The sequence below is a fragment of the Miniopterus schreibersii genome (assembly GCF_964146895.1).
Source record: "Miniopterus schreibersii genome assembly, chromosome: 10".
Classification (NCBI taxonomy): Eukaryota; Metazoa; Chordata; class Mammalia; order Chiroptera; family Miniopteridae; genus Miniopterus; species Miniopterus schreibersii.
In genome coordinates, this window is record NC_138110.1 from 7,951,759 (window position 1) to 8,195,551 (window position 243,793).

Below are 243,793 nucleotides of genomic sequence, written 5' to 3' on the forward strand. Positions count from 1 at the left end.
ACCCCCCAGAGATAGAGGTATACCATTGTTTTTCCTTACTTCCCAAAGTTTTTTGGTTTTTTTTAGAAAGATACAGGATAACTATTTGCTGGTGGTTTAGGAGTTTAGGGTGATTAGTATGTTGAATGAAAGGCAGTCCTCTTTCAAATGTTTCAATCTGCCGCATGCTTTGGGGAAAAATCACCTCTTCTCAGGCTTAAGTAATTTCCATAAATATATTGTCTGGTGGAGCTGTGGTGGTAGGAAACCAAACCCTAGCAGATTCTGTTTTTTCTCTAGGGCCTGAGAGATGGCCCTCTTGAGTTCTCTTTGAGTGTGAGCTTTTGTGATCTTGTAGCCCAACAGGTCAAAGTCCAAGGAGTTGTTCTTATAGTCTTAAAGCATATCTTTATTTATTCATTCAACAAACACCCAGAAGAGCCAGGAGCTGGGGATCTCAGGATAAGGGAGATCCAGCTGTTTAATGAGTACAGGAGATTTATTTTGGAGCGATGAGAATGTTTGAGAGCTAGAGGTGGTAGTTGAGCAACATGGTCAGTGCACTACATACCACTGAATTGTTCCCTTTAAAATGGGTAATTTTGCTCAGCCGGGCGTGGCTCAGTGGTTGAGCATTGACCTAGGATCTAGGAGATCGAGGTTCGATTCCCGGTCAGGGCACATGCCCGGGTTGTGGGCTCGATCCCCAGTCGGGGGACATGTGGGAGGCAGCCGATCGGTGACTCTCATCATTGATGTTTCTCTCTCTCTCCCTTTCCCTTCCTCTCTCTGAAGTCAATAAAGATGTATTTTTTTTTAAATTTTTTAAATAAAATAAAATGGGTAATTTTATGCTGTGTACCTTTGTCAATAAATCCAAAGGGGAAGGGTTCCGTGGTAAGATCGTTTGGAGAAACGTGCTGTTGGGGAGCCCTCCTAGAGCTGAGCTGTACGTTGTGTCTGTCACATCAACGTATCTGAGAAGTCCTCAGCCAAGTTTTGTAACTTCCTCTAACCCGGAGTGTTCACCTGGAGCTTCACCCTTCAGAAACCACCTTGGGAAACACTTTTAAGGAATCTTTTTTAAATTGAGTTGGAGAGAGAGGAAGGTTTTGTTGTTCCTCTTATTTATGCATCATTGGTTGATTCCTGTATGTGCCCTGACCAGGGATTGAGCCCACAACTTTGGCATATTGGGGTGAGTCTCTAACCAACTGAGCCACAGGGCCAGGGAAGGAAATTTATTTATTGACATCAAAAGATGTCCACGACGATTTAGTGCACAAAGTAGTCACAAAGTGGTTTGTGCAGAACGATCACGTTTTGTGAAAACGTGGACATATATTTAGGCGGAGAGAATACTCTCTGTAACTTACACCAACAGCAGTTGTCCGTTTCATGCTCTAACAAGTGGATTTCTTTCTCTGTTGTTTGTTTACCTGTATTTTAAAACCTGTCTACAAATATATATACTATTTGTGTAAATTACTTTTTTTAAAGGAAAGAAAGAATCCTCCCTTTGTCTTTCTTTCACTTTCGCCCTGTCCTACCTACAAAAATTCCTAAGTTTTGACCTTGCATTGTTACGGACTTGAGAGATTGGCCTGCTTTCATTAACATAACAGAGAGGGTGAAATTTCCCTGGTGTGAACACAGCTTCAGACTCTAGGTCTTTACAAAAACATGAATCTGGCCGGCACCCTGGTTTTCCATTCTGTGAGGTGGAGTCAGCCCTTAGGTTGTTACAGGTAACAATTAATTAATAATTGTCTGATTCAAATAAAAACAGGCACCCAGTCAGTGAAAGGAGGCACAGTTAAAGAAGCTCATTAAGCCCAGCCGGGCGTGGCTCAGCGGTTGAGTGTTGACCTGGGATCCAGGTGATCAGGGTTCGATTCCTGGTCAGGGCACATGCCCGGGTTGTGGGCTCGATCAATGACTCTCTCATTATTGATGTTTCTATCTCTCTCTCTCTCTCTCCTTTCCTCTCTCTGAAATCAATAAAGATATATTTTAAAAAATAAAAAATAAATAAAAAAAATAAAGAAGCACATTAAGACAACAAAAATTAACTTACAAAGAATTCTGGCCTAGTTGGGTAGCTCACTTGGTTAGTTGGTTAGAGCATCATCCCAGTACGCCAAGGTTGTGGGTTCAGTCTCCAGTCAGGACACACACGAGAATCAACCAGTGACTGCTGGTATAGATCAACAAGCTGATGTTTCTCTCTCTCTCTCAAAATTAATTTTAAAAAAGAATTCTTTTTTTTTTTTTCCTACCTAAAAAATAGTAAAGAGGGCTCAATTGAGAATACAGTAACACTATTTATTAAAAAGTCTCCTTTTTCTTTTTCCCCAAGTTCATTCATAGTCCCTGTAGCTGCTATAACAAAGTATCATAAAAACACAAGTTTATCCTCTTACAGTTTTGGAGACCAGAAATCCAAAACTAGTCTCGCCAGACTCAAGCCCAGGCGTCCATGGGACTGGCTCCTTCTGGAGTCTCTAGCAGAAAACCCTTTTCCCTTTCTGGCTTTTGCAGGGTGCCCACATCCCTTAGCTTCTGGAAGCTTCCTCACATCACCCAACCTCTTGCTTTGGTTGTTACATCTTCTGCCTCCTCCTCGGACCTGCTGCCTCCCTTACGATTATATTGGGCCCACATGGATCATCCAGATTAATCGTTGATTATCTAGAGATCATTTAAACACATCTGCACAGCCCTTTATGCCACATAAGGGAGAATGCTCACAGGTTTCACTGATTAGGATGGCGACACCTTTGGGGGGTAGCATTATTCAGCTCACCATGGTCCCTGTAATTTATTTGGCGTCTTCTGCCCTGCCAGGCCCTGTTAGTTTCTTCCCCAAGCGGCCCCTCTCTTCTCCCAGATGATGCAGTGAGGCCTGCCCCTGCCCACCTGTCTGTCCGGGGCTCCGAGCCTGCCCCTGCCCACCCGTCTGTCCGGGGCTCCGAGCCTGCCCCTGCCCACCCGTCTGTCCGGGGCTCCGAGCCTGCCCCTGCCCACCCGTCTGTGCGGGGCTCCGAGCCTGCCCCTGCCCACCCGTCTGTGCGGGGCTCCGAGCCTGCCCCTGCCCACCCGTCTGTCCGGGGCTCCGAGCCTGCCCCTGCCCACCCGTCTGTGCGGGGCTCTGCTTCCAGCGGAAGACCTGGAAGCATCCTGATACCCCTGAGCCGCACGCATGCACTCGCTGCAGGGCACAGGCGTTCTCTTGACCTGGCTCTTCTCGTGTCGAAAATCCCAGTTCTGATAGCGATTCAGGCTGGCTGGTGCTGAGCTGTTCGATGCATTCATTCTCCATGTGTGACGCCAAGCCCTTTGTTATTGATTTGTGATGTTATTGATTAATAATTTAAAAGCCGAAGTCTATTTGTTATTTATGTCATTTTAATGATGATGATGGCGATGTCTGGAGTTTCCATCCTAAAGCGGTATAAAGCAGAGGTTGAGAGCCGGATACTGAAACTATGCTCTCTGGGTTTGAAGCCCAGCTCCCCACCTTTCCAGCTGTGGGACCTCCGTTAACCTCCAGTGCCTCAGTTTCCTCACCTGCCAAAATGCAATCAAAAATATCTACTCCATCGAGTTGTTTTGAGGAATAAATAAGATAAAGGGTGAATGTGTCTGGCACATAGTAGGTTCAGAGCATATTTCATTTCCCTTCTCCTTAGAAGTCAGACATGGCATATCGCTCCAAACTTTCCACTACAGGGCTTGCAGTCAGTTCCAAATGGTGAGATAACAGTCTTTATTTCCATCTTCACACATAAAAGGACTCATGATGATTTACCCAGAAGAGCAAGCAGGGAGTGAAGAACTTACCTAGGGCAAAAATTAAATATGTATACACACATGTATGTATGCATGTATGTGTATGTAAGTTTGGGGGGGAAAAAAAACCTCAGAAAAGTAGAATGAATGAAATGACAAACACTGGTAAAAGTGATGTATAGCGTAATTTTTTTAAAAAAAGTTAAATGTACCCAAAAATACCCCCAAAGTGCCAAGCTTCCATCTAGTGATAATCAGTAGTAGCATTTTGGCCGCCCCTGGCACACAATTCTCGGAGCACGTGTGCACTGTTTTGCTGGATACCTTCCGTGTGTACATTAGGCTCTGCCGTCTGCAGTGATGACTTTCAACTGTATGTCATGGACATCTATTTCACCAGTCATTTGACTTTGTTTGTCTTTTTAAAAAAAATTTCCAACTAATCGATGCCCTTTTAAACTATTTTTTGAAATTATTCTAGATCACAAGAGGTATGAAAATAGTGCAGAAAGGTCCATGTACCCACCCCTGAGCTTCCCCCAATGGTGGCACCCCACATAACTATGGAATGTTATCAAAACTGGGCAACTGATAGTATAAGAAAACTCCAGACCTTCCTGAGATTTCACCAGTTTTTACATGCATAAGTTTGGGGGTTCTTTGGTTTTGTTTGCTTTTTGTTACTCCTTACCCAAGGGTATTATTTCCATTGATTTTTAGAGAGAGTAAAAGTGAGAGAGGGAGGGGAAGAGGGGAAGGGAGGAGAAAGAGAGAAGCATGGATGTGAGAGACACATGCCTCCTGCATGCACCCTGATGGGGGCCAGGGATCGGACCTGCAACTCATGTACGTGCCCTTGACTAGGAATCGAACCCACGACCCTTCGGTGCATGGGCCAACACTAACCACTGAGCCACACCAACCAGGGCTACCTGCATTCATTTTAATATGGTTTTTTAAAAATTTTTATTGATTTTTAGAGAGAGGGGAAGGGAGTGAGAGAGAGAAACATCAATGTGAGAGCAAAACATCGATCAGCTGCCTCCTGCACGCTCCCTATCAGGGATCAAGCCCCAAACCTGGGCATGTGCCCTGACTGGGAATCCAACTGGCAACCCTTTGGTACATGGGACAACGCCTAACCAACTGAGCCACTCAGGCCAGGGCGTTAGTATGTTTTAATGTACACATGTTTTAATGTACACATCTATGACATTTTATTTTTCCATGCCCTTTTTAATAAACACCATCAATCCAGAAATTCAGAGTGCAGCGTATTCAAACCCATGGTGATCTGTGGGACACTTCCTCAGGCTATTTTCTCTGTGTATGTGCTGGGAGTTTGTTTGTTTATATTTTAATTGATTTCAGAGAGAGGAAGGGAGAGGGAGAGAGAGATAGAAACATCAATGGTGAGAGAGTCATTGATCAGCTGCCTCCCGCATGCCCCACACTGGGGATCAAGCCTGGAACCCCGGGCACACCCCACAACCAGGAATCGAACCGCCACAATCATAGGTCAATGCTCAACTGCTGAGCCACGCTGGCCGAGCTATATGCTGTTTTTTTTTAAAACAATGACCACAGCCCTAGCCGATTGTTCGGTGGTTAGAGCATTGGACTGCAGATTGAAGGGTCCCGGTTCAATTCCAGCCAAGGGCACGTAACTGGGTTGCAGGCTTGATCCCTGGCCCCGGTCAGGGTGTGCACAGGAGGCAACCAATCAATGTGTCTCTCTCACATCGATGTTTCTCTCTCTCTCTCTCTCTCTCTCTCTCTCCCACTGTCTCTGAAAAGCAATGGAAAAAATATCCATTGTGAGGATTTAAAAATAATAAGAATAAAATAAAACAACGACCACAGTCAAAAAGGATCTTCTGAGCTGTATATGATTTTAAGTTTGCCTTATTTTACGGAAACCGTGGACAGCTCTCCATGTCAGAACAAATTTAGGTCTGCCAGTTTGAGTGTGTTTAGGATAAGACGTCTGGCCTGTAGCTGTTCACTTTCCATGGAAGCAGTAACCCAATGTGCGCCCAGGCTCTAAGTTTCTCTGGAAGACTCGATGTGCCCCAAACTGTTGGAATTTCCGAACCTGAGCCTTGGTGTTGCCTGAGCCGGGCCCACGCCCTGCCGGGCACAGTGGAGGGGACACTTCCTCTTAGAGCCGACAGGATCATCGTGTTCCTCTTCCAGTCGCCCTGGCAGTTCATGCTGTTCCCACACCTGCTCGGGCCTGAAGACTGTTAACATTTACTAAACATTTTTATGAGACCTCCACCTTAACAACTTCCAGCAAAATCACCCGGGTCCAGCCCCGGCTCCCCTTCCCCCGCGCCGGGGAACTGTGAACCGTTCCATTTCTGCTTTTACGCATTTGGCACAAACATTTCTTGCAGCTCATAAACACCTTGGCCATTTTACCAGTGTCATGAAAGATGTTTATGACCCAAATATGAAAACTTTGTGAGAATTAGCACATAGGCAAACAGGCCGTGTTGTTCTTGGAAAGCAGCGTCGTCTGCAGAGGGCCCGGAGCCGGCGGGCCTGTGCGCGAAGCGCGTTGCATCCCTGCGTCTAAAATTGGCAGGACCCCGGCCTTGCAGCTCCGGCTGCCTTTCAGTAATGGGCCCGCCGTGAGGTTTCTAATGGTGATCAGCTTCCTGTTTGGGTGTTTTTATAGCATTATTATGTTGCAAAGTGAATGAGGCAGAATAAAATAGGAAAAGAGATGTTGGACCAGGAGGTTAATAAAAATCCATTTTGTCACTCGACAGCCTCCCCCGCCGCAGCTTCCTCTTCAGCGCCCTCTGAGTCTCTTTGTATTGACAGATGCCATTGCTCATTTACGATGTGATAATAAAAACCTTCAGCCTTGCTCAGTGTTACTCTTTTCCTCCCCTGACAGGAGGGAACCAAATGGCCTGTAGTCGCCTCAGCAGGCACTTTTTCATTAAAGATGATAACTTTACCATGAACAACAAAATTCGAAAGATTTCAGGAAAGGAGCAGCATTTGGTCAGGGAGGGAAAGATCTATGGAAGACTGGGGCTAATGGGCCCCAGGAAGACTTGTGTTTGTAAAATGTCCCAGGTTTTACGCAAATAAAGAAGATCTACCCAGCAGAGATGAATGATGAGCTACCCAGGTGAGCTGAACTACAGAATACACGCATGGATGGCGAATACGAGATGGAGGCACCAAGTCCTCCTGCGGTGGTGTGATTTGTATAATATAAGACATAATTGCCTAACTCCTATCAACTCGTAACCCATCTTACAGTATCTTACACAGGAACTTTTTCTTTGTTTTTCTGTCATTCATTTATCCTTGGTCTTGACTCTGAAGATAATTTAAAATGCAGTTTGTAGATATCATAGTTTTTTATTCCAAAAATTTACATTTTATAAATTTTTATTGATATTAATCATTTTCAGATTTTTTTTTTTGTTAACCTCACCCGAGGATATTTTTTCCATTGATTATTTTAGAGAGAATGGGAGAGGGGAGGAAGGAGGGAGAGAGAGGGGGAAAAAGCCCATCGATGTGAGAGAGACACATGGATTGGTGGCCTCCCTCATTCTCGCTCGCCTCAACTACAAATCGAACCCAGGACCCTTCAGTGGGTGGGCCGACGCTCTAACCACTGAGCCAAACTGGCTAGGGCTGGCTTTTTTCTTAAAACATGTTCTTATTAGTGCTTCTTAATCACTGGTTCGAACCCTACATTAAGTAAACCCACTAATTTCAAACTAGGCCGTACTAGACGGTTATGACTGAAATGGTTTCATAAGTGAGACTCCTTGGCAGACGATCAGTGTGTTTAAAAGAATGCAGTCAGATTTCTCTGCTGTGTTTAACATTAACGCTCTCGAGTCCAGGTGGAAATATTTTTATAGGCCCCCGATTCTTGTGTATCCTTCTTGAGAAATGTTCTGTCTTCAAATAAACCTGCCCATCAAGTATGGAGCACATCCTTGGTTAAAAAGCACAAATGTCATTGACCCTAGTCTACCTATTCTGTCATTTGTGGGCTTGTTTGGTTTCTTACTGAACTATAAATGCAGGGTGTGGCAAAAGTATGTTTCCAGTTCGTATGAAAATAATACAACAACTAATAAGTAATTATACAGGGATAAACGGTGTTTAGCTTACTCACACTGCAAACCTCCTTTTGCCCTACCCTGGATGCACATTCAGTACCTCGTCATCTTCAGTCTTTTTAAAAAATATGTTGATTTCTATTATTTGGTAATAATATTGATGGCAAAAATTATTGAGCACGTACTGTGTGCCCAGCCCAGTTCTGAACCTGTCTGAGTGTTAATTCATTAGCCCCCCCATTGCCCAGTAAGTATTCTGAATATTCTTGTTCTACAGCTGGGGAAACTGAGGGGCTCGGCAGCTAAGTGGCTGAGAAATAAATGACAGCTCCATTAATGGAAAGGTGGCCTCCAGTTTCTTCTGTCACTGTGCAGGCGTGAGTGTCCCTGTGCATCTATTTTTACGCACCTGTCACTTTTTGTCCGCTTAAATGCTAGGCAGTGCACTGCTGCACCTGAGGCCAGGCGCCTTTTTCATGTGGAAAGTGTTTTTGAGGCTGCGTGTTTATTCTTACCATTTGGGGCAGGCTGCTTTCGCTACATCGTTTCTTTGATAGTGTGGATGGATGGATGGATGGATGGATGATGGTCAGATAGAGAGAACCCATTTTCTAAGTCTTTGCATTAACAGCACTTAATGCTGACCCTCCCCACCCCCACCCCACCCCCACCGAATGTAGGGCTGGCCTAAAGGATTGGGATAGTTTCCCCAAATTATGGGGAAGCTATTTGTAGGGTACAAATATCAGCTCTTTTTTATCTTCATTTTGTTTGCAAGGTCCAGAAACTTCTAAAATTGTTTGGGGTTTGTCTTGTTTTGTTTTTGTCATAAATTCATTCTGAAAGGCAACATACATGCCAAATGGTGAGTCCCAGCAGTGGCCCACAGTGGGGACAGGAGTTATTCCCCAGAAAGGCACTTGATCACCCACAGTCCTGGCTCCCTCCCCCCTTTTGCGAAGAGCATGGAGCAGATGCAACCCCTTTTACTGCAAAAAAGCAGATGGATCTGAAATGAGCCGGGGCCTTCACCATTCACAGTTCAACGCCCATAAAATCGGAGACTAGGGGAGGAGGCTCTGAGAGTCTGCACCTCTCCTTGCTCAGGAGACAGAAACTCACTTTGCAATTCCTGTGACTTGTGGGCAGCCCTGTCATCTGTGAGCAGGAAGATCAAAGGCTCAACCCCGGACGGGAAATGGGAGAATTAGTGTCCCACTAGGAGCCTCTCACCCCTCCTAAGCCTGGTGATTCCTCTTATGATCATGAGCTATTCGGCTCTCAATCTGGGACTTCGTTAAGGACATACCCACACTTGAATAAGGGAAATGGAAGTTTGCACTTTCTTTTGAAGTCCAGCTGTTAGAATGAATTGTGATTGCGAACCGTCCATATTTGCTAAGCTCACAGCTCAGGGCCTGGCACACAGTAAGCCTGTGGTAACACTGACCGTTCTTATCTTTAACATAACTTGATGGCATAATTATTTGCATGCTTCAAATAAAGTGATCTTATCCCGATCTTTATGGAGTGCTTTGAAAATTGCTGGACTGGAGCTGTCACGTGGAAGAGCTTGACGAGTTTTTACTGTATGGACGATGCAAACACCCCCAGGTGGTGAGATGCAGAGCGGGTTCATCACCCCCGAGAAGCTGGCTGAGGCCCAGAGAGCTGACGGCATTTGCGTGAGGTGGGATTTGAACCCAGGTCTTTAGAAGCTTCTTCCGCCTTTATTCTTTTTTGGTTTTTAGTTTATCTTTATTATTGAGAGTATTATAGGTGTCCCCCTTTTTCCCCCCACATTGCCCCCCTCCACCTGGCTCCCGCCCCGCCCCAGGCCTTCCCCACACTCTTGTCTGTGTCCACGGGCTATGTATGTGTGCATATAAGTTCTTTGGTTAATCTCTGCCTACCCCCACCCCACTTCCCTATGTCTGTTCCATGCATCTGTGTCTCTGGATCTATTTTGTTCGTCAGTTTATTTTGTTCATTAGATTCCACATATGAGTGAGATCATGTGGTACTTGTCTTTCTCTGCCTGGCTTATTTCACTCAGCATAATACTCTCCAGGTCCCTCCAGGCTGTCCCAAAGGGTAAGAGCTCCTTCTTCTTTACAGCTGCGTAGTATTCCATGGTGTGAATGTCCCACAGCTTTCTCTCCATCATCTATTGACAGGCACTTGGGCTGTTCCCAGATCTTAGCTCCTGTGAATTGCGCTGCTATGAACATAGGGGTGCACAGATTCTTTCTGATTAGTTGCCTCTATTCTTTTCACTCCAAAATTGACACGGCTGAGCAGTTGAATTAGCTGTGGTTTCTGTACTCTTTCTGGTACAGCCACTGAGTTGAAGAGATGGTTCTTCATGTGTCACTGACACCGCACCTAGCCTGGTTGGAAACCCAGACTTCGGAGCCCCACAGACTTGGGGTCAGTCCCAACCCTGACACCGTAGCTGTGTGATCCTGGGTAAGTCACTTTATGTGTCTGAGCCTGAGAGTCCTCCTATGCAAAATGGAGATAATGGTAGGAACATTTTAGGATCCTTTCAGGATTAAATAAAAATAATATTTGCTCTCTCTCTAGGCCACCAGGCCCCCAAAGGTGTGTGCATCCTAAGCCCCAGAACCTGTGCCTTTGTTATGTTACACAGCAAAGGGGAATTAAGACAGCAGGTTGCTAGAATTAAGGTTGCTGCCCACTGACCTTGAGATGAGATTATCCTGGATCTTTCCCGTGGGTCCGATGAAACCATAGAGTGTTTGTTTGTTTAGTATATACCTGGAGTCAGCAGATTTTTTTTCTGTAAAGAGCAAGGTAGTAAATATTTTAGCTTTGTAGGCCAAGAGGCAATGTCCTCAACCCCTCAAGCAACATTCTTGCCAGAAGACTGACTAGTCTTTTTTTACACTTTACATTTTAAAATGTAAAAACTATTCTTAGCTAATAGGCTGCCAAAACCAACAGAGGGCTGATTCGACCAGAGGGCTCCAGTTTGCTGACTCCTGCTATAGGCATGTATGCATGTATGTACTTTATTTCCAAAAACAGGCTGATGCTACACATACAGATTTTAAATCATTTTTTAAAGCCTACCATTTATGATGAACATCACCTGAGAGTAAGTTACTCAACAATTCCATTTTTATGTTGCATAATATTTTCCCATAAAAAATGTACAACATTCATTTTCTCCTCTGTTTTGTATAAACTACTACAAATAATGTCCCTCTAAAACCTTTGAACGTAAATATTTGTTCATATCTCTGATTATTTCTGAGGATCAATTCCCAGAGGTAGAATTACTGCTACTTTTTCCTTTTAGGTTAAAGCCTTTGAAAAGGTTAGTAGAATGAGATGGGATTTTGGAAAAGAGAACAGAGCCTTCATATGGAGAGAAATGTGGAGGAAACAGCTAGCTGACAAGGGTTCTGGCTCACCAAACAGCGCCACATTGAAATCCTGCCACCTACTAGCTGTGTGACCTGGTGCCTGCTACTTAACCTCTCTGGGTCTCAGTTTCCTCACCTATAAAATGGAGATAAAAATAGAACCACCTTCCTGGCTAAATGAGATCACACACACCTGGCCAACAGTAACTGCTCAATAAATAATGGCTTTGATCTTGATCACCACCTTGACTGCTACTCATCCTTAACAAGACCCTGAGAAGAATTTGAATCTACAGTGTGTTTCACTAACTGTTAGCACCCTGATTTATAAAAAGCCAACAACACCCCTGCTACTAATTCCTAGGGATCCTCTAGTGTCAGTACTGGGCCCGATCGTCCTGGGTTTGTCCATACACCAAGTTCTAGTCCAGTACCTTTGGGAGTCTGGACAAGTTGCCTAATAACTTAGGAATCTGTGCCTTAGTTCCCCCATTTTTAAAACTTTGTTTTCTATGTTTTTTGTTGATTTCAGAGAGAGGAAGGGAGAGGGGGAGAGAGAGAAACATCAATGATGAGAGTCCTTGATCGGCTGCCTCCTGCACGCCCCCTGCTGGGGATCGAGCTCGCAACCCGGGCATGTGCCCTGACGGGGAATCGAACTGTGATCTCCTGGTTCATATGTCGAAGATAAACCACTGAGCAGCACCAGCTGGGCTCCCCATTTATTAAATGGGAGCTGATCGTCCCTCCCCTACCTGACTCATGAGAATAAAATGAAATTATTAGTTTGAAGTGCAACTAAAGGAAAAAAGTTGTATTTCCAGCATGGGAAGTACAGGTCCGGGAGTGCCAGGCAGGTTTTGGAATTCAAACTGTTTCTACGTAGGAAGGCCTGTGCCATGTATCTGTAGGGCCCAGAACAGCACCCTGGCCTCGGCACACTGATAGTTCTGCAGCAAGCAAGTGTAAGCGTTCACACAAGCAGTCTTGTGTCAATCTAGGTCAAGTTTTGCCACCAGATGAGTTCATATCAGGTGAGCTTTGGCTATCAAATGAGTTCAAGTAGCATTCAGTTTTCTGAGCTTTTTGTCCATAAATAACACTCTTCTAGGTGTATTACATTGGGCTTCTCCTTCAATGCTATTATTATGAGACAGATGCTATTATTATGCCCATTTTAAAGTATGGAAACAAGCCCAGAGAAGGCGAGTAACTTGCCCATAGCCACACAGCTGGTAAATGGCAAAGCCAGTATGCAAAGGCAGGGAGTCTAGACCAGAGCAGTTCTTAACCTGTGCCTCGTGGGTAGATTTTATGGTGAACCTGGATAGAAAAAACAAACCACATTATATTTCTTTTCACTGCTTTTTAACTAAAATGTAGCATTCCTTCTATTACAAATGTAGGCAACACACCACAGCATACCTATGACCGTCACCAATGGGAGATAGTCCCCGTCACCATGGTGGCAGACGTCGCCAGCTACCACTTCTGCTCGTCACTACTTTGAAGTTACAGGAGTTCTTCGACCCACCACTAGATGTTGTCATTAAAGGAATTCACAAAGAAGCATATGCATTACTGTGTCACAAAATTTTTAAAATATTTTGGTAATTATATTTCAATATAATTAATTTTCTTTATGCTTAAACTTATGCACATATTCTGAGAAGAGGTCCATGAGTGTCATCGGAATTTCCAAGGGGACAGGGCTGAGAATGCCTGGCCTAGAGCTGCGCTTAACCACGGGCACCCTGCAGACTGAACACGCACGTGCATTGACAAAAAGTGGAAGTGAGACCTGAAGGTGTTCCTGGTCATCTCTGGCTAACTTCCTTTCTATTTATGCACATTTGTGTTTCCAAAATCACGTGCAGTGAGCATGACTGACTTTACCATTCGGGAGGGAACTCAGCTGTTTAAAGACACAGAAAGCATTTTCTTTAGGCTCACAAGACCCCCCCCCCCCCAGATGCCAGATACTGGCAGGCACCGAGAAAGTCAACTCCAAATTGAAGCTGTCACTGAGATCTGACTTTGAGAGAATGACAGCCAGTTGATCGCGTTTCTCAAACTTTAACTTTGAAAGAACGAAAGATCCCTTCCTGCCTACCAGATGGCCAGTGATTGAGCAGGAAAACCCAAAGCCCAGATGCCACGGGATGTGACCACACCGCGAAAGACAGTCCTATTTTTGCCCTGACTCGACTCTGCCATTTCACAGAAACAACTACTGCTGAAGAAAGGTGGCTAGAGATAACGTCTTCCTCTCGACGCTGTCCTGTGAATTGGAGCGGTGGCCCAGGGGCCTTTCATTCCTCGTCTCACCCTGGGTCTCGCGGTTGTTCAGGCCCCTGTTGGCAGTTATTGTGGTCTTGGCTGAATCAAACAGGATGCTGAGTGCCAGTGAGCATGGGAAGGAGTCACCTCCCCAGGTGACGGGTACTAAGAGCACAGTGGGGACAGAAGAGAACTTGAATGAAGAGCAGGAAACTGGGGTTGAGTTACTGTGCCCCTGAGCAGATCGGTCATCTATCCTACTCAGCTCCAAGGAGGACTTGAACTTGGGACTGTGAATCCCGCCAGCTGGGACTCCCTGAATAAAGTCACAGTGCCATGATATGGTCTACAGGCTCAACTTTACCTTCAAGAAGACCATGACTGGTACTAACATCTCCCGACCCGCTGCCCACAGGGCCTCTGCTAGGTAACCCCGACCTGCCCACCAGTTTCCAAACCTGTCTTCTCTCCTGTAACACCTGAGAACACTTATAGCGCCCATGCTGCACCGTGACCACCTGCCTTAGTGCCTCTCTGTCTGGTTTTGCCAATAAGTTGTCCACTCCTTGAGGGCACAGGCTGTGACTGGGGGAGAGGGCTCAGTACCGCGACTCTGAGCATGGCTTGGGATTCTGGCTCAGCCACTCTGTGGTTGTGTGGTCTTGGGGAAGCTCCCTCTCTCTGAGCCTTTGGAAAATGGGTAGTCAGTGATTGAACGAAAGCATCCAGAGTTAACTCCGTGCCAGGAACACTTCTAGATGCTGGGGATTTAGAACCTGACCAAAACCACTGTCCAATGGAAGCCTAAATCCTAGTTGGAGTAGAGGAGACAGGTAATAAACAAGCAAAGAAATACAAAAGTGATACTGTGCATTTCATTATTGAGAGGATTACTTGAGATGATGCTGTTAAAGGTGCTTAGCTTAGGCCTGGCTCATAACTGCCACCAAGTGACACTGTTGATTAGTTTCTCCAGGAAATCATTCCTGACCCCCCTTAACCAGCACCCTCACCTTACCCACCCCAGGCCTGGTTACAGGTCCTCTCTCTTGACTCCAACAACACATCCAGTGCACAACTTAATCATGGCACTTATCAGATTGTGTGAAAGTATTGTCTTACGTACACATGGACTCCATGGCGACCTCACCTACTTGAACATGTACAACAGATTGTTTACTCGTATTTTTACTCATATTTATATCTTCCGCATCTCACCCAGTGCCTGGTCCATGTTTGGTACTAAATAAATGTTTGTTCGATCAACCAGAGCTCAAACCTAAAGAAAAGCCCAAGGCCTCCAATAACATTTAAAAAACTTGTGTCCGTCTTGTTTTGAAAGAGTTCTGTAGTAGCCGGCCTCCAGATGGCCTCTGGTGAGCCTCACCTTCTCATATCATGCCTTTGTGTAACCAGTAGGAGATTGAGGAAATGACAGTGTGTGACTCCCAGACAAGGTCATGGGACACTATAGCTTCAGTGTGATTCTCTTGGGTTTTCTGCTTCGAGGGAAGCCAGCTGCCGTGCCCTGAGGATACATAGCAGCTCTATGGAGATGCCCACATGGCGAGGAACTGAGGCCTCCCACCAACACCCAGGACCCTGTCAATCACATGAATGCCCCATCTTGGAAATAGATTCACCAGCCCCAGTCAAGCGTCCAGAGGACTGGAACCCTGGCCAACATCTTGTCTGCAACTTCACCTAGCTAAGCCACTCCTGGATTCATAGGAGACCCACAAAATGTTTTAGAGAAATGTATTGGCAGAAACACAGTTGGCTTGGGCTGAAATGAGCGGAGGCAGTACAAAATGAAAAGAGGCCTTTGAACCCTCAGACTTCTACAGGCAGGAGGCAGGCTGCAAAACTACTCAGCTACCAACAGGAGCTACCTTTCCTGGGAGAAGAATGACTCAGAGAACAGACCCTCAAGTCCGAAGGGTGCATCCAAGAGATTTAGTCACTCACTCGAGGCCACAGAGCCAATAAGAGGTAGAGCCGGGTTTCAAATGGAAGCAGCCTGGTTCTAGAGTCCATGCACTTCCCTTCTATATTATGTGCCATCTCTAATGGATGGGGGGGTGGATGGATGGATGATGGGTGGATGATGGATGGATAGAAAGATAAATAGCATAGTTTGGGTTCTCTGCATTAACATTTTTAAATAGCAAGTGGTGCCCAGCCAGTGTGGCTCAGTGGTTGAGCATTGACCTATGATCCAGGAGATCGCAGTTCGATTCCCAGTCAGGGCACATGCCCAGGTTTTGGGCTTGATCCCCAATAGGGGGCATGTAGGAGGCAGATGATTGATGATTCTCTCTCATCATTGATGTTTCTGTCTCTCTCTTCCTCTCCCTTCCTCTCTCTAAAATCAATAAAGATGTATTTTATAAATAAATAAATAAATAAATAAATAGCAAGGGGTGATCCTTTAAGTAAGTACACAGAGGGTCAGAAATCCAGATACCCCAGCCTAGCATGTATTGGTCTGATATTTGAGGGCCTCCATGACAGGTCACTGGAGGAACGGTGCAGCCTCTGATCCTGAGCCTTTTCTTTGAACACAAGGCAGAATGCTAAGGAAGGTGTGAAGGGCAAGGAAGCACAATCGCCTCACTACCCCATCTTACCTGTAACGCCCTGGAGTGGATCTGCCCCAGGGCCCAGCCTTTGTTCTGTGCATCATTCCTACTTTCTGTGTTTTTTTCTTATGCAGATAGTTATCATCTACATGCTCATTGTAGGAAAAGCAGAACTGAGCAAGCAGCAGAAAGAAAACAAAGACTGTTCATAATCCCACTACCAAGAAATAGCCCCCCCCCAGCATTGTCTTTCAGTTTTGTTTTGTTTTTAAAATGTGCATTTTATTTGCACGATTTGTGACTAAGGATCCAGTTTGGTTGTACCTGAACATTTTGTTGAAAAGGCTTCAGCTTCATTTTTCCCAAAGAGATTCCTACACCTGTAGGAATGAATGACTTCTTTCTTCCAGTAATCATGGACTGAGATAAATACCCAACAATGTGACTCCACCCCTAGGTGGGTTCCAAAGGGAATTGAATGGAAATATCTCCTTTAAACCTTGTTGTTCTGGCACGCTATCTGTGCAATATAAGCATAACTAATTAAAAAGTGGATTCACATGGTCGGCCATCTGTTTGGACTACATGACAAATGGCTGGCTGGTCATTTTCCTCTGAATTGACTAGAAGGTTGGTATTGGGGTCCTTTTTCCCCACCGAATCGACGGTTTGTTTTGAAGTGGTGTGGACACTGTCTGACTAACCGCTTCATCTCCTGGGGAAAGCTTAGTTAATGAAGGATCTTTCCAGATAGCCAAGGAGTGTATATATGTTTATGTTGGCTGCTCTGCCGTCTATAGAGAGATATTTGCAACTGATATGAGTGGTTTAAATGTTTGCTCTGAATTCACTGTTAACTATTACATTTTTAAACTTAAAAAAAAAATCTTTATTGGGGTTTTCTTCACCTTAAAAAAGAGTTTTGGGCTTGGTGGAAAAGAGGAAAGTACAGAAATAAACAATGGAGAGAGAGGAGATGTTCTCTCAGTCCACCCCCCAGGTAACCACTGTTCCCATCATATTTACATGTTTTACATTGTGACCTATTGAAACCATTTCTTTAACAGCCGGAAAACAAAACCAAAACAAAACAAAAATACCACACCCTATGTTAAAACTAAACTAGAATACCAGCATGTTAAAGGGGGTTATTTCGAGATGGGATTATGGGTGATTTGGTTTTTCTATTTCCTCTTGTTTATCTGCATTTTCTACAACAAATGTGTGACTTGTATCATCTTTTAAGTTATAAAGAAAGTAAATGGGCTCCAAAAGCCGATTTAATGCCTTGTATGGATGTGCTCCTTGAGGCTTGTGCGTGAACCGCAACTGAGCAGCCAGCTTCGGTTGGGAAATGGACACACTGAGCCTCCGTTCTACCTTCGTGACGTTTCTCCTTCCTTCCTCCTTTTAAACAGCATCACTAGTTGCCATACTTTCTGGAAGATCTTCAGGCATCAAAATCCTGTTTGAAAAAATGACAATCCAGAAACTGAGGAAAGCAAACCCTGCATAACCTGTCACCAGAACACCAAACACATTTTGACGTGGGAGCAGCCCCTCCTGAAGATATCAATGGAACAAACACTCCACAGAGTCAGGATTGGAAAGGTCACCTCAGATACCAACTATTTTGTTCCTTTCTGATGGCTTATGATCAAAATTAATAATAACAACACTTATTGAGGGCTGGCTATAATCCAGGCACCGGGGGAGGAACCCTACCTACCTGCCTGAACTCATCCACACTTGGCTGCACTATGTCCTGGCTGTGAGACCGGGGGAGGTTACTTCACCTCCCTGTGGCTCTGGCTCCTCACCTATAAAGTGGGGACAATCATAGTCTGTACCTCACAGGGTTGTTGTGGGCTTAAATGAATTAATACATTCCAAGCATCTAGAACTTGCTGGACACGTTGTAAATACTCAGTAAACTTAGTTACTGTTGTTATTATCCCATTGAAGAGGTAGAAAGACTGAGACATAAAGTTCTTAAGTAACATGCTCAAGGTCATACAGCTGGGCAGGACTGGATCCTCAGTCTGGGCCTGCCTTACTCCAGCGTTCATGCCATGACCCAAGGAGTCAGCTCATTTTTTATGTCCAGGGCCAAATAGTAAATATTTCAGGGTTTACAAAACAGACTGTCTTTAACATAACTACTCAACTCTACCTTTGCAACCTGAAAGCAGCCATAGATAATACATTTAAAAATGAGCTTGGCTGTTTGCCAATAAAACTTTATTTACAAATGCAGATGGAGGGCCAGATTTGGCCCATGGGCCTTCGTTCACTGACCTCTGGTATCAACTACTACATAACAGGAGCCTATAATGTTAATTGACTTCCAGGCTTTGCTGCTCTGGAAAGAATCACTCCGATGACATGAATTTCCCTCTGCTTCTGCCACGTTTGAATTTTACCTGAGCAGAATGAAGATGTCATGAATACTTAGGGAATGCAATACCAGCCTGGTAACTAGTAACTTCACTCGCTTCCCTTTAAAAACATGTTTATGGCTGTTTGGTTTTGATCCTACCGGGAAATATGTAGACATGCATTCTATGCATTATCATTAAAACATGGGATAAACAGTACTTGAAACAGTGCCGCTGTAAGTTAAGCAAAGAAAGCTCTCTCGACTGACAGGGCTCACCCGCCAGCCTGCTGGAACGAGATAAACAGAGAAAGGTCAGACGTTCGATTTTTAATCAGTGAGGCCTCTTCTTGGTGATGTTTAAGTCCACCCATCTTTGTTAGCTCTTACGGTTCCTTGCGAATTAAAATGGTCAGCACTGAGTTTCTTTGTCAATACCCATCACCATGGGTTCATTTTTTCATGGGTGAGTTTTGGCGAGTGCAAACACAGAGCCTGTCTTTGAAGCTTTTTGGAATTTCTTGGTGTTTCAGAGGATTCAGTTTCCATCTTGAAATTTGAGTCTGTTCCAGGCAGTGGTGACTCCCAGACCGGAGTGATAAGTGGGAGTGTTTGATTCTGTACTAAGCTATTTCATTGTGTAGACACCTGTTGAGTGTTAATCCACGATCTTTGCTTTTTCAGAAACTCCTCCAGCCCTAGCCAATCGATTTTGCTCAGTGGTTAGAGCTCAGCCTGTGGATTGAGGGTCCTGGGTTGGTTTCCAGCGAAGGGCACGGACCTTGGTTGCAGGCCCAATCCTCTGCCCTGGTCAGGGCAAGTGCGGGAGGCAATCAACCAATGTGTCTCCCTCACACTGATGTCTCTCTCTCTCTCTCTCTCTCCTTTCCCCTCTCTCTGAAAAGCAAGGGAAAAAATATCCTCCATCAGAAAGGAAATCAGTTCGATGTCTGTGTGCCACATGCTTTCACAACCAATAGTCTTCCCAGCTCCAATAGGCAGTTGTAGCTTCAGGTGTTACGTTTCGGAGGACAATTAGAAAACTTGGAAGAAAGGGAAGAGAGAAAAAAAATCTTCAGTTACACTTGTACTCTTAATTCATCTTCCTTATGGACGGCCCCGCCTGGAAAGTTAACTATTGACATTACAGATAATACAGGGAGATCTGGTCACCTGAACCAACAAAAATCGTCTAATTGGTTTATCAGTCTCATCTCTTATCTCCAAACTCACCTTCCCTCTCCTATTTTGAAAAATAAACAGGATTTATGAGAAGCTGGGTGGGTCCCTGGGGACATTCTCATATCTGTGTTCTGGAAGAATCATTGTCAGGGTGAAATGAAGGGTGAGAAAGACAGTAGCCGCCGGGTGCTATCGCTGGGAGATCAAGGCAGCCGGTCAGCTCGTCTCCGCCTTCACAAAGGGGCTACCGCGGGACTTTTCACATTGTTTTCAAATGAAGTCACACTCAGGGAAACTGGCAAGACTGAGGCAGCAGTGTTCCTTATACACTTTTTTCCTTTTAATTTTTATTTTATTGATTCTTCAGAGAGAGAAAGGGAGAATCAGAGACAGACAAAGAGAAAGAGAGATGGATTTGTTGTTCCACATACTTATGCATTTATTGGTGGCATCCTGTGTGTGCCCTGACTGGGGATCGAACCTGCAACCTTGGCGCATCAGGACAACTCTCCAGCCCAGCCAGGGCCTATTCCTATGCCCTTTTCATCATTCTTTAATCTGGTTGTAATGCAAATGAGTCTATTAGTTACCAGTATATTACTCAATGTTCCTCACGAGCCCCTGAGCCTTCTTCGTTGTATTTTTTACATTTTTATGAAAATTTTCAAACATGCAGAAAGGTACAGGGAATAATATACATATATCTACACACATGCGCCCGCTGTCTAGGTGTCATCATTGCTGACATTTTGTCATGTTCGCTTCATCATTCATTTCTTTTTCCTCAAGTATGTCAAATTACAGACATCGTGGATTTTTGTCCCTGAATCGCTCAGGCTGTGTCTCTAAAACAGTAGAAAGGGGTATGTAGAAAATTATGTACGTATAGTCACTGTTTCCCCCCAAAATATCCTTTGCAGCTGGTTTACTGAAACTGGATCCAGTCAAGGACCATGCATTACATGTCCTGTGTCCCTTTTAAAATCCAGAGCGACCTCCCCTCCTGCCCCACCTTGTTTTCCCCCTGTGACATTAATTTTTCGAAGAGCCCAGGCCAGTGATTCTGTTCAATACAGGGCGGGGCAAAAGTAGGGTTACCGTTGTGAGTATGCAAAACACAGAGTTTATTCTTGTATTATTATTTATTAATTGTATTATTTTTCCACAGTCACAACTGTTAACCTACTCCCCCCCCCCCCAATTCCTTCTTTAGGAAGATTTCATGCACCTTGGAGCTTGTGCCCCCTCACTGGCACAGTGTACAGGACACTTGGATTAATGTGTTTTTAAATTATTTCCGACTAGCACAGTCATATTGCGTTGCTTTTTAGATTTCTTTGTTTTCTTTCTTTTTGGTCTGTTAAAAACTATTATTTATTGCTGTATACAATTAACATATCACACAGGCTTAGTAATATATCACACAGTTGAGTTAAAAACACCACCTTTTTCTCTGAATATATACAAAATATATATAATTACATATAGTCACAATTATATATATAGAATATCATAGATTATGTATACAATTCATACAAAAGATTATTATTTATATATTATTTATATATTATTTATATATTATATATATATATTATTCTGTATATAAATAGAATGTTTATATTCAGAAAATTCCAGCAAAATGAAGTGACGTGATCCTGATTAATAGGCTCAAAAGTAACTGTGGGCTCATCCTAATTTGGAGTTGTTTGTCCACTCTACTCACCATTAGCTGTCCCCCGCCCCCAAATCAGTATTCACTCCCACTCATGTAATCTAGCGGTTGTGGCGTCCAGAGCTGGCTGCCCTGGGCCGTGTCACCTGCAACGGGAACTTGCTTCCTGCCCGGCAGGCGGTGTCGGCCAGGCCTCCCGCGTCTGCGCGAGCACCTTCCTGAGGCCTGGACAGTCCTTTCCTGGAGGTTAAGCTGAATTACTTGGCCAGCAGCTCGTGACTCTTTTTTCCCTTGTCGCCTTAATTTCATGCCAACCTTCTCTGGGATGGTGGAGTTCTCAATACAAAGGCCCTGTGCCCGCCAGCGGAGCAGCTCTAATCTGTGTTGCCTGGGAGGATTACGGGGAGATTTGGAAGTCACTTGAGCCACCCTAGGTGGGAAGACATGAGCTGCGTAAGCAGTGCTGGAACTAAGCCACCAAGGGCCGGGGCGGTTTGTTTGGAAGGAAACAGAGCTGATCTTTGAAAACGTTAAGTGAATTGCTAACATTTAAAACTTGGGTGCACTCACAATAAGAATTCAGATCACTTATTCTTTTGAGAAATGGGGAGGTCTGGCCATCCTGGGCCTGCTTTCTCATGTGGCTACAGGAAAGTGGCCTGAGCCAAGGACAGGCTGCCCTGTTGGCAGGACTGAACTTTCTCGTTGGCCACTCACACTTCTCATGGTGCAGAAAGGGCAGCAGAAGCCCTTGGAGGGCCACACAGGGTCACCCAACAAAACGTACCGGACAGTCGCTGTGTTCCAGGCACGGGAGTAGCAAACACAGACACGGCCCCTGCCTTTGGGCACTGTAGAAGATAAAGTAGATAGTAGTCAAGTGGACACGTATTAATCATTCAACAAATATTGATTGAGCCCTACCATGTGCTAGACACTATCCTAGCAAGAGACAGAGCAGTGAATGAGGTCAAGTCCCCAATCTCCTGGCGCTCACATGAGGAAGGGGAGACAGACAACAAACAACATAATCTAAGTAAAACACATTTGTTAGAGAGCGGTAAGGGCTGTGGATGGGAACGGCCTGACAGCGGTCAGAGGGGGGGGGCGGGGCACTGGGTGAAAGAAGGTGAAGGGATTAGCCACAGAGTATGTATGCAGGGCCCGTGGACATGGACACCAGTGTGGTGAGGGCCGGGGCAAGGGGGTGGGGGGCAAGGGGGAGAAATGGGGACATCTGCAATAGCGTCCACAATAAAAATAAAGAAAAAAAAAGACTATGGATAAACATAGTTGAGAGCGGAACCAGGATTGGTGGTAGGGGCTGCCATTTTATGTCCAGAGGTCAGCAAAGGTCACAGAGAGGGTGACGTGCGGGAAGAAGAGAGTCAGGGAGGGAGGGAAGGAGGCATGGAGATATCTGGAGGAAAGTGTTTCAGGCCGAGGGAGCAGCCAGTGCAAAGGCCCAGAGGTGGGGTCGTGCCTGGGCACTGGTGGAGCGAGGAGGCCAGTATGGCTGGAGGAGCCTCGCAGGGGTCGGGGGGGAGCTGTGCTCAGGGGATTGTGCGGACGCAGACTTCTCCCGACATGAGCTGACCAGCCTTGTCACCCGACCCGCACTTTCACAGGACCTGGCACCTGCTCTGTGCAGAACAACACGGTGGGGCAGAAGAGCACTGGGAAGCCACCACTATCCCAATGCTTGGAGCAGGATCAGAGCAATGGAGAGGGAGAGAATGGTCAGACCCAGGACACATTTTGATGGTGGAGATGGATACGGGTGGATTGCGTGGGAACAGCAGGAGGAAGGAAGTCCCCTGTCCGTTCTTTGTTTTGTTTTTATTTTGCCAAGTGGTGGGAGGGAGCTGCCGGGAGGCAAGCTGAGAATCCCATCGAACAGCGGGTCGAGGGAGCCCAGGAGTTTGGACTGAACATGGTACATCTGAGAGCCTCTGTGGCCTAAGTGACATCCAGAGGTAGTGGCCAGTTGAACCTGGAGTTGACGGCCAGGAGGGAGCTGGTGCGTAGTTGCCGACGCTGGGTGTTTAAAGCCCGAGGGGCCGAAGGAGACGTGAACGGAGTGAGTGCCAAGGGGAGCGGGGGCGCAGGCCTGCGGCGGGAGCAGCGGGAAGGGGCCCGCCCAGCAGGACAGACCAAGCGGGCCCGCGGCGGCCAGGACAGCGGGCGGGCGTGGGGGCCGCACGCCCATGTGTCTCGGGAAGGAGGAGCTGTGTCGAGCGCTGCTGGCAGGCTAAGAGCACTGACCGCTGGGTTTAACAAGGTGGAGGGGTCAGCCTCTTCTCATCTCTGGTTCACACCGAAATATATCAGAAATACATCAAGCGCTGTGGCACTGTCTCCAAGGTGGTCCCCAGCGATTCTTCCTGCCACACCGAACAGGGCTGACCTGTTACCCAATCAGATGTGGCAGGAATGGAGGCGTGTGACGCCCGAGGCTAGGTCGTAAAAGTCAGGTGTCTGGAATTAGATAGTGGTGGCGATTGCACAACTTGGTGAATATACTAAAAAAACCCCAAAACACATACACTGAATTGTATACTTTTAAAGGGTGAATTTTATGGTATGTGAGTTTATCTTAATAAAAGAAAAAACCATAGCCTGGCCAGCATGGCTCAGCAGTTGAGCATCAACCTAGGATCCAGGAGATCGTGGTTCGATTCCCGGTCAGGGCACATGCCCGGGTTGTGGGCTCGATCCTCAGTGGGGGGCATGCAGGAGGCAGCCGATCAATGACTCTCTCATCATTGATGTTTCTGTCTCTCTCTCTCTCCCTTCCTCTCTCTGAAATCAATAAAGATTTTTAAAAAGAAAGGAAAAATGTATAAATATATATATATACATATATGTGGAAAAAAGTTGTTGAGATGATATGGGTCAGATCAGTCATGTAAGTTACCACAAGACATGTAATAAAGTGAATTATTCTTCTTAAAAAAAAGACACTGTGGCTGCCATCCTGCCTCCCTCTCAGTTGCTCAGGGGAAAGCCCATGTCACATCAGGAGGGCACTCAGATGGCGCCCCGGAGAGGCCAAGGTCTCCTTGCAGGACTCCTGGGGAAGGCCATTTTCTCCATGCAATAGCACATAGTGCACCACATGCCTGAGCAAAGCAACAATACTGGTCTCTGGGTTCTGAGGGGGTTCTGAACATGCCACCCCAATATATGCCAGGTTGGCATATTAGCTATTTGGAGTTAAAAGCACTTGAAAAACAGCAGGTGCAAGAAGGGCTCCCTGCCCGCCGCCTTGTCCTCCCGAAAGCAGGAGATGAAGCTCCCACCTGAACGATGCCCTCCCTGCTCCTGGCGGGAAAGAACATTCCTATCGGCGGAGACGGGGGTCAGGGCCAAGGAGACTGCACAGACTGGGTCAGAAAGAATCCTTACCCATAAATAAGTCAATAACTAAATAACCTTTCCTTCCTTTTGTCTCCCTTAAATTCTAGTTACTTTTCACAATTCCTGCTCTTTGTTCAGCCTAGTATATAAGCACTCGGGCCTGCCTGCTTCTTGGGTCTTCATCTTCCTCCCGTGAAGGCTCCGAGGTGCATGTCAAAACATTATTAAATACAAATCGTGTGCTTCTTCCCCCGTTAACCTGTCCTGCATCGACTTAATGCTCCAGCTCGGCTGGAGACCCGAAGAGCACAGAGGAAACGTTTTGCCTTCCCTACAATATTATCCAGCTTACTTAGCAGCCATATTTTCTCTTCTTTACAGTGAAATATTGCTCACATTGCCTTCCATGCTTTGTCCTTAGATATGGTTCCACCCAAGAGAGGACCATAGTCAGGGATCGAGGTCCATGTGAGCTGCTGGCCTGAGTCTGCCCGGGTAGGATCACGCCGAAGGCCTGGCTGTGGTCAGTTGATCTTAGGAAAGGGGGTCAGGTGTTCAGAGGACCGAGCAGCCCTGGGGTGGGGGAGAAACTGAGGTTCTGGCCCTGGGGCTTGGGGTAGGCAGGCTCCAGGAGGAGGGCCGGGAGCTGAGACTTCCTTTCCTTTTCTCTCCGGCCACACCCCTGTTCTTCTTGGTCTCCCCACCATCGTCCCCACAGCTCCCATTCATTGAGAATTTTCCTCGACTTGCTACATGTACAATATACATACATAAGCTGTCACATGTGTATATGTGCATATATGTATACACACATGTAAAGCTTTAAAACAGCCCAGTGGGGTAGGCACTGCTATTAGCCTCATGTTATAAATGAAGCACTAAGGTCTAAGGTACAGAGAGGTTAAGGAACTTGGCCAAGGCCAAGGTGGAGGACACCTGGGTATGGACCGAGACGGCGGTGTTTCGGGTTTCACCTGCTTAACCACGATGCAGCCCATTGAATGGATTATCAAGTGAGGGGCGTCATTTGAAAGCTTTTTAAAGACGTGCACCTTTGACTGAAACCGCATCTGGGAATATCTCAGGCCACCAATCCTTGCGACTTTTTTAATACTAAAACTGTTGCAGCAACAAAAGTAGCACTGTTGCAATTCTTAAAAACAGCATTGTAGGCCAGGACATTAACATCTCCCGAAGTGGCTTTGCGATGAGTAATTGCTAATTACAAGTAAAATTTAAAAGGGGAGGAGGGTGGCTTTTTGAGTTAACAGCGCTAAACACGGGGTGTGTTGAGTGAAGGATCGGGATTCCACGGAAGTCTTTCCAGCCTGGCTGTACAAGAAAAGGGAGCCCTTAGCCTGCTATTTTATGTTTGATCGTGTCCTCCTGTTAATAAACGTGCAGGGCTCCTATTGGGCAAGCTCCTGGCCGTGCTGTAAAAAGGCATTGTCCCCAGAACATATTTAAATTTCAAACACATACTTAATATGCCAAAGCCCAGGCCTGTAGGATTCTCTGCATAACTCGGGTGATTTCATTTCACTCCATCTCTTCGGAGTTCTGCAATTGGGTTTTGACCACCACCCCCTGTCCCCAAGTCCGTCCGCCTTTCTCTCTGCAATCTGCTAGGGGCAATTAGCCTGAAAGATGTACCTCTGTGCTCTGGTTTGGTTTAAAAAGGCATTCATCTTGGTTATGGGGAATAGTCTATGCTAATGTGTGTTTTATTTCCAGCAAGTCTCATTGATCTGCACTTTCCATTCGTCCTTATTAATGTCCAGCAGCCCAACTTTTAAAGGGTCAGATTTCAAAGAGACTGCATCATCTCCTTGGGATGTTGGCCCCCCTCATATTTCTGGAAACATAAGTAGGGGAGCTGGTCCCTGATCCATATGCATGGTATGGTTCCTGAGAGCATCCCGCAGCCCTGGAAGCCAAGGAGAATTTCTCCAGGTGGCTGTAAAGGTTTTACAGACTGCTTGGCTGAGGGGGGGGGGGTCAAAACCACTTTTCTGAATTTGAGCATCTGTCTTCTGTTTGGAGACTACTTAAACTTAACATCTCAATAGTTGCCTAACCTCAGTGCTGTTCTGCTACTTAGGGAAATTCTCAATTTCCTCACCTCGGTGCTAATGACAGCAACAGAAACTTAAAAGCCAAAAAGATCATTCCAACCTGCGAAGTTATCTTTTAAAAATAAATTTCATATTCTGGAATAATTTTAATGTGACAGGAAAACTACAAAGACAGTATTGAGAGTTCCCGCACGCTCTTCACCCAGTTTCCCCTAGTTGTGGCATCTTACGGACCATGGTACCTGTGTCAAAATTGAGAGCAAAGTTCCCACTGGTGTCCTGCTTCTGTTCCAGGATCCAGTCCAGGAACCCACACTGCATTTTTACTAATTCTTTTAAAAAATCTTATTTTGGCCCGAGCTGGTTTTGCTCAATGGTTAGAGTGTTGGCCCGTGGACTGAAGGGTCTGGGGTTCGATTCCGACCAAGGGCACTTACCTCGGTTGCAGGCTCCCTCCCCGGCCCCGGTCGGGATGCGTGGTTGGGGTGTGTGCGGGAGGCACCAATCAGTGTTTCTCTCTCTCTCTCCCTTCCACTCTCTCTGAAAAGCAACGGGAAAAATATCCTTGGGTGAAGATTAAAAAAAAAATCTTATTTTGTTTTCATCACGTTCGCCTCACTACAGCATCAGGTTTCCTCTTTCTTTCCTTCCTGTTTTTGTTTCATTTTGTCTTGTTTTTGCCATGCCATTAAAAACCACGGAAGAGTAAACCTTCTGAAAGGAACCCTAGAGCCTATTTCTTTCCGTATTTTCTAAATGCTGGTACCCATCCCCCTGCTGGCACAAACAAGATAATTTTAGGCGGTGCGCCCACCAATGAACTTTCTTATTTACGTAGTTATGAGTATATTTTAGTGGCTTTTAGAAAAATATATAACAAGCCAATAAGACCATTTTACAGACATTATTTCCAAGAATGAGACTAAATGTAAAAAAGTAAATTGATATAAAGACCGTTAAAGGAAAGTATTAAGCGAGTGATTGTACAAGTGACTCACAGGTAAGTTAAATTCTGGGAGAGGAGCGCTTAAAGGACTGAAATTGGGAAACGCTGGTCTTTCAGATCCTTCCTTAAGCACCTGAGGGAAACTGAGGCCCAAGAGGGAAGTGGCTTGTGCCCCACAGCTGCCCAGCCCACTCGCTCATCGCTAAGTCCTGGCTGGGTCGCCCCCTCCCTGCCCCCGCCCCCTGGCCTCTGCAGGGCCAGGGCTGGTTCCTAGGTGGTCCCCTGCATCCTGCCAGGTGATGGCCGCAGGTACAGGCTGGTCCATGGAGATCATTCTGGTCCATGAGACTTGAGAGCAAGTCTGCCAGGGGCTTCGGGAAAGTTTTCTTCTTAATAAAGAACACAGTCATCCCTAGTGGACAGGGTCGATCAACCCTGGCCCTGTGCACAGAGGAGTGCCACCCAGCCACGAAAAAGAGCTGCTTCTGTAGCCCACTCCGCAGGGATGGCCAGGGCGTGTGGCTGGGTGACAAACCTAGGAAAAGCGTATATAGCAGATGCTGCTGTCCACCTAAGAGTGGGGGCGGGGTTACAAATCCATATACATATTCGCCTATGTGAAAAAATAAGTAACAGAAAGATGAACCGAAAACTTAAAAACTAGTTACAGATAAGGGAAGGGAGGAAAGAGAGCAGAGGCAGGCCAGAACTTCTCTAAAAGCTACTTGGTTTGGTAAATTTTATTTTCATTCCATCTAAGTATTTCACATAATTAAAACTTACATTCGCCCTGGCCAGCGTTGCCCAGTGGTTAGAGCGTCGGCCTGCACACTAAAGGGAATGGCAGGTTCGAGTCCCGGTCAAGGGCACGTACCTGGGTTGCAGGGTCCATCCCCGGCGAGGCAGCCAATCCATGTGTCTCTCACATCAGTCTTTCTCTCTCTCTTTCTCTTTTCCTCCCTCCTTTCCATTCTCTCTAAAAATCAATGGGGAAAAAATATATCCTCAGCTGAGAATTAAAAAAACAAAACAAAACAAAAAACACATTCAACTTTTTAAAAAGCAATCCGCAAAATTTGGAAAGAAAATGAAGAAAACAAACCTACTATAGTATATTTTCTTGGTAGCATAACTACACAGAGGGGAAAGATTTCAAGGGACTTAAAACGCATACTTTGTATACCCTCGGTGGGTTGTATGTGCCCCAGGGACAAAAAGAAGTGCAAAAAAGTGCATCTTAAAATCAGTTTTTCCCTAATTACATTGTCGGCGCTCAGGTTAGTACTGCTGTTCATAGACGGTTATGTGCGAATTGTGGGATAAGCAAATATTTGTGTCTTAGGCAAAATTATCACCTTCAAAAAAGCCTTAAAAAGAAAACCTCATTGCAAATGAATACGTATAATTCTATAAAATGTTGGAGAAGGCAAGTCACCTTGATAAAAATCACCTGTAATCTTATTATGCAGAGATAATCAGTATGAATGTCTCGTCTCTATCTACAGCTATGTCCATCTTTTACAAAAATGACCTCATTCTGAATATATGTTCAGCAACCTTTTTTCCCCCCCAACTTTTTATTACTACATGAAGTTTTTTTTAGATTCCTAAGTGTTTTTCTGCATCTGCTACTTTATAAACTCCATGAGAGTGGGGCCTTTGAACAGTATTTCTCGAACCTTATTAAGGTACCGCAATCTCAGATATTGCCGTATGTGCACAACAGGTTATTGATTTCGTATTTTCCTTTAAACAGCTCCCACCTTTCTCTCTTAGCCTCACCTTATGCTATTGCCTTCTTGAAATTATAGCTTGCTAAACTAGGTGTATATGCTTCCGACATGAGCTCCTGTAAATACATAACTAATACAGTGTAAATGTTCACCTGTGTGTGGGTGCCTGTCATCGTGTGGACAGCCAGAGGGGTGCCTATCAAAGTTGTACAGCATCATATTTCAAGGCTACACAGATTTTAGGTTTTTTCATTATTGTGTGTCCATTCTATGAGTTTTTACGCACTTTCAAAGTTGTGCAACCACCCCCCCAATCAGAATACAGAACAGTTCCGTCAGCCCCAAATTCCCCCCGCTGCCCCTTTGTGGGCCTCGCCTCTGGACAGCCCACGGTCTCCTACTGTTGGGTCATCAAGTTGTTTCCTAGTTTTCTCTTTGATGATTAACTCGCTTCCTTTCAGTATTGTTGTGTTTGAAGCCCTCTGGGATAGCTTCAGATTGTAATCAATCTGGGGTTTCCAAGCACTTATATAAATAACCAGAGGGACATATCTTATCTGGCTTTTCTTCTACTTTAATTCTGTCTCCCCCAAAACTTTATGCATTTATAAGGAGGTCCTGGTTTCTGAGCACAATTAAATAAAGACAAACAGTATATATACTTCAAAGATGGAATATCTCTGGACTGGGAATTCTCTCTAACATTCTCTCAGCCCCTCTCCATCCTGTCGAGGTTGGCAATCCAGCCCTTCTGCTCACAATACCTCCCAATACAAGGGTCATCTCTCAGTAGCCCGTGCCCATGAGACATCACGCGTCAACCCCTGCACTCTCCAACGGACCCCTGAATGCCTCAAAGCCCTTCGCCACCTACCTTTCCAGGCAGTGGGTCCGAGTTAGCATCCAGCTGAAATGTATTTGCTATTCTAACTCAGCCTTAGGTTGAGGTTGAAATACTGTCTCTATCTTGACCTGCTGGGTCTCTAGACCCACAAGCCTTCAATCCTCACTCCTGAGTTCACTTATCCCTGCGGTAGACTGACTACCTAACTGAGAGACATGCGGTGTTGTGGAATAATATTAACAGCTATTGTTTATTGAGTGTGTGCTGGGTGCCAGGTACCGTGTGAAACATCCGATGTGCGCTGCCTCTTAATCCTCAAAAGGAGTTGCATCCATTTTATGATGAAGACATTGAGACCTAGCTAGAAAAAGAGGAAGGGTCTGGCCCAGGGAGGGGACTCGGTCCATATCAGTAGAGTGATTGGATTCCTGTTATCTGGTTGTGCCTGCATATCGTGTACAGCCAACCACTATATACTATGTAGAGCTATATAATTGGAGTCTATATTTGAAGGTAAATAAATTTATTATTTGATCTTTGGCTGACAGTTCCTGATAATCCACATCCAGACTAAAGCAGAGAAAGCCACTTCACCCAGAGATACTGAAATGGGGACAGATGGAGTCCCTCGTAGGTTGAGGTGTCTCCTATTGGGGTTCGGTAAGTCTGTTTTACTATATATTAACACGGGGTAGCTGAGATGACATTTTTGGAATTTTCTGCAAGGAAGAAAAATATGTGAGTCTAGGTGATTCTATGAGATTGGCAGCCAGTGAAGTTGTGCAATAGACTGTGCTTGTCTTCCCAGCAAGGTTCTCTTCCATGGCCACCCAGCTTCCTGTGTGTGTATATTGTTGTTTTTTTAAATTAAATTTATTGCAGGGACAATGGTTAATATGAACATAGAGGTTTCAATTGTAGGTTTCTATGTTACAAGATCTGTATATTGCTCTGTGTGCCCACCACCCAAAGTCATATCTTTTCCCATTACCATATATTAAGACCATCTTCACCCCCCCACCCCCTTCCCTCTGGTAACACCACATGCTGTTTGTATCCACAAGTTTCAGTTTTATATTGGCTTTGGGTAATTTTAATATTCACAAACTATAGCAGTACAATTTGTGAAATTGCATCTTAAGTGGAAATTTAGTTTTGGAGCCAATGTAGAAAGTAAAAAAATACATACAGTCAAAAAATTACCCTTAAAAAATCCCTTTACAAATAAAATACAGTCTTTGTGCACATGATACCTGTCAGCCTAAAAGTAGAAGCCCAAAGTGAGAGGCAACAGCATTTACTTGAGATCAAAATAATAGCTATTTGGGAAACACTGATTCAGGCAGAAACCCAAATAGTGGTTAGATTAGGAGAAAAGGCAAGGAGTATTTATGAGAAAGGGAAGGGAATCAATTACATCAATAGAAGGTAGGCATTTCTATTAGTGCAGATAAGCTAATTCTAAACAACATTTAAAATTTTCAGTCCAGTAGCCATCAGTTGGTAGTCATAATATCTGCTTTCTTTAAAAATATATATATATATATGTTTTTATTGATTTCAGAGAAAGGAAGGGAGATGGAGAGAGAGATAGAAACATAGATCAGAGAGAAACATTGATCAGCTGCCTCCTGCACATCCCCCACTTGGGATGGAGCCCGAAACCCAAGCATGTGCCCAAAACCCAAGCATGTGCCCTGACCAGGAATCGAACTAGCAGCCTCCTAGTGCATGGGACAACACTCAACCAACTGAGCCACACAGGCCGGGCAGTATCTACTTTCTTGTTATCTTTGCAAACAGTTCTTTGGCACACAAGGTTGCTTTAGGCTCAGTCCAAAGATTATTTTGCCCTGTTTTAACATTCCAAAGGTCTGAGTCATAAGATGTGCAAGATAGTTCCTCTGGGATGGCAGCTTCAACTCCATTTTAAAGTGGCTTTATTTATATATTATTTTTTTTACAAACCTTCTCTTAATAAATCTGATATAACCCATTAGTCCTGTACAGCAGGAAGCACTGAGTGTTTGATAGGCCAAGAGCCAAATGAAGAAGTGGACACACTTTGGGTATTAGTTTTTCCATCCACAATATTCATAGGTTGAAACTCTCAATACCTTTTTAACCAAAATGACCTATGACTCCAAGAAACATACTGGCTAGACAATAAGCATTTGGTAACTGCCTATAAGAAGCAACACCATAAAAGCCAGGCATATAGAGAAAGTAAACAGTTGTTCATTCATAAAATGTTGTCAATGAATCCAGTATTTTAACACAATGCTTCTCAAGCCCTTCACTACTTTAAAATATTCAAACAGATGGTACATGCACAGATTTCCACTTCTGGTCATGATGGAGTAACAGGGACCGGATCTGTCCTCGTTTCTAAATTAAGAAACTGCGCTAAATTTACGAACCCTACATTGGGCGGTAGAAGGATCAAGGCTGGGTTACCTGAGAAAAAGGAAACCAATTCGATGGCCCCTGTGATTGCTGGGTTTCTGCCTGGAGCACAGTCAAGAATGCAGAGTACAGAGGAGGACCTTCTACACAGGGTGGCTGTCTTTTTAAGTTAAGAAGACAGATATAGGAGTTTAGAAAGTCTGAGGTAACTGTAAGTTGTAGGGCAGAATTCCAGAGTGAAGGAACCACACAGAGAAAGAGCTCCAGTAAACTATGCAAGAGTCCCTTTCAGTCTTTGCTGAATACTAAGATGCGTGTGCAGACAGTGAAGTTCCACAATCCTGGGGAAAGTGTGACTGAGAAGCTATAAGTTGAACAATTTTCATATCTCAGGGCTAGAAATTGTTCAAGTACCTACCAGCCCAATAGGAAAGTTCTCATTGATCTCTCAAGATAGTTAGTAGAGACCACAAAAGGCCACATTTTAACAGTGAGGCTAAGTTATCCCTAGACTTTTCTAATTCTGTCCTAATAAAGCTTAAAAGGAAGCCCCAAAAGGATCACACTGAATTGCAGGTACCTTAATTTCCCGCTAGAACAAAGCCCAACATTCTTTAAAGGAAGGCTACAAAACGCAGATATTCAGCAATTTAAAATTGCAATGTCCAACACCTACTAAAAAATTACTAGGCACACCAATACACAGGAAAATATGACCCATAACCAGGAAAAATATTCAGTCAATAGAAGCAGACCCAGATGGAAGAGAAGATGAAATTTGTAGGCAAGGGCATAAAAACAGCTGTTATAACTCTGTTCAGATATTTAAAGGAAAACATGAACAGTGATGAGAGAAATGGAAGATTAAAAAAGAACTAAATGGAACAGCTAGTGATGAAAATATATAATATCTGAAGTGGAATATTCACTGGATGATATTAACAGTAGATTAGACACTGCAGAAGAAAAGTTCAGTGAACATGAAGACATAGCAATTAAAAAAATATCCAGCTGGCCCAGCTGGGCATGGCTCGGCAGTTGAGCATCGACCTAGGATCCAGGAGATCGAGGTTCGATTCCCGGTCAGGGCACATGCCGAGGTTGCGGGCTCGATCCCCAGTCAGGGGCGTGCAGAAGGCAGCCTATCAATGCCGACTCATCATTGGTGTTTCTATTTCTCTCTCTCCCTCTCCCTTCTTCTCTCTGAAGTCAATAAAGATATATTTAATATATATATATATCCAATTGAAGGACAGAAAAGAAAAAAGACTGAAAAACATGAACAGAGTTACGGTGACCTCTGGGACAATATCAAATGGTCTAACATATGTGTAATTGCAGTCTCAGAATAAGAGGAGAAAAGGGGGGGGGGCAAAAAGAATACTTGAAGAAATACTGGCCAAACTTTTCAAAATTTGATGAGAGCTATCAAGTGACAGAAGCAAGAAACTAAATGAACCCAAAGCAGGATAAAAATAAACCATACCCAGATATATTATCATTAAATTTCTGACAACTAATAACTAAAAGAAAATCTTAAGAGCAGCCAGAAAGCCCGGCCAGTATTGCTCAGTGGTTGAGCATCAACCTGTGATCCAGGAGATCATGGTTCGATTCCTAGTCAGGGCACATGCCTGGCTTACAGGCTTGGTCCCCAGCAGGGGGCGTGCAGGAGGCAGCTGATCAATGACTCTCTCATCATTGATGTTTCTCTCTCTGTCCCTCTCCCTTCCTCTCTCTGAAATCATTAAAGACATATTTTTTTTAAAAATGCAGCCAGAAAAAAACACGTTTAACATACAACAGAAAGAGAAGAATTGTATTTCCTGCCAAATCTTATGCAAACCAGACACAGTGGAACAATATATTTAAAATTATGAAACTATTGTCCTAGCAGTTTGGTTAGAGCGTCGGCCCTCGGACTGAAGGGTTCTGGGTTTGATTATGGCCAAGGGCACGTACCTTGGTTGCAGGCTCAATCCCCAGCCCTGGTCAGCTCAAGAGTGGGAGTCAACCAATCGATGTATCTCTCTAGCATCAGTGTTCCTCTCTCTCTCTCTTTCTGTCTTTCTTTCTTTCTCTCTCTCCCTTTCACTCTCTCTGAGAAGCAATGAAAAAATATCCTCAGGTGAGGTTTTAAAATAATTAAGTTAAATTAAATGCTGAAACTGTCAGACCTAGACTTCAATACCCATTGAAAATATCTTTTGAAAATGAATGCAAAATAAAGATTTTTTCAAACTAACAAAAGTGAAAGAATTTGTCACTAGCAGAATGTACTGCAAGAAATTATAAGGAAAATTTATCAAATGGAAGGAAAATGATACCAGATAGAAAATTAGATCTACATAAAGGAATAAAGAATGCTGAAAGTGGTAAATGGGTGGGTAAATATAAAATACTCCCCTCCCCCCATTTTTAACGTCTTTTAAAGATCTTTGTAATTCAGCATGGGAAGAGGGGGAGAAAGAAATTTTACAGTGGAAAATCTCACAAATACAACCTTGGCCAGGTACTCTAATATCAACAGTAGTAAGTCATGTTGATAGTATGTACCCTTGAGATGATGTGATAAGAATGACTTTACCTCTGTGGTCTTCCTTCCACAAACATATTACATCAGACAAATCCCAATTGAGGGCAGTCTACAAAATACTTGATCAGTACTCCTCAAAACTGTAAATTTCAAAAAGCAAGGACAGTTTGAGAAACCGTGACAGCCAAGAGGAGCCTAAGGAGACATGACAGCTAAATGTCATATGGAATTCAGGATAGGGGCTCTAGCACAGAAGAAGATTAGATAAAAACTAAACAAATCTAATGAAGTATGCACTTTAATTACTAATAGTGTATCAATACTGGATCATTAATCATAATAAATGTACCATCCTAATGTAAGATGTCAGTAATAAAGGAAACACGATATGGGATATATGGGAATGCTCAGTACCATCTTCACAACTTTTTCTATAAACCTAAAACTGTTCTAAATTAGGGTGTTTTTTAAAAAAAAAAAAATCAACTGTTTAAAGCAAAAATAAAGTATTTTAGAATTTATAACATAAGTAGCAATAAATAGTCATGACAAATATAGCACAAAAGACATGAAGGATAAATGGAAGTACTTTGCTACAGGGTTTTTAGATTATATGTGAAGTGCTATAATATCATTTGATGATAGACTATGATGTTAAAGATGTGTATTATAGGCCCTAGAACAACCACTAAAAAATAAAAGAGTAATAATTCAAGAGTAGATATAAAATGAAATCCTAAAAATAATTCAATTAATCTAAAAGAAGGCAGGAAAAAGAAATAAAGAACAGGTGAGACAATAGAAAGCAAAGAACAGGATGGTAGATTTAACTTCTACCATATGAAAAATTACTATAAGTGTAAATGACCTAAACATTCCAATTAAAAAGTCAGAGATTATCAGTTTGAATAAAAAGACAAGATTCAAATATTTGCTCTCTCCAAGAAACCCACTTTAAGTGTAAAGACATAGATTAGAAGCAAATAATTTAAAAAGATACACCATGCAAATACTAAGCATAATAAAGTGGAGTGGCTAAAGCACCAGGAATAAAATGGGACATTTGAAAATGAAAATGGGGTCAGTTTACCACATGATACAATCCTAAATGTATATGTCCTTAATTACATGGGGATGAAAGAATTATACATGGACATCATATGGAACTCAAAACAAACAAAAATATGAATTGTTTGACACATGGACTGGGAGTTAACCCATGGGATAAATTCCTATAAATTGAATACTGGATCAATGTAAGTATTGATTTAAAATTTGATAAATTCTGTCAAATTTTTCTCAATGAGAGATGGTCAAGTAAAGGAACAATTCCCATTAATGATAACCTAATAAGAATAAAAAATAGCCTGGCCAGTGTGGCTTAGTGGTTGAGCATTGACCCATGAACCAAGAAGTCACTGGTTCCATTCCCTGTCAGGGCACACACCCGGGTTGTGGGCTTGATCCGCAGTAGGGGGTGTGCAGGAGGCAGCCAATTGATATTTCTCTCTCACATCAATGTTTCTCATTGACCCTTTCTCTCTCTCTAAAATCAATAAAAACATTAAAAATTTTAAATTTAAATTTAAAAGAAAAAGAATAAAATGTAGCCCTGGCCGGTGTGGCTCAGTTGGTTGGAGTGTCGTCCTATGCACTGGAAGGTCGTGGGTTCCATTCCTGGTCAGGGCACATCCCCAGGGGGTTCAATTCCGGGTTGGGATGGATACGAGAGGAAACTGATTGATTTATCTCTCTCACATTAGTGTTTCTCTCTCTCTCTCTCTCTCTCTCTCTCCCTCCCTCTCTAAAATCAAATTTTTAAAAAAAAATTTTTTTGAGCACCTACTGTGTGCCGAGCTATTCCCATTTATTAACTTTTTACTCTCATCAGAGAGGCTTCTGTTCCATTTTATAGAACATTGTTGGAGTAGAGGCTTATAAAAGGAACTGTGAGTGCGGGGAGGGCAGACTGCAAGTTTGTTTCTCACAAATCCTAGAAATCTTCACTTACTCACATTTTAATTTTTCCTGCATGATTGGATAGTTAAAAATGGAGACTAAAGGCCCTGACCGGGTAGCTCAGTTGGTTAGGGCATCATCCCAATATGCCAAGGTTTCGGGGTCCATTTCTGGTCAGGGCACAAGAATCAGCCAATGAATGTATAAACAAATGGAACAACAAGTCGATGCTTTTCTCTCTCTCTCTCTCTTTCTCTCAAATCAATAAATTTTAAAAATTTAAAATAAATTAAAATGGGGACTAGAGTCGCCAATGTTTCCTTCTCCTGCAGGATTTCTTTGCTTTGCTATTTTAGCTCCAGAGGCTGGAAGCTGCATTCCAATGAAGTTTTCTTAATGAACATTGAAATGTGAATTTCATATCGTTTTTCAGGCATCATGAAATAACCTTCTTTTGATTGTTTCTCAGCCATTTGGTTAAAAAAACCTGCTTCACCTTTTTTGTGTGTTTACACAAATTGAACAGTGTGCCCCTCCCTTTTAAAGATTTTCAACCACCTCCGTACCCCCGCCCACCCAGCTTAACTTGTTTCCTTCCATTGTGAAAAGAAAATTCCATGAATGCAGAAGCTGAGACACATGAATTTTGTTTCTCCTCAAGGTGCTTACCTAAGATGAGCTTTGTGATTGGAATGCAAAGAGCCATCAAAAGGAATCTCAATCGCATTAGAGAAGATAAGCATTTATCAGATGGTTGGACAGATTGGGTGGTTAAGTATTTTCCTAAGGAAGCCACTTTCCAGGCGTCTTCTGAGGGGCTTAACCAGCAACTGGGTGTGGCCTGCTAAATGTTGCTTTCATTTGTTTTATATTAATTTTTTTCCTATCAGTCACAGGCAGTGCAGGCCTTAGTTTTACAAAATTAAAGGGCTGGGAAATCCCCTCATTTTTTTGCCCACCAAGGCAATCCCTAAGTCGCTGTGTGATCCCTGCTGTAAACACAGGGTCACCTGTGTTCTGGAATGAGGGTTTGGGACAAAGTAAAGTTATTTGGGGAGGTTTCTTCCAAGATGTGATCTGCCATTTCTGAACATAAAATTCCAAGGCAGATGGAGAGGCATTTTTAAACAATATTTGTTTTTTCTTTCCAGTGAAAGGCATTCTTAGAATTTGAAAAAGCCTACTCACTGGACAGGTTGTAATATTCATCATAATTATAAAAATGACAGGGTTTTAAAAGCCAGATGCCAACCCAGTGAGAAAGAGTTAATAGGACTTTGGGGCCGAGGAGTTGAGGAGATTTCACATCTGCAGAGGGTAACTTGAAGGCAAATCCTGACTCCAATTATAAAGCAAAGACAAAATCCCTTGAATCCTTTCAATTCATCCGTCTTCTCCGGCCAAATTGTGTTCTTTCTCCCCACCCCCTCCCACATTTCCATAAACAATATGACTATCGGCTGAGCCCCTTGGTCAGCAAATAAAAGCAGAGGGCTAAGTAAATTTACTTCCCGGCAATTATTTTTGTGAGGTCACAGAGTTAAGCATTAAAAGAATACTCCTGCAGCCAGGGGTATTCAGTAACTGTATGATTTGTGCTGCAAAACTGACAAAAGAACCCAGCCCCCCCCTTACTTTCATACCCACAGAAATCATTGACCACTGCGCCTTTGTTCCCTAAATTCATCTAAGAGGAATCTTTCACACGAACGCCCCTGCACCCAGCTAATCCCCGCCTGCTCTCAGCTTCCCAAGGAAAGCCACTTGGTCGTTTGGTCTGAGTCTACACCCGCAAATTACTGGCATAATTATGATCTTGAGAAAAAGAAAGGAAAAAAGCAAAGAAAGAACAAAGGGGAGAGAAAATAAAGACAAATCCACCAAGATCTTTATATCGAGAGCAGGAATTAGCAAACTTTTTCTGTAAAGGGGCAAAGAGTGAATATTTTCAGCTTTGCGGCCACACGGTGCCTGTGTGAGACTGCTCAGCTCCGCACTGTGCAATGAAAGGTGAAACTCTCTTTATGGACAACGAAATTTGAATGTGTATAACTTGCACATGTCATAAAAATAATATTCTTTTGATAGTTTCTCAACCATCTAAAAATGTGAAAACCATTCTTAGCTAGTGGGCCCATTTGGCCTGGGGACTGTAGTGTGCAGACCCTTGATCTAGAACAAGCTGCCCTTGGAAACCCCTTTTGGTCTGAAGTCTGTGGATCATATCTGATGGTTTTCGCCACACTCACAGGGGAGTGTGAATACTTGAAAACACAGCTGGACAATGGTTTCTGCATTGTAATATCCTATTCCAAATATAATGAGGGATCCCAGGAATTCAAGCCAGAAACTGGATGGACTTCATGCCACATGCCCTGAAAAATCCTCATCAGGTTTGTAATTGCAAATTAACCATCAGAATCCCAGGAAAGGTAGCATTCTGGCCAAACAGAGAAGACTGTCACCCAGGTGCCTTCCTATAGACCAAATAAAGTAGACCAAATGGCACTACTGACATTTGGGGCCAGATAATTAATTCTCTGTTGTTGGCTGTCCTGGGCACTGCAGGATTCGTTTAGCAGAATCCCTGGCCTCTACCTGGTAGATGCCAGTTGTATCTCCCAAGCTGTGACGACCCAAAATGTGCCCAGACATTGGATGCTTGGGGGACAAAATCACCTCCGGTTGAGAATCAGTGATCTAAATGAGCTCTGTCCTCAGATACAATAGAAGATGTAAGATCCAGGATCCAGGCTCAGGCTGATCTTGGGGGGCAAGCAGCTGGAAGACAGACGTCCTTTGACTACAACACTCAGAAGCCCCCTCTTCACCCTGTGTTGAGACTTCGCAGTAGTGCTAAGGAAAGGAAGAGGCCTTACCACTCCCAGGAAGATGCGTGAGAGGAAGGAGGTCGAGCTGGCTGGCCCGGGACACTGCATGGGAGTGCCCTTCGCTTCAGTGCGGTGCTGGAGTTTTATGGCCAGCCGCTTGGCAGACGTTATTGAGGCGAATGTTGCCTGACCTACTGCTTCAACAAACCAGAAGACAAGTAATTGGATATGGGTTAATAAAAGACACGAACGAACAAAACAAAACAAAAGATGAGCTCTGTCAATAGAACTTTCTGTGATAATGGACATGTTTTCTATCTGGACTGTCTACAAACGGTTAGCCACTCGTGGGCACTAAGTACTTGAAATGTGCCAGTGTGCCCGAGGAGCTGAATTTAAATTTTTATTTTTAATTGTTTAAAGTTAAATTTAAGTAGCCACACGTGGCTGGTGGCTACCATATTGGATGGCGCTGCTTTAAATTTTTATTGATTGATTTTAGAGAGAGAGGGGAAGGGAGAGAAAGAGAGGAAGAAACATCTATTTGCTGTTCCACTTCTTTACGCATCCATTGGTTGGTCCTTGTATGCGCCCTGACCAGGGATCAAACTCGCAACCTTGGTGTATCCGGACAACGCTCTAACCAACTGAGCTACCCAGCCAGGGCCTTGGGTCTTTTAGCTTTAGATGCCTCATATAAATGGAATTATGTAATATGTGTCTTTCTGTGATTGGCTGATTTCACTTAGCGTAATGCCCTCTAGCTTCATCCATGTTGTGGCGTATGACAAGATTTCTTTCTTTTTAAAAGCTGAATAATATTCCATTGTACGTATTTACACTTTCTTTATCCATTCATCCCTTGATGCACATTTAGGTTGTTCTGCATCTTGGCTACTGTGAATAATGTGGCAGTGACTGTGGGTGTGTGAGCATCTCTTTGAAATGCTGCTTTTAATTCTTTAGGATATCTACCCTGTATATCCTAAGTGAGCTTGCTGGGTCATATGGTAGTTGTATGTTTAATTCTTTGAGGCGCTGCTGTTCTGTGTTCTGTAGTGGCTTTGCAGTCTCACCCGTGGTGTATAAGGGTTTCCATTTCTCAGCATTCTCACCAGCGCTTGTTCTGTTCTGTTGCGGGTGGATGGAGGTGATAGTGGCCAATATAATGAATATGAAATAGGTCTCTGTGGTTTTGCCCTGCATTTCTCTCATTAGTGATGTTGAGCATCTTTTCATATGCTTGTTGACCTTTATATGTCTTCTTTGGAGAAATGTCTACTCAAATCCTTTGCCCATTTTTTTAACCAGTTTATGTCATTTTTGTTATTGAGTTATAGCAGTTCTTTATATATCCTGGTTATTAAGCTGTTATCCAGTATATGATTTGCAGATATTTCCTCTCATTCCATTTCATTGCCTTTCTATTCTGTTGATGGTTTCCTTTGCTGTGTAGGAAATTTTAAGTTTGATGTAGTCCTGTTTGTCTGTTTTTGCCTTTGGTGCTTTTGGTGTCATATCTAAGAAATCATTGCCCATTCCTTTTTTTTTTTTTAATCTTTTTAAAAAAACTGATTTTAGAGAGAGGAAAGGAGAGAGAAACATTGATTTGTTGTTTCACCTATTGATGCATTTGTTGGTTGTTTCCTGAACGTGCCCTGCCCCAGGATCGAACCCGCAGCCCTGGCGTATTGGGACAACACTCGACCCGACTGAGTTACCCGGCCAGGGCCATTGCCCATTCTAATGGCACTAAGCTTTCCCCCTGTTTTCTAGGACTTTTATAGTTTCAGGTCCCATGTTTAGATTTCAAATCCGTGCTGAGTTTATTCCTGCATGTGGTGTAAGGTCAGGGTTTAGCGTTGCTCTTTTGCAGTTGCTGTCCCGGTTTTCCCAGCACATCGCAGACGCTGAGGTATCACTAGGAGCAGCGTATCTTTCTGGGGGCAGGAGGAAGAACCCCTCAGCCTTAACTGAGGCCTGTTTCAGAAAGAATGGTGACTGATGAGGAAAATGCGATTGCAGCTATTTGTCAGGGAGCTCTTCTCCCTGCTGAGCGCAGTTGTTACTTTTCCCCGCCAGCAGCATCGCTGTTAAATTCCTCACCAGCGGGGAGAAATGCATGCGGGTCCCCCCAGAAGCCTGCTGTCCCTGCACCAGGGCGGGTCACAGGGGGACGCCAGCGCCTCGGAGGCAGCGAGCGGCCTGAAGGAGGCCGGGTTCAGTTTGCGACAGACACGGCTCGGGCATATAAATTGCAGGAAGCGGCCCCAGAACTAAAGATGCTCCCTCCGAAGCTCTGTCAGGAAGGGGTGGTATCCAGGACCATAAACGGCCCTGCGGCTTTTCAGGAGTTTATGAGCTCCCAGGCCTCCCCCACAATAGGCTGCAGGATGACTCTTAACACCTCATTAAGGCTGGTTCTTACCAAATGCTCATGATAAAAAGGAGCCCTAAGAGCCTGGCTCATTTTTATTCTGAATCCTCTCCTGTGGAATATAAAAAATGTCATAAAATGGAAATACAATGGAAAGCCCACATCTTAGGGAGACTCGTTAAAATTTTCAGGTGGACAAGGAGCCCGGGGAAGTCAAGGCTGGGCCCTGGGGGTGGGAAACTGTCTTCCCCTCCTGGCAAGGGAGCCTTCGAGGCCTCAATCCTGATATCACCAGCTACGAAATATTATTTTCAACTTTTTCTTTCTGGTCACGACACAGTTTTGGCACTGGGGCCTTTCCCAGGCTGTCTCTGAAGCCCTTGGAATAGTTTATGGCAGTGATTTTCACCTGATATGCACAAGAATTTACAAAAGATGGAATACCTGACTATTTAGTCAGGGGCACTGACCTTTTTTCCCTTAGACTGTCAAATAAAAAAATGACAGCAGCCAACACAATAGCCTTCTGGTGTGAATTAATCCAAATTATACCTTTTTTTTTTGTCGAATCAACAAAAAAATATATATTTTGGTGTGCCGCAGAATTTTAGTAATTAGTTTATGTGCCATGAGATGGAACAGGTTGAAGATCGCTGGTCTATGGCATCTATTAGGTCCCAAACTTTTTTTTTCTCTCCAAAAGAGGAGCCAGTGCTAGAAAGAGGACTCTATTCATAAATCCCAGGACAGTGAGAAAGTCGGTGTACACGGGCCCTGGAAGATTCCAGAGATTCTGGTGTGAGACAATGCAGTTAATCTTGGGCCACCCCCTGTTGGAGACCCACTCAGTCACTGTTGGGCTGTGTGACCCTGGCATGGGACCTCTCCTCTCTGTGCCTCTCCTCCTAGCCTGTAAACTAAAACTGGGAGTGGCTGTGACTACCTCTGGGATAGTTCTGAAGACTGACTGAGAGGATGCCAGTATTATTTTGCATCGGGCAAAACTGGCAGAAAGCCCTCAGTGAATGGCACTTAGTATCCATTCAATTCTTTCTTTTATGCATTCATTCATTCATTCATTCATCCGTTCATTCAACACATATTTCCTGGGCGCCTATTCTGTGCCCAGCACTGTTCCAGCATCAGCGTGCACCCTCCTGGCTGCACCTTTCAGTGACGGTTCTCCAGTGGGCAGAGGCAGAAGCGCCACTCTGCTTCTTGCAGGGTGTGGGACTGTCGGTGAATCCCTCAAGCTCCGGGGTGAGGGTTCCCTCGGGAACCCTAGGCCTTTCCTCGGTTTAGAATGGAACCTCTCAGCCTCAGCACTGTTGACATTTGCGTCCTAATAATTCTGTGTTGGTGGAGGGGGCTGCTCCGTGCACTGGAGGATGTTTAGCTGACACCCCTGGCCTCTACCCACTAGATGCCAGAAGCAGCACCCCCCCCCCCCAAGGTGTGACAACGAAAAATGTCCCAGACACTGCCCCCGGTTGACAACCACTGCTCTGGATGAATCTAAGTTCTCCACACCCCAGTTTCCTCTCTGAGCTGGAATAACAACCTTATCTGTTTCACAGATAGTTAGACGTGAGAAGTGAATGAAATAAGGCCTTGCCGGGCACACGGTAAGCCTCAATAAAAGTGATCTATGAGCTGGACCGATGCTTTCCCATGTCCTCCCTCCGGGAGGCCTTCGGTGGAGCCAGGTTTCCCTTTGCCACAGGTGCTCTGGCCTCCGATACACCCTGCGCCTGGCGGGGAGATCTCCCCTTGCCCTGTCTCGAGTGCTCCTGGCAGCGGGGCCAGCAGGATGGGCTTTGGGCAGCCACAGCCCATGGGCATCTGGGAGTGATTTATTGGCCGCTCTCCAACTTGGCTGTTGCCAATGAAAAGGTCCAGGCAGCTATAGACAATCAGACTTGACTTTTTGACACACAAATGCAATGCAGCTACAAGTCCGCCCCAAGACCTATCCTCCTGGTGAACAGAAAAGCAGGCCTGCTCCCAAGTCTGTTTTTGTGGGAAGCTTCTAGAAACCTCAGAAATTCCCATTTGTGCAGGAGACCGAATAAGAAAGGAGCAGGAGAAATAAAGCAGTTCAGAGCATGGGCTACAGAGACGCAGCCACCTCGGAGTGTATGGCCTTGGACAAGTCACTTCAGCGTCCTGAGCCTCCGTTTTGTCACCTGCCGCACAGGAAGAGTCGTGACGCCAACCCCACTTGGCTGTGAGGATTCAAGGAGAAAAGCAAGTGAGAGGGGGATCTTGCCTGAGCCCTGGCAGAGCCCAGTAAGCGGTAGCTCAATATGGAAACAATTCTGCTGCCCTCCTGAGCCACAGACTTTGCTTGTCCCCAAGGAACAGAGAACATAGAGACATAGAGTGACCATTTCATCCAGGTTTGCCTGGGACTTAGCCCTGAACGTGTTGAGTCTCAGGACACCCCGCTGTCCCTGGCGAACAGGGATGCTTGGCCACCCCAAGGAATGACGTTGGATGTGACTGTCTGGTTCAGTCCTGGGCGGAGAGCCCAGGAGGGTGGAACTGGGACTGGCTGGTGGTTTGGGAAGAGCCCGAGCCCCCCCGCCCCCCACACCACATGGGCGCTCCAGGAGAGTATGCTTTGTGCCTGTGTTTACGAGCACTCTCCTTGAAGGTTTAATGGTCCCGTGATTTATCCTATCTGCGCGGTCACTGCTCTAAGGAGAAACTTGCTTCTCCGAGCTTCTGCTTTCCTTTACCATCAAACCTTTCATCTTCCCTGGGAGTTGTCTCCATCCCCCATAAATAACCTCATTACGGCCACACAAAGGCAGGGCCCCGCCTGTAAGACTGGACTCCCCAAATCGTGGTTTCATAAACCAGTTTGACCAGAACCTGGGATACTTAATAGGATCTACTGGGGAGGTTTGAAATGGCTGGAAGGGTGCGGGGGGTCGGGGCTGGGGGTTGTGGAATGATGAGCTCAGAAGCACAGGAGGCCGGTTCTCAAAAGTGGCAGCTTCTCAAAGACAAGGTGTCCACTCAGTTACCTTCCCCTGCACGTCTCTGAGCACTTAAAATACAAGAATGTCTTCCCACGGTGAAATCCTATCAACAAGGTGGAGAATCATCATGTCCATTAGGACTTTCCACATTCAGGGAAAGTCTGTAACCTGGTCTGTCCAGTATGGTAGCCACCAGCCCCAGGGACCACTGGGTACCTCAAGGGTGCTGCTGCGACCGAGGAACTTCTTCCCACAGCCTCAGGAGGTGACCTCATTTGGAAATAGGGTCATTGCAGATGTAATTAGTTAGGAGTAGGGCAGGCCCTTAACCCAGTGACCAGTGTCCTTGTAAGAAGAGAAGAGACAGAGACAGAGGAAGAGATGGGAGTGATGCAGCTGGGAGCCAAGGGACAGCAGAATCGTCAGGAGCCCCCAGAATCTGGAAGAGGCAGGGTGGGTCCTCCCTAGAGCCTTCGGTGCCTGGCCCTGCCGACGCCACGATTTTGGACGTCTAGCTCCAGAACTGTGAGAGGGCAAACCTCAGCTGTTCTAAACCACCCAGTTGGTGGTCATTTGTCACGGCTGCTCTAGGGAACTATATACCCTTAAAAAGGTTCAACCAATTGGCACTCCCACCAGCCAGCACATGACATCTCCTTGGTGGCCCTTAACTCTATACCCTCACCAACACCGAATGGTATCCCTCTTAAAAAACAAACAAACTTTTTGTTTTGGAATAAAGTATAGAAAAGTTGCAAAGATAGTACCAAGTTCCCATGCACCTGCAGCCAGCTTCCCTAATGTTGACATGACCCTGGTGCTTTTGTCAAAACTAAGAAATTAGCTCTGGTGCTCCGGCTGGTGTGCTCAGTTGGTTGGGTGTTATCTGTGCACCAACAAAGTCGCTGGTTCGATTCCCGGTCAGGGCACATGCCCGGGTTGCGGCCTTGATCCCCGGGTACCCGGCGTACAGGAGGCGGATGACGTGTTCCGTTCTCACCGTAGTGTTCCCCTTTCTCTCTCCCGCTCCCTTCCTCTCGCTCTACAAATCAATAAACTATTCTTTAAAAAAACAAAGAAGGGAATCAACCAATGAATGCATAAATAGGTGGAACAACAAATCGATGTTACTCTCTCTCTTCCTCTCTGTCTCTAAAAATTAACTAAAAAAAAAAACAAAACAGGTTGGGAGAAATGTGCCATGCCACGTATTAAAAATCGTTTCATTAATCTATAGTTATTAAGACAATGTAATATTGGTGTAAGGAGAGAAAACAAGACCAGTAGAACAGAGTAGAGAGCCCAGAAATATAGCCAACATGATATGGAAAGTTATTATTATAACAAAATGGCACAGATCTGTGGAGAATAAGAAATATTCAATAAATAGTACAAGATAATTAGTTATCCAGAGGGAAAAACAAACTTAGATTTCATCCTCATGCAATATATAGACATCGATTCTAAAGGGTGAATTTTATGGTATGTGAATTATATCTCAAAACAAATATGTTCCAGGTGATTAAAGACTTAAAATAAAAGGCAAATGTTTAGGTTAAAATATTTTTATAAACTTGAGTTATGAAATGATATATTAGACACAAAAAACAGATTCCATAAATGAAAAAAATTGATAAACAACTACATTAAATTACAGCAAATTGATAAATACAGCTACATTAGGGGACATCACAAAGAAATTGAAAAGATGAGCCCATCGTGTAGCTTGCCTTGCTCAGCTGTTGAGCATCAACCCAGGATCCAGGAGATCACGGCTCGATTCCCGGTCAGGGCCCATACTCGGGTTGCGGGCTCGATCCCTTGTGGGGGGCATGCAGGAGGCAGCTGATCAAGGACTCTCTGGTCATTGATGTTTCTCTCTCTCTCTCCCTCTCCCTCCCTCTCTCTGAAATCAATAAAGACAAATTTTTTTAAAAATAAAAGAAAAGATGAGCTAGTATCTGGGAGAATATTACAATATTTATAGTTGTTAAGAAGATTGTTCAGAATAAATAAAGAACTTCTACAAATCAATAAGAAAACAAATAATGTCATAGAAAAATGGGCAAAATACATCAATCTGCATTTCACAAAAGAGGAAGCATGAATGCTCAATAAATGTATAAAGTGATGGCCAATCTCATTCATAATCAAGAAATGAAAATTAGCCCTGGCTGGTGTGGCTCAGTTAGTTGGGCATCGTTCTGAGCACCAAAAATGTTGCTGGTTAGATTCCTGGTCAGGGCATGAGTCTAGCTTTCAGGATTGGTCCCCAGTGGGGAGGCGTGCAGGAGGCAGCCGATCAATGTTTCTCTCTCTTTCCCTCTCCCTTTCTCTCTCTCTAAAAATCAATAAAAAAATATTTAAAAAAATTTTTAAAAACCAAATGCAAATTAAAAGCACCATATTGAAGGTTCAGGCACCTTCAGGGTGGTATGGCCTAACACATTATACTATGAGTTTTTACTTCTTAATCCCTTTACTCTTTTCACCCAGTTCCCCAACCCCGCTCCCATCTATCATCAGTCTGTTCTCTGTATCTGTGAATGTATTTCTATTTCATTTGTTTATTTTGTTCTTTAGATTCCACATATAAGTGAAATCATATGGTGTTTGTCTTTCTCTGTCTGAATAATTTCTCTTACAGTAATACCCTCTAGGTCTGTCCATGCTGTTGCAAGTGGTAAGATTTCGTTCTTTTTTATGGCCAAGTAATATTTCATTGTATTTATGTACCACCACTTTTGTATCCACTCATCTAAAGATGGGCACTTGGCTTGTTTCCATATCTTGGCTATTGTAAATAATGCTGCAGTGAACAGAGGGGTGAATATATTCTTTTGAATTAGTGTTTTGGGTTTCTTTACCCAGAATTGGAATTGCTGAGTCATAAGGCAGTTCCATTTTTATTTTTAATAAAATGGATTATAGATTTATAGATTTCAGAGAGAAGGGAGAGGGAGAGAGAGAAAAACATCAATGATGAGAGTCATTGATCAGCTGCCTCCTGCATGCCCCCTACTGGGGATCAAGCCCACAACCCAGGAAAGTGCCCTGCTGGGAATCGAACTGTGATCTCCTGGATTACAGGTCGATGCTCAACTGCTAAGCCATGCTGGCTGGGCAGCAGTTCCATTTAATTTTTTTAGGAACCTTCACACCGTCTTCCATAGTGGCTGCACCAATCTCCATTCCCACCAACAGTGCACTGGGACTCCCTTTCTCTGCGCCCTCACCAGCACTTGTTGTTCGTTCATTTATTGATGGGAGCCATTCTGACAGGCGTGAGGTGATATCTCATTGTGGTTTTAATTTCTCTCTCTCCAATGATTAGTGACACTGAGCATCTTTTCATATGTCTGTTGGCAACTTGATGTTGTCCCAGAGGTCTCTTAAAGAATCCTTATTTTTTTGCCCAGCCGGGCGTGGCTCAGAGGTTGAGCATCAACCCAGGATCCAGGAGATTGTGGTTCGATTCCTGGTCAGGGCACATGCCCAGTCGGGGGCATGCAGGAGGCAGCTGATCAATGACTCTCTCATCAATGTTTCTAGCTCTCTCTCTCTCCCTCTCCCTTCCTCTCTCTGAAATCAATAAAGATATACTTAAAAAAAAGATTCATGACACTGGATCACATCCATTCTTATAAAAAAAAAAGAAAAGAAGAATTCTCATTTTTATTTTTTTATTTTTTGCTACTCTGGGTGTTTTCTGCTAACTTGTCTACCAAATCATTGATTCTATCCTTGGCTTTATCTAATCTGGATTACTTCTAGTGCATTCTTCATTTATCACTGGTTCTTTTTTAGGGTTTCTATGTCCTGTTTTACGCTTATTGTCTCTTTAAGTTCTCACTGAGTTCATCCATTCTTTTACTAGTTCCTTAAGCATTCTTGTATAACCATTGCTTTTAACTCTGTCTCTGGTAGGTTACTTGCCTCCATTTCATTTCGCTCTTTTTCTTGGGATTTCTCCTGCTCATTCATTTAGGGTATGTTTCTTTGTATCCCATTTTGGCGGCCCCTCTATATTTGTTTTTGTGTATTAGGTAGATCCACGATGTCTCCCAGTCCTGGTGGCCTTATGTAGTAGGTGTCCTGGGGGGCTCATTGGTCCAGTCTCCCCGATCACCTGAGCTAGGTGCTTCAGGAATGTCCTTGTGTGGGTTACGGGAGCCTCCGGTTGTACAGAGCATGAAGAGCTCTGGTTATACCTGACATCACATGGCCGGAAAACATTATCCAGAACCTGAACAGTCACACCATGTTTATTGAGTGCCGCCAAGTGCCACATTTACCTCCTGTATTCCAGAACTCAGCCCCCTGATTCAAATGCTATGAACTGGTTTGGCTCAGTGGTTGGAGCGTCTGCCCATAGACTGAAGGGTAAAAGGTTCAATTTGGGCGAAGGGCACATACTTCGGTTGCAGGCTCTATCCCTGGTCCTGGTCGGGATGCGTGGGGAAGTGACCAATCAATGTGACTCTCACACACTACTGTTTCTCTCCCTCTCTCTCTCTCTTTCTCTCTTTCTCTCTCTCCCTCTCCCTCTCCCTCCCCCTTCCACTCTCTCTGAAAAGCAATGGAAAGAGTATCCTCCATTGAGGAGTAAAAAGAAAAAGCCATGAACTTGTAAGACCTGCCAGTTGTGACTGGTTTCTCCTGAGTTCTCACAATTGAAGGTCTCTCAGTCCATTCGAGGAGACCCTTCAGTCCTCTGTTCCGGCCCAAACACTGACCAAACACAAGGACAGAAAAGGGAGTCTGAGAGAAGGGTGGTCCCTGGGACCTTTGTAGGCAGAATCAGCCTTCTCGGTTGCAGAACGACCCTTGAAATCAGGAGAGTGACCTTGCCCAGGGGCCAGCGCTCAGGACTCAGCTCCTGTAGGGGGTGGGAATGGCCACTCTGACCATCTAGGGCCAGAGTTTGGCCCCTACAGCTCCTGGCTGCCAGCTGCCCTGTCCACTTCCTGAAGGCACTGCACAGGGGCTCTCCCTTCCTATGTGGTGGGAGCAGAGCAGATAGAAAACACTGTTTTCTAGACCTGGCTGGCCTCCCCTCCCCCACCCTGATGACTGTCCCACTTGCCAGGCACTGGTTTGTGACAGAGACGGAACACTCTGCAGGGTTCCATGTGGTCAGTTGTGCCCAGGGACACTGGCCATCGGGGCAGAGCCAGGGAAGGCTTGCTGCCTGCCACCTAAGTGTCCTCCCGCCGGCCCTGGGGCAGCTGTGGGATGTCCCCTGGTGTGTCTGAAACTGTGAGACGGGGCCCAGGGCTCTTGGGGTTTCCTGGGAGATCCTGCTCTTTGCGGCTCTGGTGGCTTTTACAGTAAAGGGCCGGCACACTTGAGAAGAGGAGAGCTGACCAGGAGGCTCCGACCAGCGCGAGGTGCATGGAAAGCCCGGGGGAGGACTCGCCGACCATACAAACCTGCGGAAAGCCCTCAGGTCCCCTGCGGTGGTGGCCAGTGCTCCCCGGTCCCCATCCCTGTGCTTGGGGGCACTGAATGAAAACCTGCACACGTGACCACTGACGTGGGAGACTTCCTGGGGAAAGGACAGGAAAGTGAGCCCCTCGGCCTTCATCCCATGAGCAGATGATGGCTGGCCTTCAACAAGGGACACGGTCACTTGCAGAGACATCAGAACCCACCAATCCCAAGTGACCTCAGCAGAACAGACCTTGAAATATCTGAGAAGGATGCTCAGCACCGGCAGAGGAAAATCTGGGGGACGGGGGGAGGGTGTCTGAATGAACCCGCCCTCCCCCGTCCCCCCCCCCAAGGTCAGGACCCGCTCTCCCAGGCCGTGAGCAATGGAAGCGAAGACCGCAGGGGGCAGGGGCTGGAGCGCTCCCCAGGGACTCGGCCTCCACTGCCCAGGAAAGAGCCTCTTCCGTCCTCTGGCCGGCGCCGAGCTGAGGCCATCAGGTGCCCCAGCTCCTGACAGAAGGTCCCACGGAGGCGGGCGCCTCGGGAGCAGAGGACAGGAGGGGCTGGGAAGCGGCACCACCCAGCCCCTGGCGGAAGCCGCTCTGGAGTCTCGTTTCGGCCGCTGTCTTAAAAGTGCATGAAAGAGAAAAAGAAAAGCATCCCGCAGATGGACAGAAGGAAACGAACTGAACGACGTGCTCACGGGACAGAGGGACCGCGTCCGCACAGACTGAGCATTTCCCCGCCTGAACCCTGCAGCTCACAGCTCATGGGACAGAGGGACCCGCGTCCGCACAGACCGAGCATCTCACGGCCCAAACCCCTGCAGCTCACGGCTCATGGGACAGAGGGACCGCGTCCGCACAGACCGAGCATCTCAGGGCCTGAACCCCGCAGCTCACAGCTCATGGGACAGAGGGACCGCGTCCGCACAGACCGAGCATTTCCTGGCCTGAACCCCGCAGCTCACAGCTCATGGGACAGAGGGACCGCGTCCGCACAGACCGAGCATCTCAGGGCCTGAACCCCGCAGCTCACAGCTCATGGGACAGAGGGACCGCGTCCGCACAGACCGAGCATTTCCCGGCCTGAACCCCGCAGCTCACGGCGCGGCCCAGCTGCTCGGGCTGCAGCTCTGATGCCGTGAACCCCACTGGGAACAGGCGAAGCAGCTTCTGGGAAAGTCGGGGAACTGAGAGGAGGTGCCACCAGGTGTAGGGTGACAGGAGCTGTACCCAGCAGAAGCGCAGCCTCCACGGGGAGATGGAGGAAGGCAGGGAAAAGAGGGGGAGCCATCGCCTCCCGAGAAAGGAGCTGGGGGGGGGGCAGCTCTGTCGGCCAAGAGGCGGCTCGTCCAGCCAGGAAAGGAAATGACCACAGCAGAGGGACAGTGGCCGACGTCCAGGTCACAGAGGCCCAGACGCACAGGGGATCCCCTGGGTCAGCAGGTCCCCCAGGAAGGACAGTCATGCTGGAGGGCTTGCGGATGGGGGGCCCACGCAGGTTAATTCACCTGCCAGAGCCGCTGGGCGTGAGCACCCACCACCACGCACACACGTGCCTGCGTCTTCTCTCTGTAATTTTGATTTATCTCTTTCGGTCTTTACTGTCTAACTGCTGTATTTAATTGATGCTATAATGGCCCAGATTCAAGTTAAATAGTGTTATAATGTTAAGTTAGTAGTTTTTCAAATATAGATTTAATTAGTAGAATTCTTATATTGCATTATTTTCATGTCATTGGGCCAACTAAAGTTAAATAGTGTAAGTATTGTATTTTGATTTAGATAAAAGGTCCACTTTTACCAAAACCATCATTTAAGTTTGAAATGGATAGAGACTTTAAAACAATAGAGATCACTTTCGGTATGCCATGAGTTGTGAGATTTTTGTAAAAGTAACTTAATTTTTAACCTCAAAAATTTTAATTGTTTTCTTTCAAAAGCAAACGAACAAAAACCCTTTCCAATGTCTTCCCTTGCCTCTCTTATACCAAAGAGGCCTTCTCCAATGTGGTTCTGATCACTCTGGGCTTCTCTGCAGACCTCCAACTCCCAGTTATTTGCTCCCAGGGCCTCAGCGATTGTTGTCACTTGTCTTCCACAAAATGTTCACATGGTCAGTTCATTATTCAATTTTCACTGAAATGCAGCCTCCTCCAGGAAACCTTCCCTGACCACCTCAGTGAAAGTGCTACCCTTCCCCAAGTTCTCCAGTGCACTTGTTGCTGGCCAACACCATCGCCTTTATTTTGGCTTATGGATTTGCTCTCTGTTCCTGCAAGTTACCTCCAACAGGACAGCAGCCTGCAGCTCCTGGGGGCAGGGACCTTGTCAGTAAACCCTGGGGCCCCAGCATGTAGGACAAAGGATTGGCGATAAGTAGGCAGTGGCTGCATGGATGTGTGAATGCGACTTTGGAAGAAGCCTTGTAATGAGACACTTCCATCTTTATCCCAGTTTAGAAATGAGGAAACCAGGACACATTTTATCCAAGATCAGATAGAAACACAAGTGATCCAACTCCAGACACCCTGCTCTTGACCATCTTGACCTCAAGCTGAGATCAGAAAGGAAAGAAGGGCCCTAGCGATTTGTGGTTCCCCGTTACTGTCTGGCTTTCGCATTCCGTCCCCTCACCTCCCTCTAGAATCAACCTTTCTCTCAACCTCTGGCCAGAGAATTAAACTAATAATTAGACAACCCTGGGATCACTATAGTAAAACACAGAAGGCTCAATGTTACCCCCCAAAGATGAGATGGGCCTTTACCATTGAGACGGGTTTAGGCCTGAGCCAGATCAGTGACATAAGCCTCACAAGGACAGGGTTGGTGACCAGTCTCCAGGCCTGGTTAAGGGCTAAGGTGACAAATGCAGCTCCTGGAGCAGAGGCCGAAGATTGTACCTGAAATGCTCGTCCGCCATGGAACTGTGGCCAGGAGGGAAATGTAAGAGTCGGTTTCTCTGGACGGTCACCGCAGCCCCCGGTGCTGCTCCACCCCCAGGAGGGAGACCTGGAGTTCCTTTCCGGGCGAGCTTTCCTTCACAAACCCTGTGACCTGAGGAGTCCTGTTTCCTCTGTAAATAAGGCAACAATCCCCAGTGTGGCCTGAGCCATCTCCTCCCCCTGCATATGGTATTTGGTAAAAAATGGAGGTGAGGGAGTTGAGAGCACGAAGAGAGGAAAAGATGGGGAAGAATCTCAGAGGAGCCTTTTTTTTTGAAGCATGTGACTGTCACCCTTGAACCCCACTTATGTTCTATGCTTAGTGGGGGCATTTGACAAAAGCTGCAGCCTCACGCGGTTCCCGAGGGTGACCAAGCCATGTCCATTCACTGAGCTCTGAGCCCCGGGAGGTGAGTGGGTGTCATGTATCTTCCTAAACAGCCACCAGGGCTGGGACAGAAACTGAACACTTTCCCAGGTTTTCTGTCTCTTCTCCCCTCAGGATCAAATACTTCCTAGCGCCTGAGGCCTGATTCTCTTTCCAACTAATCTGCGATCTCCATGGAGTCAGAAGTTATGTTTTATTTGTTTTTGTAATCTCAACGATCTGGCATAGAGCACCAAACAAGGGGGGCATGAGTGAGCGAATAGGTAGATGATGAGGTGGAGATGGATGGATGGATGGATGGATGGATGGATGGATGGATGGATGGATGGATGGATGGGTGGGTGGATGGGTGGGTGGGTGGGTGGGTGGGTGGGTGGATGGGTGGATGGATGGATGGATGGATGGATGGGTGGATGGGTGGATGGGTGGATGGGTGGATGGGTGGATGGGTGGATGGGTGGATGGATGGATCGGTGGATCGATGGATTGATGGATCGATGGATTGATGGGTGGAAGGAGGGAGGAATGGATAAGTATATGGAAGTTCAGTAGGAAAAAAGGAAGGAATATCATATGCTCTGCAAAAAGCTAAAACATTAGAGGTAAGGCCAAAGTCCCCTGTGATGACCTGCTTCCCAATTTCTTTCGGTCCCCTTTCCCAGTGGAAACCTCAGTCAGCTGGAATGTAGGCCTCCAGGACTCGGAGTGCACGTCCATTTATAAATATGCATCTGCAAAGAATATATAGCATTGTTTTGTGCTTCCTGTGTTTTGTCTTGCAACTTGCTCTAGTCACTCAGGAGTAGACGTAGAGCTTCCCCAGTCAGTTCATGCGGACCTGTCTCTCTTTATCTATGGCAGAAGAGTTCTGGAGTTTGGTATATCCCACAGCTTAATTGTGTGGCTCCCTATTGATTGACACAGAGTTGGTTTCCAGTTTTTCTTTCTTACCATTGATGCCACAGCCCTCATCCCTCTCCATGACCACAGGCGACATTCATTCCTCAGTTATTTGAAAGCCATGTATGTGGTACACAGTAGCCAACTAGATGAAAGCCCTGGCATGGGATTTTAAACATAGGAGTCTTTGGAATCTGTTGTATGTCTTCTCCACCCGTTTAGATGTGACCTGGTGGGAAGAGGGAGGGCTGCAGAATCAAATAGGCTTCATCTTAACCCAGCCTTTCCCCACCAGCTCTGGAGCCTTGGGAAGGTGACTTCTCTTGCAGAGTTCAGGCTTCCTCAGCTGACCCCGCATGGGACTGTCGTGGAGACTGACTTAAATAGCGTGTGGGTGGGCACCTGCCCCTGAGGCAACCCTCGGTAGATACAGACGGTCACTGTCAAATACAGTCTTTTTCTATAGCCCCATAGGATCTGAGGTGTCCAGCTTAGGCTGTCCATGCTGCTAACTTTTAAGAAGTTAATTCTGGCAACCTCTTTAAAAAGCAACACCAAAATCCCAAGTCAAGTTTTAAGAAAAATCCAAACATTTAGATTTCCTGCCAGTTATAAAGCAGCATGACGTGGTGAAGATGGCACTGAAGAGAGGAGGACACTTCTAGGAGGCTAATTCCGACAAGACTTCGGCCTTTCCCAGCACCCCAACCCGATCATTAATAGGAGCCAGGAAGAAGCCCGCATTTGTGATTGCCGATTCCTGCGATTCCCGCGGTACCGGCCTCCAAACATCTGAAGGAAAACAGTTTGTTAATTGCTGTCTAGACAGTTTATTGCGGCAATAAGATCAAAACCCAGAATGCTAAGGTTTGTGGTATGAATCATGCAGACTAAACAATTGTTTTATTGCATTTACAGAGAAGTTGATTTATAACGACCCTGGGTAATAAAATTCCTTCATGGTTTCGCGGAAATAATTTTGCTTCTTTTATGCCCCTCTGTGATGATTCCACCACTCTGGGCTGTAAAAATGTGTTCTCTGTCCCATCTAAACAGTTTCTTATCTGATTTCTTATTGTCATCGAGGGCCAGCGCTCATTCCATCCTGGCAGAGCCCTTGTGAGAGCAGGCAGCTGGCAGGGGCGGCCTTTAAGGCCCAGCTGTCATCCGCATCTGCCCACCCCTAGATTCGGGGACAGTTCCTGAGCCCTACAACCTTTTGTCTTTTTTTTTTTTTTTTTTAATCTTTTTATTGATTTCAGAGTGAGGAAGGGGGAGGGAGAGAGAGAGAAACATCAATGATGGGAGAGAGTCATTGATCGGCTGCCTCCTGCACGCCCCCGACTGGGGGTCAAGCCTGCAACCCCGGCATGTGCCCTGACCAGGAATCAAACTGTGATCTCCTGGATCCTAGGTCGATGCTCAACTGCTGAGCCCCGCCCGGCCGGGCCAACCTTTTGCCTTTGTTGGCAAAGTCCAATTTGATGGCTTCCCTTTCAGAACCGGGTCCTGGATGAAATGGACAGAGCCAGCCAGTTCTTTGGTGCTTCCGAGACCCTGGGGCTGACTCCCCCCACTTGCAGCCCCGTCTGTACCCTGATAGCCTGTGGAATTTGAGAGACGGAAGGAGCAGGCCAAGGTGCGCACCCCCATTACTTCCCCAGGCCCGCAGCTGTCCTCCCGGGCTGCCTCCATGACACACAGGAGGAGTTCGGGCTCAGAAAGCCTAAGTGGTTTGCTCAAGGTCAAATGTTGGGAAATGCTGGTTCTCCAGCCTCTAAGCCCAGTGCCCTTTGGTTCCAGAAGCCAGGTGACTTGAGAGATTAGCATCAAATAAATGTTAATATCGTTCCTGAAGGGTACCTGCCCTTTTTGCCCTCCCTTTGTCATCGCTACGCTGGCTGCAGTTAAATCTGTGGTGAGGTGCCGCTGATCCCCAAACCCCCGGAATCAAATGCTAATTTTTTTAATTGATGTGAGATTCATGTAACATAAAAGTAACCGTTATAAAGTGAGCAATCTACAACTCACAATATTGTGCAGCCGCCACCTCTATCTAGAACAAAAACATTTTCATCACTCTAAAACCGCATACCCATTGCTCTGAATTCCTGCTCCCGCCAACCCCTCACAGCCACCGATCTGCATCCTATCTCTGTGGATTTAGCTATTTGGGGTGTTTCATAGAAGGAATCATGTCCGGTGACTTTTTTATGCCTGGCTTCTTTCACTCACTATGATGTTTTCGAGATTCATCCACACCATAGCATGCATCAGTAATTCATCACTGTTCATGGCTGAGTAATATTCCATTATATTTACGTTCCTCGTTTTGTTTACTCACGAGCCTACGAGCATTTGGTTTATTTTCAGCTTTGGGTTGTGACAAATGGTGCTGCTGTGCACGTGGGTGTGCATGTATTTGAATGCCTATTTTCAGTTCTTTTGAGTATATACTGAGAAGTGGAATTTCTGGGTCATATCATAATCTATGTTTAGCTTTTTGAGGAACCACCAAATTGTTTTTTATAGCAACTGAACCATTTTACAGTCCCACCAGTAATGTATGACAGTCCCAATTTTTCCAAAACAGCCTTACCAACATTTATTATTATTTTTTTAATTGAGAGAGACGAAGGGAGAAAGGGAGAGAGGGAAACATGGATTTGCTGTTCCACTTATTTATGCATCACTGCCTGATCCTTGTATGTGCCCTGAGCAGGGATCAAACCCACAACCTTGGGGTATTGGGACGATGCTCTAACCAACTGTGCTACCTGGCAGGGCTCACTTTTGCTTTGTGTTTTGTTTTGTTTTGCTTTGTTGGTGAGAACTCTCTTACCGGGTATGAAGTGGTATCTTTGTGGTTTTGATTTCCATTTCCCTCGTGACTGATGTTGTTGAGCATCTTTTCATATGCTTGCTGACCATTCATGTATCTTCTTTGGAAAAACGTCTGTTAAAGCCCATATTTCGATTGGGTTAATTGCCTTTTTGTTGTTGAATTGTAAGAGTGCTTTATATATTTTGGATACTAGACCCTCTATCGGATCCGTGATTTGCAGTTATTTTCTTACATTCTGTGCATTTTCGTTTCACATTCTGTGCGATGTCCTTTAATGCCCAAAAGGTTTTATTTCTTTGAAGTCCAATTTATCTATTTTTTCTTTGCTGGCTCATGCTTTATTCTTTCTTCTGTTGCTCATCCTTTTTGTGTCACATGTAAGAATCCGCTGCCAAATCCAAGGTCATGAAGATTTACCCCTATGTCTTCTCCTGAGATTGTTATGGTTTTGGCTCTTACGTTTAGGTCACTGATGCATTTTGTTAATTTTTGTATGTGGTGTGAAGGAAAGGTCTATTTGTTTGTATATGGATAGCCAGTTTTCCCAGCACAAGTAATTTTGTGGACACCCTTCAGGTGTCATGTTCTAAGGCATCGCTGAAGCCTGATAAGTTTAAGGAACCTCATCTAGTGCCCTAGGGTTCAGAATCCCATCCTTCAGTGAGGTCTGCGGATCCCACTGCCAGCGTACACCCCTAGGATGCGTTAGAGCCCCAGCGAGAATGAGTGTAAAGGGATCTGTGCGATAATTGGGACGCGTTGGACAAACATCGATAACTATTTATTATTAATAGTTATAATCATTACTCGGTTCCTACCGCTGATATCCAGGGGATGAGTTGAAAGCACTTGGAGGGGAAGTCTGAATTCTTTTCCTGAAGGGAAGTCACTGGCTGTTTGGGACAGTTTACAAGAAGTGCAAAGCACAGGGTCCGAGAGGAAGACTGAGGCTTGGACACATTCGGGCATCGTCTGTTCTCAGCCTCCCCTGTGCCTCACCCTCTGTGATACGAATGGACGCGATTTCTGTCTTCAGCAGTGAGTCTGGTCCCCCCATGTCTCCTGTTGCCAGCCCTGTCGTCGGATGCTCTGGAGCGCGTGCTGGGAAAGAATGGAAATGGTCAGACTTCCAGAGGTGAATGTAGGAAAGAGTCCTTGGGGTCTAGGTCTAGGCAGAGTCTTAGGGTCAACAGCAGAAGCACAGTCCCTAAAGGGAAAGGTGATAAATGGGCGTCATTAAGAGTGAAGGCCTGTGCTCCGAGAAAGACCCTACCGAGAGGGTGACAGACAAGCCACAGCCTGTGGAAAATATTCGCAAATCACATACCCAACAACGGGAAGGATCCTTGTGGGGCGGGATATATAAAGAACTCTTAAAACTCAACAGCAAGTAAATATCCCGATTAGAACATGGGCAAGACACAGAGGTTTCACCAAAGAGGGTAACAGAGGGCAAATAACTCATGAGAAGCCGTACAGCATCCTTAGCTATCGGGGAAATGCAAAGTAATATCACAAGGCAATGTCACACAGCTCAGGATGGCCAAAAAGAAATAAGATATGACACCACCGAGTGCCAGTGAGGATACGGAAAAACTAGTGTACCCATACAGTGCTGGTAGGAATGTCAAATGTTAGAGTCACAGTGGAAAACACGTTTGGCAGTTCCTTAAAAAACCACACCTGCACCTACCATCTAACCCAGCGATTGCATCCCTGGTCATTTATCCCAGAGAAATGAGATTCACATTCACACAAAAACCTGTGCATGAGCCCTGGCGGGGAAGCTCGTTAGGTTAGAGCGTCGACCCAATACGGCAAGGTTGCGGGTTTGACCCCCAGTCAGGGCACATACAAGAATTAACCAGTGCTGGCTGGTTTGTTCAGTGGTTAGAACATCAGCCAGCAGACTGAAGGGTCCTGGGTTCAATTCCAGCCAAAGGCACATACCTCGGTTGCAGGCTCCATCCCCGGACCTGGTCAGGCCTCCTGCAGGAGGCAACCAATGGATGTGTGTGTGTCACACAGATGCTTCTCTCTCTCTCTTCCTTCCACACTCTCTAAAAACTGATGGAAAAAATATCCTCAGGTGAGGATTTAAAAAAAAAGAGCCAATGAATGCATAAGTAAGTGAAACAACAAATGGATGTTTCTCTCCTTTTCCCTCTCTCTCTAAAACTCAATAAATAAAAATTTTAAAACATGCACACAATTTTACAGCAGCTCTATTCACTACAGGCTCAAACTGGAAACCACACAGATGCTTTTCAACACGTGACTGGTTAAACTGGGGTACACGCACACCAGGGTCAGGGACAGAGTTGGGGTGGGAGAGGGGTTGGGCTCTGAAAGGGCAACAGGAGGGGTCCTGGTGGTGGTGGGAATGCTCTGTGTCTTGGCCGTATCCGCGTCAGCATCCTGGCTGTGACATTGTCCTGAAGTTTTGTCACATGCTACATTGTGGGAACTAGGTAAAGAGTACGCGGCTCTCTCTGTGTTATTTCTTACAACTGCATGGGAATCTACAGGTGTCTCAAAACTAAAAGTTCCGCGTCTTCGCCTAGTGTCCCCCCGGCTTTCTGCTTCAGCAGTGCGGGGACGGAACCCGGCGCTCAACACCCCCCAGCCAGCTGCGGGGATCCAGCCCCTGGGACCCCCAAGGCCCCGCCACCCGCCACCGCTCTGGCGCCCGCCCTTGCTCCTGCACCCGCCTCTCCTCTGCCGCCCACTATGACAACTGTGTCACCTTGCAGGTGCGAGGGAACTGCCACCAGGACTGGAGGCCGCCACCCAAGCGGCGGCGCTGCTCTTCCTACGTCTACTACTGTACCTTGACTGTGATGCTGTAGCTTGAAGAACTTGCCAGATCTTTTCTTCACCAAGCTCAAGAGGAGAGGGAACATGCTGAGAACCAGTGAGGTGGCCGAACCTTCCTTCGGGATATCAGGAAACCAGACCGGGGCCCTGGTCAGTTGGGCTCAGCGGTTAGAGCGTCGGCCAGCGGACTGAAGGGTGCCGGGTTTGATTCCAGCCAAGGGCTCATACCTCGGTTGCAGGAGGCAACCAATCGATGTGTCTCTCTCACATCAATGTTTCCCTCTCTCCCCCGCCCCTTCCACTCTGAAAAGCAGTGGAAAAAATATCCTTGAGTGAAGATTTTAAAATCAAAAAGAAGGAAAAAAAAAGAAAAGAAACCAGACCGTGATGACAGGGAGAATGGGCTGAATGCAATGGAGTGTGCGTTACACTAGGGAAAAAGTGTGAATCAGTCATTACTGGACTTGCACAAACTGGCCACTGACAAAAATGACCCTCCTTTGTGTGGCTTCACTGAGACTCACTACCTGAATGAGCAGGTGAAATCCATCAGAGAATTGGGTGACCTTGTAACCAACATGCGCAGGTTGGGGGCCCCTGAAAAAAAACTGTCCTGGCAGAGTGTCTCCATGGCAGGCACACCCTGGGAGGGAGAGAGGACAGCTAAGCCTCCCGCTGGCTTCCCATAGCCCGGGGGTGACTTCCCTGGTCAGCAGAGCAGTGAGCTCACCTTGGAGTTACCTGTATCTTGTCTAAAACTTGTACCAAATCATCCAGTTATATTTTTTCATTTGTACCATTCCTTCAAATAAAGTAATTTGATATCTCCCCCCCAAAATAGTTTAAGTAAATGTACGTATGTGTATGTACACATATATAATGTTGAATTATATCAAATTGTGTTTATGTGTCAAAAATGGTCAAATATAGGTTGGTACTTTCACATGGTTCAACCTAATTTTTTTTCCCACTCAACTGAATGGGTAGCATCCAGAACACAGTTCAGCGGCCTGTTTTTTTCCCCCCATTTCTTTTCACAGAGGGAGGGAGGGAGAGAGGGAGGAAGGGAGGGAGGGAGGGAGGGAGGGAGGGAGGGAGGGAGGGAGGGAGGGGGACGTCAATGTGAGAGACACATCGATTGGTTGCCTCCACACGCACCCCGACCCCTACCCGGGCCGGGGATCGAGCCTACAACTGAGGTACGTGCCTTTGGCTGGACTCAAACCCAGGACCCTTCAGTCTGAGGGCTGATGCTCTAACCCCTGAGCCAAACCAGCCAGGGCTGGCAGCCGCTTTTTCGTCTCTTCCTACCGCACACCGTAGTCCCTGTCGGCGCAGACACAGCTGCCTCCGGCTGCAGAAACCGCCGGGCTCTGGGCGGCCATCACTTACCCTGACAGCTTCCTCTGGTGGGCATTTTGGTGGTTTCCATTACCTTTCACACGGGACGCTGCAGTGCGTTTCCTTGCACGTACATCATTGTCCTGTGTTGAGTGCGGGTCTGTCTGATGCATGTCCAGCAGAATCATCGTTAGGTCAAAGGATATGTACATCTTTTACTTTAGTAAATGTTGCCAAATACCCCCCAAGGAGGGGGCACCAATTTTCACTCCCACCCAGGGGGCCAGGTATGAGATTCTTCTGCCCCACATCTTGCAAAGACAGTGTCATCGAACTTTGATATCTGCTCATTGATAAATGGAAAAAAGGATATCTCATAGCAATTTATACTTATATTTTTCTTGTAACAACTAGGGCTCAAGAAGGTTTTCTTATACAGCTTTCGAACCTAATCTACAATATCCATTTACAATGTCCTAAAGATATTTTGTTGTATATTTCTTTTTATCACATAGAGTATTTGCATACAGTGTGTTTGTGTGCAGTGGAAGATTAAGAAATATTTGAAGATTTATTGCCAGACCTGGACACAAGCCCCCACCCCTCTGAGCCTCCCCCTCACCTCCTCAGGCCACAATGGACAGAATGACAATGAGAAATCAGAACCGCGCTTTAAGGTGACCGGCAATGGAATGGACAGCAGGGGGGTCAAAGAAAGCTGAGGGTGGCTTTGCCTAAATTCAAGGGCCTACTTTTTTTAATAGGTCTTTATTGATTCCAGAAAGGGAGAGGGGGAGAGAGAGAGAAACATCAGTGATGAGAGTCATTGATCGGCTGCCTCCTGCACACCCCCTGCTGGGCATCGAGCCCGCAACCCCGGCATGTGCCCTGACCTGGAATTGAATCTCGACCTCCTGGATCCTAGGTCAATGCTCAACCGCTGAGCCACGCCGGCCGGGTTCAGGGATGTTTGTACAGGCTGCGGGGGCACTAGACTCAAGGACCTATGATCTTTGCACGATCCAAAGGAAAATGTGTAATTCGTGCATCATGCTGTAACCTGCCACTGAGCCGAACTTAGTTTTGGGGACTCTTTCAATCCCAAGAGCAAAATATCCTCTTCTTAGCAAGTCAGTAATTGCACATTTAATTTTGGTCATTTCAAAAATTACATCTATGTTATATATGAAATATGTTAATATATTAATATATAATATATAACATTATATCGTAAAGTATATTCTTATGTTTTGGGGGTTTTTTTAATTCTCACCTGAGGATATTTTTTCCATTGCATTTCCAGAGAGAGTCAGAGAGAGAGAGAGGGAGGGAAACATCGACGTGAGAAAGAGACATCCATTGGCTGCCTCCCACATGCGCCCCGACAGGAGCGGGGGACTGAGCCTGCAACCGAGGTACGTGCCCTTGGCCAGAATCAAACCTGGGACCTTCCAGTCCCTGGGCCAATACTCTAACCACTGAGCCAATCCGGCTAGGGCAGTAAAGTATATTTTTATGTAGTAACATATAATAGTATATATATATAGGGTGTCCCAAAAAATGTATGCAAACACTCTGAGTAATTATAAAGGCAGTGTTTATTAAAATACATTTCATTTTCAAAATTGAGCTATCAACTGTTAAAGTATGTGTACATTTTGGGGGGGGACATCCTGTATATATTGTAACATATATATAGCAAAATGTAAAGGGCTGTTTATTATACCTGATCATTTAACATAAACAATGAGACATTCACTCAAACATGAGTTAAAGCATTCATTGAACTCTCGACCAATAACAAATACACAAGAAAATGGCAGAAGCGTCTTATTTTGGAAAATGGGTGGACTCAGGCCGATGAGAAGCCTTCCATGCATCCAGGAATGCTAACGGGAAGGTAGTTTCCAGCATTCCAGATGTTTATCCTCCCCCCCCCTCGGGTGCTCCTTGGGACCCTCCTTTATTAACCGCCCCATTGTACGCTAAGTTACGGTGGGCTCGGGACTGGGCCCTTCACAAAAGTCCTTTGTCTGGGGATGGCCTCTGTCCACTGGCCTCTGAGTTATGCCCCTTCTGGGAAGCCCGCCTTAGCTGATGGTGTTGACCTAAGAAGCATTTTTCTGGCCTTGTTTTCCTTTCTTCTTTCTCTCAAGCGTAATGTAGATGTGAGGAAGGTGAGGAAGGTAAGGAAATTGCTAGGAAACAAGATGTTTCCAGCTCCTGTGCTATGGAGACATGGAGGTTTTTCTAACAAGCCTGTGGCACCTTTAAAAATTCTGTTTCCCAGGTGTTGGGACCGTGGCCTGGAGACACATGACATGTCCTGGTTTTCACCTATGCCCGTGTGCACTTTCACTTTTATTTCGTTTTCTTTGAGGGGGCAGAGGTGGGATGAAACCAACTATTTCCTATTCGTCATTTTGATCTTAGGATAGAATCTTTTTTTTTTTTTTAATGTGACAGTTGGTAGGTGGTTTAAAAGCAAAATTACAGAAAAAATGTTAAATGTATTGATTTTAGAGAGAAACATCATTTGTTGTTCCACTTATTGCATTCATTGGTTGTTTCTTATATGTACCCTGCCTGGGGATCGGACCCGCAACCTTGGCATATCGGGATTGACGCTCTAACCCACTGAGCTACCCGGCCAGAGCCAAAATTACAGAAAATTTTATTTTTGGGGGGGTATTCTCTTTACAGAAAACTGGTGGGTCCTTTAAGACAAAAGGCTGAGCCACATAAAATGAGAGCAGCCAAGGGCGAAATGGCAATAAAGGCAGCCTTGGGGGATGTGTGCGTGTCCCGTAGGATGGAGAATGTCCCTGTCCTTCCATGAAAAGCGGCCTTCTTTTCATGGGAAAGCAGGCCAGCCCCTGGGTTATTAGGCTCACAATGAGTTCCCCAGATGTAGTTCCCATGAGTGAGGCTTCTCAGGGGATAAAGAACCCTAGAGGCTTCTGTTTGTTTTGTTTTGTTCTTGTTTCAGCAAAGTTTGAATAGGTAATGCTTCCAAGTGGTTCGAAATCACAAAGTCTAACAGTGAAAAGTCCCTTAACTCCTGCCCTGCAGCCTGTTTCCCTTCTCACAGCGACCACCACCAGTTCATTTTGTATAATATGCAGAGATATACTGTGCATGTATCAGCCAATATAAATAGACACTCCGGTTCCCCCTCTTTCCACAGTGTTAACATACCTTATAGGCTCTTTGGCTCTCCCTCCTCGCAGGACCCCTTGATTTTCTCCATTGTTCCGTCTCAGTACTATAGAGCTCATCAATCTTTTCTATGGCTACATAGTGTTCCACTGTAAATGTACCTTAATCTATTTAACCGGTCCCAATTGATGGGCCTGTAGGCTCTCTTTGATCTTTTGCTATTACAAACAGCGCTCCCTTGACTAATCTTGGTCGGACATCATTTCACACATGTGTGAGTAATTCTGAAGGGTGCATCTCTCCAAGTGGAATTGGTAGATCAAAGAGTTTATTAGCCCATTTGCGGAGAGGAAGGACCTGAGGTGCCCGTGTTATTTACAAGGCTAGCTTTTCATGCCTTTGGTTTCACAGCCTTCATATTTAAATTTAAGATACCCAAGTAATACATTAACAGGTTCTCCCTGTGGATTAAACCAATAAATAAACAATCCAGAAAGATAGAGGGGCACCGTGTGAAAGTCCCCCGAGTTCCCAACCCCCTAGCAATCAACACCACATTCTGCCTCTCAGAAGTAAGCACTGTGAGCAGTTAGTGCATGTGATTCCAGACCTTTCTGTGTGTTTACGTGTCTGTCTCTATATAGCTGTCCCTTGCTATCCATTCAGGACTGGTTCCCGAACCGACTACAAATACCCAAATCCAAATATACTCAAGTCCCTTATATAAAATAGCATAGTATTTGCATACAACCTACACACATTCAACCGTATGCTTTAGTCATCCCTAGATCACTTTTAATACATAATACAGTGTAGACAGGTATTTTACTGGGGAATCATGACAACCAGAGAAGCTCTGTACATGTTCAGTACAGATGCACCTATCCTAGGCCCAATTGTACATGTCAGCAACAAGGTAACTTTCTTTTCTTTTTTTTTAATTCTTCACCTGAGGATATTTTTTTCCATTGCTTTTCAGAGATAGTGGAAGAGGGAGAGAAAGAGAGAGAGAGAGAGAGAGACATCAGTGTGAGGGAGACATATCGATTGGTTGCCTCCCACGCAAGCCCCCGCCAGGGCCAGGGATTGAGCCTGCAACCCAGGTTCATGCCTTTGGCCGGAATCAAACCCGAGACCCTTCAGTCAGAGAGCCTATGCTCTAACCACTGAGCAAACCAGCTAGTGCTAAGGTAACTTTTTTAGAATATATTTTTTATTTTATTGATTTTTTTTTTAAAGAGAGGAAGGGAAAGACAGAGAAACATCCATTTGTTGTTACACTTATTTATGCATTCACTGGTTGAGGGTGTTTTTTTTTAATGTTTTTATTGATTTCAGAGAGAGGAAGGGAAAGGGGTAGGGAATGAGAGAGAGAGAGAAACATCAATGATGAGAGTCCTTGCTGGCTGCCTCCTGCACACCCCCTGCTGGGGATCGAGGCCGCAACTCGTGCACATGCCCTGACCCGGAACTGAACCGTGACCTCCTGGGTTATGGGTCCGTGCTCAGCCACTGAGCCACACCAGCTGGGCCATTGGTTGAGTCTTACATGTGCCCTCACCAGGGATCAAACCCACAACCTTGATGTATCGAGAGACAGGAGATTCTAGTTTCTTAACATAATTCACTTCACTGCCAAAAAGTTTTCCGTTGGATGTTTAATTAGCATAGAGAAAAGCAAATAGGACCGCAAAGTGCTTTCTTCAATGCATGGGCTTCTATGTCGTCACTTCTCCCGTGCAAGGGAGGGGCGGGTGCTTTGAGTTCAGGAAGGTCACTGAAGGTCACAGCAGGACAGCAGTTGCTCGGGTCACTTGCGCTGGATGCCAGGGATCCCTCACTCCTCTGCTTCTCCTTCATGCTCTCTACCCAAATCCCTAGACTACATCAGGAACCCCTCCATTTGCCCCTCCCTTGCTCCCCATCAACCCGCGTGTGGGGGGGACTTAAAGCCTTTCCCTGGTAGGTCTCCGTCTTCCTCTCCAGCTTCATGGCTGGTCCCGCCTCCTTGCTCAGCACCAAGGACTTCAGTTCCTTTTACTCACCCAGCTTCCTCTAGGGCCATGCTGTTCCCTCTGCCTGGAATGCTCTTCCTGCCCGCCTCACCCATTACCTTATCCTATAGGTTTCAACCCAAAGGTCCCTTTCTCAGAGCAGCCCCCTTGGACTAACCCAGCTCCCCCGCCAGCACCCTGAACCTCCTCTTCATGCCAGTTACCCCGGAGTGGGATGGTGGCTGTCTACATGTTTGGGAGTGACTGTGACTGACACCCACCTCCCTCCACGAGACCACGGGTTCCACGAGGACCCGCACCATGTCTGCTCCTGTGTATTGTCGCCTCCCAGTGCTAACTATAGGGCTTGGCATATAATAGTAGGCAAGGAGTAATTTGTTCGAAGGAAGGGAAGAGGGAGGACTCAGGGCCTGCTGGCTGTTGATGTTGTTGTTGATGCTTTGGCTGGAATGGTTTGCTGAAGATGCTGAAGGACAAGGGGACAGATTGGGGCAGATTGGGTAGGGATGGTGGAAGGGGCCAGAAAGCTCAGCTAGAGCCTTTCTTAGAAGCTGGGCCAGAAGGTAGGATGGCACCATGGGGGTCACCTGGGGTGACTGTGTCTTGCCAAGGCTAATACTTGACAGGGAGAAAGAACAGCCCTGCCTGCATTTCAAGGCAAAGCGTGAGCCCAGCTCACGCCAAGGAAGTGAGTACGTCGGCCAGATCCAGACCATAGTCAACCCTAAGGAACAGCGCAGAGTGGGGAAGAGCGCCCCTCAAGTCATTTGGATCCACCCCAGGTTCGAATCTAGTGTTGGCCAGTCTTCTCTGCCAGTGACCTCTCCCAAGTCACAGACCAGCTGTGACCAAGGTGTGCAACGATGGCAGTAATTGTGGGGTGTTACGTAGGTTAACGGGTCAACGCAAATGGAGCACCAGCATTAAGCGCTCAGGGAGCGGGATGTTTCACTGTCCAAGCCAGGCCTGAGTCCCAACTGACAGCCTGGGGACGCAGGGTGAGACCTGGAGTGAAGCGGGACTGCAGGTGAGGCCACCTGGCAACTCCAGGGTGAAGGCTGGGCAGAACCTTCTGGTTCTAACAGAACCAGCTGAGCGCCAAATGTGCAGCCCAAGGATGTGGACGTGACCGTTTTCCATCTCTCCTTTTCTTCCCGTTTGTTTTTGTTCACCGCTGCGCCCTCAGTGCCTGGCGTGGTGCAGGGACCGGGATGGGGCAAAGGCGGCTCCTGCATTTTGTGCCCCAGGCACCCTCCTTACCTCACTCTGGTCCCCACCCTGGCCTGACATATGGCAGGTGCTCAATAAATAGTTTTCAAATGAATGAAGCCAGATAGGTAGAAACAACCAGATCTCGGAGTTAACCTTTCTCCCAGATGTTTTGATTTCTGATTTGAGCAGCCCCAGGCTAACTTGGTGACAGTTTCTCTGACCCCTGCCTCCCAGGAAACAGACATTCTGATCACCAAAGCATTGGAGATACTGTTGCTGCTTAGCCTTTCGGGAGCCCTGCATCTCTGCCCTCTACAGTTCTTCCCAGGACATTTGAAGGAGCCATTTGTTTTTCATGCTCCAAGGCTGTGAAATAGGTTATGCAAGCAAGAGAAGGGAGAGAGGACCCCAGCTGACTGACTTCTGCTGATGAAGACAATCTCCATGCAGAAAAGGCAGTCCAAGGGCGACTTCCTCAATGTTTTCGTCTTGCTCGGACCTGCTCACCAGCTAATTTAGTTCTGCAATTGCCCTTTACAGCAAAAGCAAGGTTATGTTGTTTTAAAACTTTGGGACATGTTGCCTCTGCACTCCTAAAGCTTTTCTCCGTGTCTTATTGTTACTTAACTTTTTTTTTTTTTTGCATTGCATTTTTTAAAAACTTTTAAATTTACATCTCCACAGATGATTTTTAAAAATAATTCAAATTGGCCACAGGCAGGTAGCTTAGTTGGTTAGAGCGTCATCCCAATATGCCAAGGTTGTGGGTTTGGTCCCTGGTCAGGGATCAACCAAGGAATGCATAAATAAGTGGAACAACAAATCAATGTTTCTCTCTCTCTCTCTTTTCATCTCTCTCTCTAAAAATCAATCAGCCCATTTTTTAAAAAAAAAAAAAGTTAACATCACTAATAAGACGACGCATTAACAATATGAAGCCTTTGGTAAGACACATGGAGACGCACACGTCACTTCTTTAGTATTCTTGCCACAAATGGATAACCTCTCTCCAATCACAAGAAAACATAAGATGATCTCAAACTAAGGGGCATTTTCCAAAATAACTGACATGTATTCTTTAAAAGTGGTGAAGTCATGAAAGACAAGGAAAGAAGGTACCATTGTCATAGGTGCAGTATGGGGTCCTGCACTGCATCCTGAAACAGAAAGAAAAATGTCATCAGTGGGAAAACTGTTGAAATTTGAAGAGCCTGTAGTTCAGTTAAGTTTAGTTAATAGTATGTATCGTACTAATGTTAATAGTAATGTACTTATGTTAATTTTCTGGTTTTAATAATAACAGTATGGGACTTGGGGGGGGTGAACACACAATACAGTGTACAAAGGATGTGTTGTGGAATTGTGCACCTGAAACCTGTTTAATTTTGTTAACAATGTCACCTAAATAAATTCAATTTTAAAAATTTACAATTTTAGTCAGCTTGACAACACATAAAATTCCTTTTTTTAAAAAATACTTTTTTATTGATTTCAGAGAGAGGAAAGGAGAAGGAGAGATAGAAACATCAATGACGAGAGAGTCATTGACCGGCTGCCTCCTGCACGCCCCCTGCTGGGGATCGAGCCCGCAACCCGGGTATGTGCCCTGACCAGGAATCGAACCTTAACCTCCTGGACCTTAGGTCGACACTCAACCGCTGAGCCACATCGGCCAGTCCATAAAATTCCTTTCTTCATCTAATGAACAAAATAATCAGTATGGTGATTACCAGAGGGGAAAAGGGGTAGGGGCAGGTAGAAGAGGGGATGGGGAGGTAAATGGTGACAGGAGACTTGATTGGGTGGCGAACACACAGTACAATATACATATGATGTGTTATAGAATTGTACACTTGAAACCTATATAATTTTATTAACCAATGTCCCTCCAATGAATTCAATAAAAATTCAAAAAAAGACGGTATGGTTACGTAGGATCGTTAACATAAGGGGAAGTTGATGAAAGGTATAAAGAAATCTCTAATATTTTGAAATATTATTTGTATAAGTTATACGCAAAACAATACTATATATATAAATGTACATACATATCTATGTATATTTAAATATATATAACAAAGTAAATATATAGAAAGTAGATTGGAAGCACTCATTTTAAATATATAATAGTAGCTGTATATGACAGAGAAGAAACTCAGATTGGAGATGGAGATGAAGGGGAAAAGTGTAAAATAATCTTTAAAGGGCCCCAATATTCTATTCCTGTATATTGATCCTATAGATATACATACACACATCTACAATTACATGCACACATACATAGATACAAAACTATACAATACTCCCCCACCCAGAGCATTGCTTATAATCATAAAATACCAGGAACAGCCTAAATACTTAAGTAGGTTAACAATTCTGGCCACATTAATCTTGGTCCATCCATATGGTGAAATACTATGCAACCATTAAAAAGAATGGTGACACTCTATAGGTGGGGCTGTGGGATAGACTGCAAAATACGTTGTTAAATAAAAAAGCAAGAAGCAAGACCGTCCATAACCGGAAAGGCACGCATGTGTGTATGCACATACGTGTTCATTGCCTGTGCACAGACCCTCCCTCTCAAAGGAGCCGCATAGCCATTGATCCCAGCAGGACCTGGGGGAGGGAGGGTGGCAGGGCTGGGGCCAAGGGACAGGGAGATGTTCTCTTCCTGTCACACCCTTCTGAACCTTTTAAATTCGCTAACACATTCACAGACTGAGGACATAAATAACTAGTTAATTTCAGAAAAGTCTTCTTGCCCAAACCGAGGAGGAAAGCTGGAGTGGAGGCGCCTGATCAATTTCACTGTGGCCCCGGAGGCTCTTCTAACACACCCCGAGGCTCGGGGACAAAAGGCAGACGCTGGTATTAGTGAGCATCGGCCGTCCTTCGGCAGGGAACCCCCTGAAGTGCTCAGACCCTGGCGCCCCGGCTCCTGTTAGTGCTGGGACCCTCAGCAGGGCGGCCGGCTTCTCCCAGCCGGGTTTCCTCACCTGTGAAATGGGGACACTAGGGTACCTTCGCAGCAGCTGGAGGGGGGAGGGTGAAATGAGGCCATCCTGGCCCAAAGGACGCCACCTCTTGTTCTTTTTACCACCTCTGTCTGTTTCAACATAGCCGACTCCAGGACCCAGAGCCTGGAGCGCTGGGAGAAAGGAAGGCGTGCGCCTAACTGCGGCCACTGTGGGAGGATGGCGCGTGGCCGCGGGCCCTGGGCTGCTTTAGTGAAGCCCCGGCCGCTGTCTGCAGGCCGCACAGGCTGCCTGGGCCCGCAGGGCAAGCCCGGGCCACTTCCCCGCCCTCGCCGCCTGTTCCTGTGTTTACACTGCCCCGCTCAGTTTAATGCACATCCCAAGATTATCCCTAATACACATCCTCAGAAATGTTTACGGAAATTCTTTATAAGCAAACGGCTTTATTTCCCTTGAGTAGCTGCAGAGACAGAGCCCGGGTCACTTTTTTTATTGACAGGCTTAAACACCTCGCGATGCCCCCGACCCCCACCCGAGTGGATCGGTTACCCAGCCCACCCACGCTTCCTTGGCCCCAAAGATGCTGCCCTTGTGGGAGCCGGTGCTTGCCCACTGTGGGTCGGCCCGGGGTCCCCGCCCCGAGGAAGCTGGACAGCTGGTTCTTTCCTCTGCGGGTGGTTTTGTTCAGGCCGGGGAGGGGGAGGGAGAAGAGAGGCACAGAGGATTCCGTATCTGTTCCCCTCCCCATCGCACAGAGTTACTCAATGCCTGTTAAGTGCAGGCACTGTAATCAGCTATCAGAGAAATTGCATTCTGATGATACAGGCAGACCACAGACAAACAAGTACATAAATATGAAAACTCCTGAGGCTGGCAAGTACTGTGAGGACAATAATATCAAATGATGCAATTAAGAGTCGAGGGAGCAGGAGAACCAACATAATTTAAGATGAGATCATGTTTGAGCAGAAACCCCAATGAAGTGGGGAGAAAGCCAAAGTTCTGGGAAGGGCATTCCAGACTGAGGGAACAGCAAGTGCAAAGGCCCTGAAGCTGGCTCCGCTTGTTATACTGGCTGGAATGGCGGGATAAAGGCGGCGAGTGGTAGGAAGTAATGGAGAGGCAGGCAGAGGCCAGTCACGGGGGCCTGGGAAGCCAGAGCAAGGACTTGCCGATTTTGTTCTAATTTCAATGGACAACAACCATCAGGAGCTTTAAGCAGCGAAAGACACGGTGGGATCTATGTTTGGAAAAGATCCCTTGGCACCCTTACACAGTGTTGGTGGGGATGCAAATTGGTCCAACCACCGTGGAAAACAATACGGAGTTTCCGCAAAATATTTAAACCAGCCATCTCTACGCTCCAGCAATTCCACTGCTGGGTATATACCCAAAGACCTTGAAAACAGGATTCTGATGAGATATGTACACTCCCATGTTTATCAAAGCACCATGGCCACGCATGGAAGCAACACCCAAATGCTCCTCAGTGACTGGAGGGATGGAAAGACGTGGCTCATACTCAATGGAATGTCATTCAGCCGGGAGAGAGGAGAGCCTGCCAGACGCAACAGCGTGGAAGGACCATGAGCATGAGCACCTTACGTTTGCCAAGCGAGGTAATCAGACAGAGAAAGACAAGGACTGTGTGATATCACTCATAGGTGGAATTAAAAAAAAAAACAGAGTAAAGGGTGCTAACCAGGGAATGGGAGAGCAGACAGTATTGATGGTGTTTAAGGGTATAAACTTGTAACAGGTAGTCAACACGCCACAGAAATCTAATGCATGGCTTAATGAACACAGAAAATAATGTGTGCTAAGTGATGTAATGCGATAAATGTCACGTCACTGGCAACCACGTTACAATAGATACATGGATCAAAGTAACACCTTAAACTTAAAATAAAAATAAGTAAATAAATAAATTGTCCCTTTGGGTCCTGTAGAGAAGATGATTTCTGGAGGGGAGTGTGAAAGCGGGAAGACCAATTAGGAGGTCACTGCTTTGTTTAAGAGGTTGCCTAAGAGAGCATGGTGGTGGCTCGTCCTGAGATCTACCTGGTGGAGATGGGAAGAAGCAAATAGACTGAGAACAGAAAGTGTCCTTGGAGGAATGCCGACCAGGCTCACTGATGGGGTAAAATGGGGGGGAGGAGCCTGGAGGAATCGTGGACATCTTGAGCAACTGGGTTATTGGGGGTACCATTTTCCATAATGGGTAAGACTGGAAAAGGAGCCCGTTGGGTGGGAGGAATTTGAGATGACTACAGAAACCTGGTGGGATGGCATCAAGGAGTCTATGGCTTCAGCATTAGTCGTAGTGAAAGCCCACACGTATTCAGCATTCCCCCCACATTTTTCACAGCATCCCCACCATCATCGTGCAAATGATTGTGGCAACGTTATCTCCCTTTGTCTAAGGTGACCCATCCTAGATTTGAACTCATGGATGTTGGACTCACTTATGGGTTCAGTTATGTCCCCCAGAAAAGATATGTTATAGTTTTCCCTCTGGTACCACAGAATGGGACCGTTTGGAAACAGTCTTTCCTGGGGTAGTGAAGGTAAAATGAGGTCATTAGGGCAGGCCCTAAGCCAATAGAATCAGTCATTTGGGGGAAATTTAGACACAGACATGATAGAGGGAAGACCATGAGAGGAGACACAGGGAGAAGACGGCCGTCTACAAGCCAAGGAGAGAGTCCTGGGCCAGATTCTTCCCTCACAGCCCTGGAAGGAACCAACTCTGCCGACACCTTGATCTTGGGCTTCTAGTCTCCAGAACTGTAATATTGTTAAAGCCCCTAGTTTGTGAGAGCAGCCCTAAAAAACATTCATGCCAGTGCTTTTAACTGCTAGCTACGTTCCTCCTGTGTGATGATTTCTTACTGAATTGTCTATCTGTGCTAAAATAGATGTTTTGCTGGACAGTCAGAATCACATAGAGCGTGCACCTCTAGTACCTCATGTGTAAAAGGCAGCTTAGATATTAAATATTTGGTTTTTGAGCTACAACTTTGAGCTTGTAAGGATTATCTTCCCCCGGACCAGAAGCCACCATGATATGGAGGCTCAAGCTGCTGTAAGATCTGATTTCTAAGCATAAGATGATTTTACTAAGTGGGTCCATCCATGGCCCCGGCAAGAATGAAGGCTCAATCCAACAGGGTAACTGAGGAGAGTTGAATAAAGGGGTATTTACAAAGGAAACCGGTAGGGGTGGTGAAGCACCCTGGGACTCCCAACCTGAAGGGTTCCTTACCTCCTCTAGCCCTGAAAGGCAACACTGGGGAGTGGTTATCAGAGCCTGGCAAGAGCTGTAGGAGAGGACCCCACAGAAGCTGTGACCTTCAGCAGAGGGACACAGCCATTGCCACAGCCAAGTAGCCAATAGCCCAACCTTACTCTCCCCTGACCTCCATCTCCAGCCTTTGCTCCCTATTGGCTGAAGCCAACAGAAACCCAGATGTCACAGGAGCCAGTGAAGGCAGTCAGTCCCCCCACAGTCCCCACAGGGCAGCCTCCTGGCACAGAGCAGGGAAGAGGAATGGAGAGCGTTTCCTGAAGGACAGACAGAATATTGGGTCCACAGAGCTAACACTGGCAAGTCCACAGACCCCACTTCTTGAAAATCATCCTATCCCTGCCCGTTATTTATGTTGCTACGTTTTAGCAAGAACCACGTAAAATCTTTTACATGCTTTTAAAACTCATAAATGTAATGAAGCCAAGATGTTTCAGCAAATGTGCTTGACAGACAAATCCTGCCGAAGATCCACTCTTAGCTGACGTCAGGTCCAAAGGCCCATCTCTCAGCTTGCAGAGCATCCGGCAGGGAAGCCAATAAATTCATCCCCTGACCCGCGTGGCTCCCAAGACCTCCGAGCTGCCATTGCGTCTTGAGAATGTATCTGTTCCATCATGCACTTCCTGCCATCCAGCTCTTGCAAGTATTTACTGCTCTTTAAAAACTACTAACTTTGGCCCTGACCAGTGTGGCTCAGTAGGTTGAGCGTTGTCCTGTGCACCAAAGGGTAGCCAGTGTGATTTCTGGTCAGGGCACATACCCAGGTTGCAGGTTCAATCCCCAGTCTGGTGCGTATGGAAGGCAACTAACCAATCAATGTTTCTCACATTGATGTTTCTCTCTCTCCCTCTCTCTTCCTCTCCCTCTCCCTTTCTCTCTATAATCAATTTTAAAAAATAGTGATAAAAAATAAAAACTGGCCCAGCTGTTGTGGTCCAGTGGTTGAGCATCGACCTATGATCCAGCAGATCACAGTTTGATTCCCAGTCAGGGCACATGCCCGGGTTGTGGGCTCGATCCCCAGTCAGGGGTGTGCAGCAGGCAGCCAATCAATGACTCTCATCACTGATGTTTCTATCTTTCCCTTCCTCTCTCTGAAATCAATATATATTTAAAAATAAAAACTAAATTTGTCCAGTTGAAAATGCATTGGTGAGGAGAGATTCCTGTACTTTGTTCTGGCATTCTGCATGCAGCCTCTGATCTGAGCTTTCTGAGACCTTAATAAAAATGCGTGCCCCTGAACATGGATTGATCATCTCTAGGGTCTCAGGGTAAAAATCACTAAGCCAAGAGCTTAACACAAAGCCTGGCACATGAAAAGAGTATCTAATTTGAGGACATGCCATGTGTCAAGCATGCTTCTAGCCTTTTACATGTAATAATCACACTCATCTTCCTAATAGGTATATAATGCATGTGTCATTGTCCCCATTTTACAGGTGGGTAGAGTGAGGCCCAGAGGGAGCTGAACCAACTTGGCTGGGGCCACATAGCTGGCAGAGCCCAGGCAGTCTGATTCCAGAGAGCATTCTTAACCTGTATGCAATGCCACATGAAGAAATGAAGGGTATTTGGGTAAGACAGTCAGGGCAATAGCTTATACGGACGGCCTGAGTTTGGGTGTTCAACAATATGGACTGATGGTGTATTTTGAATCTCAGTCTTCATATCTGGAGCTCAGGGTGAGCCATGGTTCTTATACATGAGTCTGCCCAACAGCCATAGGTTGAGATACCTGCTAGGTGCCTGTCATACCTGGTACTGGAGATACAAGACCAAGTAAAGTAGGTGCGGCCCCTCCTCAGGTGGCACCTACAGTCTGGAGGAGAAAGGTCTTGGTCAAATAACCTCACAAATAAAGCAAAATTGTAACAGTGGTAAGTGCCAGGGGAGAGGTGGCCAGCTCCACGGGCCTTGGGTGAGGGAGCCTGACCTAGGCAGGGAGGAAGGGGAGACAGGACTGAAGACAAGATGCCCAAGGGAGGGCTTGCACTGGAGTCATTCACAGGATTCGGGAAGGCAGAGCGTTCGGGGCAGGAGGGTGCAAAGCTCCTGCGACCTGGAAGAAGGTCAGAAAAGAAGGTGCTGGAAACTTGGGGCTGAAAGTGGGGAGATCATGCAAGAATATGTAGGTTTCCACGAAATTACTCATACAGTGGCAAAGGGTTCAGGGCCCAGCCCCAGACCTTGGACCTCAGGTTAAAAATCACTGCCTTCAAGAAGAGCTTCATTTACACATGGAAAGGACAAAAACTCTGACCAAGAAACTAGTAGCACAATATTAAGTCACCTGATGAATTGAGCAACAAGCTTCCAGGCCTCCAGCTGAGATTTTTTTTTTTTTTAGCCACACCCAACAGACCTCAAGCAGAAATGCTAAAGGAATAAAATAATAGAGGAGAGTGGAGGAGACAAATAACCCCGAGAACACTGGAATGTACGCATAACAAAAGGATCTCAGAGGCCTGAAATCCTAGAAAGAGATTTTTTTTCCACCTTGGGACACACCTGAAACTCCACCTTGGGATGCTTCCCTTGATTTTCTGGCTCGAAATCCAGAAAATGAGTCACCTAGAATCATTTTAGGTGACTGGCTTAACATCATTCCTTACCTACCTTCTTCTTCCTTTCTTGCTTCCTCTGGGATTTAAAAAAATAAAATAAAATTATGTATTGATTTTAAAGACAGAGGAAAGGGGGGAAGAAAGAGAGAGGGAGGGAGAAACATCAAGTTGTTCCACTTATTTTGCATTTATTGGTTGATTCTTGCATGTGCCCTGACCAGGGATCAAACCTGTGACCTCAGTGTATCAGGAGGATGCTCTAACTGACTGAGCTACCCGGCCAAGGGCTGGAATTTTCTGATATTTCTGCCAAATCAGCCGCTGCAGCTCTCGCCCCTCCTTGTCTGGCCTGCAGGGTCTTTCCTTAGAACAACACTCTTGTCAAGAACCTCAGGAATTTTCATGCCCAAACCTCAGATGCACAACGGAAATCAAACCCACTTCCCTTTCTCCCTGCCTTGTTTCAGGTGTCCCCAGATATCTGACTGGCTGCTCTCCCGCACCCCGCCCTGCCACTCCAAGCCTCCATCCCATTCCCACCGCACAGGAAGGGGACTCCAGGAGAAGGGGCCGCTGCGCACATATTTCATGGACAGTGGACCATCTAGACCGAGGTTCTCAGGAGCAGTTTTGCCCCCATCTCAGGGAACCTGTGCCAATGTCTGGAGACATTTCTGGTTTTCATACTGGGATGGGGGTGCTACTGGCATCTAGTGGGTAGAGGCCAGGGATGCTGCTAAACATCCCATAATGCACAAGGCAGCCCCACAGCAAAGAATTATCTGCCCCAACTGTCAGTGGTGACAAAGTTAAGAAACCCTGAGCTGGGGTTTAGATTTAGGACGGTGGGAGGTAGGCACAAAGCGCCTTTGAGAATCCAAGGAAAGCTATGAACCTTCTCCCCAGAAAAATGCACCAAATTCGGCTTACAGCGTCAGATGGCTCAATCGTCCCGGGAACCTACTTATGGGTCACAAAACCAAGATTATGAGCCCTTGAGTTGATGAAGGGCCTCCTGTCCACAGGTAACATGTTCAAAGCCTTGGCCACTATGTTGCAATATAAAAGGGCAGGAATTATGTTTTCCCAACAATTGAGCAATTCATTTCAACATGGATTATTCCCCTGTAATCAGTGAGACCTCGGGGCCAAAAACCAAACAAAATGAAAAAACGAGGAAAGGGAAAAATGGCATTGAAGGCACGATTACAAATGACAAAAGAAACCTATCCCAAAGGGGACCAGTCAGGGCCAGGCCTCAGCCTTTCTCAGAACCTTGGTCGGGATTATTTAAAGACTGAGGAGAAGATAACTCACCTGGGGGCACTTCAGGTGACAGGACGGGAGTCCTCTCCCTCCAGCCTGTGTGAGCGGTGGGCCCACTGGTGGCCATCACGGAATGAAACCCCTGTCACCTCCCGAGCATGATGCACAATCTCATCTAATCCTCCCAACATCCCCGTTTCTCCCACTTCACGGTTGTACAAACTGAGGCTTGGGGAGTGCCGACCACTGTCTAACCCCAGAGTCTGACTTTCTCCAAGGCTGAGCCAGGGTCTCCCCAAGTGTATAGGAAGCCACCCTCTTCCCGGTTGGACTTTCTAGACCTTCCGCATTTCTGATCCTCAGTCTCCAAGCTCATTCCTGCCTCAGGGCCCTTGCTGTTTTCCAGAACATTCTTCCTTCCGCTCTACAGGTCTCAGCTCCTGGTGGCCACTCCTGCACCTCCTAATTCAGGTAGCCTCCAATGCCAGTCACTCTCTAAATATCATATTGTTTAGTCCCTTCATGGCTCAAGCAATCGCACTTGTTTTATTTGTGTCTTGTTTACTTGTTTATTATGTGTCTTCCTCACTGGGCTGGGAGCTCCAAGAGGCAGCATGGACTTCATCGCCGAGCCTGTGGGGCCTGGAACCCTGCCCGCCTGGTGGGTTGTGAAGCAAATGAGTGTCCGGCAAGCTGATACAAAGCCTGCAGTTGCTGCTTCTGAGCTGTGTGCCCTGGGACAAGCCACAGCTTTTCCCATTCGCAGTTTCCCCATCTGTGAAATGGGAGTAATAACATCTGTTTCTCAAACTTGTGAGGACAATTATATAAAGGCCCCAAGCATTGTCTCAGATTTAGCTGGAACCCAATCAATACTGGTCTTTCCTGATAAACTCTTCTCTCGGAGGGACTAGCCCTCCAGAATCTTCGCCCTCACCCCCAAGCAAACTCACTTCTTTTACAGTCCCTCTAAAAGTGTTCCAGAGGTATACAGGGCTTTCTGCACAGCTATGGGATTTTCTGTCAGGGGCCAGACACAGAGGACAATGCTGGATTTGCTCAGACTTGGCTAGCATTCCCTTGGTTTATGTTGACCCGATCAACTCTCACCTCTGACCATGTTTCTGAAACTAAACTCACTGCTTCTGACTCCCTGCCCCCTTTTTGATTTCTTTTTAAAAAAATTAAATTTATTGGGGTGACATTGGTTAATAGAATCATACAGGTTTCAGGTGTAGATTTCTGATACAAGATCTGTTTGTTGTACTGTGTGCCCACCACCCAGCTGGCTGCCCCCCTTGATAGGCTCCGTCTCCATGAAAGATGCTATCAATTTCAACTACTCCCACGCCTGACTTCCTTCCCTTCCCACCCACTCTTTCTTTCATTCACTAGTTCACTCAATAGCTAATATTTATCTACTATCTCTTGAGTGACACCAGGGGGCTGGGCTTACAGCCAGGCATTTTAAAGTCCTATGAATGAGGTGCCAGTGATAATAATAACATCAAAATAACAATTGACATTTATTGGGCATTTCCTGTACCCAGAGATATTTGAATATAGTCCAGGAGGTCACCAAACTTTTTCTGCAAAGGACTAGATAGGAATATTTTAGGGTTTGTGGGTTAAGAGGCAAGACCGAGGATATTATGTAGATCCCTTACACAAGAGAGAAAAAAAACTTTCCAATTGATGAAATACAAAATATTATCATTATAATTGATTATAACTTTTTTTCTAAATCAGGTCTACTAATGAGAAAAATGGATTTCTTTTGGAGGCCAGCATTTTACTTGATTGGGGTTCAAAGTCAACGTTTCTTATGGAGCAGATGGTGGATATGCACCTGTAAAGCCCTTTCTTAGCCTGCAGCTCATACAAAAAGAAATGGCAGGCTGGATTTGGCCATCAGGCTGTGGCTGGCTGATGCCTGGTATGGTCCTGAGGAAGTTGCTTAGTTCTGAATGTTGGCCTGAACCCCATGAGACCTTGGGCATGTCACTTACCTTTCTGCACCTCAGTCTCCTCACCTGGAAAATGGGTATGATACTAATAGTAATTACACCATAGGGTAAATGATTAAATGCGTGCAATGTGGTTCCAACAGCGCCTGGTCCTAGGTAACAAATTCCATAAACCCAGTTAGTTATCTGACCCAATCTCCACCGCCCCCAAGCCCCCAACATTTCCCCAGTGCCTTCTGGCCCCTTGTGGCAAAATCTTCTTTATCTTTACCCTTTTCTCTGAGCGTCCCTGCATTGCTTTGCTCCGGCTGACCCTTGCTCTCCCTGGGGACGCTGCTTCTCCCCAGCCCTCTCGAGGGGTGGCCGATGCCTCTGACGCCCAGTGCACCAGCCAGCAGCGGGGCTCGGTGAGCTCCTTGCTGCTGCTTGGAGCCTTTTGGGGACCCAGGATTCAGGGACTCCGGTCCACACCCCTCCTCACTGCATCCGCTGCAGAGCCCTGAGATCTCGCCCCTCAGTTCTCAAAGCTTCTGTGAGCTGATTCAACCTCTCACTCACCTATAATGACTCGTGACAGCTTCCATATCTTTGAAGATAGATGACCCTTTTGATTCCTGGCTGCTCAGTCCCTTGACCTCCTCTCCATGAGGGGCCTTGTCCACACCGTCTTAGCACACACCTCCCGTGCTCAGGCTCCGCTCGTTTCCAGTGACGATGTCACCTCCACCACCTGGGCTGCAAGCTCTCCCTCTGACCATTGCCCAGTGTTCTTCTGCTCGGTCCCTTTGGGACCCCAAGCCCACCGGTTCCTCGGCCTTCCCATAACCTCCACATTTACTGACTATTTCATCGTTTCCCTCTTCCTACCCCTCCGTCCTGCCTCCTCCTACCAGCCGTGGGCTCTCTGCCCCAGCTCACTGCCCCGTGTCCACCCTCAGTGCCCTGGCCGAGCCCCATGCCAGGTTAGTTCCAGCCCTCAGCCCATTCGGCACCTGCGGGGGGACAGCTGAAGGCGGCTGGGGCAATCACACAGCCGCGAGCGCCGGCTTCGCTTTCAGTGCACCCCCCCCCGCCCCCTCCAGTGCTCCACACCCTCTCCCCTTCCTCACTCTAAGTCCTGTGCCGTGGATGAGCTGCCTGTTACCAGCGCCCCACCCTTCCCACCTGCGCGAGTTCATTGCTCTGTGACTCCTCCTTTCTCCGTTATCCTTGGACCCTTCCAACACCTGCGAGACCTCCCTGAAACCCATGCTTCCCCTGACACTCTCCTTCCTGCCACTCTACCCTTTTTTTCCCTAGAGACCAAGAAACATCTTTAAAAGACTTGACCCTGGCCCTCGCCGGTTTGGCTCAGTGGTTAGAGCACTGGCCTGCAGACTGAAGGGTCCCGGGTTCAATTCCGGCCAAGGGCATGTTCCTCGATTGTAGGCTCCATCCAGGCCCTGGTCGGGGTGCGTGTGGGAAGCAACCAATCGATGTGAGTTCTCTCCCCCCCTCCCCTCTCTCTGAAAAGCATGGAAAAAATATCCTCCGGTTAGGATTGAAAAAAAAAGGTGGTGGGCTTGATCCTTGGTCAGGGTGCATACGGGAAGCAACTGATCAATGTTTCTCGCTCACATGGATGTTTCTCTCTCCCTTCCTCTCTCTCTCTAAAAATCAATAAAAACAGCCTGGCTGGTGCGGCTCAGTGGTTGAGTGCTGGCCCAGGCACCAAGAGGTCGCTGGTTTGATTCCTGTCAGGGCACAGGCCCGGGGTGTGGGCTCGATTCCCCAGCAGGAGGCGTGCAGGAGACAGCTAATAGATGTTTCTCTCTCATCTAAATTTCCATCTCTCTCCCTTCCTCTCTCTCTAAAATCAATAAAAACATTTTTTTAAAATAAAAATTTTTAAAAAATCAATAAAAAGATATCCTCAGGTAAGGATTAAAAAAAAAGATAAACCTGGCTGGCGTGGCTCAGCGGTTGAGCATCGACCTATCTCATCATTGATGTTTCTCTCCTTTCCTCTCTCTGAAATCAATAAAGATATATATTTTAAAAAATAAATAAATAAATAAAAAGATGAAGCATCAACGATGAGAGAGTCACTGATCGGCTGCCTCCTGCAACGTCCCCCGCTGGGCATCGAGCCCGAAACCCAGGCATGTGCCCTGACCAGGAATCGAACCTCCATCTCCTGGATCCTAGGTCGATGCTCAACCACTGAGCTACACAGGCCAGGCAATTCTTAGACTTTTTGGTCTAAGGACAATTAAGACTTTCTTAAGCCCTGGCTGGTGTTGCTCAGTGGTTAGATCAACGGCCCATGCACTGAAGGGTCTCGGGTTCGATTCCCGGTCAAGGGCACGTGCCTGAGTTGCGATCCCCAGCCCTGGTTGGGGCTCATGAGGGAGGCAGCCAATTTATGTGTCTCTTTTACATCATGTCCGTTACCCCCCCACACACACTCCCTGCCCTCCCTTCCACTCTCTCTAAAAAGCAATGGGAAAAACATCCTCAGGGGAGAATTAACACACACCAAAAAGAAAAGACTCCCTTAAGCATTCTACTAGTCACCCCTGTTGAATTATTCTTTACATCTTTGGCATGTCCTAGTGGTTATTTGGGTGTCTATTTGGTAAGGTGCCAGTATATGACATCTAACATGGAAGGAAGGAAGGAAGGAAGGGAGGGAGGGAGGGAGGGAGGGGGAGGGGGGAGGGAGGGAGGGAGGGGTAATGACAGCTTTTATTTGGACTGTGAGTACTTGACTGTTTCACCCCGAAATTCTCAGCACCTAGCTCAAGGCCCAGCACATGGTGGACAAAATAGTTGCTCATGGAATGAATGAATAAAGAAATGAATGACCAAGTAAGCAAAATGACTGACCCCCAAACTATCATGTATGTTGGGGGGCCGACATAATATTATGAGAAACCTCCGATAAACATTCCTGCTCTAGCCTGCCGTCACTTGTGTGATGATAACAGATGTTTCCCGAACACCAGTTATCATTAGGTAAATCATGTCTAATTTTCACGGCAAGGCCCCAAAGAGAGACTGATCTCATTTACTGGGGAGGGAACGAGGCAGAGAGGTCGAGGCAGCCTGGACGGGAATTGCAGAGGCAAGAGGCGCACCCGGCTCTGCTTGTCCGCGCCCCCGATGGAAGGAATCGACTCTCAGATCACCTGGAGGGGGAAGAATGATTGGAAACTTTCTTGTGATTGCCTGTGCGCAATTCTCATTCTGTTTCCTTCCCTTTGGGTGTCTTTATTTCTCCTGCACTTAGCATGCCCCCTCTTTCTGGTCCTCGGCGTCTGCGGTTTTCCGCCCTTTCCGGGCAGCCCTCGGTGTTCCCCCTTCCCCTCACGTCGGGCCTCATCTCCCTCTCTGCAAGCCCACCAGACTGGGGCCAACTCATTTGTTTACTTGGGAGTCCGAGCTGAGAAAAGAAGTTAAAATCTCTCCACACATTAAAACAAAGAAAAGAACATTTTCTATTCCCTTTCATGGTCAAAAGATGATCCTTTCTTCCCCTTCACAAAATCCATTTAGGTGTTTATAGACCAGTTATCTTAACAATGACCGTCCTTTGCTTTTCTCTCTGTGCCAATTAACATTCTTAATTGCCTCGCTCTAACTGTCTCACGTTTTTGTGTGTTGGGTCGAGGTCTCTGACAAGTTTATTTTCAATTATAATTTATATTGCTAAGACAGATAGATATTTATGACAGTAAACTTTCCTGTGGCTGGGCTTTTAGCTCTTCGGGGTTTGTTATAATAAAGACCGCTGTGGCAAATTTACAGAAGGGCCTTCTCAGGCATATTTTTTTTTAAAGACAAAGTTCAGAGTAGGCACTTTTTTTGAGAGGGGGGAGACAGGATCTGTGTCTGGTAGATAACAAGAAAATGTTTAAAATTTTAAAAGGCAAGAGAGAACTTTTAGGAAAGGTGGTGGGAGCCACTCCAGAAATCTCTGAGCAAAGACTGAATCAGAACTGCTCACAAAAGGGGATGAAATGGAAGCATTTTTAGCAGAAAAAAATTGTTCAATCAATTGAACCTTCGACTTGCTTTTGAAAATCTATACATTTCTCCTGCCCAGTTACGAAATATGTGAGCATCCTGATAAGCATGTTTATGAGGTTACCGACTCAGCTCGATCACTCACATTACTGAGGTTCCTGTCTTGCCCAAGAGCCCACAAAGGGAATAAGTATTTGAAAAAAGCTTTTGAAGGGCTGTGAATTCAGGAGACACAATTCATTTCAGACTCAGGATGTGAGGCCTTGAGGAAAGAAATCAGGTATGTGAACAGAGCTATAAGAACAGGATATTCATTGAAATATTTTCTACACTGAACCAACTCGAATATATAACGGGATTGGGTAAGTGAATTACATGTTCATTCACAGAGTGAGAAATTTGCGTCATAAGACACATTTACAACATGTATTTTTTTAATGCAGTGGAAAGGGCTTCTGAAATCCTGTTCCGTGAAATAAACAACTCTGAGATGTATTTTCAAATTGATCTCAATAGTGTAAGAGTTATGATATTCATGGAAGAAAGATGAGAAGAAAATTCACTAAAATGTTATCTTTCTCGAATCTTCAGAGGAAGTAGATAAATAAATCAACCCAAGGAGTGGATAGAAGATTGTACAATCGTTGAAGAAAAGGCCAGAATGCAGGGGTTTGATTCAGCTGGGGGAGGTTAACAGGCTTGGGGAGAAGATAAGAGAATGGATTGTGATTTAGTGCCTAAAGTTTTACTAGAAAGTATTTTACTATTAAAAAAAAAATACTAGGAAGATGCCACTATGGCTTGGAAACCATATTAACTGTAGACCTGGTTTCTGAGCTCCAGCACTATTGACATTTTGGGTCAGATCATTCTTGGTTGTGGGGGGCTGTGCCGGGCATTCTAGGATGTCAGCATGATTTCTGGCCTCTACCTACCAGGTAGCATTAACACTCTTGAGATGTGACAACCAAAAAAAAAAAAAGCTGGCTCCAGACAGTGCCAAATGTCCCCTGGTGCGGGAGGGGGCAAAATCGCTCCCCATTGAGAACCACTGCTGTGGACCTAGAGAACCAACCTTCTCTACAGTGTGTGAGACCCATAGGAGTGGACTAGAGTGAGCTCATCAAGTGACCGGGACAAAAAAAGGCAGTCCCATCAACTTCTTCATTCCTAGTCCGTCTAGTCTTCAACCGAAGAAACTGCACGAAAACTTCTCGTTTTCTGACTGTTCTTTCTTGCTTTAAGGAACTTGCTCAAATATTTCTTCTTTTTTTTCTCGAGTACATGGTTGTCGTCTTCTCTATATTAGCACAACTCAGAAGATGAATTGGAGCTAGAAATTGTTCGATACCAATTTGGGATTGAGGTATCAAAGTGGAGGGGGTGTAGATATCGGCAGTTAAGTGGCGATTGTTGCAATTAGCCAGCCTTTGCAGCCATAAATCACCCCCGACAGAAGGGCTCTGGGCCAGGACACTCAGAAAAGTGGACATTTGGCCCCATAATAAAGCACTCCCAATGAATTATAAGCATGCTTCCAAGCAATTTTAGTTCAACTTCTAAATCTCTAGAATTTGAAGAGTTCCTTCCAGACATAAAGCCTTCCATGGGAGGCAGGCAGATATGCAATCGATGAAAGTCCACAGCCTCCAAGAGTTGGTCCACGAGAAAAAGCCCACGCTCTGTACTTCCCGAACCCAAACCGTACATTTCCCGAATTAAAGCATCAGTGGTCACCACACTGGGCCGCTTGGCCACTTCCTGGCATGAATCCTGAGGCCCCGTGCAGGGGCAGAGCATGACTTATGGATGCCAGCCTGGCCACTTTGTTCTTTGCAAGCTCGAGATGCTGGGAATCCCACATAGGAAAAACCAGCCACCTAATTATGGCCCTTTCAATTATAGGGGTAGCCAAATATCTAATTGCCTTCTTCCCAACAGCTTCATTTAGGTATGCTTTACACATCATTACATTCTCCCAGTGTAAGTGGACAGTTTGATGATCTTCAATACATTTAAACAGTCGGGCAACCACCAGTTTGTCATTGTCTTTTCCCCCCAATTGTGGCAAAATAAAGGTAACACGTTTTCACCATCTTAATCCTTTTAATTGTACTGTTCAGTGATATTGAGTACATTCAAATTGTGGCTCAATCTCCAGAACGCTTTTCACCTAGCATAACTGAAACTCTATTCCAATTAAACAATGACTCCCCATGGCCCCCTGGCCCTGGTCACCACCCTACTTTCTGTCCGTCTCTACGAGTTTGACTACTCTAGGTCCCTCATGTAAGTGGAATCACACAGTATTTGCCTTCTGGGTCTGGCTTATTTCAATTAGCATAATATCCTCAGGTCCCTCCAGGCTGTAGCATGTGTCAGAATTTTCCTTCCTTCCTTCCTTCCTTCCTTCCTTCCTTCCTTCCTTCCTTCCTTCCTTCCTTCCTTCCTTCCTCCCTCCCTCCCTCCCTCCCTCCCTCCCTCCCTCCCTCCCTCCCTTCCTTCCTTCCTTCCTTCCTTCCTTCCTTTTTTGTGAACCACCCCCCCAGGATATTTTTCAATTGCTTTTTAGAGAGAGTGGAAGGGAGCGAGGGAGGGGGGGGGGGGAGGGGGGAGAGAGAGAAACATCGATGCGGGAGAGACACCTGGATTGGTTGCCTCTCACACACGCCTGGACCGGGGTCGGGGAGCAAGCCTGGAACCCAGGTACCTGCCCCTGACCTGCAATCGAACCCGGGACCCTTCGGTGTGCGTGCCAACGTTCTAACCACTGAGCCACACCGGCCAGGGTGAAATTTCTCTCCTTTTTAAAGCTGAATAATACTCCACTGTGTGTATAAACCACATTTTGTGTATTCACCTGTCGATAGACTCCTGAGTTGCTTCCACCTTTTGGGCACTGTGGATAAAGCTGCCATGAACATGGGTGCACAAGTATCCCTTCATGTCCCTGCTTTAATTCTTCTGGGTGTATATATTCAAAAGTGGAATTGCGGGATCATATGGTAATCCTGTTAAATTTTTTGAGGAACTGCCGTATTGCTTTCCATAGTGGCTCTGCTAGTTTATGTTCCCACCAACGGTAATTGCCTTGTAACACTTTATTTTATACTCAGGCCCCCAAAGTCATTCACCGTTGATTGATTGATTCATTATTATTTATTGTGACTTCTGTGTTCTGTGACTGCAACCAAGTGCTGGGGCCACAGTGGTGAATGGGCCCTCTCAGAGCCCATGGAGTGAAAAAACAAGCGATAAACGGACATACAATTAAATCTATAATGATAAATTTTGAACTGTGCTATAAACACTAATAGGCAGGACCTCATTTAGATTAGGAAATGCCCGTTTTATAGGAGAACATTCCCTGCAGGATAGAGCAGAGGAGGGACTTTGTGGAAAGAGTTGGAAGATCTGAGTTCCATGGAGAACTGTATCCTTTAACTGGAAAGTCACTGAATTCATACATTCAGTGAGGTGCTGGCAGGAGATCTGAACTTGTTTTCCCATCTGAGAAATGGGAATAAAAATGGGTTTTAATGAGATGAAATAAGATTATAAAACTCAAATAGTCTCAAACAGAAAAACCTCGGAGTTCAGAGACTGCTTGCTAAAAGAGAGAACAAGTGAATTTCTGCCTGGGGCAAACAGTGAGAATGATTGGATTATATAAACCCAGTCACCAAACAAAAAGCATTAAAGAGTTTAATATAAGCCTTTCCTTCGATCATTTTTTTTTCTAACTCTGGTCCCACCCAGGTCTCTTGGTTTAAGGAATATTAAATATTGAAAAAATTACCTTTGATTACATGTTGGAGGTGGGTTCAGAATGTGTACTGTATTTTTCTTTTTTAAAAGTGTTTTTAATAAGAGTTTGTTTGAGCCAAACTGATGACATGCCACGAAACACAACGTCAAATACTCCCTTTTCTTGATATGAAATTCGTGGAAGGGTTGCCATTGAGGAAAACCTCTTCTTGACTTTATCTGCAGAATCCGTTTCTACGGACCCTGGAATTTCCAGGGCAGGCTGAATTTCCCATGCTTTCTTTTACCACAATTTTTTCTTGTTTAGCCATCTTCTCTATAGTGCGTTACAGCAAGATGACCAGCATTGGGGGGGGGACAGGAAGAATTTTGGAGTCAGGCTTAGGGACTGGCCACCTGCTCAGCCACTTCCTAATTAAGTCACTTCACATCTTTGAGGCTCAGTTTCCTCATTTTCAAAATGAACAAAACAATGCCGGTTTCCCCGGGAAGATCCAACGAGAAAGTGGGCATTTAGTGAGTCTTTGGCACATGCCAGGGTTTTTTATTGTCATTATTGGAATTTTTTGCAACACAGACTACTATGGAAAATGTGTATAGTTCAAAGTGATTGTATCATCCCACTCTGGGGACATTTCAAATTTCCTAAAAGTGTGTGTGTGTGAGTACAATATGATATTATATTGGATGCATATACAGCTATACAGTAAATCTCTATATACTTAATTCCACTAACTCCCTTGCACAATGTAAATATTCAACAGATGTTGAATAAATGTGAAATCTTTAGCCTTGTAAGTCTTTGGTGGGTGTTTCCATCTTTATTTGGCATTTACTTCACCGTAAGGGCTGCACTATAAACCCTTCGCCCACATTTGTGCACTGCATTTTCAATTATTATTATTATTATTATCACTTGGGAGACGCCAGTGGCACAATTGTATTACCTTGTTCCAAGTAGAAATGGTGCACATGTTTTAACTATCACCAACTAAAATAAATAAGTATAAACAACTATCTCTTCCATGCAGTTTCCCTCAAACCACTACTAGTTCTTGAGCTGTAAACCTACTGTACACTTGTGTAGATCGGGAAATTACACCTCCTGCCACGCTATCTTACACAGAAAAGGTGTGGGGAATATAAGCAGATTAGTCGGGAAGGCAGGCGTTAATTGGCTTTATTACTCAGTATGAGACTTCTAAAGGCTTCCATGTATTATTAAACCAAACTCTTGCCTTTCCAACTTCGGCAGTTCGATGTAGTTCTTTTTTGGATTAGGGGACTTACATAAAACAATGCAAAACACTTTGAGAGACTTCAGAGTTGGACGTTAACTTTCCTTCCTTCAGTAAGTTTTTGTTGATGGCCATGAATACCAAAAAGATGGTCAAGCTGATTTATTTTCTGCCTTGGGTTGTCCAAACACCCAGGTGAACATACTTCGGAGCCCAGCATTCCATTTTGCTTGCATTCCTGATGAGCTTACCCGAAACGCTCACAGGCTGGGAACCTAGGAGTAACTAATCAAGAAAATGCAATGCACAAATGTGGAGGGAGGGTTTCTAGCTGCAGCCCCTTAATGAAGTAAATGCCAAATAAAGACAAATGCCCAGAGGCGGCATGGAAACACCCATCAAAGACTCAGAAGGTGGAAGATTTCACATTTATGCAGCATCTATTAAGTATTTACATTGTGCAAGGCAGTTAATGGAATTAAACACAGAGAGATTTATGTATAGCTGTATATCCATCCAGTGTAGTCTCATATTGTGCTCACACGCAGTTTTAGAAAATTCCAAATATCTCCGTATTGGGATGATACAATCACATTGAACTATACACCTTTTCCATAATGGTCTATGTTGCAAAAAATTTCAATAATGATTAGTTTAGTAACACCCAGCGCACTGTGCTTCCACGGGTGATGCAATAAAGTATGTAAAGCAGGATGTAAGCATGATGTTATCAGGCATTTATGGCTAGTGGGGGAAAATGCAATTGCTCGCCCTTTTGATATTACCTGACTGCCCTGGTTTTTTAATCTGCCCTTTCTATATTTAGTGTCCTGGTCCTTTGAAAGTTAAAAAAAAATCAAACCAAAATCAAGGTCTTATTGTAACAAACTAATCCTTGCGACTCCGAATCCTGGGGGCTATTTATCATTTAAAGCAGATAAGTTAGGGTGAGGGAATAATCCGACGTTTTGGAAATTCGAAGGCCACTGCAGGAGCCGAGACGGAGCGCGGAAGGTTGAGCAAACCACCATTTTTGCCGCTCTTCCATCAAAAAGAAGATGGAAGGGGACACGGGTCACATCTCAGGTTTTTGTTTGCTTTGGGGATTTTTGGTGGATGGGACTGTGGAGCCCCTGAGGAGCCCTCCCTCCGCGGCTCGCGCGGATATCGACCTTACGAGGGTCCTTTTTGGAGCGCACCCTCCAAGACGCTCGTTCCAAAACTTGGACGTTCAGTCTCGGATTTTTAATAAGCACAACAATTCTTTTTCATTTTCTCTCCAAGGACTCAGATCGCTGGAGCTGAAGGAAGGGTCGTCCCCCGCCCCCCCCCGACCCCCCCAGATTTCGCCCGGGACCCAGCCAATCTGAGCCGGGATGCTAATTAGTTGCGCTCCCCAGGCGCACACGCCTTTGTCGCTCGCGGGGCCGGACTACAAAGCCCAGAATGCCTCGCCCCTCCCTGATCAATGAGGGCTTATTTAAATGATCTCTGAGGTCTTGGACCCAGGCCAATCAGCTGTCAGGGCTCATGATAAATCGCAATGCATTATTGATAATAATAATTACTGGGACATGCGCGTTCCGGCCGAAGGGGGGTAAATTTCCCAACTCCAGGAATTTGTGGCGGAGTGGGCGAATCAGCGCGGCTCGCCCGGCGCCCCGATGCTCGCACCATGTCGAGGCGCAAGCAGGCGAAACCCCAACACATCAACTCGGAGGAGGACCAGGGCGAGCGGCCGGCGCAGCGGCCGGCCCCCGAGCCCGCAGATGCGGCCGCAGCGGCGCCGGCGGGGGAGCCGGGTGAGTGAGGCCGGCGGGCGCCCGGGCGCGCGCTTTCCCGAAGGTTCGCGGGACCCTCGAGGGCGCGGGCTTCGGGGAGCAGGCGGCTTCCTGCGCAGGTTCTGGAGCCCGGAGCTGGGGGGGGGGGGCTCAGTTCCAGGGAAGCGAGGCAGGCTCGCCCCCACCCCACCCCACCCCACCCCCGTCCCCCGCGGCGCCCTAGTTAATTTTACATTTTTATCGCTTCCCCTCACTTGTGTAAATTTCACCCCTAGGTCTCTCCCTTCTTATTGTAAAGTTGACCCCCACCCGCTCCTCTGTCCCTCGCTTTCCTGAAAGGTTCCCTTCCCCTTGTCCTCTGCCCCCCTCTTAATTGGTTCCACTCCCTTCACCGGCAGCCTCCCCCCCCCACTTGTAACTTAGGTTCCCCTCCTCCCTCCCTGGCGCCGCGTTTCAAAGAAAGACCCCGGGGGTCCCCACCCTTCCCCTCACCCCTTGGGGGTTTTTCTAGGAGGTCGGAGGAGCGGCGCACCCTCGGAAGACCCCCCCGGGGGAGGGCGATCTGTTGCTCGCGCCCCTCCCGGGCCAAGCGGGGGGAGGGGGCGCGACCTCTCCCCACCCCCGGGAGCTGGGGTGCGGGCCACCCGCGCTGCGAAGGGGATTGGAGGGCCCGGAGAGGTGGAGAAGGGCGCAATATTTCCTTTTTTTTTTTTTTTTTTTTTTTTGGTTTTCGCTTTTCCCCCCCCGGGCTACGCCGCTCGCTGATCTTCGCCCTAACCTTTCGGGGCCTGACCTCCAGCCATCTTTGATTTCCGACTTCCTAAAATAACCACGGCCCGCGGGAGGGGCGCGGGCCCCCGGGCCGGGGGCGCGGGCGCAGGGCAGCCCCGCGGGGGTGCACCGGCCCGGCACTTCGCGTGGCTTCCCCGGGGCGCCCGGCTTCCCACCAGCGCTGCCGCCGGGGCCAGAGGCGAGGTCGGGCCGGGGCGGGCGGCGCGCGCAGGGCGAGCTCCGGGGCGGACCGGCCCGCGCTTCCGCGCCGGGGTCTCCCGGGGCGCGAGGAGCTCGGGACCCCAGCCCTGCGCGGCCGCGCCAGCCGCCCTCCTCCTGCTCACTTAAGCGGGGCGTGTTGGGAGCGAGTGGGTCTCCCCCTATCTGCGCTCTGCCCTGGCCCGCCAAATTGTCGCCTGATAAGTTCCAAGCGCGCGCGTGGGGGAGGGTGGGCTTTTAACCTCCTCTGGGGCCTTGTTGGTCGCCGCCCGCTTCCCAATTTCTCAGCGGTTGCTGGGGGTGTGTGCGCCACCCCAGACACTCCCAGATCGAGCTCGGATGGGACGGCGGTCGCTGCTTTCTGACCACCGCCCTCTTCTTTTTCGGGAAGGGAATTAATACATTTCTCGAGTATGTAATGGGTTAATAGGAACCCCTACTACCTTCAAAATAACATTTTTCCAGGGCAAATGAAAGATTTTCGGCTTGACCGAGGGGGGCGGGCTGTGCGTTTGGGGGCGTCTGATGGTCGGGCCTCGAGCGCCCGCGGCCCCGGGAGGGTGGACTCTCTTTGTGCCTGGGGGGTGGGGTGGAGGGAGCGTGGAGAGGCCGGGAGCCTGGCCCACCTGGAACAAAAGGGTTAACCCACCGCCCGCCCGCTTCCTCCGGAGAGGAGGGGCGAGCTCCTGGCTCTGACCCCTCCCCTGGTCCTTCTCTGACCTCCCCTTCCCCCTTCATTTTGGGTGAGCGCACGCCAGTGGGACTTTTGGTGGCGTTTGGCACCTTTAGGGGGAACTTGTTGCGGGGGGGCGGGGGCTTCTTAAATTAACGCTGGCTGGAGTTTGCCGTCAGTTACCCTGAGCTGGTTAAGGTCTCAGGCCTGGCAGTGCGCGCCCTCCACTATTTGGGGAAGCCGGGGGGTGGGGCAGCGGGGAGGGGGTCGCTGTATTGATCGCTGGGGTTGGAGCTGGCCGCCGGGTTGTGCGCGGGCGCCCCCTGGAGGCTCAGGGTGGAGCCTCGCCCTTTGCGGAGAGGCGGGTCCCCTCGCAGGTACCCGCTCACACCTGATGGGGGGCGGGCTGTGCCTAGGAAGGGAGAGCGCTGGGCTGGGCCGAGGATGGGCGCCCCTGGGGACTCCAGCCGGGTGCTTGCCGGATCCCTGGCTGTGCCGGGTATTTGTCAAGTCTTTGGAATTCTTGGAAAGAATTCCTGGATCCTAGATTGTGTTTGTAGAGTCCCCGGTTACCACGAGACAGAAGATAGTTTTCCCAAGCAGTACATTTTAATTGCCGCATTTTGCATTTGAGCAGGCTGTTTGTATCTGAGTACTACAGGTATAGCTATATTAGGTAGGTAGGTGTATAGATGTGTATTTTATTTTGTAAAGCCAATGTGAGACCCACTTGTAAAGAATACCGTTTTTGTGGGAGGAAAATGAAGTTTGGCGATCAATTAGCAGATCAAAACATCTGCAGGTGGTCAGGGGGACTCCAGCTACACACAGGAAAATTAGCATTTTCTCAAAAGGGTTTCAGACGCCCTTTGTGCTAAACTGGATTACAACCTTCAACGATTAAGATTCCCAAATTTCAAATAACTGCCTCGCCCCAGTTTCTAAACTGAAATGACCTACATTGGCCAGTAAGGATTCTGAGAATAGGGCACTTGGGAGCTCCCATTTTTATTGAGGGAGAGGGAAAAGTGTTGATTTGTAGCATTAATGGTGTGGAAGCCGACTTTCTATGTTTCCATCTGTGTTTCTGAAAGGGAGAGGGGCTAGAACTTGCGCACAGCCCCTTTTGTTCCTTTAAAAAGAGATTATTGCACAGCCAACCATAGCTGGTCATTCAAGCCTTTGCTAGCTTCCACACCCGTGGGGAGTTGGGGACCCATCTCGGAGGCTGGAGATAGAGTTGCCACTTACTTTTTTAAAATGAAGTTGGTTTTTTGGTAAGGTTTTAGAGATGTGCGCTCCAGTGTGGTGGTGAGACTTTCGATGATGTAACCTTAGCTTTTGGGTTCTACTGTACAGTGGCGATAAGTGTCCTGTTTAGATCATTTCTACTGTAAAAGGCTCACTACTGTGTCCTGGGAATGTGACCCGTAATTCATATTGTTCAAAATCACAATGTTTTTGTTTTTACTTATTTATTGCGTCAAGATGGTGCTGAACTGCCCAGTTGAGCTAATTCTGCATGTTTATCTGCAGCCTACTATATGCCAGATACCAGGCTGGGGGGCCTTAAGTACATTATCTTTAGTTCTCAATTTTACTCATCTGAGAGTACGCCGCAGCTCCTGGTGGGAAAGGCTTGCCCGGGGTTGCCTGGTCCTGTGGGATTGTAGCCTTGCTACAGAGGGCTGGTGGCGGTTGAAGAGGAGTTGGCTGTGGATGGAATTTTCTGCGAGTTCCTTTGATGAGGGAGCCTTGGCAAGTGTTCGGCTGGTTGAGTTTGATATCTCCCCTCCCTTTTAATTTCTGAGACGTGCCTTTGGAGACTTTCCTGGAAGGGAAAAGAGTTCAAGAAGTTCCCCTTTTCATCACCCATTGTACCTTTGATTCTTTTAAAAAAAAAAAAAACATTTTTAAAGCATCTAAACGTTTTAAAGCATCTAAACATTTTTAAAAGCTTCGAGATCCGGATAAGAACTGCCTCTCCAGTCACCACCACTCTTTTTTCACCCCCCCCCCCAATAATTTCGTCCCAGTGTCAGGCTTTGTTCTAGGGGGCTCTGGAGAATGAGGCCACAAAAGCTCCCTGCCTAGGTGGAGGTTACAAATTTGCTTCTGAGATGAGCTCCAGTTGAGGCAAAGTGCAACACGTCTCTGTAATGCAGATAGCGGTGCTCACACCTTAGCAGCTCTGCAGCCTTACTTAATTCTTTGGCTCCTTTTTTCCCTTTTCAACAGAGTCCCTGAATTTTGATCCTAGACTGTTTGGAACAATTTTTTCTTTCTTTTTTTTTTTTTTTAGCTCTCCATTAAGTAGAAGCTTAATTGCGGCTCTAATTTGCCGCCTATGAATGGAGTTAAAGGCTTGTTACTTAAGTGTTTCTCAGATTGTGGAATTCAGATGTAAAATGAAACTGGTAAAGAGGCACTTTCTTTCAACTGGTTCAATCCTTGAGGACTTCTCAGTTTCCTTTGGTTTTTTGGTAATTATCCTGCGGGTGGGGGAGGGTAGTGGAGATTGTATACTTTAATCTACTCATTGTAGTTCCTTTAATATAGGGATGGGGGCGGAGATCAGCTTGAGTACTAATGCGCTTCTCAAGATAAACTTTTTTAAAAAGCATTTTCTCATCTCCAGCATTTGATTGGCCTCTGGTAGATGAGCTTTTCTTCCTCTACAATGGAAAGAGTATTTTCTATCCATTTGGCAGTGATTGAATCTAAGACCCCTGCTGGGTTTACTGCATTCTTCCAACTTATTGGATAACTAGATGCTGGGAGATAACATTCCTAAAATTCGGAGTGGGGGTGGGGTGGAGGGATGCAAGCTCTACTTGCTGTGTAATCCTCTGAACTTTGCTTTTTTTTTTCCTTTTGGGAAGGGCTCACTCCAGCGTACCCAGCAATTGTTCATAACAGTCCCCTTGCTCTTTGGCAAATACGGTTTCGGTATTTGCCAATGGTGGTCTGGATGTAGAAGTACTTTTTACTGCGCAAGCAAACAGAGCTCCTGCTGTTTTAAGATTCAAGTGGGATGTGGCTGGTATGGCTACAGAAGAGGCGAGCCTGTGTATACAGTGAAGGCAAGCTGGTATTCAGGTCGTAAATCACTCCTGGAACTGTTAGATCCTTCTAGAGCAGGGGAGCTTAACCTTTTTTGTGCCATAGAGCCCTTCTCAGTAGAAAGTATTTAAATACATAAAAGGAAATGTATAGAAATTCCGGGGAAATAAATTGCATTGAGGTAGAGTTTTCAAAAACAAAAACATTTGTGATAAAGTGACACGTGCTTCTGTAGGAACACAATAAGATCTAGCAGCTGGTCTGGTAACCACCAGAATTTTCAGTAATGCAACAGCGTTAACACCATATGAAAAAAATCTGTTTTCTGTTGATGAGAAACTCACAGGTTCTGTGATAGTGTGGTGTGTTCCCTACATTCAGGATTAAAAGAAACTTTAAATTTTAGTTCAAGTTAGTGAAAAGAAAGATAATTTTTTTCCTATCTAATTCTATGGACCCCAGTTTAAGAATGACTGCTTTAGAAAACCTGCATTTTCAGTGAGGGAATAGTACCCCCTTAGGGGGTGGAAAGTGTTTTGGGGGCAAAGTAAAAAATCTTTTATGTGGCCTTCCAAAGTACCGCAGTGCACAAACCAGATATACGATATATTTGTGGCATTGAATATGGTGGGGGCTGATTAGGAAAAAAATGCTTTAAAAGCCTCCATAGGACCCTTACTGGTTTTGTTCAGTGGTTAGAGTGTCAGCCTGAGCACTGAGAGGTACTGTCCCAGGTTCGATTCCGGCCAAGGGCATAGACCTCCAATTGCAGGCTCCATCCCTGACCCTGGTCAGGGAGAGGGGCAACTAACTGATGCATCTCTCACATCACTGTTTCTCTATTTCTGAAAAGCAATGGAAAAATATCCTGGGGTAAGGATTAAAATAACTAAAATAAAATAACCCAAAAGCTTAAAAAAAAATAAGCCCCCGTAAAGAGGTAAAATGAAAACAAAGTTTGAGAAACTCTGTTCTAGAAGAAACCGTGATAAATTAGGCCACTAATTTTACTGTCCATATAGTTTTTAAGAATACAAGCCCTGCTCTTCTGTTTTCTGACTGTCAGTATGTCCCATTGAGACACTTAATTGTTTCTGAGTCTCAGGTTCCACAGTTTCAGTTTGGGACAAAGACTTGTTTGGTTATGTGGCTGCAAAGATAAATGAGTTCAGGTATAAGAGTCCGAAGTGTGTATTTTGTTGTTTGGAGGAGGTGTTGGTTTTGCTCACCCTTAACAAAGTGGAATAGGCATTTTGGGGTGGGCTTTCCTGGAGGTTTCTCTGGAAATGTTTGAGACAAGAGGTATAAACATGTTAATTAAAAAGAAACCATAGTAGAAAAAGTATACAGTTTAAAGTTTTTCATCCATGTCAAAGCACTGGCCCATGTTCCAACAGCAAGAGACCAGCCACAGTAATTTCTCTTATTTTAGAAGTTTTCAATGTACATGTTCATATCTTTATCTGCAACACATTATATAGATCCTGTTCTACCCTATTTTTTTTCTCTTGAAATATATCTTGGGCAGTTGTCCTATAGAGTAGCACGTATAATGTAGGTCTAATTTTGTAGGCTACAATTTTTTAAAAATATATCTATTGATTTCAAAGAGGAAGGGAGAGAGAGAGAGAGAAACATCAATGATGAGAGAATCATCACTGACCAGCTGCGTCCTGCACACCTCCGACTGGGGATCGAGCCCGCAACCTGGGCATGTGCCCTGACCGGGAATCGAACCGCGATCTCCTGGATCCTAGGTCGATGCTCAACTGCTAAGCCACGCTGGCTGGGCTACAAGTTTTTTTCTTTAATTGATTTTAGGGGTGGGGGAGAGAGACAGACAGACATCGGTTCCCTCCCATCAGGGATTGAACCCACAACCTGGGTATGTGCCCTGACCGGGAATCGAACCCGACACCTTTCAGTATATGGGACCATGCTTTAACCAACTGAGCCACGCTGGCCAGGGTGTAATCATCTTTTCTGTCCCCTCATTCATTTCACCAGAACCTTAGTGAAGGACCAAAGCACATCCATTTTTGTTTTTGTTGTTAACAAGGGAATTGCTGGGTCAAAGAAGAATTACACGAAAATTATGATGTTGCCAGATCGTCCTCTGACGAAGCTGTATCTATTTATATGCACCTGTCCATAGTGTGTATTTCCCTCCCAACTTTTAAAAAAGTTCCACTTTTTAAAGTTCTTGACACCATTGCCAGAATTACTTTTCCAGAAAGATTTGTGTTACTTAACACCCCACAGCACTGCATTTCATCTTGGAGAAGCGTACCATAGATGCTATCTGTCAATGTTCTGAGAATTGACAAATATTTTTAACTTGATTCTTGAAAAATGACTTGTGGAGCAGTACTGGGGTAAAAAGGAAGGTGGCACCCCCTTGTTGAGCTCCACCTGGCAGTTCAGGGCTGCACTGCACCCTAACTTTAAAGTCACTTCTGGATGTCCCAAAGAGGTGGAAGGTAATCTGTTCTAGCCCCCCCATCCCAACCTGACTCCTCAGGCATTCCTGTCTTCCCTGGGGTTTCTGTGAGAGAAAACATAGAAGAAACATGGTAGAAAGTATAAGAACAAAGAGTTCAAATGGAAGATCTGGGTGCTGCCTGCCTGGATTTTAATTATAGTGTGTATGGGGCATCTACAGGTGCCTAGTCAGAATACTGGAGGCTATAGATTCATCTTTTCACCGTGGGGTCCCAGCCCCAACCTTCCACATAGTAGAAGGTGAGAATTATTGTTAAATGAGTTTGTCAATGACTGTGGTCTTGTCAGCAGCCCTAGATGCCCAGCTATAACCTTTATAAGTAAATGAGGTAGGAGAGGGGAGAGAAATAAAAAAGAATTAAAAAACAAAACAAAAGAGTCCCCAGCAGGTGGCTTGGCTGGTTGGAGTTTCATCCCATGCACCAAAACGGTTGCGGGTTCAAATCCCAGTCACGGCACGTATGGGAGGCAGCCGATGGATGTTTCTCTCTACCATCAGTGTTCCTTTCTCCTCTCCTCTCTAAAATCAATAAACATATCCTTGGGTGAGGATTTAAAAAAAAAAAATAGGAGAAGTGGGGAAACTAATGTTCACTGAATATTATAGTATGTGCTTTCCCCAGGTCCTAGGGGAAAGTTGGTCCTAGGATGGTTGGTGCTGGGCACATAGTACGTGCTCAAGCATTTCACTTACCCCAGACATCTTCCTTACCAGGTTGTTGTGATTATACATGTTATTAAAAAATTTATTGATTTGAGAGACAGACATTGATTTTTCTTTCCAGTTATTTATGCATTCATTGATTGCTTCTTATATGTGCTCTGACTTGGGATCAAACCTGAAAGCTTGGCTTATTGGGAACAATGCTCTAACCAACAGAGCTACCTGGCCAGGGCTGACTAGGGGTAAGCCCACCAGAGCACGCGTGTTACTGACAGGCAAGTGCTGGATTGGGTCTCTGGCTCTGAGGAGAGCTGGCTTATATGGACCAAAGTTCCTGCCCCTGGTCCCTGATGGGCCTGTCCTGATGCAAACAAGGACTCCAAATCCTCACAGTTTGATTGGTCCAAAAGGCACCGTTCTGATTGGCTAGAGCTACTTGGATGGGGAAAGCATCAGTGCTATTGGTTGAAATAGGTAGCCAGGAACTGCTTTATAAGGAAGGGATGCGGTTCAGCGCAGAGGTAGGCAGTCCAGCTCAGGCTTCTTTGTGTAGTTTGTGTGAGAGATGTCCGAAATGTGCAGAAATGTCTGCTAGGCTCTGTGTTTTTAAAATTTGAGCCCAGTTAGCCACCAGGAGCCCTTGTTAGCGTCTTTTTTAATTTCCAACAGCATTTTTATTCACTGCATGAAATCCATTTGCCATTGGAAGCCTGCTTTGAGTGAAGATGCATATCTCTGAGGGGATTATTTATAATAAGTTGTATGAGTTTCCTAGGGCTGCCAAAAACATTTGCCACAAACTGGGAAGCTTAACAACAGAAATTTATTCTGTCACAGTTTTGGAGGCTAGAAGTTCGAAGTCAAGGTGTCGGCAGGTTTGGTTCCTGCTTTCTATTGGTTCCTGCCTCCCTACCTTCTGTAACCCAGCAGCCTTTGGTTTATGGCCACATAACTCCCTCGTGTGGCCTAATTCCCTGTCTCAAATCTCCCTTTCCTTTTTAAAGACACTAGGCATTGGGGTTGGGACCCACGCTAATTACATTTGCAAGGTTCCTCTTCCAAAGGAAGGTCACATACACAGGTGCTGGGGTTAGTACTTAGGCATATTTGGGCCATGACCATGTTGCTTAGTTGGTTAGAGTGTCATCCTGATAAGCCAAGGTTGAGGTTTCAGTCCCTGGTCAGGGCACATGCAAGAGGCAACTAACGAGTGCATGGATATGTGGAACAACATGTCTATGCTTCTCTGTCTGTCGCTCTCTTAAAAAAAAAAAAATAGCCTGCCGGTGTGGCTCTGTGCACCAAGAGGTCGCCGGTTCAATTTCCACCCTCTCAGGGCACATGCCCAGGTTGTGGGCTCTATCCCCCCAGTTGGGGGCGTGCAGGAGGCAGCCGATCAATGACTCGCATCATTGATGTTTCTGTCTCTCTCTCCCTCTCCTCTCCCTCTCCTTTCCTCTCTGTGAAATCAATAAAGATATATTTTTAAAAAAAGTAATAGACACATTTGGGGGGATATTCTTTGACCCACTATACAAGGGGTTGGTTATTTACACTCTGGATGCCTCGTTCCCTTACATAGATTATTGCACTGTATGTGGTCATGCTTCTTCAAGAAATTGCCCCTTGTCCTTCCTTGGGCAGAGTTCTTAGCTTTTCGTCTCTTGTCACAGGTGCTCCAATGAACCACCCGGGGACTGGCGATGACATGAATGGGGACCGAGCAGCAGTAAAGAGGCCTCGTCGGGAGGAGACCCACATCTGCGAGAAATGCTGTGGAGAGTTCTTCAGCATTTCAGAGTTCGTAGAACATAAGAAAAATTGCACTAAACATCCACCTGTCCTCATCATGAACGACAATGAGGGGCCAGTGCCTTCTGAAGACTTCTCTGGGGCAGCGCTGAGCCACCACCCACGCAGTCCAAGCAGCAAGGACAGTCACAGGGAGGACGGCGGCAGCTCAGGGGACATGAAGGAGAAGCCAGGGGCGGAGTCTGTCCTGTACTTAAAGGCGGAGACCGCCCTGCCACCCACACCCCAGGACTTAAGCTATTTACCCAAAGGCAAAGTAGCCAACACTAACGTCACTCTTCAAGCACTACGGGGCACCAAGGTGGCGGTGAATCAGCGCAGCGCGGACGCACTGCCCGCCCCCCTGCCCGGTGCCAACAGCATCCCGTGGGTCCTGGAGCAGATCCTGTGTCTGCAGCAGCAGCAGCTACAGCAGATCCAGCTCACCGAGCAGATCCGCGTCCAGGTGAACATGTGGGCCGCGCACGCCCTCCACTCTGGCGTGGCCGGAGCTGACACCCTGAAGACCTTGGGCAGCCATGTGTCCCAGCAGGTTTCTGCGGCCGTGGCTCTGCTCAGCCAGAAAGCTGGAAGCCAGGGTCTGTCTCTGGACACCTTGAAACAAGCCAAGCTACCTCATGCCAACATCCCTTCCACCACCAGCTCTGTGTCCCCGGGTCTGCTGTCCTTCGCCCTGAGGCCGGATGGGACAAGGGTGCTGCCGAACCGCATCCCAGGTGCTCTGATACCCCCGGCCCCCAGCTCTGTGCTCTTCCAGAGCCCTTTCTCCACTGTGGCATTAGACCCGTCCAAGAAAGGGAAAGGGAAGCCACCCAACGTGTCCCCGGTGGATGTCAAACCCAAAGACGAAGCCACCCTCTACAGGCACAAGTGTAAGTACTGTAGCAAGGTTTTTGGGACTGATAGCTCCTTGCAGATCCACCTCCGTTCCCATACTGGAGAGCGACCCTTCGTGTGCTCTGTCTGTGGCCACCGGTTCACCACCAAGGGCAACCTCAAGGTACACTTTCATCGACACCCCCAGGTGAAGGCAAACCCCCAGCTGTTTGCCGAGTTCCACGACAAAATGACAGCAGGCAATGGTGTTCCTTATGCACTCTCTGTCCCTGTCCTCGTAGATGAATCGAGTCTCTCTTTAGACAGCAAACCTGTCCTGGTCACAGGGACCCCCAGTGTAGGGCTACCTCAGAATCTCTCTACGGGGACTAACCCCAAGGACCTAATGGGTGGCCCGCTAGCCCCCGACCTGCAGCCCGGGCCTTCTTCAGAAAGTGAGGATGGATCCCTACTCTCTGGGGTGGGGCCAAACCATAATTCCCCAAGGGTTGGTGGCTTCCAAGGGAGAGGGACACCCGAGCCAGGCTCAGAGACCCTGAAGTTGCAGCAGCTGGTGGAGAACATTGACAAGGCCACCACCGACCCCAACGAATGTCTCATTTGCCACCGTGTCTTAAGCTGTCAAAGCTCCCTCAAAATGCATTACCGCACCCACACCGGGGAGAGGCCGTTCCGGTGTAAGATCTGTGACCGCGCCTTCTCCACCAAAGGCAACCTGAAGACACACTTCGGGGTTCACCGAACCAACACATCCATAAAGACACAGCATTCATGCCCCATCTGCCAGAAGAAGTTCACCAACGCGGTCATGTTGCAGCAGCACATTCGGATGCACATGGGTGGTCAGATCCCCAACACCCCCCTGCCAGAGAGTCCCTGTGACTTCACGGGCCCTGAGCTGCTGATGATGGGGGAGAATGGCAGCACTGGTGCCATCTGTCACGATGACGTCGAAAGCATCGATGTAGAGGAAGTCTGCTCCCAGGACGCCCCCGGCAGCGCCTCGAAGGTGCCCGTGCCTCTTCCCAGCATCCACTCGGCATCGCCCACGCCAGGGTTCGCCACAGGGGCCCCCCTGGAGGCCCCGGGGAAGGTGGGCCCTGTGCCTGTGGTCCTGCAGCGGCAGAGCAGCAGGGAAAATGGTTCGGTGGAGAGCGACGGTGTGACCAACGACTCGGCATCCTCTGTGATGGGAGACCAGGAGTATCTGAGCCGAAGTCCAGACGTCCTGGAGACCACGTCCTTTCAGGCCCTCTCCCCGGCCAACAGCCAAGCAGAAAGCGTCAAGTCCAAGTCTCCTGATGCTGGCGGCAAAGCAGACAGCTCGGACAGCAGCCGCACTGAGATGGAAGGTGATAGAGCTTTGGATTTACTTATGTCCGTTTTGGGCACAAGGTCATCCAAAAGGAACCTGGGTTGAACGTGACAAACGGAGAGCGTGGTATATGTGAAGCAGCTCCTCTGTAGGGCAGGCAGCCGAGCTGGGCTGCTGGGTGGAGGGAGAGAGCAACTTCCTTTATCCCAGTGAGGGCTTGCTCTGATTTATGACAGTTAATGCACGTTGGCTGTGGACAGCGCACTTTCTTTGTTGGTTTTTGTTTCAGTGTTTTAGCCCCGTGGGGACACAAGGGTAATCTTAAGAGTAGAGGAATTTTGAGAAAGTTGGCACTGGATTTTGGCCACTGAGATAAACCATAATTTCTCCATTCTGAGGTCCCACCCCCTAATGTGAGGTTCACAACTGAATAACTCTCAGGGTAGAAAATAACACAACCCATTTGAAACACACATATAAACGGTGGGGTGCCTATTAATGTCATTAATGGTAAAATGGGGGAACAGCTGCATCCTAGAGTCCGAGAAGGATGGTTTCCTGGGCATACTTTCAAGGTAACTCTTTATGTAGGTATTTGAACTTGGAGGCAGGAGTTTATGTGTTGCCCATAACTTTATCCCAAAGTGGCAAATTTTCCTAAATGTTGGAGACATGGATATTCCCTGCACAGGAAAACAAGTCAAAGGAAAGCTGCTTCCGAGGTGTAAATGTCCTGGAAGCCATTTCCAGGCCAGGCGAGCAGTGGGCAGTTGTTTTCAAAGCCTTTTTTTGGTTCGAAGAGTATGAGTGTGGGATGATAAAGTTCGGGGATTTTTTTCTCTTCTCACTAGGTCGGAGCGGTCTCCCGTCAACATTTGTCCGAGCCCAGCCAACCTATGTCAAAGTCGAAGTTCCAGGGGCGTTTGGACCGGCGACCATGTCCGCAGGCATGGCACCTTTGCTCGCAGCTCAGCCACGCCGCCAGGCCAAGCAGCACGCCTGCACGCGGTGCGGGAAGAACTTCTCCTCGGCCAGCGCCCTCCAGATCCATGAGCGGACTCACACTGGGGAGAAGCCTTTCGTGTGTAACATATGTGGGCGAGCTTTCACCACGAAAGGCAACTTGAAGGTGAGTTTCTTAGGGTTTCAGCAGGGAGGGGAGCTAGGCGTTGAGGGGCAGCTCCTGGTGTTCTCCATCCATAACGAACCTTCTTCTAAGAGCAAGTGGGATATCACACAACTGGCTTTTCAAATAAATACAGGATGTCCCCAAAAAATGTATACAGTTTGAATGATTCTAAAGTCAGTGTTTATTAACGTACAGTTCATTTTCAAAATTTAAAAGAATACAGATAAGGGGTTTTTTTTTGTTTTTTTTTTTGCCAATGCCTGTTTTCAAACGGACTGTTCTGGTCCAGGCACTGCTAATAAAACAATGGAATTGCAAACATCAAGAATCATTTCTTTTGTTTTGCGCCCTCAATTCATCAACTGTTGACGGTGTTGTACCATAAACTTTATCTTAAATGTACCCCCATAAAAAAATCCTCAAGGCACTTTAGGATACATTTTCTTCTTTCAAAGAAAGCTTAGTCTGGCTTCACCAATTATTTTAAATCAGTTAAACCTGAAAAGGAGTGAAAATTAAGTGAGTTATCAGCTGTTAAAGTGTGTATACATTTTTTTGGGACACCCCATAATCTTGAAAAAGAAGTATATTTCCTCCTGTCACTACGTCTGAGCTTGGATGCTTCCTGCTGTCAGTTTCTGTAATTGGTAATTTTTTTTTTTTCTAATCTCGGCACATAAAATAATGACGCATTTTACAAGACCGTCTGGGAGCAGGACATGGTCAGCTTTCTGCTCCTGTCTTAGCATCATTGTCCCTTGGGTTCTAGAGCTGACCATGATGCCTTTCAACAGTCATTTAGTACATGTATGAAGTCAAGTCTGGAAATGGATGGTATCTGTCATGTGTAGTAACGGAGCATTGATCGATCATTTGTGAATTTCATATGCTTCCCGATTTGATGGCCACTCTACTGTACGTTGGTTTTGGTTTCCGAGCCTACTAGGTTGAAGGAAATACTGTCAGTTAAACGTGTCTAATACAGTATCACTGGGTGTACCTGCAGGTCATCAGCAGTGCATTCACAAATAGAGCAGCTGGGTTCTTCCAGAGAATGGCCTATTGTTATTTGATAAGTTGGTTCCACCTAAGATTTCATGGGAGATGGAGAGGAGATCCTCCCGTGTAAGAACTGAAAGCAGCCTACGTAAGAACATAGGGTGGGAATTGGGGACCCATGGGAAACTCGAGTTTTATGCAAGGCCTGTTTCTCTTCGGTTCTCTCTCTCCCTCCCCAGTGAGTAGAACACTAGTGGGATTCTTTGTAGTTGGAATAAAGGTTGGAAGTTCATCTCAACATTGACCTAGAAGACTACTGTATATTTCATTTTACAAATTAAAAATACTTATTGGAAAACATATTCTTTTCAGTCCAGTTGGCAAAACTGCCAGAGCAGGAACATGAAATAACTTCCCCTCTAATACCGACTCCCAAAAATACAAAGCTTAATTTTGTTCACAGGCCTTGCCGTCCACCAGGAGAGGGCCTGGAGCCCCTCTGGCTGCACAAGGGGCTTGAGGCAGATGTTCCTTGTACCTCGGTTTCCCAGACATGGGGATCCTGGTAATGATGGCTTCAGGGTTGTCCTGGAAATTAAATGAGTTATAGTAAAGTGTTTCAAATTACATCTGCAACATCTTAACAGCTTCTCAGAGGGATCAAGAGCAAGTCACTTCTGAGCCCGATGAGGTGACTGCTAACTTCTGAGGGTGTCAGTGACGATGAAATGAGAATGCCTGAGAAAACCCAGTACCTCCAGCTCTTTAAAGAAGCTGAAAGGGGTTTGAAAACTCAAAAGCCAGGCCAGGAAGGTAATTGCAGGAAGGAGGTCAAGTTGAAGAAGCAGTAGATAGTATGATCGTCTGAGTTTTTACATAGGAAATTAATTTTTAAATGTAAATTATGTTACTACTGTTTGGGTAGAACCAAACCCACATGCAGGCTGACTGGTTTGCCTACATGCACTCACATATCTGTTGGGATGGAAACCTTTCTGTCCCTCTTCCCATAGGTCCACTATATGACACATGGTGCCAACAACAGCTCTGCACGCCGTGGGAGGAAGCTGGCCATCGAGAACACCATGGCTCTTCTAGGAACAGATGCAAAGAGGGTCCCAGAGGTGTTTCCCAAGGAAATCATGGCCCCTTCAGTGAACGTGGACCCTGTTGTGTGGAACCAGTACACCACCATGCTCAACGGCGGGCTGGCCATGAAGACCAACGAGATCTCGGTGATCCAGAGCGGAGGCATCCCCACGCTCCCGGTGTCCCTGGGGGCCAGCTCCGTTGTCAGCAACACCACGGCCTCCAAGATAGACGGCTCTCAGTCGGTCAGCGCCGACGCGGAAAAGCCGGGCGCTCCCGACGGTGCCCCCAAACACCAGTTCCCCCACTTCCTAGAGGAAAACAAGATCGCGGTCAGCTAAGCGCAGGACAGCCCGTGCGACAGGAGGGCCCATGCGAAGGAGAAGCGCAGTGACCGCTCTCCGACTGGACCTTTTTTGTTGCTGATTTTGATTTTTAAAGAACCTATCTTCTCCTGTTTGGTTTTTTTACTGACGTGCAAATGTTTACAGTTGTAACCACAACCTCAGGCACATCCTACAATCACGATGTTGCTATGCTGCTTTGCAAAAAAACAACAAAAAACAAAACAAAAATTATACTAAAACGAATACAGACTAGTATTTTTTTTGAATTTTGGAAAGAAGCGGGTCTTGCAAAGTAGCTTTGTTACTTGAGACGAACTGTACATGCAGACTTTGTACAGGCTGGAGGAACTGTTCCCAAAGACCGCCCTGTTTCAGGTTGGGACTTCCTGACCCACGATGGACAGACCACTGCTCAGCCCAGTGGGGGGAGGGGTGCTGTGGACTTCTGCGGTGACTGTATGCGGGTAGATGGGCTAGGTCTGTCATCTTTCGGGACCTGCTTGGTATGCCCCCCCCAACCCTGCACCCATCTTTTTGTTTTGTTTTCTCTTTTGAATGTATTTTTTTTTTAAAAACTAAGGTTGTAGAATTACAGAATTCCTTCAACCTTGGAACCTTAAGTAGGGTGCCCTCCAATGGACTGATTCAGTCCGTAGGGAGTCGATGTGTGCTGCTGCTTATTGAAATACAGTTCAGTTGGAGCCCCGAGAGTGCTTTCCAGATGCCGCCGTGTCCAGAACACCGGGGCAGGCGGGCCCCTGAGCAGGGACCTCAGGTGACTTGACTGAGTTCACCAGTGCCTACTCGAGCGAAGAAATGGGCTTTTCATTCTTGAAGACACTCAGGAGGGCATGGTTCTTATAAGAGGTTCACATACTAATTTTTATAAAAGTCTCCCTGATAGGACTTATGCCAAGTAATTATGAAAATTCCCTCCCCCCCCCTCTTCCCCCCCCCCCCCCCCCCCCCCGAGTATTGCATGAAGGCTACGAAGTTGGAACAGGCGAGTCCTGGGTATGAAAGCTTTAATTTATCTACCTCATTTATTTTTTATTTTTGTAGCCTTAGAATCTCTCTTCCTGTTCTGTGACCGCTGAAAGTGTTCCTAGTCCCGGTCTTAAACCTAAGAGTCGATGTATTGTTGGGAGCAGCTGGACGTTCCAGGTGTCTGATTTTTTTTAGTGCCCTTTTTGTGTGTGATATCAATCCAACAATGAAACTGCTCTAAGGTTTAACTAGGAAGAAGGAAAGACCCTAATTTCCGGGTGGAGGAGCCTTTCCCCCTCAGTGTGGAAATGTAGGTCAAGACTTCGATCAAAAGTTGGTCTCTGAGTTATTGCACCTGACTTTAGGATCCAAAAAAAAATTATTATTTTTTTTTTTGCCAAGTTGTGCCTTTCCTTCTGGAATTGTAAGTGAACACAATATAGTACCTGTTTACACTGTGAAGTGGATATTGTTACAGAGGACATGCCGGAGGCTCTCTCACTGTTATGCCTTGTGAATGTATGATCTACGGAGAAAACCCTGTAGTTTTACCTGCTGATGCTGACTGTTGGAGAATAAATTTTGGATATTTTCCCCCCACCAGGTGTGTCTGTAAGTTTTTCTAGTAATCCTTACCTGACTGAATGATTTCCAGGTGCCTCCTGACCCTCCAGGTCCTAGAATGAAGCTGTATGTCGGTTACCTCCATGCCTGACCCACTTCCCAAGCACATAACCAGATACTAGCTGGTTGGAATCTTTCCTTTTTAAGGTATAAAAGTTTTATCAGTGATCTCGCTAGAGGACTTTTGCTTGTGTTCACGTATGACTATAGAGGGCTTATCATGCCCTAGATGACCCCACATTTCAACCCATCCTAACCTGGCACAAGTCATTGGGCAGGGAGACAATATTTTTAACCATTTCATACTTATGGGCTGCTTAGAAGAGAATGGGCTGAGAGCCAAATAGGAGGTGGCACTTAATTCCAAGGGAAACTTCTTAGGGTAGTGGAAAAAGTGGGCATTGGAGGGAGTCAGGGCAAGAACAGGGTAAGGATCTTGCCCACCTTTTGCTGTGTTTGTCTTTGAGAATCCCCGAGAACCAGCATGAGGTCCTGGGAGAACCTTCATGGGTGTGGACCCCACGCTGTCCTGGAGTGTATTCGCTTGACATCCAGGAAAGGGCTGGCGGTTGTGTGCTGATGACCTTTGACCTGACGAGCTCTGCATGTCAACCCCTTTGCAAGTGGGAGGTCCCCCCTTCCCCCGACTCTCAAGGTCTGTCCTTTTGCCTCAGCTCTAAATTTAGGGTTAAGCAGCCACTCTACTGACTCAGCCAGATTAAGCCAGTCCTTCAGATAACTGAAATGGAAAGTACCTAATTTAAGCTAGTATGCCCTGGTGTCTACAGTTTTTACCTTTTCTCTCTCTCAATATTAACCCATGGTTAGGTTTTATGTCTTTTTAGATTCAAATGTCTGGTAATTATTTTGCTTAAAAACAAAAATATATGTCTTTGCCCCTCTCCAACATGTTTTAGACATCTTTCCAAGGTAAAGCCCGTTTCTGGCTAATTCTAAATCTGCAATACTATAAAAATGTCTAATTAGCTATTGATAGACTACTGTTTCCCTCAAACTATTTTGTTAAAGAAGTTTTTTTAAATGTTTCATTGATTTTTAGAGGGAGGGGGGAGAGAGAAACATCATGGGTTGGCTACTTCGTGCATGCTCCCTACTGGGGATCAAGCCTGCAACCTGGGCATGTGCCCTGATGGGGAATTGAACGGGTGACCTCTTGGTTCATGGGTCAGTGCTCGACCACTGAGCCACACTGGCTGGGCTGTGGCATAGTTTTTTTAGGCATTTGAATTAACTCGGTAAATTCGTGTGTGCGGGATTGCTAGCACAAAGATTGTGATTGATTCCATAAGTGTGGTGTGTGTCTATTTACTCAGCCCTAATCTTTAAAACCCCCCCTTTTTTTTTCTTTTTTCTTTTTATAAAAGCTTTCCATTTTATTTTTTATTGAATTTACTGGGATGACACTTGGTAAAATTATACGGGTTTCAGGTGCACAATTCTACAACACATCATCTGTACACTATTATGTGTTCGGCATCCCAAGTCAAATCTCCGTCCATCACCATTCACCCCTTAAACTCTCCTTCACCACCACCCCCCACCTCCAGGCAGTCATCACAGCGTTGTCCCTGTCCATGAGGTTTTTTCTCTTTATTTGCATTTTTGCTCAATCCACACCCCCACCCCCAGTTCCCCCTTCCCCACCACGGCTGTCAGCCTGCTCTCTATGAGTCTGTCCTGTTTGACGTGGGTGAGGTCATGTGGACTTGTCTTTCTCTGACTGGCTTACTTTACTTAGCTCTCCAGGTCCATCCATGCTGTGGCAAAGGGTAAGATTTCCTCTTTTTTTTTTTTTTACAGCTGAGTAATATTCCATTGTATATGTACCACAGCTTTTTTATCCACTCATCTACTTATGGACACCGGATTGCTTCCAAATATTGGCCATTGTAAATAATGCTGCGATGAACATAGGAGTGTGTATGTTCTTTGAATTAGTGTTTCGGGTTTTGAAGCCCATTCTTGAAGGGTGGGTTGTGATGGTAGTGCACCACCATCGTATAGCGAGTCCTCCCGTTTATGGAGCACAGGAGGCAGGCAATACAGCTGCTGTAGAACTTGCTCTTTGAACTTGAGACCCGCCTGCCCTGCGTCTTTCTGGGTCTCGCGTAGTCAGAACTCTGTTTTGATACTTGATGGATGATTTAAGGGAATGTCAACGTCTTGACTTGAATAAATGGCCAGTTACATCTCAGTAAAACTGGGAGGGGGCCAGACTTCCCCTTTCCCCCTGGCCTGCTGCTTTAGTTGGTACCCCTAGAACCTGTTTAAACGTAAGTGTTCTGGGAAAGGAATTGTTTGCATAGTGTACATGCATTTGGAGAGAAGGCCTGGAGAAAGCTTGGGGTGGGCCCCTGCCCAGGTGGAGAAGTTGTACTTTTTTGGCAGTAGAACTTACCTAAGAGCCATCAAGAATGGGGAAGGTGGCTCTGGCCCAGTGGCTCAGTTGGTTGGAGCGCCGTCCCGTACACCAGAAGGTTGCCGGTTTGACTCCCTGTCAGGGCACATCCCCAGGTTTCAGGTTTGATCCCAGGTCCGAGAATGTACAGGAAGCAACCGGTTGATGTTTCTCTCACATCTATGTTTCTCCCTCCCTCTAAACAAAGAAGTCAATAATAACCTATCTTTGGGTGACGGTTAAAAAAAGAGAATGGGGAAGGTGGAGGTTCGGTTAAATCTGGCTGTGCCAGGTTGACCCAGGGGACAGTATAGTTAAGCCACAAGGAAGGTGTTGAAATATCTGCTCATTTACCTGAAGCTCTTCAATAGAGTTTCAGAGGCAGCTCTCACAGCAACAAGACCTATTGTTTGCAACTCAGCAGATGGCTTGAGCCCAGACAGGAAAGTTAACACATGTCAGCACAGGTAGGAAGTCCAGCAACAGGTTAGTAAGGAGTTAGATGATACAGGTACGTTTCAAATCTGGAAAGGATGGGTTCATGATGAGATAACTGGCCCTTCATTTGAGAAAGGAGTCTCCGTCAGCACTGTGGCTGGGTGCCCTCGGGCAATATAATTGTGGAACCTCAAACAACTCATCTGCAAAGTGGGGATAATATCTGGATCCCAGCATGGTGATATTACATGAGAGTGTTGAAAGCACTTGATCTAGGGTGCCGGGAACATGCAAATATGGTAGCTCTCAATGCTTCTCCTGTTTGGCTCAGAAAACCTGCACTGTCCTAATTTAGTTAATTTTGTTCCAATTCTGGATCAGGTGGATTCTCTTGGTTCAATCTCTCAAGACTGAAGAAGGTTCACATAGGTCAGGAGGTACCGTCTGATGGGCAGCTCCTTTGTCTCTAAGATAACGTCTGATTTTGCATCTCAGAAACTAGGTGGGCATGCATGCAGTAGCATGTTTCATCATTCCCTGATTGCTTTAGAAGTGTGTTATAAAATGCAAAAAACAAAGTAAGCTATTAGAGGTGATTTTTTTTTTTTTTTAATGTATGTTTACTGATTTCAGAGAGGAAGGGAGAGGGAGAGAATCAATGATGAGAGAGTCATTGATCGGCTGCCTCCTGCATGCCCCCTGCTGGGGATCGAGCCTGAAACATGGGCGTGTGCCCTGACTGGGAATTGAACCTCGATCTCCTGGATCCAAGGTCAACGCTCAACCACTGAGCCACACCTGGCGGCCTAGAGGTGATTTTTAAGGTGAGTTTTCCATGTGTCTTCGAATAAGGTCACATAAACAACTGAATGTCTATTTCGGCAGGGGTCACCACATTTTATTGATTCCCCCCTGTGCATTTCTCACCACTGCCATCGACAAACACCCCAGGGCATTGGAATGCAGGTGATTGGAAGTTTCAAAATGGCAGAACCCCCCTGGTTCTAGGCTCTTCCTTGGTGAGAAGCCCATTTTGTGTCTATCCAAAAGCTCTATTTGGCTAAACCTGTGTTTCTGATCTTGTATTGATTAAGTTCAGATCTAAACACTACAGCTGCTAATTTGTGCCTTTGCTTTCTTCTCTTTGGTATCATTCATTTATTTTATGGATTCTGCACCTATTATGTATTCACATAAAGGGAGCATATGCTTCCTGTGGAGTAATTAATTATCCTTGGTCCTGTCTGTTCCCCCAGTTCTCTCGTTTTCAAGTAAAATCATTAAACACTTAAGTAAGGAATGCCCGTTTCTTTTTAAAATACTTACTGTTATTTTATTACTTGTACATAACAAATGCATCTCTTTGGATACTTACTTTGTTAAGTTACAGGCAATACATTACTCATGGCAGAGTATGTCTGTTTTCTTTTTCCCCAAAGTATCTAAAAGTGAATGAAGCTTGAATTGAACAAGTGAATTAAAAAGTGAATTCTCTAAGAAAAGCTGGTAAATATTCAAGTATAAAATTAAAGTACATTTTGCCATAAAATGTAACTGTTAAAGCTGCATGAACCCAAATATGAATTATGATTAGATTGAATTTTTAAAAATTGAGGTATATTGGACATAACATTAATTTCAGGTGTGCAGCGTAATGATTTGATTGGCTTTGAAAGCTATCAAAGTCAACTAATATGCCCAGAGAAGCAATTGCTTTTGGTGAAGTATGGCTGTTGTCTAGGGATATATGTGTTCTTGGTACCCATGAAGAGTCAGACTTTTGCCTTAAACAAACAACCCCCTCAGGTCCTTATCACTTTGCTGTAACCAATTCCAACAATTTCTAAATATCAAAAGAAAAATGGAGCATTAGTTAAACTAGGCTAAAATGAGATAGAAAATCACCTCTCAGAAGTGTCCTTCACAATTGAGACAAGGTAATACCTTGCAAATGTGTTCAAAAACAGCTTCAAGCTCTGCATTTTAAAGTCGAAAGGAGATTTGAAAGTGACCTTCCTGGGAGAAGCACGAACTTCCCAGATGACTTGCATTTCTTCCCCCGTCTTATTCCATTTCCACCCTCAAAACTTACAAACCACCTATTGTTTTAAAGCAGAAGTAAATCTAAAGGAATACCAGTGTCCTAAAGACTAAGGCATGAAAAGCAAAGGATAAGAAGTTTCATTTTATCCTGATGGGATAACTGGGGGTCTTTAAAAACAGCGAAACAAATGACCTTCCATTTCAGCCGGTGGTAGAGCTGTTGGTACACCTGGTGTTGGGTGTACCTGGTGTTGGAGAAGATTTCCCCCTTCTAATTCACATAAATCACTTTGTTTGTTTGTCTTTCCTAATGCTTGCTGACTACTCAGATGGCTTTCAGGCCATCCTGAAGGGAGAAATTATTTTCACTGACCTCCTTAAATGTCCTAAGTAATTTGTGTCAGAGATGATTCTATCATCTTCATTTTCTCATATGGCGAAGACCACAGAAGAGGGAGAAGCTAATGGAATTTAAGATTGCTAATCTTTGGGATTCCACAGGCTAGTGAAATTGTTTTTTGGCCTGGCCGGTGTGGCTCAGCGGTTGAAATTGACCTGTGGTCCAGGAGATCGCGGTTCGATTCCCGGTCAGGGCACATGCCCGGGTTGTGGGCTCGATTCCTCAGTAGGGGGCGTGCAGAAGGCAGCCGATCAATGACTCTCTCATCATTGATGTTTCTATCTCTCTCCCCCTCTCCCTTCCTCTCTCTGAAATCAATAAAGACATACTTTAAAAAAAAAAAAAAAAAGATAGGGACATGGCCCTGGCTCAGTTGGTTAGAGCATCGCCAAGGTTGCAGTTTCGATCCCTGGTCAGGCTCCATACAAGAATCAACCAATGAATGAATAAGTAAGTGTAACAACAAAAATGGATGTTTCTCTCTCTCTCTGCCCCTTCCTCTTTCTCTCTAAAATCAATCAATACATTTTTTAAAAAATAGGGGGGGATGAAATAGGGATCTGTTTAGGGTTGTCAATTTTTTATTTCTCGAAAGTTAGGGTGATTAACAAGCATCTCTCTCACATTACCTTGTTTTATTAGCCACATGGCGCTCTGTACTCTAAAATGTTGACATGTTTATTTTCTTTCTACCCTGTTAACATACCATATTTTTAAAAGGGTAAATCATGACTCCTACAAATGTAAAATGAATGTCAAAGATTTTATTAACAGATTTACAACTGATTCAAAGAATTGCAAGAACTCCCAAAAGATAGGCAATCGGGAATGTTGGAGTGAATTTACACCAATCGAGGTCAATAGCCACAGGGCAGTAATCCTCTGCATTCCACCGGCAGAAATCATTTGCATTTCTATGGACAAGAATCCTTTGTATTACTATCAGTTTTCTTCACCTGAAAAGAGTTGTGAAATTGAGCAAAGATGATGAAAGGCCCCGGTAACCTAGAAGAGAGGGTAGACTCCTGCAGTCAGTCCTTCTTCTTGCCCTTTTCAAAGTCATTTATAACCTTTTCTAGGAACCAGCAGAATCCTAGACACTAGGAAGGTCTTGTTAACTGTCTCCCCAGCGCCTGGAACATTGTAGGTCTTCAGTGAAGATTACAGGAATGAATGACCGTTCCGAGGAATTTTCCCTAAACTCCCTGGTGTCTTTTTGGAGGATATTGTTGCTGTGAAACACTCTTTTTTCTTTCTTTTTTTTAATTGATTGATTTTTAGAGAGAGAAAAGCATTGATTTGTTGTTCCAATTATTTATGCATTCATTGGCTGCTTCTTGTATGTGCCCTGAGGATTGAACCCGAAACCTTGGCGTACCAGGATGACACTAACCAAATGAGCTCCGAGGTCAGGGCCTTGCCGAGGAGTTCTTTTTCCAGAAAGGAGGGTTGGCCGTCTGAGATTAGGGTCAGAGACAGCCTTACTAAGGGTTTAAAAATTATTTCATATCACACTCTAGTGCAGTGTGTGTCAGCCAGGAACAATTTTGCCCTCCAGGAATAATTTTGCAACGTCTGAAGACATCTGTGTTTGTCTGAAAGGGGTGTGGGACTGCTTCTGGCATCTGGTGGGTGGAGGCCAGGGATGCTGCTAACTCAGGATGGCCCTACAATGAAGAAATATTCAGCCCAAATGTCAGTAGAGCCAAGGTTGAGAAACTGCTCTAGGGACTACCTAGAGCATTCATTCAGAGAGAAGATTCTAGACAACAAAAGGACTTCGTTATTTCACTGCCCAGCCTGAGTCTTCCCAAAATATTTTTATTAATTGAGTTCACATTTTCCCTGCCCCCATTTCGTCCCAGCGGGCGCCCCTGACTTCTTGTCCTCCTGCACCCCATACACAGGAGCAGCCTGTGAAAATAGGGCTAAGTGGTGGGCCTCACTGAGCCTCAAGACAGATAACGGCCTGGGTCTGCCACCTGTTGGTGAGGGTGGGCAAATTCTGTGCGCCTCAGTTTCTCTGATTTCTGGACTATGTTGGTTTACCTCTTTTTTTTTAAATCTTCACAGAAATATTTTTCCATTGCTTTTCAGAGAGTGGGGGGAGAGAGAGAGAGAGAGAGAGAGAAACATCAATGTGAGAAAGACACATCGATTGGTTCCCTCCCACACACACCCGGACCAGGGCCGGGGATTGAGCCTGCAGCTGAGGTATGTTGCCTTGGCCAGAATTGAACCCCAGGTTTTTTTAAAAAATATATCTTTATCGATTTCAGAGACAGGAAGGGAGAGAGATAGAAACATCAATGATGAGAGAGTTATTGATCGGCTGTAGCCCGCAACCTTGGCATGTGCCCTGACTGGGAATTGAACCCCAATCTCCTGGATCCTAGGCCGATGCTTAACCGCTGAGCCACGCCGGCCGGGCTCTTTATTTTTCAATCCTCATCTGAGGATATGTTTTTCATTGATTTTTAAAAATTTTTTTGATTGATTTCTAGAGTGAGAGAAACATCAATGTGAGAGTGAAACACCGACTGGCTGCCTCCTGCATGACCCCCACCAGGGGAACTGAGCCTGGGCATGTGCCCTGACTGGGAATCGAACCAGCAACCTTTTGGTGCATAGGATATGACCCAACCAACTGAGCCACACCAGCCAGTGCTCCATTGAATTTTAGAGAGAGTGGAAGGGAAACATCAACGTGAGAAAGACACATCAGCTGATTGCCTCCCACATGTGCCTTTGACCAGAATCAAACCAGGAACCTGACACTCTAACCACTGAGCCAGACCGGCCAGGGCTATTGGTTTACCTCTTAAAGTCCTTGCCACCCTGGGTATCTAGGAATTGGCAGCTTACTGTACCCAGGACCTGACGGAGAGTGAGCGCTGACAAGGCCACTGAAAGCAGTTGCTCCTCAGAAATCAGAACCCTCAGGTGACCAGTCCTAGCACCATGGGGAGAAGGCAGGGCTGGGCCAGGAGAGGGGTGCTGTGCCCCCCTGAGCATGACCTGGTATTACCTCTCACCTCATCACTGATCCTGCTCTATTCCTCTCCTGAGCAGTGGCACTGTTTCTGATGGCCCCATGGGCCTGTCTCCTATTTCACACAAGTATCTGGATCTCTCTCAAGGTGAGATAAAGCCCTGGTTAGGTAGCTCAGTGGATTAGAGCATCGCCCCAATACTCCAAGGCTGTACCCAGGTCAGGGCACATACAAGAATAACCAGTGAATGCATAAATAAGTGGAACAACACATCGATGTTTCTCCCTCTCCCTCTAATCAATTAAAAAATAATAAAATAAAAGATGAAATAAAAGCCTTTAAGTGCCTCTTGTCCTGAGGGATTGCTTTGCTGAAAAGGAGTCTTAAAAAGTATCTTTTCCAACAATTCATAAAAGTGCACTGAAGAAAATTTGGAAAGTGCAAAGGCAATAAAAAATCACCTCTCTCTATGAAAATGTTATTGCCTTTGGAGATTAAGAGGGGGCTCTTTGGTCTTAAAAACAGTGTATTAATTTGAAGAAAAACACTGTAAAATTGAGCCATGTTCACTAGAAAAAAAAAGTAGAAAGTGTAGACAACAGAAAAAGAAGGAAAATGGAAAGATTCAGCTGCTGGACCACACGAATGCAAAATGTTAGTAATAAGGGAGGCTGCTGTCTGATTGGCATGGCTCAGGGGATGAGCACTGACCTCGGATCCAGGAGATCCCGGTTCGATTCCCAGTCAGGGCGCATGCTGGGGTTTTGGTCTTGATCCCCAGTGGGCGTGGGGGTGCAGGAAGCAGCTGATCAATGACTCATCATTGATGTTTTTATCTCTCCCTCTCCCCTCCTGTCTCTGACATCAATAAAGGCATATTTAAAAAAAAATAAGGGAGACTGCTGAGTTTGGGGTGAGGGTGGACACGGGGTGGGTAAACAGAGCTCTCCATAGTATCTGCTCAAGTTTTCTATTACTGAAAACTATGAAAAATAATCTATTAATTAAACTATATTTAAAAAAATATTTTTTTTGTCCAGAGACAACCATTTGATAACACTACGGTTTTCGTTCTTTAATTCAGGTAAAATTATATTCTTAGGAGGGGGAGGAATTGCTACCTTTTGATGAGTATTCAGTACCCCGCATGCATTGTACTAAGCGCTTCATCTGCTCTGGTGACCGCTCTGAATCCTTCCAGCACCCCTGTGATAATGACCCTTACACACTGCTTCCTCTGAGAAGGCACTCTTCCACCTGCTTTAATGATTAACTCATGTAATCCAACAATCCAGCGAGTCCATTTTACAGATGAGGAAATTGGCCTGCTAGTTTCTAAGTGACTAGGATCCCAGATGAGGAAGCCACCATTATTACTCCATATTTTAGGAAATGAGGGCCCAGTCTGATCCGGGTGGCCACAGGTGGGCTCCACAAAGGCTACAGGAAGCTTGAAGGTATCCAGAACCTGGATTAGTAGGTGCCTGGAGTGTCAGGATCATTGATTCGATGGGTCACGGGAGGCTGTTTTTCCTGCCTTCTGGAGCCTGAAAGACCAGGTCTGGAGCCCAACCTGTTCTTAACCACGTCGTGGGCTTTGTGCAGGCCACTCTGAGCTGCTAGTTCCTCACCTGTAAAATGGGTGTGATTATTTAGATTTAGCTGGCAAGGCTGTTGGAAGGATTAAGTGTGGAACTCCATGTATGTTTTATGTGCTTGATAAAAAGGAAAAACATAGCTCACGGTTATTGGACCCCAGCTGTGTGGGGGACCCTGGGTTAAAGGGTTACCATCTCCTCGGTCTTGTTACCTTATGTGTGGTGGGTTGGAGAAGAGGGTCTACAACTGATTTGAGGTGGGGGGGGTTTGAGAGGGGACAGGTGGTAGGAGGTGGGGCCTACTCTGGTGCCAGAATTGGGGATCAGGGTGTTAGCATTTCCTCCACTCCACAGCACATACTGAGCGCCTGCTGTGTGAGATACACCAATCCCGCCCTAGATGTAGAGAGAAAACAAAGCAAAGCAGCCCAGGTCTGTTAGCCAAAGAATGCTCTTGTCCCTTCAAAGGTGCAATGCAGCAACGTCTAAGACCACGGGAATGATACAGGTGTAAACCACTATCCGTTTTCTTTTCCTTTCACTAACTTGTGTCAGGCCCTGGGAAACCTGGTGGGTCCTGGACACTGTGGGAGCGTGTGGGCGAGTGAGCGTGGCCGAGGGTCTGGGCGAAGGAGTGGGGTGTGTGAGATGTGAGTCAGTGTGGTTGACTGTCTGAATGACTGAGAATGAGTGTGCAGGTTTGTGTGTGTGCACGTGTGCGATTTGACCCCAGGGATCCAGGAGGGAGAGTGAGGGTGAGCGATGGTGAAGGGTGGTGGGCGAGGGAAGCGAGGCGGGGGGTGCCCCTGTGTAATCGCGATTCCTGGGGGCACACGTGTGTGGTGCCTGAGGCCCAGGGTGGGTAATGAGGGTGACTGATGGGGGGGTGCAGGTGTGCGCGTGTGAGTGTGAATGTCAGTGCTGGGAGGGGGTGGGAAGGTGTGCTCGGGTGACCGATGGTGGGGAGGGGGCGGGGGGAATGAGAGTGAGTGCAGGGCTTGCGGGTGACCGCATCTGGTGCGGGAGTGAGCGCGCGAGACAGTGCGTGTAATTCGGTGGGGTGACCGTGACGGGGGGCTGCGTGTGTGCCGGCGGCTGTCGGCCGCTGGCGCGCGCACGGCGGGGCGTGGGCGGGGGGCGCGCGTGGGGGGCGCGCGGCGCGGGCCGGGGGCGGGGACGCTGCGGAGGCGGCGGCGCGGACACGGCGGCCGCCCCCCGAGGCAGGCGCGGCGCGGGGCGAGTGGGCGCAGCGCGGAGCCCGGGCCCATGGTGCGCCCGTGTCCGTCGGTCGGGCCGCGCGGGCGGCTCCGCGCGTGGCCCGGCGCTCGCGAGCTCGCCCCCTCGCAGCGGGCCCGGCCCGCCCGCTGCCGCCGCCTCCTCCCCCGGGGCGGTGCGGCGCCGGCGGGCGGCGGCGCGGAGGCCGGACCGGGCGGCGGCCCAGGCGGCGCGGGGGGCGCGGCCGGCAAGGCGGGCGGCGCGGGCGACATGACGGACAACATCCCGCTGCAGCCGGTGCGCCAGAAGAAGCGGATGGACAGCAGGCCCCGCGCCGGGTGAGCAGCGCGGCCGCCTCTTTGTCGGCGCGGCGGGCCGGCGGGTTGGCCGCCCGGCGCCATGAGCGCGCGGCCGGGCGGCGGGGGGGCGGCCGGGAGCGAGGCTCCTCTCCGCTCGGGCCGGGCCGGTCCCCGCGCGATCGCGTCCTGTGGGCCCAGGCGCCTGGCCGCCTCGCGCGCGGTGCACCCTCCCTGGGAAACCCGCAGGAGCCGGGCCGGCCCGGCGCTGTTTACCCGCGCGTGGAATTAGCGTCGGCCCTGCCTTCGGCTGTTTTATTGTTTTCTGACCGCTCCTCGTCGTCGTGATGACGGTGGTTGATACCAAGCCGTGCTCCGCGCGTGGAGCGCGCCCGGCCGCCTGGTGTGCGGGGCCTGCGGGGTGGGGCTCGGGTCCTGCGCGCCCCGGGGTCCCACGGCGGCCGCCTGGTGTGCGGGGCCTGCGGGGTGGGGCTCGGGTCCTGCGCGCGCCCCGGGGTCCCACGGCGGCCGCCTGGTGTGCGGGGCCTGCGGGGTGGGGCTCGGGTCCTGCGCGCGCCCCGGGGTCCCACGGCGGCCGCCTGGTGTGCGGGGCCTGCGGGGTGGGGCTCGGGCCCTGCGCGCCCCGGGGTCCCACGGCGGCCGCCTGGTGTGCGGGGCCTGCGGGGTGGGGCTCGGGTCCTGCGCGCGCCCCGGGGTCCCACGGCGGCCGCCTGGTGTGCGGGGCCTGCGGGGTGGGGCTCGGGCCCTGCGCGCCCCGGGGTCCCGGCTCCAAAGCGCCCACCTTCAGCTCCCGGCCCTGGGTGGACGCGAACCAGCAGCCCGGGAGGGAGGGAGGGGCCCCGGCTGGCTGCTTTGAGACCCTCCGTCGCCCCCACAATTGCAGCGCCCCGGCGGCCCCCGCAGCGGCAGGGCCAGGGCTGCCCGGGGTGGGCGCCCCTCGCCTGGGGAGGGGCGGGTTGAAGTCTGCGCCAGGCCTGTTCGGAGGCCTTCACTTGTTGAGGTTTTGCGGGTCTGGCACCAACTGCGGCAGATTTCCCTGGGGGTGAGGGGAGCTGGGTAAAATGCAGATTCCCAGGCCCCCGCCCAGACCCGCCAGAGTTCCCGGGGTTGCTGCGGGGCCTGGAAATGCGCATTCGCCCAGGCGCCCAGGTGAGGCCCAGGCCCCCGAGGGACAGCTGGGCGGGGCTGCGGCCTGGACCAGCCCTTGCCCCGCAGCCCTGTGCTCCCTGGCACCTCCCTCGCCCAGGCTTCTTGCAGGGTCAGTTGCTCTGTGCAGGGGTGGGAAGGGGGAATGCCCAGGGTGGCTTCATCAGGTGTCCCTGGGGAATAAAAAAAAAGGGATGATGCCCGCTGCCATTTTGTGGGGTCTTTGTCCTGCCTTCCTGGAGTCTTCCGGTGAGGAGGCCCCATGCATGTAACTCAGGAGGAAAGAGCTAGGACAAGGGCTGTGCCGCAGAGGGAGGCGGAATTTGGGGGTCTGACCCAAAGACAGACCGCCCTGCACCCCTTCCTTCACTGCCCTGTGCTTTATTCCTGACCAGCCAAGGCTAAAGAATCGTGACGTGAGCTTATGCCTGGCCTGGTGCCTGCGTGTAATACGCACCCTTAGTAAATATTTTAATGAGTTTATACGATCAGTGGACTCTGAAGTTTAGTTATTAATTCATGGAGCAAACAATTATGAAATTTTGCCTCCTGTGTGCAGAGTCGCTGCCGGGTTACCGGGACGCGAAGAGGAATTAAACAAGACCTGCCCGACAGGTGCAGGTGTCCTGGCCCTGCCTGTGCGTTGGAACCGCCCGGGGAGCTTAAACAGCCACCTCCCCGCCCCATTTTAGACCTTTGAAATAGGAATCGGGGGTGGGACCTGGGTATGTATTTAATTTTTCAAAGTTCTCCGGGTGATTTTAATTGTAGTTGTTGCTGAGAACCTCTGATTCAGTGCATGAGAGAAAATGCAAATAATGATTTGAAGGTGATAGTTACTGCCCTGGCCGGGTAGCTCAGTTGGTTAGAGGGTCGTCCTGATAAGCCAGGGTTGCGGGTTCAGTCCCTGGTCAGGGCACATACAAGAATCAACCAATGACGCCTAAATGAGCGAAACACCAAATGGATGTTTTTGTTCCCCTCTCTCTCTCTCTTTCAAATAATTAATAAAAAAATTAAAAATAAAATAAAAGTGGTAGTTACCAAGAAAGAAAATGCACTGCTAATGTGGGGATCTAGAGGGAGTGGTACAGACAGTTAAAAAAAAAAAAAGATTTCTGTGTGCTATCAGAATGGAGGTTCACACCTTTAGAATTTGTTACTTTGGAACGAATTTATTTCCTAAATAGTGACACAGATTTGGGTTTAAATCATGTATCAGAGAGCCAGGCATGTGCAGATGTGTTCTTGTATTTATTCTGCAGTTTTAGAAGTAGCCATGTCGAAGTGGGAATCTTGGGATGGGGAGGCTTCCTGAAATATAATGGGGGGGCGGGGAAGTTAAAGGAAGAAACTAGTATGTGATGGGTGGGGCTCTCTGCTGGGCACTTGAGATTAAATGGCCCTGTTTTAATCTTCATAACGACTGTGTGAGTTCCCCCATTTTATAGACAAGAAAACTAAGATTCAGTGATGTTAAATAATGTGCTGCAGATCATAGAGTCATTGTGAGGGGCTGGATTTGAACGCAATCACCTCTTTTCCCCTACTGGCTCTAAGCGTACCGATGGTTGGGAGTTTTTGTGGTTAAAAAACCAAAACCACAGGTGCCAGGAGTCCAAGGAGTCAGTGTTGCTCAGTGTTAATTACGTCATGTTGCAAAGAGGTGAAGATCATTTGCTGAAGGAATCCGTGGCCCCCCGGTGCTCATTCTCTCTTGAGAAAGTTCCACATCCTGCTGCTGAGAAAACTGTTGCTGTGGTTTTAGTTAGAAAACAAGACATTTGCTCCATATGGCTGGGAACCAGTTTCTGGCTTCATGTGCTTTGCTTCTGGCTAAATGGAATTCCTTTCTTCTTGGTGAAACACCAGAGATTGGTTGTTAAAAGTGTGGGTCTGGGAGTTGAGGAGCTGGGTTCAAGCCCAGCCTCCTCTCCTTACTATCTGTGTGACTTGGGAAAATTACTTTATCTCTCTGGGAATGACAATTACATATACCTATAAGGATTGTTTTGAGACTAGTCCATGTAAAGTTTAGAAGGCTAAGCACTCAATACACCTTAGTATTTACTGGTGTGGTGGGCAGAATAACCCCCCCTCCCCAGGATGTCCATGTGTGACCTGTGAATATGTTACCTTACATGGCAAAAGGGCCTTTTCAGATGTGATGAAGTTGATTTTGAGATGGGAGACTATTCTGGATGACTCAGGTGGGCCCAGTACAATCACAAGTGTGAAAGGGGCAGGAGAACTTGTAGAGACTAGTTTGTGTCCTAACGTGTGGTCTGTCTTCATATCAAGCATCTTCTCAGACATTTACACCATGGAACACTATGCAGCTGTGAAAAATGAAGGATTTCCTTACCCTTTGAGACAGCATTGAGGGACCTGGAGAGTATTATGCTAAGGGAAATAAGCCAGTCAGAGAAAGACAAGTACCACATGATCTCACTTATATGTGGAATCTAATGAACAAAATAAACTGATGAACGAAATAGATCCAGAGGCATAGAAGCATGAAACAGACTGAGGAGTCCCAGAGGGAAGGTGAGGGTGGATGGGTGAGGGGGTGGGGAGAGGTTAACATAAGAATTTATGTGCATATATGCATATCCCATAGACACAGACAGTAATGGGGTGAAGGCCTGGGGAAAGGGGTACGGGGGGAGGGAATCAGTGGGGGGAAAAGGGGACATTTATAATGCTCTGAACAATAAAGATAAATTTTAAAAAGGGGGGGGGCAGGAGAGTGAGTCTCAGAGCTGGAGAGAGACCGGAGGATGCCAAGCCTGTGGCCTGGAGATGGATGCGCGGCCCCAAGTAAAGGAGTACAGGGGGCGCCCAGAACAGCCAAGGAAACAGATTCTCCCCTGGAGCCTCCAGAAGGAACCGGCCTTGCCGGTTAGCCCCACTTCCTGACCTCCAGAAGTGTAAAAGAATGAATTTGTGGTCATTTGTTGCAGCAGGAAGGGGCCTGGGCTTCCCATCCCGCTGGGGCGACTGGGGCCACCTTCCTGGTGGGTGCAGCCAGGGGCACCTCGGGGCTCGAGGGTTCAGAATTTAAGCTGGCACGCTGCAGGACATACCCTGACCACTGAGGAGGAGCACGGATATGTATTTGGGATCTGAGTGTTTTGCTCTGAACCGTGCTGCAGGATGGCCCTTTGATGTTGGGTTCGTTTTATTTTTTATTCTTGTCTCACTGATAAGGAAACTGAGGCCCAGGAAGATGAAGCAGTGATTTGGGGCCAAGACTGCATGGCAGAAACTGATAAGAACTCTGGTGAACCTGACTCCAAAGTAAGAGAAGTGGGGAGGGTTTCCTGGACCAGCCAGGGCTGGCAGCTGGATGGCGTTTAATCGGCTGTGTCCTCAGTGCCGTTTTTCTCGGTGCATTTGTGTCATTTCCTCTCCCGTGGGACTTGCAGTCAAGGTATATCTCATTTCAAAAACTGGTGTGAAAGTAAAGATAAGAATATTGTAGGCTATCATTTTATTGATTTTATTGAGTTTTAGAGAGAGGAAGGGAGAGGGAGAGAAACATTGATGCGAGAGAGGAACATCGATTGGTCGCCTTCAGCACCTGCTTTGACTGGGGATCGAACCCGCAACCTGGGTGTGTGCCGTGGCCCGGAATTGAACCTGCCACCTTCTGGTGTGTGGGATGATGCTCCAACCAACTGAGCCACCTGGCCAGGGGGTAGGCTCTCCTTTGAAATCCCTGGCACAGGATGCTGGCTTCGTTGCTCTGCGGTGAAGTGTTTGGATTCCAAGGTCCACACAGATGCAGGTTCATGTACCAGCTTTGCCATTTTACTGCTTGTATAACTCCAGGCCACTGTCTTTTCCCCTCTGTTGTGCTTCAGTTTCCTCTTCTGTGAGAGTGTCTGTGTGGTTGGCATAATCTATGCAAAGTAGCACATGAGTCCTTGGAAAACATCAGAAATTGTTCCTCCGACTGGAGGGTGGGGCTGGGCCTCAGGTGGACTCTTGCACTGGATGGCATCTCTTCTGGCTCTTTGTAGAAGGTGTTGTGGAATAAGAACTCAGGCTGGCAAATGCCCCCGGGTGCTTGACTTTGGTAGAAGCTGTTGCATACCTCAGATTACCAGTGTCTAGTGACAGGGCGGTGTCAGGCGTGTGCTCCCCTGTAGCTGTCCCCGGTGCCAGCCCAGGAGCATGGTCCCTGATCTGGATGTCATCGTTTAAAGGAACCGAGGAAACGAAGGCCACTGTAGGGAGATATGCATACTCAGCTCAACAGTCTGAACTTTTCATTGAAGCTCTCGCTTCTAATTTGTGGCATTAAAATGCCCTTTCTCTTTAGATGCGGTGGAGGTTGTGTCAGGCGTATAGCACTGGCGACCCTCATCGGTCACAGCAGGTACGTGTGTCAGGTCCCTGCCAACTGTGAATTAGCGAGCAGTGAATTACCACCCCGAGGAAGGATGCAGGGCTGGGTGCCCGTGAGCCTCTGCTCGCTGCGTTTTTGTCAGCTGATCAACACAGAACTTTGTTTTAGGTCTGTTTCTGTTTAAAGACACCGTATTTGATACGTGAGGTCGGTTCATTAACAGTGAACTCACAGCCTACGGCCCTGCACTCACACCCGAAGGAAGCTTATCAGACAAACACGCGTGTTTTCTTCGTGAGGCACATCACAGGCTTTATTCTCGGGAGCGCTGGACAGCACTGCGTGGGGCCACTGAGGCAGTGAAATCACTAACGAAAGCACAATAGTGTGAAAAACCGGGCACTAAGTAGACCGCGAAAAGGACACCGCGTGCCGCGTGAGTGCGGAGACGAGGCAGGCGTCACCTTTCCCACCCCACTCGGGACTCGAATGTTTCGCACTCTGCGCGTCTGTAAGTGGCCACGAGGGTGCCGTGGGTGCTGATGTGGAGTTGACGCCTTTGAGGCAGAAGGGGAATTTGCAGATACCGAAACCGCAACTGCTGAGGACTGACTGTAGACAGTGTCTTTCCATTGACACAGTGGAGGTGGGGTTAGGTATGCAGCGGATAGGGGTGTGTTTAGGGGGCGTTTTCGGGGAATCCTGCTCGTGGGTGAAATGCAGAGACCCCAGGCCTTCCCCCGGCCACGGTGGACGTACGATCGCATAAGCAGCTCTTTGCTCCCTCGGATGAGAACAGTTAGACCAGCCGTGGCAGTGCCCGTCAGGTAGTGCTCTCTGCGTCCCCTGCCTGCCAGCCCAGCTGCACTTGTGCCATGGTTTCCTGGTACAGCCTCTCTGCCACGGGCCCTGCCCTGCCCTGCGCTGACTGTCACCGGCAGTGACACGAGGGCTGTGGAATTACAAACCCAGGTAGGGACACTGAAGGGTAGAGCCTGGGTACAGAACCGGGCTTGCAGGGCTTCCCCCAGGAAGGCCAGTGAAGAGTGGCCCTGCACGCCAGTCCCCAAGGAAGGAGGGCAAGAGGGCAGCCATTTGACCTTGACCTCGGCTGCAGGCACAAGTCGGAAGGAGGAAGCAAAGCGGTGAGCAATCCATCTTTGGACTTTCGTCTGTTACTTTCCAGAACCTTCTTTTACTGTGTTTACCCGGATGCAGATGATGAACATCACTCCTTAGGGCTGGCTGTATTTTACGGCCACCTTTGGAAATGGGCACAAAGTTTCTCCGGCTTGACTCGACAGTGAGTGGACTTTGGTTTAATTTAGGGAAAAAAAGGCTAGTGGTGAGGTTTTTGTCAATGACTTTTACCTAAAGAGTTAGGATGGTGTTGATTTTAAGCCGGGACTGCTTGCTTTTGTGTCGCTTTGAGAGGCCGAGACAGGCACTCAAGCTTGGCCTGCGGGAAACCTCTCCAGAGATCCTGTAGTTGGCTCAGGGCCAAACGTTGAAAGGTTAGCAATTATTTTTATGGTTCCTTCTGTTTGTTCCAAATGATACTTGTTTTCTCCTTGTAGTACTGATAGGAAGTTTCCTCTCGTTTAAGTAAAAAGGAGTATGGACTTGAAGAAAAGTAGGAAGCCGGTAATAGTTCCTACGAAACCACAAATGATGAGGTTTGCAGATGGGCCCCAAGTCAAGCCTGACATTTAGGAAGCCATGGCCTGTGCTAAAATGGTGCTATCTCTTTAAAAATATAATATTTTTGCTATAAGGGAGAATCTGGTGGTGCTAATAGATTTTAAAAATTTTATTTTGCCAAGTTATCTGAAATACGTGATTTTTAAACAGTGGTTAAGCCTGGCCAGGTATTCCTCCCAGTCAGAGCTCTGTGGCATTTGCCGCATGCCAGGGACCAGCCTCTTGGCAGCGCTCCCTGAGGAGGAAGCTGCGTGAGTGTGGACAGTGCCCTCCCCATGGAGCTGGGCCTGGCAGGGTCTCCCAGCCTCCGCTGGGCCGTCCGCTGCGACGGAGGTGAAGTCAGACTTGGCCTGGTTAGACCTTGGGGAGCCCCAGCCTCGGCACTCTTGGTATTTTGGGTGGGATCATTCTCTGCTGTGGGGCTGATGTGTCCACCCTACGATGTTAGCAGCATCCCTGGCCCCCACCCACTGGATGCCAGCAGCACCCTCCCTCCAGCTGTGACAACCATAGATGTCTCCAGACATTGCCAAGTGTCCCCTGGCTTGCGGAGGGGGACATGGGGGGTGAGGAGTGGGAAGGGGGAGTGGGTGAAATCGCACCTGTTAGGAACCACTGGATTAATGGAATGAATGTGCACTGAGTGGCCGTGTCCCTTATTGTCTTTTTAAGGTGACTCATTCTGTCTTTAAAAAAAAAAAAGAAAATCCTGTTGAGCAAGAAATTCATGTTTGGAGTCTTGTTAGCTATGAGGTCAGCTTTCTGATTTAATAACAAGGAGGCCTGGAGCTTTTGGAAGAGAGCATTTGGGAAGTGTTATGGGCTGACTTGTCCCCCCCCCATCCATATGTTGAAGTCCTGACCCCCCAGCACCTCAGAATGTGACTGTATTTGGAGGTAGACCCTTTGAAGAAAAGACAAGTTAAAATGAGGCTGTTAGGGTGAACCCTAATTCAGCCTCACTGGTTGCCTTATGGGAAGAGATTAAGATGCAGAGAGAGACAAGGGCGGGAGGAAAGGCCATCTGAGGACACGGGGAGAAGGCAGCCATCTATCTGCAGGCCGTGGGGACAGGCGTCCGGAAGAACCAAACCTGCCTGTACCTCGATCTTGGACTTTCCAGAACTTTGAGAAAATAAATTTCTATTGTTTAAGCCACCCAGTCTGTGCCCTTTTTTTATGGCAGCCCCAGGAAATTAATGCAGAAAGCATCTCATTTATGGCTATTTCAGCAGGTGTGGTAGCTCTTGGAATTATTAATAAATAATAATAAGAGCTTCTCAGCAGTTTTCTTCAGGCGGCCCAGTCTCGAGAGCTCTCTGTAAGCATGTTGCAAAGTCAAGTGGACTGGAGCTGCCCCGGCCCCCCGCCCCCCTCCACCTAAAACACCACGTGCTCTGCAGGGAGGATGGAGGCACTGGGTGGGCACCATCCCCAGATGTTTCCTTTTGCTTAATGAGTTTGCAGTGGTCACGTTTCCAGGCCGCACTCTGAGCGGTGGTGGTTAGCTCTTGTCCCTTGGGTTGTGTAGATTAATCTGACGAGCACTGTAAGCGTCACTAACCATGTATTAGGTGGCCGGCACTGTTCTGAGAGTTTTAGGTGGACCATCACCCCATTTAATCCACCTGACAGCCCTACGTGACAGACAGCAAAACTGAGGGACAGGAGGTTTTCCCGCCCTCTTTAGAACGGTTTTGCTTTAGAATGACAAAGACTCATTTCAGTTTTTAGAAAGACTCATTTTCCCTGAATTTGAACGTAGGCAGCAAATTGCATGTTAGGGCCGGTCTCCGTGCCCCTTCCTATGTGAGTTTTCCTATACGGTCTATTTAGAGCAGGCCGTGTTTGTCGAGGGGAAAGGGGTGGGGGCTTTTTGAGGCCTCTGTGATCTGCAGGTAAGTAGGTACGTATCCCCTTGTTCCTAGTGAAAGCTGATTATTGGCCGAAATGATAGGACGGAGGAAAATTCTAGAAACTTCAAATTATCCCAGTAAGTGCACATTCTTCAGAAACATGGTGTCTGTTTTCAGAGTTACTTATTGATCTGTGTTTTCTTTCTCACCCTCCCTGTATGAGACCCGTTCACGCTAATGGGGGAGAGAGAGTGCAGAACAGCTATTTCTAAAGTGCCTGTCCCTGCCCTGAAAAAGGAGATTATTTGGGTCTGAATACTTGTTAGCTTTTATACAGTCAGTCTCCATAAAAGTTCACATGAAATTTAAAACTGGAGAACTTCACCCCCCATCTCCTCTCCTCATTTCTCTACTCCCCAAATTAAAGGCAATTAGAAACTCTCTTACAGGGCATGACAGCTGTGTCCGGGTAAATCAAAGGACCAGGTAGTAAACGGGTAAGACCACTTGTCCCATCTGGCCAGGTTCCCCCCCCAAATAAGCTGATTTTAAAAGGTGATGCACGGGTTCCCATATATGCACGTACATCCGCACCCACAGAGGGCACAGCTCATGCACGCACAGCTCGGTGCGTTTTCATAAAGGGAACACAGTCCTGCAGCCAGCTGCAGCTAAAGAAACAGGCTGTTACTCAGAAGCCACCTCCTGCCCCCGGCCCGCCCCCCTTACCTGCACCCTGACTGCTAAAAGCAGATTCCTTTTGCCTGATTTTGAACAGATGCCATCAAACAGCACAGGCTCCCTGGTGCCTGGCTTTTCTGGCTCAGCCTTCTATTTATAAGATTAGATCGCGTTGCATGTGTACTATACGGGGTGGGGCAAAAGTAGGTTTGCTGTTGTTTGTATGGAAAATGATACAATACTTAATACATGATAATACAAGAGTAAGCTCTGGGTTTCGAGTACTCACAACTGTAAACCCACGTTTGCCCTACCTTGTAGTTTGTTCGTCCCTGTGGCTGGACATGGGGGCTGTTTCCAGTTTCGGTGCTGCTGTGGACATATCTTTGGGTCTGTGCACTGTGTGGCTGTGCTGGGCCCTATGGTATATTTGTGTTAGCTTTAGTAGAAATTCATAGTTTCCCACTGTGTTAGTATCATCGGTGTTGCCCCATATCCTCACTGACACTTGGTATTGTCTGTCTCCTTTCATTTCAGCCATCCTCGTGGGAGCATAGTAGTATCACAAGAAATTCATTTTTTTTTTTTAAATCTTTAAAAAAAAAATCTTTATTGATTTCAGAGAGAGGAAGGGAGAGGGAGAGAGAGATAGAAGCATCAGTGATGAGAGAGATGTTGATCGGCAGCCTTCTGTACCCCCTCCCCGGGGATTGAGCCCGCAGCCCCCGGCATGTGCCCCAACTAGGAATCGAACCTCAGTCTCCTGGATCCTAGGTCGATGCTCAACCGCTGAGCCATGTCGGCTGGGCAAGAAATTAATTTTTTAATTATTTATTTGAGAGAGGCTTCCTTTTCTTGATCTGAGGTTAAGTTGTAGACATACAGTCAGCGAAGTCACGGGAACCCTGAACGGAAACCAGGCAAAACAGTCACATCACAGCAGCCAGCACCCTGTTCTTGAAGTTTAAGTTATAAGGGAAACTGTAAAACAGTGTAAAATTCATTTATATGTATTTCTGTTTTTTATTTACATAAATTTTTGTGTATCAAATGTTCATGAAATATATTTATGTTTACTTGTACTTTATAAGTGTAAAATGTGAAAGTTAAATGTGTGCGTGTGTATTGAAAACTAGAACAGAGAAAAGTGCAGAATGAAATCCTGGCATTAGCTTTCCCTTCAGAGACACCCACAGCTGCCCTGTCCTGCTCAGTGGGTTACAGTGTCGTCTTGATAGACAAAGGTTGTGGGTTTGATTCCTGGTCAGGGCACATAAGTAAGTGGAATAACAAATGGATGTTTCTCTCTCTCCCTCCCTCTCTCCCTCTCTCTCTCCCTCTCTCTCCCCCTTTCTCCCACCCCCGCTTCTCTCTCTCTCTCAAATCAATTAAAAAAAGACAACCACAACTAACACAAACAGTTTAGCCTATGCTGTGTTTCTGTGTGTACATTGTCTTACGAATTATAACCATGTAGCCCCTGTGGTTTTGTTCCCTACCTTTTCCACTTAGCATTGTAACCAAGGTCTTTTCTGTATCGTGAGGTTCTTTGTAAAGGACACTTGAAATGGCAACAGAATATTTCTTTGACTAGACTTCGCTTATTTAGTTAACCCCAGGCCCTATATTTTCACAAGTTGATTTCTGTTTTCACTTTTTAAATAATGTTTTCTTTCTGAACGCTGGCTCTCCAAAGCAGAGTCACCTTAAAGACACCCAAAGGGGGGTACAGACCCCCAGACCAGAGCAGTCACCTGTTTGGGGTGGGATGAGCTCCATCTGCAGCTCGACACTCACCAAACAGCTGTGCTTATCTCACCCTAGAGCAGCAGAGTCGTAGCCTCGGTGTTTGCACATTTCAGAGGCCTGCCACTCACTCACCCCATAAACATTTGCTGAGCACTTACTCTGTCCCTGGCGCAGTTTTTTAAGAAATATTTTAAATTGATTTTTAAAGTGAGAAGAAGGGAGAAGGAGAGAGAGAAACGTTGACGTGAGAGTGGAACATCGATCGGCTGCCTCCTGCATGCCCCTGACCAGGGATCGAGCCTGCAGCCTTTCAGTGCATGGGATGACACCCAGCCAACTGAGCCACACTGGCACAGTTTTAAAGAATTTTTAAAAAATTGATTTTAGAGAAGGAAGGGAGGGAGGGGGAGAGAGAGAAAAACATCAATTTGTTGTTCCACTTATTTATGCATTCATTGTTTGATTCTTGTATGTGCCCTGACTGGGGATTGAACCCACAACCTTGGCGTATCGGGATCACGTTCTAACCCACCGAGCTACCCTGCCAGGGGAGGCGCAGTGTTAACGTTGGGGATAGAGCAGTAAGCATCAGGCAGTAATCCCCGCTCTCAGGGAGCTTTCATCTCGTGACATCATAGGATTTTAACTCGGTTGGTTTCGTTGATGCCAGCCCCACTGCCCTGGGCAGCGTCCGTGGATTGTCTTGTGGCATCGACACAGAGCCCCACACACACTCCGTTTCCCAGAAAGCTGAGGCTTAGAGGGGTCAACAACCAAGCAGCCCAGGGCCACGCAGCTCTTGAGCTGCTGCTGTCTCCTCTCACAGGTCTCAATTGTCTCTTCTTCAGACAGGCCTCCAGGACCACCCACTCTGAAGGAGCCACCTCCCACCCAGTGATGTGTCCCCGTGTCTTATGATTTTGCTACTTCTCTGTTGCCACCCTGTCCACTTGTAAAATAGTAGGCTTCGTAAAAGCAGCACCTCCCTCTGTCTTGTTTTCATGTGCCAGTCCCCAGCAGAGACTGGCACGTAATAGGTGCTCAATAAATATTTGTTACGTGAATGATGAGAACCAGGAGCCACAGTTCCAGTTAGGTCTGCCTGCTCCCAGTTCCCGTAGTTTTATTCGAAAACATCAAAATCCCCAAGGGACTCTGCGTTCCTAATTCATCGGGGGGGATAGGTGGTGTTGAGGGCACACGGTGGGCTTGCGGTGCAGGTGTGTGCTGAGTGCTGGGAGAAGTAATCGAACAACCTGCACAGAAAGAAAAGGGAGGCCTTTTCCTCCCTCCCCCTCCCCCGTCATTCACTTAGCCTATTGCTTTAAGGAATTAGCCACAGAAGCAGCTTGTCCAAGGTCTGGGTCACAGATCTCAAATTGATCCCAGATTTGCTACTTGGCTGGAGCTGCCCCTGTCAGTCCTCGCAGGCTCCCGGCGACTTCTGCTACATCACCGAGATTTCTAACCCCGCCGAGCAGTTGCATTAACTGGGGCTGAGTCTTTGTCAGATAGTCAGGAACATCCCCCTCAGTAGCAGTCAGTGGGCTGCTTTGTGCTAAACGATGATACTAGCAGCTCTTGCTAGTAAAAGCCTGGCCAAGCCAGAGAGGGCCCGTGTGGCCCAGGTGGGTACCCACCCACTCAGAGCCCGGCCAGAGTGCCCTCCCCAGCTCTGAGGCCCTGCACAGGACTTTCGAGCTCTAGAGCTTTATTTTTTCCATTATGAAAGTAATAATTTGTTTTTTTTTTAAAAAAAGTATATCTTTATTGTTTTTAGAGAGAGGAGAGGGAGAGAGATACGGAAACATCAGTGATGAGAGTCATCGATCGGCTGCCTCCTGCACGCCCCCGACTGGGGATCGAGCCCTGACCAGGAATTGAACCCCAGTTGCCCGGATCCTAGGTTGATGCTGAACTGCTGAGCCACGCTCGGCTGGGCTGAAAGTAATAATTTCTTTAAAAAAAAAAAAAAAAGTAGTCGTTCCTGTTATAGAAAACTTAAAGATGCAGTGGCTAGAGTTATTTAAAGCCTTCCTTCCTTTTGTTAGCATTGAGGTATGTTTCCTTCTGTGTATGTTTTTCTGAATGGCCACGAAGTGACATGATTTAATAAGTTCATTATGAATTAGCACTTAGTCTAGAGAGGATAGTTTGATGCATGAACTTGATTCCACTTTGAGAGTTTTCATAGGCTAGAATCTCAGGTCACTGGGTTAAGTGGACCATGTGGGCGTTCCAGGGCTTTCTGTTATTTTACGCCCTGTGGGACCCAGAATTGCCCTGTGTTCCGGGGTCAGGATATGGGCAGTGCCCCCGCCTGGCATTTTCAGTTTGCTTATGCCCAGTGCGTGCCCATGAGATTGGGAAAGTTTTAAAAAAGAGAGAGAAAGAAGTAAAAACATAGGCTTTCCTTTGTTTTTGCACAGTTGGGCTTTCTGTGTATTAATGAGTGAGGTGGGTGGGGGTGGAGGAGAGGAGCCTGTGGCTGACTGAGGACACAGTAGGTGCTCTGTAGATGCGCTGGGTGACCTCAGCCCCTCGTGGCGGCCTGTTTGGTAGCTATGTAAGATGTTTGGGAGTCTGTATGCGTTCTTTGTTGAAAAGAAAGGCTACATGTAGTTCCTCATGATAAAGCTGTGTGTAGATAACAGGGCCAAGAGCATAATGTCTGGCTTCCCTGCAGAGGGTGGAGGTTGGCAACACCGTGGTGGGAGCCCAGGGTGGCATTCCCTTGCAGCACTCACATCGGAAAAGGGGCTGCTACCTGGGGAGTGCCCTCCGGTGCCTGAGCTGTCGTTGTGCTTGACCCTCAGCACCTTCCTTGGAAACATCTCCCATGGCCTTCCTGGGGCTGTCTCAGTACCAAAGCTACACCCGAGGCGGGGCCTGCTGTGTCAGGGGCTGCAGCCCAGGTCTCCGGGGTGGGGAGGGGGTCTCCATGGGAGTCTGGGAAGGAAAAGGTCACCAACAGAGTGGTGGCTCCCTTACGGCCAGGGCTGGCTGCTGCGGATCTGGAGGGGTTGAGAGTGTAGATTTAAGCAAGACCGTCTCTGTTCAAGTTTGGGCTGTGCCGCATGCTTCTTGCTGTATGACCTTGGGCGAGTGAGTTCACCTCTTTGAAGTGGGCATGATTGGAGTGCTCAGCAGTTTTGAGGACACGATCAGTTAAAGTATGTCGAATGCTTAGGCCCCAAAGCCTGCGGCCCACGGAAAGCACAATAGCAGTGTTAGCCACCGTTTTTGTTTGTTTGTTTGTTTTGAATCGTATATGAGCATTTATTCCAATATTGCCTGCAAATTGGGAGAGAAGTAATGGTCATCCACGAAAATCTGTTCTGCCCTCCCCACATATTGGCTAGAAGGACAAAGATTACATGGGAAAGTAGGAATTACAGGCATGGGGTAGTAGGCAAGGTTAATGCTAACAGGTTACAGGCAGTGGAGGCTGGGGGGAGCAAAGGGCGGGTGCCTCGGGGATTCCATTGTTTGGGGAACAGGCTGTTAATCTTCCCATGTTGATAAACGAAGTACAGACTTCTTATAAAAGAAGAAGTTAACTCCCATGTCCCGGGGTGTACGACTCTCAGCCAGGTCAGAATGTGCTTTCTCTAATCAGAACAGAACAATCATGGTTAGCAGAGCATGATCAGCATTTCTTACAAGTACAGCTAAAATCATGGTTAACGGAGCATGGTTAATATTTCTGCCCCCAACAGTATCACCCTTCTGTTGTTCGTGTCTCTGAGTTTATTTTATAACAATTTTTTATAATAATGCTAATGTAAGTTAGTGAAGAAAGCATAGTCTTTTCAAAAATAAAACTGTATGAAATTTAAAAAGTATTCTCAACGCTTACCTCATATTGTCTACGAAACTTAAAACACATAAGAAAAAAATAGAACAATAAAAGCTAAGAATAGCAGACATAGATTGGTGCTTGGCCTAGACTAAAGGTAGAGAGACTTAACTACCAAGAGTCGCAAGGGGACTTTCTAAATGGGAGGAAATTCGACTGCGTATATGTTTGTATGTTTAGTGTTAGCCATTGTTAAGGCTAAGGGGGGTTGGAGGGAGGAGCCAGGTGTCACTGGGGACTCTTGCTGTGCTCCTGCTGTGTCCCTGTCATTGGATTTTTCTCTAGGTGGCTGTCTAGATGATTCAGAGGCAGCTTTCATATTCTGCTGTGGGATGAGGTCTCCAAACCCTGTGGTTAAGAGCCCCGGACCCACAGCTGGCTCTGCCCCTCCCCAGCTGCAGGACCGTCCGAGGAGCTGTGTCCCCATCTGCGAGCTCTGCCTGTAGGACTGTTGTGAGCATTAAGGGAAGGAATTCACACCGAGGACTTCGCCACAGCGCCCCGCCCACACTGAGCACTTTAAAAATATTCTTATTCTTTTGGTGTCTGAGGAATTGCCTTCTATTGAGTCGTTTGATTCCATTCTCTGGCATTTTATGGGCTGCTGGTGCTGGCAAGGTGCTGTGGCACCAGATCTGTTTTAAAACCCACGAGCCAGTGACCTAGATTCACTGCAAATGCTCGGGGTAAGGCAGAAGGTCCACGAGTGCTTGGTGCCTGGGGCCTGGGGCAGCCCGGGAGAGAGTCACCAGCCCTCACAGAGTAAGGGAGCACCTTCTGTATACCAGGCCTGGGTGCGAGGTGAGTAGTGTCTGGTCCCTGACCCACGAGCTCATCGCTGAGATCTGAGGCTGCACACAGCTGTGTGCTGTTTGCGTGGCAGGGTAGGGGTTTCTGTTTTTAAATTTAAAAGTTTGGTCAGCACAGAGTGACGTAGTTCAATGTTTAAAAGGTACAGAAGTATGTCTGTTGCAAACTCAGTCATCATCCCACCCCCTGTTCAGCTACCCCGCGCCCCTCCTGAGGCAACCACACATCAGTTTGTGATGGTCATTCTAGAGAATTTTATTTCATTTTATTTATTATTATTATTCTTTATAAAGTATTTTAAAAAATATTTATTTATTTATATAAATATCTTTATGGATTTCAGAGAGAGGAAAGGAGAGGGAGAGAGAGAGATAGAAACATCAATGATGAGAGTGTCACTGATCAAGCCCGCAACCCAGGCATGTGCCCTGACCGGGAATCGAACCCCGATCGCCTGGATCCCAGGTCGACGCTCAAACGCTGAGCCACGCCTGGCCGGGCTAAAAAATATTTATTGATTTCACAGAGAGGAAGGGAGAGAGGGGAGGAGAGAGATAGAAACATCAATGAGTCAGTCATTGATCGGCTGCCTCCTGCACGTCCCCTACTGGGGATCAAGCCTGCAACCTGGGCATGGGCCCTGACTGGGAATGAAACCGGGATCTCCTGGATCCTAGGTCAATGCTCAACCACTGAGCCACACTGGCGGGGCCATTCTAGAGAATTTTAAGAGCATTTATCAAAAAAGCCCATGCATTTATTTATTTATTTCCTACTTATCTGTCTAGCTACACATACATATAGACTTTCCTCTATTTTACTCAATTGTTAATATACCTTACACAGTACTATATATATGTATGTATATATGTATATATGTTTTTTAACTTTATAATACATCCTGGGCTTGTTCCATTTTAATACATAAAAAGCTTCACTCCCCATCCCCCCTTCTTAATGGCTTTATAGGAGTCTATTGAATAGAAATACCACATTTGAACCAGTCTACCCCTGATGGACGTTCAGGTTACTTCTAGTGGTTTGCTTTTGCTCACAGTGCTACGGTGAATACCATGAACATAAGTCTTTGTGTCCATGTTAGAACATATCTCGGAGGGGACTCAATGAGTCATAGTGCATTTGTAATTTTGATGTTATCAGCAGGTGACCCTCCTTCAAGATAATCCTGATTTAGACCCCTCCGAGCTGTGAAAGTATCCGTTTGCCCACTCTGACCAACGCAGGTATTTCTGTGCTTTTTGATCGTGATCATCCTGCTAAATAAAAAACGGTATCTCAATGCAGATTTTGTTTTGCACTAAATTTAAAAATGGAAGCTGGCTGGTGTGGCTCAGTGGTTGAGCGTGAACCTATGAACCAGGAGGTCACGGTTGGATTCCCGGTCAGGGCACATGCCCGGGTTGTGGGCTCGTTCCCCAGTAGGGGGCGTGCAGGAGGCAGCCGATCAGTGACTCTCATCATTGATGTTTCAGTCTCTCTCCCCTTCTCCCTTCCTCTCTCTGAAATCAATAAAAAACATTAAGAAAGATTGAATCAGTTGCCAAACACTGTTTGCACATTAAAGTCTTGTTTTCGTCTCTGTCTTGAAGAATCGGATGGTCTGTCGTGCTGGGCTTTTCGTAGGAACATGTCTTGGCAGGCGCTGGGGGTGGCCACTTGCCTTCCACAGTGTGCCCGTCCCACCAGACCCTGTGCTGATTTTTGTTTGTTTTTTCCTTTATGTCGCTTGCGAGGCTCCTGTAGATGTGAGCTTGCCCGTCCTTGACTAGAGAGAAACCGACAAGTGCAGTGTAGGGGTGCCCAGAGCTGCTTCCTTTTCTCTTTCAGAAGCACAGAGTTGGGTTTTGAAGGGTCAGTAGATGGGGGGCCTTGCTGCAGGAAGTCTGGTGCGAATGAGTCTTGCAGAGGGTTTGAAGTTGGAGAAAAGTGGACGAGCGAGGGAGGGACTGGGCACCCGCGTTCGGGGCTCACCTGCCTTGGCTGCGGCCCGTGGCTTGAGAATGGAGGACCTGGGGTACAGAGGTCAGAGGCTGGGACTTGGGCTTTAATTACTGAATCCTAGTGGGGGTGGGACGCGATGTGAGTCATGGTGCACTGCTGGGCAGGCAGAGACCAGTAGGGACGGACGTAACGCAGCAGAAGTGGGGACAGACGACAGTTCCTACCCTCCACGTCTGACCCCTCCCCCCAGGAGAACCAGAGATAACCGGCTGGGGGGGGGTGTGTTTGCTTCCCAGTGATTTTCCCCTGGGTAGGATAGTAGCATGTACTTTGAATTGGAATATAGCATAATAAATGGCATGTCTTTAGCTTTATGTTTTCTCCTTCCCACCTCGTCACTTGGCTCTGGTCCTGCCAGTGTGACCTCATTCTCTCATGGCCACAGGCTCATGGCACAGGGTGTCCCTCCTTAATGGGCGTCTGGGCCCTTCCAGGTTTTGTTCTCTCAGTGCAGCTTTGAGCATCCTTGTGCATTTCCTGTTGCTCACCTGTGCCCGTATTTGCCTGGGATACATCCCTCCAGGTAGACATGCTAGGTCAGAGGACCTGAGCTCTCCATTTATGAAAGAGAAATTGCCACATTGACTTTTTTCACTGATACAGTCCCATTTCTCCTCTAGCCAGCAGCACCCTGTGGCCAGAGATATGGTTAGACGTCAGTGAACTAGCTTCCTTCTTTGCATTCTTTCTGACTTGAGGTTTTGCATTCTCCTAGGGGGGAAAAAAAAATCTAGGCACTTAGATGTTTTTATTATTAATTAATTAATGTTAATCCTCACCTGAGGATATTTTTTCCCATTGCTTTTTTTAGAGAGAGAGTGGAAGGGAGAGAGAGAGAGAAACATCGATGTGAGAGAGACATGGATTGGCTGCCTCCTGCACATGCCCCGACTGGGGCCGGGGATCGAGCCTGCAGCAGAGGTACATGCCCTTGGCTGGAATCGAACCCAGGACCCTTTAGTCCACAGGCCGATGCTTTAACCACTGAGCCAAACTGGCTAGGGCCACTTAGATGTTTTTAGAACAAAGAGTAAAAGTTTTGCTTTGTACCTCACTTCCACTTTTCACCCCCACCCCCAGGCACCTGTGCTTAACAATTTGGGTTACATCCTTCTAGACCTGCAGTCCAGTATTGCAGGCACTAGATACATGTGGCCATTTAAAGAAATTAAATTGATGGAACAACATTTAAATTTTATATTTTGAGTGCTCAATAGTCACATGTGGCTCAGTGGCTGCTCTTTGACAACTCAGATGTAGAACATTTCCATCATCGCAGAAGTGTGTGGGAGGGTGCTGCTCTGGACCAGGTTCTCAAAGATCCTGGGTGATTTACATTTGGGGCCTCATCACCCTGTGTAGGACTGATTGACATTTGGGGCGGGATCATCCTGTGTAGGGCTGTCTTGTGCGTTGCAGGATGTTTAGCAGCATCCTGGCCTCACCCATTGGATGCCAGTAGCACTGCCCTTTCCTACACCTGCAGTTGTGGCAACCAAACAGCCCTCTAGATATTGCAAAGTGTCCCTGGCATGGGGGGCAAATTCCCCCTCCCAGTGCTGTAGACTATTTTTTCCATATTGCTCTCAGTTTTTCTTTACATTCTTCCCGGATCTTCCCAATGTCAACACTGAGCCGAGCGCTCCCTGGACCTTGGCTTCTGGAAAGGTTGGTGGGTCACACAGGCAGTTCAGCAAATATTTACTGAGGGTGCTAATTGCTGTGGCACCGGGAACAGAGACAATCATTTCTTTGGAGGGCAACTCCTTGTTACAGTAGTCACTTTCCAGAAACATCATTGCCTTGGCACTGTCCCCTATAATGTTTGCTTTTCCCTTGCTTTTGGCCTGACTGTGCGAAACAACTGCACATTGGCTGTCATAACCGTTGTTTGTTTTAGAGTCAAATCATAAGAAAAATCGACTTTGGTTTTTCTTTGTTTAAATGATCTAAGCTGAAGCAGTGCAAACTAAATTATCTCTGGCCTTACGTTTTAACCTAGTTGGATATGTGTTCATATCAACAGGTGAGAAAATTGTTTCATTTTTTTAAAAAAATATGTCTTTGATTTTTTAAAAATATATTTTTATTGATTTCAGAGAATGGAAGGAAGAGGGCGAGACAGAAACATCAATGATGAGAGGGTCATTGAACAGCTGCCTCCTGCACACCCTGCTCTGGGGATTGAGCGTGAAACCCGGGCATGTGCCCTGACCGGGAATTAAATCGCTGTCTCCTGGGTCATAGGTTGATGCTCAACCACTGAACCAAGCTAGCCAGGCTGTTTCACTTTTTTATTCTAGAAAAATAACTCGAGAAATATCTACCATTTTTTACAAAAATATTTATTGATTTAGAGAGAGGACGAGAGAGGGAAACATCGATTTGTTGTTCCACTTATTTATCCATTCCTTGGTTGATTCTTGTGTGTGCCCTGACTGAGGATCGAACCCACAACCTTGCTGTATCAGAACAATGCTCTAACCAACTGAGCTACCTGGCAGGGCTCAATATTAATTGTCTGCTGTGTGCGAGGTCCTGTCCTATACTTTTTCTATATAAAATCTTTAATCCTTGTAGTAATTCAGCAAGGCAGCCTTACTCCTATCTTTTTACGGGAAGAAGTGGGGTCTCAGGATGAGTAGCCGGAAGGCACGCAGCAGGTGTGGGGCGGGGCTGGGATGTGCGCCCAGGTCCCGTGGGCCTGGGAGCCGGTGTTCCTACCTGTGGCCACGTGGCCCTGCTCTTCTGAAACAGTGGCCCTCGCTCGTTACTTCTTTTTCAGCCTCTCCGTTAATTTCTCCCTCTGGGGATTCTGTGGTTAGCCTGTCTCCCTGCCTGTCTAGAATGTGGGGTAGGAGTTACTTTGGGGCTGGATCAGATAGTGACAGATAGCTCAGTCGGTATTAAGAAACAGCACTAGCTACACTGCTGGTGGGAATGCAGACTGGTGCAGCCACTGTGGAAATGTGGAGTTTCCTCAAAAAATTTAATATGACCCAGGGATCCCACTTCTAGGAATATATCCTAAGACATCCGAATCACTAATCAGAAAGAACTTATGTACCCCTGTGTTCATAGCAGTGCAGTTTATAAGAGCTAAGATCTGGAAACAGCCCAAGTGCCCGTAAGTAGATGATGGAGAGAAAGCTGTGGGACATTCACACCATGGAATACTACGCAGCTGTAAAAAAGAAGGAGCTCTTACCCTTTGGGACAGCATGGAGGGACCTGGAGAGTATTATGATAAGGGAAATAAGCCAGTCAGAGAAACACAAGTACCACATGATCTCACTCATATGTGGAATCTAAAGAACAAAATAAACTGACGAATAAATTAGATCCAGAGACATAGAAGCGTGGATCAGACTGAGGGATCTCAGAGGGAAGATGGGGAGGGTCGAGTGGGGAGCGTGCGGGGAGAGATTAATCAAAGAACTTACATGTTTGTAAGCGTAACCCGTGGACACAGACAATAATATCGGGAAGGCCGGGGGGTGGGTTGGGGGTGGGTTGGAGGCGATCAATGTGGGGAAAAAAGGGGACATCTGTAATACTTTCAACAACAAAGGTAAATTAAAAAGAGAAAAAAAAGTAGCACTAGCAATCCATGACGCCCGGTGACGGCTGTCACAACATGGCTCTGGGCACCTCCCCTCCCAGACCTTGGAGGGGTGGGAGGCCTGAAGTCCACCCACTGGACAGACAGACGGGGTGTAGCAGCAGCCGTGAGAGGAGGGAGATAGGCAGGTTATAAATCCAGAAGTTGAGAAGGAGCCTAGCTGCCACCTCTTCTGTTTGGGCGGGTGGGAGGAAACTTGGCCACTTGTAAATTTGCCACCAAGCCCAAGGCTTCTACCGCAGAACATTAGTTCCTGAAATACGGGCGGGCGATGCTTGTAGGTGCTGCAGTGGTAAAATCAAAGCAGTTCAGGGGCAGGAACTAAGTCACATTGAGACGTGTCGCAAGACAGTCACTTCCTTTTTCACTTTTCCTTCAATATTGCTAACCCTGCCAGGGCCCACTTTTTAACAGCAGACACTTGCTAACATCTTCACAGTACAGGAAGGAGAAGCAGCCGGCGGGCTCAGAGCCGCTGTATCCAGTGGGAATTTACTGGGACTTGTTAGCTCTCCATGGCGTTGATTTTGATATTTACCTTCTCTGTATGACAGGTGATGCTGGTTTTCCATTTAAGTAGGGGTGTGAAATTAAATGCATTTATGTACATGGAGTTCTCGACTGGGGCACTCCTGCCATTTGGGGCCGGGTCATTCTCTGTCGTGGGGGCTGTCCTGTGCGTTGGACGACATTTAGCAGCATCCTGGCCTCCTGTCTACTACATACCAATGGCTAAGCTCCACCCCTGGTTGAGAATCACTGATTTAAGGTATGCAAATTTAGGCAAAATCATGAATTTAGAAAGTAGAGGTAGTTGGATATCATGGAAACCCTGTGTGTGTATGGAAATGGCTGAAGTTTGGGAAACTGCTTAGGAAATTTCCTTCGGGTGTGGGGTCCACTTACCATCAAGGTCTCATGTACTTTCTTTGGCACTGACATTGGTTTGAGAGTCAGGGAGGAGGTGTCTTGACAGGGATGCTGAAAGGGATGTTGTCCAGCAGAACATCCTCTCGTGCTGGAACGTTCTGTATCTGCACAGTCCAGTCCATAGCCACGTGGGGCTCTGGAGCCCTGGAAATGTGGCCAGTGAGAGTGAGGAACTGAGTTCTCTTATTGTAATTAATTTAGGCTTTACGGTGTAGCTGGCACTCCAGAAGCTTAGAGTGGCAGACACACAAAGCCAGTAGCGATACATCGTTAAGGAGGGTCCAGCCACGTGGCAGGCAGGACTGCCGGCTGGGAGGTTTGGGGGTAGGGGCTAACAGATACCCAGCTAAAATTGGCTTGGGCAAAGTAAAATGAAACAAAACTAATTTATTGATTCCTAGGCCAGAGAGCCCAGGAAACGGACAGATGGTGGAGATTTTCCGCATGTGTAAGGCTGTGTCTGCACGTGTGTGCTCTTGTTTTCATGCAGAGAATAGCATCCTGGACACACCTCTCAGCTCCTTGCTTTCCTTTTTCTTTCTTTTTTTTAAAATATGTTTTTATTGATTTGAGAGAGAGAGAGAGAGAGAAACATTGATGAGAGAGAATCGCCGTTTGGCTGCGTCCTGCACGCCCTCTACTGGGGACCGAGCCTGTCACACGGCCTGTGCCCTGACCAGGAATCAGCCTCCCAGTGCAGGCGGCCTCCTCAGTGCAGGCGACGACGCTCAACCAGCTGTGCCACACCGGCCAGGGCTCCTTGCTTTTCGATTTAGCATCTCTAGCACTAGGGTCATTTGGTGGGAACAGCTCTCAGCCTTCAGAGATTGCTGGGAATTCCATTCTGTGGACGTTCCCTGTTCATTTAACCAGCCAGGTTGACGCCCGGTCAGGCTTGTTTCCAGCCTGTTGCCACCACAGTGCCGGCCGCACCTGCTTCAGGCACGCACACACCTGCACACGAAGGGCCGAGCAGTTTCACCCGGCAGCTTGCTGTGGGGAGCCTTGTGCTACAACAGAACCGACAAAACTTCTGTAAACAGTCAGCCTGACTGTGTGCGGTTCCCTTAAATCCATTCTTTTTTTTTTTTTTTTTTAAATATATCTTTATTGATTTCAGAGAGAGGAAGGGAGAGGGAGAGGGAGAGATAGAAACGTCAGTGATGAGAGAGTCATTGATCGGCTGCAGCCCGCAACCCGGGCATGTGCCCTGACCGGGAATCGAACCCCGATCGCCTGGATCCTAGGTCGACGCTCAACCGCTGAGCCACGCCCGGCCGGGCTATATCCGTTCTTTAGCTTCATTAGAAACAGACAACAGTAGGATCCATCAGGGTTATTATAGGATGGGGAGAGAACTCCTGGTTCACAGAGGAGTCAGTCATGACTCCTCCTGCAAATAGAAGGGTGTGCTTCCTGTTACATGAACCCTCCCTCCCTCCCTCCTTCAATCCTTAGAGAGCCCACGAGGGCCGGCTTGGGTAATTAACATCACACCCAAGAGCAGGAATGGGGTTGGACTCCTTGAGGCTCCTGTGTGTCTCTGGCCTTTGGACAACTTAGAGGGGTGCCAACACGAATGACTTACTAGAAGAGAAACCTGTCCTTATCAGAGCCGCTCTGCACCCGAGCACCAGTTTACTGGAATGAAGATGCTATTTTTAAGGAGCAGCATCGGGTTTCAGCATGGAAATTTTGAGCGTCTGAGCGGGCTGCTTGCTGGCTTGCTAATCTTTGGAGTCCTGATGCCCAGAGACCGTGTTTGCTCAGCTGTGGACCCCAGCACCCCACCAGGGCCTGCCTGGCCTGTAGGACGAGTGGAGAAGGGAGGTCCTCGGCAGATGAGTAATAATTATGTGAGTCCTGTCTGGTTGGTTTCACTTCGGCTGGCGGTGTCTCGGGCCGACAGGGCTGGGTTCCTCCCGCCAGCCTGTGTGTGCAGGGCAGTGAGGTGAATGTGGGGTGTTTCTACTGCAGCGCCCACAAGGACTTGTAATTCTCCCAACACCTTTATTACGGACTCTCTTGAAGGACAAGCCGCCTTGGCGGGGGCTGCGGGGGAGGTTCTCAGAGTGGCTTTGTTTTGCCAGAGCCGGCGACATTCCCAGATGTTCCCTTGCCTTGTACGTTGGTGTCCTGGTAGCTATGAGCTGCCGTCTCAGGACAGCCAGGTCAGGGGGTGGCATTCAGGGCCAGTGTGCCCCCAGGTTGCACACTGACCCATCTTCAGGCCATGCTGGGCTTTGAGTCACTGTCTTTCTGTATTGCTGAAGAGGAGAGCTGGGGTGAAGGGAGATTTTTCCCCTTTGCATAGTAATCTGGGTGTAACCAGCAACCTTCGCAGCAGGGGTGTTGGAAAGAGACTAGGTTTCTAATAAGATGGGTATGGTTCAAGGCCAGACTCGGCTGTTTCTCACATCTCAGCAAACCTGGGTGCTTTATACAACTGTCCTGAGCTTGCTTTTCACATCTGTAAAATGTAAAAGTAGTAACAGTCTTACCAGTAATAACAGCCAAATAAATAAATTGGGCTTGAGGACAAAGCATCTTTGATTGTGACCCCAGCTTCTTAGGAGCCTCAGCGCTGTGTCCCATCTCCCTGAAGGATGGGGCTCCAGATGTGGCTGTGCTCCTGACCCAGTGAAGATGCCTTGGAGAAAAGCGTTTGGAGGAGGGTGGTGCCATGTGGGCGTGGCCATGACCCCATGGGCGTGGCCGTGACCCTGTGGGCGTGGCCTTGATGCTGGGTGCTTGTCTTTCCCGCAGGTGCTGTGAGTGGCTGAGATGCTGTGGTGGAGGAGAGCCCAGGCCCCGCACGGTCTGGTTGGGGCACCCCGAGAAGAGGGACCAGAGGTACCCTCGAAATGTCATCAACAATCAGAAGTACAACTTCTTCACCTTTCTACCTGGGGTATGTATGGGCAGGGACCACACTCATTTTTTCTTCCCACACCAAATATATGCAATGGTGCCCGTCTTAGAAGACTGAGGTCGCGCGGCAGATTTTGTGAATATACTTTCTTTTCCACACCACCTTAACAACTGCTGGAGGTGGCTGCTTTCTGTCTGTAAGGCAGTGAGGCTACCTCATCAGTTAGAATAACTTCACGGTTATTTGGTGTATGAGAGACAAAAATATATTATGGGGACCTAGCATTATAACCAGAACACTATAAATCCCCCCCCCCCATCATCACAAAACACATACTGAGCTGTAGGAAAGTTGGGGGATGAGAGTATAGAGAAATAAAAAAAGATGCATTTTAATCCTACCATCCAGAAAAAGAATTTCTGTTAACATTTTTGCTAATGAATGTTTCCATTTTGCTTGGTATGTTACTCTGCAGTCGTAGCACTTTCACGTTAACCTATTCGCATCCATGGACAGGTACTGCTCATACCTTCCAGGAGCGTGTGGCTGAGCAATGCCTTAGCTGCCACAGCCTAGGAGTGACAGGCCATGTTCACTCACCGCCCAGTGGCTGAGCCCTGCCTGGGTGCATGGGAGCGGCCAAAGCTGCCAGAATCTACCTGTCACATGGGCTCGGAGTCTTCTCTATGTTTTATGGCATTGAGATCATATTGTGGGAATGACAATTTATCTTACTTTAATTTTTTCTTTTTAAATCCTCACCTGAGGATATTTTTACTATTGCTTTTCAGAGAGAGTAGAAGGGGGTGGGGGAAGAGAGAGAAGCATCGATGTGAGAAACACATCGATTGGTTGCCTCCCACAGGTGCCCTGACCAGGGCTGGGGATTGAGCCTGCAACCGAGGTACATGCCCTTGGTTGGAATTGAACCTGGGACCCTTCATCCCATGGGCTGACGCTCTAACCACTGAGCCAAACTGGCTAGAGCTTACTTTAAATTAAAAAAAAAAAAAAATTTTTAATACCTGCTTTTTTGATCAATTTACATCATAAGCATTTCCCACTAAAACCTATTCCTAAAAACAACATTTTGAGTGGCCTACCTGTGCTTACAAAATAGATGGTTTAAGAAATAAAACATAGAAGATACGGCTGAAGCTGCCAGCAAGCCCTCCCCACCCCAGAGGTATCCACTATCTTGGATTCGGTGTTTTCAATTTCCACGTATATCATCATTTACATTTTTACGTTTAAAATTGTATTTTTGTTACGTGTAGAACTGTTGAAACGTTACGTGAAAGGTATCATGTAAGCTGAGTTCTTCGGCAGGAAAGTCTTTTAACAGTCTTCACCCCCCACTCGACCTGCCCGGCCTCATCAGCAAGCCTTGACTGTGCCCTCTCTCTCCTCTCTGCGTTCCAGGTGCTGTTTAACCAGTTCAAGTACTTTTTCAACCTCTATTTCTTACTCCTTGCCTGCTCCCAGTTTGTACCTGAAATGAGACTCGGTGCACTCTATACCTACTGGGTTCCCCTGGTGAGTAGCTCGGCGTTGTTTGCTCAGGGACCTCAGGGCTTTGGGGACAGACAGCCCTTTGTCTCTCTCCCTCCCGTGTGTGGATGGGAGAGCAACCTTTGAAGGGAGGGGACACCCTCAGGCTAACACATTGGGACTCCCCAAAATTTTAAGGTTGAAGCTGCGTTTCCTGCATCAGCAGGGTCAGACGGCAGTGAGGCCTGGGCCGTCCATCCCCCTGTCACGCAGCTCCTCAGTCGTCTCAGCAAATACAGTGGCAGGTGAGGAGGACAAGGCCTCCGTCTTCGTGGATTGTGCTATTTGCATTGTTTTCTAAGATCCCGTTTTCTGTTTACTCTGTGTAGAGTATTTAATGTGAGGGCTTTACAAAGTAACAGATTCGGTGCTTTCACGTGTACCAGTGTCACAGAACTGACCAGAATGCCCCTCTGTCCCTTCCCTTGCCTTTTCTTTCTTCCTTACCTTTGGCAAGTGGTGACGGAGCACCTACTGTGTGCCCGGCGCTGTGCTGGATGCTGGGGGTGCAGCAATGAGCAAAACATACAAATGCCTGCCCTCGTGGAGTTGATTTTCAGAGGGGATAGACAATAAGCAGCTTAATGAAATTGTTTCAAATTGTGGGAAGTGCTGCGAAGGTAACAAAATAAGGTTATAGCACAGGCGGAGTGTCCCAGGCACGCTGAGCGTTTGCTGAGTGGATGAAGGTGCGGTGGGAGGTGTGGAGGGGCAGCCGAGCCAGGTGGCCATGGAAGGCCTCTTCAGGAGGTGATGGCACGGAGAGTAGGAGGGTGGGAGTATCCCCGGCACAGGGAGCAGCCATGCAAAGGCCCTGTGGTGGCCACGAGCTCAGAGCATTGGGAGAACAGAAAGCAGCTCAGCATGACTGGGATGTGGAGAGGGCAGAACTGACGTCTCTTCTTCTCCAGAGACATTATGAAATGTAACTGCTCCTTATTTCTCTCTAAGCCGGACTCGGGAATACTTAGATTCTCTTTTCACAAATATGGTTAAGTTTTTAATTGGAAGAAGATGGGTGTTTTTTTAAAAATTGATTTTAGAGAGAGGGAGCAAGGGGGAGAGAGAGAAACTTCGATTTGCTGTTCCACTTATTCATGTGTATGTTGGTTGCTTTTTGTATGTGCCCTGACTGGGGATCCAACCTGCAACCTGGGCCTATTGGGACGATGCTCTGACCAACTGAGCTACCCGGCCAGGGCAGAAGAAGATTGTTAAAGTAGAAAAGATTTAAGTCCCCCTTAAAGAAACAGAAACATTTTCTTTAAAATATTTTTTTTATTGAGTTTAGAGAGAGAGGAAGGGAGAGGGAGAGAGAGAGAGAAGAGGAAAGGAGAGAGGAACATCATTGATCGGCTGCCTCCTGCGCACCTCCTACTGGGAATCAAGCCCACAACCTGGGCATGTGCCTACTGAGAGTCAGACCAGTAACCTCTTAGGGCTGGGATGACGCTTAATCCACTGGGCCACACTGGCCGGGTCAGAAAGAAACTTTTCTTTTTTTAATATATTGGAAAGGAGAGGGAGAGAGAGAGATAGAAACATCAATGATGAGAGAGTCATTGATCGGCTGCCTAGCCCACAACCCGGGCATGTGCCCTGACCAGGAATCGAACCCCAATCGCCTGGATCCTAGGTCGACGCTCAACCGCTGAGCCACGCCCGGCCGGGCAGAAAGAAGCATTTTTATTGGTGGTGTGTGGGAAACGATGAGGAGTTGCTGCACAGGGGTTTATGGGGTAGAGGGAGCCAGTTGCGAAGGGAGCCGTGAGTGGGTGTCCACACCCCGTGAGGACCACATTATCAAACAAGTCAGGCCAGCAGCTCTGGCCCTGAGAAGAGATGGGGTTTTATTTCTTCCACACAAGCAATGAAGGTGCTTTTGGAATATGAGGATAGTTCTTTCCGGCCTGAGTCATTTGTGGCTGAGATGTGCTGGGAGCTGAGCAAATGGCTGTCCAGCACCGTCCCTCAGATAGGACATTCCGCCTGCTTCGTGCCTTCTTACACCCCGAGCGTTGCGAACTCGGAGGCTGCGCTGATGGAATCGAGCACTGGGAGAAGTGGGGAGCTCCTGTCCCGTCCAGAAGTGGGAGGTGCCACTCTGTTCCATCCGGTGCAGACGTGGACCTGGAGTTGCCTGACCCGAGAGTTAGAAACTTTAGAGGTTTACATGAAATACCCTAATTTTATTTAGTTTTTTAGTTCTATAACTATTTATTACATACTTACTTAAACGTCAAAACTGTAAGCTACTTATTTTAAAAAAGTTAATCCGTACTGTATATAAAATATCATTTATCATCACCTTTTAAAAGTACAGTTATTATTTTTAAGCATGTTAAAAAATTCTCACCTGAGGATATTTTTTCCATTGCTTTTCAGAGAGAGTGAGAGTGGAAGGGAGGGAGAGAGAGAGAGAAACATTGATGTGAGAGAGACACATTGAATGGTTGCCTCCAGCACGTGCCCTGACCGGGGTCGGGGATCAGGTGTGTGCCCTTGACTAGAATCGAACGCCCCGAGACCCTTTAGCCCCCCTTTAGCCCATGGGCTGACAGTGTGCTTCAGTTTTTATGACCGCTTCCCTACCCCCCAACAAAGACAGTATTTCTACATACTTAGTCCGGAAGTTTCTTCACTAAAGCCAGTGGTTATCTTTGGAGCTGGGAGTAGCCTTTTATTTTTGCTTTTGGTTTTACAATACAGAGACATCTGTCTTAAGTCACCTCCAGACCTTTCTAGAAGCCGGAGAGTTACAGGAATCCAAATGGGTCAGAGGTTTGAAACCCTTTAGAACAAAGTTGCTCCCTACTGCAGGGGGAGACCAGATGGGTACTTGGGGTTGAACGTGACTCGATTGCAGGTGTCACCCCTTTTCTTCCACTGGAGCCTGTGATGGCAAACTCCAGGGTCTGCAGAAGCCTTCAGGGATCACAGTGGGGCGAGGCAAGAGGGCTGGCGTTGGGGTCCGGAGGGTCTGGGACGACCTGGCGGGCTCCCACCCAGTTCCAGCCCTGTCTCCTTGCTGAAACAGTTGCTCGGATTTTCTAGGAGAAGGCAGAAGGCCTGACTTTCAATGGAAGCTGCTAACTCACCTGGTTTTCCTGGGACTGTGGCCATAAATAGAAGCCTGGCAGGGTAACAGCAGCCTCTGCCGTCCCGAGGTTTCTAATTGCATCATGGCCCCTTTAGCCAGCCTTTACCAGTGATAGTTTAAGACCTGGAGGGGATGTTTGTCTTGTAGTAGTTCTGGCTTTCTTTCCAGGGACTGCAGAGGAGGGAGTTTGGGGTCAAAGATGAATTAGATGCCATCTCTTTCTAGGTGACTATAACTGACTGCCCCTAAATGCCCTGGATTTTTGTGCAGGGAATCAGTTTACAGTTCTTGGCTAGAATACATCTTGAAGTGCCTCTGGCCACCCTGAAAGTCCTTTCATCTCAAAGCCAGCTGAATGCAGTGGCTCAGAGAGAGGGCTGCGGAGCCCAGTGGTTGAGGTGCAGGTCTTGGCTGCACTTTGACGAGAAGTTGTGTAATTTGAACAAGTTTTTCTGAGCCTCAGTTTCCACCCCTGTAAAACAGGGGCGATCATGTATGTCTGTTTTCTTGGCTTTTGGGAAGATTGAATGAAATGATGCAGGTGAAGTGCTTCCTGGAGCTCCTGGCATATAGTGGTCTCACTTTAATTTTTAAATTCTGCACCATTGACACTGATGTTCGTTGTCTGGAGTAAGTTTTAGCTTTTAATAACTTTTTTCTTGGTACTAATATATTAGAGGGAGAATTTCTTCCGGAGATAGCTGAAATAATCCGTAACATTGTATGACGTCCCAGTAATAAATCTATTTTCTTTTCTTTTTAAAATTTATTTATCTTTATTGTTGAGAGTATTACAGGTATCCCATTCCCCCCCCCCCAATTGATCCCCTCCACTTCGCTCCAACCCCTTCCCCAGGCCATCACCCCATTTTTGACTGTGTCAATGGGTTATACATGTAACTTCTTTGGTTAATCTCTTCCCACCCTCTACACCCCTTCCCTCTTCCCTCTGAAATATGATCGTCTGTTGCCTGCGTCAGTGTCTCTGGATCTATTTAGTTCATCAGAGTCTTTTGTTCATTAGCTTCTTTTTAAAGAAGACCCTTCAACTTTCCTGTAGTGCTGGTCTCGTGGTGATGCACTCCTTTAGCTTTCTCTTATCTGAGAAGCTCTTTATCTGACCTTCAATTCTAAATGATAGCTTTGATGGGTAGAGCAGTCTTGGTTGTAGTTCCATGTTTTTCATCACTTTGAATATTTCTTGCCACTCCCTTCTGGCCTGCAAGGTTTCTGTTTGAGAAATCAGCTGACAGTCATATGGTTGCTCCCTTGTAGGTAACTAATTGCTTTTTTCCTGCTGCTTTTAAGGTTCTCTCTTTGTCTTTAACCTTTGGCATTTTAATTATGATGTGCCTTGCTGTGGGCCTCTTTGGGTTCCTCTTGTTTGGGGCCCTCTGTGCTTCCTGGACTTGTAAGTCTATTTCTTTCCCCAGGTAGGGGAAGTTTTCTGTAATTATATTTTCAAATAGGTTTTCAATTTCTTGGTCTCTTTCTTCCCCTCCTGGCACCCCAATAATACGAATGTTGGGCCTCTTGAAGTTGTCCCAGAGGCTCCTTATACTATCTTCATATTTCTGGATTCTTTTTTCTTTTTGCTCTTCTGGTTGGGTGTTTTTTGTTTCCTCATGTTCCCAGTTGCTGATTTGATTCTCAGCGTCCTCTACTCTACTGTTGATTCCCTGTAAATTATTCTTCATTTCAGTTCATGTCGCCTTCATTTCAAATTGGTCCTTTATTATGTCATTGATTTTCTCAGTTATTTTCGTCATACTCTTACTAATATGGTTGAGCATCCTTATAAACAAAATTCTGAACTCTGTATCTGTTAGCTTGCTTGGATCTATTTCATTTAGTTCCTCTTCTAGAGATTTCTTCTGTTCTTTCCTTTGTGACATGTTTCTTTGCCTCCACATTTTGGCTGCTTCCAGGTGTTTGTTTCTGTGTATTAGGTAGAGCTGCTATGTCTCCTGGAATTGGTAGAGTGGCTTTGTGTAGTAGGTGTCCTGTAGGGTCCAGTGGCTCAGCCTCCCCAGTCACCTGAGCTGGGCCTTCTAGGTGCTGCCCTGTGTGGGCTGTGTGCACTGTCCTGTTGCAGTTGGGCCTTGGTTGCTGTTGGCCTCACTGGGAGGAATTGATCCCCAGGCCAATCCGCTGTGAGGACCAGCTGCAGCTACAGCCAGAGAGCTGCTGTGCTGGAGACACCCCTATGGAGCAGGATTTACTTCAGTGGGGCTTTGGTGCTCACCAAGTGCGCCCCTTGAGTGTGTCACCTGTGGATGTGGTAGGGTTGTGATCCAGCGTGGTCGAGTCTGACCACCAGGTGCACTGTCTCTGGGGCCTTCTGGGAGGTGCACAGTCAGCCTGTGCCTGTGCCCTGCCCAGGGCCACCCAGCATGAGCCACACAGCAAACCGTAGCTGGCTGCTACTTGTGCTGGGCTTGGAGGAGCCCAGGAGAGGCCAAGCTATGAGCCAATGCAGCTGCCGCTAGTGCCAGGCCTGGGGCCACTTATCAAGCTGTATGGTGCCCGCTGTTGCTTGTTTGAGAGATTTTAGGAAAGTCCTAAGCATGAGGCTCGAGAGGCCACTTGCACAGAAAAGCCCCTGGGAATGGCCCGGATGAGCTGCAGGTGGGGAGGTCAGGGCCTCCGGGAATCACGGGGCGGGGCCAACGGTGTGAATCAGGTGCTGGCGACTCAAATATGGTGCCTGCCTGCGGGCTGTGTGCGGGGAGGACTCGTCACAGGAGCCATGGCCTCCGCCAGCCCTTCTGCCTGGGAGGAAGCCGCCCTCCAGCTCTCGCCCGGCTTCAGGCAGGTTAGTTCCTCCCCGAGTGTCCCGGGTCCTTTCCGGCTGCTGCCCGGCGCTGGGCTCAGAGGGAGCGTCCGAGTGAGTCCGTGCCGGGCCCTTTAGAGGAGCTGCTGGGGCTCCCGCAGCCTCCGCGACCCTCGGGGACAGTCCTGCTGGTTTCACAGCCGGAGGTTGTGGGGCCGTCTCTTCCTGGCCCTGGAGCCCTGGGCTGGGGCCTGCTGTGGGGCTGGGGCCCCTCAGTCCTCCAGAAAACCTCCGCCGCTGAGATTCCCTCCTGGGCTTAACCCGCGGCACCCGGTGTGGCCCGCGGCACGTCTCCCATTCAGCCCCGACCCGCCCGTGTCTCCGCCCCTCCTCCCGCTCTCGGTGCTGCTTCAGGTCCCTGGTCGTGGGGCTTCTGTGCAGCCCGATCTCAGGAGGCTCTGAGTGACGGTGGGTCTGTATTTTAGTTGTAATTTTGATGTGGCTGCGGGAGGCGGCGGGCGCGGCTGTGACCTACGTCGCTGTCTTGTTTTTCCATAAATCTATTTTCTTTAAAAATATATATATATCTTTATTGATTTCAGGGAGAGAAAGGGAGAGGGAGAGACAGAAACATCAAGTAATAAATCTGGATTTTTGTTATTATGGTATAATCTATACACCATAAAACGCACAGGCACGAAATTTTCGATTCAGTGAGCGCTGACCTTCGTCAGCGCCCGTCCGAATACCACCTCAGGAGTCAAGACAGAGAACATTTCCATCACTCCAGAAAGTTCCTTGTGCCCCTTCCCTGCTAACTCTTCCCCAACCAGAGACACCTGCTTTTCTGATTCCTATCTTAGGGTTAGTTTTCTTTTTCGTAAATCTATCTTTGATGTACAACGTTCCCAAAAGGCTTATTAGCACCTTCACAATTGCTTGTGGGTGCGTTCTGACCACCAGTGGTTTCCTTTACAAGCTCAGCTAGTAAACCCAACCCTCCCAGCCTCTTTCTAAATATCTGTGCATGTGGAGGAGCTCCAAAGTTGGGTGGTTGGAATTCATTTCTGGACTGCATTTGCATCTCTTTGTAAATCAGCTTCTAGCCCAGGGGATGGCGAGTCCTCTAGAATTAATGAGAACTGCGTGTTTGGGGGGGTAGGTGGGTAGGATAAACTTAGGAGGCCGGATTCATTTGCAGCAGGGAAGTTAGCAGCTTCTGTCTTCGTATGAGCACACCCCTCCCACTGACATCGGTGGGACTCAGCCAGGCCCAGGCAGGGAGAAAAGAGAAACCGGAATGTTTGAAAACACAAACAGCAACAAAAACCTGGGTTCTGGCCCAGAACAAGACAGCAGGGTGGAGGGTGGGGCTCTGCAGGCCGGGCCTGTGCTCTGCTGGGCCCGGCTCTCTCTCTCCTCCATACGTCATCTGGTTATGCTTTCGTTCTGAAATGGGCCCTGCAAGAGTGTCCTTCATATCAGATTGGAAGCAGGAGGCAGGAGGAGTCTGATTGTAAAGATGTCTGGGGCTTTGGAGGCGGTTCACAGAGCGGCACCTCTCTGGCTAGATTTACATAGTAGGGAATCTGTAAAGAGACTTAAAGTCCTTTGAATCTAAGTTAACGTATTTCCCGGGGTCAACAGGATGAAAATGAAATGAGCAAGGAATCCCTACTCCTAACCTCTGTGGTGGTTTTGCTCTCTGTGGTTTTGTTTTTTTTTAATTATTTTTAAAAGTTTTTTTGATTTTAGAGAGAGAAACAGTGATGAGAGAGAGTCATTGATTGCCGGCCTCCTGCAAGCCCCCCACTGGGAACTGAGCCGGCGACCCAGGCGTGTGCCTTGACCAGGAATCGAACCACGATCTCCTGGATCCTAGGTCGATGCTCAATCACTGAGCCACGCTGGCCGGGCTGCTCTCTGTGATTTTAAGAAAATGACTTTAAAAGGAGGGATGACAAGGGCATTTTGTAAGAAAAATGAATGAGTCCCTGGCCGAGTGGCTCAGTTGGTTAGAACGTAGTCCTGATACGCCAAGGTGTTGAGTGCGATCCCGGGTCAGGGCACATACAAGAAGCAACCAGTGAATACATAAATAAGAGGAACAGCAAAACAGTGTTTCTCTCTCTCTCTCCTTCTCTTTCCCTTCCCCCTTTCTCTAAAATACAATAAATTAAAAAATTTATCTTAAAAACAGAAAAACAGAAGAACGAATGAATGTTCTTCCCTTTGTGGATACGGGAAGAAAAGCCCGGGTAGAAATACGTCCTTGCTGTGGGTGACACACACACCAGCCCCCACTAGAGTTTATGACTTGGGGTGCCTGACTCAGGAAGACCAGGCACTCTTAAATTTTCTTTTTATTAGTTGGCACTCACACAGTGAATAGTTTGTAATGTTTTCTTTAAAAAATTTAGGACAGATAGACAGAAGTCTCCTTCAGTCCCTGCCCACCCTTCCTTGCCCCTGCCTGGCAGAGGACTCTAACCAGCGTGGAATCTGTTGTTTCTGTGAGCGGTGTTGCATTGTGTGCTCTGGGGGGCTGATCCCCCCTCTGGCCCCCCCGCCCAAACACGCATCCTGGTGTCCATCTCACAGTCCCTGCCCACCTGGGTTTCTCTAGATGCAGAACAATGTGGCTGTTAAGAGCGAGGACTCTCGAGCCAGATTTCCTGTCTTTAAAATTCCTGCTTATCTCCTGGGAACTTTGTTACTGAGCCTCTCTGTGCCTCAGTTTCCTCATCTGTCTAGCACAGTGATCTCAGTAACAGTAACCTCGTATGGCGAACCTCGCAGTGTTTGAGGGTGGAATGCACTAGTGGATGGAAAGCACTTCAGAGGGCGCCCAGCACGTGGCGAGTGAGATACAAATGTTAGTGGTCACCATCCCTCAGCCATTGCCTGTGGGTGGGACAGTGTGGGTGTTTCTCTTAGAAACCCTGTGGAGGTGGCAAGGAGGGTGTCCTTGTACACGTGCGTTGGAGAGTGTTCCTCCAGGGTGTGTGTTTGGAGACGCTCCGAGAAGGGGGCTTGCTGGGTGGGGCGTGTGCATTTGGGATAATTAACGGGCCCTGCCCTGCTGCCCTCTGGCCTTTCCTGTCCCCCGGCCCCAGGAGAGGAAGGTGGGTTTCATCAGGGCTCACCCCCTGTGCCCTCTTTCCGCAGGGCTTCGTGCTGGCCGTCACTGTCATCCGGGAGGCGGTGGAGGAAATCCGATGCTACCTGCGAGACAAGGAAGTGAACTCCCAGGTCTACAGCCGGCTCACAGTGAGAGGTCAGCGTCGGGCTCCGCGGGGCTGCCTGCGGCTGCCGGGCCTGGGCTGCAGGCTTGCAACTCAATCATAGGTCCTGACAGTCAGGGAGCAGAGTTCAAGGCCTCGGGCCGGCGGGGGGTGTGGGTGCCTCGTGGCGGGACAGTCACGCAGTTGCCCAAACCAGGGAGGTCAGCATGTTCCCCTGGGGCATGGGGAGATGGGGGGGGGCTGCATCCCCAGGTTGCCAGGCACTCGTAGAGATGTTCCTGTCCCCTGACTTGCCCATCATCAGCCCGGAATTGAATTCTGTGCTTTTGGCATCCTCTGCTTGCTAATTCCTTACCCTTATGGGGCCTGGCTTTGGAAGGAAGGAGTGCGCCCCGGCCCCCTTCGTGTGGGAGGCTGCGAACTTTGTCCTACATCTCTTTCCAAGGGAGCACAGCTTTCGGAGATACTCTTTCAACATTAAAAGACTAATGTTACAACTTTGCAACATTAGTTTCTATTTATTTATTTATATACTTTTAGATTGAATTTTTATTGACATACAAGATTAGCTACATTCGTTTTTAAAAAGGCACCAGAGTTACACAGATACTGCATCTGTGAAGATTTCTAAATCCTCAGAACTGAAGAGTGGAGAATCTGACCCAAAGAGAAGTGACCAGGTAGCCTTTAGTCATTGAGCCCCTCACAAGACACCTGCATGTTAAATGGTGGAATTTAAAACCCACCCCAAACCCGGCGAAACAACCCAGCCAAGGTTGACTCGTTTCCAGCTTCCAAGTCTACAGTAGATTTCCTGTGAGGTTGTCGTCAGAAAGGAGAGTTACTGGGTGCAGTTCCCTAAGGTCACTGATGCCCCAGGGATTGAGAATGTTTTAGGAGAGGCTGCGGGGATAAGAGCTGTGCCTCGCCTGCGGGGAAATGGAGAATTCGGAAAGTGACTGGATGGATGCGGGCGAGAGCTGACCCTGAGCCGGGAGGGGAACTGTGTGTGTTCAGCGCTTTAGTCTTCTGAAGGGGCTGGCCACCCGTGGTTTCAGGGTTTTGAGTAGAATTTTCCTTTTGGGAAAAAGGTCAGAGGAATATGTTTTGACCCCCTCCCCCACCCCCCAAATTTTCTTTTTGAAACTTTGACAAAATTCCTTGAGGGCATGAAAGTGTTTTTTTTTTTTCTGTGCACTGTAGATTTTCATAGTTGGCGGTCTTAACAATTCTCAAGTCTCTTGGAGAAGGGGGACTTTAGAGTTGGTATAGAAACAAATGTCTTTTTATTGCTAAACCACTGTATTTAGGAAATTTTGCGAACTAAAGAATGAAAACCCAGTGTAATCTTTGCAAAGGCAGGTGGCTTGGGCTTTCCATGTGGGTACTCAGAAGACCCCTCTGGAAGGCGTTGTGGTTCCTGTATATTAAATCTTCCCTTAAACATGCTCTGACTATAACATTTAAAATGCTTGGCAACTGACGAAAGCCTCATGTGAGAGGGTTGGTGGCTCTATTTAGAGCTGGCGAGGAGGGGCCTTGGGATGCCCTCCATTCACCCGCCCAGGCGCCTACCCTCCTTTGATTTTTTTCGCACTGCGATTGCTTTTCCCGGGAATGATTTTTGTGTCTCCCCTGAAGATCCCCTTCTCAGCCGCTGCTTGAACTCCACTCAGTACTTGAAAAGGTCCTGAGGAGAATTGGCAGATGGCTCTAGCAGTAAAAAACGTGTCTTCCTTTGTCGGTCTCCTTCTGTGGCCCGCGGTTTCCATTGTCATGCCAATGCGGCCGTGGGGGCCCCGGGAGCAGAGCTCTGAATATTAACCCAGGCCCCAGCCCCGCACTTTGTTTTGAGAGCCCCCTCCCCCAAAGGGCACCGAAGAAACTGTCAGCTGGAAAGTGATGGAGGTCAGTTTAGTTATTTGATATACTTTGGGGGGGGGGGTGGGAAGGGCCAGAGAAAGAATCCCAAACTGGAAGATTTCAGAGAGAGAAAAAGAAAGAAGCCTTTTTTGACCTTACCTTACTGTTTAATTACTTAGTGATATTTTCTTGAGTGAGGCATTTCACCACCAAGAATTGCACTGAGCTCAGTTCAAAAGCGAAATGAAACAGACACGGACCTGTGTGTCCACGCAGGACTGCTTTTTCTTTTTGGTCACATGACATCTTCAAATGGACTTTTCAACACTGTCTCTCGAGTTCAGAAACGTTTAGAAACCAGAATATCAAGCCCTCGACCACTAGATGGTAGGCCGTTGGATTTCCCTACATTCTGCATCATTTCCTGGTTAATAAAACAGGGCTTGTACCAAGTACGATAGTGTAAATTTTTTTGGTAATAATTTCTAACTAATAAAAAAGCTGCAGATCTCACGCAGAGAACTCATGCAAGCCCGTCGCCCAGGCTCCTCAGCTGCTGGCGCTTTGCTGCCTTGGCTTCGCGAACCTCTCTCTCTCAGCCCGTAGAGAATTAAGGTGTGGACATCACCCGTCTTGCCCCAGAACACTTCAGAGTTTAGTCCCTAAGAGGACACAGCTCTTCCGTAACACACTACAATGAGCCAGCCAGGAAGCTTAACCTTGAGGCATTACTATTAATCTAATCTCGAGCCCTTACTCAAACCCTGCCATTTGTCCCTAAAATGTCCTTGAGTCGCATTTTAAAAAAATTGATTTTAGAGAGAGAGGAAGGGAGAGAGAGAAGAGAGCGAGAAAGGAAGAGAGATCGATTCGTTGCCCCACTTATTCATGCCTTCGTTGGTTGCTTCTTGTATGTGCCCTGACCGGGGACCGAACCCTTGACCTTGGCGTGTGGGGATGGCGCTCGGACCAGCTGAGCTATCCGGCCAGGGCTGAAGCGCTGTCTTTTTCCTGGCCCAGGCACCAATCCAGGTTTGCCAGTTACGTTTGCCGGCCTCTCTCCTGCGCCCCCTCTGGCCTGGCATAGCTCCTGAGTGAGCTTCGTCATGACACTGACGTTTTTTAAAAGGACGGGCCAGTGTTAGGCCAGTTACTTTGTAGCTTATGCCTCAACTTGTGTTCGTCGGATGTCTGAAAATGAGATTCGCCGTGTGCGTTTTTGGCAGGAATTAGTATGGTTTTGAGAATGTCAGGGGCACGGACTTTAATCAGGATGTTGCCAAAGTTTTAGAGGCATTATGTTAATCAAATTGAAAAAATTTCAATCTTTGAGATAAAAGAATTTAAATTTGAACAATTGACCGAAAAGCCCTGATAATAAGGAGCCTCACCATCGGGAGGAAGCACGGACGACAGTCACTTTGATGCTTTTTTTAACAGCTGCTGCCAACATTTTATTTTTTTCGGTGACTCAAACCCGGGCTTTAATTTCTATAAAACAATAAAAAAGATAGCAAAAATACCTGAAGTATATGAAAATTCACAGAAAACAAACAAACAAATGGTGAATATACCTATGCAAAGATCTCAGCTGCTTCCAACATTTTAGATTATGGGTGTGAGCGTGGGGCCCTTATGAGGAATGTCCCCTCTGTTGACCACCCCACTCCTGGTTCTGAGCTTGTGCTGGGCCTGGATTCAAAACTCCTGTGCCTGCCTCTTCCCTGCTGTGTGGGCAGATGCCTTAACCTGTCAGTAATTGGGGATTATAGTAGTACCTACCCAAGAGAGCTGCTTAAATGTGACTCTTGCGTGAGAAGACTGTAGGGCTGTGCCTGCGATTTGATGTGTGCTCAATAGAGGCAGTGCTGGTGGTATTGCAGCAGGGGTTCATTAAGTGTTGGTGGATGAATCCAGGGAGGTATTAGCCAGGGGTGATGGGAGGTTATGGGGGCACATCAGAGAGGAGCTGAGGATGTCTTCCCAGAAGAGATGACCTTCATCTTGAGTCTTACAGGATGGCAGAGAACAGGCCTGGCTACATGCTTTGTGGTGCCCAGTGCAAAGTGAACACATGGGGCCCTTGTTCAAAAATGAAGATTTTCAAGATGGTGAGAGTAGAGCATTACACCAAGTAAGGGACCCTTCTGATCAGTACCAGTATCACGTGCCTGTGAAGTTGCCCCGATAAAGTTCCCCAGAGGCCCTGTCGTCATGGCGAGGAGTGTGGCGGACAGAACGCCAGGTCCTGGCTCCATCTCCCGATGAGGCCGCCTTTCCTGAGCCTCGCCCTCCTGGGAAAACAGAAGACAAGACCATGTAGGCCAGGGAGGACCTGAGACCCTGGGACATTTGAAAGCTGACGCTGTGGTCCAGGAAATCTGTATTCAAGGTGTGCTCTGGGGAGAAGGTGACTCGGGAGCTGTTTGGAGAATGCTGTCCACATTGGACAGCAGAAGGAAAAGAGAAATGAGGGAAGATGACCAACCATGAGCCGGCCCAAGTGCCAGCGTAGGTCAGATCTGTCTGTTTTAAACAGACCTGTGGAGGGAGCTTTTACTGGGAACTGAGGCTCAGAGAGGGAAAGTCTGAGATGATGTAGCTAGTCATTGTCTCGAACCCCAGCTTGTCTGAATGTAAATCTTAAGCTTGTAAGTCCAGGCACCTACTGTGTGCCAGGAGCTGAGCTCAGCACTTTGCCATAGACTGTCTCAGCGATTGCCATAGTGTTCCACTTTAATACAGATGCTGCAGAAAGACTTTTTTATTTTTATTTATTTATTTATTTATTTTTTTATATCTTTATTGCTTTCAGAGAGAGGAAAGGAGAGGGAGAGAGATAGAAACATCAATGATGAGAGAGTCATTGATCGAGCCCGCAACCCAGGCATGTGCCCTGACCGGGAATGGAACCCCGATCACCTGGATCCCAGGTCGACGCTCAACCGCTGAGCCACGCCCGGCCGGGCAAGACTTTTAAGATTTAAGTCATTTTAAAACACATTAATTTTTTTAAAAATTTATTTTAGAAGGAGAGCAAGGGGGAGAGAGATAGAGAGAAACACTGATTTGCTGTTCCACTTATTTATGCATTCGTTGGTTGATTCTTGTATGTGCCCTGACCGGGGATTGAATCCACAACCTTGATGTGCTGGGACAATGCTCTGACCACCTTAATACCCAGCCAACACCTGTTTCTGAGTCCAGAGAAACCTGTCAATCCAGCTTTCTCATTCTAAGGTGGACAAACTGTTGAAAGCCACGTCAGGACGATGCTTTCAGATAAATGAGAGCCTTTCCCTTTCCTCCCACTTGAAATCCACATTTCAGCATGATCAGAGCTTAAGAGAGGTTCCTGGACCCTTATGAATTTTATGGTTCTAATTATAGAGCTGTCTGCCCAAATTAACACCATTTAGTGTCACTGGAAATCCCAAAGGCAGTGAGGAGAGGATCTTGAAGTTGGAGCAGACCCAGCAACACTTAGTTACAGGAAAGATTTGGGTTGGGTCAGGAACAGCGCTTAAAGGAATGATTTCTCATTATATTTGTCTTTCCCAAACCAAAAGTTCAGTTCCGGGAGAGGGGTCTGCCTTGATTATCACAGGTGGTGAGGGCAATTGGATTTGCATTTTCACGGGATGAATTCCAGGGTCTTCCAGCAGCATTGTTTTCCCAGCCTGACTTGTGATCAAGGGCTACATGCAGCCAGCGGATAATTAGCCTGGAAAGAAACTGCAAACAGAAGCATAATTAACACAATCGCTGATGTGTCTTTCCTGCTGGGGACATCTGGGCACACCGTGAACCATAAGTCACAAACCAGAGGCCTATGCAGACAAAAGGCAGAGAATCTCCCCCGTCTCGAGCTTTTCAGTATGTGTGTGTGGGGTGTAAAAAAACAGAGGAGTCTTTCATGCTCCCCAGTTCTTTCCAGACAGATCCAGAGTTCCAGAGTCACCGCAAGGATTTCCCCTCGATTTGGGAGGGGTATCTTCTTTTCGGTTCAGTTGGAAATCCACTTGGGACCATTGTTTGGGATCGCCATGGATGCGACTAAATTTTGAGGTCAAAGGACACAGGCGTGCTTCTTTCTGGGAATTATATTTTGTTGACGTTCATCCGCATAGGATGGCTGGCGTAGGGAAGACGCGCTCGTTAACGAGGAGTAGTGCTGCTAGTTAATTAACTAAATGGGAACTCTCTGTTCCTAAACGGAAGTACCATTTATGTTTTCAAAGTATAAACTCTGTTCAGACCTGGGAGAACACTAAGATGCGCTTTATACGTTTTTTAGAGAGCAGAGCGACGGTGTGGTCTTCTTTGTGTTATTGCAACAAAGGTCCTTTACTGAGGATTACAAATGCAGTTCCGTAAGCAAAGAGCTCTTCCCGAGCTCCTCTCGCTCAGATTCAGAGCATCTGCTTTTACGAGTCTTTTTAGAACGGATCTCGCCAAACTTTCTAATTCTCTGACGTTTGCAGAGTTCTTATTTCAGACCCCTAAGGTTCTTTTTTTTTTTTTTTTTTCCTTCCATAGTACTCAGTTTCACTTTATTACAAATATTGGTGAACTGATCTATTTTTTAATTAAAAAAACACAAAACAGCACCCTGAAAAAAAAATCTCACATGCAAATTGTGCTCTTATCTTTCCCAGAAGGTACCCCCTCCCCTGGGGGAGGGGGGGGGGTTGCTTATTTCATCGTTATTGGGCACCAGAAGCAAGGAGGGCCGTTTATATATTTATTTTAAAAGCCTCTGTTGGGTATAAACTTGTCACGTCGAAACTTCAGCCTTTCATTTTTAAGTTCCCGCTATTTTAAACAAAAGCCCTAGGAAGCGGCCGTGGAATTTCCAATAATACTTTTTAACCCTTTGCCTGTTTTCAAGTAACAGTCTTTTCTTGGGCTGTGGGGAGCCCAGACAACTCTATTGGAACATGAAAATTTCAGCTTTAAACCCTGTGCCCTCTGCTGGGTCTGCGGAGGCGTTTTAGTGTCAACCCCAGGAAGTGTACACACGCTGCAGAATTTACAACTCATCACTGTCACCGTCAGATTAGCGCGGAGCTCAAGAGTCAAACATTAACCAGGGTTAGCGCAGGGAGACCGCTGCTTTAGATCTACAAAAGCAAGCTATGCCCTGCACGTGGGGTGAAAAACAGAGTATAACTGGTGGGGTTCGGGGTCAAAAAATAGGCCCACACATACCAGCGCCCAGAATTTAGTTGAAAACAATTTTTTTTTTTTTTGGCAGGCTGTTCTGCATTTTGACTGAATTGTCATTTGCTTGTTTCCACTCAAGGGAAACATCTGGTTTCTGTCCCCATTGTAGACAAACTGCTCTTATTCTGAAGCTGTCATCCATGAAAAGCATGGTTTGGGCTCAATAGGTTTGCTTATGAAAGGCTTGGGGTCCATCTCTACAGAAATAAACAGCTCGAGTAATTGGAAGTTTGTGCCCTGTTATAAACCCCGGCTCAGAGGTGGCTTGGGCAAAGTGGAGAAAGCCGAAAGGAATACATTTATTTTATAGAAAGCATTTAATGATGGCGGGCGTGGCCGGCCGGTGGAGAATTTTCCACTTACCCTTTGTGACAATCTCGTAGCCAACTTCTATAGAGTTTCTGCAGATGCATTTAAAATGCCCAGCACCTAGAGGTCGGAGATGGCTGTTGCAGGGTTCAGATGAGAGGAGAGATCGGGGCTCTGTGGCTTTAGCTCTTAGACCCGGGCCAAGTTTTCCTGTGCACTTTGCAAAGATGATGTTACTGGGTGTTGCCCGCAGCTATTCAGGACCAGCTACGTAGTCCTTGGGGCCCAGTGCAGATGAAAACGTGGGGGCCCTTGTTCAGAGGCTTCTAAGAACTGTAGGATGACAGCCAGCACCCAAGGGCGGGCGGGGCTGTGTGGGTCCACAGGCCACACTTCTGTTTCAGGAGCCCCTGGGGTAGGTGAGGGGAAGAAATGAAACCTGGGAAGTATGTCTAACTTCTCAGGGGGGTGTTGGGAGAATCTGGGGGGAGATAGGTGATAATCACTGTAAATGCGCTGTTTTTATTTCTTATATTTCTTTGTTAGGAAGACGGGGGGGAGGAGCTCTGCCTGAGAGCATCTGTACCTTGTCCTTCCTTGTTTCTGCAAGAGTGATGGTAGAAAACTCACAACAGTGGTTAGATTAAGGTTAGAAACTGCGTTCTGGGTCCTTTCCACGACTGAAGAGTTTTTTCATCCTGCGAGTTGATCGCAGCCATTGAATGCTCGGCTCTCCACCTCCTCTGGTCCCCTCCCTGCCTCTCCTTCCTCCCTGCCACCCTCTGTGCCCTGGGCAGGGACGTTTTATTCAGCCTCGCTGGAAAAACCGGCAAATGTTGGCACGTGAGTATCAGTATTTGCTCTCCCTTCTCTCCTCTTCCTGCCGTTTTTTCTCCATTTCATTCTTTTGTTTTTGTTATTTCTCAACCAGGACATGCACATACACAGACACACGCGGAACGTGGGCCCCTGGACTCCCTATGTTTTGATCGCCAAAAAGTGACAGTGAGGGACAGGGAAGTCCGCAGTTATGGTCAGGACTGCACGTAAGCTCAGTAGAGTGGGAGGGTCTGCCGGTCTCCCTTTGTTGAAGCTGCAAAGCCGGGACTCGCCCCCTTTCCACCCCCAAATACTAACATGCTAGGAGGGGAGCCTTGATGAAGGGACACAAGCGACGTGTTGGCGGAGCGGCCCCGTGGCCCTCCTGAGATGGAGCCGGGCCTGCTGGCTGCGGGTCCCACAGTAGGAGTGCCCGTGTGCGGGGCGGCCTGCCGGGTGAGCACAGACTGCTCTGCAAACACGGCGGATTAAAGGGGTTTCTGTTGAGGTAGAGCAGATGGACAGAGACAGGCAGAGTTCAAATTAACCCACCATAAATCAGGACGCCCTGGTAAGAAGGGAAAAATCAGAGCCCGGGCACTTCAACATTTGTCCTCATTTCATTTATTATTTTTTTCCTTATTAGAAAAGCACCTCATGCTTATTTAAAGTAATAAATAAAGGAGAAGAATTTAGCAAATACACGTACCAGACAAGAAGATAAACTCCACATCCCCATAAAGAATCGCTGTCACCCCTTTCGCTCCAATCCTTCTGATTCTGCCCTCTGTCCTGCTAACAAGCGCACACATACGCACGCAATTATTATTTAATGAGAATAAAACACATGCTCTTTCACCTAGATATTAAAAGAAGGTTGTAACTAGGTCTCGAAGATCGGAACTCCAGCGTGATAGTTTGGGTCAGGCCACCGGCATAAATTTGAGTCATAAAACCAAAGACAACGTGTAAATTTATGTTTGGGAAAGTTAGGGCAAGCTCCAGGGAAGGAAAAGTTCATTGGCGCAGAGGGCCGGGTTGAATTTACGACCTTCCTTCCAGGAATGCCTTGATAAGCTCCCCAGAAAGCCGCCTGCCTGCTCGCGGTTGTCCTGTCGCCCCCTCGTGGCTCAAGGAGAATTGTTCGGGCAGGAAAAGAATTCTGCACGTTGGACCCTCTCTTGGCCCATTTCTAATGATCTGACTGTTTGGATCAATGGATGTTCTTTACTCCCTCTGTAAATATATTGACCAAGGCCCAAGACATAATGAATCCAGGGTGTCTAGCACGTCAGGGCTCAGGTCATTGGACTGAAGTTTAGCACCGTGTCTTATGAGACTGGGACACTATTAAATGCTCCCTTTGTAGGGCGAGATACTCATTCTTGGAGAGGAACTAAGGGTTTGTCCAGCCCGTCACCATCTGCTGCGTGCTTTCTAGAAGTCATTAGTGTTCATGGACAGTTCTTTTAGTGCCAATTCTACTTATTATGACAAAATTAAATACAAAACCTAGTGAAAATCAAATCCAATGGCATCTATTACAGTTGTTTCAATAGGAATAATTGGAACGCTTTGAAACGTCTCAATGGTGCCAAGTTGCTAAAAAGACACATGGTGTTATGTGAAATATTGTGAAAAGTTGTAAAAATCTAGAGTTGTACAGATTACTTTGTAGTGTCTTTAAGTTCCTTTTAATGCTGAAGAAACAAAAGCTAGACATCGTCATTGGTAATGTTGGGTCTTTGTTGAATGAATGAGTCATTAGTACTATTTTCTCTCTCTTGGCTGAATGCTGTGAGTTAAATGGGCTATTACAAGATACCAGTAACCTAAAGATTTTAAGGTGTTGCTCCCTTGTGTGAGAATTTGACCCGTGACCAGGGTGTGGTGCTGGACACCGGCGCAGACCAGCCAACTCCGCCTTCGTCTCTCTCTGTTCCCTGCCTTGATGCCGTGCATTTGGGCTGGCTGAAGGAGCACATATGTGTACTACTGATGTGCTTTCTCACGCCTGTGCCCGCCTTTCTTCTATTACTGGTAACCAGTATCCTTCATCTGGTTAATTCTGGCCTCGCCTCTCCTGTGAAGCATTTGTTGACACCTCTGCGCCCCACCCCATTCACTCATTCTTTGATTCTCGCCTCCACGCGAAGGTGGGTCCCATGGATTCCCGCCCTTAGACTGTGCCTGGCATGCAGCTGACTCAGTGTATGGTGCTTGAATGTTGAATAGTCAGGGCCTTGGATGCGCCGGGCACTGTTTTAGATCCTTCTTCAGAGGGGGAGCTTTCCCTCCTTTCTGCTCCCTTCACTCACTGGACTTACTCCCACCACTTTGCCCACTATTTTGCATGGACAGCACCTGTCTGTCTGTCTTTCTCACCAGCTCATGGGTTAGCAAACTAGAGCTGGTGGGCCAAAGTCAGCCCACTACCTTTTATTTTAATTTAATTTTTTGGTATGGCTTGGGAGCTGAGGATGGTTTTTGCATTTTAAAATATAAAATATAGACCAAAGACTATTAGCCTTTGGCAGGGAGACAGTGGTTGGGAGAGTTGCAAACATTGCCTCTTGGCCTGGACAGCCTAAACTGTTTATTTTTGGGCCCTTATGAAAAACATGTTTGTCCACTCCTGCCTGAGACTGAGTGTTTCTAGGATACGGGGACCCACTTTCATCTTTGAATTCCTAGGATACAGCACTCAATAAATGGTTTTTGAGTTGAACTGAACTTTTCTGTTTTTTATTTCTTCCTCTGGAGTCGGATGTGGCTTTGAATCCTGGTGCTGACCTCTTGTAACCGTGAGACTAATATAGGGCATCTTTGACCCTGTTATCTAAAGACGAGGTAGTCATGCCTTCTCCAATGGCGGTCGTGAGGAGTACATGAAGCCATCCATAGTCAATATCTATCCAGTGCTTAGCACAGAATTAGCATTTAAAAAATTTATTTATTTTTATTTTTTTAAATCTTGAAGGATTTTTTTTTAAAATTGATTTTTAGAGAATGAGGAAGGGAGTGAGAGAGAAACATTGATGTGAGACAGAAACACTGATTGGTTGTCTCTTGTACACAGCCCAACTGGGGATTTAACCTGCAACCTAGGTATGTGTCCTGACCAGGAACTGAACCCGAAACCTTTTGGTGTATGGGACTGCTCCACCTAAGTGAGCCACCCGGCCAGGACAGCACAGACTTGGCATTTAATGTTAGCTGTTGTTTTTTTTCCAGATAAACATTCAGCAAAAGCAATCTGATCATAATCATATAAAGCAAACTATATAGCAGTTGCAAGTTAAAAAAAAAAATCAGTCATTTTGGATTAGCTTCTTTCTTTTGGTGGTATTGAAAAATAAGAGTTGCCTTTCTGTCCATGGTCCTAACTCTTAATTTTCTTCCCCATTTCTGGTGTGTTGTGTGTTTTTGTTTTTTTTCTGTTGTTTTTTTGAGGCTGAAGGAACCTCTTAAGGTGCAGACTTAGAAAAGTTTCTGAGGCGCCATTAAGATAGAAGATCTCACTTGAGGGATGTGAGAACTTCCCAGAGCTGTCAGGAGGGTTAGCTTCTGGAGCTGGCTCTGCTGCAGGTGCACCTTTTTTTTCAGAGGGGCGGGAGGTGATGATGCTGGGGGTAGGGTACAGCATCGACTTTGAAGGCTGGTGGACACTCTATGAAGACATGCGGAGCCCTGGCCAGTGTGGCTCAGTGTTAGAGCGTCAGCCGCCCACTGAAGGGTCACCGGTTTGATTCCCAGCCAAGGGCATGTACCTGGGTTGCAGGTTCTATCCCCAGCCCGTTGGGGCATGTGTGGGAGGCTGAGGCAGCTGATTGATGTGTGTCTCTCACATCAATGTTTCTCTCACCCTCTCACTGTCCCTTCTACTCTAAAAATCAATGGAAAAAATATCCCCAGGTGAGAACTGAAAAAAAAAAAAAAGATGTGGAATCAAAATGAGTTCAGTCGTGATGTGCATTGGACCTGTTTCTTTGCAGGGACCGTGAAGGTGAAGAGCGCCAACATCCAGGTTGGAGATCTCATCATTGTTGAAAAGGTGAGTGGGGCCCCACTGCTGTTCGCATGTAGATGGGACGTCCCTGCCACCCCTTCATGATCCTAACGCGTACTTTTGTGGATGTGATACACTAATTGAATGTTTGCCGCTTGCAGTTCTAGTCAACAGCTCTGCCTGGGGAGAAAACTCTCCTTCCCACGAGACACACACACAAAGCATTTTTCCAGGTTTACGTGTGATGTTAGCCAGAAATCCTGCTGGCAAACACAAGTTTTGATTTCCTGTTGGAAGCGTCTGTTGTTCTTTTGGAGTCTTTCTTAAAAATTTTCACTTACCGTAGTCTTTCTTAGAAATCTGTTAACTATATAAGCATGTAAAAATGTTTGTCATTTATCTTTTGACTTGTATTTTTTTTATTAAATATGTGTTTTCTTGATTTTTGGAGGGAGAGGAAGGGGGGGAGAGAGAGAAAGAGAAACATTGATGTGAGAGCGAAATGTTGATTGGCTGGCTGCGTCCTGCGTGCCCCTTACTGGAGATCAAGCCCACAACCCAGGCATGTACCTGGACCCAGAATAGAACTGGTCACCTCTGTGCATGGGAGGATACCCAACTAACTGAGCCAGAAGGGGCTTGCTTTGCATTTTTTGACTTAAACATTGTGTTTTTGACCTAAACATTGCATTTTTTGACTTAAACTTTATGGGGAGTAGAGATTAATATGAGAACAGTAAAAAGACCGAAAATGCATTTTAAAAAAATCACACTGTTGCCTGACTGGTGTGGCTCAGTGGATGAGCATCGACCTAGGATCCAGGAGATCGGGTTTGATCCCCGGTCAGGGCACATGCCTGGGTTGCTGGCTCGATCCCCAGTAGGGGGCGTGCAGGAGGCAGCCAATCAATGACTCTCTCATCATTGATGCTTCTATCTCTCTCCCTCTCTTTTCCTCTCTCTCAAATCAATAAAGATATTAAGAAAAATTTCACTGCTAATTTGTTCATTACTTTAGCAGACACATCTCTTTTTACTGTTTCTATTTGGAAAGTATTGGATTTTGGGGGTGGTCCTGGAAAGTCTTCGAATAATATTTGATTAGGAAAGGATTGTGTCTTTACTGGGTTCTGTTGGAAGTGAACTATGCTCTTTTAAAAGGATTGAATCCAAGAACTCAAAGTTGGTTTGCGGTAAAGTGAAGCTCTTCTGGGCGGCATTGCAGAACCACACACCCCTTATGTTTTTACACAGTTCTTTCTGTTCATAATTAAATGAGGGCTGCTGTTGGCCTTTCTCTCTCTTTTTGAGAATGGCTTTTGTTCCTTCCTGTGACTTGACTTCCTTATTAAAATCCCACTGGAAGCCAAACATCCAGCCGGGAAATTGGTAGAAGCAGAAGGCGTGAGCAGTGTGCGTGTCTCTCGTTTCGGCAGACAGCCTGGACCAGCGCCAGCTAGGGTCGCGGGTCTTAGGCCCTGGGTCCCCTGGCTGGAATTTCGGGAGGTAATGGTTGGATTCGCCAGAAAACTAGCAACTCTCTTTCCGAGATAAGATTTCAACAGGGGATTAGAAACATAGCAGCAGCATGCAAGGTTTTTCAGATTCAAAACAAAATACATCCCCCAATCTGTCTTTGACAGAGGCAAACACTGAAAAGAGGCTGTGGGTTTCGGTGGCTCCCTCCCTACGGAAGGGGCTGGGGGCTGGGGGACGGAAGCCCCACACATGGGTAGCCACAGTAACAGTCTTTCTTTTCATAACAGAACCAGCGGGTGCCTGCTGACATGATCTTCCTGAGGACATCAGAAAAAAACGGTAAACATCTGGGATCAATTTTGGAAATAACCATTAACCTTTCAGTGGTAATTTGGCAAAATAATCATTCGAAAATGTAACAGAAGTAGATGATCATTTTGGAGCCACGGAGGCGAATCCAAACAGCCCTTTTAATAGAGCAGTCTTCAAAAAAAAATATGTTTTCAGTGCTCGAAGGTCAGTAGATGTTGATCATTACAAAGATACAGTTAGTTGGACCCCTGCTGAGTCCCAGCTGGTGAAGTCACACACGGGGAAGATGCTTTTCCTCCCGGGGCTGCCTGAAGCGCAGCTTCAGGAGTTGGTGGGAGGAGGAAGGGTGTCTGACAAACAGGAGCACACAGAAATCCTTTCTCTCCCGAGAAAATACCAGGAGATGGTGATGAGGCGGGGCAGGAGAGAAAGGGGGGAGAGAGGTAGGTGGCCCTTTGGGCCCTTGAGTCATGAGTGGCGGGGCCACGCCCACCCTTGCCCATCCATTTCTTTGTTGTTACAGCCCCGTGGGGCCTGAGTACTGCTCCTGTCTTTGTAAGACCCTTTTCACTGCAGGTCCCCCCCAGTGGCTGCCACTGCCGCCTACCCACCCCATCAGCTGGCTCACATCTCCTCTCTTTATTTTTTGATATTTAAGCTGCTCTGAGGAAACAAGGCTGTTTTTCTCTCTCCTATCAGGCACAATCAGAGATCTTTGAACCCCTGAAAAATTCGCATTTATATTCCTTTGAGGTTGCTGCAGCCTATTTTATTACAAATTGAATAAAAGTACGGATGAAACTTTATACTAATAATATATGAAGTAATGCAGAGGGGTGGGGGGTGGAAGGCACTAGATGAAAGCAGTCTTCTTTGAAAAACTGCAGCTTTGTGCTCACGTCGGTTCTTGTGTCCTGGTCCATGAAAACGGAGTGTTGGGGATTAGGTTCCCTGAAGTGCTCTCCTTTCCTTAAAAAAAACACCCCCAAGCCTCCCAAAAAGATTAGAAGCAGCCTTCCCGAAGGGTTCCCAGAAGCCTGAACTGCAGCACTGGTGAGATCAGTACACTCTCTGTGATGAAATACACAACTGACCAGTGGCTTCGACTTGTACGCCAGGCCCAAATATGGGTCCATTCAAAGGGCAAGCCGGTAATAACAGCAGGCTTACAGAGCACTCTGGTTTGCGTGGATCAGCTCTTTAGTTTTCACAGTATGAGGTCAGTCCTGTTGTTATCTCCATTTTCACGTTCGAGGAAACTGAGGTTCAGGGTGTGTAGCTAGTAAGTGGTGGAGCCTGGACTTGAACCCCGGAGGTCTGGTTCCTGAGAAGGTGCTCTGGACCCCTGCCCAGAATGGACTCAAATGCTGGTTATCCGATGCCAGCCACCTTCTGGGGGCTCTGTCACCCACTGAATCCTGACAGCAAGCTTGTGAGGTCTACGTTTCTTCCCATTTTACAGCAAGGACACACTGAGGGTTAGCAAGGTCAAGATGCTAGCCCAGGCTCCCACTGTCAGTGAGTGGGGGAGCGAGGGTTTGAACCAGATCTTTCTGACCCTAGAGCTTCAGGAGGAAGTGGGAAATTGGGTATTTACTTTCCCTTCCCGTGGTTGGCTATTTGTTGGCCGTTTTTACAAGGAGCAGAGCAGGGGCTGCCCAGAGCTGCCAAGGGAAGGCTTCTTGAACTGCCTGTGAATAGATGCACCCAACTTCCTTCCGCAGGGTCTTGCTTCCTGCGGACGGATCAGCTGGATGGGGAGACGGACTGGAAGCTGCGGCTCCCTGTGGCCTGCACCCAGAGGCTCCCCACGGCCGCTGTGAGTAGCTTTCCCTGAAGTGGCACAAACTGGCGACTGTCATGGCACGGCTCTCCAACTCAGATGCCCTCAGGGGCCAGACATGGATGTCAGAGGTGAAGTGGGGCTAGTGAGGTGTTTTGGGGTCCTGGGGAGCCTTGAGCGCTGGTTGGTTCCTAGTACTCTGGCCCTGTGAAGTGCAGATTCGGTGTGTGGGACAGAGCTCCTCCAATGGAAGCTCGAAATCTTAAGAAACCTTGGCCAGGTACCTAGCATAAGAGTGAAAGGTGAGCCAGAGCATGTCCCTCCTCTGCTCCAAACCTCCGAAGGCCTCTCGGCTTGCTGAGAATCGGTCCCACGGTCCTTGCTGTCAGCCTTAAACCCCGTGCAATCTGTCTCTGCTGAGGCCCTGACCTCCGCTTCTGGCCCTCTCCCCTCTCACCGGCTGCAGCCTCACCCGCCTCGCCCTCAGGCATGCTTCTGCCTCCCAGTATTTGTCCTCTACTAGGAACAGTCATACCCTCTTGTCTGCTGGCTGGGCATCTCCACCACGTCCTTAGGTGTCCTTGTCTGAGAGGCATCTTCTGACCACCCCCTCCCTGCATGCCCTCCCCATTCACTTCAAGGCAGTGTCTCTGAGAGCAGGATTCTTCCCAGTGTGTTCACTGCTGAATACCCAGTGTGTGGAACAGCATCTAGAACTGTGTGGAACAGCCCATGGGCCTTCTCTTAAGAGGTGATCTAAGTAGTTGGAACCAGCAGGTGCCCAAAGCTCCCTGGGGTCCTAAAGTTCCCCACGTCACACCACAATTTGTAGAGTCAGGGAGGAAGAAGGTAGCCAAAGAGTAAGTTTAAACACAAGCCATGTGGGTTGGATGTGGTCTGTGGACTCGGTTAAAAGATCACAGAAGCAATTCAAATCTCCAGAGGTCAGCATATGCCCCATGAGTGGTCTGAGATGATGAAGCAGAACATCTACGCTTCTCCTGGGCTTGCGGTCACATTGGTTGATGCCATTACTTTCCTCACCCTGTAAGGAAGGAGTGGGCAGGAGAGAGTTCTGTGTCTTAGTGGAGATAGCGTAACAATAAGTGTGCCCATGGTACATATGGTTTTTCATTGCCAATAACAAGTGAAATGGTACCATCATGACTATTTTTTAAAGCAGGAGTTCTAGAGCAGTGAGTTTCTAACTGGTTAGGCACCCCTGGGGATCTGTAGAAGGCACCATTGTGCCCCTGAGATAAGGGGGTTCTGACTTTATCTGGACGACATGTTCTACTTTCTGGTAAGGTTTCTGCAAAAACATTCCTGATCCTCAAAATCATTGGAAGGACTCTCTTTAAGAGCTAGTCTAGAGCCTGGAGTCATGAGGATGCCTGCCTGCTCTGCAGCCCAGAGTTGCATCTCCCCACGCGTGTTTTGGATGCATCACCCAGTTTAATAAACATTCTTTGCCCTTCGTCTGGTTTGGGCCTGGGTGGGGCCCAGCGAACTCTCTGTTAGGGAGCTCTCAGCCTTTGTGGCCAAAGGGCTGTGAGTGGGGAGCAGCATTTTAACAAGTTGTAGATTAAATGATTGTATGAAAAGAGGAATATGGGAATATATTCTTGTTTTTTTGTTTTGTTTTGGTTTTAAAAAAATCAAACTGTGCGAAAGCTCTGGAGGAATCCTGCTCACAGCCTCTGCCCGGACCTCCCCTCCCCTTGGGAATCAGGGAAAGTCAGTGGTGATCTTCTCAGGCCTTTCTCAGCAAACTTTCTAACAAATAGCTGCGAACTTGGTTGAGTGTGGTTGTACATAAATGTATTTATTATTCTGCAGCTTTCCCCCTTCACTGTGGATGGGTCTCTGGGCCTTTTCTTATAAGAACACAGAGGCTACAGGATGAACACGTCTGCATACAGGGCTCCTCGGCAGTGAGCAGAAAGCCCCACCTTGCCTGAGGGGTGGCCAGTAGCTTCCAGTTCAGACCCTGGTTGCCAAGGGGTATTGGGGCCCGAACTTGCCTGACAACCTGATTAGGGTTTTTTCCAATTAAAAAAAAATTGTGGTAAAATATAACATAAAATTGGCCATTTTATTTTTAAGCGGACAGTTCAGTGGTGTTAAACACCTTCACGTTGCTGTGTAGCCATCTCCACAACCCTTCATCACGCAAAACTGAAACTCTGTCCCCACCGGGCCCCTCCCCCGGCCCCTCGCCACCACCGTTCTACTTTCTGTCTCCTGTCTACTAGGTCCTTCGTGTAAGTGGAATCATACGGTATTGGTTTTTGTGAGACCGGCCTACTGCTCTGAGCAGAATGTCGTCAGGGTTCATCCCTGCCGTAGCCTGTGTCAGATGCCTTTCCTTTTTAAGGCTGAGTGACGCCCCACCTTCTGTGCACCCGGTCATTCGTCGGTGGGCGCGTGGGTTGCCTTCACCTTTCGGCTGTTGCAAATAATGCTCTGAACACAGGCGTACACGTACTTCTTTGAGACCTTGCTTTCAGTTTCCAGCAAATGGAATTGCCACTCAAATAGGAATTCTGTGTTTAATTTTGGGGGAACTGCCATACTGATTTCCACAGTGGTTCCATTTTACCTTCCCATCAGCAGTGCCCGAGGGATCCAGTTTCTCCGTGTCCTCCCCGACGCTTACTGCTTTTTGCGTAGCCATCCTGATGGGTGTGAGGTGTTCTCATTCACTGGCACCTCTGCGCTTCCCAGGGCTTTGCGCAGGGTCGAGCCATTTGTTGAATGAGTGAGTATTTTCATTGCTATGAACAGTTCCCTAGACCAGAGTGCAGCAGACGGGCTCTGCGCCATCTGACAGTTTGGGAGCCAGTATCTTCCCTGGAGCGTCTCCCAGCGTCCTGGGTTATCACATGTGGCACTTACTAATCTTAATGGAAGGTTTCCCCTCTCTTTTCCACCTGCTCCATGATTTTAAGAGCCTGTTTGCCCTGTTCGGGAAGTACAGTTGCTTTTAAAAAAGAGCGGCTGCCTCCTGAAGTCTCTCTAATCCTAAACGGACCTTGTTCTAACTCCCAGATGTTACCTCTGTTGCACAGGATCTTCTTCAGATTCGATCGTATATCTACGCCGAAGAGCCAAGTATCGACATCCACAATTTTGTGGGAACGTTTACCAGGGTGAGTAAGCTCAGCTTGCGCAGACTCCTGATGAAAGCCTGCACCGGTGCTGGGGTGGGGGTGCAATTCCCTTAGGGGGGCCCCACCTGGAGAGCTGACACACTGTTTCTCAGTAGGGGCCACACAACTGGGATTGTCTTCAGCCTCTGAACAGCTGGAATTGCCTGACAACTTAGAGCCATGTGTTGTTCTAATTCATGTTAATGCTGATGTCTGAAAGTTACTCGGTCTCCCTCAGATGGGCCCACATCTTCTATTATTTTGACAAGTCCTGTCTACCATTGTTATACTTTTAAAAATATATATGTTTTTATTGATTTTAGAGAGAGAGGAAGGGAGAGGGAGGGAGAGAAACATGGATAGGTTGCCTCCTGTATGAGCCCCAACCGGGGATCAAACCTGCAACCTAGGTATGTGCCCTGACGAGGAATTGAACCTGCAGCCTTTTGGTGTACGAGACGATGCTCCAACCGAGCCACCCAGCCAGGGCCATTGTTACACTTTTTAAGCCACTTTTCAACCATTTGGAATAGAAATTAAGTTTGGATTTAAGTGACTTTAGGAATCTGGGACAAAAGGTTTATAGAACCCAAATTAAATTGTTCGTGTTGTCTTTTTGAGTCATAAGACTGTGACTGTTTGATCGGCTTCTACGTTTTAGCTCTCACATTATGAAACACTCCTTCAGTGTTCCAGGCTTGTCCTTCTTAAATTGAGAGCCGGCATTTTCAGGTGTTTTCCATGGGCGTGGAGACCCCAAGGACAGGAGTTGGTGGTGACCTTGGCCTCTCTCTCCTCGCTGAGCTGTGGGCTTCTCACCAGGGGTCATCCTTCTCTCCCTGTCTTGAGGACATGGGAGAGACAGCTCGTGTGTTTTTCCAAAACCTCGCTCCCTAAATGTGTGTCTGTTTGGTGTCTTCTAGGAGGACAGCGACCCTTCGATCAGTGAGAGCTTGAGCATAGAGAACGCGCTCTGGGCTGGCACCGTCATCGCCTCAGGTGAGGGGCCCTCTGTGAGGAATGTGTTAGCAATTTGAAAAGGAAAGAAAATCCTCTCGAGTAATTAGAATAATCATCTGTCAGTTGGGAAAATTAGTCGTCGGTCAAATGGTGTTTCCACTTGTTCCAGCACCTCCAGGGAATTCAACTGACATCTAATTACCCCTCAGACACTTAGAGACGTTGAGAAGAGAAGCAGCTCTGGCCTGCGGACCTCTCCGCAGCGCCCACTCCGGGAATAGCCCTTAATTGCTGCTGCAGATTGATGTTCTAATCTGTCCCAGAGGTTGGGCCGGCCTGATGTGCTGGCTGCAAGTCGTGTCTGTGAAGGCTGCCGGGCTGGTCCTGTGGGTACAGGGTCCCCGTGCACAGGAAGGGGCCTTAGGCCTGCGCTGGAGCCTCAATACTGAAAACACCCATGTGGCATGCGAATTGGTGCCTTTCAGTTTTGAGCATGGGTCTGAAACTGAACTGAAGGGGTCCCACGGTGGAGCGCGGTCTGCAGCACCCCTGGTTGGTATCAGTGGGGTTCCGCCCATCTGTCATGCGGTGTGACAAGCCCTTCGTGTGCTTGAACCGCTTCACTCAACCCTCCCAAAGGTACCATGAGGGTAGGTGCTAGTGTTGTCCTATTCTGTGGGTGAGGAAACCAAGGCTCAGTGAGGTTAAGTAACTTGCCCAAGGTCACACAGCAGGGGAAAGGTGAGCTGGGACTTCAACCCAGGCCCGGTGCTCCAGAAGCAGAACTCACTGTGCAGCTATTAGTGTATAGTGTGTAATAACATGCTTTCATTCACGTATAATTACGCTGCCGGCAACTTTCTATGTTTACTATTGGGGGAATCCATTTTTTCGCCAATCAACTCATTTTCCTCTGCTTGATGGTTCTTCGTGGCTCCTAGTACAACAGACACTCAATCCAGATTCTCTATGACAAGGGGAGGGAATGACCAGCACAAGTGAGAGCCCATGCCGCCTGGCGTCACCATCCACGGACGCACTGCTTAATGCAGATGGATGTTGGGAAATGTCAGTTGGGAAAATTAGTCGTCGGTCAAATGGTGTCTGTGGTTCTTGCCATGTTTGTTTTCTTCTGCCTGCCTGTATTGGCAGCATAACCCGGAATGTCTCTCAGTTCCCCTGATGGCCAAAGAAGTGAGAACTTGGTGCTTAAGATTCTGCACAGCCACCACCCGGCCACGCCTTGGCTTCTACTGGCCTGGCTTTGTTTAGTTCTGCACTTGTTTTGATAATGTTAGTATTTCAGTGATAAGCACCTGTGCCTCTGTCTGTCTGGTTTTCATTCTGGGGATTTCCTCCACTCCTTCCTTTCTGTTTTCCTTCTTTCCATGAAGCAGACCTTGGTTGAACTTCTATATTTAATAACGCCACGCTCCATTGCTAGGTCCTGGCACCGTGGAGTGTGCCAGGAAACCCTGGGCTCCACTCTCCTGGGGCTTACAGTTTACTATACATTTAATGTAAGTTAAAGAGGAGAGGGGAGGAAACAGGAGAGAGTTCTGTGAATTTCCTCTGAAACCAGTAAAGAGGCAAATGGATTAGGTGAAGATGCAGGGAATTCTGAGGTGGAGGGAGTAGGGTTGTAAAAGTCTTGTTGTCGGCCTTAAGCTCAGAGGTTAACAATAATCTTATCACGCACTTTTGATTTACAAAGTGCTTTGCTGCCATTCGCTTGTTTTGGTCTCGACATTAAGTGAGGACATTTAACCGAATGCAGAATGGAGACTCAGAGAGGTTAAGCAATTTGCCTAAGGCCACACAGCCTCTCTGGGAGGAGGGAGGAAGGCAAATGGCGATCTTGAAGATGGGGGAAAATATGTCGAAACAGTTCATGGGAAATGCATTGTGGGATTAAAGCATGCATCTTTCATTGGTTTCAGTTAATGTCTTTGTGCTTGGTGGTGGGAGGAGAGAGAGCAGGGATTCCAGTGCTACGGTGGCATTGCCTGCCATGCCCTTCAGCAGGTGTATGTTTTGGAGTCTGAGGAGCTGGGCATTCAGCATTTCAGTAGCTGGCCTCCGTTTCCCCGGCTTCTCACTGCGGTATGATTCTAATGCAAACACAGAGTTAAAAGCAGGCCATTTCCTTCTGGTGCTCAACTCAAGAAACAGCCACCAAGAATAATATTAATTATATGGCATGTTGCTTCTGTGTTCCTTTTAGAATCTAACTCCTGTGTCTTGGTCACTCCGTTCTTCTCAGTTGAAAGTTTAAAAACTAATAAAGCTTGCTCTGGCCGGTGTGGCTCAGATGGTTGGACATCCTCCTGTGCACTTGGAAAGGTTGCTGGTTCGATTCCCGGTCAGGACACATGCCCGGGTGGAGGGCTCAGATTCCAGGTAGGGGGCGGGCAGGAGGCAGCTGATCTATGTTCTGCTCTCACATCGATGTTTCTCTCTCTCCCTCTCTCTCTTTTAAAAAAAAAAAAAAAATCAAGCTTGCTAGGGTAGGTGCTAGGGGTCCAGCATCAATCTGTAGAGGATACAGTTGCCATGGTAACCCAACCTGGTGCTGCGAGGCTGAGGAGTCACCAGGGTGGTGGAAGAGGTGGTGACCTGGATGTGACAGAGTCCTGGTATTCTAGTCCAGTTTTTCCCGGACTCTCAGTGGTGAAGGACCGGTTTGTTGGCCTCCCCCGACCCTCCCCCCAGATCTGTAGCAGATCGATCAGTGCCCTGCTGTGTGTGACCAGCACGCAGGTCATGCCACGTGTACCTTGTTGGATAATGCCCGGCTGGTCCGTCCCCTTTTCAGTGGGGCTTGTCCAGTGACCACATGCTCGGGTGTCACAGTGGTGCCTAATTGCCATAAACATTTCTGAACACTCGCCCTCTAGGGTTCAGCATTTATCTTGTTGCCGACGGGGAACAAAGGGGTCACAGTGAGGTCTGACCCCAGGACCACACTGTTGTGCAGAGTTAGGAAGAACTTTGTGAAATGCTGACCACGACAGCCTGGCTCCTTGGAGAAAGCGGCTGGGGGCCTGCTGGGGGCTGGCAGGACAGAGAGGGTTCCATGGTCTGCAGGCTGCAGAGGAAGAGAGGGACAGAGGGGACAGCGTAGGAGGTGGGGGTCCGAGGTCTGGGCTGGAGAGGCTGGAGTCACATGAGGTACATGGACCCAGTGTCACTAGATCTTCCAGTTTTCCGGGAGAAGCCAGAAATCTCAATTGTTTAAATGAAAGCTCCTGTCTTTAAAAGTTGCCAGCAAATTCAACACTTTTAAAGCGCCGTGCAGACCAAACCAGGGCACCCCTGCGGGCGTGTGTGTGTGCACACTCTGGATGGTGAGGCTGGTCTTGGACCTCATGGTGACAGTTTTGGTCTTGCGCACCGGGAGATGTTGGAGGGAAGACCATTTTCAACATCGGTCAAAGCATTGAGGTTGGCTGGTGCCAGCGGGGGACCCTCCCTTCTGGAGCCCTTTTTATTCACAGGTTACAAAAGAGGTGGAAGGAAACCCGAGAGAGTTCTGTGAATTTCCTGTGAAACCTCTTGAACCCTGGACTTGGACATTGAGACCAGGAGTGGAACGAGTGAGCTCAGCCATGGCTCGGCTCCCACTGCCCTGCCATCTGCTGGGGCGACAGGGCCCGTGTGCACCGGAGCCTGCCATCTGCCTGGGAGCGGCCAGCGAGCTCCCCGGCCTGCCATCTGCTGGCAGCCTCCCTGCAAGGGAACCGCCTTGACGGAGCACTGTGTGCATTAAACTGGAGGGACTTCCGTGCCTCCTCCCGGGCTCTTTGTCCAGGAAACATGGGCCCAGCACTTCATCTGGGGTCTGCTCTTTTCCCAAGACCGTGCTTGAGTCTCGGAGTTTTTGTGTCTTTCTGCACCAGTGCTATTCAGAGGAGAGAAGGTTAGGTGTTTGCTGTTCCCAGCAGACACCGGATTGTTTGTATTCCTGGGGTCCTCCCCGAGAACTTGGCAGGAAAGGCCCCTCCTCATGTTCAAGTTTCAGCTCAGATGCTCTCAAGCAGAGACAGCTTCTCTGACACCCGGCACCGGCTGCAGCCCCCTCCTCCGCCGCCTCCCTCTGGGCCTCCTGTCCTGCCTCTTCCCCGGCTTGTTTCCGTCACAGCACCGGCGCTCCTGGCTGCCGCCTTTCTTGCTTCCCTCCTTGACTGTCTGTCTTCCTCACTGCGTTGGGCATTTTCTTGGCGCACGTTGAAAAGGGAAACAGGTCAATTTTTGATAGACGTTGCCAGTTCCCCCCCCCCCCCAAATAGGTTGTCCCAGTTTACGCTCCAGCCAACAGCACGTGTGACAGGGTCCTTTTTGCCACCTCCTGGCTGGCACTGGACACCAGTCTTTGGGGTTTTTGTCACTGTGATGGAGATAGGAGTGGCTGGCTTTGCGTTTCTTTGATCACTAGGTAGAGGATCATTTCTAGCGTTGGCCGGCTACTTATATTTCTCCTCTAAAGCGTTTCAGAAGGATTGATGACTTTCATTGTTGTGCCAGGGGTGGGGTGGGAGTCTGCAGGAAAGGATTGTCACCTGCACAGGGTCCCCACACACATGCCAGTGAGGCACAGAATCTGAACAGAATCCACTCAGCGGCAAGAACGTGCCCGAAGAAGATGGGTGTGTCCCTAAGTTTCCGTAAGCGTGTATGAAGGTAGGAGTGTTCTGGGCATTAACTAGCCCCCGTGGCTCTTGGACACTTGAAACGTGGCCAGTGGAAGTGGGAACTGTATCCGACTTCACTGCAATTGAATTTAAATGTAAATTGCCGCACGTAGCCAGCAGCTTCTGTACTGGCCGGTGTGGCCATCGGTCGGGGGCCGGCCCCGACGTGAGCTCGAGGACGTTCTCTGGTGTGGGTGTGGGATTTAGAAGGTGTCTGTCCTCCCTCGCGAGTGGCTCAGGCCCTTCCGTTTGTACGTCTCCCTGTCCACACTGACATTTCTTTGCATGGTGTTTGTCTCGTTTTAGGAACTGTTGTGGGCGTTGTTCTTTACACGGGCAGAGAACTCCGGAGTGTCATGAACACCTCAAACCCTCGGAGTAAGGTGGGTACACGGTCTCGGGACTGTCTCCTTGTCACACCATCCACCTGATGTGCTTGGATGATTGGCGTTGGGGGTGAGGAGCTAGATTTAAAAACTGGAACACCTACCGGTATTATTTCATTTATACAAACCTACTGTCTTTTCGTATATACATGTATAGATGTACACCCATGTGTAACACATATAATATGTAAGTAGGTATTCACATATATATATATATATATATATACACAAGTACATAAAATTTAAAAATTCTATTTTTTAAAATTTAATTTAATTTTTTAAAGTTAAAAAATTTTTTTTTGGCCAGAACATTTTATTCCCATTCTTGAATACATCACATTTTGAAAGCTTTTAAGTTAAAGCAAACCGTTGTTATGCTGTGTCCATTTGCATCTTGTCTCATCCTTACGCCAGCTGGTGAGCACATTGTTTCCTGGGCCTCACCTCATCAGGGGACGTGGCCTTGAACCTGCCATGTTCTGCCCGAGTGTGTGTTGAGCAAGGGGCAGGCCCGGGTTCACACCTGCTGTCTGCCTAGTGGCTCTGTTATTGCTCATTTCACACCATGACCCTTCTCCCAAGTCCCACCCCTCCTTTAATTTCTAACTCAGAATATTGCAGAATAATTTCCTTTGTCAAGTCCATGAACAATGCTATGTTTCCCAAACTCCAGTCATTTTCACCCCACCATCACAACTATAAATTCCATTTATTTGATGTTTTTGCCTTATATTAGGCTATATTTCTGTGAAGTTACGGGTTTGCTGTGCTAGTTACATTGAAAAAAAATACACACTGAAATAATTATGTAATTATTAAAATAATAATAATGTTAATCAATGCAGCACCTGAAAATCAGGTGCCACCAGAGGTGTGTCCCCCGAACTTTCAGGCACATCTGACTTAGTGCATGGGCGATGCTAGAAGTGTAGGACTGAGTTATTCTGCAGGTCACTGGGTAGGGTGGCAGAGACAATGCAACGCATAGCCCCACTGAGCGCATAGTAACCTGCATATGTGTTTCTGAGTTTTCTTAAGTCATTAAAAAACCTGAAAGCAGAATTCTTTGAGGTCTCTTACATGTCTGTATAGATTCCAGCCCAGGGTGCCCAGTGTTCTCAACCAAAGCTATGAGGATGGAGGGTCCCACTGTCTCACCTGGGTGGAGGTGTTCCTGGATGAAGGACCGTCCTCCACGTGGGTTGTGGGTTTGCACCAGCTAATCTCAAGCTCCCCTTTGTGCCTTGTCCCCTAGATTGGCCTGTTTGACCTGGAAGTGAACTGCCTCACGAAGATCCTCTTTGGCGCTCTGGTGGTGGTGTCATTGGTCATGGTGGCCCTTCAGCACTTTGCTGGTCGTTGGTACCTACAGATCATCCGCTTCCTCCTCTTGTTTTCCAACATCATTCCCATCAGGTAAGCAGAGAACCAGCTTGCGTTTGGGTGCCGTGACAGTTTCTTCTCTTTACTGGCTGGACCTTCTGCCGAGTGATGACCAAGAACAGCCAGGGTCAGGGGTGTGAGCCACGCTTTGTGGCTGCAGCATTGGAAGGGCACATGCCTCCATGAGCCAGTCTTTCTCTAATGACTGTTCAAAAGATCTTGCCTTGCCCAGTCTACGATAGGGATGCCCATTGGAGTGCGCCTCATCTGCCAGCTCCAGGAGGTTGGTAGTGGCTGTGGGAGTGCTGTGTTGAGAGGGATTCTGAGCCTGAGTCTGGGCTCAACAGGAGATAATATTGCGATTGATTAGCAGTGGAAGCTGGATGGCACATGCCAGTTGTTTGCTTGCTTTATTAGGAGGCTGAATAAATGGTTTTAGATTATCATAGTAGGAAAAAAACAAAGATTCACAGTAGCAAAAGATTAAAATAAAAATCACTTCTAAGCTCCCAACTAAGTGATAATTGCTGTTAATATTTTGGGATGCATCTTTTTCTAGACTGCTTTCTATTTTAGAAAAGAGATTCTGCTCTACATAAAATCTTTCCCCCTTTTTAAATTATGTTTTTATTGAATTTTAGAGAGAGAGGAAGGGAGAGGGATAGAGAAAAACATTGATGAGAGAAAAATATCGATAGGCTGCTTCCTGCAAGTTCCCTACTAGGGGATCGAACTGTGACCTCTTGGTTCCTGGATCTATGCTCAACCACTGAGCGGCACTCTCTAGGCCTGCCCCCCCTTTTTAACAGCAGTGTGTCACAAATAACTTTCCACATCAAATATGCTTGTACCCCATCATTTTTTAGAACGGCCCTAACATATATTCTAGGTTTAACAGTTTATTTTGTCCCATATTATTGGGTAATTGTTTCAACTTTTTTCCATAGTAAATGATCAGTAAATAATAATAATAATAATTTATTGATTGATTGATTTTAGAGAGAGAGAAAGGAAGAGAGAGAAAAACTGATTTGTTGCTCCAGTTATTTGCATTCACTCGTTGGTACTTGTATGTGCCCTGACTGGGGATTGAACCTGCAACCTTGGCATATCTGGACAACTAACCGACTGAGCTACCCGGCCAGGGCAATCAGTAAATAATTATTAAAATAAGCCATATCTTTTCCCCTGAAACTTTTAGTGCTTATCATCTCTGTTTTACACTTGATATATTACATTTTCTTTTGTATATTTATGTCATTCCAGCTAGAATTTGTCTTTTTCTGAGGGTAGAGATGGTGGTTTTGGTACAGCTGCATGACCAGTACAGGGGAATTGAACCCCTAGCCAACGTGCTCTGGATATGGTTTCAAAGAATAAATAAGCCTACCTTATTTCTAGCAAAAAAGTGTTTGTGGTGCCTGGCTGGGCGTGGCTCAGCAGTTGAGCATCAACCTAGGATCCAGGAGATCGCTGTTCCATTCCCGGTCAGGGCACACGCCCGGGTTGCAGGCTCGATCCCCAGCAGGGGGGTACAGGAAGCAGCCGATCAATGACTCTCTCATCATTGGTGTTTCTCTCTCTCCCTCTCCTTCCCTCACTTTTCTTCTCTCTAAAATCAATAAAGATATATTTAAAAAAAAATGTTTGTGATGTAATGTTAAGTAAAATTGTAGTCTTTAAAATTCTGTCTACAACGTGATTGAAAGTGAGTGAATTGAGTCCGGCTGGGCGTGGCTCAGCGGTTGAGCGTCAACCTAGGATTCAGGCGATCAGGGTTCGATTCCCGGTCAGGGCACATGCCCGGGTTGTGGGCTCGATCAATGGCTCTCTCATCATTGATGTTTCTATCTCTCTCTCTCCCTCTCCTTTCTCTCTGAAATCAATAAAGATATATTAAAAAAAGAAAAAAAAAAAGTGAGTGAATTGAATCTTCACATGGCCCAGGGCTAGCCAGTAAAACAGTAAGCAGTTTGACTAGTTTAAAGGATTATGAATGAATTAGAGGATTTCTTTTTATTTTTTTGCTATAAAAGAATACTTAAAATTGAGTAGAATACATATAATGGAATATTATTCAGCCTTAAAAAGGAAGGAAATTCTGATACAGGCTGCAACATAGATGAACCCTGAAGACAGGCTGAGCGAAGTAACCTGGTCACCAAAGGAAAAATACTGTATGATTCCACTTACGTGAGGTACCTAGAAATAGTTAAGTTCCTAGAAACAGAAAGTAGAATCGTGGTTTCCAGGGGGAATTCTTGTTTAATGGGTATGAAATTTCAGTTTGGGGAGATGGGAAAGTTGTGGATGTGGATGGTGGTGGCACCTGCACAACAGTGTGAATGTGCTCAATGCCACCAAACTGTCCCCTTAAAATGGTTTAAATGGTAAACTTATGTTGTGTATATTTTACCACAATTAAAAAAATGAGTATAGTATCAAAAAATAGATTAGCTCAGAAGACCAGTAATTAAAAAAAAAGTCAGACTGAAACAGCTGCCCTTTCGGTATGTGAAGCGACCTTGGTTATGATGAGCTTTCGTGCTGGTTGATAGCGGGGATGAGCCGTGTTGCATCTGGGAGTTCAGCCCAGCAGTGGCTTCTGTAGGGAGGCTCCAGATGCTGTGGCACAAATGATGTGTCTTTAGAGTCCTTGCTGTTTACGAGAGAGACACAGGGAGCCTTGTGTATATTCTGTTAACCTGTTTGCTCTGGTTTCCTGCCAGTTTGCGTGTGAACCTGGACATGGGCAAGATCGTGTACAGCTGGGTGATTCGAAGGGATTCGAAAATCCCGGGGACTGTGGTTCGCTCCAGCACGATTCCCGAGCAGCTGGGGAGGATCTCGTACCTACTCACAGACAAGACAGGTGAGCTTCCTGTCACCCCCCGATTCAAGTGAGAGAAGGTGCGGGGTCCTCCTTCTGGAGCTAATAGAGATATTTGCGCTGCTCTTTTATCTCCTTTAGCTTTTGATGGAGATTGATTATTTGGTGATGATGATATGATTAATAGCAACAGAGCACTGAGCTGGGGTATTTGTACGTAGTTACTTAGTTATTTGTCATCCTAACTTTGTATTCTCACAGGTGAAATGAAACCCACGTTAACTGGCTTATCAGAAGCACATAGTGGCAGAAGCAGGCTTCGAACCCACGCAGTCTGGCTTCGCGTCCTGACCTCATACCCACACCCCAGATTACTGCTCCGCAGTTTAATATCATAGTGGTTGAGAGCAAGGACCGGGGAGTGGGGAGATGTGCGTTTCTGCTTCATCTCTACCAGTTAGTGTCCACAGGATAAAGGGGAATCGATGCAGAGATCCGGAGCGGCTCAGCAAATGAGAGAAAAACTGGGTTTTAGGAAAGAGAGGAACCAGGAAAGTGCTGGATATGTCAGCGTCAGGACCCCTGGATGGTCTCTGCAGGGTTCTGTCACTGGGGTGACTCGACGGGACTCATCTTCAGTCCACGTCTCTGTGTGCTTGAGGTTCAGGTTCCCCCCAAGATAGAATCTGATTGGACTCGTGTATGTCGTGTGCCACCCTCTTAGCCGATGGAATGAGTCAGGCACCCTGATGGACACTCCCTCTGGACCACCCCAGGAAATGAGGGTGTTAATTTGCCCCTGGAAGCCTAGGGTGCCATTTTTAAAAGAAAAAGAATTGGATTCCAGGCCCAGAAAACAGCACAGCAAAAGCAGGGGCAGTGCTAAAACCAGTGTGTACTGTAGTAAACTCTCAAGAAATAATTAGCTGTCGTTCCTGCTGATGCTAACGAAAGCTCCAGGGTGTCGGTACAGTGACTCATTTGTCTGTGTTTCAGGAACCCTGACCCAGAATGAGATGGTTTTCAAGCGGCTCCATCTGGGCACCGTAGCCTACGGCCTGGACTCCATGGATGAAGTCCAGAGCCACATCTTCAGCATTTACACCCAGGTAACGCTTTCTCTTTCGATACCCAAACAGTTCTTTATGCTTGTGAATTCATCCATTGAGATATAGTTCATAACGCTGAATGATTCACCTCTACTGTCCAACTCCCTCTGGGGGACTGAGACCTCCATCCTGAGGGTTCACTGTGTGGAATGTCTTGCTTATTGGCGCCGGCGGGACACCCCTGGGCCCTCAGCCGCGAGGGCCTGCCAATGACTATCAGACAGTCTTGCGGTCGAGGTGTGTTCCCCCCGGTGGGAGGCACACCCTTGCCCATTTTGGTGGTATTTTTAAGAGCTCATGGTATTTGCAGAAGCCATTCCTTCTCGGGATATTTGTGTAGCTCAGCTTTTATGGTCCATTTTTGGTTTAGCACAGATAACATTCTCTATAAAGTGTTAAAAGTCAGAAAACGACATTTATGACCATGAACTTTAACTCCTAACTTTTCCCCAGTGGAAGCTCATAAATTGATTTGCCCATATCCTGGCCTTGGGTTTAAAATAGCTACAAGTTACAGGGTTGGGTCATCTCGAGGTTGGTGTGAGCTCAAAATTACAGTGCTCCCCCTCTCCCTCCCCCAAGGTGCGTGTGCTTCCTTCTCTGACATCTAAAAGTCCTGCAGTAAACATATGAATACTTTTGTGATGAGAGGTGTGAAGGCTTTCTTGTGGTTCCCCCTCCCCCCCGCAGCTTTTATTGAGGTATAATTTACATACCATAAAATTCAGCTATGTGAAATGTACAATTCGGTGACTTTTTAGTAAATTACTGAGTTATGGAACCATCATCACAATTCAATCTTAGAATACACCCACCACCCCAGAAAGATTCCCTCGAGCCCATGATATCATTCACCTGACCTTTAGAGTTTATTACTAGGAATTTATAACAGTGCTTTGTAAAGTACGGTATTTGGAACTCCTGGGTCGGATCACATGGCATGGTCAGAATCTCTAGACCCAGTTTCAATGGGTGAACCAGGTGGTTCCAAAGGATAACAGTTTGAGAACACCTACCTGAGGTTTGCCCTTGCATTTTGTTGTTGTTGGAAAGTAAATAAATACAATAGGTAAGTACAAACAAAAACATTGAAATCACCTGTATTAACGTCATTCAGATAAAACCAGTGTTAACACCTGGGTGTTTAAAATGCCAAACTATTTCTCTGCCTTTGTGTGTCTGGAGAGATGGATGCTTTGCTTCTGTGCGTGTGTGTGTATGTGTGTGTGTTTCTTTTTTTCTTTACAACAAGAAGGCATTGTATTTTTGTAATTATTTTTAACTAGAGTTGAACTTAAGACTTTTGTGTAACGTTAAAAAATATGTATATATGTACATATATATATATATGCCTGGACTCTCTCGCATTCTTTAGGTGTAGGAGTCCCAAGCATCTCTAGTTCTTAAAATTCTTAAAATATTTACTGGTTATTTTGAGAAGCATTTCCGGTTAAGAAGCACTGTTAGAATACACTATCCAAGTTCCTTTTTTCACTCCTGTCAATGATTCTGATCATTTTTAATGGTTTTATAACAGGTACAGAGCTAATTATGCACCTTGAGAGCCAAATGTAATGGGATGACTTCCCAAAATTGCAGTAATCAAGATAAATCATAGTAGAATGCAACATTTTAAAAACTCAAAATTCATGCAAAAACCCATGATGAACACAGTACTGAAATTTTAAAAAGACAGGATCCAACCTGTACAGTTAGGCCTCCCCCACTTCCTGGCCTGGCTTTGTAGTGTCGATGGCTTATTACCGTGGTTTCCAGTCTCAGCAGTGACATACTGGGCTGGCTAAGTCTTTGTTGTGAGGGCCGTCCTGTGCATTCTGGGATTTTAGCAGCATCCTTGCCTTCTAGGGTCTGTAGCACACATTCATCCCCTCCCCTCCCCCAGTGGTGACAACCCAAAATATCTCCAGCCCGGCTGGACATGGCTCAGCGGTTGAGTGTCGACCTAGGATCCAGGCAATTGGGGTTCGATTCCGGTCAAGGCACATGCCCGGGTTGTAGGCTCGATCAGTGACTCTCTCATCATTGATGTTTCTCTCTCTCTCTCCCTCTCCTTTCCTCTCTCTGAAATCAGTAAAGATATATTTTAAAAAAAATCTCCAGATATTGAAAGATGGTGGGAAAATCAAAATCACTCAAGTTGGGAATGCCTGTTATCTGGGGTTCAATATCAAGGAGTTGAAAGTTGTCATCTTTGTCAGCTCTAAGATGTCTGCCGTTCAATAGTGCCTGTTGTATTTATTCAGCCACTTAGCCTGTAACTCAGTTGATTCACTTGGAAGTAGCAGCCCTGGGCCTGTCTCCGTGGGGTGCCCCTTTGAGGTTAATGAGTTGCCAGCTTGAGCTTTACTTGGGGAGTGAATTGGAACTATGGAAACAGGAATTCCTCCTCTCCAAGTGCAATCCATCCATACTGTCCATTAATATTATGAAGGTCCATTAAGTGGTAGTGAAGTGTTAATCGCATTTGGAAAGAAAATTGATATTCATGGCGACTCAGTATTTAATTTTTGTATTAATTTTTCCTGTTGTACAAACGAGTTCTCCCTGGGAAATGCCCGGGCCGTGGATCATTCATGAGAAGCAGGGCCTATTTTCATTGATTCTCCATGTCCCATTGGTTGGCTGGGCTGCTGTGGAATGACTCAGAAGCATTAGATGGGTACGAGATACCCCACCCAAGGGCCCCAGTCACGGGCCTTTGTCTGTGGAGGTCTTGGTTCCTCTCTTAACTCCTGACCTCGTGGGGAGCTGCGTTGACCTCTCTCCTCCTTAGGCGGACCAGTGGTTTTCCCCCAGGGCACAAGGACTTGTAACCTGCCTCTGTGGATGCCACATCTGTTTTGATTTTCCCCTGGTATTTTTTAAATAAGAAGAAATGTGTGTAGGTTAAAGGGCCTATGGGGAGGAGGCTGCAGATAAACACTGTACAATGTGAAACTCTTCCATATGGCGAATGTGAGGATGTTTGAAGACGGGGCCTAATACTAACGCTGGCAGAGCCCCTGTAATTGCCAGGGCCTTAACCATACACGTGGATTACCATTTGGTGTGCGAATGGGCCTTTTACTTGAAAATTAACAGAATTTCAGAGTCAGTGGTTACTACCCCTCCTCCCTGAAGCACCTTAGCAGGAAAGGGGATGCGTGTTAATTTAAAAGAGAAATGAACATGAAGACGTTAAACCAGTTGCCTGTTGGTTGGGGCCAGCCACCTTTATCTTCTGACTTCTTGTCAGGTGGTTCCCTGACCTGAAAGTGAGATCCTTGCAAAAATCTGGGCTGTCTCTGTTATCCCACATTGGAAATGTTAGTGGGAGTATTTGACTTCTGTAGACATGAAGTCAGACTGCTTATAGAATCCAAAGGTTTGTGAAGGGTCCCTTCACGCGGCCTTTCCTTCAAGCCTACTGTTACTAAAACTTTCCAGCCAAAGCAATTACTTTGTCAAAGGTCTTGTTATGGCCCCTCGTGTTAAATCATAATTTGGTCCAGGTGCTGAGGAAGGTGGGCAACAATGAAGACGCGTCCATGCCTAGAACATTTGTTACAGGACTTAGGAAAGAGCGTTCTTGACTTAGTCTCTCCTAGAGAGAACCTTTTTGTAAATCTTAGGTCCTCATTTTAATGCTGGAGTTAAAGTCTCTATAATCAAAAGCGCTTGGCAAATAGTGATTCATTTAAACCGTAGTTCTGATTCATTACTCTAATTATTGTTACCATGCAGTGCCCTTTGGCCTGGAAGTGAAACTCGTGTCCTCTTGACACCAGAGGTTAACAGAGCAGGAAGCCAGAGCGGTGTGTGCCTGCATGACAAGAATAATTTAGTAATTGTCTAATTACCTGAGGACTCTAATGCCACTGCTAAAAATAGTATTAAAAAATTAAACGAAAGTCATTTTCTTGTTTCTTGAAACCCATCTGTTCTCTATTTTGGGCAACCATGTGTTCATGGGTATAAAATGCGATTCATTCTCAAAGATTGGATCGCTTCTCCTCTGTTGGGTAAAATATGATTTTAGTGGAATGTAGCATCCAGTATGCCCACAACATCTCTAGCTCCCAGGACTCAGCTGTGGAGGCAGGAAGACTACTGCAGGTCCTTTGTCCAAAACTGTGATTTAAAATCTGGAACTGATGTTGGTTCATTTGATATTTATTTATTTCTTGGAGATGGAAAAAAATTCATGTGAAATCAGGACCCCCACCATCACCTTAAGAATAATAAATTGTTTATTTGTTCAGCAAATATCTCCTTTAGATCCTAGGGATGCAGCAGACAAGCTCTCTGTTCTCATGGTCTAACAGGAGAATCATCAGGTCAACAAGCCAAGTGTAGACAGTGAGGACAATAACCCACAGGAAAAGTGACTTCTAGTGGGGAGGGCAAGTGGGGTAATATGAATTAGGAGGCAAAGAGAAGCCGCCTTTGAGGAAGCAACATTTGAATTTAGAACTTGATGAGTAGAGTGAGCCAGCCCTGCAGAGATCTGGGAAATGGAGTTCTAGGCAGAGGGCACAGCAAGTGCAAAGGCCCTGTGGCAGGAAGCAGCAGTGTTCAAAGAACAGAAAAGGTCAGCGTGTCTGGAGCAGAGTGAATTAGGAAGATGTTCTGAAGTGAGGTTGCAGAGATGGGCAAGGGCTGCTCAGATGGGCCCCATGGGCCTTGGGAGGGCATCTGAGTTTTATTGAACATTGAGCCATAAACTGTTAACAAGTCATCATTTTTGGTGGTCTTAATTTTTTAAATTATATTTCAAAGCAATAGAGCCCCTTTTTCAAAGGAAGGCCTTCATGGCACCCGATGTGTAACATAAATAGGAATGGGCTGCTTGGGTGTGGAGCATGGGTTGAATCCCACCCTTCTAGCCCACTCCTCTCATTTTCAGGAAACAGGCCCAGAGAACAGATGTGACTTGCCCGAGGCCACACAGCTTTTCCCAGCCCATCCAATAATGGAGCTCAGATTTGTTAACCTTCAATGCTCTTTTGATCATGTTGGTTGGAACCATTTTCCCTAAGACTTAGCCCACTCAGGAGGCTCAGCCGCGTGTTGAAAGGTATGAACGAGGGGTGGTGAGGCTGTCAGCAATGGACCAGCTGCTTAGACATGGCCACTGTCTGAAGTCAGCTTAGAAAGCAAAAATTGAGCATGAATGAAATTACTCTTTAAAACATGTTTTAAAAAATTATCCTTGAAAAAGCTACCTTAAGTGCAGTGTTAGGTACCATTTTTGCAGTATGTTCATCTAGGCAAGTTTCATTCCTTCTGTTACTGTCCCTGGCCCTGCCCCAAGGTACTTTGTTACTGATGGTCATAGAGCACCAGAGTTGTCATCTCATTTTTTGAAACCAAAGAGTGTACATTTTAAACAGTGGTTCTAAACCAGGACTGGGTTTGGTGTCCCTGGGACATTTGGCAACATCTGTCAATACCACGAGGGGAGAGAGGTGCTTCTGGAATCTAGGAGGTAAAGCCGGAGAGGCGGCTAAACACCCTACAAGGCGCAGGATTGTCCCCACCATGGAGAATGTTTGCCCCAAATGTCAGCAGTGAAAAGGTTGAGAAACCCTGGTCTAAAGTACCAGCATCACTTGCAACATGGTGGGACCCTCACTCTGTTGGAGGCCCCCTGACACCACCCAAAGGAACACAGATTCACCTGTGAGCAGGTAGAATCACCCACATTCACTAACTTGTAATATTTTTTTCTATTTATTTTGCATGGTTGTTTTTTTTTTGCCAAGCATAAATGATTGGATCCCCGAAAATCACATGCCATTTATTGCAGTGTCACCATAGATATCCCTTAGAGTTACGACGTTAGACCCGTAGTAGGGAAAGCAAAGCTCCGCGTGGCTGTTCTTCCACACTTTCGAGACCCTTCTGTGCCCCTAGTCATCTTCTTTGTTCATTTCCCCCCCTTGTAGCAGTCCCAGGACCCGCCTGCTCAGAAGGGCCCCACGATCACCACCAAAGTCCGGCGGACCATGAGCAGCCGCGTGCACGAAGCCGTGAAGGCCATCGCTCTCTGCCACAATGTGACTCCCGTGTACGAGTCCAACGGCGTGACCGACCAGGCCGAGGCCGAGAAGCAGTATGAAGACTCGTGCCGTGTGTACCAGGCGTCCAGCCCCGACGAGGTAAACCCCTCCCTGCCCGTCTTCCACAGGCTCCGGGTGTGGCTCCCGAGGGACCCACTTGCTAGGGCAGATGGAAGCCAGGAAGGTGCAGGGCTGTAGGCAGATACCTTTTCAAATGCGTGCAGGAATTGATCTTGCCTAGAAGGAGTAGGCGACTTGCGATCTGTCCTGACTTAGGAAAGAGCACGAGGTCTTGCTTTGATTCAGGTGGCCAGCCCATAGGGACACAAGGTCCCATTGAAACCACACCCCTTAAAAAACACACCCCTTAAAAAACACACCCCGCTTTATTAAGATGAAGCTCACATACCATAAGTTATGTATTTAACATGTAAAGGTCAGAGGATTTTCAGTATATTCACAGAGTTATACAACATTTTCATTACCCCAAAAGGAAGTACTCCATGCCCATTTCCCCTAGGCTCCCCCTGCCTCCAGCCTCTGGCAACCACTAGCCTGCTTCCTGTCTGCAGAATTGCCTTTTCTGGACATTTCATACAAATGGAAACACATTATGGGACCTTTTGTGTCTGGCTCCTTTCACTTAGCGCGTTTTTAAGATTCATTCGCTTTGTAGCTTGTGTCAGAACGTCATGGCTTTCTTTGGATGAATACTCTGTTGTATGGATAACACTACATTTTGTTTACCCATTCACTGGTTGATGGACATTTGGGCTGTATTTTGTTTGTTTGCTGTTATGGATAATGCTGTGAACATTTGTGTACAAGTTTCTGAGTGGACATGTGTTTCATCTCTCTTGCTGTGTACCTAGGAATAGAATTGCTGGGGCACATGGTGACTATGTTTAACCATTTGAGGAACTGCCAGACTGTTTTCCAAAGTGGCTGCACCATTTTACATTCCCACCAGCAGGGTATGAGGGTTCTAGTTTCTCCACGTCTTAGCTAACACTTGTTATTGTCAGGCCTTTTAAGTCTAGCCATCCCATGGGTGTGAAGGGGAATCTCATTGTGGTTTTGAGTTGCATTTCCCTGATGGCTTATAATCTTGGGCAGCCTGCCATGTGCTTTTTTGTGTATCTTCTTTGGAGAAATGTCCATCCATATCCTTTGCCCAGTATTAATTGTGTTATGCATCTTTTTGTTATTAAATTGTAAGAATTCCTTATACGTCCTATATAAGTCTAATCAGATATATGATTTGCAAATATTTTCTCCCATTCTGAAGGCTCTCTTTTTCTTGATGGTGTCCTTTGAAACACAAAAGTTTCTGATTTTGATGAAGTCCAATAAGCCACACATTTTTAAGTTGCTACTCGAGTATATCTAAGCATATTCTCTTGCTAAAACCAAAAGGGATTCCTGCGATTCCATGTTCAAGAGCATTACCCCTTTAATGTTTTCTATAATAGTATCCAATTGCTTTCTCTCTTAGGGTTTTGTATGATAGGAAGGTCCTCTGCATATGTTTAGGCAGAGAACTCGCCCGGCATAAAAACAGTAGTATCATAGCCTTTGTCCCCCCCCAACTGAGTGTAATTCGGACACAGGTCTGTGTTTCCCCAATCTGTTAACATTTTGGTCTTTTCTCCTCCCAGGTTTTCTTACTTCTTCAAGAAAACTTTTGTCCCGATTATGGAAGCAATTTTTTTTTTTTTAGTGTAGAACATTTGGAAATTTCAGAAGACAATAAAGAAAATGGGTCAATTGCAATCTTATCTGTAAAGAACAGCAGGCAACTTTCCTGGAGCGTTTGGCTCGAATCAGGTTCCATCTGAAGCATGTTCTATGTAATATCTCATTTAATCTTCCCAGCACCTGAGACACATTGCTATTGTTGCCATTTTCAGAAAAGAAAATTCCAAGATAGAGAGATTTAGCCTAAAGTCACTTAAAATTTTTAAAAAACTTTCTTATTTCAAAATAATTTCAGACTTACAGAAAAGTTGTACGAAGAATTCCTGTTTACCCAGACTTTACTCACATTCCTCAGATGTTAATATTTTCCCACTTTTTGTTTTTCGTTCTCTCTTTCATCTTTGAAGAGTAAGCTGCAGACATGATCCTTTTTTAAAAATTTCCGTTTTTCTTTTTTAAAAACTGAGGACATGGATGAGGGAATGAACATCCATGCAGTTCTATTATCTAACCCGCAGATCTTACTCAGATTTTCATCTATGGTGCTGCTAACTTACATTTTTACCCCAAAAAAGAATTTTCCCCAGGTTAGGAGCCAGTCCAGGAGCCCACACTGTGTTCAGTTGTCACGCCCTTAAGCCCTTGTCAGTCCAGGGACAGTGCCCCCGCTTCCCTTGACTTTCACGCCCTTGACACTTCCACAGAATACAGGCCAATTTCTTTGTAGAGCATCGCTTAGTTTGGGTCTGCCTGACATTTTCCGGTGGTGCAGACTCGGGCTATGCATTTTCGGTACAGTCCTCTCTGTGTGTTTTTGGGAGACCCGTGATAGTGGCGTGTCCCACTCTTGGAGATGTTAACTTTGGTCACTTGGCCAAGGTGATGCCTCCAAGGTTTCTTTGTGGTAAAGTTACCATTTTCCTTTGCTCTTTCATTTTATGACCCCAGGCCCCTAAGTGGCAGGGCCAGGGTTCGGACCTAGGGAGTTTTCAGAGCCCAAATTTAGTCCTTTAACTAAACCATTTTTTTCAGAAGCCATTAAGAACATTTTTGATAGATAGCCTTCCAGTACCTTATGTTTTGTTGGTTTTTTTCCTTAAAAAATGGGAATTTTCATATAGGTATGGTTTTGTAGTCTTCTGTTTCACTTAATATTTTATCATGCCTGTTTCTCAGCTCTCTTGAATATTAATCAAAAAACCAGTTTTTCAGAATTACTGCATATGTATGTATCCTAATATCTTTAACTGTTCTCATATGACTGGAACTTAGGTTCTTTCTAATTCTTAGCAATGATATTTGTAAACATTTCGGCGAGCATCCTTACAGCTAATGTATCTAGAAATGGTATGGTTGGGCTCATGAGTTCAGCAGGCATATTTGAGTGCCTACGATGGGCTAGGTGATGCCAGCGTTGGACAGGACTGCAGCCCAAGCCCCACGGAGTTGGTAGGAGTGAGACAGTTGAGCGCCTGCATCTTGGGTCCCAGCTCCACACCTGGGCCCACCCTGTGACATGGGACCCACGAGAGGGTATGGCGGGGCCCTTGGTAGGCAGTCAGTAAATCCCAGGGGGCAAGGGGAATGAGTATTTTTAAGGCATGTGATATAAATTACCGGAGTGCTTCCCAGGAAAATAAAAGTAAACCATTTTACTCTTCCACCGGTGTTACAAGGACTCCCAGTGATTATTTTGTTCATTTTAGGGAGGGGGCTTTCCTAGTAAACTAAGTGTTATAAAGGTCTGGACTAATTTGAGAATGTCAGTGGGCCACTGGTTCATGGTAGTTGGGGGAATAGCACAGAGAGAATCTTTTCCAGAGCTCAGAAATGAAAGGACTCTTGGATGTATCTTTCCCTCTTGTCACTTCTTTCTCCTTTTGGGGGGCAATGGAATGTGTCCCCCAGGAGACCCCTCCTTCCAGCCGCTTGGCGTTTGTGGAGCAGCTAAGGCTCTGACGCTGGCTTCAGCTGTGACCACTGACATCTGAACCAGGCTTTTTAAGGGTGAAAGGTGTGCTCCCCCTTGGCCGAATTCTGCGGGAATTGTCTGCAGAGCAAGAGGGGCGGAGGGGGGCGAGTAGGGATGGCCGGGGCTACTGATCTGCTTGGACTTGGGCCCTAGGAACCAGTGCTGTGGGTTTGTCGTCATTTCTTCACCAGGCTTTGTCAGTTTGATCTCTGTTTTCCATTGTGGAGTGGGAGGGCGATGCCACTGAGCGGTAGACATGAGAAAGGACCCGATTCTGGTAGTTACGGACTGGGAACCAGCAGCTTATGGGTGTTTGGTGGAATCTGAACAAGTTCCAGATGTTGGGGATCTGATCAGCCCTCACTGTGCCTCCGAGCCCCTAATACACCGACTGGTGATTGAGATGCCTACGTGGGGGTCTTTAGTGCCTGTCCCACACCCCTTGGCTCCCAGCAAACTTTGAGGTATTTGTTTTAGGCCTGTGCAAGGATTTTTCCATGAGGATAAACCTTCCATGGAATGCTTTCCGCTGCTTAGCTCGTTTTTCTTCTGTCCATGAATTTGTCCTGGGGTTCAGATTTCTCTTGCTTTTCTAAGATCCTGAATAATGGGAAAAAAAGAGGTATTTTCTTTTGGCCTTTTGGTGCCATCACAGAGGTATTACCTTACTGGTACCTTCCCCCCCCCCACGTTATTATTTCGTATTTCACAGTTATCTTGTGTTTATGGTGGAATGTGTGAAAATATAGATAAGAAAATAAAGTAAACCATAATCCTACTAACAAAAGGTACAACCACTGCTAATATTTTACTGACCAGCTTTCTCGACCATGTCAAAAGCTGTATAAAATGTGTGTGTATATAGACACTCACGTGACAGCAGGCGAAGTCCCCTTACAGTGAAATCTTGCAGAAGGCTCTGCTGTTTCTAAATCCCTGTGGGAGTCCACGTGGACGTGGCTGCGTCTGGAATCCTCCCTTTGAAATTCTATATCAATGATCGTTGCTGGTCCAGGCAAGGCCAGCTTATGAAATACACATAGGAGCCAGGATGCGTTGTACTTCGGAGCTGCCGGGGTAATTTCTACCAGTTGGGGTAGCGTTCGTTTCCTGTAACAGAAAGCAGGATTTCCTAAATTTGTTTCCTGTGCACGTTCTGTTTTGGACGCCTGAAGGGTCTTTATTCAGCTATTGGTTACAGCCCAAGGGGCGCCCCGTACAGTAGCTCCCAGGGGAAAGGAAAGACCTAATCTGGCTGAGAGAAGCGCTCCTGAGGTGCTCGAACAGGCAGGTTTCAGCCCTGATGACATTCGTCATTTCCAGGACATTGGGGAGCCCTGGAGGGGGCGGACAGTGGGTACAGGGGAGATTGTGGCGGTGACGCAGTGTTTAATATATGTGTTTCTTGGTGTGAGCGCTCAAGGAGGTGCTCTCTTAGGAGGTAGAAGCAACCCTTTGATTCATTTATTGTCTTTTCTCTGAATCCTGTCATATTACAAAAAATTCTTAAACTTTTAAAATCACGAGTACTAATGTTCTCTCTAGAAAAAGTAGACATTGTAGATTCAAAAAGAAGCTGATAAACATAACCTGTAATTCTTACCACCCAACGATAATAACTGCTATTTATGTTTTGGTGTAGATTTTCCCAGTTTTCCTAAACTTATGCATATACGTAGAAATATAATTTTATGTTTCTGTGACACAGAATCGTTCTGCAGTGCAAACCACTGAACAGGGTGAGGGCGAAGTGAGTGAAGGAGCATCCGTTAGAAAGTCATGTGGTTTTCAGAGTCCTGTAGGACTTATGTGTGGGTGCATGTGTTTGCGCGCCGTGTACATGTGTTTCTATACATGCGTGCACATGTGTGGGTGTCAACATGTGCATGTGGTGTATGGGTGCATATGTGCCGTGTGAGCATGTATGTGTGTGGGGACGCACATGGGTGTTTGCACATGGGTGTGCATATATGTGAGAGTATCAGTCAAAGTTCCTTCATGTACTTGGCTATGCCTTGACTAGCTCAGTAATTTCAGAGCCACTAATTACAAATTCTCCGTCATGTACAGAATGTTCTGTGTGGCTGCCCATGCTCATGGCACAGAGTGGGAAGCCTGTCTCCCTCCCACCCGAAGACCTCCGTTCTCGAAGCCTCTGCGTAGGTCCTCCTCGCCCAGACCTCTCCCTCTGAGTCACCCACGGTTACTGATATCTGAGCACTCTTGCAGAGATAATTATTTGTATATATCAGAATCTTCCTCACCCTTTAAGGACTAGTTTAAAAATTTCAAAAGCACGATTACAAGCTGTAGATACAGTTTTGCACCTTGCTTTTGGTAACCCGTCTTTTAACAAGTGTCGGTAATGGAGCACCGTTGCGTTGTGACATCAGCAGAGGGCTGAGCGTTAGTGAAACGCTGGGTTGCTTTGTGTTCTTGTAGTCGGTCGAGGGCATCAGTGAAAGTCTGCCTTTCAAGACCCTCCTTCCCACTCATTCCGTGAATGCTGAGGGCGTCGCATCGCCATTCCTCACCCTCCGAGTGCAGAGCTGGCTGTGGCGCCCTTCCAGGGTCTCACTCATGAGCTGTGATTTTAGGGAAACCTTCGCTGACCCCGGCCTCCTGAAGTTGAAGGGGGCCTGACAGCACTGAGCTCGCAGGCCTTCAGAGAAGAGAGTAAGGGCGGCTGTGGTCCTGGCAGCAGCAAGGAACGGGCCCCTGCTGCATCCCTGCTCTGCCAGCACCGGCCCCTCTACATTCCTTGCCACCCAGTGGTTATGATTGTGCCATTTTGCCAGTGACGTCGTTGGGCAAGGCCCGGCTGCTCGTGCCCAGAGGCTGGCCTCCTAGCCCTGCTTTTTCACCCAAGGACAGCGGCTCCAACGTGCTTTCTAAACGATGAAGTGCTCCGGGGAGTTAAGCGCCTGCCCCGGGGAAGTCGGGCCCACACTGGGTGAGGTTCCCGGGGGCCCGGGTAGTCTCACCTTCTCCAGCCCCTGTGTGCCCTGTTCAGAGCCAGCGTCCAGAGTCTGGGTTCTCCCAGCTCAGTGGAACTTTTTTTTTTTTTATCCCTTCCCTCTTTTCTCATCTTGGGAAACTTCCAAGCTTGCTGATAATAAACCTTCTTCTACCGGCCCCGGGAAGCCTACCCTCTCCTCAGTATCCTGCCTTCACCATTCACCTCTCTAGGACCCCGCCCTTAGAAAGGAAAACCCAAAGGGCGTGCTTCTCCTCTGGTCACAGGAACCTTGAAACGGCCCCCTGGCCACTGGCCATGTGAACTGGGCATGGACTTGTGCCAGCAGGTCTCTCCCGGGAGGAGTCCACGCGTGGAAAGCGTTCCTGCGTCCATCTGAAACGCCTGGGTGCTGGGAGTGCTACAGACGGGGTGGCAGAAAGGACAGTGAAGATGCAGCCAACTCGGGAGCAGATTTTAGTTTCAGCGTGTCCACCCGATTCTAAGAGCAATATGGCTTGTTATAGAAAAAGTATAAAATTAAGGAAAACCGGCAAAAACATTCCGATGTGTTGCTTCCGTCTCTCTTCCGTACCTGTAATTTAAATGCTCAGTGTCGTTCCGCAGATCCCCCCTTGATTTGTTCCCTTAGAAACAGATTACGCGCTCCCTTTCCAGTAACCGCCTGCGACAGGGAGACTGGCAGTGGCTGCACGGCGTTCGCCGCTTGGCTCCACCACAGGTGGTTGATTCTGTCTCCCAGGCGTCATATATACCATCCTGATAGACAGCCTTCTGTGTGCAACCCCACCGCACGTCTCTGGGCGTGTACGTGGAAGGCCCCAGTTGTCACATTTTGCATTTTCTTAAACCTGCGGCAGAGAGTGATGAGAACCAGTGGGCACAAGTGAGCACATGGCTGTGAGGTGGGCCGGGGAATCTAAGTTTATTTTTTTCCTCCACGACCACGTGCACCTTTCAGGTGTATGTGGTGCCCCTGATGCCTCCTCGGGTCCCGAGCTCCCATTCCGGGCCCTTGGACAATGACAGTATTCAGACGTGGGCACAGATGTGCGCAGAGTGTTGACTCAAAGATTTAGGAGGCCACACTGCCATGCCCCCGGACCCGAGGGTGAGGTCAGAGCACAGAGGTGGGAACGTAAGGAAAAACTCCTCCATCGGTGCGGTTTATTAACTACCGGGGTGGAGTCTAAAAACAGAAGTGAGGGGGGCTGGGTAAGGCAAGACACAGTGTTTTAGGGACACAGTAGAAAACTGTCGAAGGAGCTTTGGACTTGGCTCACCCTTGGGCCACCAAGTTCTGTCCCGTGTATTAGTGTTGGCCCAGAATGGACTTAGTGAATAGTCGTTCCTAACAGCTCAACTTCCATGTCGATGGCACCGTTCTTCCTTCTCAAATATTAATTTTTATCAGAGCTCAGTAATATAATAGCCTGAAGTTCAAACACAGAATCAAGGAAATTGGGCTCATGGGTTACCTTTTATTCCACCATCTAATTTCTCTGAGTTTTAAACACAGCGGGCTGTTTTGTTTGCTCTGTGTTGTATTTAAAAAAATCAAATAAAAAAATCTGTGAGCTAGGTAGCTGCTGCCTCAGTTTACCCCTAGCCCCTGCATGGCCTGCCCACCCCTGTCGGCACTCAAACCTGCAACCACCCTGTGGCGCACCGTGGACTCTGTTTCCTAAATAGGTAAAGAGTACCCTAGGGCTGTGGGTAGATTTACAATGTGAAAGGCTGGATTAGGGTGGCCTGGCTACTCTTTGTGAGCGAGAGTGTTTATCTTGTTGATGGCCACCGAAGAACCCCTTTCTTTCGTCAGATGTCAGAGTCATGCATGCTCCTTCCAGCACTACCCTGCTTTTACAGAAATTCCAGGCTCCTTCTTTAGCCCGACCGGGCGACTATCCCAGGCACACATTCCCAGGCACAAGGGGAAAATCATTGAAACCTGTCACAGGTAGTCTTGCTGACCCACCAATGTTGAAAAAGACTCTTCATGGACAGTTCTGGCGTGAATTCCTCGGAAGGGCATTTTAGGGAGGAGTTTCTTGACCAATCCACAATGCGCAGCCCAACTCATGAACTGAGATCCCTGCCCCTCCCTGCCCCCTTTTTAGTTTCTAGCATTGGATGAAGTTTGGATTTCATTCATTCATTCACTTTAATGAGATTTCTTTTCCTGCCGCTGCTCTGACCTCCTGATACTCTGACCTGAGACTCCCTGAGACCCCAATTCTGGATGTTAAGGACAGTGAGACTCAAGACCCTGAAGTCCTTTATAACTTGATGATGTGCAATGATTCATTGAAGGGAGGCTCGGACCCACTAGAATGAGAAGCAGCCCGATTTTATGTTATCTTGTTTCGTAAAGGAGTGTGGTCTGCTCACCTTACCCCTGAAGAGTTTGTCCTGCCGCAGTCGAGAAGGGTCAGTGAGCGCCCGGATTCCAAGCCTGTCCCTTCTCAGTGGGACCTCGGGGCTCTTCTGTGTTCTGTTAGAAAGTAGCTCTAAATTAAAGCTGACAGAGTTGGAGTAAGAGAGTGGAAGGTAAAAATGAAGGACCCCCCGCAGGGCTCATATCCTGTTGGAATCAGCCCCCGAGGAGCCAATGAGGTTTTGATTAGGATGAAGGACCCTTGGCGGTGAGGGGACAACAGGCTTATGTAGGTCCCTTAACTCTACTGAGAGATTCACCGTAAAATAAAGCACTGTTAAGAGATGTTAGCGTACAGTGGCGCTTTGTGTCCTTCGTCGGGAACGTTTGCCAGTGTTGATCATTTCAGATTTATAGTTCGGCTACCCCCCTGACACAGTCCTGTGGGGTCCAGGAGTGGGGGCTGGGCTGGGCCGAAAGTCCCTCTGGTCCTGGAGTTAGAGATTCTTCCTCAGTGAAGTTAAGAGCAGGCTTTGGGGAATTAGTAGGTGTCCCAGTATCACAGGCTTTTCACATCTTCACAGAACAAAGAAATTAGATTGTTAAGGGGTGAAGTAACAGCAGTTTGAAAATAGTGAAAAAAATGCTTTTAGTAACAATCATGTTTGAAAACATGCAAAGAAGAATTTTTTTTTTCACATAAAATTGGTATGTAAAGGATGTAAATTTGGCTAACCTCTTTGGGGCTTGCGTATACCTAGGTGTTTGTATTGTGTTGGGATGTTTATTTACGCAACTAAAAAAAGAAATGCACGTACGTGCTAAACATGCTTCAGCAGTGTGGCAACATAAAAGTACAAGCTAGAAGTATTTCTCTTCACGGGGGCCACCCCGGAAACATCTTATATACGATGGGACTACTTTATATATACAGATCTTTACTGCTTTGTTAATTTTAAACTTCGAAAGAAGATTGTTAGCAGGGAAGATGGGATATTGAAAGTCATTGAATGAAACAAGTAAACAGATGCTTTTACAGGGACTGACGCAGGCTAATAGCAAAAAGGAAGAAAACATAAGAAAACATCATTACTTGATTAGCTCTTTCTTTGGGGGTGGGGATCAGTGTGGCAGCTCCTTCCATCGGTCAGATTCGAAAGCTAGTTCCTGTTCACCCTGGTTGACTTGCTGTGACATAATTGAAACAGGATAGAGTTTCCCATTCTTGAATAACTTCTTTCTAATGTAAATTCAGTTAATATCAGCAACAGAAACCTAATTAGATCTCTGAGCGCCTATAAACACAAAACGTTTGGAGCTGGAACAGAAATGAGAAATAATCTGCTTCAGGCCCCGAATTTCAGAGGCCCAGGGAGGTAGGTGGTGAGGTGGGTGGTGGAGCGGGGCTGGAACCCTGGGCTTGAGCTCCTGTTTGGTCCCCCCACCCCTTCTGGGTGTAGCACTTCAGCCCAGGTGATGCCCAGGGGTGCCAAGTGCGGGCAGCTTGCTCATGGCTTTCACAGAGTCTCTCGGTGAAAGGAATGGGGACTCAGGGTGAACCCTGATGAAATAGAGGAGCTGTTGGCAGTGGCTGCTGCCAGGTTTCCTGGAAAAGTGACCCTTTACCTACCACCCCTCAATGAAAAAATGACCATTATGAAACATCTCAGATATGGAGACAGTTACAGAGAGTAATATAATGCACACCACATACCCACAACCAGGCTGAAAGACAGAACTGATGTCTCCTATCCCCTTTGTCAGCTTCCCTCACTCCTCAAGTCAACACTCTCCTAAAACCCACCCCCTTTTCTTTCCCTAAAGATTGTTTTTTTAAATATAAATACTCATGTTTTTAAAAACATTTTTATTGATTGATTTTAGAGAGAGAGGAAGAGAGAGAAACATAGATTTGTTGTTCCACTTATTGATGCATCATTGGTTGATTCTTGTGTGTGCCCTGACTTGGGATCGAACCCACAAACCTGGTGTATGGGATGACGCTCTAACCAACTGAGCTGCCCGGCAAGGGCCTAAAGACTGTTTTATAAGAGCAAAGGGGGAGGGGTACCTTTTCTTTTTCTTTGTAGGCACCGTGCCCTTGAACTTGGATCGGAGTCAAACGGCAGCTTGTTTGGCATTAAACCTGGACGCCTCCTATGTTTGTTTCCTATTGCTGCTGTAGCAGATTGCTGTAAATGGAGTTTTACAACATCACAATTTACTCTGTTACAGTGCTATAGATCAGAGGTCTCGCCAAGCTGTGATCAGGGCATCGGCAGGGCTGCGTTGCTCCTGGAGGTCCCAGGGACAGCCTGTGTCCTTTGGTGTCCAGCTCCTAGAGGCTGCTTACATTCTTGGGTCTAGGGCCCCTTCCTCCACCTTCAAAGGCAGTGATGTCACCTGCCTCTGACTCTCCACCTGCCCTCACTTTTCTCTCTGGCCACAGCCAGGACAGTTGTCCCATTTCAAGGCCCTCAATCTTAATTACATCTGCAAAGTCCATTTTGCCCTGTAATTAAGTCACAGATTCTGGAGATTAGGACGTAGGCATATTTGGGGGCTGTTCTTCTGCCTACTGCACCTCCCATCAACTTTCTAATGGTGGCCTTGTGTCAGGGTGCACGCCTGACAAATCACATGCCTCCAGGAGAGCCAGGCCTGCCCCTGGCCTGGCCTTTGTCACTCAGTCCCCATCACCTCAGGCACCTTAGCTTCTCTGAGTCTGGGCTTCCTCATCTGTATGACTAGTGTCTCAGCCTCCACAGGACTGACATTTGGGGGATAATTTTCTGTTGTGTTTAGCAGCATCTCTGGTCTCTACCCACTATATGCCAGTAGCACACCCTCACCCAGTTGTGACAACCAAAAAATGTCCCTTGGGGGGCATAATTGACTGGTTGATAACTGCTGTAAATACCCACCTGAGTACCCGAGAGATTTTAAACAGGAGCCTGAAGGTCAAGCCACCCTGCCCAGATAATTGTTTGGCTCGGTACAGATTCTTCCGGAAGTGATCTGTGGTCGTCCTAAGCACTTTTAATCGGGTGCTGTTCTGCCTGCCAGGGCTCTGGCGTTCGGCCTGCCCTGGGGCCAGGAGGAGGTGAGTAGCACCTGATCGGGGCGGCTGTGAGTGCAGTGCCCCCGCAGGCCCGGAGGAGCGGAGGCGGGCACTGCCTCGGCAGTGTCTTCCCCAGGGACACAGTGACTGCTTGCATTTCACCTGTCTGCTTCCCCTTCCACCTTTGTGTTCGTTTGGTTGACCTGTGAACCGGGCCCCTCACCCGTGTATCTGACCTCCGACCCTGTGTACCTGTAGGTGGCCTTGGTGCAGTGGACGGAAAGTGTGGGCTTAACCCTGGTGGGCCGAGACCAGTCTTCCATGCAGCTGAGGACCCCTGGCGACCAGATCCTGAACTTCACCATCTTGCAGATCTTCCCTTTCACCTACGAAAGCAAGCGCATGGGCATCATCGTGAGGGTGAGTCCTTGTTTGTTTACGACTCAAGAGTGGTTCAGAACCCCCAAGGACTCTGCATGTCCCTGTGACGTTCTTTCTTACCCCTTTCTAACCACCTTTGTTATATCGCCTGTTGCCCAAACTAACAAGAGAATGTAATTGTCTAAGCAGAAAGAAAATTAGTTCATGTACCAGCCGGAACCTCCGACAGCTGATGAGCTCCTGGTTAACCTAGCTCTAGAGTAAAAGGTCTAAGAATGTAGATTGGGCCCAGCCGGGTGGGGCTCAGCGGTTGAGCACTGACCTAGGATCCAGGAGATCAAGGTTCGATTCCTGGTCAGGGCACATGCCCGGGTTGAGGGCTCAATCTCCAATGACTCTCTCATCATTGGTGTTTCTCTCTCTCTCCCTCTACTTTCCTCTCTCTGAAATCAATAAAGATATATAAAAAAAATAAACTAAAAAAGAATGTAGATTGGGCACTTCTTGGTAAGAACACACTTCTCACTGAATGCTCTTTTGTTTAATTAAATGTGTATCTTTTATTGAGGTGAAATTCACATAACACAAATGAACTATTTTAAATGTATAATTCAGTGGCATTTAGTATATTCACACCCTGTGCACACTTCTGTCAAGTTTCAAAACATTTTTATCGCCCCAAAAGGAAACCGTGTAGCCATTAAGCAGTCACCCCCTTTACCTTCTTTCCCTTAGTCCCTGGCAGTCACCAATCTGCTTTCTGTCTCTATGGATTTACCTCTTTTGGATATTTCACATAAATGGAATCACACAGTATGTGACTTTTTGGGTCTGGTTCCATTCACTTAGCATGTTTTCGAGGTTCATCTGTGTTGTAATAGGTATCGATACTTCATTCCTTTTGATGGCTGAATAATATTCCACGTTGCTTATCCATTCATCCGTTCGTGGGCATTTGGGTTGTTTCCACTTTTTTGGCTATCATGAATGATGCTGCCGTGGACGTGCATGTACAAAAATTTGAGCACCTCTTTTCAGTTCTTTTGGGTATAAACCTCGGGGTGGAATTGCTAGGTCAGTTACTCAATTGCAGGGTAATTCTGCCTTTTAAACTTATGAGGAGTGTCCAGACTCTTTCTACAATGCTGCATCATTTCACATTCCAGCCAGTAGTATATGAAGGTTCCAATTTCTCCACATCCTCACCATCACTTGTTATTTCCCACTTTTTTTTTTTTTAAATATATCTTTATTGATTTCAGAGAGAGGAAAGGAGAGGGAGAGAGAGATAGAAACATCAGTGATGAGAGAGTCATTGATCGAGCCCACAACCTGGGCATGTGTCCTGACTGGGAATCAAACCCTGATCGCCTGGATCCTAGGTCGACGCTCAACTGCTGAGCCACGCCCGGCCGGGCTATTTCCCACTTTTTAAGTTATCGCCAGCCTAGTGGTTATGAAGCTGGCATTTCATTGTGGTTTTGCTTTGTGTTCCCCTAGTGCCTGATGATGTTGGACATCTTCATATGCTTATCGGCCACTTATATATCTTCCACTGAGAAATGTCTAGCCCTTTGCTCACTTTTTTTTTTAAACATATCTTTATTGATTTCAGAGAGAGGAAGGGAAAGGGAGAGAGAGAGACAGAAACATCAATGATGAGAGAGAGTCATTGATCAGCTGCCTCCTGCACGCCCCCTGCTGGGGATCGAGCCCGCAACCCAAGCATGTGCCCTGGGTCGAATTGAACCACGATCTCCTGGATCCTGGGTCGATGCTCAACTGCTGAGCCACGCCCGGCCAGGCCCTTTGCTCACTTTTTAATTGGTTTGTCTGTCTTTTTTGTTGTTGAGTTGTAATAGTTCTTTGTATAGTCTGATTACTAGAGCTTTATCAGACATATGCTATGCAAATATTTTCTCTCATTCTGTAGGTTGTCTTTTTACTTTATTGATAAAATTCCGTTGGTACACAGAAGTTACTGATTTTGATGACAAGCTGAACTTGTCAGTTTTTTCTTTTGTTGACCTTGACTAGGTGTCATATCTAAGAGTTCATTGCTAAATGCAAGGTCATGAATTTACTCCTATATTTCCTTTCAAGGGTTTTGTAGGTTTTGCTTTTTAGGCCATTCATCCCTTTGGGGTTATTTTTTTGTATATGGTGTGAGGTAAAGGTTCATCTTCATTCTTTTGAGTGTGGATATCCAGTTGTCCCAGCACTATTTATTGAAGAGACTATTGTTTCCACATTGAATAGCCTTGACACTCTTGTTGTAATGAAATATTTTTGATGGGTTTTCATTTGTACAATCACAAAATTACTGAAAAAAATAGTGTTCACTCAGCATCATCATTTTGCCATATTTATCTCAGAATTTCTTTTTGTAGTTTTGAGACTTTTGAACTACAGCATACACAGAGAAAAGCATAAACATCCTAAGTGTATACACCTCTAGTGTTTACAAAGTTAACACACCCACGTAATAACCAGCCTCCAGAGCAAGGAACAGAAGCACCACCATCACCACCCTTTGGCTCCCTTGTGCCTCATTTCTGGTTGCTATGCCTCTTCCCTGCAAGGGCATAACCACTGCCCCCTTTCTGTCATTGATTAATTTTACTTCTTGTTTACCTTTTCTTTATGTAAAGAAAATTGTACAGTGGATACCCTTTTGTGTTTGAATTCATTTGCTCAAATGTTTATTTCTAAGATTCACCCATAGTTTTGCATGCATTGTAGCTCAGAACATTTTTTTTTTTAATATGTCTTTATTGATTTCAGAGAGAGGAAGGGAGAGGGGGAGAGAGATATAAATATCAATGATGAGAGAGTCACTGATCGGCCGCCTCCTGCACGGCCCCTGACTGGGGACTGAGCCCGCAACCCGGGCATGTGCCCTGACTGGGAATCGTACCTTGATCGCCTGGATCCTAGGTCGATGCTCCACCGCTGAGCCACGCCTGGCAGGGCTCAGAACATTTCTTAGAGAAATAAAGCATGCGTTCAATTTTAGCCCTCCCTCTGCCTCTTCTAGATGTGCCTCCCCCACCAAGTTCCTCGTTCTTACGAGCTTTAAAATACGCTTATCGGCCGTGTTTGAGGATAAATAACGTGCATCGTGGTGTTAACACCGCTAATTCTCTATGTAAGTGGCCTTGTAGTATTGCATCATTTTTCCACTCCCTGTCTTTTGTTTAACATTAAATCAACTTAATGCTGAACACTTACACCCACTTCCGTAAGCGTAGCTGATTTTGGGACTGCCCGGTGAGTGTGCCTCTCTGCCTTCGGCCTTTCAGTTCTCTCTTGATAGACACTAGCTGGCTGTCTCTAGCGGGGCACCGCCGTGCGTAGCCCTGTCTGCTCCGGGCTCTATTGTGCGGATGTCGGTGTCTCTGTGCAGTATTCCCAGAGGGAGAGTGGCTGGGCTGTGGAATATGTACGTCTTTAACTCGGCCAGGTACTGCTCACTCTTTGTCCACAGTGCTTGTACTGACCTCAGTCCCCCCGCGTGCTCACCACCATTGGATAGTGTCAGACTTTAAAATTTCACCTATCTGGAGTGTCTGAATTAACGTCTTGTTTTCCTCCTTGCTCTTTTACTCGTAGAGACCACACTTTCCATCCTGGGCAGCCTGGTAACTACCTGGGTTGATAGGCCACTCTGTTCTTAAACTCGGCTGATCATCAGAATTTCCAAGGGAGCCTGTTGAGTGCAGATTACCTGGTTCCGTCCCAGCCCTGTTTTGGTATTGGGGTGAGGGTGGGGGCAGGGGTTCCCTCCCATATGTTTTAAGGTTCCGCTCACTATTTGGTGTCACTAGAGAAAACTTGGCCTCAGATCGTGAGAATCTTTGGAGTAAAAGTCTTTAATCTTTTCTGGATTTTTTAAAAAAACAAATGAGGATCTCCACCACCCTATCTACGCAAGTCTGTCTTGCCTTAGGAGCCAAGTTGTCGATTCTCTTCTAGTAATTAGTAATAGTTGTAATTAGTAGGTGTAGTACTAGCAGCAGTAGTAACAGGAGCAGCAGTAGGAACAATAACAGTAACAGTAGGTAACATTTAAATAGTGTTTATTGTGTGCCAGTTACTCTTCTAGATATTTGCATAAACTAATATATTTAATTCTCACCGCAGCCCAATGTGATAGGTACCATTATGATTGGCAGTTGAGAGAGGAGGAAATTGAGGTATAGAGAGGCTAAGAAATCTCCCCAAGTTTGCAGAGCAGAGCTGGAAAAAATGGTGGAGCTGGGATTTGACCCCAGGCCATCTGGTACCCAGGTCCAGGCTCTTTACCACTAGGGCCTGGGAATTTGGGTGTAAAGAGAGCTCCCAGAGTTATGTTGGGGTAGTGTATTGATTATATATCATTATGTAGCAGATTACCCCACACTTAGTGGCTTAAAACAACACTAGGTATTGCCTCACGGTTTCTGTGGGCCAGGCTTGGCTCTGGATCCCTGGCTCAGGGTCTCTCACTGGTGTTGTCAAGGGCATAGCTGGGGCTGCAGTCATCCAAGGTTCAACAGGGGCAGGATCCACGTCCAGGTAAAATCAGTGTTGTTGGCAGGGTTTAGTTCCTTGTGGTTGTTGGACTGAGGGCCTTAGTTCTTTACTGGTATTGGCAGAGGCCACCCTCATTCTCTGCCACACGGGCCGCTCTGTGGGTCAGCTCCCATGCCCATGGGCCTCATCAGAGTTAGCAAGTGAGAAGTGAGTGTGAGCAAGACGGAAGCCACAGTCTTCTGTAGCCTAATCTCGAAACTGACCTCCCATTATATTTTCCTTACTCTGTCATTAGAGGCAAATCACTGGGTCCAACTCTTGACTCAGTGCGAGTAGATCACCTGAGGGTGTGACAGTCAGGATGTGGGGGTCCCTGGGAGCCCAGGGAAGGGGCAGAAACAGCTCCATGAGCTGCTGATCTGATGATTCAGTGACAGGAACATGCACGTTAAGGGATTGTTACAGCCCTGACGCCAGCAGGTACTTTAGATTCCGTAGGGGCTGTGTTCTTGGCACCTGAGGGGCTCGAAGGGAGCTCTTCCTCCCACATAACTGCTGCTGTCACCGGCCCTCGTCAGGCCTAACCCATGGCTTCCATATCTCAGCGCACATCTGATGTCAGGAACATCTGTGGCCTTGGGAGCAGCAGCATAAATCCTAGGGGTGGGTGTTTCCTGGGCAGTTAGAGTCATTATCTCCTATGGAATCACTTTAATTTTGTCCCAGCCTTTACTGTTCCAAGTTTGAGGGCCGTGGGCTCTGCTAAAGTCACTCCAGGGTTGAATCATCACGGAATAGTCCCTGTATCAGCCATCCTAGAGCGAGTGGCAGCAGTGCACCCCACCCTTCCTTTCGTTGTAATGGTCTCTCATTCCCAGACACACGTCGTACTTTATCAGATGTGGTCCCCCGTCTTCCCACAGCAACAACAGGACTCATGCCTGGAAGTGTGGGATATTGTTGGGCGGGCAAGTACATCATCTTAAAATACCGCTCCCTCCTACCCAGGTTATAAAAAAAAAAAAAAAAAAAATCAACATTAAGTTAAGACATTTGGAACAAATGAATATGTAAAGAAGATCAGAACTATTTGTCTTTATTTTCCACCAGAGATGGCCATGGGTACCTTCTCAGAGAATTTCCCTTTAGTTATTTTCTAAGCATATGAGTGTAAATACCTGTAAACGTTTTTATAAAATTCACATTGAACTCCACATAAGCTTCCTAAACTGCTCCTCTCCAGGGAACTATATATATGGTGAAAATATTCTCATTATTAGAACATGATTTTTAAAAATGATTGTAATGTGTACATGCTGTTTTGTTGGGAAAAATGTATTATTTCTTTAAATATATGTATTATGGATGCTTTAGGTTGTTTTTCATCTCTCACTGCTAAAGATACATCTGTGGGCGGCCATCCTTGCTAGGCTGTCTTTGATGGAATGCATCTCACTTTGCTAATTTTTCTTGGTTCTGACCTGTTTTCTTCTTTCTCTTTGCTTTTAATGGGCGGAAGGCAGCATCCAGGGCGTTTGGAGCAGTTTTGCATTTTGCACAAATCTCACTCTGCTCCTCTAATGAAGTGGCTCTCATCCCGGGGCCACCTTGCCCGCAGGGGACATCTGAAAATACCTGGAGACAGTCTTGGTTGTCACAACTCTGAGGGTGGTGCTACTGGCATCTAGTGGGTAGAGGCCAAGAAGCCTCCTCACAAAGAAGGCACCGCCAGTGTTCATTGTGTCGGGGCCCAGAAATTAGTTCTGATGTGTCCATATATCCTGTCTGTTATTTGAAAATAACTGTCTGTTACCCGATGCGAGGACGTTTTCGCTCAGGGATAAAGGCTCTTGGCTTGTTTGGCGACTGTTGACAGTTGGGGCTTTGCTCTCGCCTGGTGCATCAGCCCTCTCACACACGTGTGGGCTCGTGGGCAGGACGTGGCGGTACCTTCTCACGCTCACAGAGCGAGGCCTGGTCCCTGCGTGAGTCTTCTCAGATGGTCAGGAAGGCTCAGAGAAGCCACTTTCTCGGGGGCTCGTGTTCTTGCCCTTTTGAAGGGAGGCTGTGTCGCCCGTTTTGTTTTTGTGCACAAGATGTTCCATGGCCCTCCCCACGTGGAGCGATAAAGTGGCGTCCTTGTCATTGTTTGAGTAGAAGAGGCCTTTGAACAGGTGCCAGAACCAGACCACAGTGGGAAAGGCTGAGGCCCCCAAACGATGCCACACCACCAGCAGATCTCTGCAGCTTATAGCGTCATCTTGCCATGATATGGGAACGAAGTAACCTCGTGATGAACTCGGTGGGAGGAAATGACTAATGGGAGGAGATAGTCAACACAGTATTTATATTGGACGAGATGTCTACTCTCTTGAGTCCTTTCTGGAGCAGAGGAAGCCGGGGAGGGGACCTCATTTCCTACAGCTCTGTTGTTCAGCACCTTTTGGGTGAAGAGGAAAGGAAAAAACGTCCGACGCTTTCATGTTCAGACCCCACAACCCTCCTCGGCCTGAGTCACCAGCAGGCACGGGTGCGATCTGTCAGATAAAGCATGCAACCACCGTGCTCTAAAAACGCAGGGGCCTCCTCGGCCGGCCGGGGCTTTTATGAGGAAGCGTGTTGTTCCAAAAGACTGTCAGTGATAGAGCGCATTTGAAAGCTATTTTAAGAGAGGAAGCTGTGCCACTAATTCTGCTTTGTGTCTTTATTTTGTATGAAGAGTTTACAGGCAGCCATTCTGGGTTTCCCCGGGTGGTAAAATGTAGGCGCGGGGTGGTGATGGCCATGCCCGGTTCCCTTGCCCATCTCACTGCCTCCAGGCTCCCCATCATGGGCATCATTGAGGAAAGAGCCGTGGAAGGGACAAGAACCAGCGATTGCCCCATCATTCCTCGAAGCCAGGGTGTCTCAGCCTTGGCGCTGTGGATCTTTGAGGTTGGATGTTCTTGGTTGTGAGTCTGTCCTGTGCACTATAGGATGTTAGCAGCATCCCTGGTCTCTACTCACTAGATTCCAGCACTGCCACCCCAGACAACCAAAAATGTCTCCAGACATTACCACATGTCCCCTGTGGGGAAAATTGCCCCCGTTGAGAATCTCTGGGCCAGTAAGCCTGTTCTCCACATACAGTGTGACCGAGGGGCTTGTGGAGTTACTGCCACTCAAACAGAAAGGTACACTGAGTGGGCATTTGCTGTGGCCCTTTGCCATGTGCTTTATGTAGATGGTCTCATTTAAGCCACCAAAACCTATGCAGTAGGAGTTGTTAGTATCCTATTTTATAGGTGAGGATACTGAGGTTTAGAGAAAAGAATTAGCTTGCCCAGTGGGGCATGAGCTGGGGCTGGTGCCAGGTTCAGGCATTTGGTGCCTGTACAGTGGGTTACCCTCTCCTCAGAAAACCTGGCCAAACTGAAAATCTAGCTAAGTGCTCAGGTACACGTAGGGGTTTGGAATGATCTAGATCGGTGGTTTTCAACTGAGGTTTTGCCTCCCAGGGGACATGCGTTAATGTCTGGAGACATTTTGTCATCCTGGGGGTGTTGATGGCACCTGGTGGGTAGAGGGCCAGGGATGCTGCAGGAACCCGGCCATGCACAGGCCGGCCCCCAGCAAAGACTTCTCCCGCTGAGTGTCAGAGGGCGTGACTGAGAAACCCTGATCTGGGTCACTGTCTTCCCAAGTCTGCGGGGGACCGTGGCCTGGTGACACTGCAGTCCAGTGTGGCCAGTGTGTCAGTGTACAGTTATCTTACGGCGTGGGAGTTGTCCCTGTTGGAATGGTAGTTACTTTAAAAAACACACACACACAAAGTTCTCAAATCCTTTTGATCTTGCTTTCATCATTTAATAATTTTTCAAGTTCTTTGAGTCTGCTTCTATTTTCTGTGGCCTTTGCCCCAAAGCAAAGCCCCCTCTGCTTTTTATCTCTGGCCAAGTGAGAAAACATTGGCGTCTGCTGAGTACACTTTGTGCACCATCTGTCAAGGGAAGCGGGCACGGGAGCCCGGGGTGGGAGCTCCTCTCGGTTACCATTGCCTGCCGGCCCTCTCTCTAGGATGAATCAACGGGGGAAATTACATTCTACATTAAGGGAGCCGACGTGGTCATGGCTGGCATCGTGCAGTACAACGACTGGCTGGAGGAAGAGGTGAGCGTGGCGCGGGGCGTGGAAAGGCCTTGCTAGCATGTCTGCAGGCCTTCCCTGGCACGGAGGGGAGGTGAGTCTCTGTGTCCGCTATCCGTGGCTGCATAGCACATCACCCCAGAATGCTGCAGCTTTGCATAACGCATTTAATTCTCGTAGTTTCTGTGGGTCAGGAATCTGGGCACAGCTTGGCTGGGTCCTCCACCCAGGGCCTCTCACAGGCCACAGTCAAGGGGATGACTGGGGCTGAGGTCCCACCTAAAGCCTCAGCCTGGGCAGGACCCAAGTCCAGACTCACTCAGTGGTCATGGGCAGGATTCAGCAACTTGGTGGCTACTGGCTGGAGGATGCCACATTCCTTGCCATGTGGACCTCTCCATAGGACAGCTCCCAATGTCACAACTGGCTTTGTCAGAGTGGGCAAGTGAGGGAGCAGGACGGGGCAGAGAGACAGACGTCACCTGTTCTTGGAAGTGACCTCCCCTCACTGTCGCCACATTCTTTGCTGGGAACAGGTCACTAGGTCCAGCACACACTCAAGGGAGGTGATTATACAAGGGTGTGGATACCAGGAGGTGGGGATCATCGGGACCACGTCACAGGGTGCTGTCCCTGGTTATGACATGGGGAATGGGCAGTGCAGGGAGGGAGGGGCTCTCAGGTTCCGCAGGCCATTCTCTTTTCACCCCTCAGCTCTGGGTGGGGATTCACGTGCTACTTTCAGCAATGTTATATCTTCAGTTAGGGAGTTTGCAAATGCCAACAGGGGCCAGGCAGGTGACTTGAACGAACTGGCCTGAATGTGTTTCCTGACGGTTACATTTCATGTGTTACATGCACCAGCATGTTCTCAGCTTGACACCTGTGTTTTCTGACAGCACATGGAAGTGGCCACATATCACCATCATCGACTGTAGTTATTTGGGAAAGCGTGCCCGGTGTGGTCAGAGGTTTAGTTTTTCCAATAAGCCAGGAATCCAGATTTGTCTTAAATTTCGGAACAAAAGGTGCCAGTCACAGAAAACTATGTGTGGGCCTTGTGGCCTGCAGGCTGTCATGCCATGACCTCCCCTATAGAGGGTTTACTCAGGGAAGATGGCTTTGGGGAAAGCAGTGGCCTGATTTGCCATTCCGCTGTCCCCCGGGAGGGGCCTGTCCAGCCCTCCTCAGCGAGAGTCAGGGACTCGGGCAGAGCCCTCAGCGAGGCTCCCCCTGACCACCATCTGCTTTGCAGTGTGGAAACATGGCCCGAGAGGGGCTGCGGGTGCTCGTGGTGGCAAAGAAGTCTCTCGCAGAGGAGCAGTATCAGGACTTTGAAGTAAGTGGTTCTATGACCTTTTTGTTACTTTTTCAGCCCTGTCCACCTCCCCAGACATACCTCCACCCAACTCGCCCTTGGTCATTCTGCTCTAGCCATCCTGATGTCATTTCTGAGCACAATCAGCTTCACTTTTGTCCTTTGCACTTGCTCTTCAGTCTGCACGGAACTCTCTCTTCGCTCACATTGCTCCATGGCCCACTCCCTTGTTTCTTTTTGCTCTCAGCTCACATGCTGCCTCCTCTGAGAAGTCTTCCTGAACTCCTCATCTAAGGCAACTGTGCCTCATCACTCTCTACCCATCACCCCATTTAACTTTCTTGATTGGACTTATCAACATCTATAATGACCTTGTGTGTGTGTGTGTGTGTGTGTGTGTGTGTGTATGTTAACATTCTTAATATCTCCTTTCTGGAATAAAATCTTTCTGAGAGCACTTTGTCAGTCTGTTTGGCAGTTGTATCCTCAACATTTAGGATGGTCATTCGCACAGAGTATATGTCCTGGAAAATTTGGAATGAATCGCCCTCTAGGGGCCCTACTTTTTTTAAGCTGTAAAAAATGTTAGTGTTGAACCAGATCATTGATTTTCATGGCCAAGGGTTCCAGCATAAATGTCATCTTGTCCCGTAGATTGTGTGTCCCTTGAAGGGAAGTGTTCTCATTACATCCCCAATCCTGGCATAAAGCCAGGTCCACACATGCATGTGTGATGGGAAGGGAGAGAGGTGAGGTCGGGGGACAGACTCTGGGCCCTTGTCCTGTTCACCCGGAGAAGCCATGCTCGTCTCTGTCTCTTTTACGTTTGAGTTCTTTGTAAAGTTTTAATTCATACAAGTTCTAGCCCTGATCAGTTCTACCTTCCTTTCCATTGTGAAGGCATCAATTTTGAGTTGGCCCATGAGGGGGTTGTGATTTTCTTCTAGGTCTTTGCCAACACTGTCGAGAGGGGATAAACAGAAGGGTTGGGTCGATGGTTTTCAGAAGTGGGACTTTGTCAAGGATCTGTGCCTATGAGGTGTATGTTTTGTGTGGGAGAACCTGCTGTTTTTTTTGAGATCTTGAGTTGTGCCAATCCTTGCAACACCCCAATGATGAAAACAATAGAGGCTCAGAGAAGTTAAGCAACTTGCTGGAAGTTGCACAGCAGGTGAGTGTAGAGCCAAGGGTGGAACTCAGCTCTGTCGAACTCCAATGTCTGGACTGATGAACCTGGAAGGGGACCGGAAGCCTCAGTTCATCCCTTTGAGGTCTACACCGCATGCTGTGGTGGGATCAGGCATGGCCCGTTCCACTCTCGGTGTCAGACAGCCTTGCGCCTCCCCGCCCTAATTAGCGAATGTGTCCCTGCTGTTTCCCAGGCCCGCTACGTCCAGGCCAAGCTGAGCGTGCACGACCGCTCTCTCAAGGTTGCCACCGTGATCGAGAGCCTGGAGATGGAGATGGAGCTGCTGTGCCTGACGGGGGTGGAAGACCAGCTGCAGGCGGACGTGAGGCCCACCCTGGAGACGCTGCGCAACGCCGGCATCAAGGTAGGTGAGCCTGCCTGGGACCTGGCCGCGGAAATAACTGCCCCCAGGGGTAGTGAGCTCCAGAATTATACCACTTATCCCTTGAGTGGGGGTGGAAGAGTGAGAGACGGGAGAGAGGTGGAAGTTGTAATAGTGGGAGCCAAGCATGTGGGGCCTCTAGCCCCGGCTCAGGTGGGCCACTGTCGTCACTTCCCGCCCTCACAGCCCTGGTTTTTGAAAGCTGGCTCGAGTGTTTGCTTTTCCTGGCTGGCCTTCCTGAGCATGCCGGGCTCCATGAAGGCAGGACCGCAGGTGTCTCCTTATTCCTCAGAACCAAGTGTGTTCCTTATATTCTTGAGTGACCAGCCAGCCGTCTGTTGGTCTGAGTGAATGGTGACCACCCAACAGAGTGTCTGCATGCCCCAACGAACTGCCGTGTTTACATTTTGTACTCGACTGTTTGGGCCCCCAAATATATATCCAGTACTTTAATCAGGAGAGGCCAGTAGAGGGCGTCTGAGGAGCAGGCTGCATCTTAATGGACCCTAGCAAAGGATCAGCAAACTCATTTGCTTAAAGCTCCCGAGAACACATATGTGTTTGCCACCTGCCTCCACCCAAAAGCAACTCTGGGCTGTGTCCTTGGGCCTGCATTTGGCAAAATTGCGTGTGATGTGGGCCATGTGAGCTTGGGGATTAGACCTGCAGTAAGGGAGCCCTGGGCGTGTCCATGCCCATGGGGGGTGGTTCACACGTGTGTGTGCATGGGTTTTTGTAAACCAAATGCTGTCGTGTAACTTCGGTTCACAGGAAATTGCTGAGATTCCATATTTGGAAAAGAAATGATGTCAGAGGGCCTGTTTGTATTGCACTGTGGTGTTTAAACTTTGTGGGCCATTTCTAAGACCTCTCCTCTTGGGACCTAGCTGTGTGGCTTTGAGGCAGGTCACCTTTCTGACCCACAGCAATGAATGATCTGTTACGGGGTTAGAACCTGGCACGTTTACCACCAGCAGTTTATAGTTAGGGTTAATCCAGCGAGATTCCTGACAGGCATCCAGGTAGAAAGACCATGTGTAACGTGACAAATCAGTGTTACGGGAGTGACCCCTCATCCATACAGGCTTCCCTTTCTTAGAGAGTAGTTACTACTTTAAGAAAAATTCCCAGAAGGGGGATTTTGAGGTCAGAAGCCGAGCTTCGTGATGTCTGCTGAAGCGTGTGGCCCAGCCGTTCTCTGAAAGTGTCGCACTAGTGTATGCTGCCCCCAGATGTGGTTGTTCAGCGTCCTGAAGCCCTTGAACTGGGCATTTCCTGGGGTGTGTGGGGGACACCATGAGCCTTGAGGAGGTAAATGGGACACAGTAAGTTCAGCTTGATGTTCTTGGAAACTCGGCTGACGCAGGTGACAGCCGCCTCAAACACTCACAAAGGGGACCTCCTTCATGCTGTGATTCTAGGTTTGGATGCTGACGGGGGACAAGCTGGAGACAGCGACGTGCACAGCGAAGAATGCACATCTGGTGACCAGAAACCAAGACATCCACGTGTTTCGGCTGGTAAAGCATTCCCTGCGCTGGGCCTCCCGGGGTGTGGCTGCCGTTTGACCCGTAACCTCATAACCTCGAGTGGGGGCCCCAAGGTGGGGAGGGGAGCACGTTAACCACCTGGGTGGGGGCTTACGTCGTCGGTTTGGGAGGAATTACTGGGTGGCCCAGGTGAGGCTGCTGGTTCAGGGGCACCTTGTTCCAGCCCTGTGCTGACATCGTGTTCTTAACCTGGTTGGGTCGTGGTCCCTTTGAGAAGCTGACGAAAGTTAAACATGGTGGCGTGAAGGATGCAGATAAACTTGTACCCGTGAGATTGTACACACAAGTCCAGGATTTCACTGAACGCTTGAAGGTCAAGTCCTTGGATAAGAAGTACATCCCAGATCTTAGATACTGCCCTATTTGCCCCCCTGAAGGAAGACCTTTAGGAGCCTTTAGAAGGAGGTGTGCTGGGTGGGCATAGGAGAAATTTCCTGACCGTGTGGCAAGCACTTGCCCCACATAGTGCAGGCCCTAGGAGCTACTCCAAAGTGGACTCCAAGGGCTGTGATTGGCCTTATTGAGTTGGGAGGTGAGCCCTGGGGGGCAGGATGTGCCACCTATCTGAAGTCAGAGCTGCCATGTTAAACAACTGCAGGGACTCTAGATGTTTTGGGGGGTCTTCCCCTCACCCGTGCCTTTGGTCCATAACACATAGAAGCTTCAAGAAATCCAGCCGTTTGGAGAACAGCGCAAACAGCATTCTTTAGAGGCAGATACTGGCGATTCTCATTGTTCCCGGAGTCTGTATTTACAAATTTGCCTACTCACTAAAATTTATCTGTAACCTGAAAATCAATACTCAAGGTGCTTTCAGAGTTATCTGTGGACAGGTGCACGTGGTGTAAAGTCTCAGTCCGCCGGCGTGCATGTTCTCTGCTGAGGTCGAACAAGGTGGTGCTTCGCTGGCCTGTTTCAGCTCTCACACTGTACACAAGTGTCCTTTTCACGCCTATTAAATGCCACCTTTTTTGCATTTTTGTGCTTTTTGTGAACTATTTCACTGTTTAAAATGGTCCCCAGCATAGTGATGAGGTGCCAGCTACTGTTCCTAAGCACAGGAAAGCTGTGATGTGCCCCATGGAGAAAATATGTGGATTAGATAAACTTCTCCTAGGCATGAGTTCAGTGCTGTTGGCCATGAGTTCACTGTTCATGAGTCAACAAATATGTATTTAAAAAGATGTTGTTAAGCGGAAACACACATAACAGGAGGTTATATATTGATCAATTGACAAAAATATTGTGAGCAGAGGCTTGCAGGAACCTAGCCCTGTGTTCACCCTAGGAACAGTGGTCCCATGTTTGCCAATTCAGCTTTCAGTGCAACCATATAGACAGAACATAACTATCACAGATCATGAGAATTGACTGTATGTTCTAGAATTCAGGGGTTGCAAACTGTGGCTCTTGTGCTGGCCCCGTGTTTTGGTAAATAAAGTTTTATTTAAACGCAGATACACCCATTTGTTTACATGGAGGCTGCTTTTTGGTCTGCGGATCCTACAGTGGTTAACATCTGGTCCTTTCTCGAAAAGCCAGCCTCCCCTGCTGTGCCTGCCCCACGGCATTCTAGCTGTGTCATTTTAGGCAGGCTAACAGACCTTGTCCTCTTCGGTTTCCTTACATGTAAAGAGCTGTTATGGTTTGCACCTCGTGGAGTCCTTGTGAGGAATACATGGGAAAATCCGTGAAGAGTGCTGAGCGCAGGGCCGGGCACTGGGAACTGTGCAGTCATTCTTAGCACATTTTTGTTATGTGGTCACAGCCGTCCTGGGGAAATGCAAGGTGAGGCTGGTATACGGCCTCTCCGATTCCCACAGAGTCATCACAAACAGGATTTAATTTGGCTCTGGGTCTGGTGGCAGGGGAGGGGCCGGGGTCCTTGGCCTGGGTGGCCATTGTCTTCACACGGGCTCCAGGAAGCCACTGTTTGTTGTTCTGCAGTCTCCAAAGAGCAAGGCCTCCTCACCCCTCCGTTCCCTTCCAGGTGACCAACCGCGGCGAGGCCCACCTCGAACTGAACGCCTTCCGCAGGAAACATGACTGCGCCCTGGTCATCTCTGGAGACTCCCTGGAGGTAGGATCGAATGGTGCCCCTTCCTGTAGCCATGGTGGAAGTGACCTTGGCTGACCCACCCCCTCCCTCCCCCTAACAGATTTGCCTCAAGTACTATGAGTACGAGTTCATGGAGCTGGCCTGCCAGTGCCCGGCCGTGGTCTGCTGTCGCTGTGCCCCCACCCAGAAGGCCCAGATCGTGCGCCTGCTGCAAGAACGCACTGGAAAGCTCACCTGTGCAGTTGGTAGGCAAGCTCACCTGGGCAGTAGGTAGGCAGTGGCCCAGCCTGTCCCACTGGTACATCGGGTCCGTTTTTCAGCTGGATAATTGGATCCCGCTGCTGTGTTCTTCAGACTCCCCAGGCCACTTTGCTCGGGTCCTGATAATTCTTCCCCCATGGACTTGGCTTTATTTTTGCTATAATTATTTTTACTGTTTCCCTTTGAGAAAGAGTAGATAAGTATGCCAAGGGCTTCTCTCCTTAGCTTGCACTTTCTTTGCCAGTGCCGGTGACACAGGATGCAACATTACAGAGGGGTGAAGACCACACACCAGGGAGTTGGCTCTGGGTCCCACTCTCTGCTGGTTTTTACTGGCTGGCTGCCTGGGTGGCTTCCTTCACCCACCTGAGCCTCAGTCTCCTTGTTGGTCGAATGGGAGGATTACAGTGCTTTTCTCCAGTGGTGCTTATGAGGTTAAACGGGGTAGCTTTTTAAAAGTACGTGCCATAGCGCCCAACATCCAATAAGGGCAGTGCCAGTCATTGCTGATAAACAGAGACACAGCACACTTCAGAGGTAGGGCAGGTGGTCATAAACACTGGTGGGGTGTGGACACAGTCCTCCTGCCCCTGCTGGATGGCTGGGACCCTCAGCCAGTCACCTGGTCCCTCTGACTCTGCTGTAAAATAGGAACCCGATAGTGCAGGTTGTTGGTGTGTTAAGTGGAGCCGAGCAAAAGCGGCAGTTAGTAAGCACTCAGAACAGGTAGGATTGGAAAGTAACCAATTGCCTCTCCCCAACTTCCCTGCTTTTCTGTCTGACCTGTGTCACCCGCAGGTGACGGAGGCAATGACGTCAGTATGATTCAGGAGTCTGACTGTGGCGTGGGCGTCGAGGGAAAGGTGAGCACGTGACGGGGGTGCCGAGTGCTGGGTGTGGCAGTGTCGGATGGCGTGGGGTTGGCGAGAGCTGCTCGGCTTCACGAGCTGGAGTTTCTTTTTCCCTCAGAGGTACAGCTTTAGTGCTTCTGGCAATTGTACATTAGAAATTGTACACTGGAAGGAACCATGTATCCTGATGGCCTGGCCTTCTACCTGGGAGTCAGAATCCGTATCACTGCGTCTTACAGACAAATGCGGATTTTTTTCTTGCTAAGACCTAAATTGGAAAGAAAGGTCTTTGCCATATTCTTAGGGTACAGTGAATGTACTCAGACTTTTCCTTGGGGGGGTGGTGTCAGGAACAGCATGGTGGTCACACTGTGTGCGGATTACGGGAGAATGTGGCGTGGTCGGCCCCTCGCCGAGAGGCCTGGGCAGCTGCAGTTATTTCCAGTGTGTGTGTTACAACAGTTTTTCTGTTTCCTCCCTTGTCGACTGTGCTTGCCTCCTTTTGTTTACTCTGCCCTCGAATTTGTGCCTTCTCAGGGACTATCCGCAAGACTAGTGGTCGCCAACTTTGTTAGAGCTGGGTGCAAAGTAGGAGTCCAAGGCCCTGAGTGGGGGCCAGAGGGGCTCCCTTGTACATTTTGGTCCATATCTTCATGAATTTGGCTAATCCATTGCCCTTTTTACACCCTTCCTGGTTTTGGAGTTTTCATCCAAGTTGACAGCTACTTGAGGTGGCAGTTAAATGATCCTGGAATGAGATGTTGTGTCTGAATTCTGTAGAGACTCCTTCAGTGCAGGTTTAGGAAGCACACTTGAGTTTGATAGAATTCTTTACATGCGTCTGTGTAGAACTAAAACATTTCCCCTTAAAATTATGCTCTGATGCCTTTGTTTTTCGGAGTATAAAAGGAGGGAGCCACTGTAAAAAATTAAAACAATTTAGAGATGGATGAAGTGTCTTTCTTTTAGGTAGCCTCATGTAACTAGCAACATTGGTATCCTTCAGAATTTTTGTGCGTATTATTGGTTATGTGTATGTATGTGCATATATATTGCATACACACTTATACACACATGCGTATAAACATACACATACCTTATACACATGTATATATTAGTTTCATGTATGATTTTAAATTAGAAACACTATGCATTTGTAATTCAACTTGCTGAAATCTGTTATTTTTTGGATTTCTTTCTACATCAGAACATGTAGATCCATCATTTTTTACCTCCCCTCTGGCTTTTTATTTTGAAAATGTCACTCCTCAGCAAAGTTGAAATAGAACAGTGAGCACCTGTCTCCCCCTTGCCTCAGCTTCCCAACTGTTGGCATTTGCCTTGTTCTCTGTCTCCTGCCCACCCCCGAATCTGATGCAAGTCCGTCGCAGGTATAACGCGTCACCCTGAGAACTGCAGCACGGACCTCTTAAGAAAAGGGATTCTTTTACGTGTGCAGAGTAACATCATCTCACCCCCAAGTGCCATGTTGATATAATATTACATAATTTTCATAGTTCAGTTTTCCCCCGTTGTCCTCAAAATGTTTAACACAAATATCTCCCGGAACCCACGAAGGCTCACACATTGCATTTATTAGCACGCGCTCATGTCTCTCTCATGTTTAACGTAGAACAGTTTCTCCATCTTTTTTGGGGGGCGTGTTTTTCATGACATTGATATTTTTGAAGCATTTGGGATAGTCGTGGAGCGTCCCACGGTACCTGTGGGTGAGGGTGATTTCATTCACATTCTGTGCTTTGGTGTGAGTAGCACCTAAGGGGAACTTGTGTATTCCTGTTGATGAAATCATTTTGTCTGTCCCACGAATGGCATCCATCACGTACCTTTTAACATTATAAAATTCCATTATATTGTTGCCCTGTAAGTCATTTCCACGTCTATAAACGTGCAAAGCCTCATATATGTTCAGGAATGTTCTGTTTAATATTGTTAGTAGCATCTGATCCATGCCCCCCGGCATGTTTAACATTTAAGGGAACCGAGCATTATAAACGCTTATCTTTGAAAGATGCTTTGCTTCTGATGCACATTACGGGGTGGGCCTTACCCCCAAGGCTTAATACAAGATCCATTCGACCTCCAAATTATAACTATCTGTGGTTCGGAATGTTTTTTGTTTAAATAAATTCCTCTTTTTAAATCAAATTTCGCCTTGGACCACCAACTGTGTGTAGCTCGAAACCAAAGACTCCCTTTATTGAAGTTCTGCAAAGATCTCCTTACAGGGTCTTGCTTTTTCAATTAAAACAAATGTGTCTGCCTTGACCTCTCGTGCTCCTGACGGTGCCCAATTTCATCGGATTTCAGGAAGGGAAGCAGGCCTCCCTGGCTGCAGACTTCTCCATCACGCAGTTCAAGCACCTCGGCCGGCTGCTCATGGTGCACGGCCGGAACAGCTACAAGCGCTCCGCTGCCCTCAGCCAGTTCGTGATCCATAGGAGCCTGTGCATCAGCACCATGCAGGTGGGTGGGCACCTGGCACCTCTGCACAGGTGTGTGTGGCTGTCCTGGAAAAAGCCTGGGAATTAGGCTATATCTTGGAGCGACCACCCCCTCCAGGCCACATGGCAGCTGATAGACCTGATTGTCCCAGATCCTTCCCCTTAGGTGGTGAAGGCCTTTCTTGGGATGTCAGGTAAATGACTGGAGTTGTTAGAATTAGAATGAGTTATAACTGGTTTGCCAGAGGAAGAAACGCAGAGTTTAGTGCTGAGTGGGTACCGAGTTTTCCACATGCAGAAGTGAGGGCCAGTGGAGAATAACTTGCTTTTCTTGAGCGCTTCCTGCACACTGGACATCGGTATGAGTGTTGACAATGCAGTGTCTCAATCCTCACAATATCCTGTGCCCATTTCACAGATGGGGAGCCTGAGGCTCAGATGAGGAATTTGTGTAGTATCCCTCGGGTTTAACCTACTCAGACAGGAACTCCAAGCCGGTTCTCTTAGCTATGATCTCTCCTCCTCAGTGCTCTCGATACAGAAGGGCCATAGCAGTTAATTGTGTACTGGGAAGAAGGCCAAAGGGAATGAAGGAAAACATTTTGGGTATTGAAAAACTATCTACTGATTTTACTCCATGGGCATTTAAGCAAAAATATGATATGTCTTTGGAACCCATGTCTTTTTCTGACCAAATCACCAAGTACAGGAGGCCCTAGAATAATGTTGATTGTTCAACATTGTTTCATTATAACATTGGTGACAAACCCTAACCACTTAACTCTTTTTTAAATCAGTTAAATTATGGTAAAAATTGGTTTCATTATACATCATTTTACTTAGTCACAGAACCTATTGACAGTGTTAAGTGAGGACTTACTGTATCTGTGATACCTTGATCAATTCACTTTATCACTCTGGGCCTCAGTCTTCCCACCTGTAACATGGGGGTGATAAGACCTGCCTTGCCTCTCAGACAGGGCTCTTTTGAAAAGCAGAGAATTTTATAAGGGATCAAGCGCTAGAGGAATCCTTACCATTATTAGTAAGAACAAAACAGGATGACGTATAAAATAAAGTGACATTTAAATTTGTAGGGAAGGTGTTTAATCGTACATGAAAGGCATAAGGCTTTCTGCCTCTTAGAGTGAGTCGGGTGGTGCTATTCTGTGTTTATGAGAATTCGCCCTTCACCGGCCTCCTCCATGCATGCCTTTTGGGGGTGACTGTATGTTTTCAATATCTACTACATTTATGAGTGTAAGAGCCTTAAAGTGATTTTCATCAACATGATCTAAAGCCACACAGCTGGTGGTTCATCAGACCACATCTGTACTTTAATTTATGTTCGCTCATCAATTGAACTGGATAGGACTGTGGTTTTAATCACTGGGAGATTAATCAGCCCGTCCCTGAGCAGGCACACAAAAGCTGGCCTGGGTGAGCTGACTTCTGTACGGCTCGCATGTTACCGTGAACATCACTTCAGGAAAAAAACTGCGTGATGAGAAATTCTTTGTGCTAGAAAAATGCTCTTGACCCCTGTCCACTGTGCTGAAAGTGGCTGGCCCAGAGCAAGTCCCTTTAGAATTGGACCTTGACTTCGGCTATGATAGATACAGACACGGTGGGGTTTTTTGTTTTATTTTTTTCTATTTTTATTTTTTTAATATGTCTTTATTGATTTCAGAGAGAGGAAGGGAGAGGGAGAGAGAGGTAGAAACATCAATGATGAGAGTGTCATTGATTGGCTGCCTCCTGCACGCCTTCGCCTGGGGATCGAGCCTGAAACCTGGGCATGTGCCCTGACCGGGAATCGAACCTCATCTCCTGGGTCCTAGGTCGATGCTCAACCGCTGAGCCTCGCCCGGCCAGGCTGTTTGTTTGTTTTAAATAGGTTTAATCTTTATTGCTGAAAGTATTGCGGATGTCCTCTCCCCTGTTGACTCCCCCCTGCCCCTCCCACCCCCTTCTCTTGCCCCCTCCTGCCCCCCCAGGTGCTCTTTTCAAGGAGAACTCTTTATGGCCAGCCCAGCGCTTTTGGAGAAAGAGCCTCTCCATGGCGATTTGCAAAACTAAACACCAGATTTTTGACATTTTTGCAACCATCCTTTCTCTGCAGCAGCCCAGCCTGGGTGAGAAGTTATTTGAAAAGTGACTTTCACCTTTCAATTCTGAAATCACGGCCAGGGTGCAACCAGGCTGCCAATGACTGTGGCCTTAGGTAACACCTGTGTTCTGAGCTCTGTGCCAGGTGGACACCCATAGCGGGTGCTGTGGGGGAGATGTCTGGGGTGCACACTCTTTCTAGTCACTAGGCTGGCTCAGCCTTTCTCTCCGCATTCCGTTTTTAGAAAGCCTCCAGGCAACAGTTGTCCCTGGCTTCCCTTCGATTTCCTACTGATGGCAATGAGCTTGGAGGCCTCTTTCCTTCTGTTGGCCTGTAGATGTCCAGAGAAGGAGGTAGCATAGCATCAGGCCTGATTTGAACTCCCCAGTCTGTATTTTCACCCCCAGTAGCTAGTAGTTTCCAAATGAGGAAGAAGTTTCAGAAAGGGTTTGTAAATATCTTTATTGCTTTTGTCAAATTGCAATTTGTAAAAATTTCAGAAATATTAAAACATGTAGTAAAAGAAGCAAAGCCGCCAGGCCGGGCATGGCTCAGCGGTTGAGCGTTGGCCTAGGATCCAGGAGATCAGGGTTTGATTCCCCGGCAGGGCACATGCCCGGGTTGCAGGCTCGATCAATGACTCTCTCATCATTGAGGTTTCTCTCTCTCTCCCTCTCCTTTCCTCTCTCTGAAATCAATAAAGATATATTAAAAAAAAAAGAAAAAAAGAAGCAAAGCCTTCTTTTCAACCCCACCCTCCAGGTAAGTGGCGGAGAATATTTTCCATGTCAGTTTCCATACATATGCCAACTTGTTTACTAGCTGCATGTCCAGACAGGCGGTCATTCTGAGCTGTCAGGAGTGTGTGCCCTGGAGGCAGGTGGGCTAGAGTCCCGAAGTGCCATTTTCCTGTTCAGTTTCTTCATCTGTAATATTCAGGTGACATCAGGACTGGATCATGAGTGGTTCTGGAGATTCACTGAGCTCATTCACAGAGAGGTTAAGTGACTTGCCGAAGATCACACAGCTCATAAGTGACAGAGCCAGGAATCACCCAGGAAGTTTAGCTCCAGAGTCTACTCTCAGCCCCTTTGTGAACATGTAACTAAGTTCCATGAGCTGGACCCAGGTTGTTGTAAGAATTAAATGAGCTAATGCACCTAAAGCATTGGACCAGTGTTGGTATAAAATAAGGGCTTTGTAAGTTGGGTGTTGTTTTTATAAACATAAACATAAGGGCCTTTGGTCATGATTTTTAGTAACGTTCTCCTTTCTACTTGGCACAGGCTGTCTTTTCCTCCGTGTTTTACTTTGCCTCCGTTCCTCTATACCAAGGATTCCTCATCATTGGGTAAGGAAATCCAGGCAAGGTATTGATTTTTTTATGAAACCACCCTGAAATGCCACAACAGAGAGAAGAAATGTTGTATAAAGGCCCTTCAGTCCTCAAGTTGCCAGTCAAGCCAGGTCCAACAATGCAGTTGAGAAATTTTTTGGAATTGCTAAGTTTTTGAACTGCTGAGCCCATAACCAGGTTGAGGAAGCAGAGTCTGATAGGCTTGTGGTCCACAGCACTTGGCTGTTTGTACCTGGTGAAGGAAAAATGCTCGCCCACGAGAGTCTGAGGTTATTGCCTGATTGGCAACCAGAGCAAGATTGAAGGTTCACAGACTCAGCGATTCCACTGGGGTCTTGGACAAAGAGAAAAGTGGGGTCTACAAAGTACTCTTCCTTTGGGGCTGACCCCAGTGGGACGTCCTGCTGTCCAGTCTGCAGGGCAGGCCAGAGCCTCGCTCTATTGGTGGATGGACCTAAGAGCTTGACCCCTGCATGCCACTCAACTGTTAGACAGGGTGTTACTTAGACATTTGCTGCCACCAACTCACCCCCATTTGTGACCTGGAATTCATGACATTCCTTTTGACCTTTTCAGAGAAGGTGCTCAGTCTTTGAATTGCCCAGGTAGGTGTTCTTTGGTTACTGTATGCCCTAGATAGAGAGGCACACAGGGCGCACTCCTGGGTCTGAAGAGGCGCAGAAAGGCTGGCTGGCCCCAGGGGACAGTGTGACAAAGTACGCCTTCCATCTTTTTATGTTTTGCCAGTTCAGCCCAAGAGTAGGCACTAGAATTCTCATTGGAAAAGTGGACTGTCCTTTATCAGATCCTGGAAGAGTAAAAAATAAAAAAAAAAAGCCTGAATACAGCCAGGGGCTTCCGTGTTCCACGTGGCCTTCCATGATCTGGTCCCCTGTCCCCTCTCGGTCCTCTCCTCCTCTCTCCGCCCACTCAGCTCCAGCCACACCGACCGCCTCACTGTTCTTCAAACAGGACAGACACATTCCTACCTCAGGGCCTTTGCACTCACTGTGCTCTCTGCCTGGATGCTCTTCCCTCTGACACCAGCATGGCTGCCCCCTCACCTCTTGTGGCTGTTTACAAATGTCACGTCCCTTGGCCACCTCTCTAAAATTGCACCCCCACCCGGTGTCTTATTCCCTCTTTTCTATTACACTTTCCTCCTTAGCACTTACTTCCAACACACGGAGTTACTGGAGTTTTTTTTACTGACTCACTGACTAGCACTCAGAGGGCAGACGTTTTTGTCGGTGTTTCATCTCGAATCTCCAGTGCTTAGAGCTGGTCCTGGCACCTATAGACACTCAATACATGACAGTTGATGGGTGAATGGAAATGGGCTCCAGTGGCTGGGTCTTACCTGTGGCAATTCTCTTCTAGGTACTCCACCATCTACACCATGTTTCCTGTGTTTTCTCTGGTCCTGGACAAAGATGTCAAGTCGGAAGTTGCCATGCTGTATCCTGAGCTCTACAAGGATCTCCTCAAGGTTCACTGAACTCCTTCCCCCTTCCCCGTTCCCTCCTCCCTCTCCCTCTCCCTTCTTTTCTCTCCTCCCTCTCTTCCCTCCCCCTCCCCCCTCTCCTCCCTCTTTCCCTCCTTCCCTCCCTCCCTCTCCTCTCTCCCTCTTCTCTCTTCCTCCCTCCTGTCCTCCACCCCTCCTTCTTCTACATTTCATATAGAAGGTACTGGATTTGAATACACTTGAACTGGTGGCTTTAGTGAGGAGGGCATGAGAGTTGTATTTTTCCTTTAAAAAGTAACATACGCACACGTAAAGAATATTAAACAGTACAGTAATATAAAGACTGAAAACAACCCAACTAACAACGTTTTTAAAAGCCCCTGACAATTCCATTTTGCACCTGCAACTTGTGTCTGCTCCTAGAAATGTTTATGCGCACGTCTGAAAAGTGTGTGTGCGTGCATGCGTGTGTAATTTCATTTATTTGTTCTTGAGGGGTTTCTACTAAAGGTGAGACTCATTCCTATCTAAGATCAGTTCTCTTTAAAAACATAATTTAATGTATTCAGATGCACGTAAGCAACTTCTTTTGATGAGGACAGTTGGGTGGCTTTGTCTCACTCGGGGAAGAGTCGCATGGAGGCAGCGGGCACCCTGGATGCGCCGCACACTAACTTGTTCTGTCTCTCTCTCATTTAGGGACGACCATTGTCCTACAAGACATTCTTAATATGGGTTCTGATTAGCATCTATCAAGGTAAGGAAGGGTGAAACCACCTCTTTTCCTGTGCTCTGGCCTTGACCCACGGGTCAGCTTTACTATTCCCTTGTCTGTAGGAGCTGGAATCCTAAAATAGCAGTAAGGAGCGTGACAGTGAGCCCCTGGGGAAACCCCACTCAGCATGTCCTAAGGGCTCGACTATTCCGCACAGTGAAAGTCCCATATGTGAGATGGTGCTATCAGCTCAGTGCGATGAAGTCAGAGAAGAAAATAACCGATACTAATCAAAACCTGCTGAGGTGTTTGAGCCATCGTAACAGAAGGCGATTACTTTCCGGAATGTTCTGATACTTCTTCTGAGGTCAAGTTGCAGTTTTTGAAAAACCTATTTATTTCAGCGGCCTCCAGAGAGGGTCCCTGAGACTAGTGGCTTTGTAAGACCACTTACTGAAGCCTGAGAAGAAAGTATCAAAGCCTCTCTTTGCTTTTATTTTTCCTCTTTTTAGAATTTCTACTTTTATGTATGTTTTTTAATGTACATAATATACAGCGGCCCTAAGGTCTCCCTCCATTGCAATGCGCATATATCATTTACAAATATACACGGACTATTGGGATTCATTTTTAGTGCTTTCTACTGGGGGGGGGTGCGCAAAGAGTGTGGGGACCCAGTGGTTGGCAGGGGGTTTAAATTGTCATTAGGAAATGAAAGGTTATTTTTAAGGAGTATATCAAGGCATAATACACACATCTAGTTGGAGAAAGCAAACCCTGCAGGAAAGTTCCTGGTCATACGCAGGGGGGCTGCTTTCCATGCCTCCACCTTCAGCCCGGTTATAACGGGCAGTCATTCGCGGAGTCCAGGGCGTCCCCACCTGGCCCTGTCTCTGCAAATTATTCTTGTGCTTGATCAGCATGACACACATCTGTCCTGTCCCCGCCATGCTGGATAAAAACTGATCTATACCCTCCCCCACTTTCCTTTGTCCTCAGTGGTGCATAATTCTTTTAGTGCCTCTCTTGATCACTTCTGTCATTTGGTATAAAACTTACCATCTTAACTCCTTGGAAGTATACAGTTCAGTAGCGTCCAGTATATTGACGTTGTTGTGAGACAGGTCTCCAGACGTTTTCATCTGGCAAAACTAAAACTCTGTATCCATTCGACCACAAACTCCTCTCTTCACGTCCTGGCAGCCCCTGGTAACCGCAGGGACCCCAGTTGGCTTTGGCTTTCTGTCTCTGTGACTGTGACTAGTGTAGATACCCCGTGTAAGGGGAATCATACCTATTTGTCTTCGTGACTGCCTACGTCTATCATTTTAAATAAAATATTTAAATTTCTATTTCCTGTTCAACCCACTTCAGATAGTTACCCTCTCCCTCCCCCCCGCTTCCCCCCAACATCCCCTGCAGTTATAGATTCTATGTTATATAAGGTCAGAGGGGAAGTTGGAAAACTAGGAAAAACTAGAATGTGATGCTACTTTGAAATTTGCATAAAGCACCACTCATTTGACAGGTGGTACCTTTCATGTCTAAATGCACAAAAAAAAAAAAAATCAAGAAAAGGCATCTAATATGAGTGAGCAGAGTGCACCCTTGGTGGGGAGAGGGCTGCAAGGGGACCAGCGGGCCCCCCCCCCACCTGGACCTCTCTCCACATCTCCAGGGAGCACCATCATGTATGGGGCGCTGCTGCTCTTTGAGTCAGAATTTGTCCACATCGTGGCGATTTCCTTCACGTCGCTGATCCTCACCGAGCTGCTGATGGTGGCCCTGACCATCCAGACCTGGCACTGGCTTATGACGGTGGCCGAGTTGCTCAGCCTGGCCTGCTACATCGCCTCCCTGGTGTTCCTACATGAATTCATCGGTAAGACCCCCTGCATTTGAAGCCTGTCCGTCAGGTCCAGAGGTGTCACAGCTTGTGAAGGAAGCAGCCTTCCTGCACTCGGGTCCTGGGATCTTTGTCCAGCAGGGCTCTGCTCTTGCCTGCCCCCATTTACTTATCGGTGTCCCCTTGGGATGACAAGCGGCGGCTGTGAGTCAGCCATCAGAACTGAGGCCGGCGGGCAGATCTCGGTGCAGTATTTCCTTTTAGAGCTGTGCCATGCTAGCTGGCTTAGGAGAGGATCCTGTTTAATTCAGTGAGGACCCTGTGGGTTTGTCCAGGGAGCTGACCACTGTGCTGGGCTCTGTGCAGCTATCGAGATGTCCAGCATCTAGGCCTTGCTCTCGAATGAAGGACAGTTGGCAGAACTTAGCATTATTCCGTTGAGAAACTGCCTGACCATGAAAGTGTCTTTGATCACAACTCTTGTGTATCAGCAAACACTTCTTAAAAAGGTTTTGGTAAAGTTTATCTTTGTGAGAAGTGAAAAGTCTTAGAACAGTTTCACACTTGTACCCAGAAGTTCTCAGAATGGGTTTTGTGAGTATCTACTGTGTGCTCAGTGGCTTGAGGCTGGAAGGGGGGGGGGTCCCAGAAACTTGGAAGATGTGAGCTCTGCCCTCAGGAAACTGTGGGTGGTCATCTTACGTGTGGACCCGCCACAGGACTGGGTGGGCAGCATATGGTGGGCCTTACGGCTGGCACTTAGTAGGTACTTAATCAATGCCAACTGCATTTTCCCCATCCTGTGCTCAGGCAGTGGGGACGGTGTTTACTGTGCCCTCCACTGCATGTACTGTTGAAGCCACAAGCTGTCTCTCTACCACTAAGACCTCGGACCTGCAGGAGAGGGAGCGAGCCTGTTCTTGGGTCAAAGCCCCGAGCTGACACTGTTTCTGACCGGGGGGCTCAGCCTGCCGCGCGCCACCCACAGACCCGTCCCATGGCTTTCTGTGACCATCACTCAGACGAAGGGAAAAGCCACTGGGAAGCAGAAACGTGTGTGTGAGGGTCACTTTCTGCTCCCCAGCAGCTATGTTTAAAAAGAAACATGCCAGCTGTCAGAGCCCAAATCAGAAACACCTGCAGGAACTGGCTCACGCAGCTTCTCCTCCTGGTGTGGACAAGGGCAGCTCGTCGCGTATCAGGAATTCAGAAGCGGGTCGGGGAGAGGAGAGTGAGGAACGTCAGGCCCGCAGCCTTTGTGGGCTATTAGCCAGTCGCACGTGTCCTCCAAAGACCGAGGGGAGGAAAGGGGCCGGGGCCAGCAGGCTGCGTGTGTGGCCGGGCGGGGTGGTCACGGTGCTGGCCGTGGCCGGGCCGCCTTCTGGCACCGTCCTGCCCACTCTCTGCTCACCGCCGCCTCCCTTTTGCTCGCAGATGTGTACTTCATCGCCACGCTGTCCTTCTTGTGGAAGGTCTCTGTCATCACTCTGGTCAGCTGTCTGCCCCTCTACATCCTCAAGTACCTGCGAAGACGGTTCTCGCCCCCCAGCTACTCCAAGCTCACGTCGTAGGCTGTGCGTTCGGTGGGCTCCGCTTTCCCATCGGACAGAGTTCAGGTTCCGTTTGTCTCACCGCCACCCGAGGACTTTGCAGGAATTGCCGACGCGTGCAGCTCGACCGTGAAGAGGCTCCGCCCGGGGTCCTGCCCCTGGATAGACAGGAGGGAGGTTCCGCAGGTGGCCACGCGGGCCTGTTTGAACCCCCGATTCCTACAGCATGAACGTGAATGCGTCCTACTGGGTGGCTCAGCTGAGAGATTTGCACGTGGGTCACTGTGCAAAGCTTCCTTATGACTTGAATTTTGTTGTCATGTGATAAAAGTTTCTTTCCAGTTGAAGATTGTAGAGGATTTTTGGGTTGGCTCCCCCCGTCCCAACAGTCCTCACGTGCGTGCATTTTTTAAGTCTTTCCTGCTCCTAAAAACTGGTTTAGAGAATTGCAAAGCTCTCTCTCGATGGAGGTTTGGGAGGAAAGACAGTGGCATTTGGTAAAAAGTTATCCAGACACTACTCTCAATTTGGAAATGCCAGATATCCTCTCTAAGGCAACCCCGCTTATCGAAGCTACACGGGCTTCCTAGGATTATAAAAAAGCAAACGCGAGGCGAGGGAGAGCGCACCATAAATCCCATGTTATCCTGCGTCTGACCCAACGTCCACAGCACTGGAGCTCCTGTCACCTGCCACCTCGTAAAAGAATCTCAAAGGTGTCACTCTGCTTTGTTCAGACCTGGTAACAATTATAAAGCCCATGGCTCTCTGAGGACACCCTCAGACATTTTCAGGAGCGTTGTTTTCGCAGGAAATGTGCCACCGAACAGCCCCTAAATGTGTCGACAGGGTGATAAGAGACGCAACTAATTCTTTAGACAACGTAGCTCATGCAGCTCGGACCCTGGGTCCAGAGCAGAAAGGTCAGGGGTTGGGGCTCTTCGCTTCCACAGAGACCTGTTTCCTGTTAGTAGGAGTGATTGAACACGAAGGGACAGAGGCATCGCGTCTCGCCGTGTTCCCAGCCTGGCGGCAGCTCCTCCGTGGAGTAGGCCCAGCCTGCGGCGCTGGGGCCTGGGCTCCGTCCTGTGGCCCACAGGTTTTAAGGGGGACTTCCAGAAAGCAGCTAGCGCCCGAGACCCCTCCCCACCAGATGCGGTCCGTGCGTGTGTGTTTCTTACACAGCTGTGGCTTCTAGTTTCGAGGCAGCAGAGGAGTTTTCGGGCACTGGACGCGGCAGGGCAAGGCGCGCTCGGGTCTGCGGTCACTTCTGGCAGCGGCCACGTATGCATGCCGTAAGGGTTCAGTCGGTCGATCTTCAAGAGCCAACTGTATTTGAGATCTTAGGTTTGTGATTAATTCCTTGTGAGTACATACCCTTCCACCCGTCAGCATGACACTTCCCGTGTGTGTTTCAGAGAGTGAGCTCCGGCCTGTGGCTGACACATCTGAGGGTAACCCTGCTCCTGGAGAGCCGGGGACAGGAGGAGCCAGCCGTCCCTTGCCTTTGTAGCACCCTTGATATATGCTCGTGCATTTAGGTTACCCTTTTACATATTTATAAAATGACAGCAAGTTGCAGGCACTGGTAAATTGGCTATTGACATCACTTCTATTTTGTTTGAAGGTTCTGCAGTTCTACAGTATTTGCCCCTCTCTGTTCCAGCCATTTCTGCCCTCCCACAGAGATCTAGAGAATATATATAGGGTGGGGTAAAAGTAGGTTTACAGTTCATATGGAAAAGTAATACAATAATTAATAAATAATAGTACAAGAATAAACTCTGTGTTTTGTGTACTCACAACTATAAACCTACCCCCCCCCCCCGCCCCCGTATTGCAGTGGAGGATGGTTATTTAGGAACTGGGTCTTTGTCCAGAACTTGCAGAGAGGTCGAGCAGGTCTGACTTCACTGTGTTATTTTATGCAGTTTTGAAGGCAGAGGGAGAACGTTGTGCTCGGGTGTCTGCACCCCCGTCTGTCCTGATGGGAGTCAGCCCGTAACACCGGAGTCCTAAGTAATTCCACTCCGAGTGTGCAGACCCGGCACCTGGCCTTGTTCAGACATGTGGTGGCTCCTGCAGGTAGGTCTCGTGGATTCCTTGTTAGGAAATTTTAGCTGTTTCCAGCAGACACAGGGATGAAGGTGGACTCTTTGGTCTTTTCCTTAATTCCTGATTTTGACCAGGGTGTGTGAGTTGACTTTTAAGATACTGCTTGACATCTTGAAGGGAGAAAGCTTCTAAGAGGGGCCAAATAGGCCATCCCTGGGAGGTGAAGGATGTTCGTCAGTGCCACCAAAATGTCCTTGTTCTGTATTCTCAGCCATACTCTAGTGGAGGCAGTCAGGGGCGAGAGGGACTGAAACCCAAGTGGAGACCACCGTGTGGTAAGCCAGCCACCCTGCCAGTGGGCAGCCTGCTCACGCCCCTGCTGGGGTCCCCGGGTGTCTAGGAATGCCCACACGTGCTTCTCAAACTCGGCCAGTGAGAGTGCCCGATCCTTCCCTGCACACCTGAGACTAATCCCAGCAGAGAGCCCGTGCACACTTGCGCACTTCTGGGGTTATCGTAGTTGTGGGGGAGACCAGGAAACAAACAGAACACCCAAGCTATTTTGCGGAAAACTCCCGAGTCCGTAAGCCTTAACCAGGAGGCTTCTGTTGACTGTGTTCTTGGTTCATCAGTCTGGAAAGATCTTCCCTTTACCTTGGAACTCAGTGGGACCTCAGGCTCCAAGAGCCAATTTATTCCGAGGCCGGGGCCCCATGGCCACAGTCAGCTGTTTAAACAGTCCTTAAAGTGAAAATGACAACTCCCTCCGCCCTCCGACAACACTGGGTATTTGTGTCAGAGTAAGCACTTTTATTATTTATGATTATTTTTATTATATCTTTTGGTGATCGGTGTGTGTGTGTATGGGGGGGGAATGGTTTCTGTTTGGTTTTTCTTTTTTCCCCCTCCTTCCTTCCTTTCTCTAAGAAAATGACCAGACAAGCTTCTCCGTCTTGAGCTTATCCGTCTTATGTCTGAGTTTTGGCTCTAACTTCCAGAGCATGCATGCGCACCTGTGTGTTGCCGTGGTGCTAGGTGAGGCTTTAGGTGAGGCTGGTTGCACTGACTCGGGCTGCTTGGGGCAAAGGCCTTTGTCACCAAGCAATGAAGGGCGTCCCAGGAACAAACGGAGCAGATCACCTGTTTGTAGCCACCTGGGGCTAGGAGGCCAGGAGCTGGGATTTCGCCCACTGTTAGCATTATTATAGCCAGATCCCACACTAGCTTCCCTTAAGTGCAACCCATTTTTTAAAAAACTTTTTTTAAAAAAATAAGCTTTTACTGATTTCATAGAGAGGAAGGGAGAGGGAGAGAGAGAAACATCAATGGTGAGAGAGAAGCATCGATCAGCTCGTGTAACCCTTTTTTGTAGGAGTAATCTTAGATACCAGAATCTGCTCGCCCTTTCCCCAGCTTCGCTGAAAATTAAGGTCATTCTGACAACTTTGGAATGCATTTTGAGTTTTGTGCTCATTGGAAATTGACATGATAATGCCTATTTTTCTTCCTCCAGATTTTGTTTTCATACTTTTTGTTTCTACTGGGTTCTGATGGCAAAACTCTCATGCTTTTAAGGGGCAGCATTTTAAACCTTTACCAAAATTGCAAATGGGACCTCTTAAGGCAAACACCTATCAGCTATTTTTGATCTTTTTGTGTGTGTTTGAAATATGTGTGTGTGTGTGTGTGTGTGTGTGTGAATGTATGATGTCATCTCAAGGTTTTGGAAGAGATATTTGGTTTGGGTTAACATCCCGTCATGCCCAGCTTTGTATTCATTAAAAAAAACAATACAACGAGCTTTGTAAATACAACAGATTTTATTTCTTCCCCCTTCTTTTAATGTAAAGCTTTTTTGTCATTTGTATATACTTCTTGGGAAATATTTTCATTAATTATGTCCATTTCACCTTGGAAAAATGTACGTTATGCTTTTGGATGGAACTGAAAAGCACAGCACTGTGTGAGCAGTGCTCCTAAGACCTTGAGCCCGTAGCATGTCCTGACGCCAAAGCAGCATTCCCTGCGAAACTGCCTTCGGCCCAGTGCGCTTGGAGGTGCAGTCTGTCCATGTCGCTGGACACTGTCATTGAATATTGTGTTTGTGGGGAAAAGGTGGGGGTGCAGTGTTTGCCAAAAAAAAAAAATCATGGCTAACTAATTTTCTTGCGATGGGGCTGACTGTAAACTCCTCTAGGATTCCAGGAGCTCCTCATCAGTGGGTCTGTATGTAACCCTCACTGGGCAGCACTTTCTGATTAGAGGGGAGCTCTGGAGCGCTTTAACTTAGCAGGAACTCCCAGATGATTTAGACTCTCAATCCTGTGATGACACACATGTGATCCCGCGTGTTTCCGAGCGGTTCTGCTTTCATTGTCTGCCAGCGTGGCCCATTGCTGTTGCCCAATAAAGCTTGTGTACTTTATGCCTTTGGGGGTTGTTTTAATTTGTGCCGAAACATGAGTTCTGGTGTCAAAATGAGGGTTTTTTATGCTAATGCTTTTATTTTGCGCAGATCTCATGATATATAAATGGTAAATAGCTTTTTCTCCATTTAAAACAATTATTTTTATTTTGCCACAAAACCAAACAGAACCCACCCACCCCAAACCCGTGCATTATTTATTATCCTGTGCTCTCGTGTATTCCAGGCAGGTCAATTTCAAAAAGTGATCGATACACATAGGAAAAAGGGAGAAACGCATTCTACAAGATCCATATTGCTGATTGCTGATCCATATCCTGATTGCTTCGGATACCTTTGTATTTTTTTAAATCAGGTGATAGATGATTTAGGAACTCGGTCACTGAAGTTTCAGGCAGATGAGGTTTCTGAGCTGTTGTGTAGGAAGCAGAGGACGTTTTATCAATTCCATCTGATGATTCTCATCCAGGAGTGACTTTGTCCCTTAGGGGACATGTAGCAATGTGGGGAGTCATTTTCAGTTGTCACAGCAGGAGGGGTTGCTCTGCTTCTAGTGAGGAGAATCTAGGGATGCTGTGGGACACCCTGCGGCACACAAAGCCCCAACAGTTATTCCACCCCAAGTGTCAAAAGTGCTGAGGTTGCGGAACCCCAATAGAATCTGCACATGTCAGTTTTACCATTTATAGGCGTCTTTCCTCATTTCCAAGGGAGCCCAGCATCTGACACTCCTGCTTCAGCCACGTACGCATCCACCTGGCCAGATGCTTTACTTAGTAGCTACTGTGGTGTGGGCTGCTGGTTCCCTCTCCTCGGCTCTCAACCGGAAGGCGTTCTCAGTTTATCAATTGTCAATCAACCGTTTCCATCCACAGTGGCTCCCTGAGCAACAGGGACGCATGCTCTCAGCTCTTGTGACATGGGCTCGAGGTGCAGCGGGACAATACTTTTCCTGAAACCTGTGCTCTCAGTGTGAAGTCTCGGACTCTGCATTTGCTGGCGGTGAAATTCCGTAAATGTGCGAACGCTCCTCCAGTCAAGCTCCTGGATTGAAAGACATTTCTTTCTTTTTTAAAATTGATTTTAGAGAGAGAGGAAGGGGGGGGGGAGAGAGAGATTTGTTGTTCTACTTATTTATGCATTCATTGGTTGATTCTTGTATGTGCCCTGACCTGGGATCGAACCCGCAACGCTGATGTACCAGGACAACTCTCTAACCAACTGAGCTACCCGGACAGGGCCTGAAAGACATTTCTGTTTCCTGTTTCAACCACCAGGCAGACCCAGTGTACCCAAGACGCCGCTTTCATAGCTTCAGAATTCATTGCATGGCCAACAGCTCTGTTAAAAACAGACATTTCTTTTTATGTTGTTGACCAGACTATTTTGCTGAACTTAAAAAAAAACAACACACAAAAATGGGGTAGGGGGTGGGAAATGAATATTTATTTGACCTTGGATATTTGTATTTAAGTTTTTGTTTTATTTTACTCAGTTACAGTTTACATTCAGCATTATTTTGTATTCGTTTCAGGTGTACGGCATAGTGGTCAGACAATCATGTACTTTACAAAGTGTTCCCCCTGATATTTCTAGTACCCACCTGGCAGCATACATAGTTATTATAATATTATTGACTATGTTCTCTATGGTGTACTTTACATCCCCAGGACTGTTCTTTAACTACCAACCTGTACTTCTCAATCCCTTCACCTTTTTCACCCAGTCCCCCAACACTCTCCCCTTTGGCAACCATCAGTCTGTTCTCTGTGTCTGTGAATCTGTTGTTTTTTCATTTATATTATTCTTTAGATTCCACATATAAGTGAAATCATATGATGTTTGTTTTTCTCTGACTGATTTATTTCACTTAGCATAATACCCTCTAGGTCCATCCATGCTGTCACAAATGGTAAGATTTCCTTCTTTTTTATGGCTCAGTAATATTCCATGGTGTCTATGTACCACCACTTTTTTATCCACTCCTCTATTGATGGGCACTTGGGTTGCTTTTATATCTTGGCTATTGTAAATAATGCTGCCTTGAATATAGGGGTTCATATATTATTTCAAATTTATGTTTTGGATTTCTTTAGATATATCCCCAGAAGTGGAATCACTGTGTCATAAGGCAGCTCCATTTTTAATTTTTGAGGAGCCTCCATACATTTTCCATAGTGTCTACACCAATCTGCATTCCCACCAATAGTGCATGAGGGTTCCCTTTTCTCCACACCCTTACCAATGCTTGTTGTTTGTTGATTTATTGATGATAACCATTCTGACAGCTATGAGGTGGTTTTAATTTGCATTTCTCTGATGATTAGTGACACTGAGCATCTTTTCAAATGTCTGTTGGCCATCCGTATGCCCTTTTTGGAGAAGTGTCTATTCATGTCCTTTGCCCATTTTTTACTTGGATTGTTTGTTTTTTTGTGTGTGCGTGTTATCTAGTATGAGTTCTTTATAAATTTTAGATATTAACCATTGGCAAATATCATCTCCCATTCAATGGGTCGTCTTTTCATTTTGTTGATGGTTTCCTTTACTGTGCAAAACCTTTTCAGTTTGATGTAGTCCCATTTGTTTATTTTTTCTTTTGTTTTCCTTGCCTGAAGAGATGTATCAGAAAAAATATTGCTAAGAGAAATGTCCAAGATTATATTACCTGTATTTTCTTCTAGGAGTTTTATGGTTTCAAGTTTTACATTTAAGCCTTTAATTCATATTGAGTTCATTCTTGTGTATGGTGTAAAAAGGTGATCTAGTTTCATTTCTTTGTATGTATCTGTCCAGTTTTGCCAGCACCATTTATTGAACAGACTGTCCTTATCCTATTGTATGTCTTGTCCCCTTTGTTAAATATTAATTGACCATGTAGGCGTGAGTTTATTTCTGGGCTCTCTGTTTTATTCTGTTGATCTGTATGTTGTTTTTATGCCAATACCATGATGTTTTGATTACTACAGCCTTGTAGTGTAGTTTGATAGCAGGTGGTGTGGTCCCTCCAACTTTGTACTTCTTTCTCAAGAATTGCTGTTGCTATTTGGGTCTTTTGTGGTTCCATATAAATTTTTGGGTCATTTGTTCTAGTTGTGTGTGAAATGCCATTGGTATTTGGATAAAGTTGTGTTGAATCTGTAAATTACTTTGGGTAGTGTGAACGTTTTAAAGATATTAATTCTTCCTATCCATGAACATGGTATGTGCTTCCATTTATTTGTATCTACTTCAATTTCTTTCTTCAGTGCCTTATAATTTTTCGAGTACAGGCCTTTTACCTCCTTGGTTAAATTTATTACTGGGTATTTTTTTTTTTTATATACAATTGTAAATAGTATTGTTTTCTTAGTTTCCCTTTCTGATAGTTCATTATTGGTGTATAAAAACAAACAATTTCTGAATATTTATTTTGTAACTACAACTTTACTGAATTTATCAGTTCTAGTTTTTTGGCATTCAGTAAAAAGCTGGCCATTATTATTATTATACTAGAAGAATAGCAAAGAGGAACATTGGATTCAACAACTCTATCTTTGTGTCAGAAGCACTATCAGGTACAAACAAGTGGCTCCAATTACTTTGGTGGAATGCTTAAATGTGTATGAACTCGCCAAACCCTCACACAGGCATGGATGATTGAATGGGCAGATGGATGGATTGATAATGAAAGGAAGGATGGATAGATGAAAGTAAAGAAAGAAAGGGAGTGGGGCAGGGAGGGAGGTTGGACAGATGATTGAATGGATGGCAGGAAGGAAGGAAAGATGGATAGATGTATGGGTAAGTGTATAGGAGGAAGGTAAGTAGGAAAAAAGGAAGGAATATCATACTCTCTTTGCAAAAAATGAAAACATTACAGATAAGGCCAAAGTCCCCTTTGATGACCTGCTTCCCAATTTCTTTTTGCCTCCTTTCCCAGTGGAAACCTGTCAATTGGAATGTAGGTCTCCAGGACTCGGAGTGCACGTCCATATGTAAATATGCATCTGCAAAGAATATATAGCATTGTTTTGTGTTTCCTGTATTTTGTCTTGCAAGTTGCTCTAGTCACTCAGTAATAGACGTAGAGCTTCCCCAGTCAGTTCCTGTAGACCTGTCTCTTTCTCTTTAACTATGGCAGAAGAGTTCTATAGTTTGGGTATATCCCACAACTTAATTATTTTTTTCCAACTTTTATTTATTTTTCTAAATTTATCTTTATTGTTGAAAGTATTACAGATGTCCTCCTTTTCCCCCCATTGATTCCCTGTACCCTGCATCCACCTTCCCCATAACAATGTCTGTGTCCATGGTTATGCTTATAGACATATAAGTTCTTTGGTTAATCTCTCCCCACCCACTCCCTCACCCCACCTTCCCTCTGAGATCCCTCTGTCTGTTCCATGCTCTATGTCTCTGGATCTATTTTGTTTGTCAGTTTATTTTGTTTATTACATTCCACATTTGAATGAGATCATGTGGTACTTGTCTTTCTCTGACTGGCTTATTTCACTAAGCATAATACTCCCCAGTTCCCTCCATGCTGTCTCAAAGGCTAAGAGATCCTTCTTTTTTACAGCAGCATAGCGTTCCATGGTGTAAATGTACCACAGCTTTTTTATCCACTCATCTACTGATGTGTACTTGAGAAGCATGTATATTCTGCAGCTTTGGGGTGGAATGTTATGTAAATGTCAATTAAATCCATCTGATCTAGTGTGTCATTTAGGGTCACTGTTTCCTTGTTGGTTTTTTGTCTGGAAGATCTATTCAGTGAAGTCAGTGGGGTGTTAAAGTCCCGTACTATGACTGTATTGCTGTCGATCGCTCCCTTAAAGCCCTCTAGAAGTTTTTAAAATAAATTTAGGTGCTCCTGTATTGGGTGCATATATGTTTATCAGGGTTATATCCTCTTGTTAAATCAATCCCTTTAGTATTATGTAGTGACCTTTCTTGTCTCTCATTATGGTCTTCATTTTGAAGTCTATTTTGTCTAATAAGAGTATTGCTACCCTAGATTTATTATTTTAATTTCTATTTGCATGGAAAATTTTTTTCGTCCCTTCACTCTCATCTGTGTGTCTTTTGAGGTGGACAGCATTCATTTGGGTTATGTTTTCTTATCCATTCAGCCACCTTATGTCTTTTTATTGGAGCATTTAATCCATTTACATTTATTATTGATACTTATCTATTGCCATTTTAATTCTTTATGCCTATGTTTCTCTTTCTCTCTATTTCTCATTACAGCAGTTCCTTTAACATTTCCTGCAATGCTGGCTTGGTGGTGATAAACTCCGTTAGCCTTGTTTTGTCTGGGAAGCTCTTTATTTCACCATCTATTTTGAATGATAGTCTTGCTGGATAGAGTAGTCTTGGTTTCAGATCCTTGTTTTGCATTATGTTGAATACTTCATGCCATTCCCTTCTGGCCTATAGAGTTTCTGATGAGAAGTCAGCTGACAGGTTTATGGGGAGCTCCTTTGTAAGTAACAGATTGCCTTTCTCTAGCTGCCTTTAATATTCTCTCTTTGTCTTGAATTCTTGGCATTTTGTCTGGGCATGGGCCTCTTTGGATTCTTCTTGCTTGAGGTTCTGTGCCTCCTGAACTTGTGTGACTTTTTCCTTCACCAGATTAGGGCAGTTTTCTACCATTATTTCTTCAAGCAGGTTCTCTATCCCTTGCTTACTTTTGACCTCTTCTGGCATTCCTATGATGTGAATATTGTTATGTTTCATGTTGTCCCATAGCTCCCTTAAACTGTCCTCTTTTTTTAAAATTACTTTTTCTTTTTTGATCTCTGATTGTGTGATTTTTTTCTACCCTGTCTTCTAATTTGCTGATCCGATCCTCAGCTTACTCTAATCTGCTGTTTATTCCTTCCAATATATTCTTTATTTCTGCTATGTCATTCTTAATTTCCTTCATAGTTTCCATATCTTTTTTCATGCTGTTGAGCATCTTTACAATCAGTATCCTGAACTCTATATCTGATAGATTGCTTATTTACATTTTATTTATCTCTTCTTCTGAGAATTCTCTTGTTCTTTCATTTGGGGCTTGTTTTTTTGCCTCCCCATTTTGGCTGCCTGTTTGGGTTTGTTTCTGTGTATTAGGTGGACCTGCTAGGACTCTCAGTCTTTTTGGAGGTTCTCTGGTGCAGGTCAATGTCAGACGCAGTTTGTGACTGGCCCTGAATACCCTGTTTTGAGCTTTCAACAACCTTGAGCTTGAGATCTCCTCTGCTGGGGCTGGGTGCAGTAGGACAGGACCAAGGTGCACACCAAAGTCTGCTTTTCCAAGGCCTGGGTCCAGAAGCAGATCAGGCAAAGACTCAAAGCACTCTGAGGTCTCCCTCTGCCTGCAGGCTGATTAATCTGATTCTCTTAATGAGCCTCAGGCTGTAGAAACTCCTCTGCATAGGGTGAGAGGTTTTCCAGCAGGGTGGGGCAATTGGTTCCTCCCCAGGCAAAAGCAGCAAATTGTCTGCCTGAGAACAATGTCCTCCACAGTCTGGGGGAATGACTCTGCACAGGAATCTAGAGGGGTGCCCTCTAAGCTCTAGCTCCAGAACCCACAACCCTAGGTTCTCCTACACAGCTCCAGTCGACTCTGCCCTCCCTCTGCTGGAGCCCAAGGTGAGTGGCTAGACACG

The 243,793-nt window shown here is 47.1% G+C and overlaps 2 protein-coding genes across 5 annotated transcripts in view; both read left to right on the plus strand.

The window, feature by feature from the left end:
* Positions 1-108,359, plus strand: part of SALL4 (spalt like transcription factor 4) — a 240,657-nt gene extending 132,298 nt beyond the window's left edge. Inside the window, exons 2-5 of one of the 3 annotated variants that reach the window (XM_081149684.1) lie at positions 30,866-30,977; positions 100,919-103,246; positions 104,061-104,338; positions 106,351-108,359. In XM_081149684.1, the coding sequence (XP_081005810.1) occupies positions 30,926-30,977; positions 100,919-103,246; positions 104,061-104,338; positions 106,351-106,767 (3,075 nt within the window). In that variant the 5' untranslated portion in view covers positions 30,866-30,925 and the 3' untranslated portion in view covers positions 106,768-108,359. Of the gene's footprint in view, positions 1-30,865; positions 30,978-91,175; positions 91,375-100,918; positions 103,247-104,060; positions 104,339-106,350 lie in introns of those variants that run through there. The other 2 variants (XM_081149683.1, XM_081149685.1) reach the window with 2 other exon arrangements.
* An 11,352-nt stretch (positions 108,360-119,711) lies between these two features.
* Positions 119,712-237,155, plus strand: ATP9A (ATPase phospholipid transporting 9A (putative)). 2 transcript variants are annotated; one of them, XM_081149654.1, is made up of 28 exons: positions 119,712-119,828; positions 145,304-145,448; positions 146,832-146,945; positions 156,002-156,110; positions 168,291-168,349; positions 170,071-170,122; positions 171,820-171,914; positions 174,950-175,030; positions 175,954-176,029; positions 180,988-181,064; positions 182,323-182,483; positions 185,180-185,322; positions 186,277-186,389; positions 192,338-192,550; positions 204,795-204,956; positions 213,489-213,581; positions 214,813-214,896; positions 216,258-216,428; positions 217,868-217,966; positions 219,987-220,076; positions 220,156-220,300; positions 221,115-221,179; positions 223,499-223,654; positions 227,029-227,093; positions 228,480-228,588; positions 229,264-229,321; positions 230,958-231,161; positions 232,560-237,155. In XM_081149654.1, the coding sequence occupies exons 1-28, from the start codon at positions 119,761-119,763 to the stop codon at positions 232,694-232,696; spliced, it is 3,144 nt and encodes a 1,047-aa protein (XP_081005780.1). In that variant the 5' UTR covers positions 119,712-119,760; the 3' UTR covers positions 232,697-237,155. The 2 variants fall into 2 exon arrangements, with proteins under 2 accessions (XP_081005780.1, XP_081005781.1); XM_081149655.1 differs by lacking the exon at positions 119,712-119,828 and adding an exon at positions 144,203-144,393.
* Positions 237,156-243,793: the final 6,638 nt, after the last annotated feature.

Coding starts and splice junctions, on each gene's coding strand:
- ATP9A (XM_081149654.1), top strand. CDS start 119,761: ATGACGGACAACATCCCGCTGCAGCCGGTGCGCCAGAAGAAGCGGATG. Junction 146,946..156,001: donor ATACCTACTGGGTTCCCCTG/GTGAGTAGCTCG, acceptor CTCTTTCCGCAG/GGCTTCGTGCTGGCCGTCAC. Junction 156,111..168,290: donor CAGCCGGCTCACAGTGAGAG/GTCAGCGTCGGG, acceptor GTTTCTTTGCAG/GGACCGTGAAGGTGAAGAGC.